At 39.5% G+C, this 288,358-nt stretch overlaps 4 protein-coding genes and 1 pseudogene across 6 annotated transcripts; 2 read left to right on the forward strand and 3 right to left on the reverse strand.

Moving 5' to 3' along the window:
- Positions 1-13,538: 13,538 nt before the first annotated feature.
- On the forward strand, positions 13,539-209,050 carry crc (bZIP transcription factor crc). Of its 3 annotated transcripts, XR_010517523.1 has the most exons (4): positions 13,539-13,680; positions 13,756-13,878; positions 70,904-72,113; positions 209,032-209,050. XR_010517523.1 is itself a non-coding variant. In XM_065219774.1 (3 exons), the coding sequence occupies exons 1-3, from the start codon at positions 13,560-13,562 to the stop codon at positions 71,881-71,883; spliced, it is 1,224 nt and encodes a 407-aa protein (XP_065075846.1). In that variant the 5' UTR covers positions 13,539-13,559; the 3' UTR covers positions 71,884-72,901. The 3 variants fall into 3 exon arrangements, 2 of the variants coding, with proteins under 2 accessions (XP_065075846.1, XP_065075847.1); XM_065219774.1 differs by lacking the exon at positions 209,032-209,050 and having other exon boundaries at positions 70,904-72,901; XM_065219775.1 differs by lacking the exons at positions 13,539-13,680; positions 13,756-13,878; positions 209,032-209,050 and adding an exon at positions 41,406-41,591 and having other exon boundaries at positions 70,904-72,901.
- On the reverse strand, positions 106,973-108,518 carry LOC135699508 (thymus-specific serine protease-like). The gene is made up of 2 exons (XM_065219788.1): positions 108,109-108,518; positions 106,973-108,050 (listed from the first exon to the last, which is right to left on the reverse strand). The coding sequence occupies exons 1-2, from the start codon at positions 108,516-108,518 to the stop codon at positions 106,973-106,975; spliced, it is 1,488 nt and encodes a 495-aa protein (XP_065075860.1).
- LOC135699509 (uncharacterized) lies at positions 135,454-135,993 on the reverse strand. The gene has a single exon (XM_065219789.1). The coding sequence runs from the start codon at positions 135,991-135,993 to the stop codon at positions 135,454-135,456; it is 540 nt and encodes a 179-aa protein (XP_065075861.1).
- LOC135699487 (thymus-specific serine protease-like) lies at positions 137,552-139,085 on the reverse strand. The gene is made up of 2 exons (XM_065219769.1): positions 138,691-139,085; positions 137,552-138,623 (listed from the first exon to the last, which is right to left on the reverse strand). Exons 1-2 carry the CDS (start codon positions 139,083-139,085, stop codon positions 137,552-137,554), a joined length of 1,467 nt encoding a protein of 488 aa, XP_065075841.1.
- LOC135699511 (thymus-specific serine protease-like) lies at positions 144,765-146,302 on the forward strand (annotated as a pseudogene).
- Positions 209,051-288,358: the final 79,308 nt, after the last annotated feature.

Raw genomic sequence — 288,358 nt, forward strand, 5'->3', positions numbered from 1 at the left:
ATGAAGGAAGGTATTCGTGTAACCACCTATCCCAGTAAGTTTTAGCCATAGACTGCACTTTCTTCCATTGTTGTCTAGTGGCCTCTGCCTTCGACACATCATTCAATGATGGTTCGGCACCGCCGGCACAACCAATTAGGAAGTGGTTTGGAGTGAGTGGTTCGTCATCCGTGGCATCTAAAGATATTTTCGTCAAAGGTCTACTATTTATTATATTTTCGATTTCTGTTAATAACGCACGGAATGTGTGTTCTGGCATAGTTTGATTTGGTAAAAGACTTTTAACTTCTTGAACCAATCTTTCCCATGCTCCACCAAAGTGTGGAGATGATGGAGGGTTGAAATGCCATTCAATTCCTCTTGACGCAAGTCTGTGCTGAATCTTTTTTAGTTCATTGTCAGCTCCCACAAAATTAGTACCGTTGTCGCTATAAAGGAATTTTATTCTGCCTCGTCTGTTCTGCACTGAGTTCAAGCATAATAAAAATGCATCTGCAGACAGATCATGGGCTATTTCAAGATATACTGCCCTTGTCGTCATACATGTAAACAATGCTCCCCATCGTTTTTCTGTTCTTCGTCCGATGGACACATTGTACGGCCCAAAGTAATCTACTCCGGTATGGGTGAATGGTTTCACGAACGGTTGCAATCGACACTCAGGTAGAGGTGCCATTTTAGGGGTATTTATCTTCGCATTTTCATTTTTACAATGTTGACATTTTTTTATTGTCCTCTTCATTCCAGCATCTATTTGGATAACATGATATTTTTGTTGCACTGCTGCTATCGTACACACTTAGATTTTTTCGCCGAGATGGGCACCACCGAGCAGCTCGGCATTTTATTTTGCTGGATCTCAGTGACAAACTTGCCGAGATTCAGCTAACAAACGGGAATTTTGCCGAGATCTCAAACAAACATATTTTTTGCTGAATTTCCAGCAAAATAAAATGCCGAGCTGCTTGGTGGTGCCCATCTCGGCAAAAAAATCTAAGTGTGTAGCCTTCATTTTTTTATGTTTAAACTGTTCATGTTGATTTTTCAATATTAAATCAACTACATGATGCTTTGCTGGAAGTATGTAAGGATATCGAGCCGCATAAGGAACGCACTCTGCATCCTTATATCGTGTTTCTGATTTTATTGTACCATTTTGATCTAGGAATGGTGTTAGCGTTCGTATTTTGCTAGATTTGTCAACCGTCTGTTTAACATTGAGTTCCGTTAACTCATCTGGAAATGCATCCCATTGAGTTTTCAGAATCAGCAAAATTTCTGCCTTTTCCATATCAACAGCACTGATGGTCTTATCGAATCTCAATTCTTTGTTTGTTTTAGACCTAAGCCACTCTATATATTTTATTGTAATGCATACAGACCTTTTTAAACGGTCCCAATCCGAACACCATTTAACGTTCAGCCAATCTAAATTTGGTTTGCTTATGCTCTTCATGACTTAATTCTTATGCTTATGCTTATGCTCTTCACGACGTAATTCTTCATGACTTAAGTCTGAACTATGATTGTCCCCATTCACGAATGGCCAATGTTTCTCGTCCAGCTTCAAAAACGCGGGTCCTTCAATCCAAGACGATTTCGATTGCCTTACTTTAGTTCCTTCATCAGCCGGGTTTGCTGCTGAACTAATATATTTCCATTGTGATTCAACGGTGCTTTCGAGGATTTCACTAACACGGTATTGAACGAATTGTTTGAACTTTCTTAATTCAGATTTGATCCAACTTATGACTGTTTTTGAATCGGACCAGTATATAACCTGCACAGCAAAAAAATAATTTTGATATCACATCAAAGTGGATGCACTACAATCATGTCGAAAATTTCATGTAATTTTTATGACCACATAAATAAACAAATGCAGTAAAAGCAGCGTAATGTCAGTTCATGCATTGTATTAATGATAATTTTGTCCTTTTTAGCAAGTAATATTACACCATATTTTCGACATGATTGTAGTGCATCCACTTTGACGTGATATCAAAATTATTTTTTTGCTGCGTGGTCTATTTGTAGTCTTAATGCTCTCTGTACTGTATTAGATAATCTTGTCCCTAATACAGCAGCTTGCAGTTCTAGGCGAGGTACTGACATTATTTTCGTGGGAGCAACCTTTGATTTGGCAGCAACAATCGTTACATCAATGCCGTCTTTGCTTACTGTTCTCATATATATAACAGTAGCGAAAGCGTTCAGTGAGGCGTCGCAAAAAATATGAAGTTCTCGACGTATCACGCCTTTAAAATAAGAGTAACATCTTGGGATTTTTATCTTAGATAAGGAAGACAATCTATTAATCCAGGTTTGCCAAGTCTTATTTATGTCATCGGGAATTTTATCATCCCAGTCTATACCACGTCGCCATAAATCTTGCATTATTATTTTAGATTCGATTGTTATATGTGCGATTAACCCAAGAGGATCATACACACTCATAATAAAAGACAACACTTGTCTTTTTGTCGGTTCCAACATTACTAAATTGGGAATGTTGATTTTAAATGTAAGTTTATCGTTTTGCGTGTCCCAATACATACCCAGGACCTTTTCATATACATTTTCGTTATCATCCAGTTTCACTTCCTTTATTGGAGAGATTCTATCATTTGGTAATTGCTTCAAGCAGGACTTCGAATTTGATATAAAATTCCTTATTCGGAAGTTAGCTTTATCATGTATCTGATACAGTTTTTACAGCTTCTTTCACTTCGTTGAAGCTGTCTAAATAATCATCTACATAGTGATTTTTAATTATAGCCTCAACTGCTTTAGGTCTTTCATTTATGAATTGTTTAGCATTTTCATTCTTGACAAATTGCATACAAGCTGGTGAGCAAGTAGCTCCAAAGGTCATTACTTGCATTTCATAGATGTCCAATCTTGTATTAGGTTGCTTTCGAGATACCATTCTTTGTGATTCTCGATCTTCTTTTCTGATTTTCACCTGATGGAAGGCCTCCTGAATATCCCCGGTTATTGCTATTGGACCTTCTCTAAATCTCATCTTTATATCAAGAGCTGACTCTGTCATGTCAGGTCCTGCTAATAATTGTGAATTTAAAGAAACTCCATCAATCTTAGTTGCCGCATCAAATACCATTCTTGGTTTAGGCGGTTGTTTACTTTGGTTGATAGTTATAAAATGAGGTATGTAAAAGGTTCTCGCAGTCTCAATCATATACTCATCAGGACTTAACTTTTTAAGATATCCTTTCCTTACATACTCATCAATTTGTGTACTATACCATTCTTTTAAAGAAGAATCCTTCTCTAATTTCTTTTCTAATAACAGAAAGCGATTCAGAGCCGTAGAAAAACTATTTGGAAATTCGACCTTATCATTTTTCCACAAGAGACCGATTTCGTAACCCTTATCAGTTGGTTTCCATGTTTCTTGCATAATTTTTAGAGCGCGTTCGTCTAATTTTGATATTAATTCGCTCTGAGGTACCTTTACGCCAAAGGCTTCTGTAGAGAAGTAATCTGCCATTATCTCCTTCATTGTTTTTTCTTCTTCATTCACCTCATTCATTACAAACACATGATTTTTGTTTTCGGTGTTATTTCGGCTGGTACCGAATATAACCCATCCCAACTTTGTTTTCTTGGCAATAGGTTCAGAAAATCCACGCGATCTTTCTTCAATACCCTTAAAGAGATATGCATGTGGTAATCCTAATAATATCGTTGGGACTGCCTTATCGTAAGATTGCAGTTCTATTCCCTTTAGATATGGGAACTGTTCTTGTATTTGTTTTGAATCAATAGATTGCATGGGTAAAGCCAGTTCATTAATTGTACGTAAATCCTTAAGCAAAAACGATTTCTCGTTTTCACCTTTGATATGTACTTGAACGGTCATACTCTTAGTTTCTTCTTGGACCTCTCCGTTTGTCCAAGCTATAGTCATAGGCTTATCCCAACAAACAATTTTAGCTGCAGATCAGCTTATACAGACAAAAAATAGCTGCATAAGGCAATTGTCGGCTGTATAAGCTAGTCTGCAGCTAAAATTGTTAGTTGGGATTAAATCCTGAAATATTCAATCGTTCAACTACGCTATTATGAATTAAGCTTACCGATGAACCTGAATCGAAAAATACGTGAGTTTTTAAACTGTCTTTTCCGTTGTTCAAAGTAACAGGCAAAATTTGATAATACACCATGTTGTGTTTTTGTACGTGACAGTTTACTTTGTCAGACGCAATAGTGGTTTCAGAACTTTTCCTTAATTTTTCTTTTTTATCAGTTCTTGGATGTAGCAATCGATTATGTTTACTGGTACATCCGTCAATATTGCATGGTCGTGCTACTCTACAATCCTTTAATAGATGATTTGGATTGCAACATGAAAAACAAAGTTTCTTCTTCATTATAAACTGTCTTCTTTCTTCGGAAGACAATCCTCTAAATTCATTGCATCCTGTTAATCGGTGATTTTGTCCACACTTAAGGCACTTAGGATACCCTGTACTGTGGTAGTTCACTCTATCGGGTCTTTCCAATCTGGAAAACTTTTCATTTTTAATCCCCTTATCAGCTATCAACATTGTAGCCAGTTTTTCTTGGGGCTTTAACCATTCATAGAAATCACTTAGCGTTGGAGCGATAAATGGATTTAATATAGTTGACAATGTCTTATTTTCATTTACATGCATCAACCATTGTTGATGCAGCCCATTGGGTAATTTTCCCGCCAGATCTCTAATTAATCTTTGATCATTTAGATATTCCTTATGATCAAGACACGTCATATTAATTACCAAATTCCCAATTGCAGAGATGAAATCCACCATTGTTTTTGGGGTTTCAAAACGAGGATTTCTAGTTGCAAGAACCTCTTGCAATAATCCAGAATAAACCAATTCTACGCTTCCAAATTGGTCCTCTAATTTTCGTATTATCAAATCCACATTATCGGAGTCGAGAAGAAGTGCGCTAACCGCGCGCAATGCATCTCCTTTTAGACTTTTCTGTATACGGTGTAAATTTTCAAGGTCCGAAAAATTTCCCCGCTGTGTGGTTTCGAGGTATGTTTTTTTAAATCTTGGCCAAGCTTTGAAGTTTCCATCAAAATATGGCAACTCCAGTAATGACTGTCTTAAAATGTATTTTTCCGTTGTGTTTTGTCCGTTAGCATTGATACCATTAATTTTTTTAATGATCGCTTCGAAAGCTTCTACTTGGCTATCTGCATTAGTCTTGTATTCTTTCCTGTTTTGAAGAGTTTGTATTTGCTCTTCCTGTGTAGCCAAATGGACTCTAATCTTAGTACATTTTGTACATGTCCAAGGCTCTTTTTTCTTCGGTATGTGATCTAATCCTACACAGGTCAGGTGGAACCAGCGATCGCAATCGTCGCAGGCCACCATGTTATCACTGTCGTCTTTCTCAAAACAAAGACGACAGTGTCCGTTTTTATTAACAACAAATTTTTCACTCATCTTGTTTTTTTTTTTTTTTTTTTATTTATAAATTTCTACCTGATAATATAATAGCGTCAACTCTGATTTTACTCACACTTTAATCTGAACTTTGTTGATATTAATGGCCTAGCAGCTCGCCATTGGTCTGCTTCTTGCCACTGGACGTCCTTCTAGGATTTCGGTTGGCCTATAGCTTTTGTGATATTTTCGGCCTTCAGCCGTGGGAGTCCGGATTTGATGAACTGGTAGCCTGGTTGCTTGTGGTCTGCTTCTGGCCTTCAGCCGTGGGAAAGTGCGGCGTTTTATTACTCTGGCTTGAGCTACTTCTTTGTGGCGTGGTGTAAAGTGAATTTGCTAATATGTTGTCGGAACACTTTTTCTTTATCGGTACCGCGCCACAAGGTCACTGGAAACACCTTGCTTACACAATACACTCCCTTTGGAAAGGGTTCATTTAGCCACTTTTTATATTTCTTTACTTTTTTTAATTTTGCAACCTGAATGTCGATTTCGTTGAAATACTCGACCAATTCATCAATTTCTTTTTGCAAATCGTTCATGTCCACTTCCACCGATGTCCGGATTTTCTGAAACTTTTCAGATCACTTTGGCTCAACGGCCCACTTGGCTTTGACAAGCCCAAATGTTCGAACTATCTGACCTTTGTCAGATTGACACTTTGGCTTAACGGCCCACTTGGCTTTGACAAGCCCAAGTGTTCGAACTATCTGACCTTTGTCAGATTGACACTTTGGCTCAACGGCCCACTTGGCTTTAACAAGCCCAAATGTTCGAACTATCTGACCTTTGTCAGATTGACACTTTGGCTCAACGGCCCACTTGGCTTTGACAAGCCCAAATGTTCGAACTATCTGACCTTTGTCAGATTGACACTTTGGCTCAACGGCCCACTTGGCTTTGACAAGCCCAAATGTTCGAACTATCTGACCTTTGTCAGATTGACACTTTGGCTTAACGGCCCACTTGGCTTTGACAAGCCCAAGTGTTCGAACTATCTGACCTTTGTCAGATTGACACTTTGGCTCAACGGCCCACTTGGCTTTGACAAGCCCAAATGTTCGAACTATCTGACCTTTGTCAGATTTGACACTTTGGCTCAACGGCCCACTTAAACCGCCAACTTTGCGGTTCTTTGCAGTCAGATTTCGACTGACTGCTATTTGGCTTAACGCCACACTATTTGGCACAAAGGCCCACTGGAACTGCCAACTTGCGGTTCTTTTACAGTCAGATTTCGACTGACTGCTATTTGGCTTAACGCCACACTATTTGGCTCAAAGGCCCACTGGAACTGCCAACTATTTGGCTCAAAGGCCCACTGGAACTGCCAACTTGCGGTTCTTTACAGTCAGATTTCGACTGACTGCCTTTTGGCTTAACGCCACACTTGCGGTTCTTTACAGTCAGATTTCGACTGACTGGCTTTTGGCTTAACGCCACACTATTTGGCACAAAGGCCCACTGGAACTGCCAACTTGCGGTTCTTTTACAGTCAGATTTCGACTGACTGGAAGTTCGCGGGCTCAAAACGTCGGAAAACGTCCTCCAAGATTCCTCTCTGGAGCCACCATGAAATGTCGCCGCCAAAAGCTACTTTCTTCTCCGGTTAGGGAGAGTCTTTCGCTTACTAGGTCAGACACTGTTTCTCGATTCTAGGAGCTACTTTTTTCTCCGGTTAAGGAGAGAAGTTTTCACTTCCAAGTCAAGATTCTTCTAGGAGCTACTTTTTTCTCCGGTTAAGGAGAGAAATTTTCACTTCTAGGCCGAAAGTTCTTTCGGATTCAAAAAAGAGAAGAATCTGGAGTAACCTACGAAACTTAATTTTATTCAACAAAATTGTACAAAGTGATCTTACAGCTACGTGTTGCATTAGCAACTTATAATTATGTAAAACTTTTACATGATTTGTCCAGGGTTTAACATATCCCTTTCAATACCGAACTTTAACCTAATTTGCCTATTCTAATTAACTAGGATTCCGATCGCCCTTGAAAGGGTAAATTTGTGTTGTTCAGGCCTTATATACTATGCCCTCTCAGATCTGGGATTTCTCAGATATCTTGTAAGTTTATTTATTTTCGTAACTCAGATCTGATATGGCTCTACAAATAAGAATGAGACATTTGTAACGTTCAAACATTATAATTATATCCTTCGTTAAGGATAAACAGAGAGGGAAAGCTAAACGTAACCTAGATGCGCAAGCATGCCATGCGTGGGCGTGTTTATCCTACTTGAACGCAGAAACGTTCCTAAGTAAATACTGCAGTTAGATTATGTAAAACGAGCTCTCTCTCCTTTTGCCCTACTTTTCATTTCATATTCTTGGCCTTGGTATCAACGTCAGCTAGGGCTATGCAAACGAGATGCAACTATGTGGTTATCTTATGGTTTTGGTTTTAAATTAATTGCCTCGAGGTAACACTAAGTGTGTAGGACATTCCGCAGGCTGTGTTATATTACGCGTTGCGAATGGATATAACATTGTAAGGTACGAAGGAACGCAGAAAACATGCGCGCAGCGAAACGAACCGACGGAGAATCGCAATTGCTGTGATCAAAGTGATTGGTGAGGCAGAAGGAAACAAGTCAGCTCTTTCATTATCACGACGTTCTTATGCATAATATTGGCAAATCAAAGTTGGCACTCGTGGAGAATAGAAATACTATAAAAGTGATGATGGTTTCAAAATTTTCCACGGGGAGGTATACGAGTGCAATCTTAAAATGCTTTTATTTTGCAAATGGAGCATTTTATTTAAATCTGGTTGCTTCTACAGTGGTAGAAAAGCTCAAATCTATTTATATACCTAAAAATCTGAAAATAAATTATTTTTTCTGTATTATATGTCTATTGAGTAGTCCTTAAGTTTTTTACTAACATAGCATCAACCAGATTTAAATAAAATTCTCCATTTGCAAAATAAGAGCATTTTAAGATTGCACTCGTATACCTCACCGTGTAAAATTTTGAAACCATCATCACTCTCATAGTTCTTCTATTCTCCACGAGTGCCAGCTTTGATTAGCCAATAGTGTGACGTAACGTTGGATCATGTGTAAGAACATCGTGAGAACAAAAGAGTCGACTACATTCCTTCTGCTGCACCTATAGTAACGCACACGGCTCCCGCACTGACTGTTCCTTACTTTCTCACTCTAATCAAAATTTCCTTCGATGAGTGAGAAAACAGCACCCCGTCAATGCGAGCGAGAACGCGAGTTGCCAGATCATTGCACACAAAACCAACTTGAATTAATTCAAAACAAAAATACTAGCGAACCTGGCGGTGAGGGGCGGAAGGTGGACTAAAATTTTATTACAGAGAACCACATTATTTTAATTAATTTCTTCGGAGAAACTCGTCTGTAACTTCGTTTGTGGTTCTATATTGTGTAATTATGTTATTCAAGCAGTAGTTAATGGAATTAATTTAATTACAGCCTTTGCCTGCGTTGGAGTTAAAGCAACCGGTGAACACTCGGGTTTATTTCAGTTACCGTGTGGACGTAATTTGTGATGAGCCCCGGTCCCTTTCAAATTGTATCATTATTTATTTACGGTCTATATATTTGAAATGACGTTTCACATTCATCTAGTGATGGCCGATTTTCATTCGAATTATCGATTAATCGATTAACGAACCGCAAAGTAAAATATTTGTAATCGGTTATATCATGCCGATATAAGCATTAACTTCTCCAGGGGATCATCACCGATCGTTTCAAACATGTGCTGCACTCTCATTGGTGGAAAAATGGCAGCACAGCGAACAAAAAAAAATCGATTAGTTGTTATTCGAGTAATTAAAAAATGGGACACCTCTGATTTTGGTGTGTTTGTTTTGATAAACAGGAGCGCAAAATTTCGTCTCTGTCGAGGGGGCAGCAAAACCACAACATTACCTTGAATACGGGGGGTATTCATTGGATGAAAGGGACCGTGAAAGAGGACACTAAAATAGAAAGTTTTTCTACCGACAGTTTCATCTTAGTATTCATCTTTGGTTAAAGGTTATTGCGTGCCCCCAGATTGACAGTTCACCAATTCGATTTGAAAATTTCTAACAAAAAGATCCAACGCACAAACCAAATTTAAATCGCTGAAACCCAGCGGAAATTTGCTGATTTTAGACTTGATGAAAGATCAGTAAACTTGCCAGCATAATAATGCTGCTGAATATTCCAGTAATTCCAACTTCTGTCAAAATGTCAACATTTTACTGATAATCAGCAAAATTTTTCAGCAATATTTCTTCACTGATTTTTCAGCAATAAAAAATTCTGACAGCTCACAGCATTTTGCTGAATAAACTCAGTAAATCGAATTTATTTCCACTTGGGGCTGGCAGCTTCCATTAAAGATTTTTGATACAAATAAACAAATAATAAAGACAAAATCGCCAGGGTCCATGCATAATTTATTAACATTTATTATAACCTATTATAACCAGTGCTCTTACCAACATAAATTTATATATTTGTAGTTATGTTTATCACCTCCTCCTCGGTGGTTTGTACGAATTGCACGAATGCAAATACTTGCGACTGTGACGCTAAAAGATTGACAGCTCTTTACTGGATGTCCAGCAAACCGTTTATGTTAGCTGAATTTTTCGGTAAAAATGTTGTTTGCTGTTTTTCAGCAAAGCTTTTTTGTTGCTGATCATGATCCAGCAAACCATTTTACTGGATAATGAAAACTAAAATTGGAAATGTTTAATTCTACCAGTTTTTCTTTAATATTATTATTTACCGATATTTTTGTGTGTGCATCCACATCAACGGAACAAAATTCTGAAATTTATTTATATTCCTCCTTATTTTTAGCACTTCATTGAAATAAAATGTATCATTCGAGTTTCGGAAAAAAAATTTGACAAATTTGGAACGAACCGTTTGGAGACTTTGTCTGAGTTGACAGGAAGTGCCATTTGTTTGGCCGTTGAGGTATACTTCCAAATTTTGTACTCCCTCTCGCTCTCGCTTACGAGAGGAGTTCTCACTGTTTTGACAGATCGTGCTGTCAAAATAACACCAATACTAAACAAACAGCACGCACACACTGCCATTCCCGTTTGTATCCACACGGGCAAAGCCAGAAGAGTTTTCGCAGGAATGCGAAAAAGGGGGGCCTCTTGTGGAGCATGAATCATTTCGCTCTCTCATTTCCTAATGTTGCCTCAAAGAAGTGTGTTGAAATTTTTACTTGTGCTTATAAAAAGGTGAAAATGGATTACTAGTTGCAAGCAGCTAACGCGCACCTCGGTGCCCCAGTACACAAAAGGAATATTTTAGTGAATTACGATGTGAGTAGATCCGGGTTGTTTTAAAGTTTTCTAGCAAGCTTTCCTGAAACTGCGTCTGGAACGTCGTCGCGGCGCCATGTTGTGATGAGGTGTTAACAAACTCAAAAAAATATGCTTTATAATACAAACGCTACACGGTATGCGACAACCTGGTCGGTGGGCGGGATCGAAAGTGCTTTTATCTCTTCGGTAATCCCTTTGTTTGGGATTAAAATAACACCAACGTGGTCGGAGGAAAGCACCGAAACAGATGACGATGTTTGTATGCGGAATGCTAGTGAAAAATTTATACGGAAAAATGACGTAATTTCTAGACTAACATTTGAAAAGGGCGTAATTCCAAAATGACCATATCGAGAAAATCGCTTCTGAATTTTGTTGACCTAAAAATTAATCCTATTTCACGACTTTCCATTTTCTGGTTGATTTTATAAGCTTGACATATAGTTAATAGTGTAATCTATCATCGTGCATCACTAAAAACTCAAAAAAAGTTTTCTTTGTCGTGATATTGAGAAGAAAACATCATACGCCCTGATAATTTCATACATGTTGTTACCCCCCAGATCTTCCACCCTTTGAACTGCCAACACTGGTGATACGCCGTGGAAGTACACCCTCGGGATTTTTTGTTTGTTGTTCCGCCTTGGTTCTTCGTTCGCAAATTTTGTGAGAGTGGAATTACGCCCGGAGATTTTTTGGTCTGCTTTTTGTTCGTTGTTTAAACGTGAACTATCAATCGGATGCATTTCAAATGAATCGGGCGTGACTAGATACTACAGAATCAAAACATTTGGCATATTAAAACCATATAATTCGTAGTTCTGGTGCAAGGCGTAACAACCAGATTTATCATAGATTTGAAAGTTGGAAATACGCCATGTAAGAAGAAACGTTTTTGATAATTTGAATGATATTTTCTTCTACTTTTTCGTATTTATCGAGTAGTTTGTGAACTATTCTCTCTATATGTGGCAAAATATGGTTTGTTTACATTTTGGCTCTTCCGCCCCTTTCAAATGTTAGTCTAGATTTGTTGCTTGCACCTGGCTAGACGGGGGGAAAATGTTGCACGTCAGCAAGATCTACGTCAGAGAGACGAGAGTGTTGCAGGCGTTGTAAACGTTTGTTGCATGGTGTGGTTGTGCGACACGTTGGCTACGTAAACATAAACAATATCTGTGGTCATAGGCAAAAGAGTGGCCTGTTGGCAAGATGGACCTTGATCAGTCTCAGCCATCATCAAGACACCACAAATGAAAAAAAAATTGACCTCCATCACGCAATGCTGCGCGTGTTATTATGCATTTTGAATGCGAAACAACGAACACACTATGGAGGAATTTAACCATATTGCGGGCTATGTAAAATGCTCAAAAATGATACCGTTACGTTGATACGGCTATCATTTCCTAACTGGAACTTAACGCCTGCCATCAACTTAGTTTTTTTTTCGGGAATCGAAATCACTGTCTCCACCACCAACGTTTCAATTTTCAATCGGTCGGCATAGCGCAAGTTACGTTGAACTATGTTTGTCACATGGTTTCTGTCGTCGCATTGATTTTCCACCAATCTCAGGTGTATGCCACTCAAGCTTTGTGCAATTCTACTTTGGTAGGAGGTATAGGGTATGGTCAGTCACTGGGCAAGATGGGCACATTTGTTATTTTATTTATTATATCAACAGGTTCAATACAACCCTAATTATGGTTTGTTTTTTTTTTCCTGTTGATGCTCACAATAAAAAAAATGTATAAACCAAGTAGGTGGCCCATCTTTCCCCACCTTCCCTATACATGACCTAAATTAGGACGTTGGACCCTCACCAGCTGCAGTAGCAGCAAGCATACATACAGGTATCCCCGCTACAACGTTTTAATGCTTACAGAACAGTGCTTGATTTATTAGCGTCAATCATGCTTTCAACATCACTTTCGAATTGCTATATTGGCCATCTATAACCGGTTGTGTTGATGAAGTTGACCACAAGCAAGAATGCAAAAATTGAACTTACCAACGAAAATGTTTGGTCTAGTGTCTGAAAAACAACATGGGAGTTGCCTTTGCGATTTGTCGGGGGTTCACGGAGGGGAACTCGAAAACTATTACAGCTAATCGTGCTGTGTTCGGTTCACATGAATTAGCGCATCTGTAAACAAAGGTGTTTTACGTTTCATTGTAGAGAACATATAAAACTAGAAACTGATAAGAAAATACAGATTGTATGGCTTTATGCAAGTTGGGCTGATTGGTTGCAAAATGCTCTTCATCATATTTGATTTAATTTTAATTTCTTTGGATAACTATTACCTCCAAATTTAATTGTTTCGCCCAATTTTAGGTTTAGTTTAATGAACATTATTATGCAGTTCCATGGGTCGTCACACCTTGGCTGATTATATTAAAATATTTTATTTTCATTTTCTTGACATGGACTGAGAAACAAAAATATCCTTAGTTACATTATTGTTCAGCAATAAAACTTCTATCGTTTACATGTATTAGTTTTTGAAAATACTTCAGTATTTTCTTTAATATTTTAAAATATATCTAAGCTATCTTGCCCCTTGTGCAGTTCCGTATTACTTATATTTCCACATTATATCGTTCCACAGAGCCGAAATGGCATCCTACCCAAGCAAAATGGCGTCCCAAGCGACAAAAACCAGTCTCCGACAACAACAACAACAATCATCATCTATATCTATATCATCTATATCAACATCTCAACAACTTGTACCACCTTCGTTCGTTGAGTCTGAACATCTAACAACATCCGATGGAGTCCTTTCAATTTCTGGACATGGACTGGGAGGGCAAGATGGAGCCTACGTCTCCCTCCTCCCAGCACTCCTCCTATGCTGAGGAGTACAATCTCGAAGACTACGATTTCTGCAATGGTACGTCGAGGAACCCAAGCCAAAATGCTATCAATCACGTCTAATTTGATCCCTGTTTTCTGTTTCCTATTTTAGAAGGCCTTTTCAATAATGCTCTCTTCGATATCGTCGTTGAAACCAAACCGGTCATAAAATCGGACCTCTTGAAAGACACTCCCATAGTTATCGCATTACCTCCGGTGGCAAAAGTCGAGAAAGGTAAGTCGATCAATTTTTTTTATTTAAACCGTATAGAAACCAACAGTTTATACTGAGCTCACGTTCCTGGCTAATCAACACTATTTACGGAAAACTCATTCTTTGAAGCGTTAAACGTTACTGTCTGTGACGCGTCTGGCAACACCTGTAATACAATTATCACTTCTGAAACGTGTTTATTCAAATAAGCATGATTCGTTGAAAAAAAAACATGTTTTGAACACTGATCTCGGCCAAACCAATACTAATGAATGAAAGCTGCCAATCAGTTAAGGCCGGCGCACAATAGATACGTTTTTAGTTTTTTGACAGCTAGCCCATGCATTATCTGTCAAAAAACCCGAAAACATATGCATTGTGCGCCGGCCTTTACTGATCATCATAAGCATGACTAAGCACACTCCAACACTGCGATTTGCGATCACGCCTGTCTGCTGCCAATAATGATTTTTTTTCCTTAAGCCTGGTACGCAGCTGAAAAGAAAACGGAAAAGTAATTTTTGAGGATTTTTCCCAAAAGAAAATTTGACAGCTATAGTCTGCTAAATTTTGAGATATAGGGAGATGTGGTCAAATTGTAAAATCAACACTTATTAGTGTTTATGTTGTTTAAATGCATCCAAAACATCAGTTTTGCAATAAACGCCAACATTACCTAACGGAATAATTGATCAGACCATTATAGCCTGGTACGCAGCTGAAAAGTAATGACGTTTTTACGTGCTACGGGATAGGACACGGAATGCTAAAGAAATTTCTTTTCCTTAGCATTTCTTGACCCAGTACGCAGTTCAAAAGAAATCGGTAAAGGAAAGATCGATTACATTAGTATCGTGATCGACATGAAGGTGGCGCATTCTGAATGCAATTTCACTTTCCTTGCGGAATAATGGTCTGACCAATTATTCCGTTAGGTAATTTTAACGTTTGTTGTAAAAATGATGTTTTGGATGCATTTTAACAACATAAAAATTGATAATTGCTGATTTTAAAATTAGACGACACCTACCTATGATCTCAAAATTTAGCAGACTATAGCTGTCAAATTTTCTTTTGGGAAAAATCCTCAAAAATTACTTTTCCGTTTTCTTTTCAGCTGCGTACTAAGCTTATTCCGCAAGGAAAGTGAAATTGCATTCAGAATGCGCCACCTTCATGTCGATTACGATACTAATGTAATCGATCTTTCCTTTACCGATTTCTTTTGAACTGCGTACTGGGTCAAGAAATGCTAATTAAAAGAAATTTCTTTAGCATTCCGTGTCCTATCCCGTAGCACGTTAAAACGTCATTACTTTTCAGCTGCGTACCAGGCTTTAATCGGATATCATCAAGGCGTTGAATGAAGCAACAGTACAGTAGGGGAACTAGGGGCAAGAAGGTCACCCGGGGCAAGAGTGCCACCCTCAATATATTTTGAAAATGAAATCATTTCAATTTTATCTCACGATGAACCTATGCACGGTATTCCTATGAAGCATTCTAAAAAGTTCTGTCCGAATCGAGGTCGTAAAAAAAAAAAAAATGCAAAAAATAATTTTATGTTGATGCATTGAAAAGCTAGTTTTTTATAAGAATAAGGCATCATAAAATAAGGTTTTCGGTATTTCCAATTTATTTTTTTCACAATTTCTGCATTGAGACATCACTATTGATGGTTGTTTGATACATTAATAACAATAAATTGTTAAATATTTTGTTTAATTAATCAAAAATTATATTCCTAAAAATAAACTTTATACGGGGCAAGAGTGCCACCCCTACATTTATGTATTAAATTGTACAAAAATGTTCAGAAATTAACACAATTCTCGCGTAACATTTGAATAGGGCCTATGATCAAAATGTAAACAAACCGATTTTTGATACCATTCTGTAGTAGCACTGGTAATTAGCTACCAGTCGTATAGGAATGTTCCGCATTATCGATAAAAATCATTAAAAATAGCTTGATTTTAAAAACGGCCGATCCACGAAATGTTTCCAGTCATTCATGCTAAAACGGCCTAACCTCGGGCCTAACATATATTTTTTTCGTTCGATGAGGTTCCATTCATAAGCCTAGCGACGTAGAAGGGCCGATGATTGAAAAAATTCAAATCAAAGCTAGGCCCTACTGCTTGAGGCAGGGCCGATGATTTATTTGACGTTAAGAAAAGGCTTAGCAAAGGGCCTACAATTTATGATGAGAAGCACAACGGCTTAACAAAAAGGGCCTAACCATTTAAAGATTCACAAAAAGGCTTATTACTGTGATATTAATTTTTTATAGATTTTCATGTATTTTTGAAAACGTTTCGCATGTTTTGGATGTTGTGTACTGAGATATAGTTACTATTGTTATTGTGAACAATATTAATGCCTAAAATACTTCAATTTATTTATTTAGGAATTAAATACTGGCGGAAAAATTTACAATTCATTTTCTGGATTGTTTACATTTTGGACATAGGCCCTTTTCAAATGTTACGCGAGAATTGGGCATTTATGTTTCCAATATACATTGTTTTCGTGAAATTTTGGAAAACAAACTGTATAAAATAGTATCAAAAATAGTTTCCATTTCTTTGACGCACATGGTTTATATGTTTTAGATATAAAAAAATATATCGTTAAGTCAATATTTTAGTGGAATAAACAATAAAAGCAGTTGCTGTCAATTGGCAAATCAAAGTTGGCGCTCGTGGAGAATAGAAGAACTATAAAAGTGATGATGGTTTCAAAATTTTCCACGGGGAAGTATACGAGTGCAATCTTAAAATGCTTTTATTTTGCAAATGGAACATTTTATTTAAATCTGGTTGCTGCTACAGTGGTAGAAAAGCTCAAATCTATGTGTACACCTAAAAATCTGAAAAGAAATGAATTTTTCTATATTATTTGTTTATTGAGTAGTCCTTAAGTTTTCTACTAACATAGCACCAACCAGATTTAAATAAAATGCTCCATTTGCAAAATAAAAGCATTTTAAGATTGCACTCGTATACTTCCCCGTGGAAAATTTTGAAACCATCATCACTTTTATAGTTCTTCTATTCTCCACGAGTACCAACTTTGATTTGCCAATAGTAATTTGTTGTTTAGAAATGAACATTTATCAGTTTCACTTCATTTTAGACATATGGTCTTTTTGCCCCATAAGAGTGGCCCTCTTGGCCCGTAGCATTTTTTAGAGCAGGTTCGACATGACATTTTGAAAAAATCATTAACATTTTTTGATGGGGTTTAATTTTAATTTCAATGATGATACATGGAGACAAGGTTATAAACTTACAATTCGATTCACAAACTCCTATAAATATTCACGGAATCACATATAAAAACGCGCTATCGTTAGGGTGACCTTCTTGCCCCTAGTTCCCCTACGTATATTATACACTAATAAAATACGACACATTTTTATTAACGAATTTCCATGTGAAATTCCACATGATTTTCATGTGACCACACATAAACAGAATCCACCCAGAAGCACACATGAAATGTATGAGTCAAATGAATAGTATGCGTGGTTACACATGACTTTTATGTGTACACATATTAAGTATGTGTCCGACACATAGATATCATTTGTTGATCACATTGCAAAAAATCATGTGTGGGACACATAAAAACAATCTTTGAAATTTTATCAGTGTACGGTTTTATGGAAAATTATGTCCAAAGTCAAATTCAGAGGTTTTCGAGGCTCGATGTCAATCATACAAGGTCTGGAACAACAGGCAGCTTGCTGGTGTTAGAAGCAAAAATGTTGTGAACATTGCTGAGCAAGCGAATGTCGATGTCACGGCAGCACAACATTCCATACTGCGAATGACAGACGTGTCGTCACAGGAAACGGCTGTTTCGTGTAAAAAGATAAACATTGCGATGAAATACGAACACCACTAAACATTTACACATTTCACTAATACCAATAAGCCGGTTGGGCCAGACCTTGTATAATTGACATCGTTCGAGGGTAGGCTTAAGAACTTCCAAGGTAAACGAAGGAATTCCAACAGTAGTTAGAAGGTTCCAGAGTACACTTTGTGAATGGAAACTATTGACAATAATATATTGACCTCTCAACATAAGAATATCAGTGTTTTAAAGTCTTTCAGAAAAAGCCTAAATCTTAACAAAAAAAACGTTAGCTGTTACGTTCGAGGCACGAATGAGATTGACGTAGAGCAGCTTTGAATTTATTATTGTTCCTTCATTCAAGCATCATTTCAAAACAATGATACATAGGGTAAATGATGGCTTCGGCACCGAACTGTTTTCGGTAACCAAAATTTAAACGATAATTTCGCTGTAATTTCTCGCCTGAACACTTCGCTAAATGTATTTAAACAATTCTTTAGTCTTTCAGCTTCAATATGTTTACATTTTTACGACTGAGCAAAGGTTTTCCCTAGGGTGGGAAACGGATTCGAAACTCAAATGTCATTAGTCAAAAATTTTGCACTGCTCTTGAACCTTAAGTTCTTCCATAACACTTGAACTGCACAGGTGTCTTGTATTGAACTGTGACGGTTGATTCTTCGTTATCAAACTTTGACTATAGAGTAGTGCATAGAATGCAAGCTAACTAAAATTCAGTTATTTGTTTCTATGTATTTTGTTTTAAGCGATCTACAGCGAATTGCTTTAAGACATGGCGCACAGTGGGACGAAATCAAAAATAGTGGGACATGGCTATTTGCGACGAAACTATTGAGTGTAGCATTTTGATGAGTCTTCATTTTTTGAGAACTTTAATTGAGAAGTGAACATTTTTGATTAAGGGAGGTATACACTAAGATAAAAAAAAATAACTTTGTTATGTCTTGTTGAAATTGATGAATATCTATGAATACATTGTAGATGAAGTCATTTTAAGAAACTTTGTCCAAGACGTGCATTTTCTATCTCTCAAGTGGACGAAGTTATAGGGTGAAAATGGAGTACTAACGCTAGTACCCCCTTAGAAACCGCTTTTCTACCATAACTGTTTGGTTTGAATAATTTTTAATTTTTTTCAATGTTCTACAAAAATATAAGTGCTCTAAAAATGCACATATTTGATCAATGAAGCAAATCGCTACCTCTTCATGTAAAGGATTTACAAACGTATTTATTATTTTTCAACACTAATTTTAAAGGGGTGTATCTTGCAGGTATTAGCAGGAGATCACCGACATATTAATGTTAATCTCATTTCATATTTTTTGCACAAGGTAGACGTATTGTAGAGCAATTCTGCTGAACACATTATCTGATTATCTCTAAGGGCCCATGCATTAATTATGTCATGCCAAATCGAGGAAAAATGTACCCCTCCCCCCTATCGTCACGTTTTTCCTATACCTAATGCATTGCTTGTTACAAAATCATAGACTCACCTCCCCCTTAGAGCGTGACATAATATATGCATCAGCCCTAATCGGATATTTCTGTTAAGGGCAGGGAAATAACCGGGAAAAAAACGGGAATTGAAAAATTGGATTTGAATGGACAAGCTGGGTGTTTTCTTTAGATTGTCGTCAACTTTTTTCAAAGAATATGTAGAGTTAACTACCCCATTTCCGGCCTATTAAGCACACCCCGCACTTTGTCTTTCTTAATCTAGCGCAGTTTAGCACCAAACGGAACGTTATTATTACTGATGGCTTCCAAATTAATTTACCTTTCCGTACGTACGGTACCGTAAGATTTGATAAAGAGAAATCAATAGTTGAGATATCCATTAATTTACCTTTCCGTACGTACCGTAAGATTTGATAAAGAGTCAAAAGTCTAACACTGCTTCTTGACGCCAAACTCGGCCTAACGCATTGAAACGCCAATGAATTTGTTTTTGAGAATAATGGGTGCAAACCGTCATATCACGCGTTCTCATTGACTTCGTTCGGCAGCTTATTAACTAAAGTATCTTACCAACATAATTGACTTGTTAACTCTGAAATCATGGATTTATTTGAAGTTGTCTGCTCGATGCGATTAGGCCGAATGCGTATTATTTCAACTTTTCTTAATTTATGTATGGGGGTTTTTATGATTTTTTGATTGCCAATGGAACAGTGCCACCTGTGTGAAAAATAGCCTTGACTTAATGGTTAATTATTGCACACCCATAACATATAGCTAAATGCATCGTCGGATTACATTTTTCACCAAGAATGATCGTTTGTGGCGGTAAGGTCCAATCGGCATTATCCTCGGATTAAATCTCGATCAAGAATGTCCGGCTGCTTTGATGTCGACATCAGATTTAACCCTCCGTTACTCGCGCTGTTGTTCTTTGTACAACACATATGAGTTTTCCATTGCCATTTTGTTGCTGAGTTACTATTCGATCTGAAACCAACAAGTATTCCTCAAAAAACTTGTTTTGATCTAAATAAGCTAAACTTTGATTACAGTAAACACCTAAAAAATGCGGATAATTGGGAAAATGTAAATGGAAACCGCGTAAACTGTAGCCATACTACGTGGGATTTGACTTAATTGATTTCAACATTGAATATATCGAGATCCTGACCACATAGAAAGTTACTGTCTACGACAAAGTTGTTTAGGAGATCATAGCCTTGTCGCTTGTGGACAGTAGTTCAGAATTTTCTAACTACGTAGCGCTAGTATCCACGTGAAATTCTCATATAAAATATCTCGAGTTCTCAACCAGATAGAAAGGTACTGTCTTCGGCATAGTTGTTCAGGAGGTCAAGGCTTTTTTGCAGGTTGACAGTAGTTCAGAGTTTACTTACTTTGCAGCGCTACTATACATGTGAAACTCTTGCATATAAAATATCTCTAGATACTGACCAGATAGACAGTTAATGTATTCGGCAAAGTTTTTCAGGAAGTCAAGATCTTTTTGTTGGGTTACAATATTTCAGAATTTTCTCACTATGCGGTGGTAGTATATGCGTGCCTTTCTCGCATATTCAATAGTTCGAGATCTTGATCAGCTAGAAAGTTTCTGTCTTCGGCAAAGTTGTTTAGGGGGTCAAGACTTTTTGACTGGTGAACAGTAGTTAAGAATTTCCTCACCACGTGGTGTTAGTATACATGTACACTTCTCGCATATGCTATATCTCGAGATCCTGATCACGTCCTGATACTCGAGATATTTTACATGCGAGAATTTCACGTGTAAACTAATGCCACGTAGTTTGAAAATTCTAAACTATTGTGCACCAAGCAATTGGCATTGACCTCATGAACAACTTTTTCGAAGACAGTAATTTTCAACCTGTTCAGAATCTCGAGCTTACTTCTTCTTTTCCTTTATTTAACGTCCGTCTCTGTTCCGCAATCTAGTGCCAATCACCGACGGACATCGATTGTCATCCATTGACGGCAATCGAATGTGCAGGAAGGCAGCTTCCACACCTGCGTAGGATATCGCACCCATTCACAACAACAGCCATGGGCCGGGACCAACGGCTTTACTTCCCTTCCGAAGGAAGACGTGACCAGAGATTTCTATGCCTCAGAAAATCCCACCGACCTCGGCTGGGATTGAACCCATACCCATTGGGGTGAGAAAGCAGTCACGCTTACCACTACACCACCGGCGCCGGCTAATCTCGAGCTTAGTATACGCAAGAATTGTACACGTTTACTAGCGCCTTATGGTGAGAAAATTCTGGGCTACTGTCCACCAGCCAAAAAGTCGTTTGCCGAAGACAGTAACTTTCTATCTGCTCAGGATCTCGAGCTATTGTATATGCGAGAATTGAATGTGTATACTAGCACTACTCCACCAACGAAAAGATCTTGACGTCCTGAAAAACTTTGCCGAAGACAGTAACTTTCTATCTGGTCAGGATCTCGAGATTTTCTATGTTGTAACCAATTAAGCCAAATTCCACGTAGTACGGACACCGTTTACGCGGTTTCCATTCCCGTTTTCTCTATTATCCGCATTTTTTGGGAGTTAATTGTGATAAAAGTTTAGCTTTTTTTAGTTAAAACCAAGTTTTTAAGGTTTACCCGTTGGTTTCATATCGATTGGTAGCTCGGCTGCAAAATAGCAATAGAAAACTCACACTTTTGTATAAAGTACAACGCGCGAGTACTCGCGTTACAAACGTTGGCGCGAGTAACGGAGGGTTAATCAACACAGCTCTAAACAAACCTTTTGCAGATCATCCAAACAGGGACGGGATTAAAAGTTAATCCGAGTTGCAGCTTACCGCCATTAGTGATTCTTTTAGATGATTAATCATATCTTTTCGGTATATTGTACTAACGATATCAGTTGTTTTATTGCTTTTATTGAACCGGTAAAAATCGATGCAAAATATACGCTGCAGCTGTTTTATACGAAACGTTGCATACCTCTAGGCGTTATACCCATAGACAATATTCCAGGAATGAGAGTCCAAATGTGATGCAATTATTGAACATTAATATTTTTCCTGTAAATTTTTCATTGTTTTTTTTTAACTAGTTCGTTTATTTGCTAGGCTCAGTTGTGTGTGACACTTTGCGGAGCCAAAAATCCATAATTTTTTAATTAACATTTTAAACAGCAGTACTCTAGGTTAGTATTGGATACCAATTACTCGTGGCGGGCTCGAGGTTAATGGGTAACAATTTCGATTGGAAGGAGCTAGGAAGGAAACAGGTTTCTGAAGCCTGCTACTCTCGAACGGTTGATCAAATGCTGGCTGGGGCGACTTACATCCAGACATTTGAACCACGCTTTCGAAGAAACATTTGGAGTAATGGAATGTAACCACCGCCCAATCTTACATTGTTGATAGACGTATTGCAATTGATCGACCAACATTTTCCTGTAAATATTACTCAATTTAATTTTATTTTGAGCTAGTAATTGCTTATTTTACAACAGAGCTTTAACTGAAAAATGAAGAAATCGCCTGAAATCATATTTGGGAAATATTGGCTTCGGCAATACCTTAACCTATTATCGTCAGGGGTGTAAACAACGTCCTTGAGAGCTCAATTTTGGCATGTGGATACACTGTGTTTCAGAGCATGGTCAAATTTGAGTGCTCTAGGACTTTGTTTACCCCCTGACGATAATAGGTTAAGGTATTGCCGAAGCCGACATGTATGTCCCCTCCCTAATAAAATAATTATAAGAAAGAACTTACACAACGTGTTCGAGGTATCATTCAAACCATCCGGGTTACCGTTCGTATATATACCGTTCGGGATGCACAATGTCAAAAATAGTTAAAATATGTTTTATCATACTGAGTATCAAAAACACATGTTTTATAATTCAACAATTGATCACTGATTAGCATGCCACTATGACCGGTCATGGATAAATGCTATACAGTAAAAAATGTGAAGTGTGTAACCGTTTGGTCCCAAGTCCATAGGTTTTTGTTTTATATTGGTTGTTTTCGGAGCCCTCACGTGTCTTATGCGTAAACAGAAGGCACAGCAGCGATAGGGTTATTTTACTGCAGCAAAAAAAAACTGTAACTGTTACAAGTTGCGAGAGGCAGCATAATGGAAGATTCTGGAGCTTGAAAAAAGTTGAAAATTCGTTAAAACTATTAAGGAGATTTTAACTAGAATATATTTTAGAGATAGCAACAAGGTATGTCAGAGAATAATTGCACAGGAGTTTTTGGAAGAACTCTAATGGCAGTAAGCTCCAACTCGGATTAACTTTTAATACCGACTCTGTTTGATCTGCAAAGTGTTTGCTTAGAGTCGTTTTGATTACCTCTGTTGACGGCATCAAAGCAGTTGGACATTCTTGATTAGGATTTAATCCGAGGATAATACCGGTTGGAGCTTACCCCACCATAAGAGAGATTAAACTAGTTCAAAGTACAATTTTGAGTTGGTTCTGTGGGGAATTCCAAAACTAATGTAATTAGGATTACACATCCATTTCTATTTTTTTTGTTAATTACTTTATTTGTACAGGCTAAATCGAATAAACTTTAAAGAGCCAAGTTATCATTTTCGTTATACATTATAAATGTCTAAAATCTAAAATTAAAGGATTTGACCGATTACTCGCGGTCTTCTCGAGGTTAGTGGATGACAATTGTATGGATTGGGGGAGGGAGGTAAATATCGCCTTTCATAGCGCCCACCTAGCAAGCGAGTCAGCCTTCTCATTGCCCGGAATCGAGCAATGAGATGGGACCCATGTAAAAGTGATGACCAATGATCTTAAAGATAAAGCACTTAGAAGCTCTCGTATTTTCATGAGAAAATACGAGAAGTGCTTTACCATCGAGTGCCTCATCGAGCGAATAGCCTGGACAGAACTGAGACTATCCGAAAAAATAAAATAATGATCTGGTGCTAGTGAGGCGATAGTTTCTAGCGTATAATGTATTGCCGCCAGCTCGGCAAAATATATGGAACAAGGAGCATGAAGCATTTGAGAGGCGCTATGAAATTCGTTATAAGTACCAAAACCAGCGGACGCCTCTATTAGTGATCCATCTGTGAAGAACGTTCTTGTCGAATCAATTTGGCCAAACTTTGCAGCGAAAATTGACGGAACAATCATGGAACGATGATGTTCTGGGATTCCGCGAATCTCTTGCGTCATAGATAAATCAAAACTAACTGAATTGCCGAAGTCGGAGAAGCATACACGATGAGGATTATGATGTGAAGGGCTGACATCCTGTGTTATGTACACGTAGTACAATGACATAAAACGAGTTTGAGGGTTTAGATCAAGAAGCTTCGATTACCAGTGGGTTCATAACTTCACAACGGGTGAGGTGCCTGAGGGACAATTCCGAAAACCGATCCGAGAGTGGCAACATGCCCACCAACACTTCAAGACTCATCGTATGAGTCGAGTGCATGTATCCTAACGCGATACGAAGACAACGATACTGGATGTGTTCCAGTTTGATGATATGTGTTTTAGGCGCCGACTGGAAGCAAAAACTACCGTACTCAAAAACCGATAAAATCGTTGTCCGGTACAACGTTAGAACGTCTTGCGGATGAGCTCCCCACCACGTTCCGGTAATTGTTCGGAGAAAATTGATCCTTTGTTGGCATTTTCGTCTGAGATACTCAATGTGGGATCCAGGTGCATTTTAAATCGAACAGACCCCAAGATATTTGAAAGACATGGAATGAGTGATCGATTTACCCAAAAGTTGAAGCTTCGGTTGTGCTGGATCCACTCTTTTATGCTTCCTAGAAAAAAACGACCAACTCAGTTTTCTCCGTGGAGAATTCGATACCTAGCTGGATAGCCCAAGTAGACAAATTGTCTAAGGTATCCTGTAAGGGTCCTTGCAGGTCGACCCCTTTGGGCTCTGTCATAGATACTACGCCGTCATCAGCAAGTTGGCTCAACGTGCAGATGCCATTTAGACAATTGTCAATTTCTCTGACGTAGAATTTATACAAAAGGTGGCTTAAACATGAGCCCTGGGGGAGACCCATGTAACTAAATGGAGAAGCTGTAGAGTTTCCATGAGAAATTAATGGAAAAAGACCACAAGCGTGGAGTTTGTCTGAAAGGACTTCAACCGATACTGAATCAAAAGCCCCTTTAATATCTAAGAATACAGAAGCAATTTGCTCTTTTTTAGCAAAAGCCAACTGAATTTCTGTGGAAATCACCATGAGACAGTCGTTCGTTCCCTTGTCCCTACGGAAACCAAATTGAGTATCTGTGAGTAGGTGGTTCATATCAACCCATTTGTCCAGGCGAAAAAGGATCATTTTCTCCAATAATTTTCGAATGCACGATAATTTTTGCAATGGGACGATACGAGTTATGATCTGACGTGGGTTTTTCACCCGCCTCCAATCATCCGGAACAATATTGAGCTTCAGTAACTGACAAACCAAGTTCAACATGCGCCTCTTAGTCTGGGAGGTTCTACAACAAGTTGAACCTGATTCTATCAGCCCCCGGAGCCGAATTGCCACACGAGAGGAGCTCGAGTGAGAGCTCCAGCACTGAAAGAGGCTGGCTGATCTCGTCTACCGAATTCGTCGTTTCGCGCGGAATCAGGACATACTTTTCGCGCGAAGTTGAGAATCCAACTATTCGAGTACTCCTCGCTCTCGTTGTTTGAAGACCGGTTACGCATCCTTCGCGCCATGTTCCATAGCGTATTCATCAACGTTTCGCTCGATAATCCGTCCACGAATTGCCGCCAGTATCCGCGTTTATTGGCTTTGATGAGGCTCTTGAGTTCGCGTTCAAGAGCCGAGTACACTTCGAAATGCACGGGTGTTCCACGTTTTCGGAAAAGCTTAAACGCGTCGGACTTTTTACGATAAACCTCAGTGCATTGCTGGTCCCACCATATCCATTTCTAATGAATATTCTAAATAAGTTCTGAGAAGAGTGTTAAGAGAGTTCTGATGAGAACTCCATGGAAATTTCTAGTGTGTTAAATTCTGAGGACATTGGAAAGGTAATTTCAAGTGAATTCTAAACAATGTTTCAAGGTAATTCCATAAAAATCCAAGAGTTTAGAATTTTTAGGGTATAATTCAAAAAGAATTCTGAGAAACGTTTAATGGAAATTCCGAGGATAGTTCTAAGGGTATCTTAAGAAGAATTTCTATAAAATTCTTGGCAGAATTTCAGGTGAATGTTTATATGATTTGGACTCTAAGATAATTCTGAACAGATTTTCAAGGCAATCCTGTGATGGACATTTTAAGAGAATTGAAGTGAATTTAAATAGATTTATTGAAGGATTTTGAAAGTTCTTGAAAAACGTTATTTTTACCTTTTGTATGCTTACCGATGTAAACTCATATCTATTTTATTCGAATTTTTATCCATTTTCTCCGCACTTCTGACAGAATGTACTTTTTCTACTAGCTTCTACTAATGACAGTTGGGAGAGTTTTAATTAATGCTTTTCATTCAAATCAAATTAAAAATCATGTGATTCACACATTTCGGATTTCGGACTTTTGGCCAACTTTGGCAGCACTACTGACTGTATAACTATGTTCTAGGCCATTCTGATGGCTACAGAAGCGGTCGCTCCATGCCATAAAATGTTGTTTTCAAGGACAAGCGTGTATGTATATTTTTAACTTAATACCTTATACGAAATGAGAGATCGTAGGTTTTCGGCATTCGTCGGATATGTAAGAATTTAGTTGTTTATCTTCTGGCCTAGACTAGAACTGCATTCATCGGTATCTCTCATTCATCTTCCTTAACCCACTAATCAGCTTTGATTGTGTTCCATCCATTCTCGTCTGCGTTAAACATCGACAACTGGATTGCACCAGCTTTAGTCAACCAAACCGGTTACGGCTATAAATAATAATAAAAAAAAAATCCACCTGAAGATAACGTTCACGGGTTGTCGACACCGAGAAGTCGCTTTGATTGAATCCAGGGAAAGTTACAGAAATCGATAATTTTGGCCGGTGCATTCAGTGAGGTACGTCTACTTGGCCATTCCAAACCAATAAAGGTTAATCGTTTCATACTCTACGGAGCACAGAATTCACGTGATGGCTTCATGGTTGGCACCTTGATTTTTGCACTGCTATCGCTCTCTTCAGCTACAGTCTGAACTGGTTTCTTCCAGTTACCTATTATATTTTGGGATTCCACTCAACCTCAAAACCAACACTCTATCTGGAGCACCTTGCCCCGACGCGGCCAAAAGTAGCTCAAATTCGCGGGCGATCATTGATCGAAAGCAAAAATAAGAACAAAATAAAATAACTGACACGGCTGGATACCTGTAAGTTCAAGGTTGGCAATTTATGAATTGATTTTGCTTTCATACCAAGTCACGCTAAGCTATATTTCAAAATCTATCTGCGTCTTCTGGTTTCCTGTTTCCAGTTACTGGTTCTGCGCGTTGTTCATGTGATTTTCCAGAGCGCAGAAATCCCTTTGATAACGTAAAACCCCTCACTTTCAAGGAGCGTATCAGAGGCCGTAACCCATAGGCATATTGATTGTTAATTGAGCACGGAGTCGTTCTTGATCAGTGTGTGGTTGTGACCCGCCCTCGTTTCGTGAAACTCGAAGCTTATAATACTGTTGTGAGCATCTTGCGTATGTATGCGTGAATGCCGATGATGATAAATTGAGCGCTAATCGATTGTTAGTTTAGTTTCCTGGTTGTTTTGGTTGAAAGAGTTTGCGAATTTAAAACACACAATCTACAATTGCTAATATGTGGGTGACCTCAACTAATAAATGGCAGCAATTAATGTTCAAGTCAATTTGCCACCGATCGACGGTTCATTCCAATATTCTTGACGAGTCTGTTACAAATTTATGAAAATGTAAATCTCAGCTACAATAAACCAGTTTCCATCCATGCGAGAACCGTAGGAGTGCTTGATCAGGCTTGAATTTTATGGTAGCTTGGGGTAAACTTGTTCCCCTAAAGCTCAAAATAACAAAATTGTACACTTTCCATAGTTGTTACGAGGTTAGTTTAATCCACCCACGCAACTTAAGAAATAAGGTTTTATTTCACCCCCATTGACGGTAGGTATCTACATATTTTAATCGAGTGTCAACTCTTTTTATTAATTGAAGCGATATCACCCTGCTCCGGTTCCTTTTATGTAAACAAGTTAATTTTATGTGTGTTTTGTGTCGGTATCGATAACCATACGACAGGTCTCTCTGCTGGTTGTTGTAAAACAAAATGACGTCTGTATGCGGTTGAAGGATGAACTGTTGCCGTGGCGAGGCTTAGAGCAATGAAGGGCTACTGTCGAAACTATTCAAATCGAACCGTCAAATAAAATCGCGTGGAACTCATAGAACTCATAACGGTATAAAATGTTTGAGATATTCCGAACGAATTTATAGAATGATTCGGAATTCAGAGATCTCACAAACATTTAGGGTAGGGAGTCGCCGAACGTCCGGTAAAACTTTGACCCTGGTTCACTAAATTTTCATTTCAAAACGCTGTCAGCCTTGTTTAAATGATCGAGTCTTGCCATTGTGCTTCTTTCCTTGCTTTGAAGCCTTAAAATTAAAATTTATTGATCAGTTAAGCTGTTGAAAGATCGATAAACATTACCGAAGTCGGTAATAATTTCAAAGTGTGTAAGCCTATTTGTGCCTGTATAAGCTAATCTGCAGCTAACATTGTTTGTTGGGATTTCTCCTACTCCAGTGATGGCCAAAGTGGAGCTCGCGGGCCGTACGTGGTGCTTTTATCTCTATGATGCAACAACCTCAACTTGAATTTCTTTTAGCATTACGAATGTATGGCCGAAATTGTTAGGAAATACGCAAAATTTATTAATTTATATTTTAATGACCATCGAACATCAAAGCTATTGAAAATATAGGCATGAGCACCACTGCCCTACTCGATGGTGTTTTTGGTTTGCATAGGCGAACTTAAGTTCGCACAAAAAGGGCATTACATGTTTAGTTCACAAAAACTGATAGGCCATTTTCAATTGTTGGTCTATAACTAAATGCCTAGAAAAAGATTAAAATTCAAAGAGAATCTTAGGACGAATTTAATGAATTTTTTGGAGTATTCTGCTGAAAATTTCTGACCTGTTATAATCAATGGGAGTTGGGAGGAAATGCTATACGAATGTCATCAGTGCGATACTTTATTAGGTAGAGAAAGTTCTGAAGATGACAGATTGATAGTTCCGTTAGAGTACGGCAGTATTAAAATTGAATAGAAGTTGAAACTGAGCGAAGGCCAGGTCAAAATGTAGAAAATCCTTAAACTTTCTTCTGCAAATGAAAAAAAAATCCCTTTAGAAATCTTCTTCAGGAAACTCTTAAAATTTACTCTACAATTATCATAGTATTCAAAATATTTTTCTCTCCATATTCTCTTGAAATGTGACCCTTTGGAAATTTACGCTTGGAATATTCCTTAGAATATCCTGGAGTTCATCCTGGAAATCTAAACAGAATCATCTTGGGATTCTCGTCAGGATTTTTTTTTCCAGGAAATACCCTTGAATTCAGCTTAGCATTAGCCCAAAGTATCCTCCCAAAGTTCATTCTATATTCTCTTCAGAATTCAAACGGGTTTCTTCTAAACATTCCGTTGAGATTTTTCTCAAAATTTGACAAGGATTCTTTAAGGAATTTTCTAGCAATTCTTTTATAAATTCCCTTGAAAAATACGTTCTTTGATCTCGAGACTACAGGCCGCATTCCTAAGGGTCAAAAGTTATCCGAAATATTAATCTACAGCAGTGGTTCTCAAACTTTGTTGACTGCGACAGACTTTAAGAAATTCCATAAGCTCGCAAAACTCCAATAATGAATGCAGATATTGTAAGACCAAAATGACCTAAAAAAGTCCAATACAGTGCATGATTACATAAAATCCTAAATCATAATCGCCACGAAGCGTCCAAACTGAGATATTTCGCCAAACAAGTTAAAACGTGTAAAAACGACAAAATTGTACTAGAACGTCAAATTAGTCCAAAAACAGCCTAGAATGCACAAAAAATGGTCGGAAAACACGGATTATCGAAATGCATGAGTAGGTCGGTTGGTTAACCATGTTAACCATACAATTAACATAAAATATAATACATTCACAACAAAGTCTATTGCCAACAACCGCGCTTATTGTTTGTAAATCATACAAGTTAATTTAAAATAGTGTTATTACAATAGATATACGATACGTCCCATATAGGGTAAATGATGGCTTCGGCAGCCATCGACTGTTTTCGGCAACCACAATTTAAACGTTAATTTCGATGTATTTTCTCACTTAAACACTTCACTGAATGTATTTAAACGATTCCTTAGTCTTTCAACTAACATCCTAATACATTTTTACGACTGAGCAAACCTGTTATGCCAGGTGTTTCTTCAAAAGAAACATAAGCACATCAAAATACGGCTGATTTCGAGTTGCCGATAATAGAACAGCTGGTTTACACGCAGTTTAAACGGAAAGCTTGCCGAAGTAAAAGAGGCTGCCGACAATAGTCACACTCACCTGAGAAGTTTGGAGCACCTTAAAAACGTTTTCAAACCGTTTTGGACAGTTTTGTTGATTGGAATGGATAGAATAGCTAGCAGCAGATGAATGTAAACAAACCGACACGTCATATGTGTGCGTGACACTGAGAAAATGCTAATAGAAGTGCGGAAGCTGCTTAGATTGACGAGAATACGTAAATTCCACTAGTATGAATTTTCACCAGTAAAAAAACAATACAATTAATGATAAATGGCTCATGTTTGTTCAGGAAAAAGTGATTTTGTGTATGGTTAAGATACATGACAGCCCCTTGTTCTATTGTAGATTTCCCAATTTACCATAGATCCTATTGTGAAAACAATAAATTCTATGATTATTCTATCGTTGTGGACAATACGATTTATTGTAAATGCAAAAAATCTATTGTATGGTTACAATGCATTTCATTGTACATCTATGGTTCTTTTTTTTAGTGGGATGAGAAGGAATATAACAATAGAGTAGTATTAAAACTAAACATAGTTTGAACCACAAAAATAGCCCCATAATCGACCTGAAAACTCACTAAATATAGTATAAAAAAGTTGGAGGGTGGTGTACAAGACACAACCGCATTGTTGACGTAGGACTACGAAATTTTTTACAGTTCCGACGTTTTCGAAGATGTCGCGCAGCAGGAGAATGCATACGATGATGAGGGTTTCTCAGTTAATGAAAGTGAAACGGAAAAAATTTAACCCACCGATAAGACTACAAATAGAACATAATTTATTTCCCTAACAAATTATTTGATTTTTTAATCATTTTGATGTATTTAGTGACAAATTGAATGGGTGAATCATGGGTTACTCTATATAAATTCTATTCTAACTCTTTACTGAAATGAACTTAGTGGCCCTGAAAAGGGCCGTTTTGTTACGTTGGTGATAAGTTTTAACCTCCGAAACCGTACAGAGTGCGTCCCTGTCGCTTCAGAGCGTAGACGACATCCATGGCCGTGACGGTTTTGCGTTTGGCGTGTTCAGTGTAGGTGACGGAATCACGCATATTTTCTAGGAAACACCTTCAGCACATCTCGGGTTTCCTCGAAGATCAGACCGGAGACGCTTGACACAACCACGTCGAGCCAGACGACGGATGGCAGGCTTGGGAACACCCTGGATGTTTTCACGCAGAACCTTCCGATGACGCTTGGCGCCTCCTTTTCCATGTCAGATGTGCACTATTTACAGGTGTGGTGCACGGAAACTAGTCGACTCTTTCATTCTCATCGCGTTCTTAATACAGCAACAGACGTTACGTCACGTCTGTTGCTTCATTCGAAACCGACTGAACGAAAGGGGGGAGAGGTAGCTCATCGATTCTTCCGGTTCGCCTCCTAGCATCGTGCTATAAGGTACCAGGCGATAACCAGGGTAGTTGATCGATAGCTCGATGACGTCATTTCGTTGGCGTGTTGGGAAATTCTCATAGCAGGCGTTGACGATGGGACGTTGTCGAAGTGTTGAATAGCAACTATCGTGGTAACTCACCGATTACCTGTCGATCTGCCAAATTTGGAAAGACGTCTTCATTGAATTGTCTCATATAATAATATTCCGCCCACTATATCACAAGAAATTGTGAGTAGCTGAGTGGAATGGAGATAAGTTAAGCATTGGGTACAGGACCAAGTCTCCCCTGGGTGGTGCCAAAAGATGAGCGCAATAGAATCATCAAGTTGCCATAAGGCACGGAATGAGACTATTGCATGGCTGGGTAGTCAAAGTCTTCCATTCGTTAGTCATTTCAGGTGGATTAGAACAGGTTTAGGTTTAGGGTGGGCGTTGGCCAGATTTGGATTTTTCAGATGTAATCCTGGATAGGATTCTGTCATTGAACGTCGCGTGAAAGTGGAACTTAATGAAGGCCTAAGTACTTTTTCGTAGTTTTTAGTTTTCGGATTAGAAAGATCGTTGGTTACAGTGGCCTGCTTACTGAGCAGAAAAACGCGGTCCCAGGTCCTTATATATCAAAGAGATTTATGGTAAAATCGCTTGTGTATCGTGTATTTTGCGAAACTCGTTGTTGTCGTTGGTTCCGGGTTTGAATGGATACACAAATTTGAGCAACGGTATTATGTGATATGAGGGGCTCGGTGGCCTTAGAGCAACCGTTTTTGCTTACTGAGCAGAACATCATGAGTCTAATCTCAGGCCCATCCACATTCAAGATTCGTCAATCGTTTTATTTGTTAATATGACTACATGGTAATAACAGCAACTCGGTGATTAAAAAGGTGCTCGTCTGCCTAGTGGCAAACGGTTTTGCTTACTGAGCAGAAGACCGTGGGTTTAGTCCCAAGCTCCTTCGCGTTATATGATCGTTAGGACATCAATTCAGCTTATCGTTTACCAAAACGAACCCTGCTGCAAACCCAACCCTCTTATCCAACATCCCAGTGATTCCTCGTGGAAGTGCAGAGGTGTTCTCGTCTTCCATCAAAGCGAGTGTCATGTCAACACAATCCTTCCCATTCCTTTCTTGACCTGTGTTCGGGCGCGGCCGGCGCTGGTATTGCCTAATTTAAGATCACCACTTTTTACACATTGAGGATGATTACTAGTCCCAAGCATCGTCTGTTGGTTCTCTGTGTAATTACAGCTGACATGGCAATAACAGAGTAGCAACCGTGGGCGGTCAATCAAGCTCAAGCTCGAAACCGACTGAACGAAAGAGTCGACTTGTTTGCATCCTCCTCACCTATAGAAACCGCATAGCTTTCCGATTGTCATTTCGTGAATTCAACAATCAGCATTACTAGGTCAGTGCTTGAACTAACATGCTGGCACATGGTATTTCCAGAATTAGTAATGGGAAAGTAACGAAAAACCGCACGGGGTCATTTTACCCCAGGGGTGCATTATGGGCTGTTCTTACCTACCGATGGTCAGCCCCTATCTGCTGTTGCTGATGCTTGCTAATAGCGTATTTGTTTATTATCCAATTCTAACCTGGATTGGGTATCAAGTTAGGGTCTGCTTGTTTTCTAGCAAACGTCAGTTTGATCGTTTGTTTTGGCACGTGTCGACTTTCGCACTGACAAAAAGTTTGGGTTTGCACTGGGTTGGAACTGGTTCCAACCTGGAAATAAACAAATTCGCTATTGCTCTGTAACCCAAAACTGCCAAAGAATGCTACTCACACACTCAACAAATTTATCTCATTTCTAATGGATGAAAACCATGTGAATTTCACATAGCTAAAAATCCCACCACAAAATCACATGAATATTATGAGGCCGATGAAATTCATATGAAAAATCATATAAAATTAACGTGATCGCATAAATGTTATGTGAAATTCAGATGAATTCCATTAATTTTGTTTATGGATGAAAATCATTTGCGTTTCCAATGGAAGCTACATGAAAACTATTTTCGGTGCGAGAGGCACTCACTCTCCGCTCGTGAAATAAGCCCATTTCCATCACTGAACTTGAATAGCTTAAGGGGGTATTCCCAATCTTTTGCCTTTTTTCGGCCTGTTTTTCAATTAATTTTTTTCAAGGAAAATGAATAGTAATGCGCCTAACTCTTTGGGATTTTTGTTTATTGAACATTAAAGTTTACAAATAAATTTTTTTCGACATAAAAAAAGACATTATTGACGTCACAAAATGGCGGCAAACAGACCCCTGTTCACCGCAAACGCCTGGACGGGCGAAGACTTTTCTCTGGAACGGCTTCATCTGAAACAGATTTCGTGATGAAATTAATAATCTGCATAAGATTCTCTGGAGCTTCTCCCGTTGGCAGCAAAAAATCTTTCAAATTAACAAAATGGCGGCCATATGAAAAAACAGGCGATTTTTAGCCCGCTTTTTTGCAGCTTTAAGGTGCTTCAAACAATGTTAAATGTTAATATTTTTGGCTGAAAGTGGGAGAAGCTCCAAAGAATTTAATAAGGAACAAAATGCGCAAAGATTCAAGTCAATATCTCTTATAGTTTCTGAGAAAAATCTTCGCCCGATAAAAAAAATGTGGTTTCGAGAAAAACGCGTTTAAAGTTTTGACTTTAGTTAAAACCATTTTGGGGGTTCTTACCATTAGTCAGCTATGCCTGGACACCGAATTCGCTGATCGGAAAACGGCTTGGAGGGATGAAAGTATATAGTCTAAAGTACAAAAAAAACGTGAAAAAAAAATTTGATTTTTTGAAAAAAAAAAGATCGGGAATACCCCCTTAAGAAGCACGCTAAGCCGGACAGCTTTCATGATGATCTTGAAACGTCATAAGAGTTCACAAGACCCTAAAAATGACCCAATAAAGTTCAAATTTACACTTTCCTAATTGACTTTAAAATGCAATGTCTAAAATGGCTTGAAAACGCCAAAATAGCCCAGAAATAAAATTATATAACAGTCCTGAAAGCGCCAAGAATAACTCAGTGACTTCTACTCAGTTGTAAAATAAATTTCTTAAAACTGCAGGTACTCAGCGCTGAGTTCTTGCAGTTTAATGAGTAGAAGTGAGTGTAGAGTTATTCTTAGTGGTCGTGTATTAATCGCAAAATGACATTGTAATTCTCGAATGATTATAAGGCGCTAATTTTTTTCAAAAGAGTTCGTTTCCGTTAAGAGATTTGATTCAGTCTAAGAAAATTTAAATGCTTCTGATTAAGTTGTCTGAATTTAGAGAAACGCTGATCTACTGAGAGGTACACGCAAAACAAATCTCTCTTACATCCAATGTAAGGTTGGATTTATTATATCCTCTGCCTGTGTTTCATACAACACATGTAATGGTAGTTCATTGCAAGGGACTGCAGAATGGAATCGATTTTTTCCAGAGTGCATATTTTTGTATAAAACCTTCACGAGATGATTTTCTAGACGCAATGCATTTGGCGAATCAACTGTTGTTCGAAAATTAGGCAAACATAAAAATTGCAAAATTACTCAAAAAACCTTCCGGTGACCACATTACAGAATCTAATCATGTCGTGAAACACTACAACAACTGCATACTTTTCATGCAAATCTGCAATAGAATCTTACATTTCCCAGTTGGGTGTACCGTTAGTAGCGGATGGAGTTTTAGCCGGTATTATTTTCCTTGATTTTCACTACCGGGCAGATGGGAATTGGGAAAACGAAATACCGACTAAATTCCATCCGCAAACAACGGTACCTCTCTGTGCGTTCTAAGTAACAGTTTTGGTTTTATCAGGCTTTTGTGGATCTCGCTCTTGTAAAACCTCGATAAAACTTGCAGTTGGGGAATTTATCATATTCAAATTTAGCTGTTTCAATCACACCCGGAAAACTATGTTAGGCAACGGGGAAATATCGAGGAAAACCGGGAAAAATCTAAATAACGCCTGAGATGAATTTGTAGGGAGAAGTATAGTATTTCTAGGCAAAATACACAATATATTTTTCTTAGTTATTTTGCGTAAAATGTCAAAATGTTTTAAAGACTTAATTGACAAAAAAAAATTCTTCGTAAATATTGCTGACTTTTTGTTTATTTAAAAAAAAGCTTAGGAACTTCAAAATTAACAACAACTGTTGTTATTTTTGTCTTATTTAGACCTTTTAAATCGTTTTCTGTGTGTGTATTCCCTCTAACCCCCACTGGCCGGCAGTGTTATTGTGGAAGAAACTCTCTCTACAATGTCGCATTTACGGTCATTGTAGACAGCTTTAGTCCGGGAGTTAGACGGTGATAGCTCTATTGCAGATCCAGCAACCTATTTCAGAATGTCTGGAGAGTCACGCCCATTCCGAGGTTACTTTAGATCGTCCTTGGTTGGTTCAAACATGATTCCGCTTTTTCCGGGTTTTTCTTGTTTTCCGAGGGAGATAAATCTGCACTAATTTCCGTTCCTGGTTCGATGTTGGCTCCTTCCTCGCTGGTCGGTTTCATGTCCACCATCTGTCACTGAATTGCCATGGTGATCTGGAACGAGGCTCACGCCCAAAGTCGCTGGTCCACCGAGCGCTCCGTGTGCGAAAAGAGAATGAAAGAAATACGGATGGGATCAGTTTCAAGAAGTGACAGTTTCATCATATTCCCCAACTAACCATACTCAAGCAAAGTAAGAATATACAAGCTATATTGCGACTATATGATTACTTGGGTACTACCAACTAAGAAACATTTAAATTGACCGTTAAATTCGATTTAGATGAACGTTTTAAGAGTGTTATGTCTGCTTGTCTGTGATCATACCTCGATCACCTCGCAACTTCGAGTATTCTGCAATTACTCTCTCATACTCGAAATGTGCCACGACCACATTGAGACAACGACGCTCTATACGCTCTCTGACCGAAGCTCAGGGAGGTCCCTGAAACTAAATAATGTTTAACTTCTACGAAGCTCCCCAAACTTAAATAAAGTTCCCTGTGTTTCTCGCAATTGTTCTGATGCTATGAAGTTTCCATAATTTTTACTAAGTTGCCTTAATTTCTACGTTGTTCCCTGAATTTCTCGTGAGCCCTTGAAGTTCTATGAATTTTCCTGAGGTTATAGAAAAATCCCTGAACTATTGGTCAACTTTTAGAGCCGAAAGACGTCTTATTAAGCTGTCGGTTAAATATCGATGTAATTTCTCGACATTGTTTTTATCTAGTCTAGAACATTAAGAAAAGTAGTCGACATAAAGGACATTGATAAAAACCGTTGTTTGTGGTAGTTAAAAAGTATTCTCGAAGCTTGACAAAATACCGGTGTTTAAAAAAAAAACACCCAACATTCTGGGGGAGGAGACTAGATTATCATGGAGGGGGCCTAGGCACTAACTACGATAATGATTGCACGGTTGTGGTTAGTGGTTAACATCCATATCTCATCCCCGGATAATTCACGAATGACTTAAAATGTGTTAAAGTGACTATACCTTTTAAAGAATCTATGACAAAAGATTCACAGACAAAAGGTCGATAGACAAAAATTTGATAGACCAAAGATCGGTAGACAAAAGGTCGATAGGCAAAAGGTCGATGGACAAAAGGTCGATAGACAAAAGGTCAATAGACAAAAGATCGATAGACATTAGGTCGATAGACAAAAAGAGACCCTTTAAATCGTTTTCTGTGCAAAAATTACAAAAACCATTGCACAAAAAAGAGTTTATAAATTTGACTAAAAGTCAATTTTTATAAATTTTTAAGTGTACAAGGTTTTCAATACTTCAAAAGTTTGCATTTTTCATAAGTTCTTAAAAAAAAATCTGAAATAGTGACCAAGCACAATGACACTTTTTTTTACTAAACATTACTAAACAAAATTTTCCGTTTATATTTTTCCTAGGACATTTTCATTTTACCCGAAAAATTTGTCGCAGACGTCATTTCGATTAAAGAGGCGTTTTCGTCCTACGATTTATTAAAAAATGTCAAATACGCCATTGTTGAAAAAATGCAAGATTCAAAATAGTCGAATTTTAGTACAAATATGAATGATTGCCCATAACAAACAATTATGCAAAGTTTTATGCAAATCGGAGAATGTCATTTGTTTTTGCAATTTGGGATGAAAGTTAAAAAAAAAATGCGTATTTTCAATATTTTTAAACTTATTTTTGAAAGCTTATCAAAATGTTACCTTTTCTGAAATAAGAAAAAAATACGCTTTAAAGTTGACGAAAATCGTAGGACATTAGTTATTAGTAATATTTTAGACCTCCTGGATAGGACATCATTAAGAACGTTTAGCTTGCTTGATTGACTGAATTGGTTGGATTGGATGATTTGTGGATCCCGAGTAGGTCGAATCGTAAAATTAAGAAAACAATCAATCATTTTGACATTTTCCATCAGATGTCCTGTTGTTGTTTTCGGTGACATCTATCGGAAACTACACATAATTTGTTTTCCATTAATTGTTCACAGAGGACAGTGCAGTGCAAAACATGTCTGGTGCCTCTATATATCAAGCTGAATATTGCATTAGGTCCTAAGTAACATTGACAGATTCTCTTCGTCGACTTTCTCTTTGCATCCCCACGACCATGTAAAGACATTCCCAGGTATTTTCAGCACACAGATCGGTAAAAGAAGCTTTTATCTAGCATCTGATACGACAAGCACAACAAAAAACGGCTATGTGCTCAAGTTATTAACGACAGAGAAAGTCGATGAAGAGAATCGATCAATGTTACTTAGGACCTAATGCAATGTTCAGCTTGATATGCATTTAGATTGACATCCGAGGTTCCTCCCTTTTTAAACATTCTGCGCACAAAATAAATCACCCCTCACAGAATTTCCCGCCAATTTTTATGCATGGGGCAGGGCAGAAAGTATCTTTTGTGCAGAATATGAAAAAAGGAGGGACTTCAAATGTTAAACTAAATGCATATATAGATGTACCAGACATGTTTTGTAGTGACAGGTACTCTATTTTGTAATCTGTGAAAGGGAAATCACAAATCGAGTGCCATCAAAATACATGGCATGTTGAGAGATTGAGCTCGTGAGAGAGAATTTTCTCTCTCAAATTTGATTTTTTTGGCTCTCTGGGGACTGGTAGTAAGGCAGGTAAAACTGTATGGGGATAAATCATTTTTATTTAATTGTAGCTTGTTTAACAATAATTTCCGAGAAAATGAAACTGAACGACAGAGTCCCTGACTAATTTATTTAGGTTGTCGTTCACTTTTTTTTATCTGAATATGCACCGAAAACGAATTATTCTCACTTCTCTCAATTTCTAAATGGGGATTTTTATCACTTACTACCAGCGGAACAGCGCCATCTCTGTGGAATGTGGCCGGACGATATGATTCATTGAAGACAATTTCATTTTTTTCGCTGCTCTTAAGAAATTCTCACGAGGTATTTCCAAACCAATTCTGACTAGCATTCCAAGGGGATTCTTGAAAGAGTTCCAAGGGAATTCCGAGAATAATTCCTTTTACATAGCCGTGTTAAGAACAATCATCCAAGGAACTTCTAGGCGAAGTAGCCTTTGTAGCCTCCAAGTCTGAAGCCCAGTGCAAGTATTAGGAACAGCTTCGCTACCCTATATGTGTGGGCTCACAACAGTCGCAAAGTAGCCACTCATAAATGCACTCTTTTCTTCCAATCCTTGTCCTCTACAAATCATATCGCAGCGAACAAACACCGATTAAGTTCCGCTCTAAAGTCTAGCCATACTGATCGGGGTAGGGTGTCGTTAATTGCAAACCAATACTGTGCTACCGGGCACGTAGCGTGCACAGTGACTGCCTGATATGTGTTATCGCCAGTCTCTCTGGGATTTGTTTGGTGGATATGGGGATGTTCAAATTCATTGGGCATTACAGGCAGCCTAATCAAAAAGTCTCACGAGCACGCTTCATGGCGCCAAATGGACCCATAGATAGTCCCCTGTGGGTCAGCTTTGAAAGTAGTAGTTACCATCGTACACACGTAGGCTTAATTGCTGTGGTCTGCGTAAATAGGCTATCTGTCTAGTTGTTGTTAAGTATTTTTAATGAATTAGTGACGGTCGATCGCTGCGTTGAGTGCTGGGATTTGTGTTGTCTTGGTGTAAGTCTGGTGAACTCTCGCTGTGGTGTGACAATGGGGAGCTTTTCCTACCAACTGGAAGTGGTGCCACTTAGTTTGTTACTTAGCGTCGTGGCATACGTGTCGTTTTCGATTTCGTCTCAGATTGAACCTGTTGCGCATATTTATACCCCGTCACTCATACCGTCGCGTGTTTCGTCGTTCCGCAAATATATTGTTTTCGTTGTTGTTTTTCGTGTTTGAAAGTGGAAAAGAAAATCAAGTCGTTGGGTCACCGGTAGAAAAGTGATGAGTTTTGGTCCGCAGCCAAGATTTGCCACCGGACTGTTGATGTAAATCTTCTCCTTTTGAACTGTATGCACCCGTGAGCATGTACGTCGCATTCGCTTATCGTTACACCTGGAATCGCGAGATTGTCTTCAACTCACAAAAGCTGGTTAAGAGACGAGCAAAAATTGCTGCCTGAGAGCTGTGGGAGTATTTTCTTCGAGGAGGATATCTACGCAGCCGGACACCGTTTCCACGGAAAAGAAGGAAAGTCGCAAGGGAGGAGAAACCACGTGGGAAAATCTAACAAAAAAAAAAGAAGTTTTTGTAAACAAATCTTGCCGGGGAAACAGAGAGAGATTTAGTAATCACCAATTTTGTTTTGGAAAACCTCCAGAAGAAAGGATCTGAAGAAGCGAAGCGAAGTGAAGTAATATCTGTGATCTGAAATTGCTGTGTTTAGTATTTTTATCGCACCACAAAAATCCATTGTTCAAAGAAAAAAAAAAGTTTCGAATAGTTGTAATACGCACAAAAAGGATTAATCGTTTTGGATATACTCTCTCTATGCAATATACGTAATAGCATTTTTTTTTAACTCTAATGAACTCTATTCCCCCTTCGTATCGATAAGGACTTTTTCCATATAATTGAAACCTATAAAAAATATTAAAAAACACTTAGTGAATGTCAGACAACACTAGAAGCCTGATTGTAAACCAATAGAATTGTAGTCAAATTATCGCGCCATATTTACAAATCCCTTAGTTGTAATCGCAATACTAGCTGTAATATCATCGTTCTTTGGAACGTGCCAGAATTATTCGAATACACTGACAAACAATCAGAGTACACACGTAAGGTCAATACAAGTCGTTTTCCAAGCCGTCGTCGTCGTCGTCGTCGCCGTGTGTCGGTGAGACTTGCCTTATAAATAATTGAAACAAAAAACAAGCACACTACGCAGCACCAGCGGTAACAGTAACAACAGAAAATACTCCCAGCTCAGCAGCAATAAAAGTCACGATCCAGCAGTACCGCAGGGGCAAAATGAATGACTACGGTTAGTATCTTTTGATGCGTTCTAGGGTTGCTGGGGGGCCTGTAATTTGGGTATGTAGTAGTAGTAGCAGTAGTTCGCAGCAGTTGGCAGCATTCCCTCCTTTTTATGGTTGGCTTGGATATAGGTTGAATGCTGAAGGCGACGACGGTCCAGGTGGACACTGAGAGAAGTGGGAATTTGAAATTCAAATAACATTGATATGCGTCGTTGCGGAAAAATATTTGCGGGAAATACTCCATCCGATGACGAATAGGGATAGTTGAATCGACTTGTAGGGGGTGGATATTTAAGGGAAAGCTTACCGCCCCAAGACAAAACCTTGATTTTTCTAAAAATATTGGAAAGGGATATCGAAAATAATAATAATAATAATAATAAAAAAACAGTTTTTACGAAAATTTTCGTGTAAAAACATTTTTGTATAAGTCATCATGATAAACAATTGAATTCAGAAAAACCACAAAAATCGACCTTTCTATTTTGTTTCGACTCCAACTTGTTTGATCAATTCTGGCGTCTAAGTGGAATACCTGTATAAAGAAAGAGAGAGAGAGAAGGATTAGTAATTTCCATTTAATTCCACTACCTTATTTGCATATCCTTGACAGATACGCGTATTTCTTTTCAGACTTCTTCAGTGTCTTGTACTAATGCTTGACTTTGATTGCTTTGAAATTAGAAGCATTATCCAAGTAACAATTATGGTTTTATGACGGCTCTGGATACCATAATTTAGACTTGTAGCATGCTTTAAAACCTCGATAAAACTTGCAATGTTACTTGGGTAGGCAGTTCAGATCAGAGTAGAGTTTCCATTCCCCGGCCTTTTTGGTATACTCGGGAATACAGAACCAGAAACAGCTGATTACTCTACCCGGGAATTTCCGGGAGTCGGGACCAGATAGGTTTATCATAATCTTTCACTTTCTGTTCCATGAAGGATTCTGGTTTCTCCTGAAATTGTCTTCAGACTACCCTCTCCCGAAAGTTTCTCCTATTTTTTTTCCGGAAACTTCTTCCAACTTCAAGTAGAAGTCCTTCTGGTTTTTCCAGGAAAGTTTATCAGACTTCTTTCGAATGATTGATTGTCGGCAGTTTCTTTCTCCTAGAGTTTCTTTTGCCCAATTGCACTGGAAGCATTCCCCAGAATTCATTTTGACAAATTCTGACTTCCTTTCGTGAGATCCTTCCTAAAAGTTCACTTCGAAATAATTCAGGAGGTTTCGTCTTCTTCAGGAGCTTTTTCAACTGCAATTGGAAGTTTTTGTCGACTTCGATGATTCCCTGGCATTTTCATTCGATTTCCCTTCTTCTGACTTCCCCTGGAATTGTCTTCCAAATTACTCCAGAAGTGTTTCTGGCTACTTTCGACTGTTCTCGACGACATCTCTCGGAAGTTTTTTTTTCTCCACATTCTCCGGAAGATTTTAGATTAAGCTCTTCCAGAAAAAGCTTCTGCCTTCCGCTAGAATTATCTCTTGTCTTCTGTCAGAAGTTTATCAGTTTTCCTCCTGATGTTATTCCTTCTGAAACTTTCCTGATGTTATTGCCTTCTGAAACTTTCTTCATACTTTAAAAGTTACATCCCAATAGTTATCGGTGTTTCTCAGATTTCCTCTGGAAGTTTCTTCCTTTTTCCCCTAAATGTATCATTGAACTTTCCGTAGAAGCTGCTTCCAACATTTCTCGGAACTTCCTCCCGACTTTCTTCGGAACAAATGTCCCAGAAATAGTTCACCGAGTGGTGTAATACAAAGAATAGCTATTTCCCGGGAAACTAAATCATTTTTATGTATATATTTATGGTATTTCCAAGGAGCGCGAAGCGAAGAAAACGTCGCTGCACAGATTCAATTCGCTCGGTCCCATTATTCCAGTTCGGGCTCCAGACTGCAGAGCAGTATTCCAACGTAGATCGTACGAGAGAGCAATAGAGCGATTTCAAGCAGTAAATGCCTGTGAAGTTCTTAGTAATCTTGGAAGACAAAGCCAAGAGTTCTGGACGCTTTGTCGACGGAGTTGTAGTCCTTCTGGTTTCGCCCGGAAAGTTTATCAGACTTCTTTCGAATGATTGATTGTCGGTAGTTTCTTTCCCCTAGATTTTCTTTTGCCCAATAGCCCTGGAAGCATTCCCCAGAATTCATTATGACAAATTCTGACTTCCTTTCGTGAGATCCTTCCGGCTTGTCCTAAAAGTTCACTTCGAAATAATTCAGGATTTTTAGTCTTCTCCAGGAGCTTTTTCAACTGCCATTGGAAGTTTTTGTCGACTTCGATGATTCCCTGGAATTGTCTTCCGAATTCCTCCAGAAGTGTTTCTGGTCTTTTTTGAAAGTTTCTTCCGACTGTTCCCGACGACATCTCTCGGAAGTTTTTTTTCCTCCACATTCTCCGGAAGTTTTAGATTTAGCTCTTCCAGAAAAAGCTTCTGCCTTCCGCTAGAATTATCTCTTGTCTTGTATCGGAAGCAGTGGTGGCACGAGTCCTGGAGTTTAACATTTTTTCCTAAACATTTGATACTTTTTGCGATAACCATTGTGACGACACACAAAAACAAACTGGCAAGCGGCAAAAATGTCATGACATTTCTAAACTGTTTTCTGCCAGCGGTAGAACATTTTCGCACAAAGAAGCAGACAAGACCGGCGGCGCGCGCGACATAAATTTATGTCTTGTAGAATTTTGCTGATTTCTGGCTAATTACTGCATTTATTTGATGTTTATTGCATGGAATTAAAAGATAAGAATGAAGACTGACCACTCATAAGCATTGATGTTAAAATTATGCGTAAATAAGGGAGTTGGTAATTTACTGTCACACGCAAGCCTGCAGCTAAAATTTCATTACAATAGACTGTTTGGAAAAATCAGGCTGCGAGATTTTATTTATTCTCTATCTCCGCTGTTCGCTTGGAATGTAGTTATAAACGGCCGCCCGTGTGCTGGCTGTTTTGTTTCGCTCTGGACGATGGTTTTTCAAAAAATGAACTGTTGCCACCTCTGATCGGAAGCTTATCAGTTGTCCTCCTGATGTTATTCCGCCTTCTGAAACATTCTTCATACTTACATCCCAATAGTAATCGGATTACCTCTGAAAGTTTCTTCCTTTTTCCCCTAAATGTATCATTAAACTTTCCGTAGAAGCTGCTTACCACATTTCCCGGAACTCCCTCCCGACTTTCGCCGGAACATAGCAAATTTCCCAGAAATAGTTTACTGAGTGGTGTAATACCAAAAATAGCTATTTCCCGGGAATCTAAAACAAATTCCCGGGAATCGGGAGACGTGAATTTTGTAAAAAATCCTCGGAAATGGCTTTAGTAGGCACCGATACAAGCCCCCGGGGAAGTGCCCAATTCCTTACAAGAACCAAAACCCGTCGTGCGACATATCAAATTTCATGATTTTACTAAACTCGTTCGGTAATGGCCTTATTGAGAGTCCACGATCATATTGGGTCTCCCGGGCATGTTCCAGTGCCCCCAGAAACGTTCAGATGCCCCCGGGGAAGTGGCCAATTGCCGACAAGAACCAAAACCCGTTGTACGACATATCAAACTTCATGGTTTTTAAAACCTCGACCGACAATGGCCTTATAGAGAGACAACGGTCACATTGGCCATCCCGGAAATGGTCCGGTACCCTCGAGGAAGTTGTCTACTCTCAACTAGAATTAAAACTCGTGGTGCGACATATCAAACTTCATGATTTTGCGAAACTCGACCGGCAATGAGCTTATTGACAGTCCACGGTCACACTAGCCCTCCCGGCTATTATCGGCATGTTTTGCACGACGGGTTTTGGTTCTTGTCGAGAATTGCTCACTTCCCCGGGAGTAACGGATCTTTTCTAGGATGCCCAATGTGATCATGGACCATCGGTATATTTTATTCACCGTGTGTATAATTATTTTAGAACAGTAAAACCGAATGCCGACGCAAAGTCACCTAATCGAAAATCGGAATAACTCCGGATCCATGACGGATTCAAAAACTTGGATAGAATTCCGACAAATTGCATTTTGTTGTCTAATCTAATCTAATCTAACACCAACACAACCAGTTCTTGAAAGCATCCTGGAAAATGATATATATATATATACCTACATCATTTTTCTTGCCTCTTTGATATGTGTTTCACATCGAAAATGCGTCACACATATCAAAACGGCCAGGCGTACTGTGCAGCATTTAAGGGGCAAGATGATTCAGAAAACATCGGGCCTGTTTTAATCGATGATTTAAACACGATGCTTCAGAATCCGATCAATGGATAAAACGTGGACATCTCGTACCGTACGTTCCGATTTTGGTAATTATATGATTGGTTGGTCGTTGGGAGCATCAAAGCTAGAAAGGTTAAGTTATGCTCCATTTTCTTCTGACGGTTGGGGCATGAGCACTAACTGAAGCCTTTTATGATGTATGGCTATAGCTCCATTACTCGCTTTCTGAAAAGAGAAGAGGGAAAGGAAAAGGATAAGGACAAAGGGAAAGGAAAACGAAAAGGGAAAGGAAAAGGATAAGGACAAAGGGAAAAGGATTATGTGAAATCTATGAACATAAACAATATTTTTGATTTGAAATATATAATATAGAAATGCATAACGGCGCGGTTGTCACTACCCGAGTCTTGTCACTATTATCAAGTCATAAACAGTAACAAGGACTAAAATGTGATCTTTTGATTACTGAAAAATCGTGATAACCTAGTTTGAAGTTGTCACGACTAGGGTTCGGTGGTAGATCTTATACCAGTAACGCACCAAAAAAGGTGATCTCCCAATGTTACTGGTATGAAAAGATAAAAACTTACAAAATGGAACGAACTCACCAAGTTTAGCCAATTGAACCTGAAGGCTGCCTGACATGTGTTGATGTAGAAGTCCAAATTGTAGACGAAGCTTGACGAAGATCAACATAAACTAGTCCGGTTTATGGTAGTTGCGCGAAATGTCTTCCTTCACATCCCGTAACCCTATTAGTTTTTTTATATCCAGAAATTCGAATAAGTTTAAGTCTCAGAATCGGTTTAAAAGCTAAAAAAATTGTTGCGTTCCGTTTGCAACGGAGTAAGTCGTAGATTGCATACTGGCAACTGTCATGTATCTACTTTAACGTTCTTATTCTAATTTCTTAAGGAAAATTATTTGGGAGTGAATAGCTTTCCATTCGGAACTCAGCATGAAAATAGCCATTGCCGGCCCCATCTTCTACGTTACTGGGAAAGCAAGGATATTGTTGGTGTACCATGTACCTAACGAAAGGCCAGCGACTCACCGAAGCCCCCATATATGCTACGGAGTTTGGTCAAGATTCGCTTAAACAGGCGATGCGACCTTAGGAATTGTTTTATTTTGGAGGAGCTTCGGTGTAAACCCACGATCTTCTACTCAGTATGCAAAAGCGGGAGCCACCAAGCTAGCCGAGCTCCTCAATTTAAACCCTGGGACATAATTTGGTAAAGTTTTTATGAATATTAATAGAATTATAATGCAAACAAATAAAATAAAAAGGAAGGATCTCACCCGAATGATCTGTAATTAGCCCGCCTCTTCGTAATTCTTAAGATCAATTGTTCTCGCAAATGGATCTCCATCTCCTTGATCCTGATAATAACAAAATCAATGTCCCTTGCTCTGGCCTCGGAAATAAGTGCGTCGGAATAAACGCACCGTCATTGCAGCATTGTCGATAAACCTCCAGATGTTGACTCACGATCCCCGTTCCGATCAGTTCTAACTCTTCCACTCTCAGATTCAAACGCATTCCAATACGCAAAAAAACACATGTTCGCAAGAAACTTCACAATTTGTTAAACACGGGAGCAAAATTCAAAAACGTCACTTCCTTAGCGCGACCTACTTCGATCTTCCGACAAGTTGCAACTTGTTGTGCAGAATTGCTGAGCTAATTGAATTTTGAAATCGGTTCAAATTTAGACGTTAGGCTCGCAAAAGAAATGCGATTAAATATTCAAGAAGTCGGAGATTTGATATTTTCAATGAACCCAGATTCTTGTTTAATAGGGGAAAGATCTACTTCGGCCTAATCGCTAATTCCCGGCCTATCGAGCACAAACCATCAAATATATCTATGATTTCGGCGTGAACGTGTCAAACAAACGTTTGGTACGATGCTTCTATTCAATAGCTGTAGGACGAATGGCTGAAAAATGCAAAATAAGATCTCGAAAACAAAAGGCGCACTTGAAGTGTACAAAAGGCGCACGAGAATTCACTTTTCTTTCCGTTCGATAGGCCAAAGAGAATCCCAATGGCGTTTCAATGGCTAATAGGTCTAAGAAAACCCGTAGGCCAAGGTGAGCCGCCAGAAGCAGTTTTGCATTTTCAACTTATCAGAACTGAAAGGTGAATAAATTTGGATGCCATCTGTAAAAATAACATTCCGTTCGTTGCTACTTGGAAAAAAATCCGTTCCCGAAAACGGGAAAGGACCGTGAACTAAAAATCACGGCCAGCTATCCAGAGCAAAATTCTCTCAAATATACACCGTGAACTATGGTTCACGGCTGTGGTTCACGAATATGGGAACTCTTTTTTCCCCGTGTTAACTACGCTAGATTAAGAAAGACTAAGTGCGATTATGCTTAATGGGCCGGGAATGGGGTAGTTAACCCTATGGTGCTTGCAAAAGTTTTACAGCTTATGGACTTTAATGAATGAATTTTATGAGAATTTCCAAGGAACTTCAATAGATATGGGAATTCAGAGGAAAATTTCAAGGGAAGAATTGCTAGAAGAACCTTAAGTGATATTTGGGGATTCCTTTCATGTTGGTTTTGTTGAACTCCGGATTCCAGGTGAAATATAAGGAGAATTCCAAGATAGTTCTGAGTAGAATCTCAAAAGAATCCTGAATTGGATTCAAAGTAAATTTCCAACAGAATTCTGAGGTGGATTCCAAGGTAACTCCAAAGAGTTCTGGCTAAAATTGCTGTAAGTAAGGAGTAATTTTGCAGAGAATTCTAAGGGATTTGTAAGGAGAACTCTAACGTTCTTGCGAGTAGAATTTCAAGAGAAGGAAGAGAAGGAGGATCCAAAGTAAATTCTGAAAAGAATTCAATGACAATAATGACAATTTCAATGGAATTTTCAGGAAAGTATCAAGGAAATTTCAAATGAAGTTTTCAGGTAAATTTTATAAGGGATACTCCAAAAGAATTCTGCGTGGAATTTAAAGGAGATTCCAAAGATATTTCTTTGTGAATGTTAGGAGAATAAAGGGTGTTACGATCAAAATTTGGTCAAACAAGAATTTGTGTATTATTAAAAAAATAAAATTATTTTCAATTTTCAAATAGTATAAAATAAAGAAAAAATATTCAGCTAAGCTTTCGGTTGACAGAATCCGAAATGCCGGGCACCTCCTGCCATCAGATTCTGTACAGCCACATCGTCCACTTTGGGAAGGTCCATTAATTATGTCACGCAAATTTGGCCCATTTTCAAAACCCCTATATTTTTTTGTATGGACCTTTTTTTTGTAGGGCTCGTCACAATTTCCAAAACCCTCCCTCCCTCCTAAAAGTGTGACATAATTAATGGACGATCCCTTTGTTCGTCGCAGAACGCCATTTTGGCTTAAACTGCTTCTCGCTTCCAACAGTTGTTTGGGTCTTCTTTAGGTTCCGCTTGACGAGGCCCCAATATTTTTCGATTGGGCCGAGCTCTGGCATGTTGGGAGGGTTCTTGTGCGTTGTTGGCGGCATACCATTCCATGCGCTTTTTTCCGTAATGGCAGGATGCCAAATCCAGCCAAAACAGCACGGAACAATCGTATTGCTTCATGAAAGGCAGCAGATGTTTTTCCAGACACTCGTTCGCGTAAATTTCCTGGTTGACGGTCCCGGTTGCAATGAAAATGTCGCTGTTAAAGCCACAGGTACAGCTAGCCGGCCAAACCAGATATTTCTTAGCGAACTTCGACAGTTGCATATGCTTGAAAATGTCTTCCACCTTTCCCCTTCCATTACAGACAGTTGGCTCGTTTTTTAGCTCAATGCACGATTGTAGACGCGACATCTCGGGGTTGGGGTTCCACCTTAAACCACTGGTCACTCTTTTTGTCGTCGCTGCGGCTTCCGGATTTCCCCCCTAACCAGGCATCCTGGCTGCCTACAAACGTTCACCGGACACTTTTATTACGTTGGTGACAGTTGATTTGGCCACTTTCCTCAGATAACCTGAATCCCTGATCGCCAGTCATTAGGAGTAGCCAATGTGGTTGAGTACCCACATAATCACCGCCATTGAAGTTGTAAATGTCGCTTGTCAAGTTTTGGTACCGCTCAAGATCTGGCTACTTCCCCGGGAAACCCGGATCCTGGACCGCCACCTGGAGTAGCCAATAGAAGTTTGATATGTTGAAACCTTCGTTTTAAAATCCGGAACTGCGCAAAATTTCGGGACATCCGCTACTGTTCCAAAAACTAGGACAATTTTATGATCTGCATCCAATTCGGTTAAGATTTCCCAGAGTGACAGCAAAATGAACGTTCAGATTTTCAGTACAACGTAGGTAAATACGTAGGTGACTGACAAATCTACGTTTGAGTGATGGTTCAAGGATGGTGATAATTTTCTGCTTATTGTGACTGTATTTGAGAGCGGGAGAATATGAATTGGTTTGTGAATTTTGTTTTCGTCCATTCATATATGCTTCTTCGAGATTTTTTTCTTATTCCATTTGATAATCAATTTCGATTAAATGGAAACGTCATTCAAGTGAACCTCGATACATATACGTACGAAGAAGTCGCATTCCGAGGAAGATGTCACTGGCAGATGGTGTGCGCGACACTGCGGTTAAGAAACGACGAGGTTCATGTCTTTGAAATCCAATAACTCAGATCATGCGGGGATGCTTTATTCTTCATTGGTCGACCGTCGCGCGGGGAGTGATTGGAGGAGCGTGACAACCCTTTTTGCAAGCAATAATAAACATCACAAACAGGTGTATTGAATGTCAGAAAAACACGATTGGGATTTCCCAAAACTGTTTCTTATTTGCTATCTCGTCGTTTGACGAAGAATGTCGACGGGAAGTAAACGACAGCAGTATGATGATTGTTGTTATGAGAGAGTTGTAAGAGTGATGGTTAAATATGGCAGAAGGGGTTCACCGTGGAAAGCGCATCTGGTACGCTAAGCACGCTTTGGCAAAACGTGACATGTTGCTTCTTCTTCGTGGTATTCAAGTCAAACGACAAATGCAGCAATATCAGTTGAATAAGCTTACAGTTTTAATCAGTTAAAATCTCGTCAGCGTTTATGGATGCCAATTTCAATATTATACCATAGCCACCTGGATGGTGAATCTATGGTATGGTAAAGCAAACAGTTCAATTTGAATTCAAATGCTGTAAAATTTCACATTCTACACTCTTGTATTGCTACACGTCAGTGTACAGAGAGGTTCAACCGTGTGACCCAATCGAACTCTCCAGGCACCTTGTCAGATGGGAAGCGATAATTTCGACGTCAACCGTGCAATCGAACAATGAAGTCGTCTAGCGGTGCATTTGAAAGTCTAATCTATGCGCTCCTTGCAGCGAAGCTAAATGATCTAATCTACGTATTCGCCAACGGCAAATCTTAGCGGTCGATTCGTTGATAGACTAATTGAACGGCTACTGATGATTAGTTATTTGAAAATATCATAAGTGGACCGCTTAGCGAACCTCCACTGTCTATGACCCGACTAGAATGCTACGTTTAACGTGCATGTTTTTATCTATGAGCGGAACTTAGCAAAACGCATTGTTCTATTTGCGAATTGATTATATAAACGGTAATAGAAAAACTCGATCGATAAGCCATTCCGTACATCAGTGTCGGTCAAGTCAGCGAAAACCGGTTCGATCATATCATATTTTCTGAAAGCGTATCAAGGGTAAGACATCCAGTCATACACCGAAGGTATTTTTCAATATTCCACTAACAACAATGGGGATCTACTTCTTGGGCAACAGTTTCACTCGTTAGAGTCTAGCCAAGCAGTTGGCAGCTGTTGCAATAAGTCGTGTATTCATAATCAACAAACAAGACAACGGAAAGCACAAACACGCCTGACCCGTTCTCATTTTGGCTATTGCAGCAAAACGACTGTACCCCTTATCAGTTCCAGTGGACGTCCGATTGAAGATGAACGACATGGCCATTGGCCATACACTATTGGGAAGGTTTGCACTGTTGGCTCTGATGAAGATAGGCAAGCAGGTTCAAAGTTTTTCATTCTGATCACTGCCTGTACACATTTTTTTATTGAGGAGCCGGTTGCGATTGATGTTGCAAAATTTCACTGATTAGCTGCTTCGGAGCATCCTGATAAATAAGTGTAGGACAGTTGCCGCGCTAGTGTGTGTCTGTCTTTTCCTTTTTCCGAGACGATAAGCTTGCATTGGGACAAACCAATTGAGTACTGTATTGGGAGTGGTGATAACCTAGGGATGGTCTCTATGTTATTAATTTGGTAAAATGTTCTGATGTGGAAAAAACCCAATTGTCTTTAGTATTTAATAAGGTATACCGGGGCAAGTTGAAACGGTTTCCTTCTAAGTTGAACTCTCTGGATATACAATAGGGTGTTTCAAAATATCGATTTAGCTCCACCAAGCACAATCGATTTCAAATCAGGTCCTGATAATTCTCCCAAAATTTGAACTCATTTCGATACGAACGCATACTGCACTGGCCGTTTGAAGTTTATATGGGAATTACTATGGAAAACGTGAACTTTATGTTTTTTATCGTTTTAGCTATTCGCTTTAATGATTTAAGTAAAAGTTTGCTCCCTGTACTAATGTGAAATTTTTCCAGCTACAATTTCGCGGAAGACCGCATTTTAATTGAATGTCAGAATAATTAGTGATTAATTGATTACGAAGATGATGTTCTCCTGACATGCACAGGTTTCTAAGGCCAGAATCTTGTTCAGAATGTTATGAATTTCTATCCGAGGCAGGCATGGAAAATCATTTGCATTCATTTCGTGCATTCATTTTTCATTCATTTGCCTCTAACTTTTTTCTTCAACATCATTCCGCAAAATGATGTATAAAGCTTTTGTAGGTTTTGTTATTAGCTTTTATTAACACATCAAATCCGTATCTTTTATGCATGACGAACCAGAGCGAACAGAAGCCACTACTGTTTTTCAATGAATGTATTTTATTGTTATGTCCACTTTAATTCATGATGCATAAGAGATACAGTTTTGAGTTATGAGCAAAAGTTGTAGCTAATAATAAAACCTACAAAGGCACTATACATCATTTTGTGGAATGCTGTTGATGAAAAAAGTTAGAGGCAAATGAATGTAAATGAATGTATGAAATGAATGCAAATGATTTTCCATGCCTGATCCGAGGTTTTGAATTTCTGTGTACGAAATCTTGAAAAACTATCACTTTTGAATTTACTAAATCGGAACTCATTTCTGTATATTTTTTGAAAATTTGTCAAGGATTTACCTAGGAGCATTCCAAAAAGTCTTCGGAATTTCTTTTACTTGTAGGATTTCCCTCTAGGGGCATCCCACTCTAAACTTTGTATTTCTCAAGATGTACTTACAAAGTTCTAACTGATATCTTAGGTACCCAAAGGGCATTCAACTCTGCACTTCTCAATCTGTACCGAGAACTTTATCACATTATGCTGGTGAGCTTTTTTGCTAGCAGCTGGCCCAATTTAGGAGACCCTTAGCATGACCGATGGTTAAATTTTGGTCTCGATGTTAGTAGGTACATAGGGTGAGGAGGGGCATAGTGAGCATCCCGCAGTTTGGGCCTGGATCTCTAGCTGCATGAAACAAATCAACTGGTAGTAGGTTCAATATCATTATGATATTGATCCTACCACCAACCAATTTGTTCCGAACGGCCGGAAGTTCAAGCTGGTGCACGGGATGCTCACTATGCCCCACCTGTTCACTATGCCCCTCTTACCCCTACGAATTACAAAAATAAAAAAAAAAACAGCTCGCATGGAACGGTGCAGTAACAATAAGATCTTTAGACTTTTTGGGCGCATGCAGTGATAGCGAGAGCGGGAGGCATCTGTCAATTTTACTGTAGCAATAAGTAACCTACGTGGCGCTAGTGAGCAAGCATTTCTAACGTATTTTAATTTGAAAATTTACACAACATTTTCGACAAAATTTGTTCAAATTTGTTGACCGTCTGTCTGTGGTTTGCTTGTTGATGTTGACCTCCAAAAATATAAATAAATCAAGTAGATGACCCATCTTCCACCGTGACCTTTCTTGTCCCATATTAACCTATAGTATGGTACTTAAATTTGTCAGTTTATGAACCGTAAACAGTTTTACTGTTGCTGCTTCAAAAACATTATACCAATTTAGTGGGATTTCCCAACGATTAATATATTCAAGAAACGTTCCACTAGATAGCTAAGTGGTGCATGTCAATACCACATCGAACCGAAACTCCATTTTCATATTTAATCAACAGTTCAATGCATCGGACGGATGTATCAAACTTGTTTACGATCCGGACAGTCATCAGAGATTTACATTACATATTACTTTGGTGTCGGACGGGCGCTATTGATTAGAGACCGAAAAATAATCTAGCGCATTGGCGTCGACGACGCTCTAGACTTTGTTGTTGTGCGTGAGCAGGCAACGTTCCAAGGTTCAACCCCGCTGCTAACCGCCCCATCACCACCCGCCGGCGTCTCTTTCATTGTGAGTGGTGATGACCTACTTTTTGTCAGCTTCAGAGAGCCTTACGAATATTGTGTGTTTTTTTTTAAATGTATATGTGTGTGTGCTGATAATGCACAAATTTCAATCCATGCGTGGTGTTTCTTTGAATTTGGTTTCCTTATGCTGGTGAGCAAAACAAGTCGTGGGTAGACCGGAATAGACGTTTCCTTATAGGGACATTTTCTCCATATCTTTATGACGGCACTCCTGAGTTCCTAAGGGGTTGTTCATAAACTACGTAGACACTTTCACTTTAGTTGAAATTGAGCGAAGAGCCATTAATGGGACAGTTAACTAGTGCTGTCGCATTAATGGCCCTTCGGTCAATTTCAACTCAATTCAATTTTCACACTGCCGTGCTCTAGAGGAACTATCAACCTATCCTCTTCAGAACTTTCTCTAGCTAATCAATTATAGCATTTCCAACCAACTCTGACTTCCGTATGAAGTAATATAAAAACACTATGAAACATTTTTTTTCTTTAAGTTAAAATAAAAAAAGTTTTTAAGACCCAAATATCTCAAGGTATCCTCGATTTTTTATAAAAATGCAATCCATTGGAATATTCAAAACCGTGGACCCAAAAATCATTGAAAAAGAACTGTTGGTAAAAAATTTCAACTCAAAAAAAATCACTTAAAGTTCTTGCTCTGCGATTGTTGTAAATTTTTGGGTGTTCATGATTTAAACATTTGAAAAGTTTGCATTCTTCATGAGCTTTAAAAATAATAATAATTCGGACAAGAAAATTTAGGTTTCGATCATTTTTTTTAAATTTTTACTAGAAATTATTAAAACCATTTGTTGAATATTTTTCCAAGAAAATATAATTTTTCTCTACAACTACAACTACAGACATCATTTTAATAAGAAGTGTCGTCTCCCTGTTCCATTTTTTGAAAAATTCAAAGACGCCATTTTGAAAATTTTACAAGATCCAAAATAGCCGAATTTTAGCAAAAATATAATAAAAATAAATATGCACAATTTCTTGCAAATCGAAGAAGATCGAGTTTTTTTTCCGATTCGTCAATGGAACTGTTCTTTTCTAAGTTTGAGACTTCATATATTTGCAAAGCTTGAAATCTTACTTAGCACCTGAGTCATGGGATTTTTGTATTGTCACCAGGTCGAATTCTATTGAGTTAGACCGAATTGTACCATCTTAACCTAGTTGAGATCGAAGTAAAAAAACAATGTTTAAGAAATCTTTAACTTGATACTTGATATATTTAATACAATCACTCCACATTTGAGGATCACCTCCTCAACTTGACTTACTTACTGGCCTGACAGATTCATAATTATTATTAGCTGATCCATAATTTTGGGATGACTGTAAAACGGGTGTGTAATGGATGAAAACATCGTAAAGATCAACGATTTATTTTTAAATATATCAAGCAAGCCGTTTTGTTGAATTATACTTTCAGCTTTGAAAAATTAGTCCAGTAGTTTCGCTATTGAAGGTAATTCACCCGCAAATTTGCACTTGGTCATGTTAAAACCGTCCAATACTTTCGTTTTATACTGAATATTATGAACCGGGATTTTTTTCAGATTTAAATCTGGAAAAACCGGGGATGTCATCCGGGTGCGTTCGGTGCACTTGTTTATAGTAATCTTTTTTGTTCATAAATTTATTTGATAATGCTCATTCGAATTAACTTTACAGAGTCGAGGATTCTTGTTAACTTTACAACACATCGTAAAACTATAGTTAAAAGGAATAACACAATAAACACTTTATTTTCCGCTATTCAATAAGCCTCCTCCATCAGAACGGAATCCGCTTCCAGTGGTTTCATTGCATGGCAGTATCTCCAACAGGGGGCAGAGGGCTTCCATTGCAGTAATGGACGCAAAACGTGGTCATCACCATGCTTGACATGCACAGTTGTACACACCAATTGCTCATTTGTTAATAACTTTTCACTCAGTTTTTGAAAGTAAGTTTTCTTTAAAGTAATTGATGGATTAGGATCATAGTTTACTGTAAACATGCAAAGAGCAGGTACATCTTATCATTTGAACCAACACCAATGAATTTTTACACTTTAAGCCCGAGATGTGTAGCGAGCATTTCTCACTTCATTTTTACAACCCAAAAATAAATACAGTTTATTACTAGAATTAATATCTGCTTTTTTTTACATATCTATAAAAAGCTTAAACCCTATTCTATCGACTGCTTCAAATAGAACTTGCTTGGGAAATACTCCCAAAATGAAAAAAAAAAAAAATCCAAGTTTCACAACACTGCTTCACGTATAATAGTGAAGACGCTCAAAAGTAAAAGTACACCGCTCCGGCTGCAGTATCGATGATACCGACCTGGAATTATCCTTAGTTCGGCCATAAAGTCTGCACTCGCGAACATCTCTAGAAAAAACGCGACGAAAAAACATAGACGAACAATTTGACAACCGGAAAATTTTCACGTCCGTGTAGAAGCAGGGCACACTTCCGTAAACACTTCGAAACTTTAAGCAACCGGTGAACACTCGTGTTTATTTCAGTTACCGTGTGGACGTAATTTGTGATGAGCCCCGGTCCCTTTCAAATTGTATTATTATTTATGTACGCTCCATATATTTGAAATGACGTTTAACATTCAGCTAGTGATGGCCGATTTTCATTCGAATTATCGATTAATCGATTAACGAACCGAAAAGTAAAATATTTGCAATCGGTTATATCATGCCGATAAAAGCATTAACTTCTCCAGAGGATCATCACCGATCGTTTCAAACGTGTGCTACATTCTCATTGGTGGAAAAATGGCAGCACAGCGAACAAAAAAATCGATTAGTTGTTAATCGAGTAATTAAAAAATGGGACACCTCTGATTTTGGTGTGAACGCAAAATTTCATCTCTACCGAGGGGGTAGCAAAACCACAAAATTACCTTGAATACGGGGGTATTCATTGGATGAAAGGGACCGTGAAAGAGGACACTAAAATAGAAAGTTTTTCTTCCGACAGTTTCATCTTAGTATTCATCTTTGCTTTAAGTGCACAAATGGCAGCTGCTACGATACGTACCACAATTAAACTATTACTCCACGTGTGCTGTACTGCAAAATGGGGCAATAATTTAAAAGATGTGTGTAATTGAAAATTCGAAGTGGAAGTGTAACCTACGTGGTAGCCTTTTGTGGACTCTTCAAAGAATCACCTTAAGACGCGTATTATCCTCGATGAAGTTTACCGCCATAAATGTTTATGAATATGAATAATGAAGATTAGTTGTTCATGTTCAGTAAACATGGCCCTTACACAGCAAAAAAAGTTGTTGAATATTACATCGAAACTGCTGCAACCAAGTCAATCAATCGGTTGTGTAATATCACATTGTACGATGTACATCGATTTTGCGAACAAAATTACATCCATTGATGTAATATTGTATGTGCTTTTTGCTATTACATCATTATTTCATGCATCAGCTTGAATTACGTTGATCGATATTACATTTTTTTTTGCTGTGTACCACCTGTCACATGTTTTTTCAGTAGATGAACTTGAATTCACCAATGCACTGGTCTGCTGTCGAGCAAGCCTAACTTTTTTTTTTAAATCTGGTGGTGGCTTGTTTAAATGGACTTAGAATTTAAATTAGATATTTTTTAATTTTTTTCCGGAGCACGATTTTTTAAAAGAACATTGTTGGATAGCACATATTTTAGTTATTTTGATTTTAAAACTAGATTCCATTTAAATTGACTAACAGACAAAGGTAAACAAACCATAGAAAGTTGCACTGTCGAATTAACCTCACTTTGAAAAAAATCTGATGGATACCTGGTGGTGGTTTGTTTACATATACTAAGAAAAAAAAAATAAAATATTTTTAAATTTTGTTTTAGATTTTTAGAGAGGATAATTTATTAAAATAACATAGACATAGGGTAGAGCGCTACTTCGTCGTAATCGCCCATTTCCGTTCTATCGATCAGAAAAGGTCAATAATATCAATGATTTCACCGTGCACAAATCAATAATAGGTTTGTTCCGATGCGTTAGTTCATTAGCTACAACATGAATTCTATTAGAGCGCATTGTATGAATATTTACGCTCATTGTTCTCAGAACAAAAGAAGCGCTCCTAGCGAATCCCCTTTTTCTACGTTTATCCGTAGGACGAAGCAAATCTTATGGCGTTTCAATGTGTTTGGACGGAATTGAAACTCGTAGGACGAATTTACAGGGCTGTTACAACAGGCGCGGATTTCGCGAATTTCGCGAATTTCGCGATTTTCGCGGATTTGTCGCGGATTTGAACTTTCAGTCGCGAAAATCGCGGAAACATTAAATGATGTCGTGAAAATTGCGAAGGAACTGATGTTCTGTCACAAAAATTGTGGAATTCATTGTAACCTTTCCGTCCCGGATTATTTTGATGTCATCAATTTTGTTGTTCATTTGACTCTCAATTTTTTACCGGTTCAAACCAAACACCCTTCAAATAATCGAGAAATTATCTCAATTCCATAAGTCACACCGGATTTACACGTAAAAATCCCTGGTCTGTCCAACGTGAGACATTTTCATGATTTTTTTTTATATTGGCGAGTAATTGCCATGTATACCGGATATTCTAGGTTCTCCAAATCGTCCTGACAGATTCAAAGTGTCTATGTGGATCGTGCCCGACCTATTGCTACGTATACAAGTTGTTATAGGTTCTGAAATCATTCTGGAGATCAGATTATTTTTCTACTAGTTAACCCAAGACTAATTCAATATCTGTAGTATCGAAATATGTCCAAACAAATTTGCAGTGTCTATGTGGACCATGCCAACCTATTTCTCCGTGTATGCCAAATGTTCTAAGATTTACAAATCGATATTTCGATACTACAGATATTATCCCAGTCTTTGTTGATCTAGTAATACAAATCATCTGAACTGCAGGACAATTTGGAGAACCTAGATCATCTGGTATACGTGGAAATAAATCATACATTTTATCCATATAGACACTATGAATCTGTATGGACATATTTTGATACTACAGACTTTATTCCAGTCATGGTTGATTTAGTAGAATAAATCATCTGAACTTCAGAATGATTTAGATTCATGCATGATCCACATAGACACTGTGCATCTGTCTGGAAATATTTCGATACTAAAGACATTATCCCAATCTCGGTTGATCTAGTTGATTCAATTATCTGAACTCCAGGACGATTTGAAGAACCGACAACATCTGGATTTCTCGGAAATAGATCATGAAATGATCCACATAGACACTTTGAATCTGATTGGAAATTTTTCGATACTACAGACATTATTGCAGTCTTGGTTGATCTACTAGAACAAATCAACTGATGTCCTGGACGATTTGGAAAACCTATCATTTCCGGTATACATAGTTATAAGTCGTGCATGATCCTTGAAGTCACATATATACGATTCGGTTATGATTTGACATCGAAAAAGTTCATATGCGAAATAAAAACTATCATGAAAATGTCTCACCATTGGGCAGACCCCAAGGAATATCCGTGTAAATACATAACCGCTACGTGACCAACAAGTGTGACTTATGAAACTCTGGTAATTTCTCGATTATGTACAGGGTGTTTGGCTTGAATCAGTAAAAAATTGAGAAAACTAAAGCCAAAAATACGTCAGAGACGCAAAGGTTAATTTTCAAAAAAAAAATGCATTTCAAATAAAAATGCATTATTTTTTTAATAATTTTTCATCAAATCTAGGCCGGTATTATTCAATAGAATCTCATAATGTAAGGGTGTTTTATTACGTTCACTAATTACTCAGAATTTAAACTATACATAAATAACCCAAGATGATACATTGTTATTTTTTTCAAAGCTTACAAACAATACTCCTTTAGCTTAGTCGGTAAAGGGGTAGCTACAAAGCAAGTCCATGCTGGAGGTGACTGAGTTCGATTCCCGTCCGGTCTATTAATTTTTCGGGTTGGAAAATTTCTTTACTTCCTTGGGCATAGGATGGTACAGGCATAGAAAGCTCTCAATTAAAATGTGAAAGTACTTCAAAGAACACTAAGTTGAGAGCAGGCAAAAATCTAATATGCTATAAGCAATAAGCTTGAAATGCCATGTAGTAGTAAACCAATGGTATTTTTAGGCAATGAAAACAGTTTTTTGTTGTTGCGGATTAGTATTTGAAGTCGCGGATTTCTTTTGAGAAATCGCGGATTTTGCGGATCATATTTAGAAAATTTTGTAACAGCCCTGAATTTAGAATCAAGAAGCAGCATTAGATTTTAAACCATATCTCGACAAATTTGACAGGACAGCGGGGTAATGTTTACTAAACATTAACACTAAATGTTCATTATTCACCATTCATGGACATTCAGTGTTAATTTTTAGTGAACATTGCCTCGCTCTCCTTTCAATTTTTTATTAGTGAGTGAACTCAAATCCATCGATACACTCGTCTATGGGGTATAATATTGGCGGGCTTGTTTATTTAATATCAGTGAAATTTAATTTTTTTGATTTATTTATTTAACATCAACAGACTCAATGTAGCCCCAATGATGGATTAATTTAAAATTAAAACTGAAGGTCACAAATAAAAAAGACACACAAACTAAACACTGATACACACAACTATTTACGGGTCCATAGCAAAAAAAAAGAAAAGAAAATAAACGTCTTCATAGCATTTGTCGTGGCAGGTTGAACCATCGCTACAGCCCACCTATAGCATCGTGCATGCCGCTGTTTGTGCGACGAAGTGAAGTGGCAATCTCAGCATATCGTTGTTACGCAATGCTCGGGGTTGGACGTTGATGTTAACTTGCTCCAAGATTGCGGTGCAATCAATGCTGCCCTGTAATGTGTCCGCGATGAGCAGGGCCCTTAAAGTATCTCTTCTAGTTCCGAGCGGCTCCAAATCGATCTACCCGCAGCGATTAGGCAAGTGAAACGGGTCTCTCCAAGGTAGCTTCCTCAGAGCGAATCGAAGAAATCGTCGCGGAACGGACTGAACTCTCTCACCAGATCGTGAGAGCACAGTATTCCAGAATGGATCGCACTTGAGGCAAGTTCTTTGCAATCCTGAAGATCAGGGCTCGACGCTCTAAAATTAACTCGAGCTTTGTTTCTTTCATACAACGTGTTCAACGCATTATTTCTATAATGCCTAGCTGTACTATCAGTACGAAACGAAAATGAAAAAGAAGCACACTTAGAACGAAAGGATGGCTGTGGATTTTCTCGTCGTTGCTTTGCGCACTGCTTTCGATGAAAGTAACGTCGATTTTCGAGATGAAACGAAACCTCATTATGGCTTTCAATCCCTTTCACCGACACACTACACTCAAAAAATTTATCACATATCTAATGGATGAAAACTATGTGAATTTATGAGGCCGATGACATTCATATCATAAAATCATATTAAATTATTGTGATCGCATAAATGCTATGTGAAATTCAGATGAACTCAATTAATTTTGATTATGAATGAAAATCATGTGCGTTTCCAATGGAAGCTACATGAAAACTATTTTCGGTGTATCACTGCTCTTTCAATTTGTTTAATATGCGTTATGTGCCACTTTTATTCTTTTTTTTTAGATAAATATGGAAGATAAATTAAACATATTTCAAGCGTTTTGACGAGATAAATGCTTTAGACCAATGAAGCGACGACGAAAATTTGTATGCAGACGCTGACTGTGGCGCTATATTCTAATGCTGCGAAGCTGTTCGATTTCAACAGAAAGAGAAAGTTAGCAGTCTCTTCGTCGCATCAATTTTGTCGATTGAAGCTGATATTGTGACGCTCTGCTGAAGATAAAGCTCAATGTCCTTGACGCCTTGTGAACAATGTACGAACTGTGTACGTAAGTTGAGAATCTAGAATGACTCCAAGATCTTTTACATGGCTCACAACTTCGATCATTGTGCCCGGAAGATCGTGGTCAAATAAAACCGGCTCCTTCTTTCGAGTAAAAGTGATCACTGAACACTTCGTTGGACAAAGGCTTCAAACTAACGTTGAATGAAGTAACGGTCATCAATCGAGTAGATCCGCAAGTAGATTTTAAGATCATCTGCAAATTTACGTCATTGGAGTAGAGTATGAAGATCATTGGTCCCAGATGATTTCCTGGAAGTATTCCTTACGTGGATAGCAAACTTGTTAGAGAGCAACGGCAGACCTCCTGAGGGGTGGAAGGGACTTCGCCGTACAATATCATTGACGAAGGTAGGCCCGACTCTCTGCGCTCCTCATTTACGTACTTCTAGAAAAACTTCGGTTGCAACTTGAAATTGCTCTCTGGATCCCTCGTTGATAACGCAAGGAACGACGACGACTCACTCGTCTGAACGCATAGCATCTAAATGTTGAATATTTTTCGGATGTACCCGTAATCCAAGTCACGCCAAGACCAGTATGTGCCCTGTGCACTGTCATTTGCGACATTATCTAATCAATCTGCTAGCAACTGGTGATTGGGTGGTAAAATTTCTTGATTTGGTGAAATCATTAATCCTAGAAAGAGTTAAAATTGAAAGGTCCAAATGATTGGCGTTGAGTTAAGGTCTGTCAGCAACTCGTCACTGATATTTGCATTGAACCGTAATAAAATTCGCACAAAGCTCTTCCGCAGTCGCGAAAACCGTTCAATAGCCAGATAATGCTCTAGCTACTCATACTGCTCGACGAGCGAGGAACCATTCATTATCAGAAAATCCTGGTTGTTTTTGTGTCAGTAAACTCTGTTGGCAGTGTATTGGTGCGTTTGCTTTCTGCTGCACGCCAGATGCACATGATCCGCGTTTCAAGGTAAGCCGATCCACATAGGCAGACCCGTACATAGTTCAAACATTGTATCAAGTGCCTGTGCAGTTTGTACTGATTAATGCGCCTTCTACATGAGGGAGGGTCAGCGCAAAGATCAATGCAGATTCCATCGACGTCGACCGGCTGCGCCTGGGTATGGAAGAAAGGAGCATCAAATCAAAATAATCGACGCGAATCGGAACTGATAAGGGGCGACATGCGGTAGCAGAAACAAGCCAGCGCAATGGAAACATGATGAACGAATTTGAAGGTTTTTTCGGAATAGTCATGTTTGCGAAGGTTCAAGACCGTACATGGCTTATCATCGGTGCTGGTCGGGCGAGGAATCTAGCGCCTGAAGCATCAGCAGCTCCTATCAACGACATTAGTTATGTTACTGATCGTAGTGGAAGAAAGTTCTGCTGAGTTTCAGTTGAACCGAGTGTTAGTAGACTTCCAAGTTGAACTTGAGTTGTGACCGGAAAGATATTCACTGAGGGAAGCTGTAGTTATCTCTTGAACAATCAACATCAGCAACGATTGGTGTCAATGAAGATACGAACCACCACCGGAAGGGCGTCGATCGGTAGAGGAGCAGCAGGAGTAGACGACACGCTTCAGGAGAAACGAAACTACTCGCGTGCCCAATCTCGCCAGCAGCGAAAAAGTTTAACTCTTCACGTTACGAGCGGAAATGTGTGATGAGGAATTTGTGGATCTAGGTAGAGGTTTTGATAAACGGAAAGTTTAATTGCTTGCAGGTCTGATTATAATAACCGCTACCCGGTCGTATTATGTTGGGGAAATCGTTGTGAAAGTTTGGGTTCGATGAATATGTAATTGATGACGCGTTGCGTAAGATTGGTATAGCCTCGCTTTGCTATGGAGATTTGGCTCGCTCAATAATACGATAATTATGCTGTCAAGCAATATGTAATGAAAACTTGATTTTATCAACATAATCAACAACGCTGCTAGGGTCGGTGTGTACGTTGCAATCAGTTTAATTGTATATGATTCACAATCAGCCCTCACAACTAGGGCTGTGCAAATGACCCATTTCAGGTGACGTGACACGCCGCTTGTCGGCCCGTGATTACTCGTTTCGTTTAAAACCTAAAATAAACATAGTAATATGGTAATGTTATGTGCACCGGTGGAAAGTTGACATGATTTACTTACTTGGTTTTCCAATCAATAGTTATGCATATAGTCACTAATAGAAGTAATAGAATATTGACCAAAAATCCTGATTTTGGACTTGAATTTATGTGTACGGGATCTGCAAAATGTTCAATGCCTGAATTAAATAAAGTATTTATATGGAAATTATCTTAGGATACCTTTGGAAATTTCTTAAAGATTTCCTTAGGATAATTTCAAAACATATTCATAGATTTTATAAAAACCTTATTAGCGTGATATTTTGCCACTTCTGGGCAGCGTTGCCAGGTCATTTTCAGATAAATCAGAACCAGTTAAAATATCTGGAATGCTCAAAAAAATCCTGTTTTTAGCATAATGCTATTGAAATCAAAGTGATGTGCTAATCTCCCGTAAAAATCGGTTAGTATGATCATCTGGAATTTATTCAAAGTACCAGAATGTTTATGAATTACATGTTTAAATAAATTATATAAAGCAAATAACTTGTCAGCATTGCTAAAATTATCCAAAAGTAAAAAAAAAAGTATTAACACAGTGTGCCCAAAATGTTTAAATATCCATTACGCAGCATTTCAAAAATTGAGTTAATTTTTTTGGTAAAATACAGCAGAAAATAATTATTGAATTGCTTTTAAACCTGTATTTTTTTTTTATAATGAGAAGCAAATAATCAAGCAACTTTGATGAGGTGGATTTTTTTTAGGCTAATAGTCGTTTAGTCCTTAATATTTGATGCAATACCAGAACAATTTTATTAGTGCTAAATAATTGTAATATTACCCTGAGGTTGATCAGACTTACAATTTAATTCTTGACATCATACAACACACAACACCCGGTAGACCAGTAAGCGATTTTATTTTAAAGTAAAATTCACCTGACTGATGTGGGAATCAAAGTCTAACATCGTGGTACTCACACACAGTTTACCTAAACTACGGGTAACTTTAATATTCGCATGAATAGAATTCCATCATACTTCTTTTCTGGATTCCTCTAAATAATCTTGAAAATATCCGAACTTTTTCAGTACCATTCTAAGAGTTTTTAGCATTGACTCTTGTAATCTCTTATAAATCACTGTTCAATTCCACAAATTCCATCTGATAATTCCCTTTGAACTGCTTAGGCATGTAAGGTCAGAATTATTTTGAAATCGTCTTTGGTATTTCTAAGCACTCAAGTACTTTGCCAAACTGGCCTTGAAAGTCTTCCAGAAATTGCCAGATGTTCTTTTCGCATAATTTTCTTTAAATTGCTTAAAATTTAATAAAAAATAATTTCCATAGAAACATTGGAAAGAATTCCATTGAATGTTTTCTCACGATTCGTATCAGCATACTCCTTAAGTGTCATCTTAAGAATTTTCTATGATTTCTCTTCCGAATTCTAACTATTTCCTTTCTTCACAAAATCTTCATGCAATTGTCATCTGAGTTTTTAAAAGACAATTGATTCCGCCTTCAACCAAAGGTTGCACATTAGACTGATGCAAAATTTGAAATGTTCGCTCCACAGTGCTCAAACGGTTCCAAATCGCGTCCTGATTAGCCTCCGAAAGTTTAAACTCATTTGATAAGAAACTGACTTGGCACAAACCATTTGAAGTTCATATGGAAATTACTATGGGAAAACCAAACTATTTGTTCATTGTATTCTAGCCTTTTTCCATATTATACTGTTAACAAGTTCTGTTACTATTCTTATGGGAAACTTTCTCTGCTTCAACTTCAACTTCAGCCAAGCGTCAAATTAAATAATTATTCATTATTTAAGAGATTGATAATCTTATGGCATGATTAAGCAACTGTATTGTGGGCAACACTGTATTCTGCAGTGTGACATAGTAGCCATGATTTTTGTCCTCTATTCTTCGCGCCATAAACATCAATGTTGCCTGCTGAACAGTTAATGGAGCATAATCATAAGACATCAATGACTTGAATCATTGACATTGTTCCTTACATTTGATCGAAAAGTGGTCTTCAACAAAGTTGTAGCTGAGAAAATTTTCAACAAGCTCAGCTATCTTTTTCTAAAGTAGAATGAACTGGTAAATTTTGAGATAGATATGAACCGAAATTATGGTTTCTTCATAGTAATTCCCATATAAAATTCAAATGGCTTGTGCCAAGTCAGTTTCTCACTAAATGAGTTCAAATTTTGGGAGGCTAATCAGGGCCCAATTTGGAACCGTTTGAGCACTGTGGAGCGGAAAGTTCAAATTTTGCATCAGTCTATTGCACATACTGCATAATTTACACTAGACAACTGACAACATACCACAACAGTAGGCAAATTTTCAGGTTGCGAAAAGATACACCAGCTGGAGCGGGAATCGAACCCTCACTTCGTGGCACTCACAATACGTCTGAACGACGGGTGACGCCGCCCTACCACGAAGCTCACCAAGATAGATGAAATTCTACTCAGAATTAACTTGAAATTCTCCTTTGCTTTCACAACGAATTCGACGCACTTATTTTCAGAATTACCTTAAAATTCTGAATTCTAGGGCCATTTATAATTCTAAACTAATTCAGTCTGCTAAGGTAACTCAATATTCACAGGTACTTTAAAAAAATGCTAAGAATAATGCATTTGCCTTTAAATTCTCCCTAAACATCTTATGAATTATCCTCAAAAATCTCACGAACATATTTCAAAGTCCTGGTGGTTGTCTAAATTCAAAAGCCTTGCTTATTTCCCAAAGCTCAATTTATTGTTTTCAATCCTGAACAGTTTTTGATTTCTCTAAATTCCAAAATTAGGAAAATTCCTCCATATTGATTTTTTTTTATTTTTATAAATCCAGGATTAAAATATATAAATTATAGCTATAATCTAAACAAAAACTCCACCCTTTGGATTTTTATTTTTTGATTAGATGGTCCATCAATTGCAGTGATATTTTTAAAGCAACATATTTTTAAAATCTGAAAAAAAATCTGGAACATATTTAAAAAAATCTGGAAATATACGTGATCTGTCTGTGTATCTGGCAAGACGACTGGAAATCTGGAAAATCCAGCTAAATCTGGAATACTGGCAACGCTGCTTCTGGGTTAGTTCATCACCAGACCAAAACATTTTATTTATGATTATAGTCACTTTAATACATGTTAGGTTTATTCGTGACTTGTCCGGAGCAGTGCTGCCAATTGACGTAAGATATTGGTCTAGCACAGAATTTCACTTCCGGCACTGATATTCGTAGTAAGCATGAGACTAGGCGGTACGGCTTTGACATTACTATCCATATGAATATCACTAAGGAAAAGTTGAAAATCTTTCTTTTATCTCAATTAAACAACTTTTTTGTAAAACCGTAACATTTTTTTAGTATTTACAGATGAGATTTTTAAAGATCCGCACTCGATTAGCTGGCGCATATAAAACAAATTTGCGGTAGAACTTTGAATTTCGGAGGTCCCTTTACGATGTCAATGTCATTTGCGCACTGACATTGAGAGCCAGTGTTGGGAAAATATCAAAAAATCAAATCTCACCAATTTTGTAGAAGACATCATCTCGATATCTGTTAATATAAAAAAGTTAGTTTTTTGAAGTGCAGTTGCACCTTAAGAAAAATTAAGGTGAACATTCCAAAAGGTGCGGAATCCAGAACTATGAAAATCTTCTGAAGACACCTTAATGCTAAAACGTACGTACATCTCAGAAAACAATTAAGTTCACGAATTTGCACTTTTAAACCACAGTGCAACGCCCAAGATCACGCTTGATTTTCGTAGACAAAATCAACAAGCAAACAACTGCGCTTGATTTTCTAAGCTGTGATATCGCAGCTCGGAATATCAAGCTAACAAAACTCACCAGCTGCAAATCTCAACAAACTGGGGTGAGATTGAGTTTCATGATTTTTGCTTTACAACCCGAACGCAACCGAAACTTCCATAACGGCTGGCAGCAGACACTTCGTGTAAAGAGTAAAAAAAGATAGCAACCTATACTTTCTCGTTCTAAGAAAACGATGTGCAACGGAATCATTTTTGTATCTCAGCATGATTTTTGCGCCTTGTGAATAGTCTCGCAATATCAAAGGAGCTTGTAAAGTCAATATCAAGCATGATATTTTGTTCCAATATCACGCGTGATATTGAGAGTGCATGAGAGCGGAAAAATATCAAATGATTTCTGATTTTGCCAACACTGATTGAGACGAATGACATTGATATTTTAACCACAGACAAACAGACATAACACATTGAATATTTATCACTGTAAAACATCGTCACTAAAACATTACCGCCATCTGTTGACTACACAGTGGTGGGTAGTACGTTGAACAGATGGCGGTAGTGTGTAAACGTCAAACGCAAGGGAATTGACTATGCGCGCCACAGGTGGCGGTACTACCAACTACGATACTTTTAAATTGACCGTTAAATGCTTGTTCGATGAATAACTTGCGAGTGTTATGTCTGTTTGTCTGCGTTTTAACTATGTAACGTGATTCTGACATCAGGTGGTTAGTGAAATTCAACATTTTGTAGGTATTGACATTGTTATTTACAGGATTCCCCTTAATAATTTTATGATTCTCTCCGGCATTTCCTAGAAAGTTTCTCCATAACAGATTCGGATTAGGAATTTCCTCCAGAATACTCTGGAAATTCACTGCACATTTATTTTCGTATTCTGTATAATTCTAACGAAAATTAAATTTCTCTCCCTAGTATTTCTTTAAATTCCTTTAAAGAAATCTGTATGCACTTTAAAATTTTGAATCACCTAAAAATTCATGAAAATTCTTTTGAAATTCTTCTCAAAATAACGTTAGGAGAATTTCTTGTAATTTTCTTAGAATTCTTTTTGGAATTCTCATGAGACTCATTAGAATTTGAAATTTCTATAGAATTTCCTGAAAGGCTATTGAATGCTTTTGGAATTATTATCGATATTCAATTGGAGCTCTCCTCAGAATTTTCTGACTGATTGAGTGATTTAATAACTTTTAAGGGATTTTCAGCCGTATGTGAGCATCAAGGATAGTGTCAGAATTGTATCCATAGAATTTCTTCGGAATTACAATAAAATTTCCTGGAATTCTACTCATAATTCCGATAATATTAGCTTCTGAACTACCTTGGATTTCACCTTTAGTTCTTGAATTTTCTTGAAATTCTTGTCAAAATTACCTGAAACTTCTAGTCAAATTTCTTCAGAATTGTCGACAGAATTCCTATAGAGTGAATTGTAGAGGACCATTATTCTCATCAAAAAATCATTTGACAGTCTTATCCAAATTCTCCCGATAATTTTTTAATCCTAAAATGTTATCTTAGTTCAAGATTTAGGTTTCTTATTAATCTGACATCTTGAAAATAGTGCTCGAAAAGTTCACAAGAATGTAAAAAACTGATCTAGTCTAGCCTTCAACAAAAATCGTCTACCAATCTATCACTTTATAACATTCGGCAATGACCCACATTTCTTAGTCAATATTTTTTTTTATCTGGTTCGTTTATTTGGAAGGCTCAATCGCGTTAGCTTTACGGAGCCAATAATTCATTGTTCATTTTTTGTAACAAAATAACGGGGCGAATACTCGCGGCTTACCCGAGGTTAGAAGGTTACATTACCGAAGGATAGGATTAGGGGAGAACCTGGGGGGTGGGATTTCGTTGTCTCATCAGAGCGTTGTCGCCAGTATCAACGGTAGTGCGGTTCTAGATTCGTCTGGAGTTCGACCGGCTATGGTGACCAGTGGGCGACGATGAGACTCATCGATACGGGGGACAAGACAATCAAAAACTTATAAAGAGAGACAAAAGACAAAGGAATAACATTCTTATACTAGACATTTGCAGAGACACATAAATCGACTGCATATAGCAGAGATCGCGGGTTGCCAACACGTCTCTGATAGGAACATAGGGTTGTCTTCCTTGGGCCTCGAGGGTATTTAAAAGTCGCTCTCTGGCGGATGTTGCTGTCCACGATGTTAATTCTATGGAGATGCGCATCTAGTGAGTAGTGGTTGGACATAAGTCTACTCATCACGTGGAATAAACTACGCCCTCGAAGAAACATTAGGAATAATTGAATGTAACCCCGTCCATGATTTCCAGTGTCCCAATCGGTTTGCCAACTCGAAAGAGTGGTTCCGGAGATATGACCGACTACAAACGACCTGAAATTTGCCAAACCCTTAATTCGACACCTCAAATCACATGAGAATTTGAAAACAAGCTCCATGGTAGTCATATCAGGTACCCAGGATCTGGATGTTGCTGACTCACTCAATATGCTTATCTAATGGGAGCCAATGTGAACTGTCAATCGGGAGCCAAACATTCTGAAATCACACATGTAGTTACTCTTCTTTTTGAAGTAAAGAATTTGTCAATGGAGTTTACTGGAGATGATCATCCTTGTTTGATATGACAGCATACATTTATAATATAGTGACCAATGGTGACCGACCACCACTTTTGAATGTTACCCTTTATATCTAAGTTGGAACGTGAGCTAAGTTAAGAAGCAGTCTATCAATTTCAAACCTTTTATTCAGAGTTGATGCGAATAACCATCAGAAAATAATAACCTTCTCTATCGATTTCCCTTTCTTCCAGATCAATGGCTTGGTGAGAAGTTAAAAGTACCCCAACTGTCCGTCGCCTCCGGTGGTTATGCACTACCACTGGCGTCGTCGGCGGCCCTCGTGGGTATCGTTCCCGAAATCGGACCCTTCCCCCACCAGCGACAACCGGAGAAGGTGCAGAACACGGAGGAGCTGCTGATGGAATTCGACTACGTGTATGGAAATGTCGAGTTGACTCATCTGACACCGCCTCAAACACCACCCCAAGAGGCCCAGTGCGGTTCAACCGAGCAGCCAACGTATCTTACGCTGCCTTTACAGCCTCTGGCATCGGTACCGGCTGTCAACGGAGGATTCTATGGTTACGCAAGTTCAGTGAACGGTGCAATCCTGCTGAATCAGATACCGACCGTTGTGGAGCAGCATCCGGCTTCTGCCGAACCCCTTCAACAGGTTCCCGGAGAATACCAACTAGCCGATAGTTTTGGCTTCCAGCCGGTGGATGAGGTGGAGAACATTGCCCGTAACTTGGAGTTGGTGGAAGAAATCGTTCGCTCCCGGTCGAAAGATCTCCCGGACTGCAACGATGAAGATTCATGCTCATTTTCCGAGGCCGGTTCCGTATCCAGCTCGTCCCCAATGAGCGATACCAGCTCGTCCTATTGTGGGTCGGCGTACTCACGTGACCAGGATGACGAGTGGAGTCCGGCGAGCAGCACCAAGAAGAATTCAACCAGCAAAGTGTCCGGCGGTGGCGTCTCAAAGAAGCGCACTCGTCCCTACGGTCGCGGTGTTGAGGACAAGAAATCCCGCAAGAAGGAGCAAAACAAGAACGCCGCTACTCGTTACCGCCAGAAGAAGAAGGCCGAAATCGAAGAGATCCTTATTGTGGAAAGTCAGCTGAAGGAGAAGAATGATGGATTGAAAAGCAAATCTGCCGACATTGGGCGCGAGATTCGATATCTTAAGAGCCTGATGCGCGAGGTTTGCAAAGCGAAAGGCTTGCTTTAAAGAACGAAAGCTTCGAGATACTTATTGTACCTTAATTTTTTTTTCTTCTATTTCTTTTATATCAACGTACATTATTAAACAAAATTCGATGCATAGTTTGTACCACCCTATTCGGTAAGATTTGCTTTTACCCGCGGATTCCTCATTCTATACTTCTACGGTTGACCGTATCGTGTCGTATAGGAATCTTACTAGTTTATAGTCGTTATTAACACAGACGAGTTTAGTGTGTAAGCTATAAAAAAATGACGATACATTGCGAACGAGTTCAAAACAAAACATTGCAGAAATCTGTAGTCATTCGTGGATTAATTCGATCGCATATATTCGCGAAGAATTTTTGAATTGATGATGTAACAACCCCAGAGGGAAGAGGAGCCGTTCAGTAAACAACCCGTGGCTTGCCACCTCGCGAGAGATCCGTCCCGCAATCGTGACGCGCAGTGTATGACGTCCGCTTGGCGTGACCGAAGATCTGCTGCCGTGTCGGATTGCGGCGGGGCTCTCGGGCAAGGCTGTGTTGATTGATAAGGACAAACAGACTTCTTATATTAACTATTGCGCTTCATTGATGGGAGACAAATATTGTCATCTTTTAGAAAAACCAAATCTTCTTAATTCCTGAACAATTTGTAAATTTTGCAACAGCTCAAGATCTAGTGTGATCTCCCAAAGCCCTAAATTAGAACTTCTTCTTGAGTCTTCGCCACGATTAACAATGTCACTTATCCAGCACAGTGAGTCGTTTTTCGATTCTGTCGGGAACGTTTGGCGGCATGATTTATAATAACATCTTTTAACTATTAATAAGATCATTCGTATTTACAAGAAAATCAAGAATTTGGGAAATATTACATCGAATAACAGAAATGGATAAATGAAACCTGAGAAATGTTTCAAAAGTGCAACTGGAGACGTCAAAATGAACACATCGCTGCGCGAAGTGACGCCGTTTGAACGTTTCTTAACCTGGATCTATTGATGTTTTTGTGTGTAATATAAGATGGGTTAAGAAGAATTGGCTTCCGTTTCATTTGATCCGAAATAGTCCGTTGGTGTTTAGTAGAAGCAACAAGAGTCTTGGAACAGTCATCCGAATTGTATTAAGTGGCTGTTCATAAACAACGTAGACAGTTTTTGATAGGTTTTACACCCTCATCCTCCTTCGTACACAACTGTCCTTGCTATTTTTTTGGAAGTTTGTCTGGACTGTTGTACATTACACATTTATATCATACAAATGCTATGATGACAAATAGCATTCAATTCAAAAGGATAGCAACTAATTCGTCAATTACTATTATTGAATACTGACATTGTGATATGTACTAAAAATGAAATTGTTCATAACATGTGTTTAAGGGGGTAGTCCACTCTGGAAATTTCAAAAAATCCTTTTTTTGGCTTAAAAAATACTTTGGAATGTCTAATTTGACATAGACTTGACCGCAAGTCCGCAAGTGACATCGTTCCAAAGTTAAAGGCCGATTAGTGGACTCGTGTCCAGACGCTCCAAGCGCGCTCAGGTGAGCGCTCGGAGTACCCGCCCGTTACCGGCGATTATCTCTAAACGATGTTTTCAAAATTGGCGGGCACTGTATTTTAGAAACGGCTCATTCGATTTAACTTCTTCTTCTTCTTGCTCGCATTTCAAGCTTATTGCGTATGGCATATTAGCTTATTGCGTGCTCTCAACTTAGTGTTCTAGATGCACTTCCACAGTTATTAATTGAGAGCTTTCGATGCCTGTACCATTTTTGCATTAGTATAATTGTATGGCAAGTCCAATCATACTTCTATGCCCAGAGAAGTCGAGAAATTTTCCAACCCGAAAAATTCCTAGACTGGACCGGGAATCGAACCCAGCCACCTCCAGCATGGTCTTGCTTTGTAGCTGCCTTTACCGACTGAGCTAAGGGAGGTCATTCGATTTAAACGGTGATTGAATTTTCGAGTTAAGTACCTTTTGTTCTAGTCTTGTACGTAGCCGATTTTCAAAAGAATCAAAAATGGATTTTTGGTGCAAGCTTTTATCTCCAATTTTAGGGTACGAAAACGGACTGTTTTTTTTTCAAAACGTCGCCAAATTTTTATTTTTCAACCAAATCAAAAACGGCTACGTACAAGACTGGGTCATCTATCAGAGAATAACCACAAAAAAAATCGTTGTTCCAGCTCCAGTGGTGTGATCGCCAGACGTCCCGCCCCGCGACGACTCAAACGGGAGGTCTCCTGGGGAACCTGGTGCAGCGGTTACAGGAGACATCCATTCGCGCCAAAAAAATCTCAATTAAATAGGTCATTTCAATTGACAAAACCATGCATTCCTTTTTGAATTGATCGTTATACCCTAAAAAAAAAAAATTCGTGAAAATGACCTATTTTTCATGCCGCCAGAGTGGACCTACCCCCTTAAATAACCAATTTTATTTTTTTATTTTTCTATAAGAACCTTGCATTCTCGAGCAATTGTATTGTGGAAGCATAACCATCAGGCGTGAACCTTATAAATTCAATAGAAGAACATCAAAGCCTAAATGTATGCTTCCTTTCCATGCAATCAGTAGCGCATTTTGCCCCGCAATATTTCGTAAACAAGTTTTTGTTGGCCTTTTTTAATTTTACCAATTTAATAAAAAAATTTAGCAATTTTCGTGAAGTATATCAATTGTATTATCCCTTATTCTACGAGACACGTGACTCTCTGTCACCGGTGAAGTGACAATTGCCATCTCACCAGTGAAAGAAAGTCTCGTGACTCGCAGAATAGGCTTTCCAATAGAAATATCTTATCCGACATTTAGATGACATTGCATTTAAACATCTATTCACCTTGTGCATTAAATGGGGATCTTTCGTAGCATAGGCATTTTACCCCCATATTCACTATAGCAAAGGACAACCAAGCTTGTGCGTGATTTGAGAGAGATCAAGATCAAGAAATCAGAAAACAATCATCCCATCCTTGGGGTAAATCCTTATTGATTTGCGATACACTTACAAGAGGTTTGGAATCACTAGTTGGACTTCAGCTATGTTTTGAATAATGTTACACAATAATTGACAAATCATCGTTTCATGTATTTTGAAGTTATATTGTAAAAATATATATATGAAAATATTTTACATAAAAATTTAACGTACAATTACCAAATCACAAAATAAGATTCAATATTTTATAACACCGTGCATACACTTATGCAGCTTTAAAATAGCTCAATACTGGTAGCTCAACGCCTAACTCGACGTCTCGTCCGCAATCGTTAAAGATACGCTTATCCTTCTTGAGCCACGTGCAGGCTGTCACATCCACCCCTTTCAATTTGGTCGCTCTCGTCAGGAATGTCTCCATCTTCCCGACGCTCAACGAGTAGCAATAACTCACATCCAGCTGTTCCAACTGATGGCAGTTTTGCCAAACATCCAAGAAGCTTCCATCCAGCTCAGCATTCCCCGGAATGGCCAGTGCCTTCAACTGGGATGCACCCTCAATAAACGCTCCAAAGATATCGTCCCGCAGTGCACATCGCCCCAAGTCCAGCCCTGTCAGGTGCGACAGTAGCACCTTCAGTGCGGTCAAATGTTCGGCACGTAGCTCAACATAGTTGATGGTGAGATGTTGCAAGCTGACGCAGTTTAGTGCGACATCATTGACGATGGTTCGTTTCAGATCTTCGTTCATGATAAATCCACCGGAAAATTTAAATGCTTTCAGATGTGGTCCTATGTTGCTCAGTATGACGTTGATTCGCGGCAGATCGAAATTTTTCAGGAACGCACGGTAATCCAACTCGAAGTGGTGTATTTTGCGAAGACATCTTCTGGAGAGCTGCCGGAATAGGACACATACACCAGACGCGTCAAGTAGCTCATTGAAGTCAAGGTACCTGAATATCTCCAGAAGGGAATCTTCATCCAGATCGTAGATGGTTAGCTGGCCGAACGAATCGGATTGTTTGCTATCGTTATTGTACTCGGAAGGAACATCACAGACATCAGTCATAATTTATGATACACAGATAAAAGCACAATTCTACTAGCAATAATTGATTGTATCTGAAGGTGATAAATTACACGAAACCACTATTGCTATGGGACATTTGCACGGTCGGAGGACAGACTAAACAGTGAAATGCATCTACTAGGTAGCACCAAAACACTAATCGGATGTAAGTTGAGCATGCAATACACAGTCGAACGGCGTTGCTTATGTCATTCTGTCGGTATTTGTCTGTACGGAGCTGAACTTATGACTGTACCATCTAGTACGTTATCTGTGTGCGAAAAAACAAGTTGAAATAGGGGTCATGTGGTTGTGGTGGATGAATTATACCTGTACGTATTGCGTATTGGAAGATGTAGCGCATCGAACGATAAGCAGCACGACATGAGGATGCAACATTTAGTGTTGTCAAAGACAATTTGACTGTCTGTAGGTCTGTATTCTGTGGTTTCAATTACAGGTCGGACTCGATTATCGTTAATTGACTTTTGTCACTTCCATCGTCGAGTTATAGCAAACGACTATCCAATACGCAAAGTAACACCTCCATCGGATCAAAGAAGACAATCCTCAATCTGTTGGTAATGGTGATTGGTATGATTGCGTTGTTGTTTGCAAGAAAGTACCCAAGTATCCACGAAGGCCGCTAATAGCCCGATAACGTTCCTTATTATTTTTTTTTTTTTTGTTAATTACTTTATTTGTACAGGCTCATTCGAATAAACTTTACAGAGCCAAGTTATCATTTTCTTTATACATTATAAATGTCTTAAATCTAAAATTAAAGGATTGGAACCGATTACTCGCGGTCTTCTCGAGGTTAGTGGATGACAATTGTTTGGATCGGGAGAGGGAAAAGGAGATTTGGAATATGATTTATGATTCAAAAATTTCACTATTTCTAAAACAAATACTTAATCCTATCGACGTTATATCAACTCTGTAATTATTCAATTATTACAGAAACAAATCTACAAAAAAAATACACACACACATACAAAACACAAACTAAACACAAGGTTAATCAAACTTACAATCTATGGTTAATATTCTTCAAGAAAACATATATGAGTTGCATAAACTCCAGATCGCGTCTAGCCAAAATATCCCGAACTGGAACATTAGGTTGTGTACCTCATGCCCGAAGGGAATCGTACAACTCGGATCTGACACCACGGTGCTCAGCACATGACCAAATAATGTGATCTGCGTCCTGGTAACCTTGTCCACATTCACAGAGATTACTGTCGCCCAGCTCAACACGGAACAAGTGAGCGTTTAACGAGTAGTGATTGGACATGAGGCGAGACATCATACGAATGAAGTCTCGACCCACATCCAACCCCTTGAACCAAGGACACTTCGACACCTTAGGGATGATTGAATATAACCATCGTCCCAAACTCCCTTCACTCCATTTATTTTGCCAGCTGGCGAGGGACTGTTGACGATAAATGAAGAAAAATTCGTCGTAGGCGATTTGTCGATCGTAAATATCGCCTTCCATAGCGCCCACCTTTGCAAGCGAGTCCGCCTTCTCATTGCCCGGAATCGAGCAATGAGATGGGACCCATGCAAAGGTGATGACAAAAGATCTTAAAGATAAAGCACTCAGAAGCTCTCGTATTTTCATGAGAAAATACGAGGAGTGCTTTACCGGCCTCATGGATCGAATAGCCTTGACAGAACTGAGACTATCCGTAAAAATAAAATAGTGATCTGGTGCAAGTGAGGCGATCGTTTCTAGCGTATAATGTATTGCCGCTAGCTCAGCAACATATACGGAACAAGGAGCTTGAAGCATTCGAGAGGCGCTATGAAATTCGTTATAAATACCAAAACCAGCGGACGCCTCTATTAGTGATCCATCTGTGAAGAACGATCTTGCGGAATCAACTTGGCCAAACTTTGCAGCGAAAATTGACGGAGCAATCATGGAACGATGATGTTCTGGGATTCCGCGAATCTCTTGCGTCATTGATAAATCAAAATGAACAGAACTGTCGAAGTCGGAGAAGCAAACACGATAGGGATTATGCTGCGAAGGGCTGACATCCTGTGTTATGTACACGTAGTACAATGACATAAAACGAGTTTAAGGGTTTAGCTCAAGAAGCTTCTCAAAGTTTGCAATCACCAGTGGGTTCATAATTTCACAACGGGTGAGGAGCCTGAGGGATAGTTCCGAAAACCGATCAGAGAGTGGCAACATGCCCGCTAACACTTCGAGACTCATCGTATGAGTCGAGTGCATGCATCCTAACGCGATACGAAGACAGCGATACTGGATCCGTTCCAGTTTGATGATGTGCGTTTTAGCCGCCGACTGGAAGCAAAAACTACCGTACTCTAAAACCGATAAAATCGTTGTCCGGTACAACGTTAGAAGATCTTGCGGATGGGCTCCCCACCACGTTCCGGTAATTGTTCGGAGAAAATTGATCCTTTGTTGGCATTTCCGCTTCAGATACTCAATGTGGGTGCATTTTGAATCGAACCAGACCCCAAGATATTTGAAGGACATAGAATGAGTGATCGGTTTACCCAAAAGTTGAAGCTTTGGTTGTGCTGGGCTATGCTTCCTAGAAAAAATGACCAACTCAGTTTTCTCCGTGGAGAATTCGATACCTAGCTGGATAGCCCAAGAAACAAATTGTCTAAGGTATCCTGTAAGGGTCCTTGCAGGTCGGCCTCTCTGGGTCCTGTCATAGACACTACTCCGTCATCTGCAAGTTGTCTCAACGTGCAGTTGTCCCTTAGACAATTGTCAATTTCTCTGACGTAGAAATTATACAAAAGGGGGCTTAAACATGAGCCCTGGGGGAGACTCATGTAGCTAAATCGTGAAGCTGTAGAGTTTCCATGAGAAAAGCTCATATGTTTCTCTGACAGCAAATTGTACAAAAAGTTATTAATTAATGGAGAAAGGCCACAAGCGTGGAGTTTGTCTGAAAGGACTTCAACCGATACTGAATCAAAAGCCCCCTTAATATCCAAGAAGACAGAAGCCATTTGCTCTTTATTAGCAAAAGCCAACTGAATTTCAGTGGAGAGCAACGCGAGACAGTCGTTCGTTCCCTTGCCCCTACGGAAACCAAATTGAGTATCTGAGAGTAGGTGGTTCAACTCAACCCATTTGTCCAGACGAAAAAGGATCATTTTCTCCATCAATTTTCGAATACACGATAGCATCGCAATGGGACGATACGAATTGTGATCTGACGCGGGTTTTCCAGGCTTTTTAATGGCTATAACTCTCACCCGCCTCCAATCATCCGGAACAATATTGAGCTCCAGGAACTGACCAAACAAGTTCAACATGCGCCTCTTAGCGACGTCTGTGAGGTTCTTCAACAAGTTGAACTTGATTCTATCAGCCCCCGGAGCCGAATTGCCACACGAAAGGAGCGCGAGTGAGAGCTCCAGCATTGAAAAAGGCTGGCTGATCTCGTCTACCGAATTCGTCGTTTCGCGAGGAATCATCTGTGCCGGCACAGAATCAGGACATACTTTTCGCGCGAACTTGAGGATCCAACTATCGGAGTACTCCTCGCTCTCGTTGTTTGAAGACCGGTTACGCATCCTTCGCGCCGCATTCCAAAGCGTATTCATCGACGTTTCGCGCGATAATCCGTCCACGAATTGCCGCCAGTATCCGCGTTTCTTGGCTTTGATGAGGCTCTTGAGTTCGCTTTCAAGAGCCGAGTACGCTTCGAAATGTACGGGTGTTCCACGTTTCCGGAAAAGCTTAAACGCGTCGGACTTTTTACGATAAACCTCAGTGCATTGCTGGTCCCACCAAGGGGAAGGAGGTTTCCTACGGAAAGACGTTCCTGGAACCGGCCGAGTTTGAGCTTGAAGCGCGCTGTCCAAGATCAGATTGGAGAGGAAGTTATATTCCTCCAACGGTGGAAGCCCTTCTACCGACGTTAGGGCATCTTCTATCACATTCTTGAACTTTGTCCAATCGATATTACGGGTAAGATCGTACGCGACGTTAACGGGTTCCGACGGATTGAACCCACTGGCAACTGAAACTTTGATCGGCAAGTGATCACTACCGTGGGGATCTTGGATCACATTCCACGTGCAATCCAACGATAATGAGTTAGAGCAAAGTGTGAGGTCTAATCTACTTCCATTCGAGGATGGGCCAGCCAAACGTGTAACTTCTCCATTGTTAAGAATTGTCATATTAAAGCTGTCGCAGAGCTCATATATCAAAGTAGAACGGTTGTCATCATACAGTTCCCCCCAGCCTGTACCGTGGGAATTCAAATCTCCCATAATCAACCGTGGAGCAGGAAGTACCGAACAGATATCTGAAAGTTGTTTGCGATTAACAACGGCTCTAGGAGGAATATAAATAGAAGCAATACAAAGGCTCTTACCTTTAATAATAGCCTGACATGCAACAACTTCAATACCTGGAAATTGTGGAAGATTCACTCTATAGAAGGAATGGCACTTTTTGATCTCCAAAAGTACCCCTCCTCCACGCGAATCCTCACGATCCAGTCGAATAATGTTAAAATCATAAAAAGGAAGATCGATATCTGAAGAGAGCCAAGTTTCACAAACAGCAAATGCATCACAATCATTATTGTGAATTAAAAACTTAAAAGAATCTAATTTAGGAATGAGACTTCGACAATTCCACTGTAGAACAGTGATCAAATCCCCGACCTCGTTTGGAAAATTATCCATCGAAGGAAATGATTGCTGCAATGAGGGGCCACTTCAATGTCAATTGCTTCAAGAGGGTCTTCACAGAAGGAAGCATTGCCAGAACAATGCTTTTGAGAGGATCAGAAATATTGAGGTACTTGAGAATATCGTCCACAATTTTATCAAATGAGAACAACCCGGATGAAGAAGGGGCTTCTGTTCTTAAAAATGGGCCATCAGGGGTTTTTGATGTCCCCGGGAGAGATGGAAAGTTCTGGTTATAGTCAGTTCGGCGGAAACCAGGAGGAGTTGAAACTTCCTTTTTTCCATCACTCCTTGATTTGGGCAAGCTGATTTGGGGTTCCTTATCTGCAACTTTCCGCGAACGGATGCGTTTTCGTTTCCGTGCAGAACCTTCCGGAAAACTGAAAGAAACTCCCTCCTCAGCCAAGGCAGAGTCAGACTCGTCATCAGACAAAACAGCAAAGGGATTTTTGTCGTTGGTTGATGATGTGGCTGTTTTTAGCATTGCTGCAAAAGACTGCCTGGAACGCTCCTAAGAGAGCGTTCTAGTTTCTCCCCGCGTTGTTTGTACGCCGGGCACGATGAGAGACCATGAGGAGTTCCCTTACAGTACACGCATTTTGGTGCAGTGACTGTGCAGGCGCCATCCTCGTGCTTCTCCCCGCATTTGGAACAGCGTGCCTTGCTGCCACAGTGAGAGGCCGTATGTCCCAACTGTTTGCAATTTTGGCAGTTCATGACCCGAGGAACAAACAAACGCACAGGTAGCCGAAGTTTTCCCAACTCGATGTAGTGAGGAAGGGCTGAACCAGAAAAGGTCACCCGAAACGAGTCTGTGGGGGTAAAGCTCTTTTTACCCTCGCTGAAAGATACTGAGTTCAGCTTCTGGACTTCCAGTATCTCAACCGTGGGAAGCAAGGGGTTCTTGAAACGGCCAACCGCTTGCTTCGCCAAGATCTCGGGGGTCAGACTCGCTTCGGTGACCACACCTTCGATCTCCACATTACGAGCTGGGATGTACACTCTATACTCGAGTGTAAAGAGCTGGGAGGCAGCAATCTCGTTAGCTTGTTTCAGGTTAGAGACGACAACGCGAAGTTTATTGTACCTCACCTTCGAGATTTCGGTCACGGCCGAGAACCGCTTCGTCAGATCATTAGTAATTTGCATTACATTCAAAGGTTTCTTTTTGGGCTGAAAGTAAACAACCCATGGGCCAGTCGAGTCTTCTGGGTAGGCTCGCGATCGGGGGCTTATCTGTCCCTGTCCATTACCAGACTGAGATGACGAAGCAGGGATGGCATCATCTGATTTCTGGGATGACAGACGTTTTCGACCCTTCTTGCTATCGCGTGGCAAAGTGGTGTCATCTTCCGACAAAACGTCCATTTCGTCTTCTGACAAAATGTCCATTTTGCCGTACTAGTGGGAGCGAAAAACGCTCTACCACTGCAACGATAATCAAAATTACTCGGACACAATACACGAGAAAAAAAAATACAAACACAGAAACACAAACTTAAAATTTAACTGATGGGAGAGAGAAAGAAACAAGAACAAAAACTTATCTGATAATCCTATACTACTACCACCGAGCGTTTACACAGCAGCAGCGGAGCGACGCGCAGCTTTGATGATCTTCGATCCGCGTGTGCGGGCGGTCTTCGTTGGTGTGTGCTTGTATGAAGCTCGGCACTCAGCTGAACACACGAGATGGATGAGCGGTTTGAATGTGGAGGCAGATGCTGACACTCGATGACGATGATCCGTGTGTACAGATATGCGTGACCACGCACCGATGGTGCGCAAAATGGTTGGCGAATTGGCAATCGCAAAAACAATTTTCCTTCCGATGATGCCGAAAACACACTTTCTTCTCAGAAAAAAACTCACTTTTTGTTAAATTTATCGGGAATTATGCCAGGAATCACTAAGCGAGAAAAAACTGATTATTTACGTCAAATAATAGCGAGAAAACTTCCAAATTAACGGAGCGCGAAACAAGTCGACCGTACTTCTTGCTAGGACGCAGTGAGATGAACGGTCCTTATTGCAACATTTATTTATTTATTTTGTTTTTCTTCATCGGACTTTACGTGTCTAAATGAAACCTGATGGGGAAAAGCCTAGAAAAGGCGTAAAAACCCCATATCATTTCGAAATACATGAATCACAATAATACAATACAATTACAACGAACATACTGTTCCGCATAGCTATGCCGTGGAAAAGCTGAGACATATGGGTTTTCCCGATTGGATAGCCGACTGGCTAATGTCTTACCTGACTGGTAGGAAAGCATTCGTCCAGGTGAACTCAGCACGATCCAGGACCTTCTACATTCCATCTGGAGTTCCACAAGGGAGTGTGTTAGGTCCATTGATCTTTGTGCTCTTCATCAATGACTTGTGCCTGCAAATATCTTCTGGAAAGTTGTTTTTTGCCGACGACCTCAAAATCTTCAGAGTCATCAAGTCTGTTTTGGACTGTGTTGCTCTGCAGATTGACATCGATGCCCTTTCACGATGGTGCAAGGAAAATGGAATGTGCGTGAACATCAATAAGTGCAAGGTGATCACTTTTAGCCGTTGTTGGATTCCCATCAATCATCTTTACAATATTGACACTGCTCCGCTGGAACGTGTGCAGTCTATCCGTGATTTAGGAGTTATCATGGATTGTAAGCTTCGATTCAACGAACATATATCCACCGTTACTGCCAAAGCCTTCTCCGTTCTTGGGTTCATTCGCCGCAATGCATCTCAATTCACCGACGTGCACACATTAAAAGCCTTGTTCTGTGCTTTAGTGCGAAGTATCCTGGAATATGCTGCTCCCATTTGGGCACCGTACCATACATCTCAGGTGATCCGCATCGAACGTGTGCAGAAATCATTCATTCGCTTTGCTCTTCGGCACCTACCGTGGAATGATCCTGTCCATCTACCTGCATATCCAGAACGATGTCAACTAATTGATCTGGAACTGCTATCGGCAAGACGGCTGAAATTGCAGCGGCTGGTTATATTCGATATCGTCCAGAATAACGTCGACTGTTCGGATCTTCTCCTGCAAGTATCACTGAACGTTCCACAGCGTCAGCTGCGGTACTCAGCACTTATCGCACCTCCCGCACATAGAACATGTTATGGTCATAACAACCCGCTCAGTTTTTGCCTCAGAGCTTTCAACAATGTTAGTGATTTGTTTGATTTTAATGTGTCCAAAAATTGTTTTAAAAATAGGATTAAAAACATAGCATAAGTTAAACTAGTCTGTACGACACTGTCGAAGACGAAGAACAAATAAACAAATAAACAATAAACATTAATCAAGTCTATAGCATAAAAAAAGTTATCCTCCTATGGCATAGAGTTGTCCGTGAATCAGGTAGAAATCCTCGTCATGCAGTTGAACCGGAAACAAAAATAAACAGGTAGCACAATTCTTCACGTGTACATTAAATGGACAGCTACTCACCTTCTCAGAAGTCTGCGTTGAATACGGTGACGAAAGGTTTCCGCTGCACAGTTGAAGTCGAAAAACTCGTAAAACTCGTTGAAACGCCCAGACATGAACCGTATTGGGTCATGCAAGCTGTAGTTCGCAGCACGAGGTCCAAGATGCAGGAAACTCCTTCGGGTGCGTAGATTTCGAATTCAGTGTAATATGTTCTAGTGTTTCAAGACCCAGGAGTTGACAACGATCTTCGTACGGCGGAAGGTTCACAGGGTCATTCCAAGGAAGGTGACGAAAGGCATACCGAACAAATTTCCTTTGAACAGATTCAATCCTCGCTATCCAAACTGCTTGATACGGGCACCATACTACCGAGCTGAATTCCAAGATCGATCGCACTAGAGAGCAGTATAGAGTTTTTAGACAGGCAGGATCGCGAAACTCGTCAGCGATCTTGAAAATGAACCCGAGTTGCCTGTTAACTTTCGCAACGATGCCCGAGTAATGAAGCTTGAATGTTAAGGCGCAGTCCAGCGTGATTCCTAGGTCACGAACATTGTCCACATGTTGCAGAAGTTGGTGATTTATCGGGTAGTTGAAAGCCACTGGTTTCAGCTTGCGATGAAATAAGATAATATTACATTTTTGTACATTCAACGTGAGATAGTTTCTTGAGCACCACTCTTCGAAAGTATCGATTAGGTGCTGAAGCCGCAAGCAATCGGCGAAGCTACGAACAATCACATAGATCTTCACATCATCCGCGTAGAACGATCGGCAACCAGATGGGAGGAACAGCTTCGAAAGCGGTATTGTAAGCTCTGAACAGCATCGCTTCAGGATGCTTGAGGGGATCCCGTCAGGGCCAGCATCATTAGAAAATTTCAGCTTCTTGATGGCGGATTCGACGAAGTCTACTGTAACCAAGGTAATCGAAAAAATGAAAGCATCACTGGGAGTGTCCCTCACCGCTTCAGCAACTTGGGACAACGAAGCCGTAGTGTCATTGAAAATGCTTTTGAAATGTTCTGCCAGAAGATTGCATTTCTCAAGGGAATTGCTGGCGATTTTATCACCCAGGTGAATTTCGACTGGTAGCCCCTCCTCGTTTCGTTTGGTATTCACGAATAACCAGAACTGCCGTAAATTAGCCTGCACACGCCTTGTGTAGCTCTTGTAAAGAATGCAGTTAGATGTGCGATATTCGTTGCTCGCTGTTGAAAATTATCGTTTGGTGAATGGGTTACGAGTACGATAGTATTTACGGAGGGCCTTCGATCTCAGACGCTTCAAATTCCGTAGTCGAGCATTGGACCATACGGGTTTGGGAGAGGGTCTCCTCAATGGGACAGAATCAGTTATTGCCCGGCCGACGACCTCAGCGAAGTAGTTGACGGCTTCATCAATAGATGAACACGTGTCAAGGAACTGCCAATCTGCCTGGGCAAGCGAGTGACTCAGCGCGACGAAATCTGCTCTACGAAAGTCGAGCTCATGTACATCAACAGGGGGGTTATCGATTGGTGTCGATGCCAATTAAAGGCTCTGGGGCTTCTAGGATAGAACATTCCAGGCCTGCAGCTTCGTTCGCCAGAACGAGATCAAGCAGCCGAGAGTTGCTATTCAATATCGAGTTGATTTGCGTTATGCCATGCAGGTTGAAACCATCAAAGAGAGCACAGCATGATGCGATAAAGCTGATATATGGCTGATATAGAACCTGGAAGTCATGTCCCTATTTTAGACCCCACAATGTATGTAACATCGGTCCCTCGAAAATAGTCCTTGAAATGAGATTTCTGGTTGGCTTTTTCAACTCTCTCTAGGTCACTGTTATATGCAACACTATTCCTTTCATCTTAGTAGTAGTTTCACTTATTAAATTTACCAAGAAGCATGTACAAAAACCGTTGTTTCTTCAGCGAGAAAAGATGACAGTGCAAAGCGCAGGCACAAACTGGACGAAACACAAATTGCGCATCAGTTTTTCATTCCAATAGAGTAGGAAATGTACTCAATTCATCTCATTACTAATAGCGAATTTGTTTAATAATTTGTCAGTGTGAACCTCAACCCGAGCCAGGTTACAAATACAAACGTTCACACTGACGTGTGACAGACAACAGGCAAACCAAACCTTGATACCCGATCCAGGTTGAAACTGAATCAAAAATAACTTCGCTATAGTGTCAGGTGGGGCAAGAGGGCCACCTCAACAATTGTACATTCTATATATGCCAAATACAGGGCTGGTAGCAGGTCACTTTTTAGTGACTTGGTCGCTAATTTCAAGTCAGTCACTAAAAAGTCATTTTTGACGTAGGACTACGTCTGTGATTTCTATATGGGGGTACACTTTGTGAAAACCTAAAATGGAACATGTAACAAAATTATGAAAGATTTTGAACGTTAATAACTCAGCTGCCCCTGGACCAATTTCAATAATTTTATCACCAATCGATCAAACATTAATCCTTTTAATTTGTCGAACCTCTTAACGGAATCCCTTTATGAAGAGCTTTGAGTGGGTTGGTTTATTTCCTTCAAATTCCGTTATAATTGGTTATCTTTTGACAGATACGCGTATTTCGTCGACTACTTGCAGACTTCATCAGTGCCAAGTACTCAACACCACTCAACAGATCAGACATTGCACAAATGAAAATTTTCACCGATTGCCTGCAAAAAGCGATTTCCCTAACACAGTTTTCAAAGTTGAATTCCATCCGTTCTCACCCAACGATGTTTATTCCATCACCACATGGTGAGTGTTGATGTTCTCCAATACACAAGCAGCGAGCTGCAGCCGACATGACCATCCTTAGAAGGAGGAAGAAGCCGCACCGCTATTGATCGGCATCAGTAGCTCTTCGTGAGTCATTGTGGGCCATCTATGTCAAGGTCGTCATACTAAAGAGTATAAACAGAGAAAACCAAGCTCAAATTCCAATTCCTACACAAAACACAAGCTCCTGCTGCAGTTAACAAATAAGATTTATTATATAAGTCCACGTAGTCCTACGTCACCATTGCGTACAACCCCATAGGGCTGTCCCTTGTAGTTTTTTTTTTATCAAAAAGTCTTTAAAGTCACTATTCCTTAATATTTAGTCACTAAAGTCGCTTTTTTACGATGAGAGTAAAGAATTTGACTTTAAAAACTCACATCAAGTTGCAGCTTGATTTGGTAACAAATTTGTGTTAAAAAGACGAAAGAGATTTGCGAAGATACGGAAATATTAACAGTTCAATTAATGTTGACGGAATTGTCATAGACCTGTCACAAATTGTCAAAGGTTTCGAAAAAAGTTCTAGACTCAACATTCTGGCTATTTTTCTTTCGAGATCTTGATTTTTTCCCTAGCCTACAAGTTCAAAAAATGGCATAGGAAAATTTTCAAGCCCTCGAAATTTTATTTAAAGGCCAGACGTTTGAAAAATCATTGACACCTGGTAGCTTAAGTATTTGTCCAAACACCAAGGTAAAAACCATATCACAGAATGTTGAGTTCCTTTTTAAGTCCAATTTAATATGGTATTGTATTTTTTTCCGTACCAACAATCCGGTACTACAGAAACAAATTAAGGAAAAAATATTATGTCCATGATCATAAAATGTTGTCTATGTTTCAAGAGCATTTAAAATGTTCAAGGATTGTGAACTTACATGATATATGTTCAAAATGAAGAAAATTATTTCATGCTGCACAATTTTCTTAATTTGTTTGTCAAGGAGATCTCTAATGTTTTAGTCCCAGCAATAAAAAATATGGTCCAAAACTCTAAAATCTAGATACAGCTGGAATTATGGCGTAGCAGCTTTTGTAAACAATGACTTTTCTCAATGATTTCTGGGACTTCAAGGCACACCCACGCAAACCAACATAACCATCGGGTAATGGAAGTCATCCCCTACCCGATGTTGCTGTTGATTTACGTGGGAGCTCTATCTAGAAATGTATCCCTAAATCCCTAATTTTTCACGATCGAGATTTTTTTTTTTATATCCGTAATCTTTCCATCTGGGATAATTTTCCTCGTTCCATAATGATGAGATTTTTTCTTATACTACGCGCTCCAAAGAAGAGCACGATGTTTTTATTAGAATACTCATGGCCAGAGTTGCGACCCATCACAATCACGATTGTCAAACAGCTGATGGTAGTATCGCTTTGTACATTCATATCAATGTGCTCGTCGAAGCTCTCTCCATGACCATCCATCAAGTTGACGAAAGAAGTAAAAAGCAACTTGTGAATGTCGTCTTCGGTTGTGATCCATAACCGATCTGGTCATTCCCGACAATCACGACACTCATCTGTGCTCGTTGTGAAGCAGTTGCTGCTTTGCTTGCTTATGTGAGTGTGTTGATGAGTAAGCCCAACAGCTTCGGTTTAATGCCGAGAAGGACTTGGAATGCGTAGGCATCGTTTTCATTTTCTTCTGTCGTTTCGCTTTTTCTCATCATCGTACTGCAGAAGTATTCACTGCTTTCGATGTGCTTTTGATCATCAGCAGCGATTGTAAAGTTTTGCTTGTGAGCAGCGACCATTACTGGTGATTGTTGTTTGCCATGGCTCTAACTCTCACTGCGTGACAAAACGTTCTGTCAGCGATAGTCGGTTGATGCGTAGACGAGTGTCACGTGAGTGTCATGATATTTTGCATCACTGCTCATGGCTATCTTAGATCTACATTTAATTCTAGACTGCAGTTATTCACGTTGTTCAACGCTTCGCTTCATCTATACCCTAGATGTTTAAAATTTACTGTCCTAAAATTGTCAAAATTTGTCTAAATCCTTGAATTTATTTTTTTTTCTCTGTGTCTCAATTTTGCGATTTACTCACCAATATATATATATATATATATCTAATATCAACTAAGTAAATTGTTTGTTTAAAAAAACGAGGTAGACAAAAGAGTGCACAGAGAGGAAATGGAGTTAGAATTGGACCGAGCTTGACCAATTATAGGGAATATTCATATATTCTTTGTTATTGGTGTTTCAATTAGTCATTATTAGTGATGCCTCAATGCAGGAGTTGTAGAAAACAATATCTGGAAATTCCAAAATCCTTATTTTATGATGTCTAATTATTATAGGTAATTTCGAGGCCTCCCTTAGCTCAGTCGGTAAAGGCGCAGCTACAAAGCAAGACCATGCTGGAGGTGGCTGGGTTCAATTCCCGGTCCAGTCTAGGAATTTTTCGGGTTGAAAAATTCCTCGACTTCCCTTGGCATAGAAGTATGATTGAACTTGCCACACAATTATACAAATGCAAAAATGGTACAGGCATCGAAAGCTCTCAATTAATAACTGTGGAAGTGCACCTAGAACACTAAGTTGAGAGCACGCAATAAGCTAATATGCGATATGCAATAAGCTTGAAATGCGAAGAAGAAGAAGAATTTCGATTTTTGACACATCAGCACAAAATGATTTTTTTGCAATTTTTGTAATACATCATTTTGGACAGAATGCTGCAATAATGCTGCATAGGAACACCATTCATAGTTCATGGGTGAATTAGCATTGAAAACATGTTAATTTTCAAAATTATAGGGAGTGGCACTCTTGCCAGAGGTTAGAGGTCTCCATACACAACAATAGGCTCCTAACGCTTCTAACGTATCACAAAAATAGGACTATCTACCCTAAGCGATTCGTTTGAAACTTAAAATTTTAAATGGTTAGTGAACTTTTTGTGTTATTCATATTTGAATTTATTGCTAGAGACTTTGAGAATTTAAATGATCTATATTTCTTGAATTTGTGTGGTTTACATGTATTACTTATCAAGTGACACACATGCGTCTTTTCAACTTTAGTTCCTTTGAAATTTAAATAATTATTATTTACAGTTCCTAGTCCTATCAGGCCTATTTTAAAGTATGACCACCTTGGTGGGATTGGTTTGAATTTATTGTGGAAGAAGGATTTATTTCATTGATAGGTCCTCTGATAGCGATGACTATGTTTCAACCTCGTTTGTCAGCACAGATCAGCAAATGACGTTCGATAGAATTATTTACATCATTGCTTTGGATGATTTGCGTTATGGGGCTGTACTAAAGAGGCTGAATTTATAAAGAGACGACATGTCAAAATTGGAACAATCGATTATCTGTCAAAGGAAAAGTTATTCCAATCGAGCAGAAGACCTGTCAAATGGATAAGATGTCGCCTCCCTTCATTTCCCTCATAGCCTAGTCAGTAAAAGCACGGTACTACCAAGCCGGAGGCGGCGGGTTCGATTCCCGGTTTCGCGCCAAATCGAATCGAAGCTGGCAACACCCCCTCAGATTTTAATGAAATTTTCTGGATGTGTAGACTTTGACTAAATAAGCACTTTTGCTTACTCAGTTTTTCCAAAATTTATCTAGACTAACATTTGAGAAGGGTAAACTTTTTCTGCCGATTTTTTTCAAAAAAAATTATGGAAAAATGACAACTCCTACAAACATGTGTTGTATGGATGACTTTTAGGAAACTTTGAGACGATGGCGGAAACGTACATCAGACTGAAGGTTGAAGCTAGGCTAGGCTTGCAATCAACGCATCGGTGAGAGAAAATACATGAGAAGAATAGGTTCTAGGAAAGACAATGTTAGCCTCCCAACTAACATTTTCAACTTTATAAGCCAACTTTTCCAGCGAAACAAAGCTGCAGATACAGCTACAAGCAGAAGCTAGCAAAATAATTTTGGAAAGCGTTTACTCAACTTTTTCACAACCATTATTCAATTTGTCAGTCGTACTGCATAACAACAGCCAATAAACGCTAATGTCACATGCTAATCAACTTTCAAATTTTGGCTTCAAAACAAAGCTAATAAAGCGAATATATTACTTATTTAATGGCTTCTACACAACCAACCACTCTTGCTGAATAACATAAACATCAAAAGTGCTTTTTCAACAACTAAATAACCTGTACTCAGCTAATAAACTGGGTTAGTGCTGCTTTGGAAGCTAATTTACAGTTACAATTAGGTTTATTTTTAGACTCGTGCAGTTTTACAGCTTTTACTCTGCTTCTTTACAAAGCTGAATTAACTAGTCAAGAAAAAGTGATTCATGTGCACTATTATAAAGCCTCCACTCAGCAATCTTGTTGTAGAAGGGCATGTAAATTTGTTTACGTCAGTTCAAAGTGTTGGCGTAGCGAAGTTGGTAGTATCAAGGTTCGCCAATGCGGTCGTCTCGAGTTCAATTCCAGGTTCTCCGGTACAGTGTAAATAATTTGGTGGTGTGCTTATAACTAATTTCGATTAATTTGATTCGCAGTAAAATAAACAAAAAAACGTAAACAATATTTAACCTGGCGTCAAGAGAAAGCTGTGTACACTACATAGTGATTATTGAATAATCGGGTAAAGGTTGAGTAAGCGCCTTTCAAGTTCACACACAACTAAACAACAGGATAACAGCTGTATAGAAGCGTAAATAGATAATGCAATAAGAGCTTGTCCCAACAGAGGCACACAGCCATAAGTAGCTGACTAAGTTAGCCAGATTTGCTTGTATAGAGGTTGGGTAAAGGTGTTTCCTCATATCGTATAACATTTGAATACAGCTTGAAGCTGTATAAATGAAATGAGTAAAGCAGTTTACACTGCGAAAATTATTAGTTGGGCTCCCACCCTGAGTTCTTGACGGTGACGAAATCGAGGTGGTCGATGAGTTTGTGTATTTGGGCACACTGGTGACAGCAGAGAAATTCAAAGACGCATTATGGCAGGGAATCGTGCCTACTTTGGACTCCGGAGGACGCACGAAGTTGACTATCTACAAGACGCTGATTACACCGGTGGTCCTCTACGGCCACGAGTCCTGGACTATGCTCGTGGAGGACCGTTGGTGTTTTCGAACGGAAGGTGTTGCGTACCATCTACGGTGGAGTGCAGATGGATGACGGGACGTGGAGGAGGCGAATGAATCACGAATTGCACCAGCTGCTGGGAGAACCATCCATCGTCCACATTGCAAAAATTGGACAACTACGGTGGGCAGGGCACGTCGTAAGAATGTCGCACGACGACCCAGTGAAAATGGTTGTCGAAAGCGACCCATCAGGAATAAGAAGAAGCCGTGCGCAGCGGGCAAGGTGGATCGACCAAGTAGAAAGACCCTTCGCAGACTACGAGGCTGGCGAAGTGTGGCCATAGATCGAGTAGAGTGGAGACGACTTCTTCGAACAGCCGAGGACAAAAAGGCCTTGGCTTGATTGGTAAGGTAAGTACGTCTGTTTGTCTGTGCTAAAGCTGTCAAATTTTCTTTTGGGAATAATCCCCAAAATTTACTTTTCCATTTTCTTTTCAGCTGCGTACCAGATTTACGACAGCAAAAATGAGAGCAAAATTTTACATTGTTGAATCAAACGGAAAACGAAAATCCTGCTTTCAATAAAATCAATTTGATTACTGATTTCGCGTTCATAATATTTAACTGAATACAAGCCTGGCGTAAGTGGCTAGTATTCATGCTTCTCACGCTGAAATTTTTTAGTTCAAATCTCACCCCGGACATGTCACGATGGACCTAAAATGTGTTAAACGAAACGAATAAACAACAATCGTTAATTCAACGACAGATGAACAAATTTCAACAAGACGTTAACAGCAGAACTTGAAGTTATGTTGCTTTCATTTGAAAATCTCTTTACTCTAGGTTCTTATGGAATGCTTTTGCCTCAGTTAGGGTTACCATATCAAAAACTTGAAAAGGAAGACAATTCATTTGAGGTTTGGAGATTAAGGAGGACAATTATTCCTTTTCTTAACATTAAAGGAGGACAATGAGTTTTTATCAAACGTTTTAATAATATGTGCGCTATCACAAAATTCATGATTTGCAAAGGTTCAATTGAGATTGTTCGTAACGTTATCAATTAAATTAATCTTCTCGCTATACTTCTGAAAAATGTATCAAACTAGCCTTCATAATTCATTTTTGATACTTGGAAATGATCTAGTCTAGCTGATTTGCATGAAAACTACAATACCTTAATACCATCCCAACTTTTATCATGTACCAACATGGAACATCTAAGCAAAAAAAATCCCATAAAACCAGAACGTCTATATCGAACACATGTTGGATTCAATCTGTGTAGTTGTGTTCCATTTGGTGAATTTTAACTTAAATTTGACAGATATTTTTTTTTCAAATAAACCTGCTATTCTACCAGACTTATTTCTGGCAGACCAGGAATCAATTCTATACAGAGCTGGAAAAAGGGCCTATCTGCTTTGATCGATCCTCTTCATCGACTTTCTCTTTCGTTAATAACTCAGCTGTCACAACATTCTCTGTTGTATTTGACGATTTGGACGATTGATAAAAACCTCCTTTATCATGCTATGGGGCAAAAATAGCACGAAAACTGTTTGCATAGCCGTGGTTATCAAAAGAGAAAGTCGATGAAGAGAATCGATCAAAGCAGATAGGCCCTTTTTCCAGCTCTGTATAGAATTTTTGACAAATAATTTCTCGAAAGTCGGAAGATCAACAACAGAGAGATTTCCAAACATTGTAATTTATTTTCGAATTGTCAAATTTAAGTAAAAAATCAGAAAAATGGAACGCAGCCTGATTCTGCGATAATAAATTATAATGTTTGAAGATCCCTCTGTGGTTGATCGTCCGACTTTCAAGAAATTATTTGTCGGAATTAATTCCTGGTAAGGGAGAACAGCCCATAATGCACCCCTGGGGTAAAATGCCCACTTATAGAAAAACAGCGATAACTTTTCCTCAGATGCATTTTCCGGGTAACTGTTTGTGATTGTTTTGAACTGGAGGTTTAACAAATAATTCTGATTCCTTAAAAAAATTGCATTTTGTGCAAAACAGGACACAGTTGTTAAAATCATCGACTGTAAATTAAGCTTTTATCATCATGTATCACAAAAAAAAATTAAAAAATTTGCGTTTCGTATATTTTTTAGATATTTTACTTGATGAATCACAGTTTAACATTCTATTGAGATTTTGAGACCTTATTTCTGATGTAACATAAAGAAATAATCATTTGAAATACCGCATCCCTTTGCATTATCTACTTGCAGGGGTTATGGTTTGTTTACCATGGGGTGCATTTTACCCCAATGTTGTGGTGCGTTTTGGCCATTGTTGTCGTGCGTCTTGTCCCAATGTTGTGGTGCATATTGCATCATGAATCAGGCGTTTTGCCCCGCTATCATTTTGGAAGCAATTTAAAAAAATACCTTGAAAGTCATGGAAAATCATCCTTTTGTAGTTCTAAATCACTTGATCTTTGTAGAAAACATGGTAATGAACCAAACGCCATTACTTTCTTCTTGATTTTAGCTTCCATTCGCCAGCCATTGACGATTTTGCTTAAACGGTGCGTTTTGCACCATCCTACCCTATGTCTGAAATAAGCAAGTTTATTTGAAATTTTTCCATCGGTCAAATTTAAGTGAAAATTCACCAAATGGATCGCAGCCTAAACGTAGGGGGGTTGACAGCTGTAGTATACTCCTAGTATCATCATCGAATGGCATTTTCTAGATAAGTTGAGGTTAAACAAATAAGCTCTGTAAACAATTTTCTTTGAAAACAATTTTATGAATATGTTACTGGAAAAAATGCAAGGATTAAAAAGGAGGACATTTGGGGGCAAAAGGAGGATGTAGAAAATTTATTGATAAAGGAGGACATGTCCTCCTTTAGGATACCATATGGTAACCCTAGCCTCAGTTTACATAATGAAAACTCAATCAGACTTATGTCGCGACAATTGAAACCAAAATGAGTTTTCATTATGAAAGGAACTGCAAACTTTAATATCGATTTCCTTTAATTATGTTAACCGACTTTGCTCGAGTATACATATAAATCGTTCGGGTTGGCTATAGCCCTGCAAAGCATGTGCTTCTTCAAGTGTAAGTAAGTTAGGACTCCCAATGACGTCAAAGTACACGAAACAGTATACGGGCCTATTACGAGTTCGTTGTCTGGTGCAGGCTGAAATTTCAATATCAGCTGCAGAATGGTGCGGAATGCGCAGCAGTGGTGATTTGTGCACAGAAATAGATCCCTCGATGTCTCAATTTACCGCTTGTCCATATATATATATATATTTTAAAAGGTCCACCATCCTTGAGGCGAGGATATATTTTTTTACATTCCAACACGTCTTGTGGCGATTTCCGTTTTCGCCTGCATTCACCCCCCAACAGAAGTGTTAATTAATTTCCAAGCGGAAAATTCACACACCACCCTACGAAAGCCGATGGGACTCCGCCACGACTGGAGGGATGTTACAGCATTACAACGGGAATCATTTTTCCCAAAATGATGCTCCACGAGTCGTGTATTACATTTCAAATTAAGATAAATTGACTCCTCGCAGCGTGAAGCCACATCACGGGATATGTATACAGATGTTATCGATGATACACCCGCTACTTCCGAGGAGGCGTTTTTTATTGCATTCGGCTCATTTCGGCCGCCCCGGGATGGGAGGAAAAATCTCGCAATCTAACGAACTCGCACAGAGCGGTCGGTTGGTGGTGCGGGACGAAGGCTTAGTTATGTCGTTTGCTTTGCTGCAGGATAATTGGGCACGTCCGTCGCGCCGTCGTCCATCTGGCATTTGGTAGGTATAAGAATGGAAATTTGGAGTCAACGCGTGAAATCGAAACACATTCCAATGAGTACATAGGATTGAATTTTGATTTTGAACAGGTTAGTTGAAGAATTTTCTAGAACTTATCTCGTCAGTAGGTGAATGAGTTCAAGTGTTGGTATGAGATACACTAATTTAGGGGTCCGGCCATTAGGTTGAATGCCATTACCCGAGCAAAGCTGGCGATCATATTGAAATCAAAATTTGCTGTTATAATGCAACTTATTTTGAATACTTCAGTTGATCTTATCTTGCATGACTTAACGGTTTACACAGCGAAAATGAGAGCAAAATTTTACACTGTTGAATCAAACGGAAAATTAATCCTGCCTTCAATTAAATCAATTTGATTACTGAATTTGCATTTATAATATTGAACTGAATACGGGCCTCGCCTAAATGATTAGTATAGACTTCTCTGACGTTTGTGAACAAGTATTAGTGCAGAACTTTAGGTAAATTGAAAGGTTTTCTTGCACTAATACTTATAATTTACCCCGAGTTCTGCACTAATACTTGTGCATTTCACAAACGTCAAAGAAGTCTATTCATGCTTCTCACGCTGAAAGACTTGAGTTCAAATCTCACCCGGACAAGTCACGAAGAACTAAATGTGTTAAACAAAACAAATAAACAGTAATCGATAGCTCAACGACATATGAACCTAAATTACATTTTCAACAAGACGTACTTAGCAGAACTTGAAGTTAAGTTCTTTTCATTTAAAACACTCTTGACTGCATAATGAAAGCACAATATGATATCAAACTTATGTCGCGACAGTTGAAATCAAAATGAGTTTTCATTATGATAGGAACTGCAAACTTTAATTTCCATTTGCTTGCATTTTGTTAACGGATTTTGCTCGGGTAGGCCGCAGGTCATTAGGCTGAATGCCATTAGGTCGAATGGTCGTCAGGCTGAATAATTACCAGCGTAGCCTGACTTAAACAAATTGTTTAAGTCAGGCTCAGGGGTTGAAACAGTTGACGTTTTTTACTACATTCGCTTCGTTGTCGTGCGCGACAGTCTGTTTGTATTCGTACACTCATGCTCCACCGTCGTCTCTCTCACAAAACACAAACGGTAGAATAACATTCGAGCAAAAAGAAAATTATCAAATAACTATCATATGACATGTGTGATTTCGCTCGAATTCCTCAATTTGGTATAAATTAAACCATTTCTGATCAGAAATGTTATTACTAGGACATCATCGCTTGCTATTGTCAGAATTCACACAAGCACAACATCAGCAGCTCTTATTATGAGAAAAACTAAAAAAAACATACATTCGTGACGGTCTTCGGCGGCAGTGTCGTATGACAGAGCCTTTCATATGACATTTTAGTTTGGTACTGTACTATGATAGCTTGTTTTGCAAATGTCGGAGGCAAAGGCAGTCAATTATCACAGGAAATGTGTCGACTACCGTGACCGCTTACAAGACTGTAAACCAATGTTGACGAGCTGCCTTACACATATACATATATATATTAGTTTCATTATATTTTGGGAAGTTCTCGGAACTTCGTAGATGATTAGAGATCATCATATCAGTTTCATTTATTTAAGGAAAATTGCAGGATATTTCAAGGAGTTCAAAGGAATTATGGGATATTTCAAGAATTTCATGAATTTTTCTATGCTTCAGAAACAATGCGAGGTCTTTAGGAAATTGGCCACCTTTACGGATGTTCCGGATCTTTCGAAGGACCGTTCCATGGCCACCAGAGTGCACATACTGGTTTCAAATCCAAATTCATTCATGCAGCATAGCAACAAGTTGATTTAAAAAATCTAAATCCTTTTTTACTAATTTTCCACATTTACGGATGTTCCGAGTCTTCCAGAGGAATGGTTTGTTGTCCCTTGGGTCTATATTTTTGTCCCAGATCCATATATCACAATGTTCAAATGAAAAACAAAACAAACATTTCATAGATAGCAACGCTTGGGTCGGTTGCTATCGCACTGCTATATTTGTCAACCCGCTGTTCACCGATTGTTATATCCCGCACTTGAATAGCAACCCCCAGTGCGGTTAGTGCGTTGTGGTGGAGGTTGCTAAAAATAGCTTTAGCAACGCATTGGTGTAGGTGCTCTTAGGCATAAATACATCAGGTATAATATGGACGTTAGGCATGCATACTAGATTGATGCAAAATTTGACATTTTAGCTCCGCAGTGCTCAAACGGTTGCAAATCGAGTCCCTAATAACCTTCCAACATTTGAACTCATTTGGTAAGAAACTGGCATGGCACAAATCATTTAAAGTTAATATGGAAATTACTAAGCGAAAACTAATTTTTTTTTTCATAACCATCTAACAATAGCGGCACCGGTGGTGTAGTGGTAAGCGTGATTGCCTTTCACTCCAAAAAGCTTAGGTTCAATCTCAGTCGGCGCCGCCTGGATTTTCTAAGGCATAACATCTCTGAACACGCCTTCCTTCGCAAGGGAAGTAAAGCAAACAAGAAGCGCTCATTTCCTCTCATACTCGACTCCGTACACAGCAAAAAATTAATTTTGATACCACATCAAAGTGGATGCACTTCAATCGTGTCAAAAATATGGTGTAATATTACTTGCCAAATAGGACAAAATTGTCTTTAATACAGTGCATGAACTGAAATTATGCTGCTTTTACTGCATTTGTTTATTGTTGTGGCCATGAAATTACATGAGATTTTCAACATGATTGAAGTGCATCCTCTTGGATGTAATATTAAAATTTATTTTTTGCTGTGTATGCTACAATGTTATAAATAAAAAGTTTACTTGTATAGGCGAAAGCGTAGATAGAACACAAAATTAAAAATACAAAAAACCATTACATCGCCTGCAAGGTCAACTTATAACATTCGCTGCGATGTTCATGAACAGAGGATGATAGGAAATGGCACTAACATTCATGGTAATAAATCTTTGGTTTGCGTGTAAATACTTAACGGGCAATGCTTCTCGGCACGGTGACCTCGATCGCGTGTTTTCTGTTGCTCGGTTTGTACCTAGGGGCAAGCCAGCTGTACTCAGAGTTAATATTTTTGCACCGAGTAAATTTGAGCAACTCATAATTATTAAAAAATGATCAAAGTAGTCTTAGGACTTTACATTCGTCAACAAATACAAACTAAATACAGTGTCGAGAAATATGATGTGACAGAGGGATCGTTTTCGTATTATTTTATCATATTTATGTTAAAAATCGTTATTAAATCAATTGAATTCATTACATCATAAATTTCCCTGATAAGGGGAATCTAAGAGAACGTGAAAAACGGATCTGTAACACAAAGCAAGACGTGTATTATGAGAGTATGTCAAACGTGTGCGGCAAATCAAAGGTTCTACAATGGATCACATCATTCGGAGCAGGTTATATGGCATTTCCAACCACTCGAACTTTGGCGTAGATTAGAGTCTTGAAAAAAAAATCTTCTAGAACCTCGTGAAAATAGGGTCTTATTTATGGCTGTAAGAGGTCACTGAGGTCAGTCAAAGTGGACCAAAGAGTCCGATCCAACTGTTGAAGTGAAAGGACGAAATTAACTGATGGACACAACGAAGATGCCAAACTGTTAGAATTTGCCCCTATATGGAGCGTATGACATAAACAGCCGGTTGAAGTTTATACTCGACACCGACATGTACTAATGTTTATATTTACCGCTAAAAGAAAAGTGCTCCTTAGTAAAATGTGATTTAAAGAAAACATTGCTTCATTACATTGCTTCATTACATTGCTATATTACTGATCTAGCAATATAGCAATGTAATGAAGCAATATTTTCTTTAAATCGCTAGTAGAATGTTGTCTTAAAACTGCTCGACAATGTGCATCGCAAAAAATAAAAATGAGTTAGGAAATCCAAATAGATGGGAGTGTTATTTGGTTTGATCTAGAAATAATATTTTAAATATGGATAAGTGATGACAAGGTTTTGCTTTTTTATTCAATACCGCGACAAACTTAGTGGCAAATAGGATTGCTTATAATAAATTTTTCTGAAAATCCAGCAACCTAAATGAATAAAGTAGTTATTTTGCTATAACCAAAAAGCCGTAGTCGTGACTTTGATTTCTCACGAAGTAATTTAAACAAATGTACTTTAGCAAAAACCACAGAAGACAGTTAGATTGACTCATATATTGAATCTGCAACTGCTATGGCCACCTTCCACCGATAACAGGCTGCATTGGATTTGGATAAAAAGGCCTACAAAGGATTAGCACGAAGAAGTATGATGGTCATTGGATTGAAGGATGGTGATCCAGAATAAACCAGACTTTTGAAATATTTATTACCGTTGAACGTCTTTGTTTTGCTCTAGGGGAATAAACAAAAAAACAGCTTGCTGTGTTACCGTGCATTGCATATTGAGCAACTAGAGTTACTCAGAGTTACTCAAAATTAACTGAAACATTACTCATGATGAAAAGCTGTCTTGCCCCCAGGTTTGTACGGTTGAGTATGTGTGATGTTGTGGATCGAATATGCAGGTTTAGCATGTGACCGATTAGATTTTGAATATTTAATCAGTTAATCGATACAGGCTGCTAAAAATTGTGCTGAGGTTAAGCGTTCCTTTAGTTGCGGCGCGTTAGAAGCGTTAGATTCATATAATTGTGTATGGAGTGTCAACTGTTGGTATAAAAAAGTAACCCTCTTTTGATGGCGCCTTAAAACCTTAGCGTGCGTTATCCATGTTAAGTGTGGCTGATCATCACCCTCTTATTCCATTCCACTGCGTCCTAGCAAGAAGTACGGTCGACTTAGTTCGCGCTCCGCTATTTTGGAAGTTTTCTCGCTATTCGCTTGATTTAAATTGTCAGTTTTTTCTCGCTTAGAGTTCCCAGCTAAATAATTAACTAAAAGTGAGTTTTTTTTTCTGAGAAGAAAGTGTGTTTTCGGCATCATCGGAAGAAAAATTGTTTTTAAGATTGCCGATTCGCCAACCATTTTGCGCACCATCGGTGCGTGGTAACGCATACCTGCACACGGATCATCGTCATCGAGTGTCAGCATCTGCCTCCGCATTTACACCGCTCATCTATCATCGTGTGTTCAGCTGAGTGCCGACCCTCACATAAGCACACACCAACGAAGACCGCCCGCACACGCTGATCGAAGATCATCCACGCTGCGCGTCGCTCCGCTGCTGCCGTTTAAACGCTCGGTGGTAGTAGTATAGGATTATCAGATAAGTTTTTGTTCTTGTTTCTCTCTTTCGCCCACAGTTAAATTTTAAGTTTGTGTTCTGTGTTTGTAGTTTTTTTTGTGTATTGTGTCTGAGTGATTATCGTTTCAGTGGTAGAGCGTTTTTCGCTCCCACTAGTACGGCAAAATGGACATTTTGTCGCAAGACGAAATGGACGTTTTGTCGGAAGATGACACCACTTTGCCACGCGATGGCAAGAAGGGTCGAAAACGTACGTCATCTCTCCCTGGTTCATCGTCTCAGTCTGGCAAAGGACAGGCTCAGATAAACCCCCGATCTCGAGCCTATCCAGATGACTCGACTGGCCCATGGGTTGTCTACTTTCAGCCCAGAAACAAACCTTTGAATGTAATGCAAATTACTAATGATCTGACGAAGCGATACTCGGTCGTGACTGAAATCACGAAGGTTAGGCACAATAAACTTCGTGTCTCCGTCTCTAACCTGAAGCAGGCTAACGAGATTGCGGCCTCCCAGCTCTTCACGCTCGAGTACAGAGTTTACATCCCAGCTCGTGATGTGGAGATCGAAGGTGTGGTCACCGAAGCGAGTCTGACCCGCGAGATCTTGGAGAAGCAGGCGGTTGGCCGTTTCAAGAACCGTTTGCTTCCTCCGGTGAAGATACTGGATGTCCAAAAACTGGGCTCAGTATCGGTCAGCGAGGGTAAAAAGAGTTTTACCCCCACAGACTCGTTCCGTGTGACCTTTTCTGGTTCAGCCCTTCCTCACTACATCGAGCTGGGAAAACTTCGACTACCTGTGCGTTTGTTCGTTCCCCGGGTCATGAACTGCCAAAACTGTAAGCAGTTGGGACATACGGCCTCTCACTGTGGCAGCAAGGCACGCTGTTCCAAATGCGGAGAGAAGCATGGGGATGACACCTGTGCAGCTACCGCACCAAAATGCATGTACTGTAAGGGAACTCCTCATGGTATCTCGTCATGCCCGGTGTACAAACAACGCGGGGAGAAATTACAACGCTCACTTAAGGAACGTTCCCGGCAGTCTTTTGCAGAAATGCTTAAGACGGCCACGCCATCGACCAACGACAAAAATCCCTTTTCTCTTTTGTCAGATGACGAGACTGACTCTGACTTGGCTGAGGAGGGAACTTCTTTCTGTTTTTCAGCACGGAAACGAAAACGCATCCGTTCGCAGAAAGTTGAGAATGAAGAACCCCAAATCAGCTTGCAAAAATCAAGGAGTGGTGGAAAAAAGGAAGTTTCTACTCCTCCTGGATTCAGAAGAACTGACTATACCCAGGATTTTCCACCTCTCCCGGGGACATCCAAAACCCCTGATGTCCCATTTTTAAGAACAGAAGCCCCTTCTTAATCTGGGTTGTTCTCATTTGATAAAATTGTGGACGATATTCTCAAGTACCTGAATATTTCTGATCCTCTCAAAAGCATTGTTCTGGCAATGCTTCCTACTGTGAAGACCCTCTTGAAGCAATTGACATTGAAGTGGCCCCTCATTGCAGCAATCATTTCCTTCGATGCATAATTTTCCAAACGAGGTCGGGGATTTGATCACTATTCTACAGTGGAATTGTCGAAGTCTTATTCCTAAATTAGACTCTTTTAAGTTTTTAGTTCACAATAATGATTGTGATGCATTTGCTCTTTGTGAAACTTGGCTCTCTTCAAATATTGATCTTCCTTTTTATGATTTTAACATTATTCGACTGGATCGTGAGGATTCGCGTGGAGGAGGAGTACTTTTGGGGATCAAAAAGTGCCATTCCTTCTATAGAGTGAATCTTCCACAATTTCCAGGTATTGAAGTTGTCGCATGTCAGGCTATTTTTAAAGGTAAGAGCCTTTGTATTGCTTCTGTTTATATTCCTCCTAGAGCCGTTGTTAATCGAAAACAACTTTCAGATATATGTTCAGTACTTCCTGCTCCACGGTTGATTATGGGAGATTTTAATTCCCACGGTACAGGCTGGGGGGAACTGTATGATGACAACCGTTCTACTTTTATATATGACCTCTGTGATAACTTCAATATGACAATTCTTAACAATGGAGAAGTAACACGTTTGGCTGGACCATCTTCGAATGGAAGTAAATTAGACCTCACACTTTGCTCTAACTCATTATCGTTGGATTGCACGTGGAATGTGATCCAGGATCCCCACGGTAGTGATCACTTGCCGATCAAAATTTCGATTGCCAGTGGGTTCAATCCGTCGGAATCCGTTAACGTCGCGTACGACCTCACCCGTAATATCGATTGGACAACGTTCAAGACCGCGATATACGAAGCCGTGTCGTCGGTAGAAGGGCTTCCACCGTTGGAGGAATGTAACTTCCTCTCCAATCTGATCTTGGACAGCGCGCTTCGAGCTCAAACTTGGCCGGTTCCTGGAACGTCTTTGCGTAGGAAACCTCTTTCCCCTTGGTGGGACCACCAATGCACTGAGGTTTATCGTAAAAAGTCCGACGCGTTTAAGCTTTTCCGGAAACGCGGAACACCCTAGTATTTCGAAGCGTACTCGGCTTTTGAACGCGAACTCAAGAGCCTCATCAAAGCCAAGAAACGCGGATACTGGCGGCAATTCGTGGACGGATTATCGCGCGAAACGTCGATGAATACGCTTTGGAACGCGGCGCGAAGGATGCGTAACCGGTCTTCGAACAACGAGAGCGAGGAGTACTCAGATCGTTGGATTCTCAAGTTCGCGCGAAAAGTATGTCCTGATTCCGTGCCGGCACAGATGATTCCTCGCGAAACGACGAATTCTGTAGACGAGATCAGCCAGCCTTTTTCAATGCTGGAACTCTCACTCGCGCTCCTTTCGTGTGGCAATTCGGCTCCGGGGGCTGATAGAATCAAGTTCAACTTGTTGAAGAACCTCCCAGACGTCGCTAAGAGGCGCATGTTGAACTTGTTTTGTCAGTTCCTGGAGCTCAATATTGTTCCGGATGATTGGAGGCAAGTGAGAGTTATAGCCATTAAAAAGCCTGGAAAACCCGCTTCAGATCATAACTCGTATCGTCCCATCGCGATGTTATCGTGCATTCGAAAATTGTTGGAGAAAATGATCCTTTTTCGCCTGGACAAATGGGTTGAGTTGAACCACCTACTCTCAGATACTCAATTTGGTTTCCGTAGGGGCAAGGGAACGAACGACTGTCTCGCGTTGCTTTCCACAGAAATTCAGTTGGCTTTTGCTAAAAAAGAGCAAATGGCTTCTGTATTCTTGGATATCAAGGGGGCTTTTGATTCAGTATCCGTTGAAGTCCTTTCAGACAAACTCCACGCTTGTGGCCTTTCTCCATTAATAAATAACTTTTTGTACAATTTGCTGTCAGAGAAACATATGAGCTTTTCTCATGGAAACTCTACAGCTTCTCGATTTAGTTACATGGGTCTCCCCCAGGGCTCATGTTTAAGCCCCCTTTTGTATAATTTCTACGTCAGAGAAATTGACAATTGTCTAAGTGACAACTGCACGTTGAGACAACTTGCAGATGACGGCGTAGTGTCTATGACAGGGCCCAAAGGGGTCGACCTGCAAGGACCCTTACAGGATACCTTAGACAATTTGTCTACTTGGGCTATTCAGCTAGGTATCGAATTCTCCACGGAGAAAACTGAGTTGGTCGTTTTTTCTAGGAAGCATAGCCCAGCACAACCAAAGCTTCAACTTTTGGGTAAACCGATCACTCATTCTATGTCCTTCAAATATCTTGGGGTCTGGTTCGATTCAAAATGCACCTGGAGATCCCACATTGAGTATCTGAAGCGGAAATGCCAACAAAGGATCAATTTTCTCCGAACAATTACCGGAACGTGGTGGGGAGCCCATCCGCAAGATCTTCTAACGTTGTACCGGACAACGATTTTATCGGTTTTAGAATACGGTAGTTTTTGTTTCCAGTCGGCGGCTAAAACTCACATCATCAAACTGGAACGTATCCAGTATCGTTGTCTTCGTATCGCGTTAGGATGCATGCACTCGACTCATACGATGAGTCTCGAAGTGTTGGCGGGCATGTTGCCACTATCGGATCGGTTCTCGGAATTGTCCCTCAGGCTCCTCACCCGTTGCGAAGTTATGAACCCACTGGTAATCGAAAACTTTGAAAAGCTTCTTGAGCTGAACCCTCAAACTCGTTTTATGTCATTGTACTACGTGTACATAACACAGGATGTCAGCCCTTCACAGCATAATCCTCATCGTGTATGCTTCTCCGACTTCGGCAATTCAGTTAGTTTTGATTTATCTATGACGCGGGAGACTCGTGGGATCCCAGAACATCATCGTTCCATGATTGTTCCGTCAATTTACGCTGCAAAGTTTGGCCAAGTTGATTCCGCAAGATCGTTCTTCACAGATGGATCACTAATAGAGTCGTCCGCTGGTTTTGGTATTTTTAACAAATTTCATAGTGCCTCTCGAATGCTTCAAGCTCCTTGTTCCGTATATGTTGCTGAGCTGGCGGCAATACATTATACGCTAGAAACGATCGCCTCACTTGCACCAGATCATTATTTTATTTTTACGGATAGTCTCAGTTCTGTCGAGGCTATTCGCTCTATGAGGCCGGTAAAGCACTCCTCGTATTTTCTCATGAAAATACGAGAGCTTTTAAGTGCTTTATCTTTAAGATCTTTTGTCATCACCTTTGCATGGGTCCCATCTCATTGCTCGATTCCGGGCAATGAGATGGCTGACTCACTTGCTAAGGTGGGCGCTGAAGGAAGGCGATATTTACGATCGACAAATCGCCTACGATGAATTTTTCTTCATTTATCGTCAACAGTCACTCGTCAGCTGGCAGAATAAGTGGAGTGAAGGGAGTTTGGGACGATGGCTATATTCGATCATCCCTAAGGTGTCGAAGAGTTCTTGGTTCAAGGGGCTGGATGTGGGTCGAGACTTCATTCGTATGATGTCTCGCCTCATGTCCAATCACTATTCGTTAAACGCTCACTTGTTCCGTGTTGGGCTGAAGGACAGCAATCTCTGTGAATGTGGACAAGGTTACCAGGACGCAGATCACATTATTTGGTCTTGTGCTGAGCATCGCGGTGTCAGATCTGAACTGTACGATTCCCTTCGGGCTCGAGGTAGACAACCTAATGTTCCAGTTCGGGATATTTTGGCTAGACGCGATCTGGAGTTTATGAAACTCATATATGTTTACTTTAAGAATATTAACATTAGATTGTAAGTTTTATTAACCTTGTGTTTAGTTTGTATTTTGTACGTGTGGGTTTTTTTTTTTATGTTTGTTTTCAAGATGAATAGAAATTAGTTCGGCCCTTCGCTCATTTTCAACTTCTATTCAATTTTCATACTGCCGTACTCTAACGGAACTATCCACCTACCCTCTTCTAAAGATCATTCTCTAGCTAATAAATCATCACACTAAAGCTTCATGTTAGCATTTCCAAACAACTCTGAATTAGTTCATGCTTTAGGATTAATTCAATATTTGTATCGTAAACCACATTTCAAACCTCCCTCTCCCTTTTCCCATCCAAAAAAAATTGTAAATCCCCACTAACCTCGAGACAACCGCGAGTATCCGGTCCAGCTCCTTTAACTTTAAATATAAGAAATCAATAATGTATAACAAAAATGATAACTCGGCCCTGTAAAGTTTATTCGATTGAGCCTGTACAAATAAAGTAATTAATAAAAAAAAATCACCCTCTTATTAGCGTGGGAAGTAGAACGACAACTCGGTAAACATGATTCTTGAAAACGATCCGACTGGAACTAGGCAAGGTGGATCAACCAGGTGAAAGGCGACCTGCGGAATCTCTACAGAAAGCGTGGCTGGCGATATGCAGCCATGCACCGAGTGGACGAACAAAGCACGAACAGGCCTTATAGCTTGAATGGTGAGGTAAGGTAATGCAAAGTGATCGTACAGTACCTATTTATGTACAATGGCATCATAGTTCTAAACTTATAGCAAAACACAAGATTAATATGGATTGCATTAAATGCCTTTTTATTTATTTATTTATTTACAATCTACCTACAGTTCTAACAAGTACAATTCTCCATTCCATCAGCGATTAGTAGGTTTCAGGGATAGCTGGTGTTAAGCCAATTGCGAATCTGTTCAGTCACTAGCCGTTTGCTTCGCTTCAGTTCGAAGTGATCGTCGTCCGAGATGGATGCCAGATCTTCGCCGTGGAAAGCACCCGGAATAATGTTAACGTACGTATTGTTATATCTCATTTCAGTGACTCCAGTCAAATGCCACGGATCCAGCGAACCATGCGTAAAGAAAACACGTCGAACATCTGGTTGTCTTCCTCCCTGGAAGTCATTTGTCTGATCAACCAGAAATTCAAACACATCCGGCGACAGCCATGCATCGAAAAGACGTTGGCAGACCTGGTGGAAAAGGTTCGTCGAAAAACGGAATCCAAACGGCTGGTCCGATGAATCGCTGGTCAGAGGCCATCCGAGTTCAGTACAGCGAAGGAACAGCCACTGACGATCTCCACTTTTAACCATCGCGTCATGCCAGTCCGTAACGTCGTAGTGCTCTACGATGCTTTCGACGTCCATAGCAAGACAATCCGCTTCGGGAAAACGGCTGGTCAACCAGCTTCCCAATGCAGTCATACTGTCTGGATGGCTATTATCGGTCAGTGCTTCACACATCGTTGGAATGTTATCACGCAAATCATGATTAACGGTTTGCTCGACGATTTCATTGAAGATACCATAGAAGAAAGCTTCGACTTCCAGAGAATTGCCAGCATCAATCGGTTGGCAGACGTTGAAAAGCTTGTCCACGGTCTCCGAAAGTCCGGCATCAATGAGATTCTCAGTAATACGGAATCCTCGCCATATAGCACTGTAACAGTCGTTGCTTCCGAACTGACGAATGTTTGCTCCCAGCTGCTCAGCAAAACCCATGAAATTTGAATTAGCCTCGACCATTCCGCTAGAAGACCACACTCCCTGCACAAGATGTGGAAAACGTTGTCGAGTCCATTGGGCCAAGGAAGCAGAGAACCCAACTCCGGCCAGGATTACCTTTGCATTTGGGTCCCGGATGATATCGTTCCGAAGATAAACGATGAATCTTGCCAAATCGGATTGAAGTTGCGTAGTGCTCAGGAATCTCATACTGTGACGAGTTGCATTTCTGGAATTGATAGGGTATGCGGTAAAATTTGGTTGCTTATCTACCAGCAGCTACTTACATTTCGGGCAAACTCTCTCCAATGTATCGCATTTCGTTAGCGACCAGATAGCCGTTCATTTCCTCAGCCATGTCGACAAAATGCCCTTGTTCTACCAAATGTTGCTTCAAAGGCCACGGTCCTCCGACAAACAGGAATACCGGGCCTCCCGGTTTGTAGAACTGAGCATTCGATACATATCGCATTCCGAAGAAATCCCAATTTTGAGCTACGTTGTGGTTCTTGCGCATCGAGAACCTATTCCAAACTGGAAGTCGCGTCGTTTCGCCTCCGTCCTCTGGTTCAGCGGGTGCCCGAGGGATTATTCTATGAGTTCCAAACAGCACTGGTCTGCTGGGGTCGACTTCAACGGCAGCTGCAGCCAATGCTGCCAACATGGCGACGAAGACAAGGGATACCTTTCCTGTCATTTCGATGAGCGTGGATCAACTACTGACTTCTACATTTGCGAAACGCCTTTTATATACAGCCCTTCCGGAGAAAGGAAATCAATCAAATTAAGGTTTAGGACTTAAAGTAATCTGCTTGTTATCATGCAGGTGTACCTTACCATGCGCCGAAAAGGAAGCTTCAGTCCAGGTGAACTTACAGCCCAGGCTGACGATAAAGTTCAAATTATCTGGCAAGTGGTAGGTAGCGAGGAAAACAAATACAAAAGGGCTTGATGATAGTAGCTCAGGTGGTGGAATCTTTGATAGCTGCAGCTGGTTGCTTGGAAAGTCCAAAACCATATTTCGATAAGAGAGCACCTAATGCGGCCCTTCAATGAATGGTTCAATCTCGGGTTTAATCGTGGTCTTATCGAAATGATGATTGGTTTGGTGGACCGGACATCATTCGGGTTGATCGATAACATTGGCATTACTGAAAGGGTGGTCTCTTAGGGAGCTAGAATTATCTTGAATTGCGGAAGCTTAGTTGGATCCGTCTTGCCTTGCTTTGATATACTTTCACGAACTTATGCCTGCTGATGTTGAGGAACTGTCCAACCTGAAAGATTTCTAGATCGGACCGGGAATTGAAATTGGCTTGGTAGTACCGAGCCATAACTAACTAGGGTATCTGAGCCCCTAGCTAAGCTTAGGGTAAATTGCTATATTTTAACCCTATAGTAGTTGCTGTAGCCATTTACACTAAATTCATTACCTTTCAATTATTGTTACAGCACTTTTTTTATCAGTTCGGTGCAAGTTAATTCTTTACCTAGTATGATACTTAACATAGGTAACTGCCTTTCGGAACGGAATTAAAGCCGTTGGTCCCCGGTCTTTGAGTTCATAAGTCGATAGTCGACACCCTGGTGTCGGTAGCATTGGCACTCAGTACGGAAAATAAGATCGACGGAAAACAAAAGTAGGTAACTGTCCAAGTAACCACCAGCCCGTTAATCGCCCTTTTTGCAAGGTTGTTATAGGAATTTATAACTCTATATCAGACGTATATCAGTATTATATTGCAAAAAGGGCGATTAATGGACTTGTTGATTACTTGGGTAGTGGAGTAGAGGTCAACTGTAGAAGTTCAAACTATTTTTTTTTTTTAATAATCCATTTATTTGTCAAGGCTCAAATGCGTTAGCTTTGCGGAGCCGAATATTTTTTACATTATTGTGTGTGAATATAATTTTCTTACAACTAATGTTAGTAGAACGGGGGCCGATTACTCGCGGTTTACTCGAGATTAGGGATTACATTTATTGATCATTTGGAGGGAGGACAAGGGAAAGCATTTTGAACTAATTTAAAACTTAAACGTAAAGGATGACTAAAACACAAAACACTAAACACATACATCAACAGCTTTAAGAAAGTCGTAAATAAGCTTCATAATGTCGATATCACGGCAAGCCAAGACGTCTCTAATTGGCTTAAAGGGTTGTTTTCCTCGGACCCTAAGGGAATCGCACAGAACGGATCTCGCCTCACAATGCAAGGAGCAGAACCAAACAACATGCTCGATGCCGTGATAACCGTTTCCACAGGTACATAAGTTGCTGTCGGCGAGCGTAATACGAAAGAGGTGGGCGTTTAACGAACAGTGATTGGACATGAGCCTGGACATTACACGAATAAAATCACGACTCATATCCAACCCTTTGAACCAGTGGTTGATCGACACCTGTGGGACAATACTGCTGACGAGAGATCGTGAAAAATTCGTGGTAGGCGATTTGTCGCTCGTAAATATCGCCTTCCATAGCGCCCACCTTGGCCAGCGAGTCCGCCTTCTCATTGCCCGGGATAGAGCAATGAGAAGGGACCCATACCAAGGTGATGACATGTGAGCTGTTTGATAAAGCACTCAATGACGATCGTATTTCCTGGAGGAAATACGCCGAGTGCTTCATCGGCCTCATTGAACATATAGCCTCCAGGGAGCTTAGGCTATCCGTAAAAATGAAATAATGGTCAGGTGGAAGTGAGGCAATACGCTCTAACGTGTACGATATAGCTGCTAGTTCAGCAACGTATACCGAACACGGCTTTTGAAGCTTGTATGAGGCGCTATGAAGATCGTGGAATACTCCAAAACCAGTGGACGCATTTATCACCGACCCATCTGTGAAAAATCTCTTCTCGGTGGGAACGTGGCGGTATTTGTTCGCAAAAATAGTTGGGACAATCAGGGCACGGTGAGGCTCTGGAATTCCTTGAATCTCCTGCCTCATTGTGAGATCGAATCTCACGGAAGAACCACTGAAATGATGGGAGACAGCGCGATTGGGGTTGAACGAGGAGGGGCCGATGTCCAGAGTCATGTACTCGTAGTACAAGCTCATGAATCGTGTTTGAGGATTCCGCTCTAGCAGCTTCTCAAAGTTTTCGATCACCAGCGGGTTCATGACTTCACAGCGGATGAGGAACCGGAACGATAAATCCGCAAAACGATTTGTTAAGGGGAGGACGCCCGCAAGAACTTCAAGACTCATGGTATGCGTCGATTGCATACAACCTAGCGCGATTCGAATGCAACGATATTGAATCCTTTGGAGCTTCAATATGTGCGTCCCCGCCGCCGATTGAAAGCAAAAGCTACCGTACTCCAAAATCGAGAGAATGGTGGTCTTGTAGAGTCTTAAAGTTCAAACTATGTTTGAATCTGGCTTATCAGTCTAATGCTCTCATTTAAAACGACACTCTGGTATTCGTTCCGACGTTTCAGCTCTTTTTGGTGTCTTCTTCAGGGGAAACTGGTTGGAAGGGGCGTCACTGAAAATTATATCTACCAAAATCAAAGTACTAATACACAAGTTTAAGGAAAAAAAAAAACATTTTGAAAAAGTTCGACAATATCTATTGTAAGTGTGAACCATGTTAGACTATGTTGAATTATTCTAATAAATCCCCTTCCAACCAGTTTGCTCTGAAGAAGGCATCAAAAAGTGCTGAAGCGTTGGGACGAATAACAAACGTGTCTAATAACTTAATTAACTTAATTTTACCCAAGTCATCATTAACGTTTTATGGATCATCTGGGATCCGTTATAGGATTGTTTACATCCTATGCTAGACCCTCTAGAATTAATTCACATTGAACATAAGAATCAAGTCTGCATCGTGCTGTCTTGCCGTACGGATCTATTATCATTTTGCTGAAGGAAGTGTTATTGTTACAACAAATAAACAGCACTCCTCAGTGTTAATATTACCTACTAATTTTCGACCTTGTTTTATACTTATACCTATTCAATCTTTGTTTGTACCCTTCGGGTACTCCTGCTTGCGCATCGATAATCGATAATACAATAAAATTTTGTGACCGTAATGTTTCTACCATGTTGATGACGATTTTGCTATTTTAAATGTAAATATCACAAAATGCACTAACTTTTTATTCAATTTTGATGGCGTCAAGCAGGCTTGCTTACACTCACTTGCTATAAAAATGATTTTCGGAATTTTTTAATCATTAGATGTTATAATGATATTTTGTACTTGTTAGGGAATTGAAGAAGGGATTGAAATTCAAGTGTTTGACACAAAAAACAAGAACGCTCACGAATCATAAAATCGCTGATTGTGACATTCTGAAAGAGAAATTGATAGGTTTCATGTGTCAAACACATACTTTACAACCACTTCTTTCAACTTACAAGTACAAGCTTTCATAATAACATCTAATGATTTTATAATTCCTAAAAACATTCTTTTTTATAGCAAGTGAGTGGAAGCTACCCTGGCGTCAAGTATTCAGCTGACATTTTTACTTTATTAATCACTTAACGCGAAAAAACAACAATATGTTTCGTTTAGGAGGAATTGAATTTCAAAGATTACAAGTTTTTAAAAATGAACGAATCATCCCACACTTCAAAACGCTTCGATATAGAACGTTGGTATATTCTTGAAAGTTGTTTAAAATGAATAAATATGTGGGTACGCTCAAGACCTGGGCTACAAAATGGTGAGTGACAATCTGGAAGGAGCGATATACCTAGCTCCGGTCCTCACAAGTTCCTACCTCACGCCTCCACGAGTCATATGATCACAAAAGACTGCCAGCTGAAACATGGACACAGCTGGTTGGCGTAGCAGGGGCAATGTTGTCAATCCGACAACAGCAGAGTGAGGAAATGCGACGCGAACACTGGCGCGGTAACCATAGCACGGTGATAGAGGAAATGCTTCGCCAACCCGAGCGTCTGTTCACCATGGAGATGCGGCTCAAACAGCGTCTGACTGGCATCCAGCGGCTGAATAAGAAATGCTCTTCCCCGGAAGCTACACCTAAGATGGCAGCCCCATCACGGCGGATAGGAGACCTTAGGCCAACCACCTACTGTCTCTGAAACCTTTACAATTGTTACAGAAACCAACAGAGAAAGACATCGAACTGATATAACGGCAACGACTTTTAGCGCAAAACAACGGACACGAATTGGATCATGGAATGTATTGACGTTAGCCCAGCAGGGTAAACTGGCACAACTCGCCAACGAGGCGCGACGCATGACGCTAGAAATCCTGGGACTGAGTGAAGTTCGTTGGCCAAACTTTGGAGAACACAAACTGCCGTCGGGACAGGTACTACTATAATCTGGTATTCGAGGTGAAAACGCTCCCCGCCATCGTGGAGTTGGTCTCCTACTTAGCGTCCAGGCAAGTGCTGCGCTCATCTAGTGGGAGCCTGTTAATGAGAGGATAATCGTTGCCAGATTTAGAACACGGGTTCGTAACCTTACCATAATCCCATGTTATGCGCCAACCGATGCTGCCGAGCTACAGGACAAGGAGAATTTTTACAGTCAACTGAATGCCGTCGTGGATAAGGTTCCAAAGGGTGACATCAAGATCTACACTGGCGACTTCAATGCGAAGATCGGCTCCGACAACACGGACTATGAGCGTGTCATGGGACGCCATGGTCTCGGCGAAATGAGCGAGAACGGTGAGCTGTTTGCAGAATTTTGTGGCAATAGCGACATGGTGATCGGGGGCTCGCTCTTCCCCCATCGGCCAGTGCACAAAGTCACGTGGGTTTCCCGTGATGGACATACCGAGAATCAGATCGACCACATCTGCATCAGCCGAAAATGGAGACGGAGCCTTCTTGATGTCCGGAATAAACGCAGCGCCGTCATCGCGTCTGACCATCACCTTCTAATCGGTGAAATCCGCCTACGCATGGCGCGGATTTAGCGACGGGAGGACATACTCGGGCGGCTGTTCAACACACGCCGACTTGATGATCCAGCGGTAAAAAGGTCTTTTGTTGAAGAACTTGAGACTCGAGCTGCGGACGTTCCAGAAGGTGGCAGCGTAGAAGAACAATGGACGCCCATCAAGAATGCCTTTATAGAAACAAGCGAGAACAACTTGGGTGAGCTGCGCACCCAGAGGAAAGAGTGGATCACAGATGAAACCTGGCGGAAGATTGAGGAGCGTAGAGAAGCAAAAGCCGCGATAGAGCGGGCGAGAACCAGAGGAGCCAAGAACGAAGCCCGCCAACGGTACTCGGCTCTAGAGAAGGAAGTCAAGCGCTCTTGCAGACGGGACAAGCGAGCGTGGGTGAACTCCCTGGCCGACGAAGGGGAGAAACCGGCAAACACTGGCGATATACGCCTCCTCTACGATATCTCACGACGCCTGAGTGGAGCAAGGATGAACCCGAGGATGCCAGTGAAGGACACGACTGGACAATTGCTTACCGACCCCACTGACCAGCTGAAACGCTGGTTTGAGCATTTCGAACAACTTCTTCAAGTTTCGACGGCCAACCAGCCATCAACATCTCGGCATGATCCGCCTAGGGTGCGGCGCATCACTCGCGTCAATTCCGAGGCCGATCAGCAGAGATGCTCAAAGCTGACCCCATGCTATACGCACAAATGTTGCATCAACTATTCTGTAATATCTGGGACACCGCGACTTTTCCGGCCGACTGGATGCAGCGCATCTTAGTGAAGGTCCCAAAGAAGGGGTATCTGACTGTGTGCGACAATTGGCGCGGCATCATGTTACTGTGTATTGTTCTCAAAGTTCTGTGCAAAGTTATCCTGAATCGGATACAGGAGAAGATCGACGCGACTCTCCGACGGCAGCAGGCAGGATTCCGTGCCGGGAGATCTTGTGTGGACCATATTGTCACGCTCCGCATCATTCTGGAGCAGGTCAATGAATTCCAAGAGTCCCTTTATTTGGTATTCATTGACAACGAAAAAGCTTTCGACCGTCTAAATCACGAGAATCTGCGGGGCGCCCTGACACGCAAGGGAGTCCCGGATAAAATCGTCAACCTCATCGAAGCGCAGTATGAGACTTTCACGTGCAGAGTTCTGCATAACGGAGCCTTGTCCGACCCTATCCGGGTAGTCGCTGGTGTGAGACAAGGATGTATACTATCACCGCTACTGTTTCTCATAGTAATCGACGAGATCATGGTAGGTGCAATTGACCGTGTACCGAACCGTGGGCTGCTTTGGCAGCCTATCACCATGGAGCATCTCAACGACTTCGATTTGGCTGATGATGTTGCTCTACTAGCACAACGGCGCTCTGATATGCAGAGTAAGCTCAATGACCTAGCCGAACGCTCCTCTGCGGCGGGTCTCATCATCAACGTCAACAAGACCAAATCGTTGGATATCAACACGGGCAATCCTTCCAACTTTACGGTAGCGGGGCAAGCAGTGGAGAAGGTCGAAAGTTTCCAATATCTTGGCAGTCAAATAGCGTCGGACGGCGGGACCAAGAGCGACATAGGTGCACGAATCAAGAAGGCTAGGGCTGCCTTTGCGAGTTTACGAAACGTATGGAGATTCAACCAGATAAGTCAACGCACCAAAATCCGAATTTTCAACTCGAACGTGAAATCTGTGTTGTTATACGCCAGCGAGACGTGGTGTGTATCAGCGGAGAACACTCAAAAGCTGCAGGTCACAGGACCCTTAAGTAAGTAAGTGAGCTCAAGACCTGACACTTCAGTACTATCTAGTGCTGAGATGTGATTTTTTTTCGACAGTTTTGCGAAAGAATTGTCAGGTCTTCAGCATACTCACAGATTTGATCGTTTTGAGTACACGTCAAGAATATACCAACAATAAGAATAAGGCAAACCTGTGAATGCAAGAAGATTTGGTTAAGAAACAGAGAGGATGATGCCATAAAAGTCATTATTTAAATCGGGGACTGGTAAAAGTTCCTCCCAGATTCCGGTAGCCAAACTGGAACGAGATAACAATCTAAGGAAGAACTCTAACGAAGCTTTAAACTGTCAAGCGGAGATTTTTATGAACAATGGTTTTTCGATTGACTTTACGAGGAACATCTCTCTACGCTTAGCGGTGCCGGTGGTGTAGTGGTAAGCGTGAGTACCTCTCACTACAGCAGGCCTGGGTTCAATCCCAGTTGGCGCCACCGGGATGTTCTGCGGCATAACTTCTCTGATCACACCGTTGGGAAGTAAAGCCGTTGGTCCCCGGTTCATGAGTTGATGGGTCGGTAGGTAGGGTCCAGGTGTAGGAGCTGCCTTCCTGGCGTCGGTAGCATTGGTGCTCAGCACGGAAAACAAGATCGACGGAAAGCAAATCAAGGGAAAAAAAATCTCTCTACGCTTGATCTGATTTTTGTCTATGTCCCAAAAATATACGCGATTATAAATTTTATTCGGAATATTTACGGTTTGGTCAACGCGTCGCTGTATGAAGGAACACAAATGTATTGGGTGGATCGATAGGCGAAATCGCCTATACGCATCTACAGGACAATAAATAATCTCCTTCCAGCAACATGACCGCACAATTGATTAAGTTAAATCCCATATAGTATGAACGCCGTTTACATTTTCCATTTACATTTTCCTTCTTATCCGAATTTTTCGGGGGTTTACTAAAGAACTTCTAAAATTGAACTTCTAAAGTTTTTAGACCGGCCATGCTTTACACTGTGCCAATATGAAAAAAAAGCACTTCAAAGGATTCAGAACAAAGTTCTGAAGATGATTTTCAAACTGAAAAACTTTAGAAACTTTAGAGCAAATATCCAACAAAATGGTTAATAATTTCAGGCAAAAATGATAAATTCTTTTTATAACTAGATAAGATATAGTTTAAGTTTTTAGTTTTAATATGAAAAAGGTATAGAAAACTAGTTTAAGTAAAATACTGAACTGCTAAGGCAACCACAATGATCACACACTTAGATATACATCATACAATATAAGGTTGGAAAGTTAATGAATAGCTCATAAAAGCATATCAGTCCAATCTGATATGCAAGCCAAGAAAAACGCTGCTGAATATTTATTTTTCCGTAAACTCTTATGGGTGGGACAACCTAGTTTAGGTATTTTTTTTACGATATTTACTGAACAAAACATGTAACTTTTAGTGCACAGTGTAAAATACCGGTAATTTACAATCGATTCTAACGGATAACTTATATCCGCCAAAAATATATATGATACTGTTATGCTTTTATGGGCAGTGTATTAGCTGGAACAACTTGGTTAAAAAATGAATGTAAATTGATTTGAATTTGGAACAAAAAAACAAAGCGTCGAAAAAAATTTGTTAGAAAATTTAACTAATATAAAAAGTACAACAACTTTTCGACTACAGATTCTGTTCATGCGGTAAAACATTAAAACATCTGCATACTTTACGTGCTAATCTGTAATAGAATCTTACATTTCACGGTTGGGTGCAGTTATTATAACACATTACTAGAATTATACATATGTATTTCGATTAAAGTTCATGAACAATAGAACGAAATCAAGGAATCTTCTGCCAAAAATACTGCGTCGGCAAAAACAAAACTGATTCCTAGAAGCCGGTTTCCACTAGGCAATAACCTAGAGCTTCAAGGCACATCAGAGAGAACGTGTCCAGGATGATGGCAGGCTGCGTATCCTTTCTGCCACTTTATAACCGTATACCTCCCACGCGTTTTACACTTGATTGCAATATCCGTCCTCGGCCGACCTACTACAGTCAATGTTTTTTCTCGCTCTCTTGCGTGGTCCCCCGACTTGTGCTGGTGGTGGTGGTGGTGGTGGTAATCGATTGAATCCACCATGGGATGGCAAAAGGCAAAAGTGTTAAGATCCTTTATAGTTACGACCAAGTCCGGCTACGACCTACCGACATCCGACCACTTGCCCGCATCTCTATGCATCTGTTGCGTTGTTCGTTGGATGTAGCAGAATCCTGGCATCCTTTGCCATCCGGTTTTTTAGTGCGTACTTTGGAGAGCTAACCTGGCAGGCAGGAGCTGGAGTGAAAAAGAAAGAGAGAGAGAGTGTGGTAGAGTGGCGCCAAACTGTCGGTTCATTATCTCCGATGATGTTGAATTATAATTTGTAAGCGGCACTTTACTTTCTCGCCTATAAAAATAATACGGTGTTGATGTTTTAGATCTTGCGTAACAGAGAGAATGTTGTATCCACTCGGGTAGTGAACGGTCTGGTTGGACGGATGTGAGAGGAAGGCAGTCATTCCGGCCTGGCTCGACAACCTTGGGCACGTGGATTATGGTTGATGACATGGAAAGGTTTAGACTATTTTCATCCGTAATTGAGATTCGGATTGAATGTTTCGGTCCATTTGAGGGCGAAATGCGTCTAGCTGTTTTGATGTGCAATTTTGGAAAGCACGCCGTCACTACAAGAAAAACCTGTCCAGTTTGTAAAGAAAATAGGTACACATTTTGCCCTCAGTTAGGATGAGAACAGACATTTTAATACCAACATATTTCTCTTTGATTTTTGTTCTGACTTTTTTAAAACAACTTTGACTAAATTTGGTTGTACTTGGAGATCACACAATCAAAAATACGGACGAAAAATAATCGCGTGGAAACATAATTGAGCGTACTTAACTTCTTATTTGTTGTCTATAGTCAAACTACTTTCTTCGGCAAACATGAAGATTAAACATTATTTAACTTTATGTAGATGAATGATGATGTACAGTTTTTTGTGTGTTTCAGGTAGTTTCCCAAGTAGCACATACAAGTTGCTGCCACTATTCATTACAGCAACCATGAAGACATCAGCAATGCAACCAAAAAAGCGCAAGATGTGAATTGATATGCAATTCAATGTTACAACACTAGTTACACAGTAGTGACGAAATAACAATATTGGATTACATTCAATCATGAATAAGTTAACTTGTAACGTTGAATAACGTTTGTTATTCAACCTTCGTACCAACGAAGTTATTGATGGCAACTGGTTCTTGGGCATTACAGTTGTACGTGGCATGAAGATGGGTAATTATGGTGTTTTGTATCATTCTCCCAGTTCTAGTGACCAGCATTTTGTTGAAGTTTTAGAGAACTGACTCGAGACATTCCTTGACTCTAGTAAATTAAATATATTGGCTGGTGATTTTAATATTAATTGGCGTGATAACCATAATTCTAATCATTTGAAGTGTTTAGCTGAGTTTTTTAATTTAAAGCAAACGGTAAATGAATATACGCGTATGTCCAGGCACAGTAGAACTTTAATTGACCACGTTTATTCCAATTTTGATTCCATTTGTTCAGTTACGGATACTGATTTGAAAATTGTAACCAGTGGTTCCAAATTATTACTTGTAGGCTCCTCCACAAACTTATTACCGTATAAAACGAATACGCCCTTCCGATTAAACTAGCACATTTACTGAATGATTGGTAACAGTGGCACTCACTTGTTGGCTTGCGAGTGTGTGAGCCTGTTCCACTTCCACGAGTACCGATTATAGATACTATAGATTCCATAGATAAGCGGAGGAAAAGTATAATGTAGCCAAATAAACTATCAGTTAGTGTAGCCAAACGAGCATGACGTCATCATGGTGTTGTTTGAGGGAGAAGTATTGTAATATTATGAGCACAAAACGCTTTCCACACTCCACATTCCAATTTATTTTGCGGACAACGGAAGAAGGAAAGATAAAGCAAACCATTCCTCGAAACATTGTTGCAAAGATTTGATTTGCACTTCATTTTGAACTTATACGCACGAAACAAAACAAAACTGCACAACGAAGTGCTCAATGATGGCATGAACTTTTTTCACGGTTGCCAGTAAGAACATTTATTTTTCATGGTGGCCAAAACAACTTTTTGTGCCTCCGCTTATCTATGGAATCTATATATATAGTATCTATAGTACCGATTCGAGTGCGATTCTATTCTAACAGTTTGAGCGGGCAAAACATATCCCAACCCTATTAGTACCTGAACTCATCCACAGATGGCGCCTAAGGTTTTGAGAGCAAGGTGTTTCACAACACACAACATAAATGTCATGTGGAATGTTCGAGATTAAGGACATTATTTTAAAATTGATATATATAGCTCAGCTTCTACCCGTAAAAGATCTTTTTCCAACTTATCCTAGCACGGAGTAGAAGCAACAATCAATACGAAACTAACGATTTTAAATTGGCTCACCACTTTAGTAGCCTATTGGTCCCAAGCAAACGATTAACGTACCCTATTCTAGTTGAAATTCTATTACTACACTATGTTTGTTTTGATTCGCTATGAAAGTTTGACAGATAACATCAGGGGTGTGTGGATTCATGCAGAACATGCAGGGGTGAGTGAAATAGCTTGGGACTGCTTGGGACCGTTGTTCTGGTACTGAGTGAGCCAAAAATAATAATGATTTTCTTCGAGACCCAGTGGTCTTAGAGTTACCTCTATGGTAGAAGCATGGAGGTAACTCTAAGACCACTGGGTCCCGAAGAAAATCATTATTATTTTTGGCTCACTCAGTACCAGAACAACGGTCCCAAGCAGTCCCAAGCTATTTCACTCACCCCTGCATGTTCTGCATGAATCCACACACCCCTGATGTTATCTGTCAAACTTTCATAGCGGATCAAAACAAACATAGTGTAGTAATAGAATTTCAACTAGAATAGGGTACGTTAATCGTTTGCTTGGGACCAATAGGCTACTAAAGTGGTGAGCCAATTTAAAATCGTTAGTTTCGTATTGATTGTTGGTAGAAGTGCGCGCGTGTGTTGCAGTAAATCTGAGGTAGTGAATTAAATAACCTCATGGTGAAAACGTGTTAATTTCAGTGTTTGTCCCTTTATTTTGTTTATTAGGCAGTGCAACTATTGTAAATAGTACGATAAAGGAGTGTAGTAAAACTAAAAACTTTGTAAAAATCACTCTCAGTTGAACCTACAAAAGAAAGAAAAAGGTAATTTAGTTTGTAACATTGTGAAAACTATGCTGGTGTAGACTAGTGACGTCACAGGGTAACTAATGCTGGTTGTTAGGTCCAAAGGGCCTTTTTCTTTTATTTTGTTGTCCAATCCGACAGTAAAGTGTCCGGTGAGTGGAACTCCGGTGGTGCTCCGTGTTCCGCGAAGAGTCAGGTTGTTTCCGACGTCTCGGAAGGCCGCAATTGCGATTATTGCCACATGGAGAGGCAGTGGCTGGCCCCAAACGCCACATCCGCCATCATTAAAGCTACCCGTCCGCCATCGTAGATCCACCGTAACCAAAGCCACCGCGTGGTCAACGCTAGTGTTAGCGGGTTGAATCTAGTGCCCGGCTTTCATCATCGTCATCTTCGGCTAACCTCTTTCGCCCGTGCGGATAAATTATCCGGCTGCGGCCGTCCGCCACCACCACCTTCAGCTTCCCACCACCGCTACAATTGTCATCCTTCATGGTCAACCACCGTTATCATCGCCAGCACGACCAACCCTAATCAGCATCGCCAACAGTACCATCACCAGCGTAAACCTGGAGTCGGTCCGAAAATAAAGCATGCAAGTACCCTAAATTGTGACGTCACGAATATACAAATGTAGAGTGAAAAAGTAGATTCAGTGGTAGTCTGTTATTTCAAAGAGCAGCCCTGGTTAACATATAATTCTAGGCTCTTATTGTTAAGATCAATCAAGCGCTTTGGAATTACGAGTACTGCATATAAATGGTTTGAAAGCTATTTGTCTGACAGAACTCAACGGACTGTTTTTAATGATTCTGTTTCCAGTCCCATGGAGAATAACCTTGGAGTGCCCCAGGCAAGTGTAATAGGGCCCTGTTATTTATTATGTATATTAATGACTTGCGACGTGTTTTGTGATTTTGCGACTAGGGCTGGCAAATGTCATTTTCAGAAAGGACATTTGACAGTTGTTGTTATTCACATCGTCGTGATTGTGCGCTGCTAAATTTGTCGATTTTTTATCACACGGGCTATCGTTATTCGTTTTTTTCCGTTCGGTATACGTGTAATATTGTACTGGTTGTTAGTGGAAAGTGCAGTTCGTTGCGATAATCGTCTAATTAGAGCATATTTTGTGTTGTGAAAACAGTGAAAAAGTTATCCAATCAGACATATTGTAGTGTATACTGTCTAGCATTGGGCGATTTTGAGAATCCAATTCCTCCTTGCGTATTAGAGCATCTCCACCGCTGTTTCTAAATCACTTTTGGAAACTGAGTCAGCATGACTTCCGCCTGTGACCAATGCGCTAAACCAGTTAAAGGCGATGAAGAATCCGTCTCCTGCATGGCTTTTTTGCGACAGGATGATTCACCTAAAGTGCGGGTGCAGTTTCGAACGCCTTTGGATACGGTTGTGTTTTAAGTTTGTTCTCTGTTTTGTGCGTGCGTTCACTCTCATAGTTTTCGGCTGCAATTGCCGGATTATCGATGGCGCTCTGCCTCCCGGAAGTTTATACGGGTGTGATTGGTAGTTTTCTCGCTTTCCGGGAAGTTTTAGAATAGAGAAAGAAAACGTGATTCAACATGTTTGCAAGCATCAGAAGAGATGTCGCGATCGCGTTGTTTGATTTTCTCCCGGACCAGAAATTAGTGGCAACGCGAGTGATAATTTTTAAATTCAGTTTATTTACGCGCTGCAAGGTGCGTGAAAGAGCTCGGCACAATCGGTGTTGATGTTGGCTCGCTTGTAACTTTTTTTTGTTGTGTTTTCGAAAGAAATTGATCGAAACTGTACCAGAAATGCTTCTGAACGTGTTTCGCAGTTGGGTGTGGTGAAATTCGTGAATTCGCGGTTTATGTTCAGTGAAAATTCCGTGTCACAAAATTGCTCACCGAGTTTCCTTTTTTTGTCGTTCGACGACGACGGGTTTGCCAGAGAAAAATAAGCATCGGGAATTTGCTCCCGGATGTATTGATTTGGTGAGTACGTTCCAGTTGAAGATAGTTCTTATACATATCTCGATTGCATTTTCGAGGGGACGTTCGGAGAGCTTTGAGATTTAGGTGTTGTTGCTTTTGCGGGCAGACAAGTTGGTCGCCGGTAAGGGCCAGTAAGTGCTGCCAGCAGATGAATCAAGAGGTATGCGAAACAAAATTGATAAGAAATGTCCATTCAAATCGATTTAATACAGTTGAACAAATTTCAAACTATATACGTGCCAGATTTGGAAATAATATTTTTTGAATCTGGAAGTATGTTTATGATACCATTATCCATTTGATAAAGGTAGAGTGAACATGCGGGGCTTATTGTAAGTAAAAGTGACCTCGGAGTGGTCGTGAATTACCAGGCATTCTGAAATGGGTCACTGGAGCTGCAATAGAGCTAACACCTTCTAACTCCCGGACTAAACCTGCTTTAATTTAAGGGTAATAAAAAGCAGTTTTCTTCCATAATAACACTGCCGGACAGTGGGGGTTAGATTGTACACACACACACACACACACACACACACACAGGGCTGGCAAATGTCATTTTCAATGAAAGATCTCACGCGATATTTACAGATTTACTTCTGTCACTATCATTGGATGAGAAAACGTTAATAGAGCTTTTCTTCAAAATCTCATCGAATTTTTTGTCATGGCAGAACGTGACAGTTTTGGGATCATCGTAATTACTAGCTCATTCAATGCTATTAAAGTTACTTGTACCGAAGAAATTTTAAAAATATATTCACTCTACCGATTACATACGGTTGTTTGCTTAAATTCATCTAAATCAGTTAGAAATGTTGATGTCAAAACCGCTGCAAAGCTGCTCGACAACAATCGGTTCTCCGTTCTGAAGGACGGTGCAGAACCGGTGACGGAAACAACAGGACCGCCGAAGAAGGACAGAATGTCTCCCGGATTGCGGGAAAAAATAAACTTCTTCATCACGCAGGGCGTCCGGTGCACCATTCGGCTGTGCACGGAAGGATACAAACTGATGGTTCTGGCATTGAAATATTACAAGGCGGTAAAGACCATACTGGACCTATCACAGGTGGGGTACTTCTCCCATGACATCGAGGCTGTTAAGCCGTTCAAGGTGGTCCTACGAGGACTACACGACATGGACACAGGCGTCCTCTTGGAAGAGCTGGTGGCTAATGGAATGAAGCCGGTCAAAATTCACAAGATGGCCAGCCACAAGGCCGTCAAGTACCACGACCAACTATACCTGGTTCACCTTGAGAAGAACTCAACAACTTTGATGGACCTCCAGGGCATCCGCGTCCTGTTCAACATAGTGCTGAAGTGGGAGCGGTACAAGCCGGTCAGTCGTAGAGTCACCCATTGCTCAAACTGCCTGCTGTTCGGGCATGGAACGAAGAATTGCCATATGGTCAGCCGCTGCATCAAGTGTGGCAAACAACACAAAACCGACGCCTGCGACAGACTCGGTGAAGCCTATCCCATTTACGCCAACTGCGGTGCTGATCACAAAGCTACAAGCAAGGCCTACCCGAAGCGCACCGAATACATCGAGATCCGGAAGAAAGCATCGACGAGAAATCAGCCTGGCCGCAAAAAAGTGCCGGAAATTAATGACCAGAACTTCCCACCGATACCTCGACGACCGATTACAGTGCTGCCACCGCTACCACTCAATCAACGATTGGCTGCTGCTCGTGCCGCTGCTACTGCTGCGGTGGCCGCCACCGCTCAAGTTCAAACTGCCAGAGTCCCTGCAAACTCAGGTCAAGAGACGACCACTGCTCCACAGCCGCAGGATCTCCCATAGCCCCTGGGCCAAACTGGCGTCAGGATGGACCGTCCCTATCGCAGCCAAAAATCAACGATGGTTCGTGGTTCACCGCAGCGGAACTAATGATCATCTTCCTCAAGATGCACGACATTGCCAACACCATCAAGAACAAATCCGACCAGCTCCAAGCTGTGGCTACCTTCATGCTCAGTTATGGACCGTGAAACCATCAAGATCGCCAACTGGAACGTTTGCTCGCTCAAGAGCAAGATCATCGAGTTCGTTGACTTCCTCAACAAACAAAACATCGACATTGCCGTTATCACCGAAACCCACCTGAAACCGGAGGTAAACATCTACCTTTCTGACTTCCGGCTTCTAAGACTTGATCAAAGCAGCTCCGGGGGAGTAGGAGTGACCATTGCTGTAAGGAGAAACATCTGCTGTCGGCTTCTGCCGAGCTTCCAGCTGAAAACCATCGAAGATTTAGGGGTAGAAGTCTCCACTCCTATTGGCCCTATCACCATCATTGCGACCTACTGCCCCAAGCAAATCACCATAAGGGACGGGTTGGCAACAGTACATCATCGCTGGAGACCTGAACGCCAAAAACCAGTCTTGGGGCAACAGTTGACGCAACCAAAACGGCACCATCCTAAACGACGACCTGAAAGAGGCTCGCTACACCATATTAGCGCTAGACTGTCCCACCCAGTTGAGCCGGTCTGGCGTTCGCTCCACGATAGATATCTTCATCAGCAACATGGGAGGCAACATCTCGCTACCTGTGACCCATCAGGAGCTGAGTTCGGACCACTATCCGGTGGTGGCCGAAGTAGGCTCATCCTTCAACCGAATCCAAGCTTCCCGACGCAACTACCATCGTGTCAGCTGGGAGCAGTTCCAACACTGTGTTGACTACGGTGTCCTTCTGGAGACGCCCGAAGACGTTGACCGGTGTCTGCGTTCCATCGAGGAGGCGATATCCCGGGCCAGGGAACAACACGTGCCAGTATCCAGACAGCTGAGCAATACTCTGAACCTTGATAGAATTACCAAAGATCTCATCAGACTCCGTAACTCCATCCGAAGGCAATACCAGCGTTCTGGTTTACGTGTCTTGAAGACCCATGGCAATCGTCTTACAAAAACCATCCAAGCAAGGATGGTGGACCTCAGAAATCAAGATTTTGCTAACAAGATCCACTCTCTCCCAGATTGTGCAAAGCCCTTCTGGAAACTAACGAAAATCCTTAAAAATAAGCCAAGACCCATTCCACCACTGACCCCACTAGATCGTCCCGGCGACCCAGTGCACTATGGGCAAAAATGGGTCCAAAATTACCCAAAATTCAATATCTCAACAGCACGCTGAATTCCAGCCATAAAAAACGACTTTTCCGAAGGGAAATCGTCCGAGGAATCGATTGCACGTGGTCCCATAGACCGGAGAGCCTTGAAGGTATGTGTTTTGGACCATTTTACCCCATTTTCCCCTACTTTTTGGAGGAAATGTTTTTTCACAGCTCTATTTTTCGTAAAACATAAGCACTTTATGCATGGTTTTAGAAAACTATGTCTTTAAACAACAGTTCATGAGATATTAGGGGAATACGGGGTACACTGTACAGGGGAGTAAGGGGTCAATGTGAAAATAAATCAATGTTTTTTAATACAAAATCAATTCTTTTAAATATCATAATATTTTTTCTGAAAAAAAAATTTAATTAACTTTCATCTGGTATTTTGAGTTCCGTCATCAGCCAAACAGTTCAAAAGTTATAAATTTTGGAAAATAATCGAAGAAAAACATTTTTTTTGACCGCCCTAATATGTAAATAGTCAAAATACAAAATATGGGTCTAATATGTTGCGATAAGGAACAAAACTACCAATTTTTACAAAATTCTGAGAACCACTATATCGTTTTGCTGTATACAGACAAAAAAAGTGAAAACTCTTTTATAACAGATAGCAGTAAATTAAAACTTATTTAACCCCAATTAACCTTAAAATTTCGAAAAAAAAATCTTATTATTGCAGGCAACCTTTGGGGTCATTCAAACAATCGCATCGTTCAACATTTATATGAATTAAAATAAATTTAGCGAGGGTTCACTTTTACCCCTTACTCCCTTATAAAGTGTACCCCGTATTCCCCTAATATCTCATGAACTGTTGTTCAAAGACATAGTATTCTAAAACCATGCATAAAGTGCTTATGTTTTACGAAAAATAGAGCTGTGAAAAAACATTTCCTCCAAAAAGTAGGTGAAAATGGGGTAAAATGGTCCAAAACAAGGCTCTCCGGTCTATGGGACCACGTGCAATCGATTCCTCGGACGATTTCCCTTCGGAAAAGTCGTTTTTCATGGCCGGAATTTAGCGTGCTGTTGAGATATTGAATTTTGGGTAATTTTGGACCCATTTTTGCCCATAGTGCAGTGGTTCATCTGATAACTCCTGAAGGCTGCCGCGATAGGTCAACACTTCGTCAGCTCCCATAATCTCGGACAAAACATCGTCAGCCCTCATGAATCTGAGGTTGCTGAAAATGCAACCAATCTTCATCAGATTCCTAACATTTTTCCAGAGGTAGTGGTAAGCGTGATTACCTCTCACTCCAGCAGGCCTGGGTTCAATCCCAGTTGGCGCCGCCGGGATGTTCTGAAGCATAACATCCCTGATCACGCCTTCCTTCGGATGGGAAGTAAAGCTGTTGGTCCCCGGTTCATGAGTTGATGGGTCGATAGGTAGGGTCCAGGTGTGGGAGCTGCCTTCCTGGCACGTCGGTAGCATTGGTGCTCAGCACGGAAAACAAGATCGACGGAAAAAACAAACCAAGGAAAAAAAAAATATTCCAGAGGAATCTGAGATTATGGCTGACGAACTGTTGGCCTTTATCAAATCATCTAAACACATGAATGCCCCAGGTTTCGACAACATCCTGAATCTGGAACTCAGACACTTGAGTTCCAGATGCTGCAACCATCTGGCACTGATTTTTAATCAGTGCCTCAGACTTGGCTACTTCTCCTCGTGTTGGAAGTCAGCTCCGTCAGTCTGTCCTCTCCTTCAAGTTATCGACCAATCAGCCTTCTCTCAGGGTTATCAAAACTGTTCGAAAGAGCAGTCTACCACCGGCTCCTAACATCTGCTGAACAAAACAACATCTTACTCAAGGAACAGTTTGGTTTTCGGAAAGGTCGTTCGATCGTCCACCAGCTGACTCCAGTGACAAACATTCTCAGACGGAACAAGTCTGTTTCGAAAACATCTGCCATGGCGTTGTTGGACGTTGAAAAAGCGTTCGATAATGTCTGGTATGATGGCCTGGTGTTCAAATTGCAGCAATACGGTCTTTCAATCTTCCTTCTTATTCTTCTTCTTCTTCTTCTTCTTCGCATTTCAAGTTTATTGTATATCGCATATTAGCTTATTGCGTGCTCTCAACTTAGTGTTCTAGATGCACTTCCACAGTTATTAATTGAGAGCTTTCGATGCCTGTACCATTTTTGCATTTGTATAATTGTGTGGCAAGTTCAATAATACTTCTATGCCCAGCGAAGTCGAGAAATTTTTCAACCCGAAAAATTCCTAGACCGGACCGGGAATTGAACCCATCCACCTCCAGCATGGTCTTGCTTTGTAGCTGCGCCTTTACCGACTGAGCTAAGGGAGGCCCCAATCTTCCTAGTGAAGATAATAAACAACTATCTATCGAACAGGACGTTCCAAGTCTCTTTGAATAGCATCACATCGGATGCTTTCAACATCGGTGCTGGGGTTCCACAAGGAAGCATCTTTAGCCCCATTCTATTCAACCTGTTCACCTCCGATATGCAGGCTCTCCCTGATGGTGGATCGTTGTCTCTGTTCGCAGATGACACATCCATCGTCTACAAGGGTAGGGTCATCGGAGCACTGACTGCCAAACTTCAGAGAGGCCTGGACGTCCTGTCTGAATATTTCAACAGCTGGGAGATCCGTATCAACGCGGCAAAGACCCAGGTCTTCCCAGACTCAAAATCTCCCAGACTTGTTCCGTCTGAAACGGCTCCGAAACGATCTGCTTAAACGGCTCCGTGGTGGAATGGTCCAAAAAGGTCGTGTACCTCGGGCTAACACAAGACAGCAAGCTTCTTTTCAGGGAGCACGTTGACAAAACCAAAACGAAGTGCAACATCTTGATAAGATCGTTGTATCCACTCATCAACAGGAGGTCTACCCTGTCCCTGAAAAATAAGCTTGCTGTCTACAAACAAATCATATTTCTCGTATTAGAATACGGGATGCCAATCTGGGAGAGTTGCGCCAAATGCCATCACCATAAACTCCAAAGGATCCAAAACAAGATCCTTGGGATGATCCTTAACAGTTCCCCGCGGACTAGAAACTCTGAGGTCCACCGCCTAGTTGATCTTCAGACACTGCAGTTACGGAGAGCTGACTCCATCGCAAGGTTCAGAGATTGCTGTAGGCGATCCGATAAACAGATCGTCGGGGATCTGGCACATTATGTTAAGTTAGGTTAAGTACGTATAATAACAAATTAAAACATTCAAACAACATACTTCACAAGAAGAAAATTGAAAAACATTACACAGTAAAAAACAACATTTACAACACAAAATCAAAAAGTTCACCAGAGATGAAGAGCCCTTTACGTTTAGTTTTTTCCTCGTGTTTTCCCACATTTTCCCTTCAAAGCCAAGGGTAACTAATCAGTGTCCACGAACATAAAAGATACTTCCTGGACTAATTTTTCACATGAAATTCAAAAAAGTAGGTTTCCTTATACTAATGTCCATACAAATTTCAAACGCGATGCAGAAAGCCGGGTTACAACTAATCGTACTCAAATTTTGCACAGTTATTTGGGAAACAATGGTTCTGAAAATATGATCATGATGACCCACCCTAATCTTTATTGTCTAGCGGATAGAATTTCGATCTATCAGAAAGCGGAACCAATTCAATATATTGTAGACCAACAATTGAAAAGGTACTATCGACTTTTATAAACAAAACTTTGGTAGTTCTTCCCTCGCCTACCGAACGCAAATTAACATCATCATCGGATAGGAAAAACTTTCTTCAACCCGATTATGGTTTTGGTTTTGCGTAGGTGACCCTTGAGTCACGAGAAAAGGGTTTGCAAAAGCTAATGTGCTCTTTTCTGTTGTTGGTCGTGATATGCTCAATTGGTTTCGCTATTTGACAGCTCAATTGGTTCCCGAGATTCTATCTCTATCCACCAGACTATAAATATAGCGACTATAACTCTTATCACTTCGCAGGTACCTCCATCCCGGTGTAGTGGGGAAATGCTTAATTTCAGACTTCGGAAAGCAGTCATCATTATAAGTTGAATGGCAAAAGGAATGATATGACGACTAATTTCACAATTTGAAATGATCCGTCGATAAAAAATAGGTATGAATGTTTTGAAAATACGCCAAAGTAAATTTCATCTTAATTGTAACAAATGTGCAAGTGCTCAACAGGACACAAAACCATAATGTAATCGTAATGCTACATTTAAGCCTATATAACCACACTGGAAGCAGAAGAAAAAGAAGGAGAAAATAGAAATGTCTCATTACCAGTATTGTTTTATGGCTTCGCTTCATTCGCGGTATTATATAATAGAGATATTAAGCGAATGAGTGGTATTGACGTTTCCATTATTTCTAAGACTTGTTGGCAAAGAATGGAGCGATCAGACAGCGCAAACAAGAAGTCTTCCGGAGAGCATCATATTAGCATACAGGCTCATAGCCTCTGTGTTTGCAAATTGCCTTTTCTTCATTGTTTCTAGAAATTTACCACATTGAAAGGTTTCTGCGGGTGAAACAATATAAGTCCTCACCGATTGGCACGGTTCTGCCCGGAAAGGGAGAAAAGCGTTGCGCTGCTGTAGGCATCAGACAATTATTAGTTCATCAACTTTGCTGCAACGTCAATACAAACGATTTCTCCGTGTGCAACTCAAATGCAGAAGGCAGCAGGTCTAATACATAATTGCCATTATCTGTAAAACTGTTCGCCACAAATCGGGGGAGAGAAAAACTTTTCCCATTCATTCCAGCAGCTCTGGCATACGACATTATTACGTGATATTATTCGCACATAATCAAAGTTGGAGACAACCATCATCGGCACCCAGCACGGTGTTATGAGACTAGACTTTTTGAAAGTTCTGGTATAGATTCTACGTTTTGAAGCTTGATGAGCCGAACATTTAAAGCATGTGAATTTTATTTTTGTCTGCTAAAATCCTTAGCTTAGCTCACCGCTTCGCTCTGTATGTTAATTCCTTCATGAGATTCCATGCATCGTTGTTCTATAATATGAGTAACTTTTAACAACTTTGCTGTATGAGGTAAATCTTCGCTGGAGGATGAAAAGATCGTACAACTAGGATCAAAAGGTTGATGGTAATTCTACCCATACATACAAATTCAAGTTGCAAAGTCTGCGGAGAATATTCCCAATTGGTATGCTACAACATCGTTAAATTGTTTGATATTTCTTTTTTATTACGTTAACACAAAACAAAAAACTAACTCGGATTCCAATAAACTAATTTCGAATCATCCACTTGATAGATTCATAATCGTTCAAACGTATATCTGTTCCATCCACCGAACGGGAACAAAATTAGCACGTGACCGTCCCGCGTTCAGTCCAATAAAAAATTAATGCATAAAATTATAAACTTTTTTTTTTCCTTTACCTTGGAGGGATGAATCGGTAGGAAACATGGTAGCTTATTCTGATGGCGCGACTAGCGCAACGAAAGATACAGCACGTTCCGCGCAAATGGTGATGTTCTTTGAACTGGACTCTCCCACGCCTTTTTCTCCACGGTTATCAATTGCTGGTTCAGTGCGGCCACGAATGCGCTTGCTGTTAAAATCGATTTCTTCCGATGTAATGATTATCTTTGAAATTTACGTTTATTAGATTGCTCTGACGGGTTGGCAGTGGGATGGATTTTCATTTGGATGGATGGGATGATTCTGTTTGTGAGAAATTCTGTAAAGTAGCAAATGCAAATTATATATAGCTGGTATTTTTTTATTCTGCAAAATATTTTTCTTTTATCCTCGCATTTCAAGCATATTTTTTATCGCATAATAACTTATTGCACACACTTAGTCGAGATTACCGAAGTCAGTAAATATTTTCTGGGTTTTTGAATTGCGGGTCACCCAGTTATCAGCAATAATTTTAGTTACAGAATTATCAGTTAAATCAAGCTGTCAAAAACTACTGCACGTTCAGTCATACATGCGAGTTGCATTCGGCTATATTAACTGGTAAGCCCAGTAAATGCGAACGTTATTTTGTCGGCAGTTAACTGACAAGACAGCTATTTCTTTCTTGGCAAATACCGTGTAAGCCAGTTAAAAAAATATTTTTATTTGTGTTGGGAGAGAAACATTCATTTCAATCCAAGTAGTAGTAAAATTATGTTTATTTTTGTTGATTATGGTAGTACATTGATTTATCATTTTAATTGATTAGCCTACTTGGCTCTTCATCTTTGTTTAATTTGATATTCTAATTTAATATTTGCGTTTTTCAACTACCCGCATAAACAATAACCATAAGAAGCGCCTAACCACCAATTCGGGGTATCATCCTAACTTTATGTGGTATGGTCGTACCATCTATGATATTGTTAGTGTATGGTACCCGTTTATTAGGGTAGTTTACAGAATATCCCTCTGGGGATGTGTTTTATTTGAATTGAAAAAAAGTGATAACCTACCTAACTACGAGTATAACTTAACCTAACGTGCTAGATCACGTATGAGCTGATGATTTGATCTCAGACAGGTATGTCTGAACCTTTCCAGGATGAATACTCTCCGTTCTTCTAATGTTTGAATTCCAGCCAGGAAGTGGATCTCAGAAATTCTAATCCGCGGGGGACTGTTTAGGACCATCCTAAGGATCTTGTTCTGGATCCTTTGGAGTTTAAGGTTATGGCATTTTGCGCAACTCTCATAGATTGGCATACCGTACTCGATTACAGGAAGGATGATTTGTTTGTAGACAGCAAGCTTATTTTTCAGGGACAGGGTTGACTTCCTGTTGCACTAGGTTTTTGTTTTGTCAACGTGCTCCCTGAAAAGAAGCTTACTGCCTAGTGTTAGCCCGAGGTACACGACCTCTTTGGACCATTCCACCACTGTGCCGTTCAGGCAGATCTTGTTATTCTCCGACGGAACAAGTCTAGGAGATTTAGAGTGTGGAAAGATAATGACCTGGGTCTTTGCCGCGTTGATACGGATCTTCCAGCTGTTGAAATATTCAGACAGGACGTCCAGGCCTCTCTGAAGTTTGGCAGTCAGTGCTCCGATGACCCTACCCTTGTAGACGATGGATGTGTCATCTGCGAACAGAGACAACGATCCACCATCAGGAAGAGCCGGCATATCGGAGGTGAACAGGTTGAATAGGATGGGACCAAGAATGCTTCCTTGTGGAACCCCGGCACCGATGTTGAAAGCATCCGATGAGATGCCATTCAGAGAGACTCGGAACGTCCTGTCTGATAGATAGTTGTTTATGATTTTCACTAGGTAGATTGGAAGACCGTACTGGTGCAATTTGAACACCAGGCCATCATGCCAGACATTGTCGAATGCTTTTTCAACGTCCAACAACGCCATGGCAGATGTTTTCGAAACAGACTTGTTTCGTCTGAGAATGTTTGTTACTCGAGTCAGCTGGTGGACGGTCGAACGACCTTTCCGAAAACCAAACTGTTCCTCGAGTAACAAGATGTTTTCATCGGCAGATGTTAGGAGCCGGTGGTACAGTGCTCTTTCGAATAGTTTTGATAATTCTGAGAGAAGGCTGATTGGTCGATAACTTGAAGGAGAGGACGGATCCTTCCAAGGTTTCCGGATGGGTATGACTTTAGCAGACTTCCAACACGAGGGGAAGTAGCCAAGTCTGAGGCACTGATTAAAAATCAGTGCCAGATGGTTGTAGAATCTGGAACTCAAGTGTTCTAGTTCCAGATTCAGGATGTCGTCCAAACCTGGGGCCTTCATGTTTTTAGATGATTAGATATAGGCCAACAGTACGTCAGCCGTAATCTCGGATTCCTCTGGAAAAATGTTAGGAATCTGAAGAAGATTGGTTGCATTTTCAGCAACCTCAGATTCATGAGGGCTGATGATGTTTTGTCCGAGATTATGGGAGCTAACGAAGTGTTGACCTATCGCGGCAGCCTTCTCTTCAGGAGTTATCAGATGAACCACTGGGTCGCCGGGACGATCCAGTGGGGTCAGTGGGGGAATGGGCCTAGGCTTGTTTTTAAGAATTTTTGTAAGTTTCCAGAAGGGCTTAGCACAATCTGGGAGAGAGCGGATCTTACTAGCATAATCGTTGTTTCTGAGATCTACCATCCTGGCCTGAATGATCTTTGTTAATAGATTACAATTGGTTAGGCAGGCCAGTACGCTGGTACTGCCTACGAATGGTGTTACGGAGTCTAATGAGATCTTTGGTAGGGCTGTCAAGGTTCAGAGTGTTACTCACCTGTCTGGATACTGGCACGTGTTGTTCCCTGGCCCGGGAAATCGCCTCCTCGATGGTGTGTAGACACCGGTCAACATCTTCCGACGTCCCCAGTTGGACATCGTAGTCGATGGTTGTGTCGACGCAGTGTTGATATTGCGCCCAGTTGACTCGATGGTAGTTGCGCCGGGAAGCTTCGAATCGGTTTACCGAGGATCCAACTTCGGCCACCACCAGGTAGTGGTCCGAGCTCAGCTCCTGGAATGCCACAGGTTGCGAGACGTTGTGTCCCATGTTGCTTACGAAGATGTCGATGGTCGCATGGACCCCAGACCGACTCAACCGGGTGGGAGAGTCCGGGGCCAAGATGGTATAGTGACCCTCTTGCAGGTCTTCATTGAGGATGATGCCGTTTCTATTGCTCCGACCGTTGCCCCAAGCTTGATGTTTTACGTTCAGATCGCCAGCGATGATAAAGTTCCCGCTCCTCTGGGTGAGTTTAATGATGTCTTGGCGGAGGGCCACTGACGACCCGTCCCTGATGTTGGTTTGCTTGGGGCAGTAAGCCGCGATGATGGTGATTGGGCCAAGTGATGTGCTCACCTCCATTCCGATGGCTTCAATTGTGTTCAGCTGGAAGTTTGGTAGCAGCCAGCAACTGATGTTCCATCTTGCAGCGATGGTCACTCCTCCACCTCCAGAGCAGGTGCGATCAAGTCTGACGAGCCGGAAGTCGGGAAGGAATACGTTCAGTTCGGTCTTCAGATGCGTCTCGGTGATGATAGCAATGTCGACCTCTTTGGTGTTGAGGAAAGGCAGCTTCACAGTCCATACTTGGTGACGAGTGACAAGGCAGCATGAAACTGTTCAGATCGAGTCTTGCAGGTGCGCAGAATGACGATCACCTCTGCAACCAGCGTTACTAGTTCCTCTGATGTTAACGTAGATTCGTCAACTGAGTCACCTGAGGCAACACGCGCATACGATAGTCCAGGCGCCGGGGCAGAAGCTTGATTTGGCAGAGCTGCAGCAGCAGTGAGGCGATGTTGAGCTGAGGGGGCGGCTCGTTGACTGTTGTTGAGAGGTAGTGGTGGAAGATTTGGGACCAGACGACGAGGATGGATTGCCGGGTATTGTTCGTCCGTGATGGCTGGTGGTGCACGTTTATTTCGATGTCGGCCTGGCTGGTTGCTAGTAGCCACCTTCTTCCTCATGGTGATGAATTCCGTTCGCTTGGGACAGTCCCGAGTAGTGGCACGGTGAGTTCCGCAGCAATTCACGCACTTCGGGTCGGTGTCATCAGCTTGAGCACGTCGAGTGGGCCATAGCACACTTGTCGCAGCGTGGTTTCATATGACAGTTCTTCGTGCCATGGCCGAGGGAGAGGCAACTTGTGCATTGGGTCACATCACGGTGTTACGGCTTGTAGTATTCCCAGTCGATAATGACCTGAAACAGGTCACGTATGTTGCTCTTGAGCGCAGCAAGGGTGGTGGAGCCCTTCGTAAGGTGGACCAGAAACAGTTGGTCACGATAGTTGGTATTGGGCATAGGCCGTCGATTCATTGGGTGGACTGCCTCTGGTTTCAATCCGAGCCTCACCAGCTCATCTTTTACGGTAGCCGCTTTGTACGACGGCAGACCTCGTAAAACAACCTTCAATGGTTTCATCGAAGGCAAATCGTGAGTGTAAAACTCCACTGTGCTGTTCTTCAGCAGGTCACCGACCGACTTGTACTGCTGTAGGCTGGAGCACATGATCTTTGTTCCAACGCTACAGATTTTGAATCGCGGGAACAATTTGCGTTTTGCCAGCTCATCCCTAAGCTGGGTGACGTCCTTCATCGGGGTAAACAGCGGGGGAATCCGCTCCTTTTTCGCAATTTCAGCGGCGTCACCACCGCCATTTTCTACTGGTTGCTTGGTTGCTCTGAAGCAGCCGATTTGCTGCGTCATCCGAAGCAGCGCTGGGATCAGTTTGGGCCTTCTTGCTAGGGCCCTCCGATGCAGGAGCAGTAGTACGCTTGCGTACCATGCTTTTATTGGCAAGTGCAATTAGGCTTGCCAATGCGCCTGTCGATGTCGGCACTTCCACGACGCGCACGTAGCAATAAAACGGACTAGAAAAAAAACTCGATAGCGAAGCGAACGAACGAACGAACTATACTGCTAGACGGTCTAGCAACGAATGATTTCAATCCAGTAATTACTGATTGTACTTAAGAAAACACGTTTATTAAATTTTATTTTTCAACAATCAATAGTTTGCACTGAAGGATAGTGTTATTCTTCCAGGTAATACAGTGCTTTCCTTCTGGTCTTAGAGTTACCTCTATGGTAGTAGGCTATGTATAAAAGAAAATGATTTACTTATAGCGAATTCGTTTATTATTCAGTTCCAACCTGGATCGGGTATCAAGATTGGGTCTGCTTGTTTTCTGACAAACGTCAGTTTGTTCGTTTGTTTTTAAAACCTAGCTCAGGTTGAGGTTCGCACTGACAAAAAGTTCGGTTTCGCACTGGGTTGGAACTGGTTCCAACCCCGATAATAAACGAATTCGCTATTAGTTTGACAGTTGCACCATGACGAAGTGGCAGCGTATTCGTGATTTGTACCACGCGCAAATGTCGCAAAAGACATTTCAATCGCCGTGGGAGTGTCCCGGAGGACCGTGAAAAGAGTTTTAGACCGAGAAAAGAAAGGACAACTATCCGCGAAGGTGGCCACAGGTCGTCCGAGGTCAGCTCGGGTTCCGAGGGTTATCGCTACTATCAAAAGGAAGATTCGGGTGAATCCAGTGCGTTTAATAAGGAAAATGGCAAAGGAACACGGGATCAGTGACTTTACGGCACGGAAGATCGTAAAGGAAGATTACGGGGCGAAGTCGAGGGCACGGAAAAAAAAAAAAAACTTATATGTTTACCAACCGCATCCGTGAGCTACGAGTCGAACGATGCAAGAAAATCTTGAACTTCCTCAAGCGAAAAAATCCGGTAATCCTGTTCATCGACAAGAGCATGTTCGTCGATCCCGTATCAAATTCCAGAACCGACCGGTATATTAGTTCTCTTCCGGTAAAAGACGTGCCACACCTCGAACCGCACTCAGAAGTGGTTGCAGGAGCATCTTCCATTCTGGGCGAAGGATATGTGGCCGCCATCCAACCCCGATCTTAATCCGCTGGATTACTCAATATGGCGCGTCATGAAGGCCAAGGCCTGTTCTAAAGCCCACCCGAGTACAACAAGCCTCAGACAAACATTGACCCGTACTTAAAGAGAAATGGAGCCAAATGGATAGCCATGAATACTCGAGTGTTATCATATTAAATAACTTTTATTTCAACTTTGATAGAACCATCGTAGAACTTCTCTAAAACATTTGATTGGCCAGTGCCAACCTTGCCTCCACATTACGGTGATGCTTCCCATACACATTTTTGAATAGCAATTTTACTATTTTTTTTACCGAATAACTTGTCACATTGCAATGTTATTGAAAGTTTCCTCATTTCTATCTACTTTCTAGCCACCTGCGAATCGTATCAGTCACCATCTCCTTACTCCGTCTCAGTTCTTCCGAGTCATCCTCCGAGATGGATGCCAAATCTTGTCCATGGAAAGCATCCGGAATGATATTCACGTACGTATTGTTGAAAATGACTTCAGTTACACCGGAAAACCGCCAGGGATCCAGTGCACCATGGGTGAAGATGCTATACCTTATGTCGGGACGATTACCTCCATAGTAATCGTTAGTTTGCCGGATTAACGTTTCGAATCGGTCACGAGTCAACCATTCATCGAACAGCCGTTCGCAAATACCATGAAAAAGGTCGGTAGAAAAATGAGTACCAAACGGCTGATTCGGCGAGTCAGTCGTCAGTGGCCACCCGAATTCGGTGCAACGCTGGAACAACCATTGACGTTCACCGGTTTGGAGAATTTCATCTTCCCAAACAATTGCCCCGTATGTGTCCACTATGCTTTCGAAATCCATTGCCAAGCAATCTGCGTCCGGGAAACGGCTGGTCAACCAGTTTGCCAGCCCTGTCAGACTGTTTTCGTGACTGGAATCCGTCAAAGAATCGCACATGCGTTCGATATTTTCACTTAGGTTGAAGTCAACCGCTTCTGAGCTGATTTCGTTGAAGATACCATAGAAGAATGCTTCCACATCGAGCGGATTATGGGCATCGATAGGACGGCATACGTTGAACATGTTATCTACGGTTCCAGAAAATCCTGCATCGATGAGGTTCTCAGCGGTACGGAATCCCCGCCAAATGACACTGAAGCACTCGTTGCTCCCGAACCGTCGAATGCTTTCACCAACATCTTCGGCAAACACGCCGTAGTTTATACTGGTCTCCACCATACCACTGGACGACCAAACACCGTGCACCAGATGAGGGAACCGTTGTCGCATCCACTGAGCCAACGAGGCGGAATAGCCGACTCCAGCTAGAATCACTTTCGCGCTAGGATCTCTGAGAACATCATCCTTGATATGTGCAATGAACGTTGCCAGTTCCGATAGAATTTGAACGTTGTGCAGATAGCGGAAGTTGTTGCGGCTAGCGTCTCTAAATTGTTATAGAAATGTGTCAGTCAACGATTAGGTTGTGTAGAAACTGAATGCTGCATACTTACTCAATCGGTAAACTCTCTCCGTAGTACCGTAGCTCATTAGCGACCAAGAAGCCGTTCATCTGTGCGGCCATATCAACAAAGTGGCCTTGTTCGACAAAGTGTGTCTTCAATGGCCATGGACCTCCAACAAAGAGGAAAATTGGACCACCCCGTTGGTAGTACCGATCGTTCGATACATATCGCATCGAGTAGAAATTCCGAGCCTGAGGATTGGTGTAGACCTGCCGCATATTGGCCGTATGCCAAAGGGCGGTACTGTTCAACTCGATCTCAGCAGGCTCCCGTGGTATGATTCGATGGGTTCCAAATAGCACCGGTCTGCTTGGATTGGTTTGTATGGCAGCCGTTGCTAGAGCAACGGCAAAACTCAGGAATACACTAACTTTGCCAAACATGATGATTGAGTAGTGCTAACTGTCGCTCCATGTTGAAGGGAAGCATCTTTTTATGAAGCAAGTCTTTCTGCTGCGGGAGCGGTTATCGTTGGGTGATTGCAATCACATTCGTGCCGCTATACTCGTTTAAATGATAGCATTTTTTAATCTTGAATTAATCCACTTATGGCGAGGTCCGAGTCCAACCGTCCTGGTACAACTGAATTCAATAATTGGTGCCGGAATCGGTTTGTGTAGTTATGACTTGCAAGTTATTGTTTAGCTATGATAGCGAACCGAATTCAATGCTCTGTTCATCGTTTTAGCGCAAGTTTATATGTCATCACTGCAAGCTATGAACTTTGAGAGAATCCTAAGGTGGATTTTTTGTATTCTTGATGGAGGTTCCAGACGTTCTCGACTTGGGTTCGAGACTTTCCCAACAGAAATATGCGACGTTTCCGATGGAAGATCCAAACGTGGGAAATCTAGACTCTCCCAACATGGATTTGAGACGTTCCCATTGGAGATTTCAGACACTCTCAGCTTGGATTCCAGACGATCCTGAGTTGGATTTGAGAATTTCGAGACGGAGGATCTTGTCGTTCCCGACTGGAACACCAGACTTTTCAGACTTAGGTTCCAGTTGTTCCCGAAGATGATTTCAAACTTCATGACGAAGACTCCAGACGTTCCTGATATAGATTCCAGACGTTCCGGAAGGCTAGTAAAGACGTTTCCAAAGTGTGTTCGAATCTGAAAAGGATTCCAGTAGTTCCCAATGGAGATACCAGGTGGTTCCTGGAGCGATTCCAGACATTTCCGATCCGGATTACAGACGTTCCTAATAGGGATTGCAGAAATTTTCAACGTTCCAGCGGACATTCCCGATTTGAACTCGAGACATTCTCAAAGATTATTCCAGACGTTCCAACTGTTAATTCAGGCGTTCCCGAAGTGTTTCCGGATATTTTCGATGGAAGTTCCAGACGTTCCCAATGAGTAATCTCTAATTGGATTCTAGACGTTGTTAACGAGGGATTCAGAGACACCCTGCAGAGGTTCTAAACGTTTTCGATAGACGATGCCAACCTGGATTCTAGATATTCTAGACGAAGATTTCAGATGTACAAAGCTTTTGATTCAAGGCGGACCTGACGGAAGGTCCAGACGTTCTCACCGGGATATCCAGACGTTTCTAATCAAGATTCCAAACGTTTCTGAAGTTTGCAAAACTTTCCTGAAGTTCGAAGAATATTCCTAATGATTGCAGAATGTTCCTGAAGTCCCCATATGTTCGTAAAATTTTTCATAAGTTCGCAGAATTTTCCTGGAATCCAAAGTAATTTCCTGAACGGAACTTGCATTGAGTTCAAAACTTCCCTGAAGTTTGCAGAATTCTTTTGAATTCCCAAGGATTTCCCATAAATTTAAAATATTTCCCAGAAGTTCACAATATTTTGATGAAATTTGAAGAAAATCCTATAGTTTGCAGAATTTTCCATAATTTCACAGAATTCTACTGACGTTTGATAATTTTTTCTGAAGTTCACAGAATTTTACTGAAGTTTGCAGAATTTTCCTGAGGTTCGCAGAACATCCCATAATATTTCAGAACTTCACAGAAGTTCACAGAATTTTCCTGATTGTCAAAGATTTTTTAATGGATGACTTTTTAAAGGAAATACGTATATGAATGAGTATTTCTATTTAATGTCACTACAATATTTGAACTTTTACAGATGCGCATTTTGCAAACTACGTGCAGGCTCATTAAAGATAAAAACAAATTAAAACCAACTTATATAAGAAATTTCTACGTAAACTTATCAAGATTCAGGTACTTTAATTTAGGAAAAATATGCGAAACTTCTACTGCCTTGTTCATGAAGGTTCAGCTTGCAAGTAGTAAACGAAAGGCGCATATATGTCAAGATAGAAATATTGTAGAGGAATTGAATGAAAATATTCATTCATATTTTTTGCTTTAATATATTATATTGTACTTTACAGGACTTTCCTGAAGTTCAATTTTTTTCTTGAAGTTCACAAAAATTTCCTGAAGTTCAGATAATTTTCCTAAAGTTCAGAGAATTTTCCTGAAGTTCAGAGAACTTTCCTGAAGTTCAGAGAACTTTCCTGAAGTTCAGAGAACTTTCCTGAAGTTCAGAAAACTTTCCTGAAGTTCAGAGAACTTTCCTGAAGTTTAGAGAACTTTGCTGAAGTTCAGAGAACTTTCCTGAAGTTCAGAAAACTTTCCTGAAGTTCAGAGAACTTTCCTGAAGTTCAAAGATTTTTCTTGTAGTTCAGAGAACTTTCCTGAAGTTCAGAGAACGTTCCTGAAGTTCAGAGAACTTTCTTTAAGTTTTGAGAACTTTCCTGAAGATCGCACAATTTTCCTTAAGTTCACAAAACTTTCCTGAAGTTCAATTTTTTTTTCTTGAAGTTCACAAAATTTTCCTGAATTTCAGAGAATTTTCTTAAAGTTCAGAGAATTTTCCTGAAGTTCAGAGAACTTTCTGAAGTTCAGAGAACTTTCCTGAAGTTCAAAGAACTTTCTTGAAGTTCAGACAACTTTGCTGAAATTCAAAGATCTTTCCTGATGGTCAGAGAACTTTCCTGAAGTTCAGAGAAATTTCCTGAAATTGAAAAAAAAAACTTTCCTGAAGCTCAGACACCTTTCCTGAAGCTTAGACAACTTTCATGAAGTTCAGAGAACTTTTCTGAAGTTCAAAGAACTTTCCTTAAGTTCAAAGAACTGTCCTGAAGTTCAGGGAACTTTCCTGAAGTTCAGTAAACTTTCCTGAAGTTCGAAGAACTTTCCTGATGGTCAGAGCACTTTTCTGAAGTTCAGAGAACTTTCCTGAAATTGAAAAAACTTTTCTGAAGCTCAGACAACTTTCCTGAAGTTCAGAGAACTTTCCTGAAGTACAGAGAACTTTCCTGAAATTGAAAAAAAAAACTTTCCTGAAGCTCAGACAACTTTCCTGAAATTCAGAGAACTTTTCTGAAGCTCAGACAAATTTCCTGAAGTTCAGGGAACTTTCCTGAAGTTCAGAGAACTTTCCTGAAGTTCAGAGAACTTTCCTGAAGTTCAAAGATTTTTCTTGTCGTTCAGAGAACTTTCCTGAAGTTCAGAGTACATTCCTGAAGTTCAGAGAACTTTCCTGAATTTCAGAGAACTTTCCTGAATTTCAGAGAACTTTCCTGAAGTTCAGAGAACTTTCCTTGAGTTTTGAGAACTGTCCTGAAGATCGCACAATTTTCTTTAAGTTCACAAAACTTTCCTGAAGTTCAATTTTTTTCTTGAAGTTCACAAAATTTTCCTGAATTTCAGAGAATTTTCTTAAAGTTCAGAGAATTTTCCTGGAGTTCAGAGAACTTTCTGAAGTTCAGAGAACTTTCCTGAAGTTCAAAGAACTTTCTTGAAGTTCAGACAACTTTCCTGAAATTCAAAGATCTTTCCTGATGGTCAGAGAACTTTCCTGAAGTTCAGAGAACTTTCCTGAAATTGAAAAAAAAAAACTTTCCTGAAGCTCTGACACCTTTTCTGAAGCTTAGACAACTTTCTTGAAGTTCAGAGAACTTTTCTGAAGTTCAAAGAACTTTCCTGAAGTTCAAAGAACTGTCCTAAAGTTCAGGGAACTTTCCTGAAGTTCAGAAAACTTTCCTGAAGTTCGAAGAACTTTCCTGATGGTCAGAGCACTTTTCTGAAGTTCAGAGAACTTTCCTGAAATTGAAAAAAAAACTTTCCTGAAGCTCAGACAACTTTCCTGAAGTTCAGAGAACTTTCCTGAAGTTCATAGAACTTTCCTGAAGTTCAGAGAACTTTCCAGAAGTTCGGAGAATTTTCCTGAAGTTCAGAGAAATTTCCTGAAGTTCAGAGAACTTTCCTGAAGTTCAGAGAACTTTCCTGAAGTTCAGAGAACTTTCCTGAAGTTCAGAGAACTTTCCTGAAGATCAGAGAACTTTCCTGAAGTTCAGAGAACTTTCCTGAAGTTCAGAGAACTTTCCCGAAGTTCAGATAACTTTCCTGAAGTTCAGAGAACTTTCCTGAAGTTCAGAGAACTTTCCTGAAGTTCAGAGAACTTTCCTGAAGTTCAGAGAACTTTCCTGAAGTTCAGAGAACTTTCCTGAAGTTCAGAGAACTTTTCTGACGTTCAAAGAACTTTCCTGAAGTTCAAAGAACTTTCCTAAAGTTCAGAGACCTGTACTGAGTTCAGAGAATTTTTCTGAAATTTTGAGAACTTTCCTGAAATCAGAGAATTTTCCTGAAGTTTTCAGAACTTTCCTGAATCTTGCACAATTTTCCTGATGTTCAGAGAACTTTCCTGAAGTTTATATAGTTCGAGGAATTCTCCTGAATTTCGCAGAACTTTCAATAAACGCACAGAATTTCTAAGTCGTTCACAGAATTTTCCTGAAAGTCGATGAAATTTCATGGAGTTCACAGAACTTCCTGAAGTTCACAGAATTTTTTCAGAAGTTCACACGACTTGCGTGGAATTCACGGAACTATCCTGAAGATCGCAGCGTTTTCTTGAACTTCAATGAAGATTGCAGAATTTCCCATAAAATCGAAAGATTTTCCAGAAATTAGAAGAAACTTCAAGAAGTTCGCAGAATTTTCCGGAAGTTCGCAGAACTTTCCTGAAGCCCACATAATTCTCCCGAATTTCACAAAACTTTCCTGAAGTTCACGGAATTTTCCTTAAGTTTTGCAGAATTTTCCTGAAGTGTGCGGACTTTTCCAGAAGTGAGCTAAATGAACGCGAACAAATCGGCACAAGCTGCAAAGCTGATTTTTTTCAAAACGGTTTCCCCTGATCTTATAGAACTATGAAATGAAGATCTATAACGTCTAAGTCAGTGAGAACTCATGTCTACGCCGTGTGCCAACACCTTTCGAGATGGCTGATAACTCGCTTAACATGCAAAACATATCAGACCGGTGGTTTGGTATCATCCTAAAACAACTAACCTTGCCCATAGGACACAATGCAAACAGTGATGAATTTTTTACACAGTAAAGACCCGATTTTGTCATCTACTTTGTGAAAATCTGTTCAAATGTTCTACGAAACACATGTGCTTTTCAGTGATCTTATTGCATCAAAGTATACCTTAAGCATTCATTTTGGAATATTTGGAATTACGGTTATGTGAAATTATGCGTGAAGGGGCTGACAAAACCGGGTCATAACTGTATTACATAAAGTATTAGATTCCCAATATTTGAATATATATCTGAAAGCATTTTTTCATAATTTTATTTACCCATCATCTCTCCAGAGGAGAATTATGAATGTGACACCAATACAAGTTCGAAAAGGTTGTTAAATTTTACTACAATTCGTAGACTTTTCTTCTATGCAAGAACAGTGAGAAATCACGCTGAATCAAAATAGAAACTACGCAACAATTAAGCCCGTGATGCCACTCATATCACTTCAAAAGCAGTGATTTTTGATATCGCGTATCTCTAACTCACTCCTCATTCTGGTTTTAACTAGATTACCCGTTCAAGTAAATCAGCTGTCCCTATTATCCGAACATCACCAATCACGCAAAGATTCACGGATCCGATAAGAAGGCACGTATGTCTTCGCTGTGATAAGCTCTTCCGCATTATCAACGTATATATAGGGAAACCCTTCTTTCAACTTACAACAGCTAGTTAGTGCAGGCTTAAGGTTTGAAATGTGGACCAACATAGCGATCATTCTCGGTTTGGCGGTAGCCTTTGCGGCCGCTGCCATAGAAACTAATCCTAGCCGACCGGTTCTGTTCGGAACTCATCGAATAATCCCCCAGAGGCCTGCTGAGATTGTAGACAATGGCAACCACACCGAATGGCACACGTTCGAGCAGCAGCGGCAAAGTCATTCGAATGCCCACAGTGTCGATTTCTATCCGATGCGATACGTTAGCAACACACAGTTCTATCGATTTGGAGGACCGATTTTCCTGTTCGTTGGAGGACCTTGGGAACTGGAGCAGCACTTTGTCGAACAGGGCCATTTCGTGGATTTGGCTGCTGAGAATAATGCTTATCTCGTAGCAAACGAGCTGCGGTACTACGGAGAAAGCTTGCCTGTACCGTAAGTATTGATCTGTTCTCTGTAAGTTACAAAGACATCATCATAATGCTCCGACTTGTAGGGACGCAACCCGCGTCAATTTGCGACTTCTTCACGTTGTGCAAGCCTGCACGGATCTGGCCCGATTCATAGTATACCTGAGAAATGAAGTACTGGGTGATCCTGAAGCGAGGGTTATTCTAGCCGGAGTAGGTTTCTCGGGTTCGTTGGCACATTGGACGCGGCTACGGTATCCCCATCTGATACACGGTGTTTGGGCATCCAGTGCTATGCTGGAAGCTAGTCCAAATTTTATGAGATTCGCTGATGAAGTTGGAGGATTCATTCGTCGTTATGGCGGTAACGAGTGCTTCAGTGCAATCTGGAGGGGTTTCCGAACGGCAGAGAATCTCATCGATGCAGGACTCTCTAAAACTGTAGATGAGTTATTCAACGTATGTACTCCAATAAATGCTACCAACTCGGTGGATGTTGAAGCTTTCTTCTACGGAATCTTCAACGAAATCACTTCGGAAATGGGGGCATACCAATTTGCGACTGAACATAATGAGCATGTGTGCATCTTTGACTGATGCCGATAATGAAAATAGTTTGTCAGCATTGGCAAATTGGATGACCAATCGCTTTGCCGATGCAGAGTGTCTGATAATGGATTTTGAAAGCATCGTAGAAATGTACCAAGAAACGAACTGGCAGCATGAAATGCTCAAATCTGGCGAACGTCAATGGTTGTACCAACAGTGTACGGAGCTTGGGTGGCCTCTCACGGCCGATTCACCGAATCAACCGTTTGGTGTGCGAATTTCAACCAATCTCTTCCATTTGCTTTGCCAGAGAGTTTTCGATGACTGGCTAACACCGAACGTCTTCGGATCCCTCATCCATCAGACCAATACTCTCTACGGAGGTAATCGCCCGGATATTAGATTTGTTTTCTACACCCACGGATCGCTGGATCCGTGGAGATTCACCGGGGTAACCAACGTTCTGTATAACAACACCTACGCCAATGTTGTTCGGGGTGCATTCCACGGCGCTGATTTGGCATCCATTTCGGACCGGGATTCGGAAGCAATGAGACGCAGCAAGGAGGAAGTTGGTGAGACGATCCGCCGTTGGTTGGACAGGAAAGTTTGATTGCAGTAGTTCAAACGCACTCCGATTTATAATTACTGTGCTTTCGTTAAAATTATCCTTTGGATGGACATGTTAAGGTGTATTTTTATATAAATATAGGCAGCACCGTTTGCTATTATGATCAAGCAAGAATGTTGCTCAACTTTGTCTTGTTTTTTGTCCGGGGTATGACAAATTTTGCGCTAGCTAGACCAGTGCACAGTGGACCACGAATGGGAATTGTATATTTTGTGTATATTTTTCCCAGAAATACTTTTCTCAACAACTTGTCTCAGACGTCATTTCGATAAAAAGTGACATTTTGGTAAAACATAGATGATCCAAAATGGCTGAATATTTGCAAAAATATGAATGATTGCCCATAACAAACAATTACGCAAAGTTGAATGCAAATCGGAGAGGGTCGAGACATTTTTTTTTGTTATTTGGCGTGGAACTGGTATTTTGTCTTGCTAAATTTCCAACTTGTGCTTTAGTGAAAGGGTGATATCGCGTAAATTATAAGTGATATCAATTTACATTTCTGGACAAAAACGTGTATTTTAGTAAGGCATAAAAATCATTTTAAAGCTATTTTCACGAAAACAAAACTTACAGCTATAATACTGAATTGATCAGTACTACCCTATGTAAATTTAGAAAAAAAAATGCACCAAAATAAGAACGATAAGAGCTAGATAAAATTGTGTTTAGCAAAGTATCTCAGATACATCTTTTCTAAAGAAAAAACAAGTGCTTTTATTTTCTAAAATAAAAAAGTTAGATTTTCTATAAAAACTATTTAAGGACAACCCAATAAATATAAAAACGGTCAAATGAAGGAGCTGAATAAGTTTAAACTGCGTATAAAGGGTGTCCACGATGAAATTGCCACACTATGAAATTGCTCTAACTTTTTAACCGTTGGGTAGAATTTAATGAAAATTTGGGTGGATTTAGTTCATAGTGCATTATTTACATCCTGCAAGTTTTAAAGTCCTGTGATCAAAACTAGCGGAAATGGAGTCGAAAGAACAGCTCGTGCGTGATAAAATCTTGCGCATTCATCACGAGAACAAGGATCTCTCGCATCGTTCCATCGCTAAAACGTTGGGAATCGCGAATTCCACGGTGTCGCGAGTGATTAAGCGGTTCGAGGAACGGTTGACCACCGATCGGAAGCCCAGAAGTGAAGGAAAAAGTATTCCGTACAACACCAAAAATCACAACCGCGTAGTTGGGGCCTTCAACCGAAATCCGAACGCCTCCGTTAGGGATGTGGCTAAGAAGCTGCACCTAAGCCGAAGTTTTGTCCAGAAGGCCAAAACTAAGGCTGGGCTTCGAACGTTCAAGGTACAAAAGGCCCCTAATCGCGACGAGAAGCAGAACAAGTCCGCCAAAACCCGTGCCAGGAAGTTGTACCTCAACATGCTGACGAAAGTTGAATGCTGCATCATGGACGACGAAACATATGTGAAGGCCGACTTCAAACAGATCCCCGGCAACCTGTTTTTCACGGCCAAGGATAAGTTCAGCGTTCCGGAGCATGTCCGCGCTCAGAAGATGTCCAAATTTGCGAAGAAATTCCTGGTTTGGCAAGCCATCTGCACGTGCGGGAAGCGGAGTGCACCTTTCGTGACCCAGGACACGATGAACGGACAGGTGTACATAAAAGAGTGCCTCCAGAAGCGGCTGCTTCCTCTCCTGAAGGCCCACAACGTCCCAACAATCTTCTGGCCGGATTTGGCCTCATGCCACTACTCCAAGGACGTGCTGAAGTGGTATGCGGACAATAAGGTCAATTTCGTGCCGAAAATGTTCAACCCTCCCAACACTCCGGAGCTCCGCCCCATCGAGAAGTACTGGGCCATTATGAAGCAGCACCTTCTTAAACGACCTAAGGTAGTGAAGACAGTCGAGGAACTGAAGAAAGTATGGGTTTACATGCAAAAAACGGTTGATTCACAGGTTGTGCAGAATCTTATGGCCGGGGTTAAGGCCAAGGTGCGGGAATTTGCGTATGGACTGTAAATAAAATACGAGTAAAATGGTAAAATGAAGTTTAATAGTTATTTCTCAATCCCTGAAAATTTGATGGCAATCGGATGAAAACTCGAATTTTGCGAATCAATTTTGTGTGTGGCAATTTCATCGTGGACACCCTTTACGTCATTGAAAACCCTGCTCTGGATAGATGAGTGACCTTGCGTGTCCAATGCAGTCACCTCCTCAAGCAACCATGACCGGATGACAGGAATTGCGTCAGGTGGAAGTTTACCTTGTAACGTTTGTGTCTGGTACGTGAGATAACAGTTTAAGCCAGGAGCGTAGCGTGACTCAGAGACAGTTGGATATGGTTTGGGTGTCACACCCCTAACTGTTAACAATTTTTGTTTACAGCAAAAAGGCTACTTTTCATTTGTACCATAGTATTTGAACGCTCTTTTCGATTCATCAATATTACCTCTATCAAAGATACCTCTTCAAATTTAGTAAATTTTAAAGATTTTACACCTACGGTTCTCAGCAGGGGTGCACGTACTCTTTCCTAACATTCGCAAATTGAATTTGATTGATCATAATTTTCATGCATTTCGATCACAATATAATTGAAGTGTATTCAAAGAGTTTTGACATTTTATTAAACTAATAAACGAATGTTCCAAATCCTGTAGCAACGATTCTAAGAAAATTTTAAGTATCCATTTATTTTTGGACTGGTCAAAACAAATTTTCATCTCATTTTGTATATATATTTTGTTTGTAAAATTTTATTTAATACAGGAACATTTTCCTTGTTTAAGACTTAAGGTATTTCTTACAGCTCGATTTCGAAAGATTTTTTTTAAATTAATTTTAAGTAACAGAATCATACAAATTTTCAAATATATTGTAACCAGTTGGTTACAATCCGTGGATTTTCGCCTGTATGAATTATTGTTGGTCAGGAAAATTCACGTTTTGTTAAACCTAAAACATGAAACTGTTTTGGTCCCGGGAGCTGCTCTGCCGTCCCAGACGGGGAATAGCCAAAGCCCCTAACTGCTGGTCTAAAGCCAAGGCAACTGTCTGAGGTGGGCACGAAAGACCTATTTTCCTCCCGGGTCTCAGGGCGCTAGTGAGCAGTTGGGGAGAGTTTTCGGTATGGTAAGCCCTAAACAACGAAATACTTACTTACGGTACAACTTTATTGACGGGGCCGTGCAGGCGTTCGTTCGCTTCAATACCTGACCCTCAGTCGTGTGCCAACGAAGTCGCTGGACGAACCCAGCACCACGTGGTATTGCCGGCCAACAGGGACGGATTGTCCAAATGCCGGGAACTGGACACGGTTCTCTAGAGGCGACGTACAGGCTCGACCCTCAGCCGTATGCCAACGACTTCGCTGGGCTACGATGTAGCACGTGGTCTCGTAGACCCTACGGGCTGAAGAGTACCCGGTTGGGCCAACCCTGACCTGGACCGGTCATTCCCAAACGAGCTTTCCACTATCTCGCACTGTCACCAACGGCTTATTGCATCCGAAAAACGCGTGGATCACTCTCGACAATCACTTCTGAAAAAAAAATCGTGGTTTTAACTTGTGTTCGCAATGAGGTTGGCACATCGAATGATCGAATCATCTTTCAGCCCTCCATTCTCCGTTTTTTACCCTCGCTCCAGTTCCAACCACGATTGACACCAGCTTCACCCCGTTGCTAATATTCCCCACCAGTAAACGCATACTGTGTTTGGGCCGATTGCAGTTTTATTCAAATTGACCGTTGGCTATCTACAATTTGGTCGTCCTACAATACCATACCATATGCAAAACTAAATTAAGTTACCGTTGGGTAACAAACAATAGAAACACACAAGAGCGAAAAGGCTTGTGCCGCTGTAGAGAACAATTACGTTTCTGAAGGGAAGAAACGATTTACAACATCTCGCACAAAAATGATGGTGCGAAAAGAGGGAGAATCATAATGATTGGCAAATATTGGAGAGGCCATCATTGAGCAGAACCAAACAGGCGTCCGTGTGGAAAAGACCGGCATCTTAAAGTGCAGTGCCATTTACTGTAACCCCCCCCCCCCCAGTTGGACTGCCTCCGTTCAGGTAATTAATTTTTAGTATCCTGACGGAAATTTCCCTGACTGAATTGTGATAATTCTCTGGACCTCGTACCGTACAATAAAACGGTCTCACACGGCTCGGCTCGGAAGTCAAGATGGCTTCCGAGCCTAATCGCTAATGATCCTCGATCGTCTGTCAGGGACGATTCCCTCAGGCCAGTGGCATTAATTTCCAAGACGGGTCCCGTCTCAGCGCGATCAAGGTGGCCATGCCACGGTCAGCCGATGTCGTCAACGACGGAGGACGCCTCCCTAGCAGCACACTTGTCACTGAAAAGTTGTGGTAACATGATTGCAACTTATTCCAGTCACAATCAAGTTTCTGCAACCTATTTTGATGGAAGTGTGTTGCTTGGGCTGCCAGCCAAACGAGTCAGCAACGCCTGCTGAGCCGTATGTGGCTGATGAACGCCACCAGATCCGCAATTCTCACATAACAGCAACAACACTGTTTGCAGCCCGCGCCACAAGTTTCAGGCAGTGATGCCACATTTTTTTCGAATTTAGATCTGTATTTTCATCGCAAATAATCTCTTTAATCTGCATCTGGCTGACAAAAATCTAGAAAAAAATCTGTATAATTTCCGTGTTATGGTGCCAGTGCGGATTTACGTAAATCTCCATTGAGCAAATTCATAGTTCAGAAGGAGTTTGTTCTAAGAATCATGGAAAATCACGGAAAATGACTAAAGTTTGCTTTCTAAAGAATTTGTTTATTTTAAAAATCTTGAAATCCTACAATTTGTATTCTACAGTCTGAAAAGTATGTCACTATTTATTTTTTTATTTATTTTTTATTTATTTACTCGTCTTATTTACTCGTATAAAAAACGCAGAGACAACTTAATATCTTAATCTAGAGCTAATCGTATTTTAAAAGCGTTTTTAGATACATTAAAATCGTAGTTGTCACGAGACTCGTTAAATTGCTAGCAACAAACATCAAACGGATTATTTTGCCCGTAGAGTGTTCGATGTTGAGGAATGCGGAGAAGATCATTCTGGCGTGTCTGTCTAACCGGAGAATTGAAATTAAGCTTGCCAAGAAGTTCAGCACAATCAATATTGTTGTTCAGAATGTCAAATATGAACAGCCGTTGCAGAAGTATCCTACTATCCGCCATTGTGGAAAGGTCAATCAAAACACAGCGGTTCTCGTATGGGGGAAGAACAACCGGGTTATTCCAGGGTTACAGTCGTAGAGCGTATCTAACAAAGTTTCGCTGAATCTTTTCAATGCGAAAGCAAACCGTGACATGATAAGGTGCCCATACTAGAACGCCATATTCCAGTATGCTTCGCACCAGACAACAATACAATGATATAAGGAAATAGACATCCTCGAACTGTTGCGTGTTGCGTTTGATAAAGCCAAGTATCGCGTAGGTTTTGGCGGTTGTTGCTGATATGTGATCGGTAAATGTCAGCTTGCTGTCAAGAATTACACCCAGATCTTGATTGATGACACTCGGTTAACATTTGAAGAAAACATCTTGTACTAGCAAATTGCGGTTGTCCTCGATCGGTTGATCACTTCCATTCCGTTCCATGAGCACCATTCAAGAAGCGAGTCGATGTCCAATTGGAAAGCACAGCAATCCACCATATAGGAGATTATACGAAAGAATTTCAGGTCATCAGCGAACATATACTTCGGTGATTTGATGAGTACGCAAAGATCGTTCACAAACAGTACGAAAAGTATTGGTCCTAAGTGACTCCCTTGAGGTACCCCGGAAGTAAATTTCAGAGCACAAAAGCACTGCGGTCAGATAAGTATGATTCAATCCACCGAGTAAGCTATTCCGGGAATCCCATACGTTTGAGTTTTTCCACAGCCAATGCGTGTGGAAATATGTCGAATGCTTTGGAGAAGTCAACATATACTGCTTCGACCTGTTGACGCTTTTCCAGACTATTCACGAGCGAATTGACGTAGCACATCAAGTTGGTAGTTGTGGATCGCTTCCTTACGAATCCGTGTTGACTCACTGATATCACATGATGGACATTACGGTACAGCGAATCATGGATAAGGCTTTCCAAAACATTGGGAAAGCAACTCAAAATGGAAATTACACGGTTATTTTCAATATCGTTAACACTACCAGTTTTATGAATAGGAGTGATAGCTGCAGTCTTCCATTCACTAGGAAAAATGCCCTCCGATAACGATCTATTGAAAAGCATACTTGCTGGTAAGACAACTGACTCCGCACATTGTTTAATGAAGATTGGAGGTAAACGATCAGGACCTGCTCCCTTCGAAGTATCTATGGACTCAAGTTTAGTGCGAACATCATGAAGAGAGAAGTTTTAAACTGTCACGTTCAAGTCGTAATGCGGCAAACTGGTCAAGTACGATTCAGTCGAAGGTGGTCGGTTATTACTCCGAAAGAACGACGAGAACAGGTTTGCATAGTCTGATGGTGATTCAGCTGTTTCTCCCAGTTTACGAAAATGCTGAGGGAGACTACTGGTCCGCTTCCGATTTTCCACATAGGCCCAAAACAGTTTCGGGTTCCGTTTCAGACTTGCTTCAGTGCGATGGATGTAGCTGCGAAAGCATTGCGCATGCATAGAGTTATATTTGCTCTCTAAAGCACGCAGCTCAGCCTTGTGCTGTTCATTTCTCGACCGAATGTAACGTTTCCTTGCCCTGCGTAGGCGATTACGGAGCCTTTGGAGCTCATTGTGCCACCAAGGTTGCCTTTTTTCTGTGGACGTCGACCCACTGCTTCAAAGGCACGACTTCTCTGATGAACCCATACAGCTTGTTGTAGAAGATCGAAACGGCTTCATCAATACTGCAATCAACTAGAAGGTTCTCCCAGCAGACATTGCTAATCATTGAATTCAAAATAGCAAAGTCACATCGGTTGAAGTCAAAGTCGAATGGATCCGCTACACGGACAATATCTCTTTCACTTGCAGTTTAATCACCAGCACTAGCACTACAATTCCCTAGAAAAAATTTTATGCCTGGGATTACGAAAACCTATACCTGGACATTGGACATAACACAGAACTTTTACTTTAATTCTGTAATTACACTTTTCAAATATAAATATATCCAGTTGACTCTTCTACTCACAAACTGTAATCAACCACTTTGTTGGTTTTCTAAAATGAATTGTTTATCGATTTGACAAAAAATATGTTTTTTTTTTGTCATGGTTAATTGAACAAATAGAAAGTGAAACTAGTATCCCTTCCAACGAGAAATCAGAACATCTGATTATCAGAAGCAGTGATGCAAAATATCATGACACTCACGTGACACTCGTCTACGCATCAACCGACTATCGCTGACAGAACATTTTGTCACGCAGTGAGAGGTAGAGCCATGGCAAACAACAATCACCAGTAATGGTCGCTGCTCACAAGCAAAACGTTACACTCGCTGCTGATGATGGAAAGCAAAACGAAAACAGTGAAGACTTCTGCAGTACGATCATGAGAAAAAGCGAAACGACAGTAGAAAATGAAAACAATGCCTTCGCATTCCAAGTTCGTCTCGGCAGGCGCGAGTGTGTGAGTTACAAACAAAGCAGGCAACATTAAACGGAAGCTGTTGGGCTCACTCACCAACACACTCACATATGCAAGCAAAGCAGCAACTGCTTCAAAAGGAGCACAGATGAGTGTCGTGATTGTCGGGAATGACCAGATCGGTGATGGATCACCACCGAAGACGACATTCACCAGTTGCTTTTTACTTCTTTCGTCAACTTGATGGATGATCATGAAGAGAGCTTCGACGAGCACGTTGATAGGAATGTACAAAGTGTTACTACCATCAGCTGTTTGACGATCGTGATTGTGATAGGTCGCAACTCTGATCAGAAGTCCAGTCGAAAGATTCCAAGTTTATTCGAAGCTAAAATAATAATAATTATTTAGTGAAAAACACGATTTGGGTTTTATGCTCAGATTGAATTCATTGAATTGCTTAAAAGAAGAAAAAAAATGATTATTTATCGTTATTAATAAATGTAAAACAATAATGTAAAATACATTCCTTTTATTTGAAAAATCTGTATATTTTTTAAAAATCTGTAATCTGTACATACAGATATCTGTATCAAAACATTGAAAAAAAAAATCTGTATGATTACAGATAAATCTGTATATGTGGCATCACTGGTTTCAGGCCACACAGTAGTGCCAGAGCAGCCGTGTGGGTCAACGCCAGCGTCGCGACGCCGTAGGAGATCCCGCTGCAGCAGTGAGTACAGTACCAATTTTAAACCCTCGCATACACGCCACATATATGTGAAAACCCACACCCACACGCCACAGAAAAGGGTAATAAATGTTTTAGAAAATGTGAATGATTCTGTGTTTTCATACTTCGTCCGCGTAGCCCCTCCGAATACCCAGTAGTATGCCGGCCCTGCGACATGGTTCAGGGGTCTCATGCTACTCAGCTAGTTACCCGGGAGTGTTTGTCATGCCAAAGTCACAATATTTATGCTGAAAGCAATTGGGCTTATTTCCGATAGGTAAAAGATTGATCTAAGCAATTGTGGAAGAAATCTAAAACTTCTTTTTCTTCTCCTTCTTTTGCTTTATTATAGAGACTTCCAGCCCAAATATAGAACTTTAAATAATAGCTAATCACATCTATAGGGCCTTGAGACTTCAGGGATTTTTTTTCTCAAAATATGAGGCTTGAAAAAATAAACTTTAGACTTTTCAACATTTTTTTTTATGAAATTTAAAGATTTCAATATTTTAAGAAACTTTGAGGAGAATATAAAATAGTTTTGATTAAAATTTACAATTAACAAAATTATAGTGGAACTATTCTGAAAAAGACGTTCCATACCCTTTTCTTGCTTTTCTCGATGTTTTAACGTTTAGGTGTGTTCGAAGAAGTTTCTTGAAATGTTATTCATCATCTTCAGAAATATATTTATGTGTATTTCTATAAAGGTGGTTTTATACTTAGAAAAACTAGCTGTTTGAAATCACAAGATATTATGTTTATGTCTTCGGAAAAGTTGTAGAACTATATGAATTTCATGAAACTTTGCTGATTATTAGTAGCTTAAATTTTATAAAAAAAAACTATTAAAAGTAGCAAAACTAAATAAAAATATAACCAAAACGACCGATGTTGCGATACTTGGCAACACTGCGTAAGTGAAACGGTAAATTTAATTTAGCATGTGTAAGATCGACCCACCTTGTTCAGATTAGAAATATTCAGAGATAGAGATTATAGTCACTATATTTATAGTCTGGCGGATAGAATTTCGATGTATCAAAAAGTGGAACGAATTCATTATATAGACTTCTCTGACGTTCATGAATTACACAAGTATTAGTGCAGAACTTTGGGTGAATTCAAAGGTTTTCTTGCACTAATACGTATAATTTACCCAAAGTTCTGCACTAATACTTGTGCAATTCATAAACGTCAGAGAAGTCAATTGAAAAGTTACTATCATTTTTTTTTAAATAAATAAAACGTTCATTATGCTTTTCTCGCCAATCGAACACAAATGCAGGTATCATCGGATAGGAGAAACTTTTCCCAACCCAACGATGGTGTTAGTTAGGCGAGCCTTGAGTAACGAGAAAACGGTTTCCGAAGTTTTTTTTTTTCGCAATAGCTGATGTGCTCTTTTCAGTTTTTGGTCGTGATTTGCTCGATTGGTTCCGCTATTTGACAGCTCAATTCCCAATAAACATTGGAGGCGGAATAAGAGCTTATTCAGGAAAAAATATGCTTCTTAGCTAACAAATAGCTTATTTAGCCGTTAATCAGCACAAATTGTTAGTTGGGTTGGTTCCCGCGATTCTATCCGCCAGACTATGTTACTTGTAGGCTCCTCCACAAGTTTCCTCATCTCAATTGGATCTCCTGCCAGTGAGCACCTAAGACCAATTCCTAAATCCCATTAAAATATTACACAGCCTTACTGGTGGCCGAAACTCCTAGCTGTCATTGTGATGCGCAGAGCCAAACTGTCCATTCAAAAAGCACCCGTTACGCATTTCACCTTTGTCGTTTATTGACAGCGGTTTGAGCCCGGACTCTAACCGGTTTAGTATTAATCGACGTCCTAATCGGAATGGTTGCCAACTGTTACGAAGGCTGGTTTACAAACTTCGGGTCTTCGAATTATAGAAGCAACAAAAAATGTAATAGATGATCGATACAAACCGTAGTTTTTTTTCTTGCGATTACCACTCAAGAGAGTGGAAGTGCGCGTCGGTTGTAAAATTAATTAATTAAAGCTTTGTAAGCCCGACGATAGTGAAGTGATTCTTGTGAGTGTGTAGAAAGCCTCGAACACGTTAAAAGTAGGCTGTGTTTGGTTAACAGTGCTAAAAACGGATTATCGTCCGAACGTTTAAGCCGTCCATACACGGTACGAAAAGAACGAACTTGTAAGAAAAGGTCCGTAGTTGGGCCTTCCCCCCCCCCCCCTTCGGCATCGAATTCTGGAGGATATTTCTCCACAGAAAGGCCAGAATTGCGGAAGTTCTATCCGTCGATCAAGGGATTGACGCCCGAAGCACGTTGGTGTTCAGACAAAGCTTGCGGCTATCCCGGACGCCATCTTGGAGTGGATCTCCACAAAGGGTCGATTGTCAAGCATCGCTCGGCCATTTTCAACAAGCCATCGTACCACGTGCCCAGATTCAACCAGCAGTGGTAGCAACGAAGACGATGTTGTTGAACCAGTCCAGACTCCCCGGCGGTCAGACGAGACGCCCCCTGCCAGCTGATGTCAAACTGTTGCCGCAAGTCCCGCGGTATGCATCCCCCGTTCACCACCACTGATTGAACCGACCCCGGATCGGCCGAACAACTGCAAGTTGCCCTTGGAAGGCATGCCCATCGTTTCGTCCGCCATCGTCTATGCATGCCAACGTAGTTCGTCATCATCAGAACAAGCGCAAGTACACCCGAATGTCTCTCTCTAAAAACTCTCTCTAGAGCCCATTGTGGGCCGAATAAATCAAGCATGTAAACCTATTTGGCGGCTACTATTACTTCAGAAAGCACTCCCTAAGTTCCTTCTTTCTTTGTTCTCGATTCTCGTGCCCAAAAAGGGGTGTACAAGCCTCGCTATTTTTGGTCCGCATTTAGAACCGCTCTTTGGATCATCTCCACCTAGTTTCTAAAAATTGATTGGTTACTATTCGTTAAGGAACTGTCCACCGACAATTGTGTGGCTCCTGCCAAGGTAAGTGACTTGGGTTGAAGTTGCGTAGCAGTGTTCAAAAATAAGAGACCCCGTGCTCTGAGAATATCCTTCCTTAGAGAATTCCCTTCGGAGCAGCCTTGGAGGTAACAACTATGAATATAGCGACTATATGAGAGATGGAAGGAGAGAATTTTTTGAGCCAAATGAACTATCAAAATCTGAGCCAATCGAACATTCCCATTAGATTTTTTTCCGAGGATTTCTTATTTTTACTAGATTAAATTTGAGAGTATTGCAATCGAACAGAAATTCAATCACCTTTATGTTTCGAGTGCTTCTCAAACTCAACTAGTTTTTGGATGGTTGGAGATGCTTAACATCAAGTATCAGACTTAAAGTGGTCATTCTATAGATAGATGAGGAGATGAAAGTATAGAGTTGATAGTTCCGTTAGAGTACGGCAGTGTGAAAATTGTATAAAGAGAGTAGAAAGCGAGCAAGGTCAACTTTGAGGAAGGTACGAATCGGGTTGATCATCTCTCTTTACCAAACTCCCTAGTTGGAGAGGGATGGTGAGGGGTATCCCTCACTTTCTACTCTCTATATGGATCATTCCAGCTCAAGTGGGTACATAATTTAAAAAAGTTATGGTCGATGCCACCGATTTGAGCCAAACTTAACCAAAACGCCTATTTTGCCATTCTGAACAAACGCCTTTTTTATTTTACTCTAAAGTGCCTAGATCCTTCTGGGCTACAACCCTGGGTTTTCGAGATTTTTAAAAATTTCAACTCCACCACCAAATGAGCTATTCGTGTTCTTAGAACGTCAATTTAAAGTTTTTTTTTTAATGTAAATTCACATTTTGTTTTTATTATAGTAACTACAGTAAACAGATTGATTACCGGCAGTTATCCAAATTGTCAAAAAATGGCCTGTGGTTTTGAACCCGAAGAAGTCCGGCAAGGTACGTCTGGTGTGGGATGCAGCAGCCGCTAGAAAGTTAGTTTTTTTAAGTGAAATACTACCTTAATATGTATGCAGAAGATGCAGAATAACATTTCAAGAAACTTCTTCGAAGCCACCTAAACGCTAAAACATCGAGAAAAGCGGTCCTTAGAATCCTTATGCGAAGAGTATTTTGGACAATAGGCTAAAATAGATTTCTTAAAATACACAGTTGCGCCTAAATGTAGAAGCTTTATTTAAAAGCTTTAGAAATTTAACGAAACTGCTCTAAATTCTAAAAGACAATTTACACCGCCTTCAACCAGAAGTTTCGCAGGCTGAACACTCAACACTAGACATCGGACAACATCCAGTAGGGAAATTTCCTTTTACGAAAAGTTCCACTGGCTGGAGAGGGAATCGAACCCTCACTTCGTGGCACACGCACACTATACAGGGTGCGTGACGAATTTTTGCAGTAAATTTCAAATAGTAATTTCTCATGCTTGTGCATCATGATTTAGATATATTTGGCAGCACTGGATAGCTTATACTGTTAGGTGTAAGATTTAAACAAACAATGTTGAGTAAACGTAAAGATGTCGAAACAAGAGAGCAATCTGTCAGCCGTTGTCTCTTTGTTGCGCGCCGGAGTATGCATGAAAGAAATAATTCGGTCGGTAAATGTGTCTGAAAGAACAGTGTATAATATTAAAAACGGCTTGGGAAAGTGATAAGACGGAGCACCTGCTCATACTGCTAATAAAGCACAGAAATGGCTTACGGAAAATATTTCGTAAATTTGGGAGGAAGAAATTTGGCCCCCAAGCAGTCCCGATATCAATCCGTTGGATTATTTTGTATAGGGCGTCGTCCAACGGGATACCAATAGGGTTCTTCACACCACACTTAAGTCGCTAAAAGCTAAAATCAAGGCAGTGATGACATCTATGGATCGAAACATTTTAAAACGTGCATACTGCAGTTTCCGGAAGCGTCTAACTACAGTCGTCGAAAGGGAAGGCAATTTTTTTGAATAAATTTACTTACAACTTCCATATGTTGCGAAAGAAAATAAATCGCACAAAATTCATTGCTAGAATAACTAACTGGTGTATTTTTTCTCAAATATGACATTTACTGCAAAAATTCGTCACGCACCCTGTATATTAATGTCTTTCTTGATAATTTATACATTTCTTTCGTAAATTTTAAATAATTCGAATTCAGTGACACTTGGTTTTGTAAAAAATCCACTTCCAAAATTAATGACAGCAGTCATTGCAGCCCTATAGTCATCATCAAAAAAAATCATTAGAGTCCCTGGTGAAATACTATCAAGCTTTCTCTTGATACCCGTTACGGGTAACATTTTGAATATTTATCGGACTACCTACAAATAGTTTTATTTTTCAAACAAGTTTACCACCATCGATTTTCACCATTTAAATTATCCATTGCCAAACAAAGTCCCACCCAGATAAATATGGAAAATTTCAACTAAGCTCACGTCCAGTACGAAATCGCCCGCTTGATGTAAAATTGGCAATCGAACAACAGCAAACAAAACTGCAATTTCACTCCATTCACACTGCATCACGTTTTCCGAATTTGGAGCTGCTCGTTTTTTGCTGCATTCTTCAGCTCGTTGTATCAGTTTGGTGGATTTAACACGATCAAACCACAAAAAAAATGCACATTGCGTGTGAAAGCTTACGTGTTTCACAGTTCTACCCAGCTCAAGTCAATCAACTTCGCGATGACAGGGAACTGCTGGTCGTTGATGGTTCTTGTCTCATCGCTTAACGCTACATCAGGATAAGAGCTTATTCCTCATCAAACGACCAAGATAAAGAGAGATGATTGAACTTCTAGTGCAGCGGATCGCACTCTGCCGGGAAATAAAAGTAAAATATTATGCTACACTTATTAAAGAAAATATGCTTTGTGGTTCTACGTCGATCTCAGTCACCGTCATTGTCGGTGGATAGCTACTATCAGATTCACTCAAGATAGCTTTAAGCTGCCACAGGTTCAGAACAACCAATCATACGAGGGTAGAATTCAGACTCACCACAATAATGGGAAAAATGTTCATCAACGGGAAAATTGCATCAACCCAGTTGCAGCTGATGCATTTTGTGTCAATCTTAGTCGACATAGCTGTTAGCAGTACACAAAAAGCATTGCCGCTCAAGCTCAATAGTAGCAGGTGGTTGTTTGTGGGTTCAATATTCAAACCGGCAACGTTGTTGCCTTTTTCAACAGAGAAGACCAGCTCGATTCAATTAGCGAATAATGCTATAAAATCATTGGGAATTTGATTCAGTTTCACTGTTTTCGGGCTTTGTTTAGGAATGTTTATTCGAAAACTTCTACACAAATCAACAAACGGGCAATTATCCTCTTACCTCGTTCAACAAACTTCTCCAGAATGCTTGTTCATCTTCTTGGCATCTTTGCTGCCTAAAGGGAGACAAACAAGTTATAAATACAGACTATCAAAAGAAGCCATAAAAGGCTTTAATTACCACCATAGAAGCAATTCAACGGTCACCCACTCAAACTCCGTAGGCATCGAGCTTTCTCTGGCGTAGGTGGAGTAAGGGAGCGCGAGGTGATCATGGTCCCCCTCATAGGTAGGCTTACCATATCAAAAACTTGAAAAGAAGGACATTTCATTTGAGGTTTGGAGATTAAGGAGGACAATGATTCCTTTTCTTAACATTAAAGGAGGACAATGAGTTTTTATCAAACGTTTTAATAATATGTGCGCTATCACAAAATTCATGATTTGCTAAGGTTCAATTGAGATGGTTCATAACTTGTGGTAGATATCAATTTAATTCATTAAATGAAAACTGCAGCTTTACAGCCTTAAAACCATCCCAGCCTTTATCATGTACAAAAATCAGAATACATGCCATCGCCGATTGAATCCAACATGGAACATCTAAGCAACCTGTTAAATTTACCAGAGAGTTTATCGAACATTATAATATATTTTTGAAATGTCAAATTTTAGTAAAAATACAAAAAAAATTGATGAATTTTCACTGACTCTTCGAAAATAATATATAATGTTCGAAAATCCCTCTGTTGTTGATCGTCCGATTTTCGAGACTGTCCGATTGACTATCAAAATTGATTCCTGGTTTGTCTGAAATATGCAGGTTTATTTAAACATTTTCCATACGTCAAATTTAGGTTAAATTCACGAAATGGGCAGCAACCTTGATCGCAGCCTAAATGTGGGGAGCTGTAGTATACTCCTAGTCCCACCATCGAATGGCATTTGCTAGATAAGACAAAGTTACGACATAATTAAACAAATAAGCTCTGCAAACAACGCTTTTTGAAAACAATTTTATTAATATGTTACTGGAAAAATGCAAGGATTAAAAAGGAGGACATTTTTGGGCAAAAGGAGGACGTAGAAAAATTATTGAAAAAAGGATACCATATGGTAACCCTACTCATAGGAAATAATCCGGCTAAAACACAGTCCCAACCTTGCCCTATGTTCGTGTGGATAAATTAAAACACTGGTTCAATATTTTCAAGCATTATATGCCAATATAAGGGTGATGAATTGCAAACACTTAGATTTACCATGCAATTATAAAGGGTGTCCCACATCAAAATGCAACACGGAAAAAACGCTGTACGTCAAATGCGAACAATCGTCGCCTACCCCGCATAACTGGTTCCAAACGCAAACAAGCCATAAGAAACCTACAGGGTTTATTTACGTTTGTAACCAATTTCATACAAGAATGATCAATAGGCTGATTTGACAGCACGTACCTCCAGCAACTACCTGCATGAATTTGAATTTGGACATAACAACATAACATAACAATGCAACCTCTGAGTATCAAAGTAAACATTTGTATTTGTTCATTTGTGGCTGGTTGTTGATTATCGACTGTGTGCTGTTAATATTAATATTTGTCTTCATCTTGGTGGGGATGTTTTTGAGAATCAAATGCAAAATGATTGTTTTCCTTTTAAATAAATATAGCACGGAAGAAACCAAGATGAATTTGATTATTTTGTTTTTGAAGATAGTTTCTGACTCTGACAATTTTGAAATGGTTAATCAAGCACTGGTGAATATCAACAAACGCGTATTCGTTGATGAATGATGAACTTAATTGTTGTACGTGTCAACTGCTCGTACGTGACAGCGAAGATTTTCAAAATAAACGCAATTCATCTACATTGGGTTGAAGTGCTCTTCTGTGATGGCAAAAGATGAAAAACAGTGGTTCATTAATGCTCTACTGCCCATTTTGTGTCGAAAAACTTCCAAAGCATTATGAGAAAATGATGGATTTTTTTTATCTAGAACAATTTAGCTTGTCTAGTGCAGTTTTTGTAATAAAATGTTTATTTTTTCAATTAATCATTTTGTTCGACCATTTTCCACAGAGATGGCGCTGTTCCGCTGGTAGGAAGTGATAAAAATCCCCATATAAAAATTGAGAGAAGTGGGAATAATTCGCTTTCGGTGCATATTCAGGTCAAAAAAAGTAAACGACAACCTAAAGAAATTAATAAGGGACTTTGTCGTTCAGTTTTTTTCCCGGAAATTATTGTTAAACAAGCTACAATTAAATAAAAATGATTTTTCTCCATACAGTTTTACCTGATTTACTACCAGCTCCCAGAGAGCCAAAAAATTCAAATTTGAGAGAGAAAATTTGCTCTCACGAGCTCAATCTCTCAACATGCCATGTATTTTGTTGACACTCGATTTATGATTTCCCTTTCACAGATTACAAAATAGAGTACCTGACACTACAAAACATGTCTGGTACCTCTATATATGCATTTGCTTTAACATTTGAAGTCCCTCCTTTTTTACATATTCTGCGCAACAGATACTTTATGCCCCGCCCCATACATATTCTGCGCAAAAGATACTTTATGCCCCGCCCCACTTCTCTCAATTGTCAGGTACTCTATTTTGTAATCTGTGAAAGGGAAATCACAAATCGAGTGTCAACAAAATACATGGCATGTTGAGAGATTGAGGTCGTGAGAGCAAATTTTCTCTCTCAAATTTGAATTTTTTGGCTCTCTGGGAGCTGGTAGTAAATCATGTAAAACTGTATGGGGAAAAATCATTTTTATTTAATTGTAGCTTGTTTAACAATAATTTCCGAGAAAAAACTGAACTACAAAGTCCCTGACTAATTTCTTTAGGTTGTTGTTCACTGTTTTTGACCTGAATATGCACCGATAGCGAATTATTCCCACTTCTCTCAATTTTCTATATGAGGATTTTTATCACTTCCTACCAGCGGAACAGCGCCATCTCTGTGGAAAATGGTCGAACAAAATGATTTATTTTCTAACGAACTCTTGCACAAATGTTAACCCAACTTGGTCAGCTAAAACTAGAACTCACGGAAACATTCTGACCCAAATTTCAGAAAAAAAATTTGTTCTGTCGAAACGTCATTACGATGGAATTTTATTTTTGAAGTTAATAGCATTTTTGTAATGAAATATAGTTTTTACCACGGCGGCAACAATCAGGCATGTGATGAATATAATGGGTGAGTATGACTGCAACAGACTACTCTTTCTAGTATTCAGCACTGCGATGCAAGTGTGAAAGAGTAAGCTGTTTTGTTCTGTCGTACCTCCGTCAGTTTTACCGCTGTCAGTATACCCAAAAGTGTCAGATTGTCCAAAAATGCCAACATCATGTGAGCTATGGTGCATCTATATGTGGTTGACAGGGATAGGGTACCCCTGGTTTTTTTTTTCTGAAAATCGCTGATCATATTTTTTCAACGTCTCTTCATAGAATGATTTTGTAACTAATTTATTCCAAACGTTCATGTAAATGGTAGATAAATAGTTCATTTTTCCAATCATACGCACAACATTTGTTTAAAAAATTCGTTTTTTTGTCCTACAAGAAAAAAGTATAGAAAAGTAAGTTCTTTTCACTCATCTTGGCACTAAAGTTCAGGAACCCAAAAGTAGGTAAAGCGGGTCAAAGTAGTTTTCATTTACTTGTGTGCAATTCGAATGGAATTTTCCACTAGCGTTCTACCCAAAAGTAAGATAGTTGTACCCAAAAGTAGGTAAATATGATTATACTCAACGTTGGGTTCCCACACTTTACTACCCCTGTTGGGTGGTTTTGCTCCTCCGTTGTTGAAAACATTAAAAGGAGCAAAAGAGACAAACTAGCCAAAAGTAAGTAAAAGTGAACTGGCCGTTTGGTACTTTTTTCTAACCTTGTAGATCTTTAATTTACCCCACCAAAAAGGCGGGTTTGGCCACACAGCAAAAAAATGAATTTTAATATTACATCCAAGAGGATGCACTTCAACCAAGTCGACAATCTCATGTAATTTTTATAGCCACACAAATAAAAAAAAATCCAGTCAAAGCAACGTAATGTCAGTTCATGCACTGTATTAATGATAAGTTTGTCCTTTTGGCAAGTAATATTACACATTATTTTCGACACGATTGAAGTGCATCCACTTTGATGTGATATTAAAATTGTTTTTTTGCTGTGCAGTAGAGGATTAACCAGACACAACTTGAACCCCTCGTAGCTACACAATTATTTTGAACCCCCTCCTAACGACGCTGTTTACTATTCTATTTTATACTGAGCAGAGTCTTAACCGCTTGTTGACAACGAGACACAGATTGCTAATTTGGAGAAGCAAAGCTTATAAACTACATACAAACAAACAATCGGTTCCTGCTTCTGTCACTGCTTTTCGACATTTAACCCCTTGACGGGCTTCCATGGACTGTACACAGTGATCGCAGCTTCCCATACACTGAACTCATGGGAAAATTAACACGTCGATAATTAACTTTGCTGCTGATGAGGGCAACACAATCGACATCTCAGTTGATATTGATAATTACGTTCGCGGATTGCCCAAAAGGGGCATACATTTTGGGTGGGTCCATGTCTCCTGAATGAAATCCTCTCTAAATGTCGGTTTCAATTACCATTAAATGGAGTCGTTAGAAAGGCACCATGCCAATAAACCGACATTCCTATTCATTCAGTATGGCTTAATGAATCCCAATTGGAACTTTGAACTTCCTCTCAACTTGCTGTTGTTTGCTGAGTGTTTCCGACGGTACAATTTGAACCCGTGGCTTATGGCTTGGTATGATTCATATCCATTTCGCGCTACATACATCCTTATCGGGAGGTCCAAACAAATATTAATAATGCACAATACACATTCATTCAAACGGGTGGAAATCGTTTTCCACTGAGGTTTCAGGAGTCAAGTGTTGGGTTATTAATTAAGCGTATAATCGCGTTGGACAATGGAATCAAATAGGGTTACGGTATGTAATGTGGGTCTAGTCCTTTCATTCGGCCTATCACGCAAATAAATAATTAATTAAGGAATATTACACAAAAAATAAGGAAAATATTGATCACTGATGATTGATAAATGTGTACCACACACAAATCAATTTATATCACAACATTTCAATACATTTTCAGCTCTCGTAAGTAATAAAACTGGTTGAGAATATCACTCTGTTCGGAGTTTTTAGCCGCCATGACTTCTAAGGTTAAGATGGGAAGGTTGCACTGACGATCATCAAATGGCCTGATTATGGCATTTATTGAATGGAATTACCTGATAATACACACTAGACGTAAAACTCACAGTTACTGTTTGAATATTTTATGTTTATTTTAATTGTTTAACAACGTTTTCACAAGTAAATCATGGACCCAACTTTAGGGACACATTTCTTTTCTATGTTCCTAACTTTGGCCCATGAAATTCATTTGACAGCATATAGCAATAAGAGTAACGTCAACAATGTGGTTTGCATTTGGATGATAAGGAACGAACAGGAAGGGAGATTTTTTCTGCCAAATCTGTATAATGAACATCACAATGTTTTGATTTAGATATTCTGCGGTCGAAAGACGATAAGCGAAATTTTTAATTTTTAATTTTTAACTTGAGTGATTTAATGTAGTTTTCGTAAAATTTTCTCTAAGAAATGTTTTGAGGAATGAAGAGTATTAAGTTAACAGTGATAGTGATAAAAAAAAATACATAAGAAAACGTTACCAAGAGCGTTTTTTTTGAGAATCAAACAGGATAGGACGAAGTTGCATCCATAAATAGACCCAATTTGGGGACAATAGACCGATATTACATACATTTCCCTGGTGAGTTTTTGTCTTAAAAAAAGTAAGTTTTTCAACTTTTCGCGGTTCCTGATAGCAAACGACATGATAAGCATATCTAAGCATACCATTTAGCAGTAGAATATCGTTTGCAGGTAAATTAATTGATGAGTTATGATTAAAAACGTAATCTATGGCTGCATATTAGACCGAGGTTAGGGACGTATACCCTATTGAATAAACAGATTAAAGTGAAACTGAAACTGTGTGATGGATCTGTCGGTGTTCAAGTGGTATTGAATGAGGGCATTGTACAGAGTTTATTTATAATAAAAAGTAATGGTTAGCAGTGGTACAACTGAAATGTTTTTTCAATCTAGCGGAAAATTTTCATATGCGAAGTTTCTACTGGACGGTAAAAGGTTCAACATTGATCTTTTCTGTTCGCTGTTTTACATTTCTCGTCTGCCAATGTATACCGAAAGGATATAATAACTAGCTGGGTTTATGCTGGGTTTAGACAACGGAAGTCAATTAATCAACTCAGTTTAATTAAGCTGAACGCTGATTGAACCATGCAATTCAACTGACTTGATCAACTCACTTGGTTCAACTTTTCAAGGCCAACTCTCAGACTCCCAGAAAAGCGACCAGCTTCTGATTTGAGGCAAAACCAATGATGTTCACATTTCATCCATTCACTGGATTCTGAAGCATTGTGTTTAAATCTTCGATTTAAACAGGCCAGATGTTTTCTGAATCATCTTGCCCCTTAAATGCTGCACTGATATGTATGACGCATCTTCGATGTGAAACATATATCAAATAGACAAGAAAAATGACGTAGGTATGTAAATGATTTTCCAGGATGCTTTCAAGAACTGGCTGTGTTGGTGTTAGATTAGATTAGATAAGATTAGATTATATTAGATTAGATATGAGACTTTTCCTTCTTCCAAACATGAGCAGCTTTTTGGATTTTTAATGTTCTTATTATTTATTTGTGCAGTTCTAAACTTATGCCATATTTATTCTGTACATCTTAATTATTTTTTTTTTACTATTTTAGCGACTTTTCCATCTTTCAAACATGAGCAGTTCTTTGGAATTTTAATGTTCTTATTATTTTTTGCACAGTAAACGTAGCTTGTCATAAAATTAAGACAAATCAATAAACAAAAATAGGAGATATTTCCTTCCTTCAAACAATCGCAGTTCTTTGAAGTTTTGTTGTTCGGCATTCGGTCAAATGGCATCCGTCCAAATGACCTGCAACCGATTTAATATGTCGCTTGATATGGTTATAAGAGAAATCAAATTTTACCACAATGAACCATGTTAGAGATGAACTAAAAATCTCTTAGAGATGAACTAAAAATCTCTTAAATAAATAAAAAAAAAAAACGATGAACCATAATCCGGAGTTTGCGAAACCGGTTCTACGGTGGCCATATGGCTTTATAGTTTTCGTTTCGAGAGTTAGTTAGTTATCTTTATTAAGGAGACTTTCAGCCGAGCGCTGGTTCGTCTCCGCCGTTTCGAGAGCCGTTGGTAATATTTCGTCGAATAGATGAGATTTGATCTGTCACTTGATATAGATATCAGAGAAATCAAATTTAACCATATGGAACCATATTTCTCTATGCTTGTCGTTATGAGTGACATTGGTCAAACTTCGTCGAGTAGATGTGATTTGATTGGCGCTTAATATGGTTATGAGAGATTTCAAATTGGACCACATGGAACCATAAACCGGAATATCTGGAACCGGTTTTACGATGGCCATATGGCCCTATGGTTATCGTTTTGAGTGCCGTTGGTCATATTTCGTCAAATAGATTGATTTGATATGTCGCATTACATGGTATGGTAGATCATAAATTTGACCACATGGAACCATAATTTCGAACATTCGGAACCAATTCCATGGTAGGGATGTGGTCTTATGATTGTTCTCTATCATTTCCTGTAGATAATTAAGATATATGATAAAGAATGGAAAAACCCCCTGTACCAACACATCCTTGAAAATATAATAAAGAGGGAGGGGAATTATGTGCACAGACTCAAAGGAACAAAATCCAAGTCGCTCAGAATAGAGAGCTGAGGATGGTACTTGATCGTCCTTTCGACACTAGAATAACAAATTTACACGGAGAGGCAGGCATTGCCAAAATAGATTCCAGAATTAACGAAATTAAGACTAAATTTGCACAAAAATGTAATATATCAGAACATGCTTTGATAAGCAATTTGTATATAGTAGATTAGGTGTGTATAGTAGTTGTAGGTTAGTTGTAGTTGTAAATAGTAGTTATAATTAGTTTCCTTTTTTCAATTTAAAACAAACCAATCCCACCAAGGTGGTCATTCTCTAAAATAGGCCTGATAGGACTAGGAACTGTAATTAATAATTAAAATCTCAAATGTACTAAAGTTGAAAAGACGCATCTCCCAACAAACAATCGTCTATTGAAGAAACGACTTCTAGGCCATTTTATTCAACTGCATGCTTAATAGTACTAATAGTACTTAATAGTATTTCCCATGTTCAGTACTTATAAGCAAAAACAATTTTCCAACCCTACAGGACAATACTGATAAAATCAAACACAAGATAAATGTTCAGGATGAATCTAATTGAAAATATAAAAAATATAAAATGAAATATAAATAGGTCCAATGCTAGTTTATTAACATCTACATATGATGGAAAAAACATAGCTGATGAAATGTTTACTAGTTCTAAGGTAGAATGGGCCATAAATGCATTTGAACCATTCAAATCTCCTGGCAGGGATGGAATATTTCCTGCCTTTCTTCAAAAAAGTAATGGGACACTTACTTCATCTCTTACTAATATGTTTAAAGCAAGTCTTATGCTTGGGTATATACCGTCATCATGGCGAAAAGTACGTGTTGTATTTATTCCAAAAGCTAACAAAAAAGATAAAACTTCACCTAAATCGTTTAGACCAATAAGCTTATCATCCGTAATGCTAAAAATCATGGAAAAGCTTATAGATCAACACATAAAATCAAAAATTTTGAAAAGTAATCCTTTGAGCAGCCATCAATTTGCTTATCAATCAGGAAAATCAACTATAACAGCGTTACACACACTTGTTTCAAAAATAGAAAAATCGTTTGAAGCAAAAGAAATTTTGCTTGCAACATTTCTCGATATTGAGGGAGCGTTTGACAACGCATCACACACTTCTATGGCAAAGACAATGTCAAAGCGTGGCTTTGACATACGTATCATAAGCTGGATTAGTGAAATGCTTTCAAAACGTGAAATTTCGGCTGAGCTCGGTAGCTCAAATATTTCAGTAAGAGCTGTTAAAGGTTGCCCACAAGGAGGTGTTTTGTCTCCACTTCTGTGGTCATTAGTAGTAGACGATTTACTAACAAATCTAGAATCACAGGGTTTTGAAATAATTGGGTTTGCAGATGATATTGTAATAATTGTTCGGGGAAAATATGACGATGTTATTACAAACAGGATGCAACAAGCCATAAATTACACCATTGCTTGGTGCAAGTCAGAAGGATTGAGCATAAATCCTCAAAAAACACATATTATCCCTTTCACAAAAAGAAGAAACATAAAAATAACTGGTCTTCACATGGAAAGGACATCAATGAAACTTTCACTTGAAGTCAAATATCTAGGAGTTACAATTGATTATAAACTTAACTGGAACCAACACTTAAACCAAATCATAGGTAAAGCAACAAATGCACTATGGATAAGTAAAAAAACCTTTGGAAATAAATGGGGACTGAGGCCAGCAATGATCCATTGGATATACACGGCTATAATACGACCCAGAATTACATATGCCTCATTAGTATGGTGGCCAAAAACTAAGGAAAAGTGTGCAATAAACAAACTAGAAAAGTTGCAACGACTGGCTACGGTATCTACAACAGGTGCGATGCGTAGCACACCTACGAAAGCCTTAGATGCGATACTAAATCTTCTTCCACTACACCAATTTGTGCAATTAGATGCTGAAAAGAGCGCACTAAGACTTAAGCGAACTAAAACCTTGTTTGAAGGGAACATTAAGGGACACTTACATACATATTACAGTCAGTAATGATTGGATGGAGACAAAATTCAATTTTAGTCGACTGTTCAATGTGGTACAACCAGACCGCTCTCTCTGGAGTGCGGGAGGACCACAAATCCGCCCAGGATCAGTTGTATTCTTTACTGATGGATCAAAACAAAATGATAAAGTGGGAGCTGGTGTGACAGGTCCTGGTGTTAATATTTCAGTTTCCATGGGTGGATGGCCAACCGTTTTTCAGGCTGAAATTCAAGCCATATTAGAATGCACTATTGTGTGTTTAAAGCGAAAATATAAACATGCAAATCTATGCATCTTTTCTGATAGCCAAGCAGCTTTGAATGCTTTAAAATCATTTACATGTACTTCCAAGTTAGTATGGGAATAGTACTTGTACTATTTTTAATAATAACTTCTGTTCAGGCTTTGTTCACACAAATCTGGAGAATTTATTCAACCACAACATTGAACTACTTGGTGTTGTATAAGGTATGTCGTCGATAAGCTTTTATTCGACTCATATGAGTTGTAACAGAGTTTATAGATAAAATTTTTGATTATTCAGCGTTTATTAGACATCACTGCTTCCTTAAAACAGTGATGCTCTGTATACGCTTGATTCTCATGTGAAGGTAACGTTTAATTAGACATTATTATACATTTATTAAACGATTATTTAACTGTGGGAAAATTAACCCGAAAATAAGAGAGACGGGGACAGGGAAGGGTGTGTTTTCTTAAGTGTATTGTGGCTCGCACCACACAGATATTAGAAAACTTATTAATACATACCCAGGTAACAAATTCATGCTTAACAAGTGTTCTTTCAACGATTTTAATTCAGGCTTAGTTTGAATAATTGTTGTACATAGACCGATTTAACCTTTGTTCAGCTTTTAAACATCTAAATCTGGAGATTTTAATCAGCCCAAAGCTTAACAGCAATCTAAATTAAAAGCTTTTCAAGGCATTAACCAACAGTCTTTTCCAACCCTTGTTCAGCCTTCATTCTTTATTAAAAAAATATAATGGAAGACCGCTTCTCATATCTTATGTTTTGTTATGAGACTGCTTTAGAAAACACTAACTGACTAATTGGATTTACATATTTATATTGTTATTATATGTCTAAAAATTACCTTTACATTTCGGGATTCGAACCGGCAGTCGCTGATTCACAGGCGTCAACTATACCCACTCGACCACATAAGCATATTTGAGGCAGAAGGTATGATCATTAACATGAAGCACGTCAAAATTAAGTTGAATAATAGCAACCGGAAGAGTATTATACAGCAATGCAGAATTGTAAACAATACATTGTGACAGTAAAACATTCCTCTCATTTCAAGTGCAGTAAACACAATGTGGACACAAGTGCGCAATGTATTTCGATGCTTTAGTGCTATAATTGAATTCTATTTTTGAAAAGCGGTTTGAAAATTAAGTGCAATATAAAGTGGTGAACAGAAAAAACACAGGAATACTAATGTCAATACTTCCGACGTCGTCACAGTCCACTTCTAGGTGGAGCTATTCTTAAAAGCTCTTCTACCTTGTCTCTACTGCTGGTGCTTTATGGGATTAGAAAGGTAGGCAGTGAATTTAGAATAACCAAAATGTTGGAAGTGCAAGAAGTGAGACTGACGACATTTAACAATATTTTACAATAAATTCATATTATTCTATCAGGCTATCAGAATATTTGTAGCGCATTGCTGGTTTGTGGAGTAGTATTAAGCTTAAATAAGTCTTGTTCAGTCGTTATATCAGCTAACTTCTGAGGTTAAATTACGGGGATACAATTCGCTTCATGCACTACTAATCAACTGTATATTCAGCCCGGTGTTAATCAGCTTCGTACACCTTAAATCAACCAATAATCCACTTTTGTTCTTACAATTCAGCTTGAATTGTTACTTGAGTACTTATACATACATGTCGTTGCATGGGATTCGAACCATGTACCTTCCGATCACCAGCCACTTGCCTTGTCATCTGAGCTATCCTAGAATTCATCATATAGGCAACTCAATAATCAATAAAAGCTTGCTTGAAAGTATATACCTATCAGCACTCCCGATCGCAACTATAGCTCCTTCAAGGCCCTGTGGGAATGATTAATAATTCATTAATCGTTGTTTTAAATGAGACCAATGTTGCCTCTTCACCTCTCCAAGTCGAAAAAAAGGATGCTCGGTTATATTTTAAACTAGATCAATGCATTCATTGTCGTGAGTCATGTGATCGATAATTACTATTTAAATTAATTAGACGTAGAACTCAAATAAAAAAGGGTTGAACTTGGGATTGAACTCACGACCTTCTAATTGGAAAGGGGAAACGGTAACCACTACTCTACTGATTCCGCCGTGTTGTTAGACTGAATCAGTGTTGTCGAATAATGAATCTAATACGTCGTTTATAAAGCATTTACAAATCATGTGATTACAACATGGACGCATAGTGGTATAAGAGCAATTATGCTGACTGTATTCACCTTTATTCAGTAATATTGTAAAGAAATGTAATGAAATCTAATAATGGAGCTGGAGAACATTTATTAGACGTCTAATAAAGCATCTTATTAAATCAATTGAAAGCAGTCGAATTGAAGTGTCAATATATGTACAAATTACACTTATTCAGTTTGTTATTAGATCATACTTCTGGCGTTAAATTGGGAAGACATTTAACATTTTTACAGCTTTTAATAAGTAAATTAATCAGATCAGAGGAAACAGTGGAATAAACATGCATCTATCGATCTCAATGAGCTTTTTTCAGCACATAATTCGACATCCTGTTTTATTCAGCATTGTACACTGTTATACAGCATTTATTCAATGTGTATGCTTATTTGTGAATTGTTGTTTTGTTTGTTGGGCTGTGTCAATTTAAAATTCATACATGTAAACCACACGAAATAAAGATCATTTAAAGTCAAAAAAAAAAAGGAATAATGTTGAAAAAACTACCAGGGGCCGGCCGTATGGGGTTGTACGCAGTGGTGACGTAGGACTACGAGGTCTTATATAATAAATGTTATTTGATAACTGCAGCAAGAGTTTGTGTTTTGTGTAGGAAAAGGAATTTGAGCGGAGTCCTCACTGTTTACACTCTTTAGTATGATTATGATTGACCGGAATTTTAGTTGGGACGTGTTCAGAAATTTAACTCTTTTGGAAAATCTTGGTGGCCCTGAAAAGGGTCGATGGTACTACAGGATGGAAGATGATGATGACGTGTAGACAGCTGGATCAGCAAATTGGACCGGACAATCCCATATTCTTCGGTTCAATGAGTCTCGCAAGAGTCTCGGCCCGTCTGCTGCTAGACAGGGGTTGAACTGGTATCTGCGGCAATTTGGAAGACCGCAGTGAGGGAAACCTCAACCTCGTTACGATGAATGGGCACTCGGAAGAGTCTCGGCGTGACTGCTGCTGGGCACGGTTTGACTAGGTGGCTGCGACAGGTTAGAAGGACGCAGTGAAGGATATCTCAACGACGAATGGGCACTTGGAAGAGTCTCGGCCCGGCTACTGCTGGTCATAGGTTGACCCGGTGGTTGGAAAGGCGCAGCGAAGGATACCTCAACTTCGCTACGAGAAAAGGGCGATCAGAAGAGTCTCGACCAGGTTGCTTCAGGATTAGAAGCTTGGTTGCTACCGTTTTGCTGGTTCATTTTGCTGATTGTCGCGATGGTTCTACTTCCACACAGGGGTAGTTGCTTTGTTGGTTATGTGACTAGATAAGATCATCGGATGATCAGACCCGAGATACGTTTGACACCACCACGGCGAGCCAGACGACGAATGGCGGGCTTGGTAATACCCTGGATGTTATCACTGCTCACCACCAGTGCTGAGATTTGTCATTGTCATTGACAGACTTTCACGCGATATTGACAAAACTTGATCCTCAAAAAAGCCTTCGTCAAAATCTCATTCATTATTTCGTCAATGACAAAGATTCACCTGGTAAAAAAGTGTAATTTCCCTAATAAAATTGTTATGGTTATTTTGCTTAACGACGTGTTCTGGGTATCATCCAAACAATTTATGGAATAGTTCTATTATTTGGGTTATCGTTCGTTTATGGTTATTTTTTATTAGGGTTTGTTCAGGACGTAGGTGCTTGTGCACTTTAATGGCTCCATGTAATTGTGTTGCTCAAGCCAGTTAATTTCGTTACAAATTTAGTAAATTAAAAAAAAAACTAAATAGTTCGTCACTGACAACATTGTCATTGACAATTGTCATGGTTTGCCTTGACGATGACTGTTAGCTCAAATGAGTGACCAAAGCAGAATTTCTCAATATCACCGTGTATTGTCGAGACTTTGCAACACTGCTCACCACACCGTCCGAAGCGAAATTAAGTTGAGGCTAGACAGCAGCGCTCAATTATAATTAAAGCAGATTTAAGCAGGATGATGTGCAACCAAGTGGTACTCGATAATGACGACTGGGATTGGGAAGCACGTTTATTTCATGAAAACAGTGATAAAATTATCACTTTTTTTTTACGTACATTGGACAACGCTTGACATTTACCACTTTTTCAATAGTTTCTTGTTGAAAATCAACAGTCGGAATCAATGTTTCCGATGCGTAGAAATATTTCTGATCGATTGGTGATATAATTATTCAAAGGGGCAGCTGAGTTATTAACGTTCAAAATCTTTCATAATTTTGTTACATGTTATTTGTTACCCCCATATAGAAATCGCAGACGTAGTCCTACGTCAAAAATTCCAATTAAGACCATAGCATCTCAGGGATATAATTTTTTGAAAATAAACTCTTTGTCCCTGACTTTAAAGGGTGAAAGCCATTTTGATGTTTTTAAAGCCATTCTGGTAAGTCTAGACCATATTGGCTATTTTCGGTGGAGACAGTTTTGTTTTTTTTTTTTTTTTTTTTTTTTTTAATTTCATATATTTTTTCCCGTGTACCCTGAGGATATTATGGGTGTTCATAAGGCTGTTAGTTCTAGAGTTTTAAGTTATTTTGAGCCAATGTTTATCGGTGATAATGAACGATGGTCGGTCGTAGCTTGTTGTGATGTAAGAGGCACGGTGGCCTTAGAGCGACCGTTTTTGCTTAATGAGCAGAAGATCGTGGGTTAGAACCCAAACTCCTTTACATTTCTGAGTTGATAGGGTCAAGTCATTTCCTTACCAGGCTTTAAAACATCGCATCACTTTCCAATGCCAATCCAGATTTAATTCACTCTTTCCTCTAACAAAATCGTCCTTCCCGTGACAGCCGTGGAGATGCAGAGGTATACTCGATCTCTAGTAACAACGGGTGTCAAAATAACAATCCTTTCTCTCCACGATGACAAAAAGGACGTAGCCGGTGCCGTTATTGACCTCAAAAATAAGGATTCACCGGATTTCACACACTGATAATGGATTGCTAATCCCAAGCCCCATTCATATGGTTCCTTGTGCAATTTTGCTAGATCTGGTCAATCACGGAGTAGCAACTACTGAAATGTATGGTCGTCAATGCTCATCTCATGTATTTTTAGCCAATTTTTATCGGTTTTTAAGGAAATTTTAGCGTTTTTAATGTTATTTTGAGAGCTTTTAGTTTGTTTTTTTCAACCCAAAAAATTCCTTGACCGGTCCGGGAATCGAACCCGCCACCTCCAGCATTCTCTTGTTTTTTAGCTGTGCCCTTACCAATTGCGCTAAGGGAGGCCCCGATTTGACGTTTTTAAACCATTTCAAAGTTTTATGGTTATTTCAGCCTTATCTTTATCTTACTTCAATTTTGGTGGGTCACTAGCAGAGGTGGTAAATGTACATTTTGACTGCAGAGGGGAAAAATTATGCAAACATTTACCACCACCCCCCCATATTTCCCTGACATTTACCACCTCAGTTCTTTGAATTTCTCAAAGTGAGTCACAGTCAACGAAAGTTTGAGAATCATTGGCCTAGAAAGCGAAACCATCCATGGTCAAAGGTATCTCAACTTTCGGTTTTTTATTAGATAATTAAGATTAATATTTTCATTTTCAATCAATTATCTTTAATAACTTGAGCAAGGGAGGAAGATGCACAAAACATCGGAAATCTGTCGAGTAAATATCGCATTTTCATCACTTCATGAAGCATGTAAATTTACGCGGGATGAGGAAAACGTGATCGGAATGCAGCCTTCAATCGTTTTCGCTGACGCTGTAAATCTGTGCAGTAAACAATTTTCTTCTCCTTTCACCACAGTACTGGTTGGCTGTATTCTGTTGTGCAGGATAAATGTTTACTCAGTTTTGAATGTCAATTCTTGTTGACATGATTGAATTTGTGCCTGTTGATGCCAATCTTTTAACATGGGTTTAACAGTGTTAGGGAATACAACAAATAGTTGAGAAATGTTAAAAATATAACATAATCACCCTACTTGAAACATGAACATCTATCACTAGTTTGTATAATGATAAATTGTTTTACATTTGGCTCAACATACGTTCAAAATCACACGCTTGTCATTCTTCCCAGAAGCTCTGTTAGGATGAACCGAACGTGATTTGACTGTCAACCAAAGGGATCTGATTAGAAGCAAATAAGGACTGTCGCATAAACTCCTGGAGCTGGTTCATTCATCAATGTCTATTTGTTAGGCCACCTGGAACTTACAAGTCCATGACACGAGGGATAAAGACGCTGTGCGATTATTGCATTGTATTGTACGTGCAAAGCTTCGTTGACTGCTGCCTTTTCCTGGGTTGCAAAAACAATAAACAGTGGAGACGCGTGGTGTTGCATATTTTATGGACATCTTTATACTAGGTACTACCGCAGATACAAACAACTGAGAATGCGAACCAAATGCACATTGCAATCTAATCAGTGCAGTAGTGTGACGAAAGCTTCTCCGAGGGGTCCAACGGTTGCCATTATTCTCATTTTATCTCAATCGTTGCTTACATTCGAGTTGCCCCAATTTACCGAGGTAGTGCATATTGGTGACATGTGTCTGGGAATGGTGCTAATTGCTGTAAAATAGATCCTTCAGATCAATTCCACATGGGACCCACGGCGTTACAGAGATATTGCATCAGAGCTACTGGGTGTAGAATTAAATCAAATCACTTAATAAAATCACACACTTTCTCCCACACCCATACCTGTTGACATAGGCGCCCCACGTGCACATACACACATACACATGCACGTCATCACGAACTACGTACGTTACGTATCTCCACTCCAGTAACAATGGATCCAATGGAACCGAACCCGGGTCGTTGATGTTTAGTTATAAAAATCGTCTTTGTAGCGGGTAGTGGCTTGAACCCGGGCGAAGGGCGAAGGGTAGGTGAAAGGTTAGCAGATGCTGTGCTGTGGATGGCTCTTGATACATTACACACGAGTTCACGCGAGGCGCTCCTCGATTATATTGCCGAGAGGGTGTGAAAATCTGGCGCCACCGTGTCACACTCATTTCGAGTTAATTTATTCAACCTCGATCATCATCGGCTCCGAACCGAAGCGGGGGAGGGGCACGTGTGTTTGTGTATTTGTTTACTTGTGTGTATCCAGGATTGTGTGCGGAAGGAGCGTGATTTCGAGTGGGGAAACCGGAATGGAGGCCGATTTTGTTATTCATATCGTTGTGTCGTCGTCGACTGAAGACAATAACCATTCTAGGAAGTTAAAATAAATGGATTGTTCAAAAATGGGGAAACTGAGTCTATTATTCGGGAGCGCTTGATGGTCTAGTATTATGAATGGGGGTTTAATTGAAGCTAAACGTGACACTGAGTTTGAATGGGGCGGAAGACAATAAAGTTGATCTAATATTTGGAGGAACAAGCCGAGCATTAGTCGTTGTAGCGAGCTTTAGCATAGCGTCATGTTTTGCAAATCAAAATGCAGGACTAAAGGAACATTATAATACCATAGTTATTACCAATATAATTAATAAAATTATCAATTAAACCGACTACCGATCCTGCAGAGCCGCAGAGGCGTGAGCCTTACACCAAACAACTCAGCTCGACGAGATTAGAACGCTATTGAATATTTTTTGAATCGGTATACTGGTTCCAAAGATATGGCCAGAACATATTCCGCATAATACCGGCCTTAACACTACACACTTAGAAAAAATCATGTAAATTTCGGTGCTCTGAGAGTGACATATACGAGCGTCAATTTTGACATAAATTTGAGTCATAGCAGACGCGAAATATAGCTCAATCAAACGTACTTTTCATCGAGCATCGAACTTTTCAGTCTCGGAGCACTTAATATTACATGACATGTTTGTTTACGTCTCATCTTTTATGTCAAAGACGGATTCCGTCACGTGTAAAATTAGTTATTTCTAAGTGTGTAGATGCGACCACAATACATCACGTGACATATCAAAACACACTAGACCCCGAAAGAAAGGACAATGGTGTCAAGGACTACATTGGCCACACCCGGAGATGTTCTAATTACTCCCGGAGAAGTGAACAGTTTCTGACTGGGCCACATCAACCGGAGGAAATAACGATTTTAAATTGGCTCACTACTTCACTAGCCTATTGGTCCCACAGAAATCGATTAAAGTACCCCATTCTAGTTGAAATTCTAGTTCTACACTATGTTTGTTTTGATTCGCTATGAAAGTTTGACAGATAAAAATAGGGGTTCGTGGATTTTTCTATGTTTCAAGGGGTGCATCGATTAGCTTCGAACCGAAGAGAGTACCAGAGCTGAGTAAAAAAGTTGAGCACGTTTCTTGGGGACCTTCTGGTCTTAGAGTTACCTCTTTGATTATATCATGTGTCCCCGACCATATTGATATGTTCGGAATTCATTATTTTTTCTAACGTCAGAATGATACGTTAGATTTTTCTAACGCTAGATTGTATAGGAGTACCTGGTATCAAAGCAGTATTCGTGAAAACTCAAAAACTAACATCTCACGCACAAGGAAGTTTTTTTTTTCTATAAAAACTCTCTCGAATATGTTAAACCTCTAGAGTGCTTGGTTTACAAGATATAAATTTTTGACGTTAAATTTCGCGTTTTCGACCATAGTGCCAAAGAAGAATACTAAGATGAAACAGCCGGAAGAAAAACTGCGTCCTCTTTCACTGTCCCTTTCATGGAATGAATACCCCTCATATGCAAGATGTTTTTTATGGTTATGCTACCGAGTTGAAATTTTGCGCTTTTTTTTATCAAAACAATCACACCATAATCAGAGATGTCCCATTTTTAAATTACTCGATTAAGAACTAATCGATTATTTTTTGTTCGCTGTGCTGTCCAGTATTGTAAGTGGTCACCGTAGTCGACACATTTTCTGTGATAATTGACTGCCTTTGCTTCCGACATTTGCAAAACAAGATATCAAATAACAGTAGGCTCTGTCATAAGACATTTTTGCCGAAGACCGTCACGAATGTATGAATTTTAGTTTTTCTCATAATAAGAGCAGCTGATGTTGTGCTTGTGTAAATTCTGAAAATAGCAAGCAACGATGTCCTAGTAATAGCATTTCTGATCAGAAATTGTTTAATTTACACCAAATTGAGGAATTAGAACCAGTGATGGAAAAGTTCGCAAAAAATCACTATGACTCACGAACTTTTCCCTTGGAGATCTTCGAGAAATATCTCGAACTTTTCCAACACTGATTAGAACATAATCACACATGTCATATGATAGTTATTGGATAATTTTCTTTTTGATCGAATGTTGTTCTACCGTTTGTGTTGTGTAAGAGAGACGACGGTAGAGCATGAGAGTACGAATACAAACAGAAGAAGCGAGTGTTGTAAAAAACGTCAACAGTTTCAACCCCTGGTGCTGTCATTTTTCCACCAATGAGATTGCAGAACATGTTTGAAACGATGGGTGATGACTAGAGATGAACTAGCCTAAGGCTAAAAATCTCTTAAATAAAGAATTAAAAAAAAAAAAGATGGGTGATGATCCTCTGGAAAAGTTAATGCTTACTTGGCATGATAGAACCGATTAAAACGACTACAGCAGCGCGTTCTGGAGGTGTTTCCTTCAACGACATGCTTCTCAAAGGACCCGACCTGCTTACATTGCTAATTGACATACTCCTCCGCTTCAGACAGAGAAGCATTGACATTCGAGAAATGTTCCACTAGATTCTCATCCGAGACCTCGATAAGCAGTCGCAGCGGTTCCTGTGGAGACTTTTTTTCTGACCTACTTCCGCAGATATTCATCATGGACGTGGCAATGTTCGGCGCTACCTGTTCTCCGAGTTCGGCGCAGTATGTCAAAAACAGGAATGCATAGGAGTTCGTGTCGGAATACCCTAGGGCAGCGTATGCTATTATCAATAGCCACTACGTCGACGACTACCTAGACAGTGTAGATACCGTAGACGAAGCGGTACAATTGTGGAATGAGGTTAAATTTGTTCACTCTCAAGGTGGATTTGAGGTTTGCAATTTTATTTGCAATTCAGCTGAAGTTATTCAACACGTGTAGGAGGCCTTTCTTAACTCAGTCAGTAAAGGTGCAGCTACAAAGCAAGACCATGCTGGAGGTGGCTGGGTTCGATTCCCGGTCCGGTCTAGGAATTTTTCGGGTTGGAAAATTTCTCGACTTCCCTGGGCATAGAATATGATTGTACGTGCCACACAATTATACTAATGCAAAATGGAACAGGCATCGAAAGCTCTTAATTAATAACTGTGGAAGTGCATCTAGAACACTAAGTTGAGAGCACGCAATAAGCTAAAATGCGATAAGCATTAAGCTTGAAATGCGAAGAAGTAGTAAGTAAGTAGGAGAGAAAGATAGCCCAGCGAGCAAGTCCATGAACCTGGATCAGACGGAAAACCAGAAAAGAGTTCTTGGAATGGTATGGAGATCAAGCGCTGACCTTTTCACCTTTGATTCCACCCTGAAGCCGGATGTTTTGAAATTGGTTTTGGAACGAGTCACTCATACGAAACGCCAGGTGTTCCGCACAGTGATGTCGGTCTTTGATCCTCTCGGCCTGATAGCGCACTTTGTCGTGCAAGGAAAGGTTCTTATCCAATATATACCGCGGTCGGGCACAGACTGAGGCGATCCGATTGCTGAGAATCTCTGGGAAAAATGGTCGATGTAGAGTCAACTTCTACCGGAGCTAGGTGCAGTCCAAATACCGCGGTGTTTCTTCAGCGGGGTTAATGGTGCGGCGGCGCTCAAAAGCGTTCAGCTTCATGTGTTTGTCGACGCTAGCCAGGAGGCATACACATGCGTCGCCTATCACCGAATAGTCGACACCGAGGTACCACGATGCGCTCTCGTGGCAGCGAAGTCGAAATTAGCGCCGCTAAAGCCGCTTTCCATTCCGCGCTTGGAGTTGCATGCGGCGATGATCGGTAGTCGGCTGGCAGATAGGATTTGCAAAAATCCACAATCAGTCAACGCTCCTCTGGCTCGATTCCTCCTCCGATTCCTCGTTAGCCACCGCTATCATCCGTTCGTTGCATTTCGAGTTGGAGAGATCCTGACCCTGACGCCCGTTGATCAATGGCACCATTTGAAGTCGAAGCTTAACGTGGCGGCTGAAGCAACTAAGTGGGGATCCGGACCCAGTTTGTATCCAGAAGTCACTGGTTTCACGGACCACCATTCCTGAGCCAATCCGTAGAGACCTGGCCAATAAGTAAGAGGGGGATTCAGACAGAGTGCCGTTTACGTCCGCCACCACACCATGATCCAACCACTCATCGAAATCACCCGCTTCTTGAAGTTGCGCAGATTGCTACGTGCCACCTCTTACGTTATGTGGGCAGTCAAGAAGTTCAAAGGACAACATACTACCAGCTGTCGAACGAAGCGTATCATCAAGCTGAGAACCTGCTTTGGCGGCAGGTACAAATGGAGTGCTATCCAGATGAATACGCTGTGCTACACCACAACAAGCAAAACCCGAAGGAAGCGACAGTGATGTGCAAATCAAGCCACATTTATCAGCTAACAGCATACCTAGATGATGCCGGAGTGATCAGGATAAACAGTCGAATAGGGGCTGCACCTAACGCCCCTTTCCAAGCTAAGTATCCTATCATTCTACCGAAGAATCACCATGTAACATCCCTCCTTGTTGACAGCTACCACCGCCATTTTCTGCATGCGAACAACGAAACCGTGCTCAACGAGATGCGACAGCGATTCTACATACCAGCATTGCGGAACCAGATTAGGAGAGTCTCCAGGGAGTGTCAACAGTGCCGAGTTAACAAGGTGGCTCTTCGACCTCCGCTCATGGCTCCACTTCCCACAGTACGTCTGATATTGTTCGTCCATCAATTCACGCATACCGGTATCGACTACTTGGGACCAATCCTGGTGAAGCAAGGCCGCAGTCGCGTCATACGCTGGGTAATATTGTTCACCTGCCTTTCCGTAAGAGCGGTTCATCTAGAAATCGTCCACAACCCTGTCGTGCGTGATGGCCATACGTAGATTTGTGTCACGTAGAGGAGTCCTTCTATTCCAACAATGGTACTAACTTTATCGAAACCAACAACCTGTTGACGGATCAGCTTCGGAAAGTCAACGAATACTGCGTGGAGTGATTTACCAATGCTAGAACGAATTGGTAGTTCAATCCCCCCTCCACACCGCACGTGAGTGGTGCCTGGGAGCATCAAAACGGCCATGGCAGCGATCATCCCCATCATCCCAGCGACGAGGTGCTGGAAACCGTTGTACCAACAATCAATACGAAACTTTCGATTTTAAATTGGCTCACTACTTGACTAGCCTATTGATCCCAAGTAAATCGATTAACGTACCCCATTCTAGTCGAAATTCTAGTACTACACAATGTTTGTTTTGATTTGCCATGAAAGTTTGACAGATAAAATGAGGGGTTCGTGGATTTTCCTATGTTTCGAGGGGTGCATCGATTAGCTTGGGACCGAAGAGAGTACCAGAGCTGAGTCAAAAACTTGAACACTTTTCTTCGGGACCTACTAAAGGGTGATACGGTCAAAATTTGGTCAATATCAACTTGACGTATTTCTTTCAATTTTGCATTTAAAAAACCTGAACACCCCTCATTTTGAAGGTGTGTGTGTGTAGAATGTTGCTCCTATTTTGATTTTGGAATTCACTCTTCAGTTGTCAAAATGCCGTCCAAGCAAGAAGAGCAGCGTATCAAAATTTTGCTCGCGCATCGCGAAAATCCGAGCTACTCGCACGCAAAGTTGGCAAAATCGCTAAAAGTTGCCAAATCAACCGTTACAAATGTAATTAAAGTGTTTGGGGAACGTTTGTCGACAGCCAGGAAGTCTGGATCGGGGGGAAATCGAAAACCGGAAGCCGCTGAGACGACAAAGAGAATTGCCGGTAGTTTCAAGCGAAACCCTAACCTCTCTCTCCGAGATGCCGCAAATAAGCTGGGTGTATCGTCTACAACCGTGCATCGAGCCAAAAAACGAGCCGGACTATCGACTTACAAGAAGGTAGTGACTCCAAATCGCGATGATAAACAAAATACGACGGCCAAAGCGCGATCCCGGAGGCTGTACACGACGATGCTGACGAAGTTTGACTGCGTGGTAATGGACGACGAGTTTTATACGGCAAAAGGAAGGGGAAAGGTAGCAGATGTTTTCAAGCACATGAAACTGTCAAAGTTCGCAAAGAAATATCTGGTTTGGCAAGCCATCTGTACCTGTGGCTTGAAAAGCAGCATTTTCATAGCTTCCGGGACTGTCAACCAAGAAATTTACGTGAAAGAGTGTTTGAATAAACGTCTGCTGCCTTTCCTGAAGAAACACGGTTGTTCCGTACTGTTTTGGCCGGATTTGGCATCTTGCCATTACGGTAAAAAGGCCATGGAGTGGTACGCCGCCAACAACGTGCAGGTGGTTCCCAAGGACAAGAACCCTCCCAACACGCCAGAGCTCCGCCCAATTGAGAAATACTGGGCTATTGTCAAGCGGCACCTAAAGAAGACCAAAAAAACTGCTAAGGGCGAGCAGCAGTTCAAGGCAAACTGGCTTTCTGCGGCGAAGAAGGTGGACAAGGTGGCTGTACAAAATCTGATGGCAGGGGTCAAGCGTAAGGCCCGGCAATTCGGATTTGGAAAAGCGGAAGCCTAACTGAATATTTTTCCTGAATTTTATACTAATTGAACTTGAAAAAGAAATTTAATTTGATTTTTTAAATAAACGATTTCACCGATTTACACGCGTTTTCCCTTGACCAAATTTTGACCGTATCACCCTTTAGACTTAGAGTTACCTCTATGGTTGTACTGGAAGCTGAAACGGTGGTCAACTCCAGGCCCCTAGCATACGGCCCGTTGGAGTCACCTGATGATGGAGCGCTCATTCCTAGCCACTTCCTCCTGTACGGAACCCGTGGTATCGATCAACCCCCGACACCTTTGACTGAAGGAGTAGCAACGCTTTGTGACAGCTGGAATTGGAGTATTAGCATAGAGGTAACTCTAAGACCACTGGGTCCCGAAGAAAATCATTATTATTTTTGGCTCACTCAGTACCAGAACAACGGTCCCAAGCAGTCCCAAACTATTTCACTCACCCCTACATGTTCTGCATGAATCCACACACCCCTGATGTTATCTGTCAAACTTTCATAGCGAATCAAAACAAACATAGTGTATGTTGCGAAGACGGCGAAACTTGAAACCAAATTGAATGAATTTATTCCGTATTGATGGAAACAATTATAAAATTCCTGCGAAAGAAACTCTTATAAACAATGTTAACATTTTTGTTATTTTTACCTTACTATTAGCGTTTCTAGTCTCGTAGTTTTCTCGCGCAACAATTGTTCTAATGTCCTACTTGTCCTCTTTTTTTTACTCCTCCTCCATTAAGCCTGGTACGCAGCTGAAAAGAAAACGGAAAAGTAATTTTTGTGGATTTTTCCCAAAAGAAAATTTGACAGCTATAGTCTGCTAAATTTTGAGATTATAGGGAGATGTGGTCAAATTGTAAAATCAACACTTATTAGTGTTTCTGTTGTTTAAATGCATCCAAAACATCAGTTTTGCAATAAACACCAACATTACCTAACGGAATAATTGATCAGACCATTATTCCGCAAGGAAAGTGAAATTGCATTCAGAATGCGCCACCTTCATGTCGATCACGATACTAATGTAATCGATCTTTCCTTTACCGATTTCTTTTGAACTGCGTACTGGGTCAAGAAATGCTAAGGAAAAGAAATTTCTTTAGTATTCCGTGTCCTATCCCGTAGCACGTAAAAACGTCATTACTTTTCAGCTGCGTACCAGGCTTTAACGTGGACTGTTCTTATAGGTTTTCCTCCACCTTTTCGTCTAGACAAAGTAGAATACGAGGTAGAATAACATATAATTTTCACTCATCTCTCATTACCTAAAATCTCACCTAGATTAAGCTTTATCGAGAGGCACTAAGTTAAATTAGGTTTAAGAATAAATTCACTTTAGCTCATAGGAATTAAACTAGTATAAGTATTTTAATTTCACTTTTGAAGCAATAGAATTTAATTTAATCTGAAACCTTTCACCTTCCGCGATGGCTATTTGTTTACGATTATCTTCTTTTTTCGTCCACGTATTGTTGTTGTTGTTGTTGTTATTGGAGTTTCGATTTGTTGGCCCGAGGAGCTGTGCCTCATAAACGCCAGTCGCTGTGACGGTTAGTCGTTACCTAGCCGTTACGGATTTATTCTTGCCATTCGGATGAATTTTATTATGTTTTTCAACTCTACGTTATTTACTCCTTCTTTGTCACGTACTAGGTCTTGTTAGAGTCGGTGTATAATGAGTCACGCCAAGAGTGAAGCCAAGTCTACCTATTGAACTGTCAAACCGGCTACCTATCGTGCAAAGTAAATAAACATTAGGATGCTATGAAAGGTCCACGAAAGGTATTGCAATAAAATATAAAATATAATCGAAGAAATGAGCATAAACACGCAGTGAGCGTTAAATTGTTATGGGATACGCTCGGTAAGGATTAGTTATGAGAATTTCTACCATTTTTTGTTAAGATTATTTGACAAAATCACTAATATAATGATTTACTACAGCCGCAATATTTTTTCTCTCGCTAGAAGTCATTTGAAGTTTTTGTAGAAGTCCTCTGTTGCCAAGTGAAAAGAATGGGAATGTTTCGAAAACCGTGAAGCGAGTTCAACTGTTTTTCTCTTGGCGTGACTCATTATACACCGACTCTAGGTCTTGTATACGTCTGTGATCCTCCCAATCAAAGTAGTTTCGAATGTGGGTGTACTTTATACAGTTTAATAGCAAATGTTCCGTTGTGTCAATTTCATCGCAAAGATCACATTCTTCTGATTCTACCAGCCGCATTTTGGCCAGCCAGTAGTTCGAAAAATCGTGACCGGCCATAATCCTGTTGAGTGTTTGCACCTCTTCACCGTTGGATTCCGAGTTCCAGAACCACGGTCTTCCAGGAAAACAGTTGAATAAATCGTAAAATTTCTTCCCTTTATTCTGAGTGAATACGATGTTGGTATACCACTCATTTGTAGCTTCTGCTAGCTGCTTCTTATAGCGAAGTACCACATCGTTCCAGAGGAGCTTGTTGACGATAACCGCATCATTGTTTAGTCCTGCTTTGGCCAAAGTATCTGCTGCTTCATTGCCCTCCAGGCCCACATGGCCAGGGATCCATTGTAGTATAGTGCCCGTTGATTGCAGTTCCTTGCAGATTGCTCCTGTTAGACTGTCCCAAGTTTTGCATTCCTGATGTTTTGCCAATAGCAGACAGGCTGATTGCGAGTCGGTGAGTATCACAGTGTTCTATCTGTCTAATTTTGAAATTTCTTCTAGGCCAATCCGTATGGCAACGAGTTCCGCCGTCATGATGCTGGAGTGTTGTTCTAACTTAAGACTTATGTCCATTCCGGTCTCGCGTTCGTAAACTCCTATTCCGCAAGCGTCCGCTGTTCTCGAGGCGTCCGTATATACCCTTCGCCATAGAGGGTACTCTTTGTTCATGTATTCCAGGGTGATTTGTCGCATAGTAGATGGAGCCATTTTAGTTTTATTGATAGGCATTCCTTCAATTTGGTGCCGAATCGTGACATCATATGCAGTCTCTGCCGTGACTTGCTCGTAGATTCTGCTCACTTCAATCGCGTTTTCAATGTAGACTTTCTCGATGAATGTGAATCTCTTGTTTCCAGCTGTATCGTGGTTTTGTAGTGAAATTAATTGATGATATACTGCATCTTGTTTGCGAAAGTGGGATGATATTCTCTTCTTTGTCCAATAGTACCGCTGCAGTTCTAGTGGCTCCTCATTTGCTAGGGCATGGCTATTTGTTTACGATTATCTTCTTTTTTCGTCCACGTATTGTTTATCCTTGGTATCGCAGCCGATCCCTTCGCCAGCGCCAGGTGTGGCGCGCAGTGATGCAGCGTCGAATGGGGGCACCGACACTCTTTACCGACGGGGCGTAGTCAACAGTGTAGTAATAGAATATCAAACTAGAATAGGGTACGTTAATCGTTTGCTTGGGACCAATAGGCTACTAAAGTGGTGAGCCAATTTAAAATCGTTAGTTTCGTATTGATTGTTGGTATTTGTACAAGACACTGAAGAAGTCTGCACATTGTAGACGAAATACGCTTATCTGTCAAGGATAAACAATTAATGTAGTTGAATTAAATGGAAATTACTAATCCTTCTCTCTCTCTCTCTCTCTTTATACAGGTATTCCACTAAGACACCCACATTCATCAGTATGCTAATACCTGCTAATCTGCAAGATTTACCCCGTTATAGATAGTGTTAAAAAACGGACGGATACCCTGAAAACGAAGAGATTGCTATTTAATTCATTGAGCAAAAATGTGCATTTTTAAAGCACTTACAACTTTGCAGAACAAAAAAAAATTGCAATTCAAACAAGAAAGTTGTGGTGTAAATATACTGTTTAGGGGGTAATACCAACAATCAATACGAAACTAACGATTTTAAATTGGCTCACCACTTTAGTAGCCTATTGGTCCCAAGCAAACGATTAACGTACCCTATTTTAGTTGAAATTCTATTACTACACTATGTTTGTTTTGATTCGCTATGAAAGTTTGACAGATAACATCAGGGGTGTGTGGATTCATGCAGAACATGCAGGGGTGAGTGAAATAGCTTGGGACTGCTTGGGACCGTTGTTCTGGTACTGAGTGAGCCAAAAATAATAATGATTTTCTTCGGGACCCAGTGGTCTTAGAGTTACCTCTATGGTAATACCAACAATCAATACGTAACTAACGATTTTAAATTGGCTCACCACTTTAGTAGCCTATTGGTCCCAAGCAAACGATTAACGTACCCTATTCTAGTTGAAATTCTATTACTACACTATGTTTGTTTTGATTCGCTATGAAAGTTTGACAGATAACATCAGGGGTGTGTGGATTCATGCAGAACATGCAGGGGTGAGTGAAATAGCTTGGGACTGCTTGGGACCGTTGTTCTGGTACTGAGTGAGCCAAAAATAATAATGATTTTCTTCGGGACCCAGTGGTCTTAGAGTTACCTCTATGGTAATACCAACAATCAATACGAAAGTAATGATTTTAAATTGGCTCACTGCTTGACTAGCCTATTGGTCCCAAGCAAATCGATTAACGTACCCCATTCTAGTCAACATTCTAGTACTACACAATGTTTGTTTTGATTCGCTATGAAAGTTTGACAGATAAAATGAGGGGTTATTGGATTTTCCTATGTTTCGAGGGGTGATTCGACAAGCTTGGGACCGAAGATAGTACCAGAGGTGAGCCAAAAAGTTGAGCACGTTTCTTCGGGACCTGCTTGTCTTAGAGTTACCTCTATGCTAACACCATAGAGGTAACTCTAAGACCAGAAGGTCCCGAAGAAGCGAGCTCAACTTTTTGGCTCAGCTCTGGTAATCTCTTCAGTCCCAAGATAATCGGTGCGAAACATATGAAAATTCACGAACCCCTCATTTTATGTGTCAAACTTTCATAACGAATCAAAACAAACATAGTGTAGTACTAGAATTTCAACTCACATTGGGTACGCTTATAGATTTACTTGGGACCAATAGGCTAGTCAAGTAGTGAGCCAATTTAAAATCGTTTGTTTCCACCGGTTGCTCCCATTTACGACGTATTTGTAGAAATTCTTGGAAATTCGTAGAGTTTCTGGAAAAATCGTAGAACTTCTGCAAAATTCGCTAAATCTCTCGAAAAATCTTAGAACTTCTGAGAAAATATTAGAACTGCTATGATGTTTGTAAAAATTCTTGAATGTTCGTAGAGCTTCTGGGAAAATCGTAGAACTTCTGGGAAATGCGTAGAACTTCCGGAAAGTTCGTAAAACTTATGGGACATTCGTAGAACTTCTGCTTAATTCGTAGAACTTTTGGAAGTTCTTAGAACTTCTGGAAATTTTTAGTACTACTGGGAAGTTTGTGGTGCTTTTGGGAAATTTGTAGAACTTCTGGGAAACTCGTAGATCTCCTGATAGAACTTTTGAGAAAATCGTAGCACTTCTGGGAAATTCGTATAACTTTTGTGAAATTCGTAGAACTTCTAAGGAAATTTAGAACTGTTGGGAAGTTTGTAGAAATGTTTATAAGTTCATTGATCTTTTGGGAAATTCGTAGAACTTTTGGAAATGCTAAGTCCTTCTGGCATATTTTAGAACTACTGGGAAGTTTGTGGGGCTTTTGAGAAAATCTTAGATTTTATGGTAAATTTGTAGAACTTCAGAGTAGTTGGTAGATCTTTAAGAAAGCTTGTAGAACTTATAAAATATTCGTTGAACTTTTGGTAAAATTTAAGAACTACTGGAAAGTTGGGCTACAATCTGGAAGGAGCGATATACCTAGCTCCGGTCCTCACAAGTTCCTACCTCACGCCTCCACGAGTCATATGATCACAAAAGACTGCCAGCTGAAACATGGACACAGCTGGATGGCGTAGCCTGGGCAATGTTGTCAATCCGACAATAGCAGAGTGAGGAGGTGCAACGCGAACACTGGCGCGGTAACCATAGCACGGTGATAGAGGAAATGCTTCGCCAACCCGAGCGTCTGTTCACCATGGAGGTGCGGCTCAAACAGCGTCTGACTGGCATCCAGCGGCTGAATGAGAAATGCTCTTCTCCGGAAGCTACACCTAAGATGGCAGTCCCATCACGGCGGATAGGAGACCTTAGGCCAACCACCTACTGTCTCTGAAACCTTTACAATTGTTACAGAAACCAACAGAGAAAGACATCGAACTGATTTAACGGCAACGACTTTTAGCGCAAAACAACGGACACGAATTGGATCATGGAATGTATTGACGTTAGCCCAGCAGGGTAAACTGGCACAACTCGCCAACGAGGCGTGACGCATGAAGCTAGAAATCCTGGGACTGAGTGAAGTTCGTTGGCCAAACTTTGAAAAACACAAACTGCCGTCGGGACAGGTACTATACTATACTCTGGTATTCGAGGTGAAAACGCTCCCCGCCATCGTGGAGTTGGTCTCCTACTTAGCGTCCAGGCAAGTGCTGCGCTCATCAAGTGCGAGCCTGTTAATGAGAGGATAATCGTTGCCAGATTTAGAACACGGGTTCGTAACCTTACTATAATCCAACGTTATGCGCCAACCGATGCTGCCGAGCTACAGGACAAGGAGAATTTTTACAGTCAACTGAATGCCGTCGTGGATAAGGTTCCAAAGGGTGACATCAAGATCTACACTGGCGACTTCAATGCGAAGATCGGCTCCGACAACACGGACTATGAGCGTGTCATGGGACGCCATGGTCTCGGCGAAATGAGCGAGAACGGTGAGCTGTTTGCAGAATTTTGTGGCAATAACGACATGGTAATCAGGGGCTCGCTTTACCCCCATCGACCAGTGCACAAAGTCACGTGGGTTTCCCGTGATGGACATACCGAAAATCAGATCGACCACATCTGCATCAGCCGAAAATGGAGACGGAGCCTTCTTGATGTCCGAAATAAACGCAGCGCCGACATCGCGTCTGACCATCACCTTCTAATTGGTGAAATCCGCCTACGCATGGCGCAGATCCAGCGACGGGAGGAGAGACTCGGGCGGCGGTTCAACACACGCCGACTTGAAGATCAAGCGGTAAAAAGGTCTTTTGTTGAAGAACTTGAGACTCGAGCTGCGAACATTCCAGAAGGTGGCAGCGTAGAAGAACAATGGACGGCCATCAAGAATGCCTTTATAGAAACAAGCGAGAACAACTTGGGTGAGCTGCGCACCCAGAGGAAAGAGTGGATCACAGATGAAACCTGGCGGAAGATTGAGGAGCGTAGAGAAGCAAAAGCCGCGATAGAGCGGGCGAGAACCAGAGGAACCAAGAACGAAGCCCGTCAACGATACTCGGCTCTAGAGAAGGAAGTCAAGCGCTCTTGCAGACGGCACAAACGAGCGTGGGTGAACTCCCTGGCCGACGAAGAGGAGAAAGCCGCAAACACTGGCGATATACGCCTCCTCTACGATATCTCACGACGCCTGAGTGAAGCAAGGATGAACCCGAGGATGCCAGTGAAGGACACGACTGGACAATTGCTTACCGACCCCACTGACCAGCTAAAACGCTGGTTTGAGCACTTCGAACAACTTCTTCAAGTTTCGATGGCCAACCAGCCATCGCCACCTCGGCATGATCCGCCTAGGGTGCGGCGCATCATTCGCGTCAATTCTGCGGCCCCATCACTGCAGGAGATTGAAGCAGCTATCTGAAGCATGAAATCCAACAAGGCTCCAGGGGTCGATCGCATATCAGCAGAGATGCTCAAAGCTGACCCCATGCTATCCGCACAAATGTTGCATCAACTATTCTGTAATATCTGGGACACCGCAACTTTTCCGGCCGACTGGATGCAGGGCATCTTAGTGAAGGTCCCAAAGAAGGGGGATCTGACTGTGTGCGACAATTGGCGAGGCATCATGTTACTTTGTATTGTTCTCAAAGTTCTGTGCAAAGTTATCCTGAATCGGATACAGGAGAAGATCGACGCGACTCTCCGACGGCAGCAGGCAGGATTCCGTGCCGGTAGATCTTGTGTGGACCATATTGTGACGCTCCGCATCATCCTGGAGCAGGTCAATGAATTCCAAGAGTCCCTTTATTTGGTATTCATTGACTACGAAAAAGTTTTCGACCGTCTCAATCACGAGAATCTGTGGGGCGCCCTGAGACGCCAGGGAGTCCCGGATAAAATCGTCATCCTCATCGAAGCGCAGTATGAGGCTTTCACGTGCAGAGTTCTGCATAACGGAGCCTTGTCCGACCCTATCCGGGTAGTCGCTGGTGTGAGACAAGGATGTATACTATCACCGCTACTGTTTCTCATCGTAATCGACGAGATCATGGTAGGTGCAATTGACCGTGTACCGAACCGTGGGCTGCTTTGGCAGCCTATAACCATGGAGCATCTCAACGACTTCGATTTGGCTGATGATGTTGCTCTACTAGCACAACGGCGCTCTGATATGCAGAGTAAGCTCAATTACCTAGCCGAACGCTTCTCTGCAGCGGGTCTCACCATCAACGTCAACAAGACCAAATCGTTGGATATCAACACAGGCAATCCTTCCAACTTTACGGTAGCGGGGCAAGCAGTGGAGAAGGTCAAAAGTTTCCAATATCTTGGAAGCCAAATAGCGTCGGACGGCGGGACCAAGAGCGACATAGGTGCACGAATCAAGAAGGCTAGGGCTGCCCTTGCGAGTTTACGAAACGTATGGAGATGCAACCAGATAAGTCAACGCACCAAAATTCGAATTTTCAACTCGAACGTGAAATCTGTGTTGTTATACGCCAGCGAGACGTGGTGTGTATCAGCGGAGAACACTCAAAAGCTGCAGGTTTTCATCAACCGATGCCTGCGGTATATAATTCGTGCCTGGTGGCCTTACAACTGGATCTCGAATGCCGAGCTCCATCGTCGATGTCATCAGAAGCCGATAGCAACAGAAATTCGAGAGCGAAAGTGGAGGTGGGTCGACCAAACACTTCGACGGGGCGGAAACGAAATCTGCAAGCAAGCGCTGGATTGGAATCCGGCAGGACATCGCAGCAGAGGCAGACCCAGGGGCTCATGGCGGTCAAGGCAAAAGTGAGCAGCCGCCCAGGATGGAAGTCTTTCACGTTGGCCCTTTGCACCGCTGGTGGTGCACAGGACCCTTAAGTAAGTAAGTAACTGGAAAGTTTGTTGAATTCTTGGAAATTTGAACTTCTGGAAAAATCGAACAACTTCTGCGAATTTCTTAAAACTCCTAGGAAATTAGTTCAACTTCAGGGAAATGCTAAGAACTTCTAGGAAACTTGTAGAACTTCAGGGAAATTTATAGAGCTTCTGAGAAATGCATAGAACATTTGGGAAAATTAAGAACTGTTGGAAAGTTCGTTGAAATTCTTGTAAGTTCAAAGGACTTCTGAGAAATTCGAACAACTTCTGGAAAATTAATTGAAATTCTTGAAAATTTGTAGAATTTCTGGGAAATTCATGGAACTTCTGAGAAATTCTTAGAACTTAGAACTGAGAAATTCTTAGAATGGTAAATTTGGTGAAGAGCTCCAGAGTAGTTAGTAGATCTTTAGGAAAGTTCATGAAACTGATAAAATATACGTAGAACTTCTAGGAAAATGTGAAAGCTACTGGAAAGTTTGTAGAAATTCTTTGAAGTTTGTAAAGCTTCTGCAAAAATCGTACAAGAAATTCGTAGATTGGACGACCATACCGCATTCAGTTTCATGACGGCCTCTTTCGGCCAGTCAAGCTAAAGTATTAGAATATAAAAAGTAAATCAACTATTAGAACGTAAAGAGTATTTATAATTAATCAAAAATTTTCCTTGCCACTGGATGCCGTTATCTTGTTACCTTTCTCCATTCCTTGTAATATTTAGTTAAAAATCTCTTCACACCAAAAACAATTATAAAAACGGCCTCATCAAGTCGAACGCAAATTAGAAACAATTCTATCCTGTTCGACAAATCAAACGTTAGGTCTAATAGCCTTATCGAAAAAGTGTAAACACAACCCAACATTGGATCCGACATAATTTTCGAGTCAGATCAACATATCAGAGAGTCTAAATGGACCTTAAGGAAACGCAATAAATCTATCTATAAATCGACAAATCTTCGCTTGATGGTCCTTGCAATTTTTCGAAGCAATTCAAAAATTTAAGATTTTTCCCTTCACTTTTCGCACGAAACGTAACCACGTTGAAAGATATTTGTTTTGACAGTAAAATTCTCGTGAGCTTGTCAATTGTGAGTTGAGCCAGTTTTGAGGTTTATTAAGCATTGTACACAATGACACGTACTTAAAAGAGAATTGATATTGCCGATGGATCATTAAAAAAAAGTGAAAGTGGCTTTAATTTGCAAGTTAAGAAATGGAATTTTTGAAGATAAACGGATTTTTTTTTCTACATTTTAACGTAACAGCACCCACATATTTATTTGTTACAAGGAAAATGAAAATCAAACGTTTTTTTCAAAATGTTTCGTATGTTCTGAACTTAACAACCTTTAGCAAGAACAGGAAAATGAGGGAGCATTTTCTCACTTTCCACTTATAAATGCCCAACATAGATGAGTGAATGATTTTGCTAGTCTCTTCTTGTCATTAAATCTAACTGTCATGGATGGCTTTTATGAAGACGGTCTATAGTGAGGTAGAGGTGTTTCCAAGTGATATGCTACCCTTTTTTTTTTTTTTTTTTTTTCCTTTGTTGGGTACATTTTTCTACTGCGACCAGTTATTTGATCTATTGTGGCGGGCCCCGGTTTAATGTATGCCACATCAGGGTGTTGTATAACTATTTGTTTGAGTGATTTCCACTAGCTGACTATAGGCATTGTCCCAGTAAGGTATTATAGAACGAATGAACTTTATTGCCTTACTGGGATAAGTCATCCATACTTCTGAGGGCTGTATGGAACCCTTATCGAAAAATGTTTTCCTTTTATGAAAAAGTGCTGCACAGTTACATAGTAAATGTTCCGAGTTTTCACTCTCTAGGTTGCAGAATCGACACTTGTCATCTTCCAATTTGCCTAGCTGTTTTAAATAATATTTACTTGAACAGTGGCCCGTAACTAGGCCACTAAAAGTACATAGATCTTTTTTGGATAGACTCAGAAGTCTTTGAGTTGCTCCTTTATTAGGTGATATAAATCTTTTGGACTGTCGAGCTATTTTAGTGTTTTTGCAAATGTTATCTATCATCGATAATTCCCAGTTTTTTAGTTCCATTTTGAGGGTACATTCTGAGGCCCCACAAAATGGTTCTGGACCTAGGAATGGTTTTGATGATCCCAATCTTGCTAATAAATCTGCCTTTTCATTACCTTCAACCCCACAGTGCCCAGGTACCCAAAATAAGTTAACTGTACTATTTTTAGCCGCCTGCTGTAGTAATTGAATGCATTCCCAAACCAGTTTAGAACAACATGTAACTGACCTCAATGCTTTTAGGGCAGCTTGACTGTCAGAGAAAATATATATATATTTGTATGTTTGTAATTACGACGTAAACAAACCGTAGCACATTCAATAATTGCCTGTATTTCTGCTTGAAATACGGTTGGCCACTTACCCATAGATATTGATATGTTGACACCAGGACCCGTTACCCCAGCGCCAACTCTGTTGTTTAATTTGGAGCCATCAGTGTAGAAAATTACTGATCCTGGTTTAATACTAGGTCCCCCTGATTCCTATTCAGTGCGACTAGGTTCAGTTACGTTGAATAGTCTTTCAAAGTTATACTGTCTATTCATCCAGTCTTTTTGAGTTAATAAAGAATTAATTTTAAATTCCTTCAAAATACTGAGATGACCCCTAAGGTCCCCATCAAAAAACTGTTTTGTTCTTTTTAACCATAGTGCGTTTCTTTCGGCTTCTAACTGCACAAATATATGTAAGGGAAGCAGATTTAGCATTGTATCTAGCGCTTTAGAGGGCGTGCTACGAATTGCTCCTGTGATGGAAATTGTAGCAAGTCTTTGCAACTTTTCGAGTTTTTTTTTGAGCATATTTAACTTTTGTCTTTGGCCACCAAACTAATGATGCATATGTTATTCTGGGTCTTATTATAGCCTTATAGATCCAATCGATCATTTTAGGTTTCAGTCCCCTTCAAATAATATATGTTTATGATCAGATAGGGATACTTCATCTGATACATGCCAATTATGTATTTTTTCTGAGAGTGTGTTACTACAGAGTGTTAAATCCAGAACTTCTTGTCTTATGGAATTCATGAAAGTAAAATCAGTACCCTCATTACAAATATTTACGTTATTTTTTGTTATATATTCTAGTAGCCACTCACCTCTTGTGTTGATATCTGTGCTGTTCCATATTGTATGATGCGCGTTCGCATCGCAACCGATGATGAATGCTTTATTTTGTGATTTACAAAATGTAACGAATGCTGATACTTCTGGGGGAGGCACATCGTCTACGTCCCCAGGAAAATATGCAGATGCCACGTAGATTTCCGTTTTTCCACGCGTGTTAGGAATTTCAATAGATGCCGCTACAATATCCCGTTTAATAAATTCTGTAATAGGTAACATTTTTACATTCCCATTTACAAGAATAGCAGATCTTGGAAACTGCTGTGTTTGATCATGTATTAACTTACATGATTTAGTAATAATGCCTAAAATGTTTCCATTTTTGACCATGGCTCCTGGATGAAAGCAATATCCAGTTTGCTTTGAATAAATCTCTTGCAAAGTACAGCACTTGCACCCTTTGCGTGATGAAGATTTATTTGGGTGAATTTGATGCTGTTTTGACTATTGAATGTGGTAGTCATGTAAATATTCATTGGGTACTTCTACATTCCCCAGTAAAAGTTATGCAGTCATTCTTTGATTGATTATTGCCTGCCGTAATATTAATCTTTCTATACTCAGGTTTTGAAAGAAGCCGTTCAGTATATTGGACACCGATCAGACCTGGGACATTGTGATTAGTTGTGTTTCCACCCACTTTATCGTCTCCAGTTTTATTACAGGTCCTTGTGGTAATACTGTTAGCCTCATCAGCTTTAATCGGAGTTCTTCGAGTGTTGTGGACACCACTTGGTCCTGGGACATTCAGGTTGGTGATGTTTTTACCCACATCGTCACCAGTACCACAGGTCCTTTTATCAACACTGTTGGCCTCTGTACTTCGTTCAACTTCCATTTTTTCCGATCGATTTATGTTCGGGACTTTCTTCCTAATAGGAGCATTCCCAAATTTGTAATCCAAGACAAATTCACATTCCACTAACGATCTCATTGATATCCCATCAACGCTAAAGGTGAGTTCCACATGACGTTTATTTATTATTTTCCTCATAAATATCTTCCAGCTATCAGTTACTAGTAGCACGCTTGTCACAAATCAATTGTAGAAACTTATATACGACTTATTTCAGTCATAAACAAGTTGCTGTAACTTATTGTGATGAAGGTGTGCTACTCGGGTAGTTGACCGTCATTTTTGAGATGTGATGGTTATGCGAGGATGACCGTCAAGGTACAATAACTGTTTAAACCACACAAATAAAGTACTCAATAAATGAAGAAACATACTAGAAGACATCAAAATACTACATTCAATAGTTTCGTCGCAAATGGCCATGTCCCACTTTTTTTATTTTGTCTCACTGTGCGTTGGTATTGTCTATTATAAAGTTTGAGATCACCAAACATTGATGATGATAGCTTGTCCTAAGCATCATCTGTTGGTTCTCTGTGTAATAACAGGTGATCTGACAATAACGGAGTAGCAACCGAGGTCGGTCAATCATGCTCATGCTCATGCTCTCATTTGCCCTGTCGAATATAATGGGGTTAATTCAAAATGTCTCAAACTGTAATATTTGTATTTACAAAAACATGCAAAAGCTGCATTTAAATTTATATACCTTCAGCAAAAGTATGCAAATCTCCGGCGATAATTCCATTGTTCCTGAAACCACTTCCATTTCAGCCCTAAATTTAAACCAATAGCATTGCCAAAGTTTAAATTTCCATATCAACTGGACACCTACTTACTTAGCACCAATCTGCAAATAGAGGTATCCTAACGAAATTATGATCAGGATTTCATTTGCCAAATTGATTATAATTTGACTTCGTCCCTAATGTAGGAAAATGTCGGCTACCGTAATTCCGATACTAAGTAAACCAAAAGGCAGCCCGTGTCAATAAGCTCGTGGAGCCGACCGGGGTGGCGGCACTCGACTGGAATTCCCCGTAAGCATTTTCGAGAGGGAAGTGGAAGGGGCGAGTAAAGTTTAAAAGATGTTACCTTCGAGCGACGGCGAAGGGAAAAAGCTGGAAAATTGGTTAGTCGGATTTTCTTGCTAAATAAATCGAAGCTGCTTCTCGGAGTGAGTGGGTACAACAAGTGGCTGTTGCGTCGTTCGTTGTATGCGCTACAGGTCGGGCGACCGACCGTTGAAAATGTGGAAATCTAATTTTCCAAAAAGTTTTCTTACTCAATGTGATACTTCGGTTCTTCTTGCTAAGATGATAAGCGAATTCGGTATGGGGGAAAGGGTGGACATTTGAATTCATGTGGGACGTTGAAACTTGTTCCTTGTTTTTTCCACCAGCGTGTATCGATTTCATTTTCCGTGCGGACTCGTATGTTAAGTAGATGAGCGGTGATACAGTCAGCAAATTGAATTTAATTTGGGTGCTGTTTTTGCATGCTATTCTTAGAATTAAGATTTATGTTGAAAATTGAATTTTGGAAATGATTGGCAATTTCCATTCTGTTTATAACTTACTACCTACTGTTAAGTAGTTACTGCTGGAATACCATTTAACAAGCTAGAGAGTCATTGGCACTGGAATTCCGAGAAAACCTCTCCTCATTATGCGTAACAAAATGAAAACTGCAATAAAACGATCCAGGTGAAACTAAAATGCAAATAAGATTCCTACGCGATTCTGGAAAAAAGTCAACGACACCATAATGCCTCATTGCTCCCAACATGCAGATTGATAGGGTTGTTCGAATTATCGTTTTTTAGTTGCACAGCGTAACCATTCCGAATAAGGTCCCCTGGTCAGCATCTTAAAATTCGAGCATCATTCATTAGTGTAAGTTGTGCTGTGCGGACCACCCTAATCCATATGTGCAATTTATACGGTTTGTCACAGTCGCAAACCTGGAGTGAAGCAATCTGCTCAATTTGCCTATACAACATATGACAATCTACTGCTTCCCTTCTGCTGCTTACCTAGACGAGGAAAATTGTGAACGTGGTGCACTCGCTCAGGGCCAGCAGCTCTCTAGTTAATAGATGTAAAAGCGTTTCATGATGGTAGCAGCAGAAAGGAGCCAAATCCACCACTGCACGTGCTTCTCACCAACAGCCAGGTACGAACAATAGGTATTTGAAAAAAAAAATGGATGAAAACTGTGGAAAACGACGTGGAACTGCTGTGCGTATGGAAAAAAGTGGCACAAATGGGAATAAATTATCCGCTGATGGCGTACGAGGGGAGGAGAGGGATAGTTGACGGTAACGTGTCCGGGCGAACACGCCAAGCGATATAATAGCTGATAACACGTAGATGAATAATTCTATCTGGATCACATACACACACACACACACACACGTTTACTATTCTTTATGCGCGTGGGAATTATCACAATCATTTTAATTTTACAAAAAGTGCTGAAGTTTTATAGTAAGTTTGATTTGAAGCTGTTTATATGGGAAGTAAGAATTTTCACTACAGATAACGAGCCATTTAAGGGGGTAGTACACTTTGAACGTTCAAAAAGTAATGCATTTTCGTTAATTTTTTTAAGCAATAAAACACTCAGGGAGGGCAAATATGTTATAACCCATTTAATAGTCATCCTTCGAACTACAATTTGTATTTTTTTGAACTCGAGTGGCGTCTCCTCGTGGCCGGTGAACCAGGTCGCGCGGGCGTCCTCGCGCAGAAGTCGGAAAACGGCGTGGGAAAATACTCCTTTCCATGTGATCCTGGAACATAAATCGAACAAAAATCCTGATAAGTAATGAACTTTGGGTTAGAAATACGTATTCCGATTTTTTTTAAATTAATTTATTCAAAAGTTTTGGCCTTAGGAAAAAAAAGTCCATTTTTTCACCCTAAAAATGCTTACAAAATCGTGGATTAAAAATCCATTTTTGACAAAATCGAAAATGTGGATACGTATTTCTAAGCAAAATTTAATTCTGAACAAGAAAACCTGGGCGATATCCAAATTTGATGATAACTGGTTATAGTTATTTCCCACGCCAGTTTGAAAAACCCCGTTTCGAGATAAACGCGTTTAAAGATAAAATTGCTCTCTCAGCGTGCCGGTACATATTTTAGGAAATCGCTTCGTAAAGCGGTAAGAAATATTCTGGCGGACTTGGAGTCTTTTCTAAATTAAAGTATACATCCCAAGGAACATTTTAAGCCAAAAAAAAATGCATTTTTTTTTTTAAAAATCAAAGTGTACTCCCCTCTTAAAATGAAATAGTGAACATTAGGGTGGACGAACTTTACAACGCCTTGCTCCCCAATGTTTTTTCGTTTTGCATTGAGGTTCCCAATAAATTTTCCAAATTTGAATGAATTTGGCTGCGATCTTCATTTGTGAGAGAATTTAAAAATTTGTATGAGGATATAATCATTTACCTACCAAAGATTCATGCATTTCACAATAGGGTGGGTGATGTTTGCTTAGTGGTTCACAACCCCTGTTCCCTACTGCTCTTTCGATGTGTATTAAAGCTCCCAACAACGGTGTCAAATTTGAACGATGTTCGATATGATCTGGATTTGCGGGAGAATTTTAAATTTTGGAAGGGCAAATGTATGGGAAACGAAACGAACCTAATCATTCGCATGCCAAAAATTCAAATACATATTGCTCAAATTTTACCCAATCTTGGAAATTGAATTGATGATTGGGAATAGAGGTGAGCAAAACAGCTCATCTGGCTGAGCGGATCAGACCTGTCCAGCTCACTAACGGGAGTCGATTATTTTGAATAGCTCTTCAGCTCACATTGAAATTAGATAAAATCAAAATCGGAAAACAGCGGCACCGGTGGTGTAGGGGTAAGCGTGATTACCTCTCACCTCAGCAGGCCTGGGTTCAATCCCAGTCGGAACCACCGGGATGTTCTGAGGCATAACATCTCTGATCACGCCTTCCTTCGCAAGGGAAGTAAAGCCGTTGGTCCCCGTTTCATGAGTTGATGGGTTGATAGGTAGGGTCCGGGTGTGGGAGCTGCTTCCCTGGCGTCGGTAGCATTGGGACACAGCACGAAAAACAAGATCGACGAAAAAACTAATCGAAGGACAAAAATCGGAAAATAAATTAAAGGTTTTAAACCCTAAACCAATAGAGCTTAAAACTAAATAAAATTGTAAATGTAGTCTAAACCAATAAATTCGTAGCTTACAACATGACTCTACTTTTCAAATGATAACGCCACTATTTAACGCAACAACTGAACAACCACCGCGTAAACCAAAATGCGCGCAAAATGTGCCAACAATATGTCAGTAAAAGCAAAAAATGTATGTGTGAGAGCTTCACCTATATCACACGCGATGATATGATTGACATCGTGTCACACGATATTATGCCTTTTCTCATGCTGTGCAATCCAGTCTAGATACAATTTTATTGCTGATGTTAATTCTCCAGCATAATTGCTCTCACTATTCTTGACTTCAGCTCCAGATCATCATCTCAGATCCGGATCCAGACCTGAATCGTCAAGAATCGAGAGAAAACAAGATCCGAAGAGCTGAACGGGTCCGAGAGCTGTCATTCTTAACAGCTTCCAGTGAATCATTTGGGTCGATGATTCAGATCCGGAGCTGAGCTGTGAGGTGGAGAGCTGCAATTCGCTTTTCGCTTATTTGCTTTTGTGCGGATCTTCCGTTAGCCCAGAATTATGGGAGGAGAGGTGAGAGCACATATGCTGGAGGAATAGGTACCATGAGCAATAAGACCCGGGAAGAGCCAGTAGAAATTTAACATCGTGCTTGGAAGTTTACTTTTACCGTTAATGGTATCGATCAGTAGGCACATGTTGTATTACGCGCGCATCTTGGTTTCCGCGGGGGCTGTTCAATGCGTAAGTGTCCATTTTTGAAAAGTTCCGCTATAAGTGACGGATTGAATGGTTTCTACTTGTGATATCAGTAAGCTGATGAGCTTCGGTTCCTAAAAAATGAACCGCGGGTCATCAGGCCACTTGAGTGAATCGAGTCTTTACATCAGCTCGGGAGCAGGTCGCCCATCTCTAATTGGGAATACTATGCCAAACAACTTTGCGGAAGACTGCAAATCGAGCAGACTTCTGGGAAAAAAATATTGAATGATTATTGCATTTCTCGAGCCCTTTAACACTATTATTTTGAATTTCGGATGATTGCCTTATGGATGAATTCGTCATCAGCTGATGGCTGTCTTTCAAATAATGAATGATATTTATTTAAAAATTGACTGTAAAACATACAGTGCTCAGAGGACAACAATTTAGGAATAGGATGACTTCCAAAAGCTTTAAATTTGATTTATAATTCCATTGTTTACATTTCCATAATTAATAGCCAAGAACAGCCAAATCCCATATAGAGGAAACTTCTTCCAACACAAAATAGACAAATTTTCGGTTTCCACGCTTTACCAATGTTCATACCACCTCTGATAGCGCTGACTATGTTTCCAGCTCGTTTGTCAGCTCAAAGCAGCAAATGACGTTTGATAGAATTATTTAAATCATCGTTTTGGATGATTTGCGTTATGGGACTGAACCAATATCATAAGCATTTCAATTTGGGATGACAATCATTCTACAGAGCGCGTTACGGTTTTCAATTGAGGTCCGTTTGCTTCTCGAATCGATGTTCATTCAGTATTCGAGAGGAGCATCATCTGATTGCAAAACAACCGTCATCCGGTTGGAGCTATCATTCAAAAAAGCAACTTCGATGTTTCAATTTGAATGATCTGAGGGTTCATTCGAACAGAGGATGATGTTTTGGTACAGTGTACGAGGTTTCATCATAATATAAGCAGGAATGAAAACGTTATTATTATTTTTATTCAGTTTAACGACCACCCTATTGCAACTTTCATCAAAATAAAGGCCTTATTATAAGCAACAACTTCACAGATCATGCTGGTAAAGGTGCAATTTGTGGGTCAAAATATTTATTTTCCCATAATTTTTCAATTTTTTTTTTCAAAGGGAATCTCAAAGAAGTTGCGAGCTATCTTCAGGGAAGTTCCAAGTGAAAATCAGGTAGGAATCAGGGAATCAGGGATCGTTCCTGATGCTCTTTAGGCAAGTTCTGATCAAACTTCAAGAAAGTTTCAAGAGAACTTCAGGGAAGTGAATTTCAGGATAAGTTCCGAGTGAGGGAAGTTCTAATCGAATTTCTGGGAATTTCTGAGGAATCTCCAGGCAAGTACTGAGGGAGCTTCCTTGAAGTTCTTTTGGAATTGTTGTTTTTTCTTAATTACTTGACTTACACAATTTTCTTGATGTTCCCTTGCAATATCTCTGTTTATTTCTTTAGAACTTTTTTTTTAAATTCGCTCAACACATCTCCAAATTTCAATCGGCAGTTATCTGAAATTCACTCGGAACTTCTTGGAATTTCACTCGGAATTTTCTGATGTTTGCTAGAATTTGCCTCAGAGATTTCTCGGAATTTACATAAAGTTCCCATGGAACTGCTTAGAAATTGTCTCGCAACTTCTCTGAAGTTTACTTGGAACATCATTAAAGTTCGTTTGGAATTTTCTTAAACTTATGTGGAGTTCCATGAACTTGTCGGAAGATCCGATGAGTGGAACTGATGTTCCAACAAGTTCATAGAACTTAGAACATGTTCATGATACTTTCGACAAGCTCACGGAATTTCCAAAAATCCGCTTTTAACTTCCGGAAAGTTCACGAAGCTTCCGACAAGTTCACGAAACTTTGAACAAGTTCACCAAATTTCCAAGAAGTTTTTGGAACTTCCGACAATTTCTCGAAACTTCTGAAAAGTTAACGGAAATACCGACAAACTTATGGAACTTCAGAAATGTTCACGGAACTTGCGACAAGTTCACGGATACACACGATACACCAAGTAACCAAAAGTTCTGATAAAAGGATATTTGTGGCTTAAGCAGCTTGGTTGAAGGTGGTCTATAGAATTCTTAGCAGCCTCATTTTTAAGTCGTTATAAGAACTTGAAAGTTCCGGTACAATAATTGAAGAGTATTCTAAGCAGCTTCTGGTGGAACTTGAACGGAACTTTCGGAAAATAAATTTAAATAGGTTTTTGTCCTGTACACCTATTTTATATTTAGTTCGCACTTTTATGAATGTTAATTCTTCATGAAAGTTATTTCTAAAGGCAGATATGAAGTGTATTGATTTATCAGTGTTATTAGTAGTATTGAAACTGTTTGAAGAATTAAACCCAGTCCTTCTGCGTCCCCCAGCTGACTGACTTGAAAACGAAACACAACACCTTGATGAATTTTACATTCGTGTTTGCCCGCATTGTATTCCAACACACTTGTGGTGCAGTGGTTAGCCTTCGTAGATCGCATGCCAAATACACTGGTTCGAATCCAGGAAATTATGAAAATTCAAGGTCAAGTTCAACCAGAAGCTGCTTAGAATGTTCTTCAATTATGGTACCGGAACTTTCAAGTTCTTACAACGACTTAAAAATGAGGCTGCTTATAATTCTATAGACCATCTTCAACCAAGCTGCTTAAGCCTTTATCAAAACTTTTGGTTACTTGGGTCGTATGCATTCTTTAGCTTCTAAAGTAGCCAGAAAGTTGTGTTGAAACTTTATCTGCACTTTATGGAACTTGAAAGTGGGTTTTATCGTTGAATACGGAATTTTTGGTTGTACTGGAAGAAAGTACTGTCGGAACTTTATTTGAACTTTATGGAACTTTAAAGTTCTGTTGGAACTTTAATTGAACTTTATGGAACTTGAAAGTCCTGTCGGAACTAAATTTGAACTTTATGGAACTTGAAGGTTCTTTCGGAACTTTATTTGAACTTTATGGAACTTGGAAGAGAGTTTTATCGCTGAATGTGGAACTTTTGGTTACTTAGGTTAACAAGTTCATGGAACTTCTGACAATTTCACTGGACTTCTGACAATTTCACTGGACTTCTGACAATTTCACTGGACTTCTGACAATTTCACTGGACTTCCGACGACAAGCTTACGGAACATCTGAAGAGTTCACAGAATTTCCCACGAGTTCATCAAATTTCCGGCTAGTTCACTGCATTTCCGATTAGTTCACGGAACTTCCGACTAGTTCAAGGAACATATGACAAGTTCACGGTACTTCCGAGAGGTTCGTGGATCTTCCGACAAATTTACGAAACTTTCGTTTTTTTGTTTCCTTGATTTGTTTTTCGTACTGAGTGCCAATGCTACCGACGCCAGGGAGGCAGCTCCCACACCAGGACCCTACCTATCGAACCATCAACTCATGGACCGGGGATCAACGGCTTTACTTTCCCGAAGGAAGGCTTGATCAGATTTCCGACAAGTTCACAGAGCTTACAATAAGTTCACAAAATTTTCGAAAAGTTCACGTAACTACCGACAAATTCAAGGAACTTCTGACAAGACCACGGAAATTGTGAATAGTTCACAAAATTTCCGATGAGTTCACGGAACATCCGAAGAGTTCACAAAACTTCTGACTAGTTCAAGGACCTACCGATAAATGCATGGAACTTCCTTAAAGTGCACAAAACTAACTTTCGAAACGTTAACGAAACGTTGCAAAACTTCCAGAAAGTTTACAAAGCTTCCAACAAGTCATCATAGTATCGAAAAGTTCTCGCGATTTCCGACTAGAACCTTCTGAACCTCTGACAAGTTTTCGGATCATCCGAAAACTACACGAAATTTCCGACAAGTTCAAGAAACTTCTTAAAAGCTTTCATTCTGACACTTCTGTCAAGTTCACGAAACTTTTCAGATAAGTTAGCATTTTAGATAAGAAACCAAATGAATGAATATTTAAAATGCGATGTTTATGTGTGTACGCGTTTTTCTAGTACTTATGATTGGAGCTCATTTTAGTATATTATCACTTAAGCAATCAGAGAGGTCTACTGAGCCCAAATATTTAAAAATGGGTATCTAAACTTATAAATTGTTTTATAAATCTTGCAAGATATGAAAATGGTCCATGTGCTTACTAAAATATTGCCTTTCAGCGTCGGTTTCCCATGCATCAAAATCAGGGTATCAAAATACCGAGACCAGGCAACCAGACAGACAATGTTTCTTGTGATGATTGTCATGACACAACGTGATTGGAATGATGGAATGACATAACGAAAATGGCCCATTGATTTACGCGTATATTGAAAACAAAGTTGCCATCAACTTTGTCGTGCTGCTTGCCGTTACAGATCAATCGCTTTTATTTTACTCGTTTATCGATATGTCTAAAAGTAAATTGGTACGCACAAAAAGACCTGTAATTCGTGAATCTATAAGTTTAAAATCAATGTTCACTCGGCTGTCGACAAAAGCAGGCCACTCTCGATGTGTGCCACGTGATTGTCTGTTTTCTCGGCAGCAACCATTGTGTGGTCCTCCTCATTGTTCTTCATCAGCAGTTCTTTCGGTCGATGCGTCGTCGACTTTGGAAAGCAACCGTTTCGTGATGAGTGTTTGAGTGCTGACCACTGAGTGTTGGCGTAACCGCCATACAATGAAACTACTGGAAGTGGCTCCAGTTTTGATGGAGGAGGCTTTTTGGATAGCGGAAGATAAAGTGTTTATTGTGTTGTACCTATTGACCATAGTTTTAAGATGTATTGTATAGTGACCAAGAATCCTTGGCTGTGTAAAGTTAATTCGTTTGAGCCTTATTAAATAAATTAATAAACAAAAAAAAAAAGTTTAAAAACTTCATTAATGGTTGCTTTACAGTACTTTTATTAAAACTTCAAAGTTACAACATTATAGATAGTAACATTTCTCCAGTTCCAACGAAATCTTGAACCGTCTTCTTGATGGAACCCATCAGCGCCCGCACAGTGGAAACGGCCACGGAATTAGCGCATTTCTTCCATTTTGTCCGCATTTGCTGGATGTCCTTGACTGCCCTGCCGCTTCGTCGAAATCGCTGCTTTGAAATAGCCCAGTATTTTTCGATTAGTCTAAATTCCGGGCAGTTCAGAGGATTCATTAGCTTGGGGACAAAATAGATCTTGTTGGCAGCATACCACTCCAGAATCACCTTGCTGGCCAAATCGGGCCAAAATATGACTTTGCCCCTTTGCTTGCGGATGAACGGCAATACACGGTTTTTCAGGCATTCTTCGATGTAAACTTGGGATGTCATCGTCGAGGATGTGACGAATGGTTCCATTTTCAGCTTACAACTGCAAATCGCTTGCCAAATCATGGCCTTCTTCGCGAACTTGTCGGCTTACACAAATTTGAATCTTCCCGACACATCCCCACGTCCAGTCGCGATGTAAAACTTTTGACCGGGAAGCTGAGCCCTTGTGTTTCGTCAAAACACGGTCCTACAAGAGCCTTGCACGCTTTTTGGCCACGGAATTCTGCTTCATGTGTCGGTTGGGATGTTGACTGGCTTTGTACGACTTGCATCCTTCCCTGGCAAGGATGTTCCGCACCGTTTGAAAGTTGGCGTTGTACCTTCTGGCTACATCTCGGATCGAAAGGCCGGGGTTGGCTTTAACGCACCTCAACACCTTGCTGCGCAGCTGACGATCCCAGTTTTTTCGTAGGTCCGCGGATTCCTTTCCACACTCAGAGTTTCCTTGTAGGTTTTGAGCACTCGACAAACTGTTGTTTTCGGCATCTTCAGCACTTAGCCAGCTTGGAACCGGACCACTCCGGATTTTCAAGGTGTTTGTGCACAATATTTTTTCTTCTTTCGAGTTCCATTTGACGTTATTTCTGAACGCGATCGACTACTTTGATCAAACTTGCCCTAGTTGTTCTCTACATAAGTGTAAACAAATCACTGTCAAAGATTTTCGATTCCCAACACTACGGGTGCATTGCCCATTATATAACGGCGGACCTATTTGGTCTTCGGATGTTTTTGGCTGACTGTAATTGTTTACAGTTGGCACAAAGGCCCTGTTATGTCCAGGATGCGGCCCTACGTTGTGTATCTCTTTCACCTTTTGATTTCGATGAACGATCAACAATAGTCGTTTGTCCGGATGGAGAGCACAGATAAATTATAAAAATGACGATTTTTCATAGGAAAATGAGCAAAAGGCTCAACACAAATAAAAATGGACAATTTTTACGATCAAAAATTTAAATACATTGGAAAAAATAGTGCTAAAATCTTTAATTTAAAACTAAATTAATACGTGTAAACTGACTCGATTTTTATATATTTATAATTTGCTCAGGACATAGTAATTTTCCTTCACATGTAGTCAATCTGAAATTCTCGTATTACAAACACTTTGTCTTTAGTAACACTCAAAACAATAAAATTCTAATGATAATATTTACACTACACAAATGATAAACAAAACATTCAAAACACTTGAAACATTTATATTTAAAATCACAGTTGGCATTATGACACAATTTTAATAAAATCTCTCTTTCCAATCCTGCTACCCTAGGTTAAGATAGATAGGGGAACGGAGCCTTTTCTCGTCATATGATCCTACTTTTTCCTATTACACTACATCCAACAAAAAAATCAGGTCGAAGTAGGTTTGAAACTGAGTTTTAGTGTTAAGCCCAAAATAGGACCATAGGCCGAGAATAGGATCACTAACCCTATATTTGAAATATTTTTGATTCACAACTGAAACTTGTTATCGGCTTAAATTCGATACACTTTAAATGCATTTGACTACTTTTATCAGTCTTCGAATCTTTGGTGTGCTGGTGTCTTAAGTCCTTCAAAATGTTATTTTATGTGGATTCATCGCACATAGTTTTACCCCTTTACCTCTCTACTCAACCCTGCTACTATGTTGTAAATGTTTGACGTACGTGCTGATATGGGAAAAATTGTTTACAACGATTAATGATTATTGATTGTCTAGTTTTTTTTGCCTCCTTCTTTAGTTGGTGATAGTTAGTGTAAACAATTCGGTTCGTCATCAGCATTTGGCGCTGATGATTTTGTTTTTTTTTCTTCCAGTTTCAGCCAATGTAAAACTAATTTGCTTTCAGTTCGCTCATCCTTCTCCAAATCATATGATTGAGTTCAACGGTATTTCTCAGATAAACAAAAAGTGACTCTCTCTCTCTCTCTCTTCCAACATTCAACAGATGATTCAAATAAATCGTACTCGTTGGAAGCATTCTAGTACTGCTCCGATTTTTCCCCTACAAAACGATCCGAAGAGAGCATCACGAATCCTTGAGTAAAAGCTCCTGCCAGCTTCGTGGGGTCGTCGGGAATCCGAACACAAGAACGGATCTGAAAAGCCAAATGCAGGGTGGACGGCAAAGATGATGCTGCTGCTGCTTCATTTGAATGTAAATTATGAACAGCTTATTGCCACTTCTTTCCGAATAATGATGGTGTTTTACTCCCACGAGTCGAGTTGACCGCCGTCGCAAAGCAGCCATCACCATCGGTGTGATTCTGCCAGTGGGCCTGCTGGAAGGAAACTTTTCCCCGGAACTACTGCCAACATCATGAACCACGCTGAAGTACACGCCGAAGAGTGCTGAGTGTCGTATGTGTGCCAGCTGGGTGGAGTAGGTACCTACAATGGATAACACGTTGTTGGTTGGAAGACCGTTCGATGCGCGGGGAAAACTGTTGCGCTTTTCGAATAGGTTCTTGATGGAGCGAACGAGAAGTTAGAATGGCACTTTTCTCAATTTTGCCCATTTTATGGGGTGTTTGGATGGTGTCTGAGGATTAAGCTCGGCAGCGATGACGACGACAACGGCAATGATAAGGATAATAGAAGATATTTCATGCAGGACAGTTCAGTTAATGGGATGGATGTTGAGAGATTTTTGATTTATGAAATACATATCCTTGACGGAGCATCACCGGTGTAATACGACAACCCTAAGCTTAAAGTTCAGTTTAACCAAATCCAAACTAAATTTCAGTATTAAATTAAGTCAGTGGTTATCTTTAGAGTGTACAACATAACTACATCAATTGTCAGGATCAATTATCATGAAACAAGTTTAGTAAAAATAATGCAAGGATAAATTCAGGCGGGGAATCCGAGTTAAGTTGGAGATCATATTAAAATCAAGATACACCGTTATGATGTAACTTTTTTTGATTACTCCCGTTGCTCTCGTATTGTATGGAATAACAGCTAACATGAGGATCAGCATGATTGACCCGCCCGTGGATGCAACTCCGTTATTGCCAGATCAGCTGTAATTACATAGAGAACCAATAGACGTTGCTTGGGACTAGAAATCATCCTCATAATTACTGATGATCTAAAACTAGCCAATACAAGCGCCGGCCACATCCGAATGCTGTTCAAGAATGGAATGGGTAGGAATATGTAAACGTAATAATCGCTCTTATGGAAGTCGAAAGCACCTCTGCACCTCCACGAGAAATCACTGGGATGTTGAAGAAAAAAAAAAACGGTTGGAATTGCATTAGGATTCGTTTATGTGAACGATATACTGAATTGATGTCCTAACAATTCAATAGCGCGAAGGAGCGTGGGATTGAACCCATGATCTTCTACTCAGTAAGCAAAATCGGTCGCCAATAGGCCACCAAGCTACTTATACTAGGCGAATACGGTGGATGCGGAAGCAATTGGAGCCATCAGTCATTAATTTTTTGTTCGCTTCATGTGAGACCGTTTTGCAGTGATTTCGGCCTTCAATCGCTCCAATAATGCACAGTAATACGAACCGGTGGAAACTAACGATTTTAAATTGGCTCACTACTTGAGGGGTTCATTGATTTTCCTATGTTTCGAGGGGAGCATCGATTAGCTTGGGACCGAAGAGAGTACCAGAGCTGAGCCAAAAAGTTTAGCACGTTTTTTCGGGACCTTCTGGTCTTAGAGTTACCTCTATGGTAATACTTGCTGTTGATGGTTTATTCTTTTTCGAGGTAGTCAACGAAGAGTATGCCATGACAATCCCAGAAAACCGACGCCTTAACCTTCCCGACCCATTGAGTCTCCCTCGTGCCGGCTTCAGTCCAGTGCCTGGCACTCATTCTGTTCTCTGGGGTGTAATAGTGGATCCAGGTTTCATCAACAGTTACCAATCGACGCTAAAAGTCCGCCCGATTCCGCATCAGCAAGTCCAAACACTCTTTCGAAGTGCTCTCGCGTTCGTGTTTTTGTGCCAAAATATTTAATGTACTTAGGAAAGTGGTGTAGATTAAAATAGACGGAAAGTGTATTTACAATAAATTATGTATTATCTGTTAATAAGGTTTCCAATTAAAAAAAAATGTAAAAGAGCTAAAACATGTATTTTGTGTATTTCAGTTGATATTTGACAACGAGACATCATTTCTTATATCTTCTTCTTCTTATTCGCATTTCAAGCTTATTGCTTAGTGCATATTAGCTTATTGCGTGCTCTCAACTTAGTGTTCTAAATGCACTTCCACAGTTATTAATTGAGAGCTTTCGATGCCAATACCAATGCACGGTGCCAAGGGTATCAAAACACGCGCTTTTTTATTTACGCTGAAATGGTTGATTAAAGGTACAACGTGTCTTCTGAGAAGTTACAACACTCCTTCTAATGGTAAAAAAAAATTGAAGATTAATCCACCTTAAAGTGAGATGCAAAATTTATTTTTTAATATGATGAGATACAAAATAATTTTGTTCAGCAAAGCTGTAGGGAACATTACTGTGAACAACTTTGTTCAAGACTATAACTTTCTACCTCTTATAACTACTGAGATATAAAGGTTTTTTTTGTGGAGACATCGATAAAATCAGTTTTGTATCTGTAACTTTTTCTACAATATTTCTACATGTTTGGCATGTTCTGCAAATATGCTAAAAATATTAAATTACATATCTTCTAACAAGACTGCAAATTGCTATCTTTTATATTTGAAAAGTTAATTACATTTTTTGATTGAAAATTACCCAACATCCAATACCAATAACTTCTAAACGGGCAAAAACGAGCAGGCCATTCTTTGAGCAATTGAAAGTACAAGAAAATGCAATGGAATGGTGAAGAAACCAGACCGCCCCCACTTGACCCTTAACCGAAATACTTGCATTGAAACTTGTCACTTTTCAGAATTTGAAATGGCGATTTTGTGAAACCACGGGACTGTTATTGAGAAGGTGTGGAAAGAGGCATACAAATGGATAACCAAGCAACCTGGGTTATTTTTAGTGACTAACAAAATGACTCGGGATCAAAACCAGACCACCCCCAAACGACTCTTGACTGAATCGCTTATGTACTTTGAATATTTTTCGATTTTGTCAATAAACAAAACCAAAATCATTCATGTTTAATGTTTATCACGTTCCGATTCAAATTGCACGAATCTCAAAGAGCGTTTGCAGTTTTCTTTTCGACGATACCACTGTTCTCGCCGTTGTCATCTGTGATGGCCAAAAGTTGCAGAGCATCACTTTTGTTTTTCGGTGCATGTTTACACATGAAATCCGAGATGTGAAGCGAGCATTTCTCACTTGATTTTTGCAACGCAAAATCAAATACAGTGTATTACCAGAGTAAAAATCTCCTTTTTTAATGTATCTTTAACAAGCTTAAACTCCATTCTATCGACTGCTTCAAACAGAACTATGTTTCGTAAACTCTGTGGAAAGTTATTAGCAAATGAGCAGTTCGTGAGCAAAACTGTGTATGCCAAGCATGGTTGAAGCATATACCCTATATAATTTAAAAATCAGCTAGGAAACTAACTTCAAAGTGAAGCATTTTAGTCACTTGAAGGTGTCACTTGGGTCGAACTAAGATATAATAAATAGGTATAGGTCAAAATCAAAAGCACTTGAAACACGTTTAAGTTTAGATTACAAGCACAAGTGCAGGTACTTAATAAAGCATTGGTTATGATTGATTAGGTGAATGAGAAAATTCAATTATTTATTAAATTAGACTAATGAGATATCATAATCATCAAACGAACCTAAATAAAAAAATTCAGAAATTCTAATAACATTACGTAGATTAACAAAAGAATTTGGATGCGGGGGTCCGCTTAGGGAGGCAACTAACCTTTAAAGTTGTATAATAAATTCTCCTATTTAGTCATGAACTTCAATAAGAAAACGCAAGCAAACCAATAGCATTTTGCAAATTAACAAGGAGTGGAATAGTTTAGGAAATAAGTAAAAGTAGAGGTATGTGACAATTGATAACTTTTAATCTTTTGTAGGTATTGTTTTCCCCTGAGTTGTATTCGATTACTGTATTATTCTCTCAATACGCGAAATTTCTGTTATATGTGGTTAAAGCATTTGAGTTACCTTATTTCTTAGTGTTCAAGTACTTACATTTGTAAACAGCAGTCAATGTTAATCTATGAACTAAGCCCTACGTGACTGAAAATCGATCTTTCCTTATGTGGTATTGACGCATCGATGCATGTTTAACTTTCCGCGGCTATCGGATTCAACACGCCTTCGTCTACGGAGCTTACGCAGAAGCGATTCGCAATTCGGTAGAGCTTGCCAAAAATGTTTTGAGCTTGAGTAGTTTAGAATTTGTTTGATAATAAGCTGTTTTTTTCTCTACGGTTATCTCGCTATTTCCGAACCTTACGAAATGTTGATGTCTAAACGGTTTTACTCGGGGTCGTTCGGTTTTTGTGCAGGTTAAACCTTTGAAGGATGTCGCTTTTGAGCTTATGTAGTATAACTTCACTACATAATAACAGTGATAGTATCACACTTCAGTGGTGTTGAGTACTTGGCACTGATGAAGTCTGCAAGTAGTAGACGAAATACGCGTATCTGTCAAAAGATAAGCAATTATAACGGAATTTAAAGGAAATAAACCAACCCACTCAAAGCTCTTCATAAAGGGATTTCGTTAAGAGGTTCGACAAATTTAAAGGATCTTTTCTGTTGTTGGTCGTGATTTGCTCGATTGGTTCCGCTATTTGACAGCACAATTGGTTCCCGAGATTCTATCCGCCAGACTATGAATATAGCGACTATAGAAGGCAACGGGTTTCGATTCCTGATCCGTGCAAGGAATTTTATCAAAGGAATTGGAAACAGGTAAACTGACGACCGTACACTTCGTAGTTGCTACTTTGTAATTAACCAGAACTAGCAATCTTGCACAGGAAATCAGTAGCTTACTCAAAGTATTTATAGTCATGTCCTGAGAAACGAAGGATTGTTATTTCGACAATCAGTTCTGCTAGAGAGACCAAATATAGAGCAGTTCCAGGACAAATACAAAAAAAAAAGATTTTTTGACGCAACCTTCTTCGATTTGCATGAGACTTGCATAGTTATTGTTTGTAATGGACAATCATTCACATTTGTGTGAAAATTGCATTTTTTTTTTTAAAATGGCGAATCACATTTTCTAATTAATCGTAGTATGAAAACGTCACTTCTAATCGTAATGACGTCTGAGAGTTGAAGAGAAAAATAAAATCTTTGGGAACATGCATAAATTACGTAGCATTTGAGGGGGAGGGGTGTTCTCAAATTAGCAGCGTTGCCAGTATTCCAGATTTATCTGGATTTTCCAGATTTTCAGTCGTTTTGCCAGATACACAGACAGACCACGTATATTTCCAGATTTTAAAAATATTTTCCAGATTTTCCCAGATTTTTGAACAAATTGCTTTAAAAATATCACTGCAATTGATTTACCCTCTTATCAAAGAAATAATAATTTAAACTTGCTAATTTAATTATTAAAGGCCATCAACGTTGGAAATTATTGCAACATCGTATATGGAATTGTTACAAAATGTTTGCATGTTAATGGGTTGCAGAATCATGATATTGAGACATTTCCTAAAGATTATTGGCTTAATTTTTTTAAATATCGGGCCTTTCTTATTTGAAATTTTTGTTTTGATTTTTTCTATAATTTATTTTTTGGAATCGTGGACAAGAAAATCAAAATTTCATTATGGAGGAATTTTCATAATTTTGCAATTTAGAGAAATTGAAAACTGTCCAGGGTTGAAAACAATAAATTGAGCTTTGGAAAATTAGCAAGGCTTTTGAATCTAGACAACTACCAGGACTTTGAAGTATGTTCTTGAGATTTTTGAGGATTTAATTTAAGAATTAAATTTAAAATTAAAGACATTTTTGAAGTACTTGTGAATATTGAGTTAGCAGTCTGAATTAATTTCTGAATTGCCTTAGAATTTCATAATTTTAAGTATAGTGTGAAGTGAATTCCTTGTAAAATCATACGAGAATTTCAAGTTTATTCTGAGAAGAGTTCCATAATTCTTATGACAATTGCTTGGCGATTTTGTGAAGAAATTAAATATAACTCGGAAGAGAAATCATAGAAAATTCTTAAGATGATACTTAAGGAACGTTGATTGCAAATTCAAGGAATTGCTGGGAGCATATGTAAGGAAATCTGGGAGGAATACAATGAGTATGTTGAAGCGAATTGTGAGAATAATTCCAACGGAATTCTGTCCAAGGTTTCTAGGGAGATTCATTTTAATTAAATTTTAAGAAAGAGTGTGACGGTCATTCTGAAGAGTGAAATTTTTAACAATATTGCGAATTTTTGGGAATTATTATCAGTTTGAGGGAATTATGAAATTGTAGAATGATATCTAAGAGATAACAAGAGATAATGTGTACCAAGAGAGGTTTTCTGAGAACTCCTAGAATGCTGCTGAAAAAGTTTAGAGATTATCAAGATTATTTTAGGGGACTCCAGAAAAGAAGTATGATGGAATTCTAGGATGATTCAAAGGGAACTCTGAAAACATGTCAAAGATATCCTGTGAAAAGTTCCAAGTAAATTTATGATCTGAGTCCCAGAAAAAATATAAATTTTAGAATTAAGAATCATTTCAAGATCATGAGACTTCAAAAATGACGCATTCAGACTTTCATTTGAGTTAAATAATAAATTATTTTTGGGCATAAAATTATTCGTATTGGTCATGCGTGGAATTACCCGTAGTTTAAGTAAAATGTGCGTGAGTACCACCAAGCTTTGGTTCTCACTTCAGCCAGGTGAATTTTTCATAAAATTAAAATTGCCTACTGGTCTACTAGGTGTTATATGTTGTATGTTGTCAAGAACTAAATTGTAAGTCTGACCAGTCTCAGGGTAATATAAGAATTATTTAGAACTAATAAAATCTTTCAGACATATTCTGGTATTGCTTCAAATAGTACGGGCTACATCGACTATTATTAAATAAAATCCATTTCTTCAAAGTTGCTTGATTCTTTGCTTCTCATACTTTTAAAAAAATTTACAGTTTAAACATATTTTCTGCAGTAGTTTACCCAAAATTTAATTCGAATTTGAAATTATGTGTAAGGGATATTTATACTTTTTGGGCACATTGTGCCAATACTTCGCTAACGTTTTGATGCTAACAAGTTATTTGCTTTATATAATTTATTTAGAAATGTAATTCATAAATATTCTGGTACTTTCAATAAATTCCAGATGATTATACTGACCGATTTTTACGGGAGATTGGCACATCAATTTGATTTCAATGACATTAGGTTAAAAACAGGACTTTTTAGAGCATTCCAGATTTTTCCAGATTTTATATTTTAACTGGTCCTGATTTTTCTGAAAATGACCTGGCAACGCTGCAAATTAGTCAAAAATATGCTGCACTATTTATGGGTGGTACCTTTCTATGGAAAATATACACGGTAACATTTTATTAGTAATTTTAAGTAAAAATGGCAAAAAATTGTTTAAAACTATAAGAACTCAAAATGTCCTAATTCAATGTGAATAATATTATTTTTTTAACGGTGACGTGGATTGCAACTCTCTTGTGAGCCAAATCTACATCAATGCTCCTCAAAGAGTTTCTACGTATTTACACGCTTCTGTGGCAACCTACCCATCGGACCAACTATGGATTCAACGAACCGTGGACTTTGTGCTGTCGTGTGTTTAATTAAACGTTTGATGTATATGATTTTAACATTAGTAAGTCTACTTACCAGTGTTGGGAAAATATCAAAAAATCAAATCTCACCAACGCCCAAGATCACGCTTGATTTTCGTAAACAACAATCAACAAGCAAGCAACTGCGGTTGATTTTGCAAGCTGTGATATCGCAGCTCGGAATATCAAGCTAACAAAACTCACCAACTGCAAATCTCACCAAACTGTGGTGAGATTGAGTTTAATGATTTTTGCGTTGCACCAGAATGCAACAAAAACTTCCATAACGGCTTGCAGCAGTCCCTTCGCGTCTGCCATCGGTGAAGATTAAAAAGAGATAGCAAACTATGCTTTCTCTTTCTAAGAAAACGATGTGCAATGGAAACTTTTTGTGTCGAGTCAACTCTCAGCTTGATGTTTGAACGTTGTGAATAGTCTCGCAATATCAAAGGAGCTTGTAAAATCAATATCAAGCATGATATTTTGTTCCAATATCACGCGTGATATTGCGAGCCTATGAGAGCGGAAAAATATCAATTGATTTCGGATTTTGCCAACACTGCTACTTACAGACATAGAATTCTACACCTAGCCTAGAAAATATCTGTGCAACATTATGTTGAAGATTTAATTAATTAAATTAAAAATTAAACTTAGAACTTGTTAGAACTTGTTCGGTACGGTCGCGAAATCTTGAAATTTTTGAAACGTTCTTTAAATGAATTAATTTGATACAAAACTCAGTAGTAAATAAGTACAATATCTAGGGAGGAAACCAAAATTAATGAACTTGCCAACGTAGGCTATCACATTTATTTTGGTGGCACTCTTTATATGATAATAAGCCTTTTTTCTCGCTTCGGTTGTCTCGCACGGCTCTCGGAATTCGCGCGGTTTTCGAAACTTACATAATTTAGATATTTCGTTCGAAATGGATTTTCTTATTCAATCGGATTACTACGCTGATGTATCTACGCGCACACATCACAGCATTTTTTCTATAACTATCTTGAAACAATACACACGGAATCCAGTGTTCAAGCTGCCAACATAGGCTAGTCCTTCTGCTGTATTGTCAAAGATAGAAGCAAAATTTATTCAAATGGGTCAAGTCTTGAAAACTAAGCTGTCACGCAGCTCCAGCTTGATCCCCAATAAAAAAAATCATTCTGACATCAGATCAAAAGAAAATGTAATGAACAGCTCGAAAATCCCTCTAGCAGTGGAAAATCACCATACAGAATATCAAAACGACATCGTTGAATCAAGCTAAAGCACGGTGGAACCAATAATGAATCAATTCCATTATACCTCAAGCTTCAGCTTCTGAAATGTTCCTTCCTTTTTAGTCATATAACCAAGCAAAACCGATAGCAGAGTTGACACCAATATCGATTATCCAAACGATGATAAAGGGGGCACCGTACGCACCACCGACACAATTGCTTTAATTCCCCTGCAGCAATGTCGCATGCTTTCGCACAGCGACCGTTGACTTTCTCTGCTCCGGCCGCCCGATCCCCTTCCAATACATTGTGAACCAATTCGGTGGAAATCCAAAGGAGCAACAAAAAAAAAGTTCGAGAAAAGAACCAAAGCCCAGAACAGGAAAATGGCATTAAAATTAGAGACGTTTGCTCGACGGGGAATCCAATGCTTCGATACAGACATAGTGGATGCATTCCGGCACTAGGGGCGCGCGTGGTAGCTCAGTGGGTGGGATTGATATCGGAAACGAGATGTAGTAGTGGAAGCAGCAGCAGCATTTAGAAGAGGGTACGAAACAGAATTGACAACCTGTTGCGAGTGGCCGGACATTTCCGAACAAGAGAGTGCATTCTGAACGAACTGGAGTGTGGTGAAATGAATCAGTTCCGGTGTGGCAACAAGTGGTTTGGGGTTGGGGTGAGTTCTAGTTGGATCACAATGAAACAATTTAATTGTTTGTTGCAGGAAGCGAGCTAACTAGGATTAATCAGGATCATCTGAAGTGAGCATAATTATTTTGTGTTTTATTTTGTCAAAAAAAAGTTCCACAAAAACCATGTTTGAAAAGTTATCCCCAATCAATTTGGCTTTACTTGTCTGCACACAAAAATAATCCAGAAGACAAGCAAGCTCCCAAAGTGGCATCGAACTTGAAAGCCGACGCAACTGCAATAGCATTTTTATTCCCTTATCGTGCAGTCCCATCCTACACACTTAGATTTTTTCGCCGAGATGGGCACCACCGAGCAGCTCGGCATTTTATTTTGCTGGATCTCAGTGAAAAACTTGCCGAGATTCAGCTAACAAACGGGAATTTTGCCGAGATCTCAGCTAACAAACATATTTTTTGCTGAATTTCCAGCAAAATGAAATGCTGAGCTGCTCGGTGGTGCCCATCTCGGCAAAAAAATCTAAGTGTGTACGGTCTCGATTCTAACCTAACCTCTTGCTCTTCTCACAATCATTCGGTTCGTATAGGGTGCGGCACAATTTAGGCATGTCAGCACAACCCCTTTAAATCAGCGTTCTGAGTCCAGATGTGGAAAATTTCATGAAACTGCTATGGAGCAAAATGTCGCGAGATTCCCCCATGCAATTAAGTGGTGACATCTTTGCATTAAAAATGTACATTTACCACCTCTGATTCTGACAGCCTCGTAGAATTTCGATTTACAGCATTCGTAATTTAACTCGTGATCACACGAGTAGGGTATAGCACTACTTCGTCGTTATCGCCCATTTCCGTTCTATCGATTAGAAAAGATCAATAATATCAATGATTTCACCATGTACAAATCAATAATAGGTTTGTTCTGATGCGTCAGTTCATTAGTTACAACATACATCCAGTTAGAGCGCATTGTATGAATATTTACGCTCATTGTTCTCAAAACAAAAGAAGCGCTCCTAGCGAATCCTCTTTTTTAACGTTTATCCGTAGGACGAAAAAATCTGATGGCATTTCAATGCGTTAGGACGGAATTGAAACTCGTAGAACGAATTTAGAATCAAGAAGCAGTGTTAGATTTTCAACAATATCTCAACAATTTGTGACTCTTTATCAAATCCAACGGTACGTATGGAAAGGTGAATGAATTTATAAGTCATCTTTGACAGAAATATTCCATTTTTTGTTTAAACTCGTTCAGAGAAGAGAGGTAAAGTGCGGGTTGTGCTTAGTAGGACGGAAATTAGATCAAAAACCCTACTGGTTTTTTTAATTTTATTCCTTAAGATTTGATATTTTTCGCAATGACCATGGCCACACAAAAACAAACTGACAAGCGGAAAAAAATTCGGGACATGTCTGAATCGTATTCTACCAGCGACAGAACATTTTCGCATACGGAAGCAGATAAGACTAGCGGTGAGCGGGACATAATTTTTTTTTGCTTATTGATTTATTTTATAATGCTCAACCGAATTAACTTTACAGAGCCGAGTATTCTTGTTTACTGTACAAAACTATAGTCAAAAGGTACATCACAATAAACACTTTATCTTCCACTATCCAATAAGCCTCTTCCATCAGAATGGGATCCGCTTCCAGTGGTTTCATTGTATGGCAATATCGCCAACGAGGGGAAGAGTGCTTCCATTGCAGCAATGGACGCAAAACGTGGTCATCACTCACACACTCATCACTAGACGGTTGCTTTCCAAAGTCGACAACGTATCGACCGAAAGAACTGCAGATAAAGAACAATGAGGAGGACAAAACAATGGTTGGTGCCGAGTAAACAGACGATCGCGTGACACATCGAGATTGGCCTACTTCTGTCTACAGCCGAGTGAACACTGACATAAATTTATGTTATGTAGAACGTTGCTGATTTATGGCTAATTACATTTATTTGATGTTATTGCATGGAATTAAAGGATATTAATTAATTATATGATTTGAGTAGTAGCTATACTGAAGATCCGAGACATGTTGCCCCTGTCGTGACATGTCGTATGGAGAATATCAGAAAATCCACGATTTGTGACTAAACATGCTTTCACAGAAGGAAACAAATAAACGAGTGTTTACCTTATCACCATAGTAATGTACTCGTGCAATTTTTGTGCACCTAAAACTGCCCATAAAGACGATAATGAATAAAAACTGAAAATTTTCATGCATTTCCAAATGGTTTCCTACCATTCCACAGTGGTTGAAAAGTCCATTTTGACGCTCTTAATTAATAGCACCATGGAGAGCGGATTTAGAGTAAGGACGTCTTCAACAAAGTTGATGAGTATGACATGCTTCATATTTTAAAGGCATGGGTTTTGTGATTAATCCCCCTAAAAGTGAAATGAAAAATTTATTTTTTCACAATGTTGAGATAAATGGTTGACGTTTTCAGCAAAGTTGCAGCAAAAATGATTACAAACAACTTTGCTGAAGACATAAAAGTCCTAAATTTCACTCAAATCGAGATAGAGAGCGTTGTTTGAGGACGGACCCCCAAAAACACGTTTTTCATCAAAACACATATTTTCTTTAATTTTAGGTCCTCATTATGTTCAACAAAGTTGATTAGTATACTAAAATACACATCGTTCTAGAACATACTATACCTGCATCATTTTAATAGGATGAGTTATTGATAAATTTTCTTCTATTTTCCTCATATTTTGGACTTGCGTATCTTTCTTAGGTGCAAAAAGGTGCAGATGAAATCAAATGCATCTAAAACTACATTAAAAGAGCTTTCAAATGGTGGTTAATTTGTCCGTCCGTTGAAGACGTCATTACTCTAAATCCGCTCTCCATGGTGCTATTAATTAAGAGCGTCAAAATGGACTTTTCAACCACTGTGCATTCCCATACATTCGAAGTGACTGGCCCTATGGATGTGGATGATGTCAAAAACAACAAAGCATGATTAATTAATACTAACCACTCATTAGCATAGATGTTAAAATTGTACGTAAATAAGGGAGTTGATAATTTACTGTCACCTACAAGCTTGCAGTTAAAATTTACTTACAATAAACTGTTTGAAAACTAATGGGCTGCGCACTGGACGATGATATTGCTAAAAAAATGAGTAAAGTGGGGCAAGAGCCAGGCGAGTAAGAGAGGTGCCACAGTCGGAAAAAGTGTTAGTTTGTTTACTTAAATGAACCATGCCCATTTTGTTATGGCAAGTTTGCTATAAGAAATGCTCCTCGTGTTTATTAGCGAAATTTACATCAAAGATTGATTAATTGAGTAGGAAATCAGTTTGGCACGGCATTTGTGACCAGCATACACCTTCCGGTCGTACGAAACAGGTCAAAAACAGTCCAAATCCGCAGAAATTTTTTTTTGTTTTGAATTTCTGTATGGCAAAATAGTGAACTTTTCGTGAACATTAACGGCAAAGAACTCACCAACACTGGGAGACCGTGAGTTCCTGCCCACCTGTCATTTCCCATCTTGGGGCAAGAGTACGCTTCTTCTTCTTCTTTGCATTTCAAGCATATTGCATATCGCATATTAGCTTATTGCGTGCTCTCAACTTAGTGTTCTAGATGCACTTCCACAGTTATTAATTGAGAGCTTTCGATGCCTGTACCATTTTTGCATTAGTATAAGTGTGTGGCAAGTCCAATCATACTTCTATGCCCAGGGAAGTCGAGAAATTTTCCAACCCGAAAAATTCTTAGACCGGACCGGGAATTGAACCCAGTCACCTCCAGCATGGTCTTGCTTTGTAGCTGCGCCTTTACCGACTGAGCTAAGGGAGACCCCTGGGGCAAGAGTACGCACTTAGTTTTAAAATTCATGTATATTTTTTTACCGCAACATCAAATTTTAGTTTATAACCGTGAGTAGATTTCTTGACAATTTGGCCACAATCCCTTATGGATAGCTATTTGAAACTTTGTGGCAATTTTCTTAAATTGTTGATTAAGTAAAAGGGTTCCGACTGCAAACTTTTGTCCCACTGCACTGGTGGGGAAATAGGGCGCAATTTATTAAATGTTTCACAAACGTCTATTAAATCAATAACAAGATCTAAATTGGTCCATAGTTTGTCATATTTACGTGCATATTATGTGTATGACCTCATCTGTTTTCTCTATCCAAGTGTTGAAAGTTAGAGATTTTTTAGTGGTGTAAATTAACATAACAACAAACAAATCTGATATAACGCGTATATATCGGTAATATTATTGCACTAAACCCTACTAATTGAAGATTAAAAACAGCAGGTTCTATCATCATTTTTTTAAATCGAAACGAGGCACTCTAAGCGATTCGTATGGCAGTCTTATGTATGGACCTTTAGAATTGACATAACGATCCATAAAATATTGAAAAACGTTCCATTAAAAACATCCAAATGATTCATAAAACATCGCAGAAAATCCCTAAAAAAGTGTGGATGATCCATAAAAAATATCCAATAACAGCTTCAAGCTGTCCAAAACGAGACTGCTCTGAGGAAGTTGCTTTCATTAATCCGAACATGGCTATTTTTTTAAGTGCGCAAACTTGATTTTCTACGGATCACTTTCTTTAGTTTAAGGTTCACTGCTGAATGTGTTATGGATACCCTGGGCATTGTCATAACCTTGAGGATTGCTTAACTGCAACCAGGTCCCAGGGCTTGTCTGTATCTTTACATTTTGAAAGATGCACACTAGTGATGCCAGTTGTGATGTAGCGGACCAAAGTTTGTTTTGATTTAACTACTAGCCAAAATTAAATAATTATGTAGTTTAGAATTATAGTATAAAATATGAATTGTTTCTTTTAAATAGTTGAGTCTAATAGTTACAAAAATGTAAAAAATTAATTTTCATTATTTGGCTCAAAACTTTTGGAATGCTACATCACACAGATACTACCTTTGAATTTGGCTTGATCGAGTGGCGATTTTGTTTTCTCTTTTCTTTTATTTAGATCAATACGATGCAGTTTTGAAGAAAACAACGATATCAACTATATTCCTTCTCGGATGAAGACAGCGAAGATGATTTCCTTATGAGCGAATTTGAAGACGACGAGAGCGCAAACAAAACGACTGTCATTACTGTTAACACTATCATTGCAACTAATTCAATTAGGCATATTCAATTGACCTGCATCGGGTTATTATTTTGCATGTAATGATATGGGAAAAGGGGGGACTCACGATTCAGCATGGAGAGTGTATGGGAGCCGTTCTAGGGTTGGTTGGGGCATGTGGTTCATTTTAGACATTATAGTCTGACGTGAGAACCATGTTCCACTCAAGTTCTGGAATTTGGCCTTGAGACTTGAGATCTGGCCTTCATAAGACCCCCTTCTGTCTCGCAAAATCAAAAAATCAAAAAAAAAATCAAAGTTTTTTTCAAGTTTTTTTTGTGATCTGAAAATTTTCCCAGTTTGGTTAGAAGTTTCGAAGCTAACGCATGTCCACAGGCCTAATAGAAAGATAGGCAGAAAAAGTGAAGAATGGTTGCATGCAGGGTTGCTTCCACTCACTTGCTATAGATGAGTGATTTTCAGAGTTTTGAATTCGTTAGATGTTGTAATGGAGATTTGTGTTAATGGATGCGGGAGGGGATTGAAGGGCGGGTGTTTGACGCATAGAGCTTATCAATTTCGCTTTCAGAGTGTCGCAGTCAGCGGTTTTATGATTCGTGAGCGCTCGCGATTCGTAGAATCGTTGATTGTGACTGCAAGTGGATTTGGCGGGTTTTGTGTGTCGGACGCTTGCTTTTTGGCCTCTTTTTGTGTCTAACATGTGCAGAGTCTAATGGTTTTGAGATTCCTGGTTGCGTGAAATACATTTGTGAGAATATCTTTTTGAGATTTAGTAGTCACGTTTTGTTTGTAGTTTATATTTTATTTCTTTCATGTAATTATGGTAAATAATAGTTATTCAATAATAGTTAGTTCATCCATATATTCGTACCTTGACGCGAAACGCTGTGGATTATGAGATGCCCGATGACCCTGGAGGGATCGATTTTGCTTACTGAGCAGAAAATCATGGATTTAACCCCAAGCTCTTCCACAGCACAATAAGTCGCCACCATCATTTGTATATTTGATATTGAACATTAACCTCGGAAACTATTTGCATATTAAGCGAAAACGCAGTCCTGTATTGTCGCGAAGCGTTATAGTTCTGAGATGCTCGATGACCCTGGAGGGATCGTTTTTGCTTACTGAGCAGAAAATCATGGGTTTAATCCCAAGCTCTCCGTCATGACTCTTAAAATCCATGATCACTAAACAAAATGAATATGTTCTTTCGATAGCCGGCTATCGAGAGATTAAATAAACAACAAATAAACAATACATCCTTTTGGTTGCATCGCCAACTTGAGGTGAATCCTAACCGAATACCCTACCCAACCCTCCAACTCCGTAGCACTTATGAGGGTGTCGCTAAGTCGGTGGCCTCTCGTTAAGTAAGTACTACATCAACATTTCCTTCCCTATCCCTAGTTATGGTAAAGATGGGCGTGGCCGGGAATAGCGACAGTCATGCTTCTGTTACTCTTGTTTAGATTGGAACCAATGTTTACTCCCCAACATTATTCCTGAAAGTAGTCTAACTGAGGATTTCAGAAGATACGTGAGTGTCGCTAGTATCCAATCTACGAAGTATACCATAACAACGCTAACGCTAACGCTAACGCTAACTGCTGAATGTGTTATGGATCAATTGCAATATGTTTATGGGTAATTCGTACAATTTCAATGAATTTTCCGAAGAAGATCGTGACCGCGATTTCTTTGCATTCATTCCTGAAATTTCTAAAAACATCTCTGTCAACCAACTTTCTCAACATGAAGTCCTCAATGCACTAAAAAACTTAAACGCGTCGAAAGGGTCTGGACCTGACGGCATCGCACCCATATTTTTGAAAAACCTTTCTGAAGAACTCGCATTTCCTCTAGAGCGTCTTTTCAACATGTCTCTGAAAAATGGAAAATTCCCTGAAATTTGGAAATCATCTTATTTGGTACCTATTTTCAAATCAGGTGCAAAGTCAGACATTCGAAATTATCGTGGAATTGCTATTATTTCTTGCATTCCAAAACTTTTTGAATCAATCGTAAACGGCAATATTTTTCAGCAGGTGAAAAATCTAATTACAAGTAAACAGCACGGCTTTTTTAAAGGTCGCTCAACTACCTCTAATCTTCTAGAATATGTATCTTTCATTATTAAAGCGTTGGACAGTGGCAAGCACGTTGAAGCGCTATACACCGACTTCAGTAAAGCATTTGACCGCATCGACATACCATTATTAATCCTCAAATTGCAGAAAATAGGAATGGAGCCTGGACTTTTGAATTGGCTTCAATCATACCTAACACATCGTAAACAAATAGTTCGCTTTCAAAATAAACTTTCAGAGCCAATTTCAGTCACCTCTGGGGTACCCCAGGGTTCTCATTTAGGCCCACTTCTTTTTATTTTGTACATAAACGACATTTCCTACATACTTAAAAAAATAAAATTGCTTGTATATGCAGACGACATGAAGCTCTTTATGGAAATAAGTAATTCTAGCGATGCAGAAGAATTCCAGAATGAAATCAATATATTCCACACCTGGTGTAGTAAAAGTCTACTTAAACTGAACGTAAAAAAATGTACTGCAATAGCATTTTGCAGAAAAATTGAAACACCGCATATTGAAATATCATTAGGCAACCAAATAGTAGAAAAAAGCAAAATTGTAAGAGATCTAGGTGTAATCCTAGACTCCAAACTAACTTTTATAGAACATTATAATACTATCATTAGTAAAGCAAACAGAATGCTAGGCTTCATCAAAAGGTTCAGTCATAATTTCGAAGACCCATACACTATTAAGCTATTATATACCACATATGTAAGGCCAATTCTGGAATACTGCCACCTAGTATGGAATCCATACATTTCCATACACGAAGAACGCATAGAATCTGTCCAAAAACAATTCCTTTTATATGCTTTACGTAAATTGAATTGGACTGCATTTCCATTACCATCTTATGAAGCGCGCTGCATGCTCATCAATATACAAACACTTAAGGAGCGCCGCCAATTTGCAATGCTTTTCTTCATCAACGACATTATTTCAATGCGCATAGATTCGGCAGAAATTCTCGCACAATTAAATTTTTACACACCTTGTCGATATCTTAGAACACGGAATTTATTTTCAGAAACATCGTACAGAACAAACTATGCAAAAAATAGCCCAATCAATCGAATGATGCGCCTATATAATTTGCATTGCGGAACTATTGACATCACTATGTCCAAGCAGCAAATAAAAACTAAGCTAAAACATAATAGAATTAATGCATAGCATGTAAGTAAACATTGTAATAATCATTGTATGTAGTCTACACTGGCTTGACGAAATGGAAATGGAAATAAATTCTTTAGAAATTAAGTGGTACATTTGTACAATTGTGTTGCTAAATTTCACATAAAATATGGATCATATTGATATTTTTTATGGACCATTCACACTTTTAATGTTTTATGTATTTTATGTTTTTTATGGATGGTTTTTCAATATTTTATGGATCATTTATTGGTTTTTATATTCAAAAGTATGTTTGCCGATTCGCACTATTGTACCACTGGAAGTCAGTAATTAAAAGGGTCTCCATAAATTACGTCTTTCCTATGCCGTCTGCTGATATATAACATAAAATACATATCATATAGATCAATCATAATACTGGAATATTTAGGTTATAATCTTCATCCATGATATCACCATACCGCTTCCACAAAATTTAATTTTATATCAAAATGCAAAAATCGAAAAAGATTACATTGGGGAAATGGATGTAATGGGCCCATACAAATTCAGCAATCGACTAAATTTTTCATAGCGACCAAAAATGTCCATTAGAACCGTCCCAATGACGCGTTCATCTAGATAAAATTGATAAATAGCAGATTTTTAGCAATAGGCCCAATCTTTAATCCGTAGGCCAACATTAGAGCCATTTCCCCTACTTCTGGTGATAACCTTTAGGTGGATTATTCAAAATACACAATTTTTTTCTAGTAAGATTGTATTCAGTAGAGGCTTCAATGCTCTCGTCTTCCATCATTTCGTTTGCCTGCCTTTCAAACCAAAGGCGTACTTTTGTCGCCTGCGTACTCATGTGCCGCAGTAGTGCTACACCCTACATATGTACATACTGCCTGTGCTAGAAGTAATCCGGGTAAAGTATGACCGGCATGGCGAGAAGAACGAACCGACCGTCTCCAGTTACTCCGGGCATAGGCAAATCATTCATCTGCACACACAACTACGGCCACCCACCCGTGTTTATCGCCCACCAGGGAGAGAACTTCGATTAGATTTTATTACATTCTCGTGTCACATTATCATCATTATGCTCTAGCCACCTCCCTAGCTCCACCCACCACCCACTGCCACATGGTGCTCGGCCACACTGGAAAATACTCATTGCCTGCCGCCACCGTGTCGTTTTCCTTTCGGTCCTTTTGCACTCTCAGTACACAATGTGTATTAGATTTCGCCCCTTGTTGGTTGTTTGAGAAGCGTTATTTTTTCCCGCTGTTCGTGCGTTATCAGTAGCCGCGGATTTGACGCACCTACGCAGATCTGATTTTGTTCTGATATTGTCGATATGAAAATAGAACTGACTAGGGTCGATCCTAAGCTGGGTGGGTGGATACAGCTGCTTTTATTGAACATGTGTAAAATGACAATGGTCATTTTTCGGTACTCACATCTCGGGATATTCTGATCCCGGTATCCAGGGTATCCCAGCATTTTTATGATGAGTAACTTTCATGATGTTGAGCTCCAACTCGAACTTTTAATACTGGCCCTGATTGGTGGATCTGCCTAATGTTGGTTAAGGATCGTATTTATTAACGTGGACAACAAAACAGCCCGTCATTCGTAATCGGAATTTAGTCCGAGAATAATAACGGTTGGAGCTAACCACCATTACAGTTCCTTGTTATCCAGGAAGATATGCACCTCTATTCCCGTTTTCGTACGAATCGTTCGTTCGTACGAACGACTCGATTCGAACGAGTTCGAAAACGGCATTCTGGTTTTCGTACGAACCCGTTCGAACGCAAGCTTTTTCGAAAATAAACAGTGTTAGTGGTACCAGATGCACTTTGACATTTCTTAACAATTCGAAGCATAGACCGCGCACGAAATTGACATTTTTCGGTCAAGTGGACTGTCAAACGATGTCAACAAAACAATAACATTGTTGAAATTTTTTGGTTGAAAATTTGTGGAAACGTTCCTTATGACCGATAATGCCATTTTGCATCTTCATATCACCAATTTTAATCCAGCCATATTTTTGAAAAGGGGCTATAGGAACATATCAAGCTTTTATTCAGAAAAAAAATTCACTCGAATTACTGGGCAATATTGCAGATAATGGATGAGACTATTTGAAAAAAAAAAATATGCACTCTAAAAAAAACACAACTTCTTTTTTTTAAATTTCAAATAAAATCTTAAAACATTTTTTCTCAAAAAAGGATTTTTTAATTTTTTTTTTATTTGTTGATATGTTTTAGGGAACAAAAAATGTCATCTTCTGCAATATAGGTCAAGGTGGAGAAATAATGGGCAAAAAAGTTCTGATTTAAAAAAATCTCAAGTTTTTGGAAAAATATCCAAAACTTGGTCCAATTACTGTTTTGACTTTATATAATGAAAGTACACCAAATTTACAATAAAAAAGCACCAAAGTAAAAAAATCTAAGTCACGCCGTTTTCGAGATGTAGCGGTTTAAAAGTAGATATTATATGTTGGTAGTGTTTGGCCATTTTTAAATGTATTTCACGGTTCTATAGTTCTGACAAATTTTTTTTCGGAAAGATTAGAAAATTTTACATTAAAAGTGCTCTTGGTGGCTCATCAATATATTAAATTAAAAATAAAACAATGCGACCTTTTTTCATGCACCTCATAGATATACACTTGTTGCTAAAATGCTAACATGCTACCTATTGCTAAGCAATTCATGGTACCAAGTGGGTTGGTTTTGAATTACCTACGTCCATATATATTGCAATAGTACGGTTAATAGGGACCGCACTATGGGAACCGGCATTAACGAATACACGTAGCATATGGGATTAGAGCTAATTGGGACCAAACACTGATTGTCGGGCAATTTGAAGAGATAACTTCCTGATGTCTTCTGAGAAGTTGTTAAGCAGAAGGTTGGCCACCTTTTGGGACGATTCAGTTTCCGGTAGGACACAAGTCTGATCCTGTGCATGATCCGCTATATCCGTAAAAGTGGTCAATTCATGAAACTGATCCTAGAACTCCGCGTTTTTTAGAAACCACTCATAAACGTCTTAACAGAATGAATTCGGAGTTGTGACCGAAATATGAACACTGGGGACTGCAGGATGGTCCACTAAAAGACCCGCAACATCCATAAAAGTGGTCAATTCATGAAACTGATCGTAGAGCTCCGCGGTTTTTTCAAAACCACTCATAAACGTCTTATCAGAATGAATTCGGAGTTGTGACTGGAATATGGACCCTGCGGACCACGAGATGGTTCACCGGAAGATCCGGAGCATCAGACAAGTGGTCAATTCATGAAACTGATCCTAGAGCTCCGCGGATATTTCAAACCACTTATATACGTCTTATCAGAATGTATTCGGAGTTGTGACCTTAATTTGGACTCTGGGGACTACAGGATCGTCCACCGGAAGATCCGGAACATCCCTTAAAGTGCTCAATTCATGAAATTGATCCTTGAGCTCAACGATTTTTTAGAAAGCACTCATAGACATCTTATCACAATAAAATCGGAGTTTTGACCAGAAAGTTTATACGGGGGACCACGGGATGGTCCATTAAAAGATCCGGAAGATCATTGCAAGTGTTTAATTCATAAAACTGATCCTAGAGCTCCACGGTTGTTTTTTTTTCAAAACCACTCATAAATTAATATTAATATTGTGCGTTCCTCACCAAATTGGACTAATAAGCGCGTTTTCACTTATTAAAAAGTGTGATAAAACTGCAAGTTTACGTCTAATCGTCTTGGTGTCTTCGGTGCACTTATTTCTTATGATGCAAGCAATAAGTGCTCCGAAGACATCAAAACGATTTGACGGAAACGTGCACTTTTATCACACTTTTTGCATTTTTGGGACAGTCGAGTTTCAGATGCAATCAGCAATAATAACTCAATAAGACGATGTTTTCAAATGGCTTATTTTTTTTTTTTCCTTTGTTATAGAGATTTTTAGCCATAGGCTAGTTCATCTCTTACAAATGGCTTATTGATTAAATTTTGATGTGATGAATTAAACATTGAAGCTAGTCCCTCGTTAACTCGTAACTCAAATGAAACATCTCCAAGAAGTCAAAGGAAATAAGTCCATGAAATCCAAGGAATAATATTCAAAAATTCTGTTAAAAGTGTCTAGAAGTTATTAATTACTTAAATACCACCTAGAAATCATCCATAATAATAAATTAAACAAATGTGTCTATAAGCAGTTCTAAAAAAACCATAGAATGCTTAGATCAGTTTTCTTGACCTATCCACTTTAATGGATGTTCCGGATATTCCGAAGGACCATCCAATGGACCCTGGGTCCATTTTCCAGTCACAACTCCGAGTTCATTCCGATGAGTTGTCTATTATTTTCCAGAGGAGCGTTTATGGTCTCCAGGGTCTGTTTTTCGATCATAACTCCGAATTCATAATTATAAGACGTCTATGAGAGTTTACGAAAAAAACGGAGTTCTTGGATCAGTTCCATGGGTTGAACGTTTTTACGGATGTTTCGAATCTTTTGGAGGACCATCCACTGCACAATGATCCCAAAGCCGTATTTAGGAAGACAAAAATGTTTGCGCCCAAACCGTCAGTTTTAGGTATATAGTGTCTTCGGGAAAGTTTCTTCATATTGTTTGGCCGATCTTTTTGTGTTAGTAAAATTAGGGTGGTCCACAAAATTGGAGATTTTAAAATACATACTTTTTTTTAATTATTTGAGATAGACCAATGCAATTTTCTAAAAGTTGTAGAACAATCAATTTGAAGCAATTTTGCTCAAGACATCAAATTTTTATCTCTTAAGGTTCATGAGTTATGATTTTTTAAACAAGCAGGTTAGAATGGCTCATAAAAAACAGATTTCTTCGAATATCTTTTCATAAGTTCATTTCTCGTAAAAACCTTGTTTTGGTTACATTTAAAACTTATGATGACGCATATTTTTTCTGAAGCAACCAGGCTGCTATCTTTTTTATTATTAGAAACTTAATGGACATTTTCTTTGAAAAAATGGTTCTATTAAAATGACAATGTCTCTAAATGGAGCAAACCGATTTTCAAACTTTCGATGCCATTGAAAAGATCGTGTTTTTTCAGTATTTGTGGAAAAACTGTGAGAGCTATAACTTTAAAAAAAAGAGATTCAAATTAATGACTTCTGCAAAAATATGCGTCATAAAAAGTTCTAAAAGTATTTAGAATAATGTTTTTACGAGAGGTTAGGGTGGCCCCTAGAAAATCGGCTTTCTTTAAATATTGTTTATACGTTAATCACCAATAAAAATATTTAAAGAAAGATTTTCTAGGGGCCACTCCAACCTACTTGTTTAAAATAACCATAAGTCATGAACCATAAGAGATAAAAATTTGATGCCATGAGCAAAGTTGGTTCAAATTGATTATTCTACAACTTTAAAAAAAACTGCATTAGTCTATCTCAAGTAATAAAAAAGGTTGAATTTTTAATTCACCAATTTTAAGGACCACCCTAATTTCAAATCGGCTAAAAAATACGAATAAGCTTTCCCCAAGACACCATATACGTAAAAGTGATGGTTTTGGTGCTAATATTTTTGTCTTCATAAATACGGCTTTTATGGATGTGAACCAACTCGTGGTCCCAAAGGTCCATTTTCCGTCTAAGCGTTCATATTCCGGTCACAACTCCAAATTCATTCTGACAAAACGTTTATGAGTGGTTTCGCAAACTCATGGAGCTCTAGGATCAGTCTTATGAATTTACAACTTTTGCGGATGTTCCGGATCTTTTGGTGGACCATCCTGTAGTCCCCAGAGTCCAAATTCTAGTCAAAACTCCGAATTAATTGTAATAATACGTTTAAACAAAAACATGGAGCTCTAGAATCAGTTGCATGAATTGACCACTTTTACGGATGTTCCGGATCTTTTTTTGAACCATCCTGTGGTCCCCACAATCAATATTCAGGTCACAACTCTGAATTCATTCTGATAAGACGTGAATGAGTGTTTTCGGAAAGTTCACGGAGTTCTAGGATCAGTTTCATGACTTTACCATTTTTACGGTTGTTCCGGATCTTCCCGTGGACCATCTTGTAGTCCCCAGAGTCCATATTCCAGTCAAAACTCCGAATTAATTGTGATAAGACGTCTATGAGCGGTTTCGAAAAAAAAACACGGAGCTCTAGGATCAGTTTAATGAATTAACCATTTTTCAGGATGTTCCGGATCTTCCGGTGAACCATTCTATGGTCCCCAGAGTACATTTTCCGAAGACAACTCCGAATTTATTGTGATAAGACGTCTATGAGTGGTTTCAAAAAATCCGTGGAGCTCTAGGATCAGTTTCATGAATTGACCACTTTTACGGATGTTCCGGATATTATAATGGATCATTCCGTAGTTCCCAGGGTCAATTTTTCGGTCATAGCTCCGAACTCATTCTGATAAGACGTCTATAAGTGGTTTGAAAAAATCCGCGGAGCTCTAGGAGCATTTTCATGAATTGACCACATTTACGGATGTTCCGGATCTTCCGGTGAACTATCCCGTGGTCCCCAGGGCCCATATTCCGGTCACAACTCCAAATTCATTCTGATAAGACATTTATGAGTTTCATGAATTGGCCACTTTTACGGATATTCCGGATCTTCCACAGGATCAGACTTGTGTCCTACCGGAAACTGAATCGTCCCAAAAGGTGGTAGAAACTGGACGCCGAATTTATTTGATAGTAGCGTGGCCTAGTGACCGTTTCTGAAATGTTTTGAAAGAGCTTCTCTTGCAGTGCTGAATGTTTCATTGCGATTCATGCTGATTTTAGAAAGTTTTGCCAGATAGAAAACCAGAGAAGAAAATTGATTTTACATAAATCGTCGAAAATACGACGTCGTCAGGTCTAAAAGTAAAGAAAAATACGTTAAATTTGCAAAAAAAAAGTAATACAAAAACATGACCACGGCACGAGGAGATGTCTCCAACAAGTTTAAGTTCACTTTCTCCGATGAATTCGCCCGGAAACTGATGATCTGGCTCTAGATCTGCAGTTGTGGCTGCAACAAATTTGATTTTCGCCACCATGAAGACGATGGACTCGATGGAAAAACGCATTCCACCGTTTATTGGCGTCTTGCAGTGAAACTTTTCCAAGCTTTAGCCACCTACATTTCGAAGTAAGAACTACTAGAAGGAGGATAGTTTCCAAATTTTCCAAGTAAAACAGACGCTTTTTGGGGCAAATCGGTCCATAAAGAAAAACTAATAATTTCCCGTGGAAACTTTTGCTTGAATCGTGTAAGAAAACGTGTTTGAAAACTATTTGTTATTATTTCGGTATGGATCGGAGATGTTTTCATGGCAAATTATGCATAACAAGTTTGCACCCACAGAGAGAGGTTACCTCCTGCGCAGCTGCATTATTCAGAAAATGGTAAATATGTGCGATTTTCACTAAGATGAAAGTGGAAATTAAGTGAATTTACTTAGGAAAGGTTGTATCATGCTGGTGGTAATACAGAATTGGGTGTATAGGACGCCAATATTCAATAAATGTTCATTTTGGCCTTTTTTAGGCAAGCATATTGATACTCACAATTTTCGACGGAAAACACAACGGAACTTGATTTACTCAATACGCACCATACTATAAAATGGTGCTAGATGGATTTCGAGGTAATAACAAGATGACAAATCATCTTTATTTTGAGTAATTGAGCAATTTACTTTTGTTTACATTATATTTACGATGCAGCATTGATGGAGCCGTGAAATGAAATGAATATATCTTATATCTTTGACTTTTAAGTTCACCTGGAAAAGTCAAAGATGCACATCAGTCTGATCGTAAAAACATTTTCTTCTTCAATTCGAATGTTATATTGGAAGGATTTCACGCAGGCTTGATGAAAATTATGATTTAATGCTAATTTTCACGAATTTTATATGCAGTCTGTCAACATTATCATCATCATGCAGTGGCGACATCTGCGTTGAGCTTTTGCGGCAATCTTCCAATTAAGACATGCGATGCTTTGGCCAGATTTTGCAAGCTGTCGACAAATATCGGCAATTATCAAACGGAAGATGAAGAAAACTGGCAAGGTGACGCTATGCTGTAAAGTTGGCTAGCAGCGGCCCCTAAGGCATACTGAGGTTGATCAAACTAGTGTGCATTAAAAAAACGGTATTATGTTCTGCTATTTTTTGTCAAAGTGCAACATTCAGTAGTCACATGAGATCAATGTAGGCCGCACTGCGAAAATGACGTGTTTTTGTTTTGCTACGTCGTTTTCGTTCTAATGAAAATGTTATAAACATACAATTTCATTTCTAAAAAGTGTTAATTTGAAAGCACAGAAGTGATATTGAAAAGTGCATTAAGTGAACATTTTCAAATTCTTATCCATTGCATGTGGTGTCGACTGTTCTATTTGCCTTTTCGTTCCTTTGTCCTCGATAGGAAATATCCATCTAATTCAAGACAATCAATTCAAAACTTACTAAATACGCGTCAATCAAGTATTGCATTACTGCTTGATTGAAAGTTTCAGTACATTATCAATGGTGAATATTTGCATCGATAATGTATTGGAGCGGGGCTTATCTTGTGTGAAAATAGCTTCGGAATGATTTCGTTCTTGAAATGGGCTATTGTAGCTGCGGTAGAGCTATCACCTTCTAACTCCCGGGTTCAGGCTTCTCGCATTCATAAGAAATGATTGCAGGCAGATTTTATCCATAATGCCACTACCAGACAGTGGGAGTTAGGCCAAGGGCAAATCTTTATTCTAATCTACGATTCCATATACTATTAATAACCTGTTACACATAAGATCCTCCTATCGATCAGAATGAATTGTACATATATTTAGGATCAACAAACATTTTCAGGCGCAAAGGAGCAACAAGATCGAGCTGAAAACGTTTCTTAATTCCAAAATCTGAAGACTGTTTTGAATAATATGTTTAGGTAATGGGCAGCAACAACGGACAGATAAACTACTTATTTATTAAATGCTTGATATAACGATTGCCAGCAACACCGGCTGGGCGTATCATATGGCTTACCCTCTCTACTAACAAAAATCCACCCTTCCCGTGACACTTATGAGGGGTCGTAGAATTCTCTGCATCTCTCTTAAGTAAGTGTCGGACTAACATTCCTCCCCTTTCCCCACCAGATGCAAGGACGTGGCCAGGACAGCTCTAGTCTGTTGGAGGGAGACACGTCCTTTATCTAAGAGGTACTAATTAATCACAAATTACTATCTAACAGCAACGGAAGAAGGTATGAACAGATTCCATATAGAGCCGTTTTTAACACGATTAGCCACAAGGAATCGATGCCGAGTGAAGTAAAGTTTCATCAAATGGCATAAATCTTTTAAAAATAGAACCTAGATGGATCAAAACAATGTAATGCATTACAATGTTGCACCAATTAATTCGGATCCAACGTAGCATATTTTTGATCAATTTTAGAATGGAAAAATTTATGCAGACTATTGTCAACCATGAAAATTGAATAAAAGCAGCTGCATAGCATTGATAATTGACATACACTTCCAAAATAACCCCCTTAGATGAAACGAAGAACGGACGATGCTCATGCCCTGCACTTATCACCCAAGTTAACGCGTTAACCGGAAGGAAGCAGTTGAGGGAAGATCTTGAACCCGCCAGTGTCCCAGTAAAGCATCATCGCTGCAGAGCATAAATGCTTCGTCATTTGTCTTCCATTCGGTCCACAGGCGCAGGCACTGTTGCTGATCATCGTCATTTGCCCCACCATAACCATCATCATCATCATCATCATCGTCATCGGAAAAGCTTCAACCCGAAGCCGGTTCCGAAGTTGTGGGTGGTGATAAGCATCCGAAGCGTTTCCGAATGGGGAGGGCTTTTCTTCCATACTCGCGCGATTGCCACGGAGCATCCATGTGTGCGAGAGAGAAAAGTTCCGTTCTTGATGCGGGAGAGAGAGAATTTTCCCGAAAGGCGGAAGCGCAAAAATAAGCACCATAACAAAAACATGCCACGACCCAATCCAATCCTGTGGCCGTCGGTTGGATGGTCCAGACAGCTACGTGTTGCATTGCACAATGGAATGGTGTTTAGTTTACATCGGACAGCCGCCTGTTGAACACGTTTTCTCCAGTTGACCTCCCGACCTTTCCTAGGGGTGTTTGTGTAATTTGTAGGCAGGGAAGTGTTTGTCCTTTGGAAGTGCGGTGGTAGAAGATTCTATTATTTCTAGGCTTGGGAAGCCAAAGGCCACGTTGTTCAAACTTCTATCCAGAGCCTAAGTGAGCAATATAAGCCGTGTGACCTCAGGTCAAGAGTGCTATTTTAGAGCCACAAGATTACCGCAACAGTGTAGGGGAAGAGACTGTGTGCGGTCACACTTGTTGATTTTAGTGGTTTAGCTTGTTCGGTTTTTCATATACGTTGTTTAACGACGGTGTTTGTGCGCCAGACCAACTGCCGGTTCGGGCTGAGAGTTGCTGTTTGCCATTGAAAAACCCACCTGTTGTTATTTGTGAGTGACACTTCTGTTGAACCTAAAAGAAAGTTTGTTTAAGAAGAGCAGGAGAGTAATGTGAGAGTCACCGGTAGAAGACAGAAATCCAATCCAATTCTAAAACAAAGTAGACAGAAGAAAAGAAGTGGAAAATAATTCCTCCGGTAGTGTGAAGAGAAGTTGCCGTCGGACGGTTGGTTGGTGGAATTCCAAACGAGGACGACCGAGACTCGGCTTGGGGACACAGTGCAGTGAAGCAGAAACTCCCGAGAGCTTGGCCATTAATAAATTAAATGGCTAATTAGATAATTTCTTCTGCAGCAAACAAGCAGCAAGGTAGGATCGCGGTAAATGTGTCGCTCAAGTCTTGATTTAGCAAACTTGATTTTTAGTTCTGTGTGCTTTTCTCGCCATGGTAGGTGTGGGAACTGCGGGATAAATTGGATTCTAACAGGTTGGATGAATGTTATTTGGAAGGACAAGCGTGGTTTTGTACCATTTGCTTAACTGCCGAGGTTGATGGAAGTCATCGTCGTCACTCTATTTATAACGTTTCTCTTGTAATACAAACGAAGTGACATATTTAATAAATATTATTTTTAGCTTTGGTTAGTCGGTAGGCTTTCTATATTAAAGAAGCAATATATTTTAAACTTTTTTTCAAGACGCATCTTTTTTTATGCGATTATATTTTTTTCGGTTCTTTCCTCATTTAGCACGAGTACAACATTTCATTTTTTTTTTATTAACTTTTATGATTTTTTTTAAACAAGTTACACTCAATTTGAAAACAGAATTGAGTGTACTGGTGTCATATTCACTAAATTAATGATTAATTTAATACGACTTTTTTAAAGTCCCACACACAGTGTGACAAACTGATTTTATTTATTGGACGGAGAAATCTAACAATATTTGACTTTATAGTCATGAGTTAAAGCCTAGAATGGGGCCTCCCTTAGCTCAGTCGGTAAAGGTGCAGCTACAAAGCAAGACCATGCTGGAGGTGGCTGGGTTCGATTCCTGGTTCGGTCTAGGAATTTTTCGGGTTGAAAATTTCTCGACTTCCAAGGGCATAGAAGTATGATTGGACTTGCCACACAATTATACCACTGCAAAAATGGTACAGGCATCGAAAGCTCTCAATTAATAACTGTGGAAGTGCATCTAGAACACTAAGTTGAGAGCACGCAATAAGCTAATATGCGATATGCAATAAGCTTGAAATGCGAAGAAGAAGAAGAAGAAGTAAAGCCTAGAATAAACGTATGTACTAAAGCATGACCCACTACCAATTGGACAACATCCTTTGGGTCTATTTTGGATTTTAATTAACGGATTTGAAAACGGTTTTCACTCAAGTGCGAACTATGGCTTATATTTTAAGAAAAAAATATGAAACTTATTATTTGTCGCGGTTTCGAAGGAATTCTTGAACTTTTCCCTTAATACGACCCATCAAGCGGCGCACAACGGTCTCGTGCACTGTTTTGGCGATTTTATCCCACCAATTTTTCATCTGAGCTGCCATTTTGATGAATGTGTCAGTAGTTTTCAATGGGCCTGAACTGGGGAGAATTGGGCGAATTGAGGGTTTTTCGTAACAAACTGGACTCCTTGTCATGGTACCATTGTTGTAATTCCCGGCTGTAGTGACAACTCGCAAGATCCGGCCAAAATGTCACCGGACCATCATGTAACTGGATGAAGGGCAGAATTCGCTTCTGGAGACATTCATTTTTCAGACCTCCACGTTCATCATTTTCACAGTGACGAAAACCATTGTCTTCTGGCCGCAGCTGCTAATTCCCTGCCAGATCATATATTTGTGTGCGAATTTATCTCCATAAACAAATTTTAAGCTGTCAGGGACACCTCCTCGAGCATTCGCCATGTAAAATTTAGTGCCTAGAAGCTGTCCGAAGTCGGCCTTTACATAGGTTTCATCGAGAGGTGCGACACATCCAGAAATCTCACATATCTTTTGATCATCTATTTACTGTTAACTATCTGTTTTTATCTGTGACATCTATTCATCTACTCTCGCATCTTGCGATCCACTCACATTTTTTCTTTTTTTCTTTTCGAACCAATTTCCGAACGAGCAAAAGCAGCAAACCAAATGGCGTTGACGGCACCGTTGAAAAATCATCTGTTCTAGCAAAAATTGACACTATCTTATTTGTATTTTCGGAGAAGTGAGGAGATATTACAAAAACAGTAGCGGTGTAGTGGTAAGCGTGACTGCTTTCTCGCCCCAATGGGTCTGGGTTCAATCCCAGCGGAGGCCGGTGGGCTGCCTTCCTGTACATTCGATTCCCGTCAATGGATGGTAATCGATGTCCGTCGGTGATTGGCACTAGATTGCGGAACAGAGACCGACGTTAAATAAAAGAATGAATTAATGAACGAATGAATACCTTCTCGGTGACGAATGTGCAAGCAAGGATCCGCATCAGACCAAAGTACCGTCGATCCGCTGATTCCACATTCTTGCCGACTGCCCATAGAGACACCTCTTTAGCAAGCACGCTTTTTTCTCTCCGGGCGGAAATCGCATGAATATCTGCTTGTCAAGAGTCCCATATTTATACGCAGTCTTAACATCATTAGGGGTATTCACAAAGCACTTCGTAAACGTATACAGCCTCATAAGTGCGTAAACTTCCATTACACTCCAATGGACCCAGACATTTCGTTGTAGTGTTGACCAGGGCTCTACATTTTCGAAGCTCTAAAATGAACTCGTGTTTTTGTTCTCTCATACATACGTGTTCGACGCTTCATTTCTATAACGCCTAGCTAGACTATCAGCAAGAAACTAAAATAAAAAAGTAGGACGCTTAGAAGGAAAGGCTGGCTGTGGAACTTCTCGTCGTTGCTTTGCTCATCGCTTTCAATGTAACTAACGTCGAATTTCTAGTTCAACGAAACCTCATTATGGCTTTCAATCCCCTTTCACGAACACTCTATCACCGCTCTTTCAATTTGTTTAAAATGCGTTATGTCCCGTTTTCGATCATTTTTTTTATATAATATGTCCCGTTTTCGATCATTTTTTTTTAGATGAATATATGGATGGAAGATAAATTAAAAATATGACGTGTAATCTTCAAGTGTTTTGACGTGAGAAATGCTTTAAATGTGTTATTTCATTTTCCGTCATATACGTCATGAAACCTCTGTTGATGTGTTTCATGAAAGAGAGAACTATCAAAGTCGAGCGCTCTTTCGCTCATCCGTTTCGATGAAGCTTGAAAGGAAGACCAATGGAGCGACGGGAGAAAGAGAGGCAAGCGATTGAACATTTGTTTGTGCACGCCGACTGAGGTTCTAGAATGTTGCGAAGCTGTTCGACTTTAACAGAAAAAGAAAGCCAGCAGTCTCTTCGTCGCATCGATTTGGCCGATTGAAGCTGATATTGTGACGCCCTGGTGTTGACAGTACACCTGTGTGTAGCATTGCGCTACGAGACGTGCCTTATACTGGATAACCTTTCCGGTAGCACCTACTTTACCTAAATCTTTGGTCATTATTAGTTAGGTAGGTTCCGATTTTACACATTGTAGTATCATTTTTATACCTGTGATCATGACATTTTTACCTAGGGGATGAGTACTTAAGGGGGTTAGATTTTGATATGTCTTTAGTGGGAATGACATTTATGAAAACAGTACATTGTAGTCAAAATACGTATTTGTCATGGATACCAAAATTAATTAAGTGGAATTAAATGAAAGATAATTTATTTTGCTGTTATATTCAACCTAACCGTTTGTTTACATCAGCATACTGATTTTTCACACCGTTAATTAAAGCATTTGGGTTATTCCAACTCAAGTGGGTACAGAATTTAAAAAAAGTTGTGGTCGATGTCACCGATTTGAGCCAAACTTGGCCAAAATGCTTATCTTGGCATTCTGAACAAACGCCTTTTTTTATTTTACTTTAAAGTGCCTAAATACTTCTGGATTTAAGAAATTTTTAAAAACTTCAACTTTCCGAAGAGATTACTCCACAACCAAATAAGCTATTCGTGATCTTAGAACGTCAATTTAACGGTTTTTAATTTAAATTCTTAAAGGTGTACTCACATTTTGTTTTTATTATAGCAACTATAGCAAACAAACTGATTACCAGCAGGTATCAAAGCTCATTTATTTACTTCTGTTCATAAAAACTGCAACTGTTTCCTGTGCTCATGAAATGCGTAGAAGAAGAACATGTCAGTTACGTTCATGAATGAAAAGTGTGTTTTCAAAAAATGAAAATAAAGGTTTAACGTTTATTTTTCTTTATAACTATAATAAAAAATTCTTGCTCGTGAGATTGTATCGAACAAAATAAATTAAAGATTATTATTCAAGTAGCAGCTGTCATCCACAACTAAAATTTTATACACCTGCTAATCAATCTGTTTTAATCGTACTTCTAAAGCACAACGTTTTTCCATAGGAACGTATTTTTCACTTTTAGGACCACAATTAAATTATCGATAGAAGTAAATAAATGAGCTAGTTATGATTTCATATAATGAGAATCCTCCCCAGAACATGTGAAAAATAACACAAAAATATGATTGTTCCATCTGAATGAATTCAAGAAAAACAAAAATAAAAATATTAAATAGCATTGATTTTCCCCCAGAAAAGCTCAAAACTATCACTCAGTCATCTGGTCATATCTCAAAAACTATTTGTTCAAATCATTTGGCCTTGGAAAAACGTCAAGTTGAAGAGTTTTCCAAAGTGTAATGAAAATTTGAGCCCAAAATATTAAGAAATTAACAATCCCGCCCATGGTGAAAATAGGCCTTTTTTGACAATTTCGATACCTGCCGGTAATCAACCTGTTTACTGTAGTTACTATAACAAAAACAAAATGGCAGTACACCTATAAGAATTTACATCAAATTGACGTGCTAAGATCACGAATAGCTTATTTGGTTGTGGAGTAATCTCTTATGAAAGATGAAATTTTAAAAAATCTTGTAAATTCAGGGTTGTAGCCGAGAGGGATCTAAGCACTTCAGAGTTTTTTCAGAATGCCAAAATAAACGTTTTGGCCAAGTTTGGCTCAAATCGGTGACATCGACCACAGGTGGTGTACCCACTTGAGCTGGAATGAACCATTTTTCATGGAACATCTTGCCAATTTCCATCAGTAATTGTCTTATTTTACGATTTTCCTCAGATCTGAACTGTTTTGCACCGGACGATCATAACCACTAAGGAACTTTTATAATTTTCCATGTTTCTCAACAAAAATATTCCTGAATACTAGCACTGATCTTTGCAAAAATGATACAGAATAAAAATTTCTAATTATAAGTCAAGTTTTGGAGCATCTCAGATGATTCAATTTATTAGGAAAGGGAAAAGTATTCCGCTTCCACGGCATCAATTTCTGCTCACAACACTTTCTTTGACGTTCTCCTATTCGCCATCAGAGGCTGCATCGATCGCTTTGTTTCTATTAAAAATGCGTATAGAAGAGATTTTAAGATTTTGCTCACCATACCAGTTGATATTTATTATGCATATGCATTGACGATTTGGGCACGGCAACAAAAAGGAATACAAAAAGAAGAAACAGAAGAAAATTGAGTGATGATTAGTTGCCTCATGCTCTACCGTCATCTATCTTACACAACACAAACGGTAGAACAACATTCGAGCAAAAAGAAAATTATCAATTAACTATCATATGACATCGGGAGTCGATTCTTTTGAACAGCTCTTCAGCTCACATTGAAATTATAGAAATTATGACACAAATTCAAAATCGGAAAATGAATTAGTGGTTTTAGTGCTTAAAACAGCATAAAATCGTAAAAGTAGTCTTAACCAATAAATCCGTACCTTACAACATGGCTTTACTTTTCAATGTAACTATTCTATTCTCGGCATCAGCTCCAGATCATCAGCTCAGATACGGATTCGGAGCTTAATCGTGAAGAATGGAGAGAGAAAAAAAGATCTTCGGAGATGGTCGGGTTCGAGAGTTGTCATCCTAAATAGCTCCCAGTGAATCATTCGAGTCGATGATTCGGATCCGGAGCTGAGCTGATAAGCTGGAGAGCTGCATTTCGCTTTTCGGTTATTTGCTTTTGTGCGGATCTTCCGCTCCCCCAGAGAATGATGGGAGGAGAGGTGGGAGCACATATGCTGGAGGAATAACATCAGCAATAAGAGCCGGGTACATAAATAAATTGGATAATACCAGCAGAATATTAAGATCTTGTAGCACATGCACATATTTCTCTCTCTCCCAAACAGCCGCTTGGAAGTTTGCTTTTACCGTTGGTGCTGTCGATCAGTAGGCACATGTTCTATTACGCGCGCGTCTTGGTTTACGCGGAAACTGTTCAATGCGTAAGTGGAGTAATGTGTCCTTTTTTAAAAGTTCCGCTATGAGTGATGGAATGTATGGTTTAGACCTGTTTAGACTTGTGATATCAGTGAGCTGATGAGCTGCGGTTCCTAAAAAATGAACCGCGGGTCATCAGCTCACTTTAGAGAATCGGGTCTATAGAACAGCTCGGGAGCGGATCGCCCATCTCTAGTGTGATTTCGTTCTACTTCCTCAATTTGGTGTAAATTAAACATTTATGATCAGAAATGTTATTGCTCGGACATCGTTGCTTGCTATTTTCAGAATTCACACAAGCACAACATCAGCAGCTCTTATTATGAGAAAAACTAAAATACTTACATTCGTGACCGAAGGAAGGCGTGATCAGAGATGTTATGCCTCAGAACATCCCGGCGGCGCCGACTGGGATTGAACCCAGGCCTGCTGGGGTAAGAGGTAATCACGCCTACCACTACACCACCGGCGCCGTTAGTTTGGTGCTGTAATTTTATAGTCTGTTTTTCACGTCAATCTATCCAGCGAGACAAACTTAACGAATTTCAAAGTTGATACGTGTTTTGGAATGTACCAATAGCGTATCATAGCGTACCTTCAAGGATTTTGAACGTACCTCAAAGCTTCCCGGAAAACCCGTTTCCCGCTGGATAGACATACGATTTTAGCAATGACTAAGTCGATCGACCAGATTTCTACGGAAATGTGACGCGTACTTTACGAATCTGTAATTCATTTTTAACGTACCTCTTATTTTCACTTAAATGCTTTTACTAAACTTTTTGACAATTTGAGGACCAACAGTTTTTTTTATTTGCAGAGATGCAAATAAAAAAACTGTTGCTCCTCAAATTGGCTAGAATGCACTTAAGTATAATTTTTTATATGAAATCGGGCTAAAATTTTTAGAGGAATCCAATTTCCTGCCCAGGATTCATGTATAAACCGATATACTATTTTCGAACAAAACCGTTAATTTCATGAATAATTATGGAGAAGCATGGTGCTGCTTGGAAAACTCCATCATGAAAAATGCCTTGATCACTTTCTGATCGGTCATGACCAACGTACCTAACTGGAATTCACTTTCTGATAGAATTTACCAGTGATTAGAAGAAAAATTAATATTATTTTAAAAATTCAATTTTTTCGTTGTTACATTAGAGAAAACCTGATCAAATGATAAGATATCTTTCTAAAATTATTTCTGAGTATCCCTGGAACACTTTCTGATTGGGCATGACCAACGTACCTTATTGGAATTAACTTTAACGATTTTAAATTGGCTCACTACTTGACTAGCCTATTGGTCCCAAGTACATCTATAAGCGTATCCCATTCTATTCGAAATTCTAGTATTTCACTATGTTTGTCTTGATTCGCTATGAAAGCTTGACAGATAAAATGAGGGATTCGTGGATTTTCAAAGTTGAGCACGTTTTTTCGGAACATTCTGGTCTTATAGTTACCTCTATGGGGTGGGTGTTCTCGAATGAAAATATGGAATAGGATGGAAACACACTGTCCGTTTCATTCACTTTTTCAGTGACAATGACTATAGACAGTCAAGATGTAGACCGGCCAACGTGAGTTGACATTTTGGATACAACATGGCAGCATATTGACAGGTCTATACCTATGACCATCTATAACAGTGACAGCTCGTTCGTGTGGTGGATTTGAAAACGCGCGAATTTCTAATGCGTGTTGCAAAATGCATCGCACGTGTAATTTGATTAAAAATGCAAAACAGTGTTTCCAAATAACTTTTAAAATTTTTCCGTGATTTCAAAAGTCTGTAAATATCTGTGAAAAAACTAAAAAAACTGTAAATGTCTGTAACGAAAAAAATGTCTCTGAAAAAATAAAATTCTGTAAATTTGGCATCTCTGCTATCCTATGACATTTTAGTTTGGTACTGTAATATTATAGTCTGTTTTTCAAGTGCCGGAAGCAAAGGCAGCCTGGAACTAGAAGAACTTAATATTATACTCTAATCATAACTATTTACCTACTATAATTTAAAATGTTACTGGCTAAGCAAATGCCGAAAACTCGACATCAATGAACAAAGGCAGACAAATAGACTTAACTCTTTGATTTTTTTTTTCTTTCCCACATAGAACCTCAATAACAGTGCGGAAAACAAGCTTGCTTGCTATAGGCCTGTATAGAGATCTAAGCGAAGCGAAACTCATATACAAAATACTACATTTTCACCTGCGTGTAAAACGCAATTGGCACATTTTTCACTTCGCTTTGAACTAAACAGTAAACAGATACGATCCAGCGAAATCAAATTTTGTGGATCGCATCTTTTTCGATTACGTTTACTTTTCTCACGCATGCAGCGCTCGCGAAAAGAACAGCAGCTAAGAAAAAAGTTGACGTTTCGAGAGAGAGCGGATCTGTCAGATTTTCACTTCACCGGAGGTGTAAACTGATCGATTTCGTTTCACATGAACTGTAAACTGCGAAAAAAGGAAACTGGAAAATGTTCCACAAACATTTTTTCACAACCTTTTTCGCTAGCAAAATTTCATGATTTTTCGCGGGCTTCAAATTTCAAATTTTTAAGTCGCAACAATATCGCATGTAAGGTAAACAGAATATATAGAAAGGTCAAAGGGATCCGATGCTGTGAATAGTTCGCGGAAATGATACTATTCAAATCAATCGTTAAATGTGTGAACTAAGATTCAGAATGAAGAGTTAGGTCTGTTTGTTTGTGAAGCAAGCATAACAACGCGCAGCAGAGATTCGAATCAAGGGTTCAATCCTTCAGCACAAGGAGTGGGGTTATTTGAAATCAAGGATTACATAAAAAAGCACTGGATCATAACAAAAACAAAATTAATCCCAGCTGGTCTTTGTGTTAGATTTTGTTAGTGTAAAAATTTCAACTTTCTATTTAAAAATTCTGTTCCTCTACTACAATCACCAAGACACAAATCTTAATCATCTTTTATTCACACAGTCATAATTTCCTGATTCAATCAACACCATCCAGTCAGCCAGTGCAAATCTCATTTTCCAACCGCCGGTAAAGCTTTTCCATCATCTTCTGTTGGAGCAAAAACCATCAAAGTAAAGCGCAGTTTAATACCACCCGTTTTGACACCCTGCAAAGATCACCCATTAAAATATCTGGTCAAATATTTGCCCTTGAGGGTGCTCCTCTTGGCAGTCTCCTCTAGCAAAGCCCGTCGTCTTTACGGTCAGCCAACGAGTGTTGCCCTCGAGATGCGCATAATAAGAATTCACGCCGCCACGCTCATCCTCCGCTTGTCTGGAACTGCTCGCCGTCGTCGCTCGTCATCAGTTCTTGTTATACACTTGACGGAGTGACCAACAACATCAAAGCTAATTTACTCCCCCATAGCTAGGGTTACCATAATGGTATCCTAAAGGGAGGACCAATCCTCTTTTTTCAATAATTTTTGTACGTCCTCTTTTTGCCTCAAAATGTCCTGCTTTTTAACCCTAATAAAAGTTTTCAATAGCATTGTTTGCAGAGCATACTTATTTTATTTTATTTGATGTGATGTGATGTGAATGGTACTCACCATCAGTGCAAGGATTACCAATGTCTGCAGATACTTTATCGGTTGTAAAGTTCAACCTGATGAAAGACAAAACGACCAGATGGCCATCTGTAATCACGTGACAAGGGACTGGCAAACAAATCCTTTGATTCCCTTAGGTTGCCCCCCAACCCAGTACATAATATAATGTTTTAACATGTATGATTTACAGTAATATTCCGCCACATGCTGAAAAATGTGCAGACAATCCATTCAATGATGATTTCAAAGACCCAAAAAATAGGATGCGTTGAGAAAACTCCATTAAGAATTTGTCAAATTTAAGAGAATCATGTTAATTTAGTTTAAATAGATAAAATCAGATACGATCTCACCAAGTTAGTCCAAATGAATCCACAGGAAGCATCCGTGCTATTGTTGCATTGTAGTTCCAATCAAAGACGGTTCGCTTGATGAGGATCAACATAAACTAGTCCCGTCCTATGTAGAACCTGTTTGAAGTGTCCAAATGTAGTGATCCTCCGGATTGGGATAAAAGATAATCGGCTTTAGTCAATTTGCTGGATCCGAGTGAAGGTAGACAAGTATCAGGTCCAGCAACATGCAATTTCTTGACGCGAATGAACATACTTATTTTATTAGACGCAAACTCTTCCCATTTAACAAATACCATTCGACGACGTTTTCATGTATGTAAATTAACTCACTAGATCATTCCCAAGTATGTTCAGTAACGATCATATTAAAGGGCTCATTGTGATATTTTGTCCATAACTTATCCCGAAAACGATGAAAAATTTCCAAATTTTGTTGAAATATACTTTAACGTGTATTGTTTACATCCTGTTAATTTGGTGATATTCTGTTGTGTAGATTTTAAAATTGAACCATAGCAGCAAAGCAACCTGCAAATATTTTGCTCACACACCGTGAAAATACAACATTATCCTACCACGAACTCGGAAAAACCGACTTTCAACAATTACCAGGCTTGGATTGTTTCACTGCCCGCGAAAAATCTGAGGTGACCGATAAATTTGAGCAGCAAAAAATATCGAAGTTTGCCAAAAAATCACTTTGTATTTGTGGTAAACGAAGTTAGATTTTCGTCATAACCAGAAATGTGCCTCAAGAAATTTATCTAAATGAGAGCTTCCAAAATCATCTTAATACTTAAATTTGTGTGTTAAACAGTGTTTTCGCCAGATTTAGCATCGAGCCACGATGGAAATTGGAATGGTATCGGATGAACAATGTGCAAAAGCTAATGTATTAAGATAACGTATTAAGATAAAAGTTCATGTATTTGTTTATTCATTTTGCTCGTACGTGACAGCGAAGAATTTCAAAATAAACATAATTCAACTACGCTGGGTAGAAGTGCTACTCCTTGCGTGTGATGGTAATTGATAAAAGCAGACGCTTGTGTAAAAACATTACGTTCAATTACGCTCTTTTCTATAACGTACAAATCTCGCGCGAATGAAAGTTAATCTTCTGCACACGCCGAAAAAATAGATCTCGCGTGGTCGATATCAGTTCGACTCAATCAAAAGCGTTTCTAAAGGCATTCTATAAATTTTTCATCATATGATAGAGCGCTACTTCGTCGTAATAGCCTATTTCCGTTCTATCGATCAGAAAAGATCAATAATATCAATGATTTCACCGTGTATAAATCAATAATAGGTTTGTTCAGATGTGTTAGTTCTTTAGCTACAACATAAATCCTGTTAGAGCGCATTGTATGAATATTTACGCTCATTGTTCTCAAAACAAAAGAAGCGCTCCTAGCGAATCCCTTTTTTCTACGTTTATCCGTAGGACGAAGAAAATCTAATGGCGTTTCAATGGGTTAGGACAGAATTGAAACTTGTAGAACGAATTTAGAATCAAGAAGCAGTATTAGATTTTAAACAATATCTCAACAATTTGTGACTCTTTATCAAATCCAACGGTACGTATGGATAGGTGATTAAATTTAAAAGTCATCTTTGACATTCCATTTTTTGTTTAAACTCGTTCATCCATTTGTTCTACTTGCACGCACAAAAGATCGCACTCCAAGCAAAATCAAGGTCATGCAGGAAAAAATAATCTAAATGTCTTTAAGAGTAAGTTCCAAAAATCTCAGGGCAGTTTCATTAACTTCAGAAGAAAATTGTGAACTTTTTTAAAAATCAACGAATTTCACTACCCTCTATTTTGGGAATTTTACACGAACTTCAAGAATCTCCAGAAAGCCTCAGGTACATTCAAAGCTATTTTTGAAAGGTCAGAGAGCTTTGGAATTGTTATGAGAACATCAAAGCAATGTCGGGTATATTTATCACCATTATTTTGATCAGTTGAAATTTTCCCTTGGATGTTCCGGAACATTCGATTATCTCCAGAAATAAAAAAAATGCCTCTACTTTACAGATATTCCGAGAACAAGGTACAGGAACTTCAAAAAAAAAAATCGAAGAACTTCAGAATTTCAGAAAATGTTTAAAGCATTATAAAAGTACCATTAACGGTTTAACACCAGAATGAGTTAACATCACAAAAATTGCAATCACCACCAAGAAGTTCTGAGAATTTCATGGGAAGGCTGTGGATCCGGGGACTTAAAGAAGGTTGAGAACTACGGGAAAGTTTTAAGCTCTTTTAGGGTTGTTTACGATAGCTTAAGAGAAGTTTCATAGATTCTTGAAAAAAAATCAATAACTTCAGTGAAGATCAAAGAGCCAAAGGGGAGTCGCATTAATTCGGGAAATTTGCAGGATTTTTACAGAACTTGCCGAAACTGTAGTTAAGTTTAAAGTTCTTACACTGAAAATATTTTTTTCGTTAATTTTCTGCAAAGCATTTTGTAAACATGAGTTTCGTAAAATAAACATTTGTTTCGTAAATTGTACAAAAATTCATATTACATATTGGCAGGGTGCATATCAATAATTCGTACAATATACGAATTGACATTCGTGCACTGCATTGAAACATTATTCGTGGATTTTTAAATACCACGAAACTATGGGTTCACCTTCGAAAATCTTTGGTGCATACTAGCTATTGCACGTGTAAAACGAAACAATTCGTTTTTGCTTTTATCAGATTTGTTTGCGCTACGAATTAATAGCCAGTAAGATTAATTTTTATCTGTGAGAGAGATTGCAACGGTTGTGAAGAAAGCGACTTTTTTTTCAATCCGATACCATCTGGGACGGTGTTGTTTGTGATCAACACGATCCCCTGCGTCGATGATGCTCTGCAGCTGTTGGTGAAGATTAACCATTAAGAATCATAGAGCAAAAATTCCTTAAGCTCGGGATCCCACCACACGAACTGGCTATCACCCGGTGCTGAATATGGTGTACTACCTGAGAGAGGGCGATCAACACGATGGCTGTGGTCTCCTGAGTTGCCAGCAGATATGTAAGGAATATCTCTAAACCGAGCTGTTCACGATACTAGATGGTGAGTAATTTCTTAACGTTTAGTGATTCCTATTCGAACTAATCTTCTGTTTCTACCTCAATCTTAGCCGACAATTTACAAGATAGAACAATTTGGTTCGTATGTTTTCTGGCTACTCCATGGAACTGCATTGCCCCCGCATAGCATCTCGAAGCCCAAAGCAAGTTGAATATTGCATTAGGTGCTAAGTAACATTGACAGATTCTCTTTGTCGACTTGCATCCCCACGGCCAAGACATTCTCATGTATTTTCAGCTCACAGATCGATAAAAGAAACTTTTATCTAGCATCTAATACGACAAACACCTCAAGAAACGGTTCTGTGCTCAATTTATTGACTAAAGAGAAAGTCAACGAAGAGAATCGATCAATGTTACTTAGGCCTAATGCAATGTTCAGCTTGAAATGCTCCCTTGAATGTAACCCAAGAATTTTGATCGTGGACGCTGTCAACTGCAGGTTCACTGGACGGTACCGAATCGGGAAATTTAATCTAAATCACGGAAGTGTCACTGGCTGGAAAGTTTTGGGGTTTTAGCTAGTTTTAGACAAGCTTAAATGAATTCTAATAAAGTTTTTTGTGTTGGCTGCATAAAGGATGGTTTTATTGTTAAACGAGATTTTCGTGTTTCTTCGTACTATTTTCGTACAATGCATGCGAGTTTCTTGAATATACGAATGAATTGTAGTATCATCAATTCTTGGTATTTTCACACGCATTATTCGTATATATTTGATGAAACATTCGTAACGAGTGTGAACACGCTTCGTTAAATACACCAATGCTACGACATGAATGGTTTGGTAAATTTAAACGCAACTATCTTCGTATTAAGTATGAATCTATTTCGTTGCAGAAAACAACGAATAGAATCGTCGAACAAACGAACGAATTCGTTATATAAACGAAAATTTATGTTCAGTGTAAGAGAAATTACGTGAACTCCGGGTTGGTTATGAGAACTTAATTTCTAGAACTTTATGTCAGTTCCGTTAAATTTTGGAACATAGCGAGAACATTCAAGATATTCCAAAAACTAAACATGGCCCAGAAAACATCAGGAAAGACCTTAAGAAACAAATCGAAAACTCAACAGAAACTCCGAAAAGTTCACGGAAGTGCAGAAAACGCCGTGAAGCTAAGATCTTTAGGACAGTTTAATTAATTTCCTGGTGAGGAGCCAAAGACTGCAAGTCGCTATAAAAAGAAAAACAAAAACAAGTAATTATTTCAGGGAAACTTGAGGCTCCTCATTAGAAGAGTCGCAAACTTCAGGGTGGTTCACAAAAATTGAAGGAAGTTTTAAAAAGTTAAAGGAAATGCTAAGGATTTCGTGGAAGTTTCAAATAAATTGACTGTAGGAAAATCTGAAGAATTCTGCAAAATGTCGCGTACTTCAGTGCTGCTTCGAGGAGGTTCCATCAGTTTCAGGGAAACTGCAGAAATGCTTACGAGGTGCTAGGAAGTTAAGAGAACTTTAGAGAAATCCAGATAACTTGACGAAAATCATAACAACTTTTAAAAAGATCTAAGAGCCTTATTGAAGCTAGGTCTAGAGACCTTCAGGGAAGCTTAGGGATCTTATGGGCAGTCTGAATTAATTCTGGGATGTCCAGAATGTATGGGATGTTTAAAGATCTGTAAAGGTAAGTTTTTTTTATAGAGTGGTTCAAAATAAAGATTTACCCCACCAAGCTTAATAGATTTCAAATTAGATCGTGATAGTTCTCCCAAAATTTGAGCTCATTTGGATGCGAATTCATACTGCACTGATATTTTGAAGTTTATATGGGAATTACTGTGGAAAAAGTGAACTTCTTGTTCTCATCGTTCTAAGGACTGTTTATTAATGAAAGTAGAAACTTGTTTCTCAAAGGAAAAAATATTTATTTTCGAACAAATTCATAAGTTTACTTTATATAAATGAAAATCAATATACATATGACCGATTTCACGTGAGTTTGAATGTTCTCATTTCTGAAGAACGGTTGGACTTTTCTCTTGATACCGCCCATTAGATTCTGCACAACTTTCTTCTTAACTTTTCGTTGTGCTGCAGACCAAATTTTCTTGAAACAGTCTTCCATCTTTCTTAAGATGCCGTTCAACTATTGCCCAGAAGCTTTTGATAGGACGCAGTTCACGGCAGTTTGGGGGATTTTGGAATTTTTCGACAAAATCAACCCTTTCCTTCTCGAGCATCTCCAACGTAGCAGAAGCAGCATAGTAAGCAGATGCCATATCCGGCCAAAACAATAAAGGATCCGTATGCTTTCGGTAGATGGGTAGAAGCCGTTTTAGATGCATTATTTTTCTGTAATTTTTACCATTGATTGTGCTCGTTGTGAAATACGAAGAACTCTTCAAGCCACAGGAGCAAATGGCTTGCCAAACCAAAACCTTCCTTTTTTCATTTTTTTTTTCGGTTCGGATGTATCGCACATCATCAGGCATAGCTGTCCTCTGCTCAGCATTGAAATATTGCGACCCGGGAAGTGTACTGGTATCCAATTTGACGTACGTCTCGTCGTCCATCAAAATGCACCGGTTCGGCTTTTGAAGAAGAACGTCATACAAGTTCCGTGACAGTATTTTCGAAGAAACTTTCTGTGAATTCGTCCTTTTGGGTGCTTTTTGCTTCTTGTAGGTTCTGATATTGTTACGTTTTTTGAAATTCTGCACAGTTTGGAAATAATGTCCAATTTTTTGGCAATTTCACGAACGGAACACAGTTTATGCGATTTCAAAAGGCGTACTGCTGCCAGCTCCTTTTTCTGATTCGATGCCCTCTTTTTGCGCCCAGATTTTGGTTAATCTTCAAGACCAACCAGCTTTTTGGAAAACCATTAGTGCAGAGTTAATCTTCGAGTTGATAAGCTGGTCAGACCCATCTTTCGAAATTACCCATTTTTTCAGGTTTGTCGCCAAAATAAACAATGTTTTTACACACTGAGCAAAAATTCATATTTTTTGTTACTTTTTAACCCTAAACCATTGATAAACAGGTGTCCACTTTCTTTAATGAACAGTCCTTTGCCCTTCGTTGCAATGATCTACGGAATAGTTTGCTATCTGTACTAATGTAAACATTTCTCAGGTGCAACATTGCTGAATACCGCATTTGGATTGAACGTCAGGATAATTAGAAGTTAATTAATTAGGAAGATGATATTCTTCGGACACGTTCAATAAACTGCTCAGTAGGCAACATTGGTGTGCTTGGCGCAAAGAATAGAACAACACATCCAGGCTACTATGTCATAAGTGCATAAGATGCAGTCATGCTTGGCATGCACAGTTGGTGTGTACAACTGCTCATTTGTTAATAACTCAGTTGCTGAAATTTGTTTTTCTTTAAAGTAATTGATAGATTAGGATCATAGTTTACTACAGATATGCAAAGAGTAGGTAAAACTTAACATTTGAATCAACACCAATGATTTTATGCACTTTAAGTCCAAGATGTGCAGCGAGCATTTCTCACTTGATTTTTACAACGCAAAAACAAACACAGTTTATTACTAGAATTAATATCTACTTTTCGTACGTATTTATTACAAGCTTAAACTTTATTCTATCTACTGGTTCAAACAGAATTATGTTTTGTGATCTGTGTGCAAAGTTATTAGCAAATGAGCAGTTCGTGACCAAAACTGTGTATTAGACCTGTTCATTTTAATTGAAATGTTCGGAATGTAACGGGGCAACCGTGATTACTGTTCGTCATGTTAATTTGAACTTTTGTGCAAATTTTCAGCAAAATCGGTGTTGATTTAGAGGTGCTTCTAGTTAATTTTATGTTTTCAAGGTAATTTACGGCTTTTAATATTTGTATCTCGAGACTGAAACAACGAAAGCTGCTGTAACAACTTTCATAGCAAAGCTTAATGTGTTATCTACCAACTTTGTGGCCAAAGGTTGACTATTCGAAGTGATTTTATTGAATTTTGACTTAGTTTCATGCTCGAAGATATCTTAAAATGTGAAGAATTTTAAAGTATTTGTTCTACGAATTTTCTACCCGTATGATATAAAAATGGGTAGTGTACGGCATAATGTTCCTCATACTGTTCTAGAAGTTTCATTCCAACATAGTTTTCGTGTTTATTTCATAGATTGAGAGATAAAAATCAGAAAAGAGGCCGTTTTAGCTAAAATTCACAAGAAAACAAAACCAATAAAAGTCAATTAGATTGACAGAACATAGTTGCATTGCTTTTCAATGACGACCGATGACTGTTTCATTGATGTATGATTTTTTCATTAATATGAATCCTCAGTAGACGTGTTTTTTATCAAAGGCAAGTGTCACTCGAGCCATTCAAAATATTCGTTATTTTATAAATTGCTGTTATGGTTCGAGTGACATTTGCCTTTGATAAAAAACACGTCTACTGAGGATTCATATTTATGAAAAAATCATATATCAATGAAACAGTCATCGGTCGTCATTGAAAAGCAATGCTACTATGTTCTGTCAATCTAATTGACTTTTATTGGTTCTGTTGTCTTGTGAATTTTAGCTAAAACGGCCTCTTTTCTGATTTTTATCTCTCAATCTATGAAATAAACACGAAAACTATTTTGGAATGAAACTTCTAGAACAATATGAGGAACATTATGCCGTACACTACACATTTTTATATCATACGGGTAGAAAATTCGTAGAACAAATACTTTAAAATTCTTCACATTTTAAGATATCTTCGAGCATGAAACTAAGTCAAAATTCAATAAAATCACTTCGAATAGTCAACCTTTGGCCACAAAGTTGGTAGATAACACATTAAGCTTTGCTATGAAAGTTGTTACAGCAGATTTCGTTATTTCAGTCTCGAGATACAAATATTGTAAGCCGTAAATTACCTTAAAAACATAAAATTAACTTGAAGCACCTCAAAATCATCACCGATTTTGCTGAAAATTTGCACAAAAGTTCAAATTAACATGACGAACAGTAATCACGGTTGACCCGTTACATTCCGAACATTTCAATTAAAATGAACAGGTCTACTGTGTATGCCAAGCATGTATGCAGTGTTGCCCTGAAAGCAATCGATTGATCATATCTGAAAGTTATCGACTCTGAAATCAATTAATAACTAATTATCTTGAAATCTAATCGAAAAGTGGTCTGGAGCAATGTTGTAGCTGATAAAATTTCACATATGAGCAGATAGAAAGCTTTTCCGTAAATTATTATTTAATAAAGTGCTAGGACGTTGAGAACATACAGTTCACTTTTCCCATAGTTATTCCCATATAAACTTCAAAGGGCCAGTCCAGTATGAGTTCGCATGCAAATGAACTAAAATTTTAGCTGAATTATCAAGACCTGATTTAAAATCGATTCAGCTTGGTGGAGCCGTAATAGAAAACTTCAGGGACATAACGGGAACTTCAGGGTAGATCAAAGTTGAAGTTCATTCAGTTCAGTTAATTTTAGGAAAATTTAGGCAACTTTTATAAAGTTCTGGGAAGATCAGGAAAGGCTAGAAAAGTTTAAGGGTCAATTTACTTTCATGCATTTTCGAAAATTTCAAATGCAGTTTTTTTCGACGCATCATTTCAGATTGCAAAAAGCTCGCATCATTCTACTCTTTTTGCTATTATACACAAAATGATGCGAGCTTTCAGGTGGGCGGGGGCACACATATATTTTTTTGTAAGTAACCAACTCTAAAGTTACCATTACAGTGCTGATTGTGCTTCAGGAACTAACATTTTGAAAAATGGTTATTTGAATACCATTGAAGCGTTTTATTAAAATTTATCAAACTTCAAACTGATTCAACTTACAAAGCTTTGAAAAATACCTCTTTTCTTTAAGAAGCCAACATTTTAACAATTTCTTCTGAGACTTTTTCGGAAAGGTTAAAAAATCACGATTAGCGCTTTGATTTTATTAAAACCCCCAATTGTAATCGGATTGATGATGACTACATGATTGAAAACTCTCAATTGAACCAGTTAACAGGCTTGCAATTGCTCATTACAGTTAACATGCTAGTTTTCGTAATTATGAAACTATGGGATACTAAAATGATATTTTTTTATTTGTAAGAAGCAAGAAGAGGTGGTAAAGTTTGTGTATGACATATAAAATTTGTCAATTTTGCTTTCAGAAGGTCACAACTAGCGATTTTATGATCGCTGATTGCTCACTCATCGCGTTGCTCATCTTTACAGTTTATCGCTATTATGACCCTCTGAAAGCTAAATTTACAGGTTTTATGTGTCATACACACACTTTACCTTCTTTTTTGCATCTTGTAAATAAGAATTATCATTGAAATATCTCATAGCTTCATAAATCCGAACAATACCATTTTAGCTGTAATGAGCATTTGCTAGCTTGCCAGTTAAAAAGAGTAAATTTTGATTAATTGCACATATTTTCAAACATTTTGATAAAACATGAATTGCCCTCCTCTTTCTCCAATATCAATTAAAATGTCCTCCATTCTGTTTTTTTATATGGTCACCCTACCCACAGCCCACAGCAGCCTGGATCTTAAGCAGCGCCATGCTGCTGGCTCCTACCAGAGAGAGGGAGGGAATGAAAGAGTTCCGAAGCGCGCGCGAAGCTGTTGATGTTGGGAAAACAAAATAGCAAGTGAGGTAAAGGAGGAAAATGATAAATAAACAAAAGACTCCTCAACAGAACACCATCAGGCAGGGCACGCGTCGTTGGGTCATTTGTGCTCGTTCGGCCATCAGCAGCAGTAGCAGGGCCTTAGATAGACTAGTCAGTAAAGGCACCGAGGCGGTGGGTTCGATTCCATTAATAGGTATCGAAAGCTTCTCAATTCATAACTGTGGGAGTGCATCTATAGAACACTAATACGAGAGCCGGCTAAACGCTCGATACAAAAGTGTAAAAACCTAGAAAACATAAGAAAAAGAAAAAGTATCAGCATCATGAATGGCGTTGGACGGTCAGCAGACCGTTGCGGAATAATTAACTAGCCGAGTTTGCTAGCTGTGTTGGTGGAATGGGCACTGAGGTCAAATATTATAGTGATTTATATGATTAAGATGCATTACAAAATTACAATTAAGAATACAGTGCATAGCATTCTATATTGCTTAAGACTGATCCACGCTAGGTCTGAAGGTATGTATATACTTATTTTGCAAGGTGGGCTTCGTGGTCGTACGGTTAGCGGCATTACTCGTCATTCAGGCGTATTTTGTGTCTGTCACGAAGTGGGGGTGCGATTCCCGCTCCAGCCCGTGGAACTTTTTGTAAAATGGTAATTTCCCTACTGGTCTATCCTTGTCCTTTGTCTAGTGTTAAGAGTAAGAGTTCACACTGTACACCCTCTGGTTGAGGACGGTGTCAATTGTTTCTTATTTTGCAAGTTGTATGTACAGTGGTGTTCTTTAAAGTAGCACAATATGCCGATTTTCATACAAACTAGCCAACTTTGGCATGTTGCAACTATGTTTAGTTATGATTAATTGAGCTGAAATTTTGACACAGAACTACAAATATGCTAAATTTTGCATGTACGTAATATCAAATTATTGGAAGTGTTTGCTGGAAATTGACGGGTTGGTTGAAAATGGTCAACTATTTAGCACATTTATAATTTATAATTTGATATTAAGTGCACGCGAAATTCAGCATATTTGTAGTTCTGTGTCAAAAATTTCAGCTCAATTGATCATAACAAAACATAGTTGCAACATGCCAATGTTGGCTAGTTTGTATGAAAATCGGCCTATTGCCCTGCTTTAAAGGCCGTTCAAGAGTTCTGTCAGCAAAATAACTTCAAAACTAATGTCATGCTTCCATGGCAAACACTGTAGCATACTTTTTCTATTCCTAGAAGAGCAAAACTAAGTTCGTATTGATGTGAAGCATCGCATCATTCTATTCAAAATTAACTTTTCAAAAAGTTTACTTACTAAAGCAAACTTATTGAACGGTACCTAGGACCTTCAGCTGGATTTTTATCTGGTTTCCAAATTGGAACAACTTTTGCATTTTTCCAGCAACGTATTCCAAATGGAAACATCTGTTAAATAGTTATACCAAGAAAGGCAAAGTACTCTTATGAGAATATAGAAAACTTAATCATCTACTGGAGCTTCCATATTTTATGAAATGTTTTAGCTATAGATCTTACTGCGTCCTCTGGAATCGTCAAAATTATTTTCCTGAAAGAAAATATTCAGATAATCCCGAGCACTTCTGATTCTCAATAGAACTAGTAAGACCAAAACTGAAATTATGGGAACTCTCGAATTGCTAAGCAAGTTTCTGAGCTTTTTTTTCCGAATTTGTGATCAACATTTTACCACCTTCTTAACACTCCGAATACGGTGGGTAAAAAACTTTACGCCGACTACGAAGCCTCCGAAAAACGTGTAACGGCAAGTTTGCAATGGCACAACTTAGCCATTTCTTTATGAATTTCAAAAATTGTGATATCTTTAGAATTCCCAGGGTTTCTAGATGATTTTGATTGCAAAAACCTTGAAAATAGAGTCGTCTACTTTTTTAAAGAGCGAAAAGAGTTGTTATACGTTTTTTTGAAAGGTGTGTTTGTAGGGTTTTGCAAGCGCGCAAGATCTGTAATTTAGATTAATGGGCACAAATGTTCACAATTAGCCAGAATACAGTCATGGTTCCAATATATGGATCCTGGAGACAACGGAACGGTCCTCGAAAAATTCGGAACATCCGTAAAAATGGTCAATCCATGATCCTGATCCTAGACCTCTGCGGTTTTTTTGAAAACATTAGGAACTGTGATATAAACAAATATTTGGGGTCGTGACATAAACATGTTTATGTCAAAACCCCTAATTCTTTCTATAATCACAGTTCCTAATGTTAAAAACAAACGTGGAGCTCTAGGATCAGGAGAGTGGATTTACCACTTTTACGGATGTTCCGGATCTTCCGGAGGACGGTCTCATGGCCATCTTGGTCCATGACCCAAATTCATTCTTATATCACAGATCCTAATTTAAAAAAACGCGTAGCTCTAGGATCAGTTTCATGGATTGATCACTTTTACGGATGTTCCGGATCTTCCGGAGGACGGTCCTATGGAGATCCAGATTCATGTTTATGTCACAAGCCCAAATTCTTTCTATCATCACAGTTGTAAACACTAATGTTTATAAAAAAACGCGGAATTCTAGGATCAGGATCGTGGATTTACAATTAGAATCTGTGATATAAGAATGAATTTGGGTCATGGACCCAGATGGCCATGGAACCATCCTCCGGAAGATCCGGAACATCCGTAAAAGTAGTAAATCCACGATCCTGATCCTAGAATTCCGCGTTTTTTATAAACATTAGTGTTTACAACTGTGATGATAGAAAGAATTTGGGCTTGTGACATAAACATGAACCTGGATTTCCATAGGACCGTCCTCCGGAAGATCCGGAACATCTGTGAAAGTGGTCAATCAATGAAAATGATCCTAGAGCTCCGCAGTTTTTGAAAAAAAAAACACTAAGAACTGAGATGATAGAATGAATTTGGGGTCGTGACATAAACATGGACCTTGATGGGTATGGGACCGTCCTTCGAAAGATCCGGAACATCCGTAAAATTGGTCATTGTATGAAACTGACCCTAGAGCTCCACGAAAGCACTTGAAACTGTCATATATAAATTAATTTGCGGTCGTGACATAAACGTGTCGCAAGATCTAGAACATCTTTAAAAATGGTCAATCCTTGAAACTGATCCTAGAGCTCTACGATTTTTTCGAAAGCATGTGGAACTGCGATATAAGAAAGAATTCGGGGTCATGACATAAACTCGTACCGGAGACGAACCAACCCAGGGCTGAAAGTCTCCTTAATAAAGATAAAAAACACGGACCTGGATGGCCATAGGACCGTCCTCCGAAAGATACGGAACATCCGTAAAAGTGATCCAGAGATTTCTTATATCACAGAGCTGCAGAGCTCTAGGATCAATTTCACAGTATGATAAATTTACGGATGTTCCGGATCTTTTCGAGGACAGTCTCATGGCCATCCGGATCCATGTTTATGTCACGACCCTAAATTCTATCTTAAATCGCAGTTCCAAGAGTTTTCGAAAAAAACAACCACGGTTTTTTCACAGTTTCACCAATGATCCACTTTTACGGATGATCAGGATCTTCTGGAGGACGTTTCAATGGCCATCCAGGTTCATGTTGATGTCTCGACCCTAAATTCTTTCATATATCACAGTTAGAAGTATTTTCGACAAAACTACGGAGCTCTAGAAACAGTATCATGGATGGACCATTTTTATGGATCTTCCGGAGGACTGTCCCATAGTCATTCGGTTCCATATTTATGTTAAGACTCCAAATTCATTCTAATATCACAGTTCCACGGTTTTTCGTTCTTTGATCAATTTTATGGCTTGCAATCGGGCTAAGGCCTTGTTGTCCTCTACTATCCGAAGAAGTCGTATCCACTCTACTCGATTCATGGCCAGACTTCGCCAGCCTCGTAGTCTGCGAAGGGTCCGCAGGTCGCCTTCTACTTGGTCGATCCACCTTGCCCGCTGCGCGCCTCTTCTTCTTGTTCCTGTTGGGGCGCTTTCGAGAACCATTTTCATTGCGTCGTCGTGCGACATTCTTACGACATTGCCCAGCCTACCGTAGTCGCCCAATTTTTGCAATGTGAACGATGGATGGTTCTCCCAACAGCTGGTACAATCCTTGGTTCATTCGCTTCCTTCACGTACCGTCATCCAAGGGCGCGTTTGTCCTCCACGACCAAAGTTATGGTCTCGTGGCTGTAGACAACCACCGGTCTAATCAGCGTATTTTAGATAGTCAGCTTCGTGGCGAATTTTATTCGACCGGAGCGTCCTCCGGAGTCCAAAGTATGCCCCTGCCATAATGCGTCTTTGAAATTCTCTGCTGGTATCTTTTTAGACGGTCACCAGTGAGCCCAAATACACGAACTCATCGACCACCTCGATTTCGTCACCGTTAATCTGAACTCGGGGTGGGAGGCTAACATTGTCTTCCCTAGAACCTCTTCCTTTCATGTATTTTGTGTTTGATGCGTTGATGGCAAGTCCAATCCGCCTAGCTTCAGCCTTCAGTCTGATGTACGTTTCCACCTTCGTCTCAAAGTTCCGTGCCATGATGTCGATGTCATCGGCGAAGCCAAGAAGCTGGATGGACTTCCTGAAAATCGTGTCACTCGTGTTTATCCCTGCTTTCCTGATCACACATTATAACGCAATGTTGAATAACAGACACGAAAGTCCATCACCTTGCCGTAACCCCCTTCGAGATTCAAAGGGACTCGAGAGTGTCCCCGATACTCGAACAACGCACATCACTCGATCCATCGTCGCCTTGACCAATCGCGTCAGTTTATCCGGAAATCCGTACTCGTGCATAATCTGCCATAGCTGATCACGATCGATTGAGTCGTATGTTGATTTGAAATCGATGAACAAATGATGTGTAAGCAAGTTGTATTTGTGGCATTTCTGCAGAACCTGCCGAATCGCGAATATGAACCCATGAATCCCTGCTGGTATTGCCCAAGAAAATGGTGACAGGCGGCGACGTATAATTTGGGAGAGTACCTTGTAAGCGGCGCTCAGCAGTGTGATCGCGCGGTAGTTGCAGCAATCCAACTTGTCGCCCTTTTTGTAGATTGGGAATACAACACCTTGCTTCACTTCTCCGGTAATATCCCTCCTCCCAAATCTTGGCAATTACCCAGTGCAGCGCTCTAGCCAGTGCTTCACCACCGTATTTTAATAGCTCACTTGGTTGTTGATCTACACCAGTTGCTTTCATGTTCTTCAGTCGACCGATCTCCTCCTCCACTTCTTGAAAATCAGAGGCTTCTGCACGTGCTTCAAGGTCTGTTGCCGTGCCACTTTCGTTTTCTGCTGCATTACCGTTGAAGTGCTCGTCATAGTAATGCTTCCACCTCTCAATTTTATGGAGGGACCATTTTACGGATGTTGTTGATCTTCCGGACGACGGTCCCATGGCTATCTATCATGTTTAAGTCACGATCACAAATTCATTTTTATATCACAGTTCCTTATTTTTTTTGGAAAAAAAAACCGTAGAACTCTAGGATCAGTTTCGAGGATTGACCATTTTTAAAGATGTTCTAGATCTTGCGGAGGATGGTCCCATGGCCTTGTGGGTACATTTTATGTCACGACTGCCAATTAATTTATATATGACAGTTCCAAGTGTTTTCGAAAAAAAAAACGTGTAGCTCTAGGATCAGTTCCATACATTGACCACTTTTACGGAATTTTCGGATCTACCGGAGGACGTTCCGATGGCCATCTGGGTCCATGTTTATGTCACGATCCCAAAATCATTCTAATATCACAGTTCCTAACGTTTTCAAGAAAACTACGGAGCTCTAGGATCAGTTTCGTTAATTTTCCACTTTCACGAATGTTCCGGATCTTCCGCTGTACGGTTCGATGGCCATCTTGGTCCATGACCCAAATTCATTCTTATATCACAGATCCTAATATTAAACAAAAAAACGGAGCTCTAGGATCTGTTTCATGGATGTTCCACTTTTACGGATGTTCCGGATCTTCCGGAGTACGGTCCCATGGCCATCCAGGTACATGTTTATGTCACGACCCCAAATATTTGTTTATATCACAGTTCCTAATGTTTTCAAAAAAACCGCCGAGCTCTAGGATCAGGATCATGGATTGACCAGTTTTACGGATGTTCCGGATTTTTCGAGGACCGTTCCGTTGTCTTCAGGATCCATATATTGGAACCATGACTGTATTCTGGCTAGTTGTGAACATTTGTGCCCATTAATCTAAATTACAGATCTTGCGCCACTTGCGAAACCCTACAAACACACCTTTCAAAAAAACGTGTAACAACTCTTTTCGCTTTTTAAAAAAGTAGACGACTCTATTTTCAAGGTTTTTGCAATCAAAATCATCTAGAAACCCTAGGAATTCTAAAGGTACCACAATTTTTGAAATTCATTAAGAAATGGCTAAGTTGTGCCATTGTAAACTTGCCGTTACACGTTTTTCGGAGGCATCGTATTCGGAGTGTTAAAGCGCTGGAATAGGTTTTTGAGGATTAAAAAAAAATGTGAGGGTTTGGAACGCGGGTCCAATTTCGTAACATTATTTTCAAAAGTTTTGTTTCTCATAGTAGAGAACCGCTTTCAAATCTGTTTTTTGCAAATCTCGCCAGATAACTTTCATGGCAGGATCGTGTGTTCTTTGATATTGCCTCCTTCGGACATTTTTCAGACGGATCAAGAGCTGAAGAATCGAATTTATCCTCGTATTTTGGTACTGAGGTAACCTTTGCTTCAACTATAGAAGTAGTCAGGGATTCAAGAGCATTGTTAACATCATCATCATCATAACAACGCTAATGCTATATATAGATTAGATGTTATAATGATATTTTGAACTTGTAAGTAACAATAAGAGGTGCTGAAACAAGTATTTGACGCATAAAACCTGAATAACAAACTTCATGATACAGTGCATTCGCGATTTTGTCAGCCTCTTTTCAAATTTAAGGCTGACAAAAACGGGAAACTGACAAAATCGGGAAAAAAAATTTCACAATATATTTTTGATCAAAAATTATTACAGAATATTGAAATTGTTATAGAATAAGGTGGGGTAATACGCACCATGAGATAATATGACCAACAGTGCATATTAACGCGTTTTTCAAAACAAATTTAATGGGCATTCTCCCAAAATCACTAGAACTGCTGAGCTATCATCTGGGAAATTTTTGATATAGTCTTTAACTAATACGAGAAAAAATGTTGTTGGTCATATTAACCTTGGACGCGTTTTACCCCACTTTACCCTACCTATGACTATTATTTGTGAAAACTCTTCTAAACCATCAGATAATTAGAATTTTTGAATCAATTTTCACAACAAAGAAATATGCATCAACTTTCAAAACAGAGTAAATTACAGTTTTACTGCGGAGGTGTCACACAAATTGTATGGAGAGAACTAATTTCATGACATTTTTTCTTATAACATTTCCATGGCATTTACAACCTAGCCTTGAATATCTAAAAAATCTAAAACATCGTTTTGCTTTTTTATTTTTTTATTTTTTGAAATTTTATTCAAGTTTTAATCAATGTGACCCAAAAAGGTCATCAATTTAAACAATGTGCAAATACTTCAAATCTCCTCGTGCTGTCGCAATAATGGCTCTTCACTCATTCAACTTCTTTTCAAATTTCATACTGCCGTACTCTAGCGGAACATATCTATCTACCCTTTTCAGACCATTATCTAGCTAATCAATTATCACACTAATGCTTCATGTTAGATACTATTTCCAACCAACTCTGATTAAAAAATGTAAAATGTTGATTATTTCGAAAACACTGAAGAAATGTGTGTGTGTGTGTGTGTGTGTGTGTGTGTGTGTGTGTGTGTGTGTGTGTGTGTGTGTGTGTGTGTGTGTGTGTGTGTGTGTGTGTGTGTGTGTGTGTGTGTGTGTGTGTGTGTGTGTGTGTGTGTGTGTGTGTGTGTGTGTGTGTGTGTGTGTGTGTGTGTGTGTGTGTGCGCGTGTGTTTGTGTGCCTGTGTGTGTGTATTCAATCTAACCCCCACTGACCAGCAGTGGTATTATGGGAGAAATTTGTTTACAAAAATCCTTGATGTAATAATTTAAAGAAAGTTTAGTTCGGGAGTTAGAAAGCGACAGCTCTACTGCAGATTCAGCAACCCATTTTAGAATGCCTGGTAATTCACGTCCATTCCGAGGTTACTTTCACATACAATAAGCCCCGCATGTAAACACTACCCGAGCAAAGTCGGTTAACAAAATGAAAGCAAATCGATATTAAAGTTTGCAGTTTCTATCATAATGAAAACTCATTTTGATTTCAATTGTCGCGACAGAAGTCTGATATCATATTGTGCTTTCATTATGCAGTCAAGACTATTTAAATTTAAGCAACTTAACTTGAAGTTCTGCTGTTAATTTCTTGTTTTGAATTTGATTTAAGTTCATCTGTCGTTAAACTAACGATTATTGTTTATTTGTTTTGTTTAACACATTTTAGGTCATTCGTGACTAGCCCGAGGTGACATTTGAGCTCAAATTTTTCAGCGTGATAAGCATGGATGCTAACCATTTACGACAGGCCCGTAGTCAGTCAAACATAATGAATGCAAAATCAGTAATCAAATTGATTTCATTGAAAGCAGAATTAGTTTTACGTTTGATGCAACAGTGTAAAATGTTGATCTCATTTTTGCTGTGTTAACCGTTAAGTCAACCAAAATGAAATCAAATGGAGTATTCAAAATAAGTTACATCATAACAGCAAATTCTGATTTCAATTTGATCTCTAACTTTGCTCGGGTACCGTTATCATACTGCAAACACACTTCCAGATTTCGAAATGTGATGTTTCGAAATCTGGCGCGTATTCAGTAATATATGATTGATTATAAATCAGATGGATCTCACCAAATTCTGCCTCCGAAAAAGGACCGGTTTGTTCACTCGCGGTAATCGAAAAAAATCTTCCGCGTTGTTTTTACAACCCAACACGACATTTTGAATCACATTCGAAGTTTTTCATTTGCACCGAATTTTTGCTTGACACCTCATTCGCGTGCATCCTCCGGAAGGCAGAACGCCAGCACCAAGAAAAGAAAAAAAAAATACCCGGTAAAACTCTTCTTGGAAGGGAGGCAAAGCACCAAAAACAAGCGAAATGAAAAACCGACCGACGCGACACCACAGCAACACAGCTACTCGAAACAAATTCTGGTCCCAAATTTTTCACGTTAATTACAATATCACTAAAACAAAACTTCTTAAGACGTGATAGATCTTAATTTACACTTATCCACACGGGAAAACTAATATTTGTTTGATTTGGTACAATTAAAAAATATGCGAAAAACAGATGAAATCAGCGCCAGCGAAAACAAAACCAACCGTTCGCGGGCAGAGCCTACTGCGTTTTTTTTTTCGAAAACACTGAAGAAATGTCCTAAAATTTTGTGAAGAGTGTAGACTGGTGACTTGCTTAAAAAAATCTATAATTTTAAGAATTTTTGTTAATTTTTACAAGTTGATGAAACTGCATATTTTTAAGTGAAATGATAATTTATTTGCATTTTACGCATAATTTTAAATAAATCTGCCCATATAAACTTTTTTTTCCTTAGTCCAGTCGTTCTCAAGTTAATGCGAATCAATAATAATAGTAATAATAATTTTCATCATTATTTTTATATCATTTAATTTTCAAATGTTAGTCGTAATGTCCAGCAACGAGATGATTTTTACATGATTGTATATTGAAACCAATTAATTCATTCTCATATATGGTAGCTATCAGATTGTTTCTATTTAGACGCATTTTCCACTTTTTACGAACCCAATGGCTGCCATATTGGATTCAAAAATGGCGTCAGACATCATTTTTTGACATCTACACGTCGTATCCGTTCCGAAAATACCCATATTGTAGGGTATTTGGCACTTTTCTGAAACCAATGGCCACCATCTTGGATTCCAATTAGGTGCCGTACATCGATTTTCAGCCTCTAAACGTCGTCTCTTATCCGAAAATAACCATATTGTAGGGTATTTGACATTCTTTTTGAATCCAATGGCTACCATCGTGGATTTCAAAATGGCATCGGGCATAAATAATCGGCTTCTACACGTCGTCCCCGTTCCGTATTTACAATTTTTTCTGAACCCAATCACCAAATTGTATTCCAAAATGGTGATGGACATCAATTTTTGGCATCTACACCTCGTCCCCGTTCTATAAATACCCATATTGTAGGGTATTTTACACTGTTTTTGAACCAAATGGCTGTTTTTGAATTCCAAAATGGCGTCAGGTATCAATTTACGGACTCTAGGCATCACCCCGATTTCAAAAATACCCATATACACACCCCCGATTTCAAAAATAACATATTTAATATCAAGCATCCCTATTCCAAACATAAACTGTGCGGAATACTCCGGATCAGGGCTCTACATTTTCGAAGCTCTAAAATGAACTCGTGTTTTTGTTCTCTCATACATACGTGTTCGACGCTTCATTTCTATAACGCCTAGCTAGACTATCAGCAAGAAACTAAAATAAAAAAGTAGGACGCTTAGAAGGAAAGGCTGGCTGTGGAACTTCTCGTCGTTGCTTTGCTCATCGCTTTCAATGTAACTAACGTCGAATTTCTAGTTCAACGAAACCTCATTATGGCTTTCAATCCCCTTTCACGAACACTCTATCACCGCTCTTTCAATTTGTTTAAAATGCGTTATGTCCCGTTTTCGATCATTTTTTTTTATATAATATGTCCCGTTTTCGATCATTTTTTTTTAGATGAATATATGGATGGAAGATAAATTAAAAATATGACGTGTAATCTTCAAGTGTTTTGACGTGAGAAATGCTTTAAATGTGTTATTTCATTTTCCGTCATATACGTCATGAAACCTCTGTTGATGTGTTTCATGAAAGAGAGAACTATCAAAGTCGAGCGCTCTTTCGCTCATCCGTTTCGATGAAGCTTGAAAGGAAGACCAATGGAGCGACGGGAGAAAGAGAGGCAAGCGATTGAACATTTGTTTGTGCACGCCGACTGAGGTTCTAGAATGTTGCGAAGCTGTTCGACTTTAACAGAAAAAGAAAGCCAGCAGTCTCTTCGTCGCATCGATTTGGCCGATTGAAGCTGATATTGTGACGCCCTGCTCCGGATGCTATCCGAATAGAAAAATGATGGATAATATCCAAGTTAAAATTATCCGGATAAATTTATCTTGGATATTATCCCGAGGGAAATAAATGTGGATTGGGATAGACTCCGTTTATTTCTATCCACTGGATAGGTCTATCCGACTGTCAAAGCGGCGTCAGACATCGATTTCCAGTTCCCAAACGTCACCCCGATTCCAAATATATCCATATTGTGGGGTATTTGGCACAATTTCCAAGCTTTACTGTAACCAGAAGCCACCATCTTGGATTTCAAAACGGCGTCAGACATCGATTTCCGGTCTCTACACGTCAGTCCGATTTCAAAGATACCCATATTGTGGGGTATTTAACAGGATTTCCCAGTTTCCCAAAATCGCAAAAAAACTCGTTACACTGAAACCTCCATTTACGAACCAAAACGGGGGTTCGTAAATCGAATTAGTGCGTAAAAAGAAAACTCGTTATTTGGGATTTACTTCGTAAGAAGAGGTTTTTGAATATATTGTCAAATACCCCACAATATGGGTATTTTTGGAATCGGAGTGACGTGTAGGGACCGGATATCGATGTCTGTCGCCATTTTGAAATCCAAGATGGCGGCTTCCGGTTACAGAAAAACTTGGAAATTCTGTCAAATACTCCACAATATGGGTATTTTTGGAATTTGAGTAACGTGTAGGGACCGGAAATCGATGTGTGACGCTATTTTGAAATCCAAGATGGTGGCTTCCGGTTATAGGAAAGCATGGAAATTCTGTCAAATACCCCACAATATGGGTATTTTTGGAATCGGAGTGACGTGTAGGGACCGGAAATCGATATCTGACGCCATTTTGAAATCCAAGATGGCGGCTTCCGGTTACATAAAAACAGAAAAATAATGTTAAATAACCCACAATATGGGTATCTTAAGAATCAGGGTGACGTTTTGGGACCGGAAATCAATATCTGACGCCATTTTGAAATCCAATATGGTGGCTTCCGGTTACAGAAACACTGGGAAATACTGTCAAATACCCCACAATATGGGTTTTTTGGAATCGGGGTGGCTTATTAGGACTGAAAACCCATGTCTGACGCCATTGTGAAATTCAATATGGCGACTTCCGCTTACATATAGATATAAAAATAATGTTAAATAACCTACAATATGGGTATCTTAAGAATCGGGGTGACGTGGTGGTATTTGCTAATTTTTTTGTAACCGAAGCCGTCATCTTGGATTTAAAAATGGCGTCAGACATCGATTTTCGGTCCCTACACATCACTCATATTCCAAAAATACCCATATTGTGGGGTATTTGGCAGAATTTCCAAGTTATTATGTTACTGGAAGCCACCATATTGGATTTAAAAATGGCGTCAGATATTGATTTCCAGTCTCTAAACGTCACCCTGATTCCAAAAATACCCATATTGTGGGGTATATGACAGAATTTCCAAATTTTTATGTAACCGGAAGCCACCATCTTGGATTTCAAAATTGCATCAGATATCGATTTCTGGTCCCTGCACATCACCCTGATTCCAAAAATACCCATACTGTGGGGGTATTTGGAAGAATTTGCAAGTTTTTCTGTAACCGGAAGTCACCATCTTTGATTTCAAAATGGTGTCAGACATTGATTTCGCCTCAGGCTAAAAATCTCTAAAATAAAGACAAAAAAAAAAAAAAAAAAAAAAAAAAGACATTGATTTCCGGTCCCTACACGTCACTCCGATTCCAAAAATAACCATATTGTGGGGTTTGGCAGAATTTCTAAGTTTTTATGCAACCGCCGCCATCTTGGATTTCAAAATGGCGTCAGACATCGATATCCGGTTCCTACACGTCACCCCGATTCCAAAAATACCCATATTGTGGGGTATTTGGCAGAATGTCTAAGTTTTTCTGTAACCGGAAGCCGCCATCTTGGATTTCAAAATGGCGAAAGACATCGATTTCCGGTCCCTACACGTCACTCCGATTCCAAAAATACCCATAGTGTGGGGTATTTCACAGTATATCCCAGTTTCCCAAAATCACAAAAGAAAACTCGTTATTTGGGATTTACTTCGTAAAAAAAACCTCGTTATTTGGGATTTACTTCGTAAAAAGAGGGACGTAAATTGAATACTGCGTAAAAAAAGACTTCGTAAACGGAGGTTTCAGTGTATTTGGAATTTACTTCGTAAAAAGAAAACTCGTTCCTTGTCAGCCTTTGGTTTCAAATGAGTGTCAAATACCCTACAATATGGGAATTTTCGGATAAGAGACGACGTATAGTGGCTGAAAATTGATGTCCGACAACTAATTGGAATACAAAATGGCGGCCATTGGGTTCAGAAAAAGTGGCAAACACCCTACAATATGGGTGTTTTCGGAACGGGGACGACGTGTAGATGCCTAAAATTGATGACCAGATGCCAATTTGTAATCCAATATGGCAGCCACTGGGTTGCAGACTTCTTCATTGTCTTGTACTAATACTCTAGTATTAGTACAAGACACTGAAGAAGTTTGCACATTGTAGATGAAATACGCGTATCTAATCTGATAATCAAATAAGGTAGTGGAATTAAATGGAAATTACTAATTCTTCTCTCTCTCTCTCTTTATAAATATACTGGTACTTCCTGCTCCACGGTTGATTATGGGAGATTTTAATTCCCAATGTATAGGCTGGCGAAGACTATATGATGATGACAACCGTTCTACTTTGATATATGACCTCTGTGAGAACTTCGATATGACAATTCTTGACAATGGAGAAGTAACATGTTTGTCTGGTCCATCCTCGAATGGAAGTAGATTAGACCTCACACTTTACTCTAATTCATCCAAGACGATAATGATCATTTGCCGATTAAAATTTCAGTTGCCAGTGGGTTCATTCCGTCGGAACCCGTTAACGTCGCGTACGATCTTACACGTAATTTACGTGTACGATCAGGGGTTGAAACAGTTGACGTTTTTTACTACACTCGCTTCGTTGTCGTGCGCGACAGTCTGTTTGTATTCGAACACTCATGCTCTACCGTCGTCTCTCTCACACAACACGAGCGGTAGAATAACATTCGAGCTAAAAGAAAATTATCAAAATAGCTATCATATGACAAGTGTGATTTCGTTGTAATTCCTCAATTTGGTGTAAATCAAATCATTTATGATCAGAAATATTATAACTAGGACATCATTGCTTGCTATTTTCAGAATTCACACAAGCACACCATCAGCAGCTCTTATTATGAGAAAAACTAAAATACATACATTCGTGACGGTCTTCGGCAACAGTGTCGTACGACAGAGCCTGTCATATGACATTTTAGTTTGGTACTGTACTATGATAGCTTGTTTTGCAAGTGTCGGAGGCAAAGGCAGTCAATTATCACAGAAAATGTGTCGACTACCGTGACCGCTTACAAGACTGCACGTAATATCGATTGGAGAAAGTTCAAGACTGTGATAGATTAAGTGAAATTCGGTAGACGAAATTAGCCAGCCTTTTTCAATGCTGGAGCTCTCACTCGGGCTACTTTCATGTGGCAATTCGGCTCCGGGGGCTGATAGGATCAAATTCAACTTGTTGAAGAACCTCCCAGACGTCGCTAAGAGGTGTATGTTGAACTTTTTTGGTCAGTTCCTGGAGCTCAATATTGTTCCGGATGATTGGAGGTGGGTGAGAGTTATAGTCTGGCAAACCCACGTCAGATCATTACTCGTATCGTCCCATCGCAATGTTATCATGCATACGAAAATTGTTGGAGAAAATGATCCATTTTCGCTTGGACAAATGGGTTGAAACGAACCACCTACTCTCATATACTCAATTTGATTTCCGTTTCCACAATCAAAACCATTTCATCCTGAGCATGAATTGCTCTTTCACCTACTATTACGTACGAAGCTGACTCAGCTGTTTCTTTTATAAACCACAAAAACATCGCAATAGTTCAACCAGTTTGATTCCGCAGAAATATATGAGCATATAAATAGACCCTATACTCCGAAAAAAAACAATGCCATCTCACTTCAATTTGATAAATAATCGTAGAAAATAAATACCTAGGATCCCCTCATTCGTTGCACCATAATACTTATGAAAACCTTAGTAGGATACCTCCATCGTTCGAGCAGATTTTGTCACACACAAACTTTGAGCACATACTCTTACGTGTAAATCAAAATATTCCATATGGAGACCCAGAAGCTACCTTCTTATTTTATTTGGATAAATAGCCCCTTTCGAATGGTTAGTTCATGGAGTAACCGAATATCAAAATAGATCCTTCTAGCCTAGCTCTAACCAGCTATCAAAGAGTCAATCGGAGGAGGAAGATGCTTTTGCCAATTAATCAAATCCTGTCACCATTGCTATTTGGACAGTTTATTGAATTGCTGACGGGCTATTCAATGAAGATGTTGGCCCACTAGCAAAGTATATTTTATTTTCCTCTGCCACTAATTGGGGCTGAAATGCTATTTAAATAAATGAAGTTGTTTATCTGATGACTTTCCATCTCTGAGACATAGTTAATTAATTCAAATTTTGGTGTCGTACAAATCCAAGCTTCTTTGTTCTAGATAATTCTAGCGCACTTTTAAGGGAAATATTTGTTCATGGTTGTTTGGATGGATCATTGAATTTTTTTTATTATCTATGAAGCACATCAAAAGTTATTAATTGAGGGTTTTCTACGCCAACTAATTCATGAATCTGTACATTGCTTGGTAAGCACAATAATACTCTATGCCCATGAAAGTCGAGTAAATTTACAACCCGAATGATTGTCTATCATTCGAGTATATCCATGAAAATTTACAAAACTTTAAGCAAACAATGTCCGATGATCACATTTAAACATACATGCGCTTACAATGGTTCTACGAATAGCCTTTCTTATATCATTGCAACATAGATTTATTCCCATCGGACTTAAAGCAATCCTCAAGGCATGACGCCGTCCAGAAGAAGAATACTCTCGGCACAACATTCCATGCAACGATAATAACACATAATATCGACATTCTCCGCATACAATCGGGAGTTCAAGCACAGCCAGAAGCATTTTTGCATACATCCCCATGTGCCGAACAACACATTCTCGGTCGGTGCTTCCTATACATATTCCGAACGTTCCGATTATGGAAAAAAACAACTTCTGGCATCCGGATATAGAATGTTTTGCGATTGAAAGACGAAGGATTTGCCGAGAATCTATTTTGATTTGTACTTTTGTCAGCGTTTGCATTCTCTATCACTATATCAATCCTGTTATGCAGTTAGATAGAATTAGATTAAGAATTTCAATGGGTGCAGTTTGTAAATTTAGGCTATTTAAAGCAATCCATTTCTAGACGACACCAGCAGAATGAAAAGCGAAAGCACGCACAGAGAACAACTTGTTGCCTAAATAATTAGTTTTCTCTCGTCTGACAGCACCAAATGGGCAAAACACACCGTTTTCCCCTTTTCCCAACCAGTTTGAGTGAAAGTTTTACCATATTGTCCCCGGAAGAACGTAAGAACAGGCAAACTCAGTCGCAGTCGTATCTGAAAATCGTGAACGATGCCCAAAATATATTCATAACTCTTCGTTCTGGTGCGTCGCATTGTTTCAGAAATTCGACGATTGCAGCCAAAACAAACCGAACCAGACGTGCTGTGCCAGAGGCAGCCCATGCGGAAGATGAACTTGGCCAACTTTCATTTATATAGGTATAGGCTTCAGCAGATGGAGCAGGAACGGTTCATTGTGACTAGCAGCCAACGTGCTTCGTTCGCTTTATGCAAATTAATGGTTGAGCGTTGAAAATATGGATGCTGTTTATGGCACTGACTTACTCGGTTCTTCGAGTGCTGGCGGAGGGAGTGGAAATTGGGCTCTTTTATTCATGTTTTGTTCTGAGATAGAAAAATTATGCAATGTTCTGACTTGAAAAATTGCAAAACTTTCCTTCCAGTTCTTCTTTTTATATGCAATGTATTCCGTCCGATGTAGATGTGCACTATGTGTGGGTGTTCTAAAAATGCATTGTGAATGGAATACAAGCTGAACATTGCATTAAGTCCTAAGTAACATTAACAGATTTTCCTCGTCGACTTTCTCTTTGTTCCCCTACGGCATTTTGTTTCCTTTGGTTTGTTTTCCGTTGATCTTGTTTTCCATGCTGTACTCAAAAAATTCCACACGTCATCATCATGTGTCTCACACTTAATTTTGCGCTTATTGTGAAATACAAATCAAAACTGAACTGTTCACTTAGAATTCTAACTAACTACTGTCTGCATTCTTTCCTACTGGTAATACTTATGCCCTACTTATGCTGATCATGCATTAATTCCTGCACACTTAGAAATAACTACTTTTACACGAAACGTAATTTATGTTGGACATAAATCATGGAACGTAAACAAACATTTCATGTAAAATTAAGTGTTCTCAAACTGAAACGACGAAGAGAACGTTTTTTTTTTAACTATTCGTTTATTTGTTAGGCTCAAATGTCATTAAACTTTACGGAGCCGAGGTCTATCAAAATACAATAAATCCTAGCAAAAATGCATTATTTTTCTTTTTCTTATTTTCAATTTGCTCTAAATAAATGGCATCAATCCTCTTCTTGCTTTCCTCTATCAATGCACACCGTTCTTCAGGATCGTCAATATGCGAAAGATCTGGGATCGTATATGGGCGCTGCGTATATGGACAAATATCACCACTCACAGAGATCAGGCTGCTATCACTTTCGCTTGAGCCATTTGCGTTCAATTTTTTGGTTGCATTGTTTGTGGTAGATCGCTGGCGTTTCGTTTCGATTTTGTTGTTTTGCTGTTGGTCTGCATTTGGTATCGATTTTGGGAGCGAGGGCCACTGCTTACTGTTGGCTGCGTTTGATGAAAGTTTGGGTGCGTTGTTGTTGTTCTTGTTTTTGCTGTTTACGTAGTTGTTGTTGGTGCTCCTACTGAGAGTATTGTCTTCGTTTGCTGCTGCTGTTGCTGCTGCTGTTGCTACTGCTGTTGCTACTGCTGTTGCTGCTGCTGCTGCTGCAGCCACATCGGAGCAGCGTTGCTTTGGGTGAGATTTGCGCTCACAATTGCGACATGTTTTCACTTGGTTTGGGTATGATACCAGTGTAATTTCGCCATCCACGGTGATGAATGACGGGATGGGAAGAATAAGTCTCATTTTTAAAACACGCACTCCATTGCTGAAGCCTGGAAAATAACTCTTCCAAACCTCACCGCGAATTGCTATCACCTCTCCATACTGGCGCATATGGTCGATGATAGCCACATTCTCCATGTCATCTGGGAGATCATGCAAACGTACGTCGACAGCGCTGCTTTCGACATAAATTGGAATAGAGATCTTTTTTCCCTCATACTCCATAAAATGCTTCATCAGCAGTTCTTTCGGTCGATGCGTCGTCGACTTTGGAAAGCAACCGTTTAGTGATGAGTGTGTGAGTGCTGACCATGGTTTTCGTCCATGGAAGCGCTCTGACCCTCGTTGGCGTAACTGTCATACAATGAAAGCACTGGAAGCGGCTCCAGTTCTGATGGAGGAGGAAGCTTTTTGGATAGCGGAAGATAAATTGTTTATTGTGATGTACCTTTTGACTATAGTTTTAAGATGTATTGTATAGTGAACAAGAATACTCGGCTCTGTAAAGTTAATTCGTTTGAGCCTTATCAAATAAATGAATAAACAACAAATCCATAAAATGCTTCAGGTGATGAGCTGAAGCGATTCTTCTTGCTACTTCGTTACTTTGCATACCCAGGTATACAACGTTTTTCACATTGTGTGGCTGGATGCATTTCACTTGTGACATATCAAGTTGCAGTTCATTTTCTAAAAATCGTTTGATTTCCGAAATATACGGTCGCTTATACCCCGGACAGACTATGGCTTATATCATGTAATATAGACTGGCTTGCAATGAGCACTCATATATAGGATTTCCAGTGAAAACTAGATGTATGAATGCTCATTGCAAGCCAGCCTATATTACATGATATAAGCCATAGTCTGTCCGGGGTATTAGGCAGAATGGATGTATCCAAAACGACACAGTTTTCTCGCAAAGCCTGCATGGCTATGGGCAACTAAACTCAAGCGCGTCACACAAAAGAACTTCGAGAATGGTATTATACGTCTGATCGGTTAAGGAGATGGATAGCAACTGAAGAGAACGTTTGATTGAATTGAATTTCTCGTTTCTTTCAACTGATTCTTATGTCAAAACGGCCACTTACATGTGGTCTCAAGGACAAGGTTGCAAAGACTCATTTCAGCTAAAACAATCTTTTTCTAAATTATGAAATAATTAGATGCCATGATCAAATTTTGAATTGGTAGGATACAAGAAGAGGTTGCAAAGAATGTGTTTGACATATTAAACCTGTTTATTTCACTTCATGAGAGTCACAATCAGCGATTTTTCACAAACTCACTCACTCACTCACTCACTCACTCAGCGATCAGCAAATCGCTGATTGTGACTCATAGAAAGCAAAATTTACAGGTTTTATGTTTCCAACGCATACTTTGCAACCTCTTCTTGTAAGTTACAAGTAAAACATGCCATCATACCATCTTTTGGTTTTATTATTCCGAAAAACATTATTTTAGCTGAAATGAGTCTTTGCAACCTTGCTCAAGGAACCGAAATTTACACGACTTTTTTTAAACGATTAACCTTGCTCGATGTTGCTCGATGCTGTTGCTATTCGATTGTCGCGTGGTGTTTGCCTGTCGCCTCGCGGCATGTTGAATTGATGATTCCGTGGTTTCACATGGTTGGGTGTTCCATGATTATATGTTTCATTTCCTAATCGATCATGTCCTTCCTTAAAATTTAAATACAAAATAAAAGTAAAAAAGCATTCTTTAAGACATGTTGACTACGCCCCGTCGGGATCGGCTGCGATACCAAGGATAAACAACAAACCAATTAGACAAAAGCAGATACTAGTAACATGGATTCTATAACATTCCCCAGAAAAGATGATGAAACTAGAAATTTATCACTTTTTTTTATATTTCAGATTTATATTACAGAACAGCTTAATATACATATTTTATTTATTGCTTTTATTGAACTATGTATTTATCAATTCCAAACCATTTTATAGCTCTTTAGAAAATGACAACTTTCAAGTTTTCGTCTATTATGCAATCCAATTCAACCAGTCGGAAACTGTTAAAGAAGTTGAAGAAATTTCTCGTGAACTACCGATTACAAATTTATAACATTATTCCACACGTTATTATCCCGAATGGGCATTACCCCGTATCCCTTGCGAAAAACTATTGATTATATATTTTCCTGACATATTAAAAGAAGGGAATATTCCCTTCTTTATCGTTTATCCCAAGAATTAATTATTTCCTTTTGTTATATTTTCAAAGAAGGGAATATTCCCTTCTTTATAATGCATTTAACGAATGAATTATGTTCTCTTTCTGATATTAAAAGAAGGGAATATTCTCTTCTTTATCGTATATCCAAAGAATTAAATATTTCCTTTTCTTAAATTTTCAAAGAAGGGAAAACCCCTTGATCCATTAAGAAGTTTTTCTATTCTTTTTATATACGTGAAAGAAGATGCCAGGAGTGACTATAATAAACAAAAATAGTCAATCTAATACATGGCATACTTTTCTGGGGAATGGTACATTCTGGGGAATGGTTTTCTGGGGAATGGTGCATTCTGGGGAATGAGATTCTGGAGAATGGTTTTCGGGGTAATGGTTTTCGGGGGAATGGTTTTCTGAGGAATGTCATAGAATCGTTACATGCTATAGTTATGTTAGTCTATTATTAAAATCTAAATTTGTCCTATAATCTAGTGCTTAAACCTATGTTAACCTATCTAGTGCTTAAATCTTTACTGTTAATACTTAATTCAACATAAAGTGAGGTATACTGTTTGGAAAAATATCGTACTTAGACTATATGTTAAGTGTTACTTCTGCGTGAAGTCAACGATTTACATCTAGTTGAAGATGCTAATTTGAAATAACAGACTTAAGTGGTAAAATATCGTATTTGCTTACAGATTAGTGTTCTTACAAATAGGTTACACTCGGCTCTGTAAAGTTTATTGGATTGAGCCTGTACAAATAAAGTAATTAATAAAAAAAACATAGGTTACGGCTAGAAACTAAGGAGGTACAAACTACGACTAGATCTACTACACAAGTGAAAGGTAAGAAACAAACATTAAACCTGGGATCACCCGTTTGCTTATAATACTTAATTTACTTACCAGCTAAAGCTGCGCATAGCTAGGAACAGTGATGGAAAAGTTCGCAAAAAATCACTATGACTCGTAAACTTTTCCCTTGGAGAACTTCGTGCAATATCGCGAACTATTCCAACACTGGCTAGGGATCCTCAAGACGTATTCGGAGTATTATGTGGAAGAGAAGTTGAATTGCTAAAAGTCGATTGTTTAGGGTATTTAATTTCACGCATCTATTTCATGATCTTAGTAGCCTTGGCATCCATGGAAAAGGTTGTGGAGGCAATTTTCCACAGAGATGGCGCTGTTCCATCCATTACGCATAAACTTGGTTCCGTTAGTTGTTTACAGAGGGCGTGTGGTCAAAACATGGTACCTCTATATATGCAGTTCGATTAACATTCGGAGTCCCTCTTTTTTTTACATATTCTACGACAAAAATTCTTGCCATGCTCCGCCCCTGGATGGGAATTTTAATTGCATAAATAAGGATTTCGACATTTTTTCAGGGCTAGGAGCTATATTTCACAGTCTGTGAAAGTGAAATTACGTATCGTGTGGCATCAATATACACACTAAGATTATTATACAGGAGTCAATTTTGTTTTATTGGGTTTCTGAATTGCTGAAAAAGTCGGTAAAAATTAAAATTACCGTTCTTCTTCTTCTTCTTCTTCTTCTTCTTCTTCGCTTTTCAAGCTTATTGCGTATGGCATATTAGCTTTTTGCGTGCTCTCAACTTAGTGTTCTAGAAGCACTTCCACAGTTATTAATTGAGAGCTTTCGATGCCTGTACCATTTTTGCATTGGTATAATTGTGTGGCAAAGTCCAATCATACTTCTATGCCCAGGGAAGTCGAGAAATTTTCCAACCCGGAAAATTCCTAGACCGAACCGGGAATCGAACCCAGCCACCTCCAGCATGGTCTTGCTTTGTAGCTGCGCCTTTACCGACTGAGCTAAGGGAGGCCCCTTAAAATTACCGTTATTCGTAAGGAATCCTTGAATTCGACAAATTTTGTTTTCTATCAGTAAATGGGTTTAACAGAACTAAGTCTGTACGAGTTCGGAATAAGTTTTCTCATTTTTGAATTTTCCAAAAAAAAAATTAGACTTTTACCAACCAGTTCCGGAATTCAAAAACTCAGTTAAACCTTACCGACTGGATTAGTGTGACATGTTGAGGTATTGTGCACGTGGGAATTTGCAATCTTGGAGCTGGTAGTAAAGAGAGTTTTAAAAAAAATGAGAAAATACTGTTTTAATTTAATTGTAGGAGGGAGTAGGCTCTGCCTTTGAACAAGTTTGAAGTGCATTTTCTTTGCTGTGATTTTTTTTCAGAGAAACGATTTCGGCATATTTTCAAAACAGTATAAGAAACCAATCTGATAGTGATTTCTAAAGATATTGAAGTTTGGGGCTGTCTTTCCGTGACTCTCAACAAAACCCGTGTCATGAAGTTTTTTCAGAGGTTCAGAGGGCAGCAGTTCCGACAACAAACTCCTCCAGTGAACCCCCGACGTTATTTCGTTTGCGACGACGTCACGGAGAAGCGAACCACAAGGGTTGATCCTGGGGACTCTTTTAGTGATATTTCATATTAGCTGAACCTGATCTGGAAGATCAAAATGTGAAAATTACAAAAATATAACAGATACAGGACTACAGGAAATTCTCCCTGAAGAAAAGGAATCACTAGGAATCGAGATGTATTCAAGGAGAGGCAACATGTTGATTCTGTCGAATAGTACCAGGTGGATATCATCCTGATTCAAGCAAGAAAGGTGGACCATGAAAGTACCAGTAGCACCATCCAATTTCATTCTGTTGACATTGTTCATGGATTCATTTGGTGAGTTCGTTCCTACTTATTAACACTTGTGATTATGATGGTCAACAGTGTTGAATGGTCACAAACAACTGCAGAATCTGGTGAGAGCTTACCATTTATTTGATATAAATATTTGTACAGTAGTCGTTTGATTTAGGCACGGTTAGATTTTAGCAACAAATTCACAAAACCGTTCGCTTTTGGCACGGGGTTTAATTTTTTCAACGAGCCAAGATTGAACGGAATTTGAAAATAGTGTGTTTTTGATCCTTGTGATTACAACTTTTAATTAAAGATTTATTATTAGTAACGTCTATGTCATAGCGATGCCTCGCAGTGGTTCGAAGTCAACAAAATCATAAATTGAATTTCAAAATAAGACCGTTCGATTTTGGCAACTGCAAAGGAATAGGTGGATTAAAAGTTTGTTAATAAACGTTTTAAATCTTGTACGCGAAAACCCAACCATCTTACCCAACATCCCAGTGACTGCTCGTGGAAGTGCAGAGGATGGCGCTGGTATTGCCTAGTTTGAGAACACCATTTTTTACACATTGAGGATGATTGCTAGTTCCAAGCATCAGGATTTTCCAGTAATCAAAGTATCACATTTTAGTCCTTGTTACTTGTTATGACTTTATAATAGTGACAAGACGCGGGTAGTGACCACCGCGCCATTCTGCATTTGTATATTGTATATTTCAAATCAAAAATATTGTTTATGTTCATAGATTTCACGTAATCCTTTTCCCTTCGTCCTTCTCCTTTTCCTTTCCCTCTTCTCTTTTCAGAAAGCCAGTAATGGTGCTATAGCCACAAGTCATAAAAGGCTAGGACAAGAGTTAGTGCTCATGCCCCAGCCGTCAGAAGAAAATGGAGCATCACTTAACCTTTCTAGCTTTGATGCTTGCAACGACCAACCAATCATATAATTATCAAAATCGGAACGTATGGTACGAGATGTCCACGTTTCATCCATTTATTGGATTCTGAAGCATCGTGTTTAAATCTTGGATGTTTTCAGAATCATCTTGTCCCTTAAATGCTACACAGTAGGCCTGGCCGTTTTGATATGTGTGATGCATCTTCGATGTGAAACATATATCAAATAGACAAGAAAAATGGCTGTGTTGGTGATAGATTAAATACTGTTTTTATATAATTGTAGCTTGTTTAACGATAATTACCGGTGAAAAACAAAATGACAAAGTCCCTGACTGATTTCTTTAGGTTGCGGTTCACTTTTTTTACCTGAATATGCATCGCAAGCAAATTCTTCTCACTTCTCTCAATTTCTATGTACATATATGGGGATTTTCATTACTTTCTACCAGTGCTGATAAAAATCATTTCTTCTACGCTCAAATAAGCTGAAAATAAAGGCTACCTTGAAAGACAAACCAACTACCTGCATGAATTTGAATTTTGACATGATAACATGCTCTTGATTCAAGGCAACCACTGAGTTTCGAAATCAACAATTGTTTTTGTTCATTCAAAGATGCGTATTCATTATCGCCTGTACTGTTGTCATATCAATATTCGTAATCATCTTTTAATTTATTTGATAAGGCACAAACGAATTAACTTTACAGAGCCGAGGATTCTTAGTCGCTATACAATACATCTTAAAACTATAGTCAAAAGGTACAACACCATGAACACTTTATCTTCCGCTATCGAAAAAGCCTCCTCCATCAGAAATAAAGCCGCTTCCAGTGACTTCATTGTATAGCAGTTACGCCAACGGGGGTCAGAGCGCTTCCATTGCAGCAATGGACGCAAAACGTGGTAATCACTCACATACTCATCACGAAACGGTTGCTTTATAAACTCGACGACGCATCGACCGAAAGAACTGCTGATGAAGAACAATGAGTTGCTGCCGAGAAAACAGACGATCGCGTGGCACACATCGATAGTGGCCTGCTTTTGTCGACAGCCGAGTGAACACTGATTCGTTATCATCTTTGTGGCGATGATTTTGAGTATCAAATGCGAAATGATTATTTTCGTTTTATACAAATATATCGTTGTGGAACGTGTTATGTTGCTTTTTTCAGTCAGATCGATGGAAGATTATTGCTTTTTGCAGAATTGATGATAATATCGAGGTTTCTGCGATCGATAACATTCAAAATAATTATTTGTGGCAAAATGAATTAATTTTATTTTTTGCTTTTTAGGATCATTTCCGATTTTGGCAATTTTGAGTTGGAAACTCAAGCGTTGATGAATATTAGCAAACGTGTATTCGTCGATGCATAATGAACTCATTTGTTCATTTCAGTCGTACGTTAACAGTGAAGATTTTCAAAACAAACGCAATTCATCTACACTGGGTAGAAGCGATAGTCCGTGCGTGTGAGGGTAAATGAGACAAACAGACACTGCTTCCTACCAGCGGCACAAAGCCATCTCTGTGGAAAATGGCTTGATGATATGATTCATTCGCTACGGAAACATCGAGAAATTTATATTTTTGCTCATTACGACCTATTTACAACGTGTTTGCAACTACAACCTATTGAATTTTGAGTACTGATACTGAGCGTCAATTGGGTTCTTTAAGGGTATTGAGGTTAATGCATATTTGTAAGCTGCATTAACAATGGAACCCATACCCAAAATTTCATCAATTTTGGTACACTGGAACTATTTTAAATAAGAACGATTACATTTTCAAAAATCACATTATTAACGCCCCTCGGCGTCACTTTGTATGGGAGCGAGCTGTCAGTTTGTCAGATTAGTGTCAAACAGTGAAGTTATTATGTTGCTTTAAATCTTGATTTAAAATTCGAGATGAAAGTGTGTAGGTTCGAAAAAATATCGCTGTGCTCAGAGGTTTATAACACCTTGAAATAATTAAAAATTTACTCTAACGATGCCTCCAAAGTATACAAAAATGCATGGTGATAAATTGTACAAGAGTAACTTAATTTAGGAAGGATGATATCAGTACCTTAAAGAATACCTGTTTTTTTGTTTTACATTTTTAACGAGTAAAGAAGAGCATGACACAAAACATAAAAGAACCTTTTTTTGGATTTGAAAATATTTATTTCGTTGATAACTTAGTTTCAATGCACTACTTATTTGGTTGGTTGGTTGTCTTTATTAAGGAGATTTTCAGCCAGTCACACTACTTATTTGAATTTGGGGTCAAAATTGACAGACAAGATTTTTAAGATTATGATTGTAAGATATATTGATTAATTCATAAAAAATGTTCCTGCCAAAGTGAACTGATGGTGTCTATTAGCAACAAGCTATAGACTAAGAGTTAACAGGAGTCTCCCATAATATGGCCGGGTTTGGTCAAAGCTATCCCTAATACTAAATATAACTAGCAAAAAAATCGTTTTTTCTAACCTACTTGTTACTTGTTAGGCTGCAATCCGCTCCGTTAAATATAAGCCGAACGACCTAATGTCCTCTTTTTTTTTTCTTTTGGTTTGTTTTTTCCGTCGATCTTGTTTTCCGTGCTGAGCACCAATGCTACCGACGTGCCAGGAAGGCAGCTCCCACACCTGGACCCTACCTATCGACCCATCAACTCATGAACCGGGGACCAACGGCTTTATTTCCCATCCGAAGGAAGGCGTGATCAGAGATGTTATGCCTCAGAACATCCCGGCGGCGCTGACTGGGATTGAACCCAGGCCTGCTGGGGTGAGAGGTAATCACGCTTACCACTACACCACCGGCGCTGTTACCTAATGCCCTCATCAACTGCAAAAATTTAAAGCGTGCAAAGTTCACGCCGGAGTCCCGGATTACTTTGTTCGAGTACTTAGCTAAACACTGTATTCGCTTTATGAACTAGGGTGGAATCACATCTGCAACCCGTACATTTAGTTTTGATCCATCATCCATGGCACGAATCAGTATAAGCAGTAATAAATATCAACAATCATTCCTTGGTTATTCATAATCTTAATAGCTCAACAAAGTCTTTATAGCTGATCAATTTACTCCATTCCTTCTTCAACCATCACCGTTGAAAGCTTCTTTAACTGCTAACCGTTCAATCGTCGACACTAAACGAATCAATCGATCCTAAAAATAATAATAAAGCAATGTCACAGAATATGGCGACAAACATAGCTATATTCGTAAGTATCAAATAAAGCAGCCGCTCCTGCAAGGAATAACGAAAGGAAATATCCTCCCAAAAATGTGATCCAGTCAGTCAGCCAGCCAGTACCAACATCGATCAAAAAGTCAATGTCGCAATAAAACCTAATCCACATGCGAATCTGATTGATCCATCTGCCAGTATCACTTCCCATCATCAATACAGCCGAGCACTTCATCCCTTCACTTGAACCGACTTGAGCGACGATGGCTGTATATTAAAACGAAATCAAACGTTCCTGATGCGCGTGGGTGGGAGTTATGTTGTTGATATTGTCATACCGGAATCGAATATCAAGAATAAATCTGCAATCTTGAGAAACGCGAAAATACATCATTAGTGTATGCGTGTGAGTGTGAGGAATTCTAGACCATTCAATCGGCGCTTCACATGGCACTGGGAATTCGTCATAACTTGTCGACAGCATATTTTTGCGTCGCATCATATCACAATCGCGACAAAATCCACGACGCGTTCGCATTGATGTGTACTTACCCACATGGAGACGCTTCGTATTCCACCCGGAGATGATGTATGAATGGAGGAGTCGTCTTTCCTCTCAGTCAGCCGGAGGCAAAATATTTCCAACATCCATACGTCGAAATCATCTCCTTTTCACCTAGTACGATTCATTGCTGCCTACTGCCAACAGTCGACTGTTACTGGAAACGAAAAAGTAGTCCTCCAGCCACCACTTCGTATGTGTAGATGGCATCACTTTTCCAAATTTGACTCCCATATCTTCAAGTTCATATCTTTTGATACATAGACACGTGGTCGTCCTTGCTGGGTGCTACTTTGACAAAAACTGTCCCCAGGACGATGGTAGGCAGGAGCGGCCGAAGGAAATGATGCTATAAATCCGATACACATGCCGGAGATATCTGAGAATGGAGCTCAGACTGGCAAGATGTCTTTTCATCGTTCTACTCCATTGCTTTGGCTGGTTTGCCGACAACTGTTGATCTCAGCTTGGAGCAGTCCACTGTTCTCTTGGGCACTGGGTAGGAAATTGTTATTTTTATGGCTATTAGGGGTTTCTCGAGTGCATTATTTCTGAAAGAAACCACAAACATATAAAACTATTAAAGCTGAAACAGGCATGCCTTCCGGTCTCAGTCTAGAATTATTATCCTATCCGAAATTACATTTCAATTGTAATACGCAAATAAATTTAAAAAGTGTATCATGCTTTTCATTTGTAAAAAAAAAAACATTTCCGAGCATTACCAATTCCAGATTTTTTAAATATTATCTGTGTCTATCTCATACATTAGAGGTTAAACTCACATTAAGTTCACCACTTCCAAAATTTATATTGAAAAATTAAATTTCATGTTTCGTGATCATTTTCCCAGGCTCAAGATCTTGGAATTTTTTAAAGTTAGGCCCAGTTTGCATCCGGAAGTAAGAAATCAGCTTGACGTACGAAACATATTCAGCAGCCAGTTTGTTCCAACATCTGGCAATTTATGCAGCATCCCGAGCCATCTTCCCGAGCAAAGTCGGTTAACAAAATGAAAGCAAATCTATATTAAAGTTTGCAGTTCCTATCATAATGAAAACTCATTTTGATTTCAATTGTCACGACATTAGTCTGATATTATATTGTGCTTTCATTATGCAGTCAAGACTATTTAAATGAAAGCATCTTAACTTGAAGTTCTGCTGTTAACGTCTTGTTTAAACATTAATTTAAGCTGGTTAAACTAACGCTTTTAGTTCTAACACATAAGCAAATACGATTTACGCCAGACCCGTATTCAGTTAAACATGAATGCAAAATCAGAAATCAAATTGATTTCCTTGAAAGCAAGATTAGTTTTCCGTTTGATTCAACAGTGTAAAAGTATGCTCTCATTTTTGCTGTGTTAACCTTTAAGTCAACCAAAATGAGATCAACTGGAGTATTCAAAATAAGTTACATCATAACAGCAAATTTTGATTTCAAATTGATCTGCAGCTTTGCTCGGGTTGCCAGTCTTCTTCAACATTCGCTTGGTAAAGGGTGTCCCACATCAAATTGCATCACGGAAAAAAACGCTGTAGAAAATTACCTAGTTGGCCAATCCTTTTCAAACTTTCAGACAGTGAAATATAACCCATTAGTAAGCTTTTGGGATATTTATTTCATTCAACTTCAATACCATAACCGTACGCTCGCACCTTACGCTTAACTCCAGGCATTAGGTTCTGTACAACATCTGGCTGCAGCTTTTTCTGTACGGAAACCCACCTTTTCTTCATGTCTTCCTCAGATTTGACCTCCTTGAGATCCCAGGCAACCAGAATGCATGTATATTCAAAGTTGTTTCTGTGATTTACAAACATATATACATACAATCAAATCGTATAGAATGCAAAAACTGGGCTTATACGTACAAAAGTGGAGGCCATATACGTGCAAGTTTTAATTTCTTTTTAAAAGAGCT

Source organism: Ochlerotatus camptorhynchus, unplaced genomic scaffold (assembly GCF_037179485.1).
Source record: "Ochlerotatus camptorhynchus isolate MF236.1 unplaced genomic scaffold, CSIRO-AGI_Acam_v1.1 ptg000111l, whole genome shotgun sequence".
Classification (NCBI taxonomy): domain Eukaryota; kingdom Metazoa; phylum Arthropoda; class Insecta; order Diptera; family Culicidae; genus Ochlerotatus; species Ochlerotatus camptorhynchus.

Excerpts from the sequence above, each read along its gene's own strand:
- crc (XM_065219774.1), top strand. The coding sequence starts at position 13,560 with ATGGAGTCCTTTCAATTTCTGGACATGGACTGGGAGGGCAAGATGGAG. Across the intron at positions 13,681-13,755 it reads AGACTACGATTTCTGCAATG|AAGGCCTTTTCAATAATGCT; the intron begins GTACGTCGAGGA and ends TTCCTATTTTAG. Across the intron at positions 13,879-70,903 it reads GGTGGCAAAAGTCGAGAAAG|ATCAATGGCTTGGTGAGAAG; the intron begins GTAAGTCGATCA and ends CCTTTCTTCCAG.
- LOC135699508 (XM_065219788.1), bottom strand. The coding sequence starts at position 108,518 with ATGACAGGAAAGGTATCCCTTGTCTTCGTCGCCATGTTGGCAGCATTG. Across the intron at positions 108,051-108,108 it reads GGAGAGAGTTTGCCCGAAAT|AAATGCAACTCGTCACAGTA; the intron begins GTAAGTAGCTGC and ends TATCAATTCCAG.
- LOC135699509 (XM_065219789.1), bottom strand. The coding sequence starts at position 135,993 with ATGACGCAGCAAATCGGCTGCTTCAGAGCAACCAAGCAACCAGTAGAA.
- LOC135699487 (XM_065219769.1), bottom strand. The coding sequence starts at position 139,085 with ATGTTTGGCAAAGTTAGTGTATTCCTGAGTTTTGCCGTTGCTCTAGCA. Across the intron at positions 138,624-138,690 it reads GGAGAGAGTTTACCGATTGA|AGACGCTAGCCGCAACAACT; the intron begins GTAAGTATGCAG and ends ATAACAATTTAG.